The following is a 288358-nucleotide window of genomic DNA, read 5'->3' as shown; positions in this document are numbered from 1 at the left end:
TTCTTACCACACACAAAAAATTGTGTAGACCATTTTAGAAATGTATTATTCCAAGTCAATCTCAGAAGTATTTACTGGAGTTTTCAAAAAAGTTTCATTTGGATCTAATTAATTCACAGAAAATGGCTATTGTATGATACTTAGTCTTCTCATTAAAATATGACATGTATTTTAAATTATTCAAGTATTATTAGATCTGTATCAACATTTTGGAGTTTATCATATTGGTCCTTTATATCTCCACTTAAATTTTTCCTTAGGTATTTTATATTTTTTGTTGCTGCTACAGAAGGATTCTTTTTCATTAGAATATGAATGGCCATTCCTTGTGTAAAAAAGATATTGATTTTGTAGCCAGTCATTTTGTTAAACTGTTTCATTCAGTAAATTTCAATGGATTCTCTTGAGAAGACAACTACATAATCTTGGAGGTACTCCTCTAAAATGAACAACATTGTAAATAGAAAGGATATATTTTTGTTTTAAAATACAGAATACTTTATTTCACACTGTATATACTCCTCAAAACTTCTTTGGAAATCAAAAGCAGAGATTAAATCAAGCATTTTCAGCATCTTCTTAGTTATAAATTTTCAAAGTTTTCTTCATGATTTTTTATCTATTCAAATTGACAAGATTTTCTACTTACAAAATATTTGAAACTTTGTTAACAAACTTTGCAAATCATTATAATTCTATTTTAGATATAAAACCTGCTGGTTTTGATCTTGAAGCCTTACAAATTCTGACCTCTTAGTCAAAAGCTTCTCTATATTCCAGTTAGGTCCTCCCTCTAGGTGCTAGTGGACAACTTTTGAAATTCAGATCTACTCAGCTGTCATCCCTAATATTAAAAAAGAGACAGGTCCAGACTGCAGGAAGAATGTAAGTACATGTGTAAAATATCTTCTAAGTAGTGTGTTTTATTTTATTCTAGTTGCTATTATAGCTTATAAATTAGGAAATGCAATTGTGTGTGCACATATATATGTAAATAAATATTTATTTATTATTTATTTATATGTTTGTATATATGTTTGTATAAAATTAATAAGTTAATAAAATATTAAATAAATATTTATTATTTATTTATATGTGTGTATATATGTTTATATGTGCGTCTATATATTTATATATGTGTGTATATGTATATATATATTACAAATATTATATGTGTTGTATGTATTATATTAATTAAATGTGTATATATTACAAATATATATGTATATATATTACAAATGTTATTATTTAATAAAATGCTAATAATTTCTGTCTGTAAAAGCTAAACTTTAAACCTTTATTAAACTGAATTTAAATAATAGAATAGAATGGAGGAGGCTGATTTCTACCATTTTTTGTAACATACAGACTTAGAAAGGTATTTCACCCTCACTATATATTGTCCATAATAGTAGCATTATAATTAAAAATAAGTGAGTGAGACATACAAATCTGAAATCCCTTTAGATAATCTGTGTGTTTCTGAAGAGTTCTATGGACAGAGAATTTCCAAAATTGAACAGCATGTTTCATTGATTCCATAGCATAGTTTAAAACCTTTTTAGCCTATTTGAAATTAGAATGTATGTTGTGGTAAGTGTTATATCATTGTTTAATCAGGAGCATTTCTTCTTCTTATTATTATTTTAGTGACACATTACATATTTGTGTTATCTTACAATCAATGGTATTTAAGATTAGATGTACTATCACATTTGAACATTATAGAATAGCTCAGGAGTTTACATTACTATGTGACCATTTTATAAAGGATCTTTTCATAAAAAATAATCCATCTTGGGGCGCCTGGGTGGCTCAGTTGGTTAAGCGGCCGACTTCGGCTCAGGTCATGATCTCACGGTCTGTGAGTTCGAGCCCCGCGTCAGGCTCTGTGCTGACAGCTCAGAGCCTGGAGCCTGTTTCAGATGCTGTGTCTCCCTCTCTCTGACCCTCCCCCGTTCATGCTCTGTCTCTCTCTGTCTCAAAAATAAATAAATGTTAAAAAAAATTCTTTAAAAAAAAATAATAATAATCCATCTCTAGTTTAGACTTTTTTAAGTCAGTGGATTATAATGTTTTCAGGGTTATCAGCTCCTTTAAAAATTAATGGATAATTATGAGCAGCTACCCCTAAAATTATGCACATACCCAAAATCTCACCCAGTTTCATTAATTTAATACAATGACATAATGTAATGACCCCTAGAATAGTGGTTTTTTTACATCATCATTGGCTATAAACATTTAAAACTATTGAGATTCAGAAATTTCATCATTAATGATTTGCAGAAGATTCTAATACACAGTCAGAACTGACATTGCCTTCTAGCTCATCCAAACTCTAGATAATCTGTGGATTATCTGCATTAAAAAATTCCTGCATCCCACATTGTATAGTATGAATCTGAATCTGTTCTAGGCATGGCCTCTGTATTAACAATTTTTAAAAGCTCTCTCTCCTTGCTATTCAAATTGTGGTCCACAGACTAGCAGCATCAACATCACCTGGGGGCTTATAAATGCAGAATCTCAGGCCTCATCCCAGAACTTCCTAATCAAAATCTGCATTTTAATAAGATCTCCAGATGATTCACATGCACGTAAGTTTTAAGAAGCAGGAGTCTATAAGAGTCCCATGTGCAACCAGGGTTAAGGATGGCTACAATTAAGCAACACATCTTCCAGTTCTGTAATTTATTAACAGAAATTATTGTTTCTTAATAAGTTTTTTCTTTAAAAACAAGTCTTTTGCAGTTACAAAGAACAAAGATTCACTTTGCTCCCTAAGATAGAATTTACGATAAAGAAACAAAAGGAAGAAGAGGAAGTCCCAAAAAGGAGAACATCTTTCACTAAAATCTTAAATAAATATTAAAATATTAAAAAGGAGATTTTGAGGTAAGAAACAACTTACTACATCCACTACGATACTCCGTTAATTAAATTTATCAGTAGAACTTTCTAAATATTCTTGAATTACCAGTATATTTATAGCTTGGATCACTTATCCTTGCTGAGTTATAACTGATGTGGTTTTTAGAGTGGTGGTGGCAGTCCAGAGCTGACAGACAAGAAAGAATTCTTGAGACATCTTTGGTGCAAAAAGATTGTATTAAAGCACAGGAACAGGACCTGTGGGCAGAAAGAGCTGCACTGGGGTTGTGAGGAGTAACTGAATATATACTATGGAGTTGGGGAAGGTAAAGGCAAAAGGGAGGTTTCCAAAAGGACTTTCAAACGCTAAAGAAGACTCATAGGAGACTGGAGGCCTAGCTATTGTCAAGCTAAGGTTGTTTGTTCCTCTAGTAAGGCATTAAGGCATTAAGACAGTAGGGAGTTCCTGGAGAAATGTGATACTCTGCCTATCCCAAGTATTTGTCAAAGGGCTGCAGGTTATAAGGATATTTAATTTTATCTACCATTTCCTTCTTGCCTTTGTTCCCTACATCATTATGGAGGGGAGTGTGATGTTAGGGCCCCAGGAAACTGAGTCTATGGGTTTCTGGAGGGGGTGGGTGCAGGGTGTTCACTTGTGCTTTGTTCTCAGATTGCCTTTGGCTCCCTCACCACAATGACTCAATTATCTTTCCCTTCTACCACCAGTTCCTATGAATTGAAGACCTATAGTGTAGGATCCTAGTGATCCTTTCTCCCATCAAAAATACCACAAAATGTTCTCAGCCTTTAGGAAAAAAGCACAGCTAAGAAATACTATAAAGAGAGGTGCCTGGGTGGCTCAGTCCATTAAGCAGCCGACTTCAGCCCAGATCACGATCTCATGGTTTGTGAGTTTGAGCCCCACTTCAGGGTCTCTGCTAATAGCTCAGAGCCTGGAGCCTGCTTTGGATTCTGTGTCTCCTCTCTCTCTCTACCCCTCCCCTGCTCATGCTCTGTCTCTCTCTCTCAAAAATAAACATTTAAAAAATTAAAAAAAGAAATACTATAAAGAGAGATAAGAGGAGCAGGCATAATCAAGAGACTGTATGTGTATGTATATGGTGTGTGTGTGTGTGTGTGTGTGTGTGTGTGTGTGTGTTCTTTGTTTTCTCCATTGGCTCAAGACTATTATTCTGTGCTAATGACCTCTGATTTTAAGTTTTTTTGTTTACTTGTTCTTTGTTTTTAATCATGGAAAGGCAAATTAAACTTACAAGATTACTTTACTAAGACCAGAATTTTAGAGTTTTGCTTTGTTCTATATCTGGAAAGATAAACTGACCTATGACCTTTTGCACAATTTGTAACTCTCCAGAACCTGTAAGAAAACCACAGAAAAAACCACACTTATGCACGCCAGCACCAGAGTAAAAACCATGTGAGCAATAAGGTGGAAATAACAGGCTTGGGCCAGTGCTGTTGGAATGCAGTGTATTAAAAAACATCCAGAAGAGTGACCCTCCAAATAAAGCCCCATGAACAACAAACAGCATTTAACTTGTGTGTTAGGTAGCATGTTTGCTCAGTAACATGTTCTAACAAGAAGCCGGGCTCTATGTCATCTTCATTGTATTCTTCCTCCTTCAGAGTTTTAATAGAAGGTTAACTACAAACTCATAACTGATAATAGAATTAACCTATTAACTATCAAACTGGACACATTTATATTACTAAGCTTCTCCAGGTCACTCCTAGACTAGTCTTTTGTTTGCTATGCAAGAATGCCAATTTTGTTATTTCTGCCATCTTTGTGAATAGTTAATAAAAACCAGTGTTACCAAACAGTGTGTAGTTGATCCACTTATAAGGATGGAATTGTAACCTAACCAATAGTAGAGGGGATGCTAGGTAATCCCCTGGTTATGTTGCCTAGATAAAACAGTCTACTATTTGTACTATCTCCTTCTCGAATAGCCTACTTCTTAGTTCTTAACTGGCAGCTCTATCAGTTCCCCTGCCTGGAATGTTCTTTCACTGATTTTGCACCAGTGCTTCCTGCTGACCATTTGGGTCTACCCTGACTGCTACCCCAAAGGAGCTCCAGGTCCCTCCCTATCAAGGAACTTTGCTTTATTTCCTTCAGAGGAAAAAATATATCACCATCTGATATATATAGCTTTAAATTTTAAATACTGTCTCATTTTCCCCATAAGAGTGTTTGCTCCAAAAGGGAAGGGACCTTTGACTATCTTGTGACCAAGTATATTGTTCCCAGAACCAAAAGAGAGCTTGACCTATCGAAGGCTTTCAATGAATATTCATTGAATAAAAGAATGAGCCATGATAGCCCTAGGAATCAACTACTATGAATATCTAATAATCTGGTATGTCAAATATTAATATTAATCTACAATGAAAACACTGCGGTCAGGTAGAATAATTTATTTCAAAATCAAACCTAAGCATTTATAAAATCTATTATGTTAGATCTACTTAGAAAAGGTTTATTTATCTTGTATTATTCTTTTCCATCTATTCCACACAGAAAGAAAGATATGCCTCAGCCCCAACTATTAAAACTTGACTTTGTGGTTTTTATTCCTCAGGCTGAGCCAAAGAGGAATATACCAATTAAAAATGCAGAAGATATATTGTTGATGGCTTCCTTTGCTGTGAAAAACCTTTTTATTTTGATGTAGTCCCAATAGTTTATTTTTGCTTTTGTTTCCTTTGCTTGAGGAGACATATCTAGAAAGAAGTTGCTATGGCCAATGTCAAAGAAGTTACTGCCTATATTCTCTCCTATGAGTTTTATGGCTTCAGGTTTCACATTTAAGTCTTTAATCCATTTTGAGTTTATTTTTGTGTATGGTTTAAGAAAGTGGTCCAATTTCATTCTTTTGCATGTAGCTGTCCAGTTTTCCAGAACCATTTATTAAAAAGACTGTCTTTTCCCCAATGTATATTCTTCTTTACTTTGTCACAGAATAATTGATCATATAAATGTGGGTGTATCCCTGGACTCGCTATTCTGCTCCATTGATCTACATATCTATACTGTTTTGATTACTATGGCTTTGAAGTATATCTTGAAATCTGGAATTGAAATACCTCCAGTTTTGTTCTTTCTCAAGATTGTTTTTGGCTATTCAAGGTCTTTTGTGGTTCCATTCAAACTTTAGTATTCTTTGTTCTAGTTCTGTGAAAAATTCTGTTGGTATTTTGATAAGGATTGCTTTGTATCTGTAGATCGCTTTGGGTAGTATGGACATTTTAACAATTATCAGTTCTTACAATCTATAAGCATGGAATGTTTTCCATTTCTGTCATCTTTAATTTTTTTCATCAATGTTTTATATAGTTTTCAGAGTACAGATCTGTCACCTCTTTGGTTAAGTTTATTCCTAGATATTTTATTATTTTTGGTGCAATTGTAAATGGAATTGTTTTTTTTTTAATTTGTCTTTCTTCTACTTAATTAGTAGATATTAATGCTACTGATTTTCTGGATATTAATTTTGTATCCTGCAACTTTACTGAATTCATTTATGACTTCTAACATTTTTTTTTGGTGGAATCCTTAGGGACTTTTTTTTCTTTTATGTATAGTATCATGTCATCTGCAAATAGTGACAGTTTAACTTCTTTCTTACCAATATAGATGCCTCTTATTTCTTTTTCCTGTCTGATTGTTATGGCTAAGGCTTCTAGTACTGCATTGAACAAAACTGGTGAGAGTAGACATCTTTGTCTTCTCATCTTAGAGGAAAAGCTCTCAGTTTTTCACCATCTCATATGATGTTAGCTGTGAATAGACAGTTTTCCAAAGAAGACATACAGATGGCCAACAGGTACATGAAAAGGTGGTTAACATAACTACTTATCAGGCAATGAAAATCAAAATCACCAAGTGATATCATCTTACACCTGTAAGGATGGCTATTATCAAAAAGTGTGGGCAAGAATGTTAAGGAAAGGGAACCCTTATGCATTGTTGGTGGGAATGTAAATTGGCATAGCCACTATGGAAAAACAGTTTGGAGGTTCCTCAAAAATTAAAAGTAGGGGTGCCTGGGTGGCTCAGTCAGTTAAGAGTTTGACTTCATTCGGCTCAGGTCATGATCTCATGGTTTATGAGTTCAAGCCCTGCGTTGGGCTCTGTGATGACAGCTCAGAGCTTACAGCCTGCTTTGGATTCTGTGCCTCCCTCTCTCTCTGCTCCTCCACCACTTGTGCTCTGTCTGCCTCTCTCTCAAAAAGTAAATAAACATTAAAAAAATTAAAAGTAGAACTACCATATAACCCAACAATCCCACTTTATGTACATAACCGAAGTAAATGAAATCACTGTCTCAAAAAGATATTTGCATCTGAATTTTTATTAATGCCCTAAACACAATAGCCAGGACACCAAAACAACCTAAGAGCCTGTCAATGGATAAAAGAATTAAAAATGGCATATATATATATATATATATATATATATATACCTATATATAATTCAGCTGTATATTTAAAAAAGGAGGAAATCTTGCCATTTGCAACAATATGGATGAACTTTGAGGTCATTATGCTAAGCGAAAGAAACCAGACAAAGACAAATACTATATGACCTCACTTATATGTGGATCTAAAAAAAATTAAATATTAAAAATTGAACTCAGAAAAAAATGCAAGAGATGTTCCTACTTCTGCAAAATATTCATTGGTTTCCAAACAGATTTTCAAATGAAATTTTAAAAAGCATTCTCATATTTTGGGTGCTTACTTTATTGCCTTATAACCTTCCATAAATGTATCTATTTCCAAATTTAAGTGATATTTATTTGATTCCAAAACAAATTTACTCACTGCACAACTAAATCTAGATCTTTAAATCTAGATCTACACTTGTCAACTATTAAGAACCTCTATGGAAGCATTTCATGCTGTGGAAGTGTGAAATGTAGTTTCCTCAGAGAGAGAAATGAACCTTGCTAAGATAGAATTCAATTAGCCTTCCTGCTCAGTCCAGGCATCCGAACCTGTCATTTAATACTTGGTGCTGTTCATATGACCCAGTTATCCACAAATATCAGTACCTGAAAATGTTCCATACCTTACTAATTTGCAAATAACAACAACAAAATCTATTACAAGATGCTGAATCTGCACTCTAACATTTTCTCGACTCAGCCATACTCCCAAAACTCTGAGGACTACGCTGTAGATAATGATGGGTTTCCAGTTGCTCTTCACAGAATATTTGATGATCACCTTTGGTGAGTTTGAAAAGACAGTCTACACAGTGATTAAGAATGCAGACTCTGGGGCGCCTGGGTGGCTCAGTTGGTTAAGCATCTGACTTAGGCTCAGGTCATGATCTCACGGTTTGTGAGTTCAAGCCCCGTGTCGGGCTCTGTGCTGACAGCTCAGAACCTGGAACCTGCTTCGGATTCTGTGTCTGCCCCTCTCTCTGCCCACTCACGCTCTGTCTCTCTCAAAACTAAATGCACACTAAAGATTAAAAAAAAAAAAAAAAAAGAATGCAGACTCTGGAGTCAGACATCTGGAGTCTGAATCTAGCCCTGCCAACAGTTTGCTTCAGGACTGTAAGTTTTCTGTGCTTCTGAACATCAGGTATCCAAATAAGGGAAATAACAGTACCTACCTCAAAGTGTTGTGAGAATCACACATACCAAGGCCTGTAAACTCTTCAGCACAATACCAGGCACATGCTCGAAAGAAATAATAACTGCTTTGTGGCCAATATTTTCCCAATTTGCAGCTTATCTTTTTAATCATATTGATTATATTGGTAATATACTGTAATCTTCATTTTGTGTCTTCCAAATCTGTACATATACTTCACAATTTCTCAGTTGTACTGGCCTCCAGAAAACTATTAGTGCCAGCTGAGGGTTTAGTACTGATGTCATTTGGGTCCTTTCTGTGCATCCTACCCCTTGTTATTCTTGTCCCACTCTAATGCACTGTCTTGGGGTCTTTGTGCTCTTTCTCTCCATTTTAGTCTTTGCTCACTTTCTGAATCATTAGATGGTGGGTCTGCATTAGCTGATTACAGGAGAAGGTTCTGAGTCCTGCCTATATGCCCTGCACCCAATAGCAGCACTAGCATTTCTCCATGATCAATCTGTCCTCTCACAGTGGACAGGCCCCTCTGCTTCATCCACTGCATGAACCTGGCTTTCCACATGACTGTGAAAATGGAAAGGGGGATTGGTAGAATGACACTTCTTTTGGTAGAAAGAGACATTTCCTGGTTGAAGTTAGAACTGACAATAGATTCTCCCTGCCCCCACTGCCCACAAAAGTGAATGTCATAACATTTCCTGCTCGACCTATTTAAGTATCTATCTGCCCACAATAACTTAGGATATTGCCATTGAACTGCCACTTGCTTAATGTCATGTGATCTATGTGATCACAGATTTGTTTAAAAATAAGCATGGGCTCCTTCTACAACTACCAATGATATATATGGCCAAGAGGCAGGAATTCTGTTTCTCACTTTCAAGAGTTTGTAAAAAGACTGAGAATTCTCAGTTTCATAGTATGAAAGGGTATTATTTGCTGAGAATATATCAACAAGACAAATTTAAGTGTTTTCATCAGTTATAATTTCTATTAGGATACATTTAGTAATAAAAATTATAGTGCAAGTTAATTCCAGTCATGGGTACAAAAGTAATACATATTTGTTGTAGAAAAATTTTACATATGTGAAGAAGTATCTATAAGAAAATTTAAATAACCTGGGTTTCCTCTTTCCTCTTTCTTAGATCATGCTTCATCTGAACACTGTCAATACTTCTAATTATAAATTTGAATTGTCAAGCCACAAATTTGGGATTTTCTTCATTTTCTTAATCACTGAACTTATTTTCTGTCTTAAGCTTTTTCACTGGTAGAAACATAATATTAGCCAAAACATGATACTCTTAGTTTATTCTAACTTTTCCCTTAGTGAAATTAGAATTTCCTTACCTATCTTCTTTTTTCTTTTTCAGGATTATAGTTTCATTCTAGAGGCCTATGTAAGAACAAGGCATCTGGAAGGATGTAGATGTGGTAGGTGTCTGTCACCTACCCAGTCACCATGCCCTGACAGATGCTGCATGCTTTTTACATGGCATCACAGAAAACCACTACCAGCAATCAACCCTGAACTGCCCCCATCCAACAGGAGAATAATTCTTAGAATATTTTTTCCCTTAAAGAGTGTCTTAGTTTGAATTATTATGCCTGGAAAATAATAAGGGTACAGACTAAGATTAAGTGGAGTGAACCAGATTTCCATTCCAAGGGCTACAAGTGAAGAACCTGGAAGAATGAGACAAGGAGAGATAGAAAGCCAATATAGACTGGTGTTATTGAGATTAAGGCTGTGAACAGTGGCTCTTCAGAGAGAGAGAAACAGCCCCCAACAGACAGGATTGGCCTGGAACCATCAGCTAGACTTTGGTGAGACCTGACACTAACAGCTAGGTTCTCCTGTTGAGCAAGAATAATTTTACAGACCATCGACATCAGACAAGGCCAAGGCCACTCTGACTGCAATGGATTAGGACAAAAAAATCACTTCATAATTATATCTAAAAACAGATAAAAGCATGAAATATTACCCTAACCATTAAAAATAACCAAGTATCTCCCTAACCTGGCTAATATGAGTGACCACTATTTCTTTACCAGTTACAAATATAACCTCATTTTATTCCTTCCACTTATAGGTAAGATTTAAGATACCCAATCATAGAATTATCTTTGCTTCCTGATCACATCCAAACCTGAGCAAAATACCATGGTCTTCAACTCTCCCCCAAAATACCTAACACGGTTAACAATTTCTTAGTCCTTTCTAACTGCCTCTTACATAAATGTCCCACAGTTCCCTGTGTGGTACATCCTCTCTGTCTGCAACAAGCATTAAACTCAACTTGTTCAACATCATATGTGTTCTTGGTGGTCTTTGGTTGTCAAGTATTGAGACACTCTATTATGCTAGTACCTCTTGATGAGTTTATAGAATGTATCATAAACTTGTCCAACAGAAGGAGAAAGGCAGAAGGAACTGTGCATGAACTCAGACCAAGCAAGCTCCTGACAGGTTCCTTGGTGATGGGGGAGTCATTAAGCAGAAAGTGAAGTGAGCCAAATTTCAATCCCAGCTACCTCTCAAATCAAAAGTATGAGTCTCCTCCTCAATTCTCTTATCACTGCCTGCCATAGCATTCTGATCTTCCATAGGCACTTTCAGCAAAATCAGATTCCCTCCTACACAAGAATTGAGAGTTTGAGATGCTTGCACCGCAGTCTGGGTCAAATGGAGCTATTCTCTTGCTCAGATCTTACTCAAAACTACCAGCTTTTTAGGTCATACAGTTAATAAAATGGGCAGTACTCCAAAATGTGGAATAAATTGCCTCTAAAATGTAAACAGGCCCATTAAACATTGAAGAGTTCATTGTTGCAAAGATATCTACCTTTTCACACCCAAGACTCCTGGATTCAAAAAAACTTACTGAGATGTCAGACCCCTCTGTTGTCAGAAGTACATGTAATCTAAAGCACCTACCATACTGATATTATCATCAATGTAACGAATGTGTATGATGTCCTATGAAATGGCCAGAGCCCCAGGAACTAATTGATTCAGTGAAAAACTAATACTTTTAGTATCTTCTATATTTTAACATAGAAAAAAGAAAACATTTATAAGATACCAATATGAAGACGATATATGGAACAGTTGTTGTAAATAGAGTAACTAGTTGATTAATCTGTCATCTTTCTCCAAGACAGCCATCTTTCATTCTGGCCAAACTACAGAATAAAATGGGAATGTGAGAAGAATCTCTACACTTAAAATCACTTATGATGGTACTAAGTCTCCGTGATTGTTTTTTACTTTCTATTTTGAGAAGAAGGGTAAACTTAACAAATTTTGTGTAAGATATGTATACTAAAAATTACAAACATCCTACAGAAAAATTAAATGATATTCATAAGTGGATAAGATATACATGTTTATAAATCCCAAAATTCAAATTGCCTAAATGTCAGCTCTACTCAAATTGATCTATAAGTTCAATACAATCTCAATTGATATTCTAACAAGTGTTTTTGGTATAAACTTTAAAGCTGATTCCAAAGTTTATGTAGAAATGCAAAGGCTCTAGAATAGCCAGAAAAAAAAATGAAGAACTTAACACTAGCTGATCTCAAGACTTACTATAAAGCTATGGTAATCAAGAAAATGTGGTATAAAGAAGAGAGGGGCACCTGGGTGGCTCAGTCGGTTGAGCGTCCGACTTTGGCTTAGGTCGTGATCCCGCAGCTTCCAGGTTCAAGCCCCATGTTGGGCTCTGTGCTGACAGCTTAGAGACTGGACCCTGTTTCAGATTCTGTGTCTCCCTCTCTCTCTGCTCCTCCCCTGCTCGCACTCTGTCTCCCTCTCTCTCAAAAATAAATAAAGGTTAAAAATTTTTTTTTAAAAAGCATACACGGGGGGGCGCCTGGGTGGCGCAGTCGGTTAAGCGTCCGACTTCAGCCAGGTCACGATCTCGCGGTCCGCGAGTTCGAGCCCCGCATCAGGCTCTGGGCTGATGGCTCAGAGCCTGGAGCCTGTTTCCGATTCTGTGTCTCCCTCTCTCTCTGCCCCTCCCCCGTTCATGCTCTGTCTCTCTCTGTCCCAAAAATAAATAAATGTTGAAAAAAAAAATTAAAAAAAAAATTAAAAAAAAGCAGACACATATAGATTAATGGAATAAAATAGCATCCACAAATAATATCCACATATCTATAGTTAATTGAGTTTCAACAATAGCGTCAAGATAACTCGATAGAGGGAAAAGATAATTTCAATAAATGATGCTAGAACAACTAGTATTTGGGTTTTGTTTGTTTTTGTTTTTTTTTTAAATTTTTCTTTAACATTTATTTATTTTTGAGACAGAGAGAGACAGAGCATGAACGGGGGAGGGGCAGAGAGAGAGGGAGACACAGAATCGGAAGCAGGCTCCAGGCTCTGAGCCATCAGCTCAGAGCCCGACGCGGGGCTCGAACTCACAGACCACGAGATCGTGACCTGGCTGAAGTCGGACGCTTAACCGACTGCGCCACCCAGGCGCCCCGAGAACAACTAGTATTTGTATGGAGAAACAAGGGGTTTTAATCATCGCATCTTTTACAAAATTAACTCAAATAGATCACAGATGCTAACATAATGCTGAAACTACAAAACCCCTAATTATTAGGGAAACGTAAGTTAAAAACACAATGAGATATCACCCCATACGTATTAGAGTGGCTATTCCCAAAAGACAAGAAATAATAGGTGTCAGGGAGGATGTAAAGAGAACCCTCATACACTGTTGATGGGAAGGCAAGTCAGTGCAGCCACTATGGGAAACAATATAAGATTCCTCAGAAAATTAAGAATAGTTCTGCCATATAATCCAATTATTCCACTTCTGGGTATCTACCCAAAGGATAAGAAAGCACTAATTTGAAAATATACATGTACTCCTATGTTCCTTACAGCATTATTTACAATAGCCAAGATATTGAAACAACCTAAGTGCTCACCAACAGATAAATAGATAAAAAGGTTGTAGTGTATATATACATACATATATATATAAATATATATATATATATATATATATATATATATAGTACACACACACACACACACACACACACACAAATACTGGAGTACTACTCGGCCATAAGAAGAATGAAACCTTGCCATTTGTGACAACATGGATGGACCTTCAGGATATTAGGCTAAGCAAATTAAGTCAGACAGAGAAAGACAAATACTATATGATTTCATTCACATGTGGAATCTAAATAAACAAAACAAATGGACAAGAAACACACAAAATCCCATAGATACAGAGAACAGTTTGATGCTTATCAGAGGGGAAGGGCAAAATGGGTGAAAGAGGTCAATTATATGGTCACAGATGGTAAATAGACTTTTGGTGGTGATTACTAGGTAACACAAACAGATACTGAATTATAATGCTGTATACTTGGAAGTTATATAATATTACATACTAATTTTATTCCAGTTTTTTTTAAAAAAAACTTCTACAATGACTAAACTTTTTTTTAACTGGTAGTAAATATCAAGTGAATCTTTTTTATACTTAGGGTCGAACTGTAAAATGACAATCACTTTGGCAAATAGTTTTGCAGTCTCCTAAAAAATAAATATAACGAAATAGCAAACATGAGTCTGTTCTCTCTGAGAATAGTAAAATATAGTAAATTACTCACATTACATTCAAAGTAGCAATTCATTTTTTCACTCTTGAAATTGAGAAACAGAAAAAGAAGAGATTCAAACATATTTTCAAATATGAAAGTGATCACTACTAGAATTATTGATAAAGTATACAGATGGCATCCAATTCAGTAGGCAATATAAAAAGCAAAGAAAATGTCCACTTAGCAACAGCAGCACACAGGCATGCACATAAACCAATATTCCCTAAAACTTAGAACACAAAAGTACTGGCATAAAAAAATAAAGCTTCATAAAACATAAAACAAAATGATGAAAGACTCAATACATTTGTTATAACAACAAATTAAAATTGCCTGAAAGTCAACTCAGAAAAAGGCGAACACTCCAGAATCATCTACAGAGCAGGATTCAAACTATTGTCCTTGGGAAAAATATGCCTAAATAAATCTATTAGAAATATTAGAAATGAAAAGATGAGAGCAGCTAATTTTGGCAAGAATACAGTAAGTAAAAATGCAATATTGATTTCAGATAATATAAATTTTATGGTAAAATATATCAGATTAAAGGAAGAATGTCAACATTTATAAAGAGGTTTAATCAAAAATATAACAGTTATGAACCTTCTCACTGAAAAATTTAACATTTCTTGTTGTACAGGTCTACTGGTGACAAATTTTCTCAACTGTGTGTGTGTGTGTGTGTGTGTGTGTGTGTGTGTGTGTGAGAGAGAGAGAGAGACAGACAGAGAGACAGAGAGACAGAGAGAGAAAAGATTTCATTTGCCTTCTTTTTGAAACTGTCAATATTATAAAATTTGAAGTTTTTTCCTTTCAGAACATTAAGTTTACATTTTAAGTTTGCATGGTTTCTGACAAAAAATTTGTGATAATTCTTCTCTTTGTCCCTGTACATTATTAGTCCTTTTTTCCTCTGATTTCCTTTTAAAATTTCTCTTTATATTCAAACTTGGAAACATAATTGGCCCTTTTTTGTTTAATATTTTTCTGTCCTCCCACCCACCTTCATCTAGCACTCCAATTACATGTATGTTAGCTTGGTATCCCACAGGCAACTCTGTTCATTTGTTTCAGTCTTTTCTTCCTCTCTGTGCTCTTCATTTGGGACAGTTTCCGTGGCTGAGAGTTTGCTGATCTTTTCTACACTAATCAGCCGATGACCCATTCAACTGTATTTTCCATTTCCCTTATTGTACTTCTCAGCTCTAGAAGTTTCATTTGGGCTGTTTCACTCTTCATCAGGTTCATGTTTTCCTCTACATATGGAGCACATTTATAATCATTTTTCTAACATCCTCATCTGCTAGTTTCATCATCTTTTAATTTCTGGGTCTATTTTCTAGGTCCATCTCTATTTTCATGTGATTATAATCACACTTTCTGCTTCTCTGCATGGCTGGTTAGTTTTGTGTTTGATGCCATTCACTGTGAATTCTATGTTGTTCTTTGCTGGGTTTTGCTATATTCCTTTGAACAGCATGGGATTTTGTTCTGGCATGCAGTTAGGTTACTTGAAATGGGGTAAATCATTTTGAGGCTTAAAGCTGTTAAGTTTTATTAGGGTATGTTAAGAGCATCCATTAGCATAGAGCCGATTTATGCCCACAACTAAGCTGAAACTCTTTTAGCATCCTACCCAATGCCTTTTGTATAACAAATTATTTCCATTTGGATGGTGGAAACATGAACCAGCTAGTTTGAGTCCTAAAAATTGTTCAGCCTAGTCTCTTTGTACTGTGTTCCCCCTTCCCACATCAGATAGTTTCCTCTCCTGCATTATGGAGATCAGTATTCAACCAAAGACTTGTGGGAGGTCTCTCCATATCACCAGAGTTCTATCTCTGTGCTGCTCATTCCTCACTGGTACACTGTCCTACAAATTCTAGCTTAACTTGGCCTTTGTGGATTCAAACTTTTCTCTTCATCTTGGCAAGCCCCCTGGTCTCTGGATGTACCCTCCACAAGCTAAGCAGTAAACTGATGCAATTGTAGACCTTACTTCATTTCTTTTCTTTAGGAGATTGCAGTCCTGTGTTCTCGTGTCCAATGTCTAAAATCCATTGTTTTATAAATACACTGCTTGGGTTTCTATTTGCTTTAAGTGACAAGTCCCTATTACTCCATCCTGGATGGAAGTAGAAGAAACACATAAAAAGCTTTAAAAATGTGTTCAAAAACATACTTGCGTTAATTTTATTTCAATGGTGAGATGCAGGAATGGTAACAGGTATAGTATTTGAAGGCCTGGGAAGAGAAATATATTGAGAAACAAAAGAATATATTATACTTGGTAAATCATCCCTTCAAACATCCCAGTGTCTAGCAAAAACATACAGGGTATGTTGAATCCAATTTAGTTTGAGAAAATGAGGATATTTCAAATTATTTTTTCCCTTTAGTCAAATGACATTTCCCCAAACTCTGAACACCTACTTATTAGAGAAATTTCTTTTTAAATCAAGAATAGCAACTAATTCAAGGAGACTTCAAATGAGCTATCCTACCTGATTAATTGTTCTCTTCCTAGAAGAAGAAAGACATTTTTAGGAAGTCACTTTTGTTTCATCTTCCTCATGGAATCAATGAACTGTTCCACCATGACAAAATGAAAGTCGTTAACATAATATTGCTATGTCCTGTCCAGTTTCCAGTGTTCCTCTCATATTAAAATTGCTTTCTAAAAGCAATGCATAAGTTCTGCCTTTTTAACTAGACTGCCAATTTCACACTTGTGAATTACCCAAATTTAGACCCCCAGAGACTTATAAGTGACTACATGTTCCCAAAGAGTCATTAAATTCACTAGCATTTTCTCATAGTAACTCATCTTTCTTGCCAAGCCCTTGAGTAATTCACTCTACTGCTCCATCTTTATATTTGTTCAAAGATAAAAATTGCTTTGAGAGGTGCTTAGCCCTATTGGTCTATTTGCCAAAATTGTGCCACAACTGAGGCCATAGCAGTAACCGCTATGGGATGGCACTTACCCTCAAGGATGTATTGTTGCCTTTTAGTATGCTTTTAAATGTTCCATAGCATTTCACTTTTCCCACACAAGTCCCACATGCACAAGGTGGCCAATACAATTTGTTCCTCCAACTACAATCAATAGAAAAATATAAACAAAAGAAATCTTATCTCTCAAAAATAAAAACTAGATGTGAATGTGTAAACAGAAAAACTGTATGAGTTACAAAAAAAAAGAAAACCCAGCAGAATGGAAATCTTAAATCATAGTTTTTTTTCAAAACAAATTGAGTACTGTAAATCTAATAGCATTGTGCAAGTAAATACCACTTGAGTGTGCTTCAATAAATGACTGAAGTTACTAACAAAGAAATAAACCATCAATAAAATAGCGTTTTAAAAAATGAGTTAAATGCAACCACCGTCACTCTTGCTTATAATTTTATGTAAGCTATTGCAATGATTATCACATTATTTCCTCAGAGTAAGTGCCCATGTTAACTTCAACTGAAGTGAAATATCCTAAATTATGAATTAGCAGTAATTTACTGGAAGAGTGTTAAAATCTTTGAAGATGTTGCTTTTTTAATATACAAGAAGGAAATTACATAAAAGGACAAGCTATTAATCCATCTTTCTAATTACAATAGAGAAATTAAGTTGGAGTTCAACTTCCAGACTTATCCTTGATAATTTGAATGGACTTAAGTAGTTATGAAATAATTTATTTGCCCATGTTGTAAAAGCAGTAGTTCTCTGTCTCATTATAATGGTAAACCCAGTAGAGGCTCATTTGGCAAACATGCTTGCACTGTTGAGCCATTTTATTGACCTAAATTTTTTATTGTAAAGAAACTGGATTCTGAAGTGAGACTGTCCTTGGTTTGCATCACTGACAAATTTACTTACTATGCTGAGAATGATGCTTAGTATGCAATTAGAGTCACTAAATATACATAAAATGAGTAAAGGAATGTACCGGGCAATTAACATACCATCTCTTTCCCATATAATAGAGATAATATTAACTAATTGTCAAAGTAAATGTGATAGATTATAAATATTACAAATAATTCTTGAAGAGAGTTTAATACAATGCCTGCCACTGTTAGTACTCAAAAAATGGTTTCTAAAAACCCACTTATTATTGTTCAAATAACTAGTACCTACTAAATCCCATAGTCAACCTCTTTCTTTTCTCACTACTCTTTTTTACCAAATCCCCTTCACTCTAAGTAGACAGACTTGTTTCAAATTTCAAGTAGAAAATAGAGGCCATCATTAAATAGGAGGTAAGAGACCCAATATGGCTGGCTTGCCACCAAGTGGTTAGTTGGCTTCCTAAAATAATAATACTAGATCAGGAGCTCAGCATTGGTCTTCATTACTGACAAACTGGACATTCAGAGGCAGCAGTAAGTCCACAGGCCTTGGTAAATGGGAGACCTTCCTACTGGGTCCATGTATATCCCCCATCTCTTCCATCACGTTCCAGGGTGTTCATCTCCCTATCCTGTCAGTTCCAGGGTGACTGATCACAGAGACTATATAATACCAAATGGCCAAGTCATTTTGTCTACTTGGTTATTTAGTGCCTCTTCCATGGTATATGCTTTCTGGTAGACATTAACATCTGATAAAATGTCTTCCCTCCTTGTGAGGGACCACTTCCTTCAGCTTTTGTAGTCCTTCCTCTAACGTCTGCCAATTCCATTCAACTCAAGTGATTGTTTTATCCAGGTTTCTAAGATCCACTCAAAAGTAAGTTGGTTCCATTGCCTCGGGTCCTTGCCAGGGTGTTAAATCCTACATCCCAGGAAAATACTTCCAGGTCAAAAAGGTTTTTTCAAACCAGTATTACTACTGGGCCCTCTTGATTAAGTCTCATCAAAATCCAATTACAAGTGTATTCCTCTGGTTCCTGTCAGTACATGTTAAATAATTCTTGACACTCCTTTGGTGTGTTATTTCTTTCCTCTCTTATCAGACTTAGCATAACCCCAGTGGGGATTTAGCTACCAGCTTCACAGCTAGGAGAGAGGGTGGGGAATTCCTGAAAGGGACACTTGTTGTCTCATAGGAGAGAGGCTTTTGCAGCATCTTCCAACAAAAAAAATAAATGGTCCTTGATAGGAAGAAGAGGACAACATCTATAAATTCTGAGAGTTTGGGGGACTTATAGAGCAAAAAATCTCTGGGAACAATCTCCCAGATGTTTCCATCCCATGCACTGGGGTCCCAGGACCTGCTTTGGCTGAGCATTTAAATGTCGCTTAAGCAGCTCTGTAACTTTACAAATTCTTGTCTCTGTTCCTTGGCTGGGTATGTCCCTCCACTGAAGAAGATAAGGGCTTATTAGTAATCTTCCAGAAAGTCCCTCTGGTACTTACAGTTAGCTCTTAACTATTTGTTAACCATCCCTCAGTTTTCTATTATCCCTTGTAGAACATCTATAGAACTTAGCAATAATCAGCCCTCTGGCTGGCTGCTATTTGTTCCCCAAATAATAAGTGAAATCTTAAATAATTAGGCCTTCAGCTGTATCAGCACCCACATTCTTTTTAGGATGAGGTTCTCTTCACCACCTGGGCAAAGAGCAAGCCAGTCCCCAAATCCTATCTTAGTGCCTGTTTTCTCAGACCCCTCCCAAGCTTCCCTGTGCCAATTCACGTCCTCCAAGAAGCAGGTGCCAAGATGAGATCAGACATGCAAGTATTAATTGGGGTTAATGTCTGTGGAGAATAAAGGAGGATGTAGCAGGATTAAGTAGGGATTAAGACTGGGATGCCAATCTGACACCTGTGAAAGAAGAGGGGGAAGGAAGGATTGTGTAAGAAATTCCCAGACCACAGCTCAGTTGTGAGAAAGTTGCAACCAGGCCAATAGGGTTGGGCAGTCCCAAGCAAAGACTGCTCATTTGTACTAGGACAGGAATAGGCCTGCCGTGCTCAGTTATTGGCTGGGGGAAATCCAGGGGAAGCATGGCCTAAGCCTCCCACAGGACCAGCAACTGGAGGTGATCCCTATCCTCCCCATCGCTGACTGACTCTCTCAAAGGATAGCTGACCAGTGCAGGTCTATGGCCACCACGGTATTTGAAGATAAGGACAGATGAGAGGATATCTGCATATTGAGCAAGGAGAAGGGATCTAGAGTTTGGTAATAAATTAATGATGAGTGCGCATAGACAACTAAACTTGACAAAAGGCAATTAGTAGAGAAAATGAAAAGTTGTACAAGAAAGAAAGATCATAATTCACTATGGTTCAGTGGTGAGTGACACTTTAATTATCATAACAAGCATGTAATTTCACCAAGTAAAACGTACCAAAATGATTTAATCAAAAACTACATTGTAAGGTGGCAAGAGTGTGGACAGAGAAGTGGGGGGGCGGGGGGGTGTGGAAGAGACCAGAATTAATAACTTCTATACAGGAAGTCATGGGACAATTTTTAAAAGTAAAGACTCAAGAAATAACAGTGTAAGCAGTTTAATTAAAAATATTAAAGTAAATGATAGAAGTAACAACAAAAATGATTGAAAGGGGTGTCTCTAGGCAGCAGAAATCTGGTGGAAAGAGGTTTAGCAGAGGACTGCTCTTTTTCTTTTTAAGCCTATGGTATTGACTTTTTAAACTCTGTCAATGCTGAACTTTGATTAAAATATTAACATTAAATTTTAGGGGCGCCTGGGTGGCGCAGTCGGTTAAGCGTCCGACTTCAGCCAGGTCATGATCTCGCGGTCCGTGAGTTCGAGCCCCGCGTCAGGCTCTGGGCTGATGGCTCAGAGCCTGGAGCCTGTTTCCGATTCTGTGTCTCCTCCTCTCTCTGCCCCTCCCCCGTTCATGCTCTGTCTCTCTCTGTCCCAAAAATAAATAAACGTTGAAAAAAAAAATTTAAAAAAATATATTAACATTAAATTTTAAAAGGCAAATAAAGACTGTCCAATAGTTGATTATAAATTCTAATGAATGATTTATGCAATTTTCAGATATTATGCTGTTGAAAAGTACATTAAAACTTCTACTTAGCTCATACTCACTAAAGGGACATACTTTTACTCTCATTTCATATTTCACTAGAAGTGTTTTAGTATGCAAAATTAAAAAGATCATCTACTGTGTCATTAGGAGATTTTAAAAGGAATGTTTTTAAGTCAGTCAGTGGGGAATTTTATGGGGTTTTTAGCTCGTTTTCTGATAATATACACTTGGCTTAAGATCCACATGTGTCAGCTGTTATCAGCTGCCTATGTGCGTCACTGAGTTCGCTTTGTGGTATTATCTGCAGCCAAAGGAAACACAGAGGAAATCATCACGGCAGCTCCACACATTTTAATCAGTTAAAGAAAAATCTGTTCCCCCACTGGTATTTTCACACATACCATCAGTAGCAAAGCCTATTATGTTATAGCAATAAAAAATGGAAAACAAAAAAATTGTATATGGATTCTGATAGCTGCTAATTCAGCCTCAAAAGCATAATTTATATAAAGTCAATAATTCTGAAAAACCCTCTAGTCCCAAAATTTGTATTGACATTTTCCACAACAGTGTCACTTGCATTTCTGCTTAGAGCTGTTTCCACAATCTTTCCTTCTTTCTCTCACACTTGATTCAGGGAAAGCCACATCTTCCAGTAGGCAAAATCAAATCCCCTCCCCCCCACACAAAAAACAAGTCTTGTAAAAATCAATTTGGAATGGAAATTGTAAGAAATATCCATAATCATTTGTACCATGTATAAACTGCCCCATAACATGAGATGCTGGAATTGTTTATCTTCCATATCAAATTATTCCCAGATCTGAGCCCACACCCACCTAGGTAGGGAAGCAGCTAATCAAATATCAGTCATTAGTATTTACTCCCACACCCTTCAAGGGACTGTATGGAAGAAATGTGAAATTCTCAGGTTCTTACTCCATTGTGGTTGCCATCTTACTGTTTCTCCTTTGAGCACACATCCTACCATGGCACATTGATCCTTCCGCAACTTGGAGGCCTGCTGATAGAATAGCCTACAGAGACTGACAAAGATATACCTTCTCAGTTCCTTCGGTGGGCATCACCTCAATCACAGGAACTCTGATGGCTGCCCACAAGCCTTCTAAGATTTTGCCTTAACAAATGCCTTCATGACAATCCTCCATGGGATCAGCAAGCTTCTATTTATTTTCCATTCTTTTTTCAATTAAGTCTTCTCTACCAGGGCAAAAAAGAGGTGGTGCATGGAGGAAGTTGCTCCACTAAATTATTAATACCTTGTCCTGCCACAGTTATTAAAATGTTTTCAGTTACTTGTCCAATTTTCCTTAAGGTAATGAAGAGTGAGTGTATAAATGCTTATTTTCATGCCTGAAATAATTATAGTAATTCCTTGCCAACCATGCTCTTGAAAAGCTCTGGATCTGGCAATAGTTTGTTGGCAATACTTTTTCATAGAAAATTAAAAGTTGGAAAGGGAAAAAGAGCTCAAATAGCTATACTATATATATAGCTATATATTATATATTATATATTATATATAGAAGCAGAATAAATAAATATTATATATAATATGTAAGAGTTCTGGAGAAAGAGGATAGTGATGGCTGCACAACAATGCAGATGTACTTAATGCCACTGAACTGTGTAATTAAAAATGGTAAATTTTATTATGTGTATTTTACCACAATACCAAAAAGCACAGGGCCATGTATATAAAATTACATTGCATAAAATTATAGTAATCTCTTGCCAATATATATGATATTTAGATATTTATGATATGATATATGATATTTGTATATATGATATTTAGAAGCAGAATAAATAAAAGTCTGGAAGACCTCTTGTCCAAAAAAAAAATCATACTTATCATTAAAACTTGTTCTCAAAGAAAATCTTCCCTGAGCTCTTCTTTCAATTGTTCTACAACTACTGCTGTCTTGTGATCGATCTGTTGAGGCAGATGTACTCATAAGCCTGATTGCTCAGTTAAAGGGATTGAAAACCATCACCTACTTGCTTGAAAATTAATGCCTTGCATTTGCATTCTTCCAATATATAAATCCAAAGGCCCTGCCCTACATAGGTATGAAAGGCAACTGAAAGAAGAAATAGTTCATATACTATTGTGTATACACATACACATATGTGTATATATATCGTGTATACACATATGTGTATATATATTGTGTATACATATACACATATGTGTATATATATATATGTATGTGTATGTATATATACACATACATATATATATACATATATATATACACATATACACTGAAAGGCAACTGAAAGAAGAAATAGTTCATATACTATTGTGTATACACATACACATATGTGTATATATATTGTGTATACACATACACATATGTGTATATATATTGTGTATACATATACACATATGTGTATATATATGTGTGTGTGTGTGTATATATATACACACACACATATATACACATATACGCATACATATATATATACACATACATATATATATACACATATATATACAAATATACATACATATATATATATGGCTTCACAACATTGGAGGTGCTGTAACTATAAAACTTATTTATTTTTTTGAATCAAATAATGCCTGACTATGACTTGCCACTTACCAAGGATGGCAATAATTTCTACATTACTTATCATTGGTGCTCCCCTATTCCTTTTTACAAAATGCATTTGCTCTTTAATAAGCTATCAAGATGATTAAGAAGTTTTATTTTCCTATACTAGTCTTCTATGCTTCTCTCCTTGTTGACGGGATAAATTTTAAAATACTTCTTTTTTTGGGGGGGGGGACAGAGAGAGACAGAGCACGAACGGGGGAGGGGCAGAGAGAGAGGGAGACACAGAATCGGAAACAGGCTCCAGGCTCCGAGCCATCAGCCCAGAGCCCGACGCGGGGCTCGAACTCACGAACCGCGAGATCGTGACCTGGCTGAAGTCGGACGCTCAACCGACTGCGCCACCAGGCGCCCCAATGGGATAAATTTTAAAGGATAAATTTTCTCTCTGCACACCCGCATAAACCTACCAGGTCTGAAAGAGAAAAGAGATATCTGAAGATTTAGTATTCTTTTGCTGCATAAGGACCATTGAAGCACTTGTTAAGATACTATTTTTTGGCTGCCATTCCTTGAGATTATGATCTAATGGGTCTGGGGCAGAGCCCAGAAATTTGTATTTCGTGCATTTATGAACTTTAATAAGTGATTTTGATAGAACCAGATTTGGGAACACATGTAAAGAACTGAACTAAACTGGGGTGCCTGGGTGGTTCAGTCAGTTAAGCGTCCGACTCTCGATTTCCACTCAGGTCATGATCTCACAGAGCCAGAAGTGGGGCCACATCTGGCTCTGTGCTGACAGCATGGAGCCTACATGGGATTCCCTCTCTCCCATTCTCTCTGCCCCTCCCCCACTCATGCTGTCTCTCTCAAAATAAATAAATAAACTTTAAAAAAAATCTAAAAAAAAGAACTGAACTACACTTACATATGTAAAAGATGTCAGACTTTTAAAATGTTTTATAAAATTTTAAATCACTATAAATTAACCCTAGAGTTCCAAAAGCAGTGGTTGGCAAGAGATTACTATAATTTTATGCAATATAATTTTATATATATGGCCCTGTGCTTTTTGGTATTGTGGTAAAATACACATAACAAAATTTACCATTTTTAACTATACAGTTCGGTGGCATTAAGCATATCTGCATTGCTGTGCAGCCATCACCATCCTCTTTCTCCAGAACTCTTCATCTTCTCCAACTGCAACTCTGTACCTTAAACACTAACTCTCTGCCCCTACACCGTTGGCAACTACCATTTTGCTTTCTGTATCTATGAATTTGACCACTCTCAGTACCTTATATAACTAGAATTATACAGTATTTTTCCTTTTGTGACTGGCATATTGCACTCAGCATCATGCCCTTAAGCACATGTCTGACATGTGTTGTAGCACATGTTAGAATTTCCTTCTTTTTTAAGGTAGGATAATATTCCATTGTATGTATATTGCACATTTTGTTTATCCATTCATCCATTGATAGACATTTGTGTTGCTTCCACCTTTTGGCTATTGTGAATAATACTGCTAATGAACATGAGTGTACAAATGTCTGCTCAGATCCTTGCTTTCAATTCTGTTAGATACATAGCCAAAAGTGGAGTTGCTGTAATTCTCGTGATACCTCTAATAAGACAGACGAATGCCTGCATGTGTTTTAGTCTAAAATTTCTAAGATACCAAATTAATTTTGATTTTCTAAAGTGACAAATATAAGACTGACCTCACATTTATTTCTGAATTTTATCTCTACTTGTTCTCTCCTTTCAGGTCTCCACATCTAAGTATGTTTTCATTGTTTTCCATCTTCAACATGCTCTTTCATGACAAGTTCACTATTCCCAGGACTTCAGTTATTTTCTCTTGCTCTTAGCTTCCGAATTCACCATCAAGCACTGGACTATCTTCCCCAGTTCCTATTGCCTGCTGAGCTGTATCTTTGTGAATGAATAAGCTAACCACCAGGAGCATGTTCCATTAGCCATTCTCTCTGTCTCCTGGTCCTCATCCTCTCTGGTTCTACCAGCTCTTTCCCCATAGGTTACAACCCTGCTCAAAGCAGAAAGTAAACTCCTTCAATCTCTAGAAACAAAAACACTCAAGCCCACGTCCCTGTTCGTGGTCTACCACACCTATTTCAAATGCTGAACACAGGCACATGCATGCACCCCACACAGAGACTTGGTCTTTGCTCTAATTAATGCAAAGGATGGCATGTTCACCTTACACTTTGCCCCAGTTAGTAGACTCAGTAACCAGGGAAACAGTCCCAGTTTTCAACCAACACAGAAAATAAGAGGTCTTCCAGCTAAAGATTAAAAGCAAAAACCAGGGCTATATTGTTTGGCCAATATTACTTAGACAACAAATGGGATTCCAAACCCCATTACTTCCCTTGCCACTGTGTACACACACATGCACACCCACTTACACGCACACACACACACACGTACCCCCCTTTTATAGGTGGCAGCTGGTCGCAGACTTTCCCTCATGCCCACAGTACGGTAAGTCCCTGGCCAGGCTGCTCTGTCTTGCCTACTGCCAACTGCAGAAGCAGCTGAATCACTTGCTCTAATTGACCAATGGCCAAATGGCCTAAGGCTGTTTGAAGTCTTAGGCCTTCCAAGTACCAAAAATTATAAAAAGTGCTTCAAAAAAAAAACAAAACAAAACAAAACAAAACTCCTGGAGTTTCCAAAGCCAGACTTTCAATTCAAAAGTTGCCTCCTTACCAGAGAGTGCTAAGAATCACTTGCCGGGCTTCCCATGCTGGAGAGCTGTGGCTGCCAGAGATCACAGGTAAATTCAGATTAAGTGCACATGAAACCTAATCTCCCATTACCATGCACAAAACAGTGATTGTGGGGACAAAAGTAATACATTTTTTATTAAAGTGGCAGGTGATAGAGATTGTTTTTTTTACTTCCAACAAACTCATAATAAAAAAAATCAAACAGGCCAAACTTTAAAACCAAAATCCAAAAAGTCGGAGAAAAACTCTGGGTTTTTTAATAGAAATGTTTTCACACTCCACTCCACACCCAGTTAAAAAACTTTGACCTCACACTTGCCTTGCCTTTTACTGCTAAACACCACCAGGAAAGCCTTGGATCTCTTGCTCCATTCTCTCTAACCACAACTGAATTTCTACAACAGCACTGGACCTACTCTCCAAAGGCCATCAGTTTAAAACAAAACACAGGAAAGTACTATTAAATCCATGAAATTGGTTTCTTTATTTTGGTGGTGGTACAGTGAAACTGGCAAATTCAGACACTGTTAATTGCACTCTAAAAATGCATAATCATTTTTTTGAGCAATTTGGCTATATAAGTCAAGAACCACAGAAAATATTACACATTTTAACTTGGTTATTATGCTTCCTAAAAATATAATTAAAAATGGGTAAAAACCTGATTATTTATATATACATTTATAAATATACATTTATACTAGTGATATTTTAATAGAAAAATGGGGGACTATTCAACAAATGAGTACTATTTAAGCAAGTTACAGTACAGACTGTTGCTATGTCTATCACAAATAATGTCAAAATACAGCAAACGTAAAAATGCACTTGATAGACTACTAAATACAGGTAAATATTGCTATGTAAAAATCTGCATAAGACAAAATTCCGTGAAGATGGATAGTAAAATTTACACAATGGTATGTTAAGGTAGCGGCCCTGTACTCTTCTCTATATCTCAATAGTTTGTAACATTTTGCATTATGTTTATAATAAAAATGTGCCTGGCATTTTGAAATGGTTAGCCTCATGTGGCCACAAAATGATTATTAAAAGTTTTACAATGATTATGAATACATGTCCTCTAATACTTAGTAATTTTAGTTTGTTTTTAATGCATGCATATGGATTTTTTTTCATTTGGAATTCATCTAAGATGATTCCAAACAACCTAAAAACCCAATGCATTTACTCCATTTAGTCTGCTATACCAGCTACCTTATATTGACCAATGGATGTCTCAAACGTGTGCAAATGTTAACAGATTTTCAAGCTCATTTGATTCCTATCCATATATCCTGACTGAGACCTGAAATTTATATCATTTTATCTCAGATACTAATGAAATTATTTTGACTGTGTAATTTTCAACAAGACCAAATGAGATCTTCACAAATTACATGGCTGTGATGCTTTTATCACTATATACATGCAAGAATAAGAACGAACCAGCAGTAGAAAACATGAAAAACAAAAGGAATCTAGAGCAGAGATGAAAGATTTGTTCCATTGATTATATTCTGGACAAAATAAATGCAAAATTCAAATTGGCTAAGAAGCACTTTTACTTATTTAAAGGTAAAAAGTTAGTACCATATCAGAACAAATGCATGCAATGTGTCATTCCTGTTTGCAGATAATGCTAATGAAAGATGCATCCTGATCATAGTATTGTATAGGACCACATAAATAAAAATAAGAAAAAGTTATGTGTGGTGGTAATTTACAAAGAAAGAGAAAAAGTTCCAACAGCAGTGACCTCCTCTTTATTGCCCACTCCTTCCCCATCTTTTGCCTGAACTAAAGAGTGAGGAACGTTCCTTGCAGACTGTCAGTGAGTTTCAGAGCTCTCCAGTTACTTCATCTTTTGTAAATGAGTTGTCACTCTCAGAACAAAAAACAAGAAGAAAATGTTTGTGTTCAAAGCACAAACTCCACTACAGGTGGAGTTTTAGTAAGTTCCCATCTGTTTCCTCTTTGTCAGTGAAAAGCTTGGTTGAAACCAGTTTGCATGTCCCGGCCTCTATATGCCCTATCTGCCATTCCCACAATCACTGGATAACTAGACCACAGCCCAAAGGAGGACACGTCTTTTCCTTCCTCAGTGTCTTTTGAGCAGCAATTTAAATTATTGTATGAGTTTAATCAGCATGTTTTCAGATTTTATAATACTTAGTCTCATGGTTTGAATCTGAAATTTTTATTGGTGGTGGATTCTAATATTTTTCCAAGAGCCAATTTAAATTTGTTGTCAAAAGCTTCCCATTACATTAAGTTGAAATTGATCAATGCACAGAATTGGAAGGAGCTTAACAGATATCAATTTGCAGATAACAAACCTAAAATCCAAAGCAATCAAGCAACTGGCTTAAATTCTATAACCATAACACTACTTTATGTTACCTGTAATCCATATGTTCTGGACTGCAATCCTGAATTCTTTCATCTGTGCCACCTGCACCCTATTCTTACTCCACAGTGGTTTCTTTTTTTCCTTTTTTTTTCTTTTTTTTTTTTTTTGAGAGAGAGAGGGAGACAGTGGGGGAGGGGCAGAGGAAGAGAGAGAGAGAAAGAGAGAGAGACTCCTAAGCAGTCTCCACGCTGAGTATGGAGCTCAATCCCACAACCCTGGGATATTGAACTGAGCTGAAATCAGAGTTGGACATTTAACCAATTGAGCCACCCAGACACCACAATCATAGGATCTGAGAGTTTAAATTATATTTAGATTAATCAATTTGATCACATAAAATTGTTAAATTTCTGTGTAGCAAAGCTTAAAAAAATACAGACAAAATCAAAAGACAAAAGCAATTTAGAGAAATAACCCACAAAATGACAAGTCTTCTTCAAGTCAATTAATTAAGACTTCTTCAAGTCAATATGAAAAGACCAACAGAAAAATGAATAAAAGATTTAATTTAGCAACTTGTCATTATACTGGGAATTCCCTTTGCTGCTTTTCTATGATAAACCCCCTGTTCTCCAGATCCTCTTTCTTGATTTATTCCCTCATTTTCAAGTATCATATCCTCCAGTGGATTTCTGAGAAAGGGTATAAATATTTTGAGAGGTAAATATTTTGAGACTGTGGAAGTCTGAAAATATGCTTATTCTATTACACATTTGATTGATGCATAGATTTCAGTGCTTGAAAAAATATACATACATAAATTGAAATAAATATTTTTATTTCACTCTTAATTACTATTAATGGGATGTGCTTGGTATTGGCAACTGCATACTTCTCAAACCTTAGAATCAGAGTGGACACTGTCACCCACAATTTCCTGTCTCACACTGATTTTCACAGAGTACTACATACTTTTAACTGCATCAACCCAGTTTTGCAAAAACGATGTCATTACAAGGAATATAGCTCAGTCTAAAGTCAGACTTGCGAACTGCCTCAGTCTAGTACTTCATGATGTATCCAGGACATATCATTACCCCTGGGTCCACCTTAAAAATAAAACAGCCAGTTATATTACCAGCAAAATAGGTCTATTCACGCATAGCACAGGAATTGCAATTCATCACATACAAGGTATGACAAACCTGGAGATTAAAGAAGAATGTTACTTCACAGAAAAAAGGAGGAAATTCAGAGGGACTGCTTTGAATGAAAGCTCACTGGAGAAAAGTAAGAGTTCAGACAGTTTCTCATTGGCTGAGTTGCGGTATTTTCTTATTGGCTGACTTTGTTGCCAGAGAAGTAGACAAGGTAAATCTTTTTCTTTTGGGTCTGCAATTGATAGGGAGTGGTAGGGTGTGAGAGCTCCCCTTTCTGGCCTCCCAACTTCATTTTATATGAGTTTTCCTTTATTCGGTTCACAACTGCATTTTCCTTAAGAGTAAAAAAATTCCAGGGATACCCTGTGAGTTTGCTATAGTGTCCTAGAGAACTTTAGTGTATAGTTTGGGAACCTTGGGGCTAACCATTAGGGGAAAATAAAGTTAGATTCCTTTATTATATCTTTACAGTATAAGTACACTTTTCTTTCTGTGTGTATATACACTAAATATACATATTATGCCCTCACACACATATGTATATACACAAATGGGTGCCGTTTTTTCTGTGTATGTGTGTATATATGCTATATATAGCAACATATGTATGCTATATAAATTTAAATGCTTTAAAAATTATAAACTGATATACAACAAAATAATGATGATCTCTAAGTGGTGAAATTATAGGTGATTCTTACCTTCTTCTTTATGCTTCCTATGTTGTTTCATACTTCCTATGAGGTTCTATTTTATAACCAGAGAAAAGACTAAAGCTCCGTTCTGAACAAGAGAAATTAAACTAAAAACTAAAAACATAAATACAAGTTCTATCCAACTTCTTTTTATTCTTTTCCTTTTCTTAAAGATTTAAAAAAAATTTTTTTAATTTATTTTGAGAGAGAGGGAGAAAGAGAGAGTGCAAACGGGGAGGGGGTCAGAGAGATAGAGGGAGAGAGAGGATCCCAAGCAGGCTCCATGCCACCAATGCAGAGCCCAATGTGGGGCTTGATCCCACCAACTGTGAGATCATGACCTGAGCCAAAATCAAGAGTTGGACATTTAACCAACTGAGCCACCCAGGTGCCCCTATCCAGCTTGTTCTTTTAATGAAGAAAGTAAGTTTAGAACTCATTCAATGAAAGGATTTTCCTGTTGAGAATGCATGTAAACCATTGTAAATAATCAGAGCGATATTGGGGTGAAAGTAGTACCACTACTAATTGTTAATTGCTCAGGAGAAGAAACTTCCTCATTCATAAATCAGTCATAATACAAAAAAGGAGGAGAGACATGCATGGGGCTGAAGCACTAACACTCTAAGAAAGATAAGAAAGATATATGACCGCCCAAAATAGACTTAAACCCACAACACACACCTCAGATATATTGCCATGAAGCTGGTGAAGACTTTGAATAGTCCTCCTGGGTATCAGTGAACTAAAAAGAAGACTATCACAAAAATGAAAGACTATCACATTTGGAAGCAACAGAAAGGAGAATGGAGAAAATGAAATCCAGGTCATGAAGGGTAAGCTTGAGAACATGAGCAAAACCCAAAGAGTTTAAAAGGACTAGAAAGAAAATTAAAACGATAGAAGACAAAGGAATTCAAATACATACTTATTTGGTGCCTCTGAAGAAGAAAAGAGTAAGACAAAAAAACGTTTCAAAATATAATTCAAAAATCATTTTTTCAATACAGATTGGAATTCACCAATTCAAAGATGACATTATATTTCAGGAAATGAACATGCAACTAATCAAACTGGTGAAGTCTGTTTCCTGGTAAAGGTATTAAACTTCAAAAATAAAGAATCTATGAGGAGGTGTCTATGAGGAGTATAAATCCAGTAGGCTTCAACTTTCCCACAGCCACAATACAATGTTGAAAGATGATGGAGAAATGTGCTGTCATCAGGAAAAAGATCATGCACTCCAGAGATTTTTATAGTCAGAGTGTTGTGCAGGCACAAAGAGACCAACATCAGACATTGCAAACATGGATGAATTAGGAAATATAGTCCTATAAATACTTCTTAAAGAAACAAACTTTAGCCAATCAATAAAAGGAAGAAGAAGCTGTGGCAAAAGTTAACAGCCATGAGCAATGAATGCATTTGAATGTAGAACTGAGACTGAACTACTGTGGCAATGGTGGTCACAGGTCAGCTCATGGACTTTACTGACCATGACAAGGTACAAAGGGGTATGGCCCATGCAGTAGGAAGGTTGGTGTGAGAGAGCATGAAGGCCCGGGGGGGATGAACTGATAAACATTGCTTAAAATACATGACTCATTTACAGTCTAAATAATACTCTGTGTATACTATTTAATTGTATAAAAGGACCCACTAATAATCAAAGAACGTACATCCTTTTAAAAAAATAAAAGGAAAGGTAAAAAAAGAAAAAGAATCAGACAGGATCTCATAATAAGACATGCTGTACTGAAAAGCAAAGTTTGAAACAAAGTGAGTAACTCAGTAAAGTTGAAAACAGAAGACTCAATAGACTTATCTGGCAAATATAAATGAAAAGAAAGCAGGGTCATGATAGCAGCATCAGACAATGTTGAATGCAAGTCAAAAGCACCACATGTGGCAAAGAAAGGCAGTACAATACACAATATAGACCTGACAGGAATATTTATGCATCAAGTAATAACACAATATTCTTAAAACAAGAACAAGAAACACAAATGACCTTATCAGTTAAGTTTCTTTGGCTACAAGCAACAAAAACCAATTGTAGCTAATACAAGATTAAAAAGAATATATTGAATCACATAGCTGAAGATTCCAGAGCTAGAATAGTTTCAGACAAACTTGATTAGGACCTCATCCTTAGGGGCTTGCTTGATGGCTCCTGACATCCTCAGAGGCAGCAGAGGGGGTAGCCATCTTCCTCAAAAGCTCAAACAAAGGTCCAGATGTTTAATTCTGGGTTTTATGCTGAAATAGACACTGCAATCATGGGAATAGAATCATACACTGATAGTCTAGGTTAGGGTCAGCAAACTTTTTCTGTAGAGTCAGAGAGTAAATATTTTTGACTTTATAGGACACATTACCTCTGTCACAACTACTCACAACTATTTGGCCATTGTAGCGCAAAAGTAGCCACATATAAATGAATGAGTATGGCAGCATTACCCTAAAACTTTATTTATGAACACTGAATTTGAAATTTTGTATAATTTTCACATATCATGAAATATTATTCTTCTTTGGATTTCTTGCAACCATTTAATAACGTAAATACCATTCTTAGCGCACATTTTATAAAATGGGCAGCATGTAGGATTTGGCCCATGGGCAATAGTTTGCCAACCTCTGCTGTAGGGTATGCACAAGACTTGAGCACGTGGACTGAGAGTAAGGGAAAAGTCAGTCCCTCAAAGCAAATTAGGGTAGTGAGTGCTGAGCAACAAACACAATAAATGTTCACCCCGGTACCAGGATGCTTTATGATTTTAGACCCCAAGGGCTTAAAGGGATGCTGCGCACTGAACTCAAATAACTCATCCTGATGCTAGAAGCATAACAAATTGCCCACCTCCAACTCCTAACCCCTTTCACCCACCACTAGAGTTGCCAGGAGGCAGTGCCCATATGACTCTATTTCCTGTGGCATCAACAAGAAAAGCAAGTCACCAGTCAGGGTAGCTCTACACATTTGGAATATGGACCACACAGTCAGTGCCCTGTTCCCAGTGCTACTGACACCAACAAATCATATGGTTTGGGGGTAGCCCATACGTCCTTTCATTTATTCAACAAGGAGCTAGTTATTGTTCACCACCCATTCTTCTAGGCTCTGGGGAAAAAGAACAAAAAGAAGAGGAAAAAATGGGAAAAAATAACTTGCTTTCCTAGATCTTATTAATTAATTAAAAATAAATAAAGAAAACAGAAAAATAAAACAGGGAAAACAGGGAATGTTGGTGGCCGTTTTAAAAAATTTTTTAACGTTTTTTTTAATTTATTTTTGAGACAGGGAGAGACAGAGCATGAACAGGGGAGGGTCAGAGAGAGAGACACACAGAATCCAAAACAGGCTCCAGGCTCTGAGCTGTCAGCACAGAGCCTGACTCGGGGCTCAAACTCACAGACTACAAGATTACGACCTGAGCAGAAGTCAGCTGCTTAACCGACTGAGCCACTCAGGCGCCCCTGTTGGTGGCTGTTTTAAATAGGTGGTCAAGGAAAGTGTACCATAAAGATGACATTCGGGCAAAGATTTGAAAGAGAAAAGGGAGTGAGCTCTCCAAAAATCCAGGGAAATAGTATTTTAAGGAAAAACGCTAGCAAGTTCAGGGGCAGGAGTGTGACTAGCCTTTAAGGAGATTAGGTTGCCTGGAGTTGTGTGAATGAGGAGGCAAGTAAGAGGAGATGAAGTCAGAAAATGGTAGGAGAGGGAACAGAAATCACAAAGGGCCTTGGAGGCCATGGTACCAACTTTGATTTTTACTGAGTAAAGGGTGCCATTGAGGGTTTTGAGTAGAGAAAACATGATTTGACTCACTCTGTTAAGTGATCATTTTGACTATTGTATTGAGAATAGAATCTTGAGGGGCAAAGGCAGAGGCAGAGAGACCAATGAGGAGGCTGCTGCCATAATCTAGGTGCCTCAGCCTCCACTCTCAAGCAAAGAACATTCCACCGGTTGGACTACAAAACTCTGGTCTTCAAGCAGGCAAGCCCAGCTTGTAACACAGTAAAGCATCACACAGCTTTGCAGAACAAAGGCAAGTACAGTTATAGCTCAGACACTCACTGCCCCAAGCTGGCTCCTGTGTGAGTAGACATTATCGGGGGAGCCCTAGCTGACACCCCCTGGCATTGCACACAAAGAATTGAGAGAACAGTGCTGTCTGCGACCTATTGCATAATGTTACCTTCAACTTCTGCAAACCCACCACTTCTTTTATTCTACAACATGTTCCTACCACACTTTGGTTCAAATGTCTACTGCCAGCCTTGTGTACATTCACTTAAGCTCCCCATTCAGATGCCTTTCTCACTGCTGGGACTGAGCAAGGTTATTCGCTATGAATCATATTTGTGTTAAGAGGTAGCAGAGATGCCACCAGTATACTCTCATCATGGATGAGTGTCTGCCTTCTTATCCAGTGTGCATACGCCTTCTTTGAGCTTAAATTCTCTGAACAAATACACGGACAACAACTGTAGGCTATTTTCTTTGACCTTGTAAGAGCCTTACACTCGGTGGAAAGAAAGGAAAAGACAGCACCACTGCCTCCAACAGCATTTCCAAGGTGAAATGTGACTAGCTCAGCAGCACCACCTTAAATGGCTGCCCTGAAAAGTATATATCTGGGAGCCTGAAAGGGAAAGCTTTTACACCCCAAACACCCACATAATGCCAGAAAAGAGATCGGTTATCCTAGGGTTCCAAGATGTTCAAAGATGTTTGGTTATTCCTGAGGCTCACAAGATAATGGCAGAAAGTCAGCTTCAATTTCCCCTAAAGGGCAAAGGTTTGAATGATGCTTCACTTCCTTTGCAAACTTATGGTCCCTGAAGTTCATGTATATTGCTGACCAGCTGCTCCTCTAACCCAAACTCACTCTGACCCTAAGCCTGTGGTTTTAAGATAAGCTACCTAATAGTATCAAGGGGGGAGAGGGCAAAAAATGCCAATACTTATGCTCCTTCCCCAGGCAGTTAACTCAGAATTTCAGTGAGTGAGGTTCAGACATCATTGGAGTGATTAAAATATGCAGACAGGATTGAGAACCTCACCTCTAGCCATCAAAACTAATGTTCCATTCCTTAAATTCGGGCCAAACTCATTCAGGAAAATCCAAGGACAAAGCAACCTTTGTCCCTAAACCTAATTCAACGGAAAACTGGCCCCAAGCAAGGTCCATTCTCCCTGCGGGAAAAGGAGTTGTAAGCTACCAAAACTACGTTTGAAGTTCGGAGGTACTTACCTTTGCCTTTGCTCTGTAACACTGCAGCTAAGGCAAAGCTACAAATCCAGCAATCTCTGTCTGCTTCCCTGCCCCAGATAAAAACCTGGTTCCATTTCTCTATCTGCTTCTTGACAAGCTGCCTTGTTGCCTTGGAACACTCCCCTCTCTTCAGTTCACTTCACTCCATTCTCTTCTTTACCTGCCTAACTTTTGTTCAAGGCAATACACCTTCCTTGCTTATGAGAGAGATATGGTCTCCTGTTTGCTCCAAAGAATTCTCTGTTCCTTGCTATTATAGCACTTAGCACACTGTGTTATACTGCTTTTCATTAAGTCTAAGATACCATCAATTAGGAGATACATTATTTCACGGAACACTAAGGAACAAAACAAGCTGTCAATACAATTATAACAATGCTTTCTTATAACTTAGAATTTTCATTTCATACATATTGAAAGAATTCTTTTGGTGCAATTTTGAGATCTATCAAAGAGCCCAAGGTTTTGTGAGCACTTCTTATTTAACCTACTAATAGTCTCAATTTTTCCTCCATTGACTTGCCACAGAAAGTTAAGCAGTTGCTGTTCAAACCCAGCAAAAGTTTCCGATATTGGTTTTTGACACTTGAATGACAGCCCTGCATGATGAATGGATTGATCACATCAACTCCTTGTTGTTTTAAAACTTCTTTCATCTTTTCAAAGGGATTTGGCAATTTCTCCTGCCTTCAGTTAAGTGCTTCTCCTGTGATAGTGGTATTTCTCAGACTTTAATGTGCATATGAATCACCTGAAAATTTTCTTAAAATGCAGATTCTGACTTTGTAAGTCTGGATTGGGCCTGAGATTCTACATTTCTCACAAGTTCCCAGGTGATGCTGATGGTCTTTGTCTGGAGACCACACGTGTTACAGCAAAATGACAGGCAATCAATCCTTTGCCTATATCTCAGTCACAACACCTTACACAATTTAAAAAACTTGTATTTTCCTTTCTTAGGATCCTTCAAGCATCTTATTAATTGGCAAGACAATAAGAAAGGGGGTCACCCCTCCAATGATAAATATTTTATTTTACTAATACCAAAAAGACACCCACTGCACTGTCTAGCCTTTCTACCAAGGCTAGAACTTTTCAATCTAATGGTGAGTTATAGTGTCATCTTTAAAAGCACTATAAAGGGTAATTAGCTCAACTCATGCTGTATCAACAATGTACATATCGGTGAAGGGAAGGCAATATGAACAGCTGTGATCCAGTTTGCACCCATACAAACCAAGACTACTTATGACTATCACTTTGCCAACAGCATTTGTAACATGCAACCTGATTTCAAAGATACAAAACTGTTAAAAAAAAAAAAAAACAATGCACGCCTTAGCATGGATGCAACAATATAGTGGTCCATATTCTTGTCCCTTTTTCTCAAATGTACTGTTACTTTTGTGTAAGAACTAGGAAAGCCTTTGTCCTAAGCACAGAATCCAATGTCAGGCATGAGGTAAAGTTCATGCAGTGCTGATGCAATCCTAATCCTCTCCTGACTGTGTCATTTCAGCTGGGCCAGGAGTTGGTGACTCACACTTATTTGTAACACACATATTTGAAATGTTCTCTAGCAGTGCCTACCTAGGGCTTACAGCGAGTAAATTGGGGACAACCAGTGCTAATCAGCTAACACTAGCCTAGGATGGAGAAATAGATAGCAGTGATACCAAAATGGCTTACTGTGTGATTCTTTGAGATTCTTATAACTATAATTTGCCTTTTCATATAGGACTGGTTTACTCCTTCATTCCCACTCTTCTGACTAGCCTACATTTCATTTCTCCTTTTTTTGCTGAGTAATGACTCAAATCAAATAGAAATTCAGTGTCCTTATATTATTAGTCATTTGGGCCTTTTAGTTCATGGGCATCTCTGATACAAGAGTCTCCCACCTTCAAAAGAAAATGAACATGTTTAACATGTTAACATATTACAAAAGCATTTAATGAAACAGTACGTTCATTAACATGGAAGTTGAAAATATATATTAAATAAATATTGCTGAGGAAATCTTGCAGAATCTCAGTAACTGTAGAAAATTAGATTTTCATGTTCTGATTTTTAGCTCCCAAACTATGAGGCGTAAGATCACTATTCAAAAAAGAAAAGCCCTCCACCCAAAACATTCTCATTGGAGTAGAAATGGACATTTTATAGTCCAAAATGTGAGAATTTAAATAAAGTCCATACATTTTCAGACTTGAAAGGAACTTAGAAATCATCTTGTCTAAACCTCTTTATGTTGATAGGGTTGGGATCTTTACAGGTCTTTCCATCCTTACTATTCTAATATTCTTTGTAATTTTAATACTCTTTATTCATATGAAAGCATAAGAATGTTCAAACACTTGATTCACAACAATAAAACTTCTTTTTGTATATGTTTAAATCACAATATTTCAAGTTAAATATTCCCCATTTCAAGAAGAAAAGTGAAAAAATAAAAGAAGGTTCTGTCTGTACCCTCTGCCCCTTTGTAATAGAACTCATTAAAAAATGCAACTAGTGACCCCAGCTAAGTAGACATACAGCCAATAATTTTACTGCACAAGGCTTCTAAAAGTAACACTATTTATTCTAAGATCTAGGGAGTGGAGAAATCAAATAACACTATTTTTATGTTAAGGTAATATGTTTACAAGGGTTGGGGGAATGCTTCTAAGAGTGGGGGAAAATATCCTCAAATTTAAAACTAACTTTGGGGCGCCTGGTAGCTCAGTCGGTTAAGTGTCTGACTTGGCTCAGGTCATGATCTCATGGTTTGTGGGTTTGAGCCCCATGTCAGGCTCTGTGCTGACAACTCAGCCTGGAGTATGCTTCGGATTCTGTGTCTCCCTCTCTCTCTGCCCCTCCCTGCTCATTCTCTCTCTCCCTCTCTCTCTCTCTCTCTGTCTCTCTCTCTCAAAAAATAAACATTTAAAAAAATTTTAAAAACCTAACTTTTTCCTAATCCATAATTTCAAATTTCTTTTAATATTCATGTTTGCTATAGGGATGTCTGGGTGGCTTAGTCGGTTAAGCATCAGACTTTGGCTCAGGTCATGGTCTCACGGTTCATGGGTTCGAGCCCCGCGTTGGGCTCTGTGCTAACAGCTCAGAGCCTGGAGACAGCTTCAGATTCTGTGTCTCCCTCTCTCTCTGACCCTCCCCAACTCACACATGCTAGTGCTCTCTCTCTCTTTCTCTCAAAAATAAACATTAAAAAAATTAATATTCATGTTTGCTATAAAGAAAATTGAAGCTTTTCTTAAAGATTCTTCACAGAAATCTACTTACTTCTAAAAATCTTCCCAACAAGTAGTTAGATCTAGCAATTTTCTATCACTGAGAGTACTTCTAGTATTTCTTAATTCAATATTCCCCAAGCAGTTATTTATTGCAAGCAAGCCTCTTTTATTTTTTTTCTAATATTTATTTACTTTTTTTTGAGAGAGTATGCACACACAATCAAGCAGAGGAGGGGCAAAAAGAGAGGGACAGAGAGAATCCCAAGCAGGTTTCACACTCGGCATTGAATCACATACAGGGTTTGATCTCAGGACTGTGAGATCATGACCTGAGCTGAAATCAAGAGTGGGACACTTAATCGACTGAGCCACCCAGGCACCCTGTGCATAAGCCTCTTTTATATGATCTCTCTTCTATCATTCTGGTATGTACAAGAATGTGGAATATAAACCAAAGGCCTAAAAGTGCTAGTGCTAATGTGTCTTTACAAGGGTCTAATTTATGGATAAAGGAGCTAAAGGAGCTTAGTTACTGAGGTTAGAAGGTGCCTGTGTTGTCTTTTCCTTTCTTCTCACATATAAATTATGTTAAGGAACCATTTTTCTGAAGTCCAAACTATGGATATCCTTATAATAGAAGCCCATACAACACTGGCTACAAATGTCCATAAACTGCTTTGGCCCTAACTAAGCCCTAATTCTGTTACCTTCGTGTCTAGCTGGAGTAGACTGGCAGATCTGCCTACTGAGTAAGCAGAAAACCAGGGAACAAAATCTTTTTCAATTCTTTTGTGAGGCCAAAAAGTCATAAACTCATACTCCATAAAAAACTGGAGCTTTGGTGACCTCTTGTGGGGTAATTTATTAGTAGTTCATAATAAAGCAGTCCCAGAATGGAATCTGAGACAAGTTTTCTTTGTAGGTCCTGTTGAGACCCAATAGGACCTAGAAATGCCCTGTTAATAACTGTATTCAGTTATATATTCAAGAGAGCCGATCTATATATAAATCACACACCAGGAGTGATTTAAATAAAGTATTAAGTATATTAAGACATCCTAGAATCTTCTATCCATTGGGTAGGAAGGAACCTTTCAACAGCCCATTCAGTATTTGATGGTCCTCTACAAGGGATCTGATCACAAGGGAGTTTGAGAAGAGATTATGGATAATTAGAGCTAAACTACCAGGCATGAATTAATAGAGAAAATAAATTAAAAGAATCATCTTCATACTTAATAATTAACATTGATATGATTAGGCTTATAATAAGGTCACATAGTTGGCAACGAAGCATTATTTTTAGCTCTACCCTACATCATTTATGTAGATTTGTATATTGTAATTTGGCACCTAGTTAAAACTACAAAGAAATCCATAACATGTATTAACTGGTATGAATGAATGATTTTTTAGAAAAAAATTTAACTGGATTTGCATTAAAAGAAATTTGTCTAGGGGTGCTTGGGTAGTTCAGTCGGTTAAGTGTCTGACTCTTGATTTCTGCTCATGTCATGGTCTCACAGTTCATGAGATCAAGTCCCATGTGGAGCTCTGCACTGACAGTGCAGACCATGCTTGGGATTCTCTCTGCCTCTCTCTCTCTCTGCCCCTTCTCTCTCTCTCTCAAAATAAATTAAAAAAAGAAAGAAATTTTGCCAAAATTGGTCATCTTTGGGGGAATACATGTTCAGTAGGAAAAAATGCATCTTGATTGCTTGGGAATTTGTAGCAACATAAAGAGTGAACAGCAGAATAAGTAAGCTTGCTAAAAACATCAGAAAATAATGACTAAGAAAAACAGCCCCCTGTTTGGTTCTGTAGCATTAAAATAAAACATGCATATTTCATCAGTGCATCCCCTCATCACTTATATGAGAAATCACTCCATTCATAGAGATCATTGTAACAAAGAGAAATAGGTTTCTGTGGCTCACTGCAATTAGAGATGGTAATATTGATTAGTCACCTGGTCCAATGTCTACTAAAGTAAACCAGCATTCCTTCAACATCAAAGGTATGACAACTGGTGTTTGATGATTCTGGATACCTCATGAGTGACAACTGATGGAGAGGATAAACTCATTATCCCACACTTAGAAAAATATTAGAATATTACCCCCCAAAATATAATGCTGCACTTTGTTGTTGAATGAAAAGCAAAACAACTAAAAGTGAATTGAATTAAAACATCAAACAACCAGATCTAGGGTTGTGGTCACTGGAGCATAAGCACTTGGACTTTCAACACTGGCACTTCATCAGAATATATCTATTTTCCACATACTCTGGAATATCACTTTTCAGAATTCCCTCTTAAGAGTATTTCCTCAAGAATTAGATTTGTCTGTAAATTCTTGATTAAGAAATCTGAAATAAAGTTCCTTTCTGGTTTTTCCTTTTTAGTTTCCTTTTAGTTTTTTCTCCTTGAAATCCAGTCAGATATCAGTCTTCAGACTCTGAATGTACTAAATGGAAATCTGAAATGTGAATATACTAGAAGATAGGTCAATAGAAATAAAGGCTGATGAACACACATTGAAAGACTAAGAACCAGGTTACCTAATATAGCTGTCTAGATGTTAGCACGATTTCTTTTGTTTATACTCAGTTCTAAAGCTGATTGTTCGAGGCGCTGGTGGCTCAGTCAGTTAAGCATCCAACTTCAGCTCAGGCCATGATCTCATAGTCTGTGAGCTTGAGCCCTGTATCTGGCTCTGTGCTGACAACTCAGAGCCTGGAGCCTGCTTCAGATTCTATGTCTCCCTCTCTCCCTGCCCCTCCCCTGCTCGTGCTCTCTCTCTCTCTCTCTCTCTCTCTCTCTCTCTCTCTCTCAAAAATAAATAAACATTTAAAAATTTACAAAAAATAAAGCAGATTGTTTGTTTGGGAGAGTGTGCCTTGATTACAAACCATTGGAAACTATATGTAAAATTAAATTTTCTATTTTACAAAAACTGTGTTTCAACCTTGCAAGTCCAGGTCTGTTAATAATTATAGCTAAGTTTTAGAATTAAAGTGTAAGAAAAATGACAACTGATACCACAGAAATTCAAAGAATCATAAGAGACTACTATAAACAACTATGAACAAACAAAATGGACAACTGAGAAGAAATGGAAAAATTCTTAGAAACATACAATTTACCAAGACTGAATCAGGAATAAATAAAAAAAACATCTGAACAGACCAATTACTAGTGAGAAGATTGAATCAGTAATCAAAATATCCCAACTAAGAAAAGCCCAGGACCAGATGGCTTCACTGGTGTATTTCACCAAATCATTTAGAGAAGAATTAATACCAATCCTTCTCAAACTCTTCCAAAAAGTAAAGAAGAGGGAATGCTCCCAAACTTATTTTACTAGGACAACATTATCCTGATACCAAAACCAGAAGAGGACACTAATAGAGAAAAAACAAAACAAAACAAAACAAAACAACAAAAAAAAACCCCACAACTCCAAGCCAATATTCCTGATAAATGTAGAGACAAAAAAAATTCCCAATAAAATAATAGCAAACAGAATTCAGCAGCGCATTAAAAGAATCATTCACTATGATCAAGTGGAATTTATCCCTGAGATGCAAGGCTGGTTCAACATATGCAAATCAATGCATTATATCATGTTAATAGAATGACAGAAAAGAATATGATCACCTCCGTAAATGCAGAAAAAGTATCTGTAAAATTCAACATCTATTCATGATAAAAACTCTTAACAGATTAGGCATAGAAGGAACACATCTCAATGTAAAGAAGTCCATATATGACAAGCCCACAGCTAACCTCATATTCAATGGTGAAAGGATGAAAGTTTAGCCTCTAAGATCAGGAACAAGATAAGGGTGCCCACTATTGTTACTCCTATCTATCATAGTACTGGAAGTCTTAGCTAAGCAATTAATCAAGCAAAAGAAAGAAAAGATATCAGAACTGGATAGGAAGAAGGAAAATTGTCTTTATTTGCAGATTATATGATTTTATGATATGATATAAAGAAAATCTTAAAGACTCAAACAAAAAACTGTTAGATCTAATCAATGATTTAGTAAAGTTGTAGAATGCATAATACACAAAATCAGTACCATTTCTGTACACTACAACAAAATTTCTGAAAGAGAAATAAAGAAATTGATCCCATTTGTAATAGCACAAAAAATAATAAAATTTGAGGGAATAAATTTAACTAAGGAGGTGGAAGATCTGTACACTGCAAAGTATAAGACATTGGTGAAACAAACTGAGAAAGACACAAATGACAAGGTATTTTGTATCTGTGGATTGGAAGAATTATTGTTAAAATGTCAACACTGCTAAAAGCTATCTGTAGATTCATTTCAATCCTTATCAAGATTCCAATGGCATTTTTTACAAACGTAGAAAAAAAAAACACTTCTAAAATTTATATGGAACCCCAAAAGATCCCCAAAATAGCCAAAGAAATAGTGAAAAAGAAGAACAAAGCAGGAGGTAAGAAACTTCCTAATTTCAAGCTATACTATAAAGCTATTGTCATCAAAGCCGTATGGTACTGGCATAAAAACAAACAGACCAGTAGATCAGAACTGAGAGCACAGAAATAAACCCAAGCATATATGGTCAATGAATATTTGACAAGGCTGCCAAGAATGCTCAATGGAGACAAGACAGTCTCTTCAATAACTGGAGTTGGGATAATTGGATACTCACATGTAAAAGAATGAAACTGGACCCATATCTTACACTACTCACAGAAATTAATTCCAAAATGGACTAAATACAAATAGAAGACCTGAACCCATGAAACTCCTAGAAGAAAACATAAGAACAAAGCTCCTTGACATGGATCTTCACCCCACCTCAAATACTATGTTTCTTTTTTTTTTTTCAAATACTCTGTTTCTATTCCCACGTTTTCTTCATAAGTCTCACTGTAGAGATGAATAATATTTTCTCTTGTTAATGTAATCTCATTTGTTAATAATTTGTTGTATGGTTGTATGAGTTGTTTGTAATTTATTTGCTATTGAATGTAATGCTGTGATGTGCAATATGAAAGTTTTTGAAAGGCTTTATTTCCAATAGTTTGTGCTATATCTCTTTTGAAATAGTTCAGGAGCTCTCAGGAGCAAAAAAAAAAAAAAAAAAAAAAAAAAAGAAGATGGTACATTCCAAAGGGTTTTTAGTCCAGTGAGTTTAATGAAAGGGCTGTTTACCAATGTGTGGGCAGGATTAAATGTACCAAGAAGGGTAGGTTAAGTACGTAGAGGCTAGCAAAAGTGAGACACCATTACCAAGCCTTTAAACCTGAAGTGCAAAGATAGAGAGACTGGTAAGAGGTGCAACTCTAGATACAGACTGACCAGTGATAAGCTGTGGTGGTAAAGGAACACAGCCACTTCTAGAACTATGATGAAATTGGGAAGGGTGGGATAAATACTCCTACCTTTCTCTCCTCCTGCTTTCTTATCTCCTGCCATGTAGCCAATTGGCTGAGCCCAGCTGGAAGCCAGGGAGGGAAAGTGGTGGTGGAGAGGGTCCCTAGTGAAACATTCTACAGGGGTCAGCCTCCTAGGGCACAAGAAATATATCTCCATGGGGAGGTGGGATGGTAGACAGAAAATAGTGTAGAAGGCCTATATTTTATTAATTCAAAAACTGAAGAAATACAATATCCAAATATTTAAAATTCCAGTTGTTTCTAGCACTCTCTGCCCCCTTTCCTGCTTCATTCCACTCCATAGGACTTGTTACCCTTTAGCATATTTTGTAACACTTTATTTATTTTTCTCTCTCTCACATAAGAAATTAAGCTCCTTGAAGGCAATAGTTTTGCCTGTTTTCTCCACTGCTGTGACTTCATAATATATTTGTTGAAGGAATGAATATATTAAAGGTACTTAGCAAACCAGAGAAGAAATCTTTATACAGGACTCTTTAAAAATATAAATAACTGAAGATAAGAGATTTACTCTGAATGTTTAATGTTGTAATGTGGTTTTTTACAGCAAAGAACTTATACTTTAAACTATTTTCAAATATTCCATAATATTCATAATAAATAAAACAAAGGAACTTACATTTAATACAGCATATAAAAATATCTCTAATAATGCATACTTACTAATGTGCATTAGTAAAATAAACATAGTGTTTTCTTATTTAAAACTAATAACATTAGTATAATATAATGCCATAAAGACTTAATGGCAAAAATAAATGCTTTATGCAAGTTAATTGTCCTTTAAAAAAATTTTTTTTAATGTTTATTTATTCTCGGGAGAGAGACAGAGACAGAGTGTGAGTGGGGGAGGGTCAGAGAGAGAGAAGGAGACACAGAATCCGAAGCAGACTCCAGGCTCTGAGCTGTCAGCACAGACCCTGACACGTGGCTTGAACTCACTAACTGTGAGGTCATGACCTGAGCTGAAGTCAGACGCTTAACCGACTAAGCCACCCCAAATTGTCCTTTAAAATGACATATCTCTGGGGCGCCTGGGTGGCGCAGTCGGTTAAGCATCCGACTTCAGCCGGGTCACGATCTCGCGGCCCGTGAGTTCGAGCCCCGCGTCGGGCTCTGGGCTGATGGCTCAGAGCCTGGAGCCTGTTTCCGATTCTGTGTCTCCCTCTCTCTCTGCCCCTCCCCCGTTCATGCTCTGTCTCTCTCTGTCCCAAAAATAAATAAATGTTGAAAAAAAAAATTTTTTTTTAAATAATAAAATAAAATAAAATGACATATCTCTGAACTGAAAGTCAGAACACATAAGCCATATATTTTTTTAATGTTTATTTTTGTTTTTTAGAGAGAGTGAAAGTGAGCAGGGGAAGGGCAGAGAGAGAGGAAGACAGAGGATCAAAACTGGCTCTGCGCTGACAGCAGGGCTCGAACTCATGAACCATCAGATCATGACCTGACCCGAAGTCGGATGCCTAACTGACAGAGCCATCCACGTGCCCCCATGAGCCACATTTTTAATTGTTGCTCTTCTGTGTAAACTTAGAGCTGCTGTTTACTCATGTTCTTCATTAAGGTTAAAATTTTGAGGGACTAATAGTCCCAGCATGAAGCAGATGTGTAATGCATGTCCAGACCCGACTATGTGACAATCACTGTAGTAGAATAATTTATGGCAGATTGACATTAACTGATGTGTTTCTCACTTTACCCCCTATTCACACCCTATCCCAGAAACTAGAATTTAAGCTGTATAAGAATAAAGACCTTGTTTTTCTGGTTCACCACTGTATCTCCAGCTACTGCAATAGAACTTGGCACAAAGTAGATGCTTCATAATAATTTTTGAATGAATGTTTGCACTTCTCAACAGCAAAGCTATATCAAGGAATTTATAAGACATTTTGTTTATAGCATAATAGCAACAGATAGTCTTTCCCTTCAATGAGCTTACAAGGAAGATAAGACATCCTTGTGTAAAAGACACTTACAAAATGTTATTGGAGCAAAGGAAGTTTAGTCCGATTACCCAGCCCAGGATTCCCAACACCCACCTGGTAGCTATCTGTCCTTAGGCACAAACTTTTCTTTGCAATATCAGATTCAGTGACATTAAAATAAAGTATAATGGCATATACTTCATAGGACTCTTGGGAGAATTAAATGAAATAAAGTATATAATGAGCATAGCAAAAATATCAACATACAGCAAGTACTAAATGCTTATTGTTAGTGCTTACAGCTCCTACTAAAAAATTCTGTGATGTAATTAACTGTTATAAAGTTTGTTTTACATAAAGTTGAAAAAATATTTGCTGGTATCACCTCTGATAATTACAACCCATTCTCATTTAACTAATTAGTTTTCTTGGACAAAGAGTAGCCTGCATCTGAACTTCATGGCACATGCCTCAACAAACAAGAAAATTATTCACAAATTAACATCACTAAATAAAAGTGATTATAGAGGAATGAGCAACTTTCTCAACTAACTTCTTATCCACAAAATCATGGGTAAAGCAGGGCATTTATTAAAAATGGAGAATTGTTAATGAAACTAGGAACTTCTGCTAATCTGTGGCAGTTATCTTTAACCATAAGAGTTTTAGTTCACTAATCTGTAAAAAGGTTTTTTGTGTAATACTATTTACCACTACTTGCTTCTGGCACTATTCAAGATATTTGCCTTCCTCCACAAGGTACCTATGCTTTCATCTGTAAAATATTATCTTTAACCACAAATGACGAGGTCAGAAAGTCTTACAGAGCAAAATACTGAAGAGAATATGTTGAAATAGTGAGAATTACATAAAACTTGGATCATTTATTAGTACTTGAGCAACAAGTACTAATTTTTCCTGGACAGTTAGTCCTGCAGGTTTTTAGGTTCACAGATGTATAAAATCAAAATAGTAATGATATTTCTAATTCAAACATGACACAGATATGCAAAATCATTAAAGAGACTTATCTGGAACATCCGACATTTCAGTATGTTTTCTACTAATAAGTATTTCAAAACCAAAATCCCAAAGTCTTAATTGTTCAAGCATATAATTAAAATTCAACATTGGAAGCCTTCTGAAGGAAGTTTGTTAGTGACACAATTGGCCAAGCTTATATTTATACATACACAAAAATTCTGTCTCTGCATTTATGTCCTTAATAGCAAGGGTATTAGAAGATGTAAATACGTGTTACAGCTGCTAAAACTCTGGAACAGCATTGGAATCTGAAAAGTCAGTGCTGATTTATTCCACACAGCATTTGACAGAAATCGTACATTAAAAAGAAATAAAATATTATGAGATTTTTATTGCAAGTAAGGTTCACATATACTTTCATAGAAAAAGAGTGGGGAAAAGAGAGCATCTTTAAATGTCTTTAAGATTAATGCCAAGACACTCCGAATTGGCCATGTCACAGAACAGCAGAAGAATGTTTACGTTAACTACCATCTTCACATACATGTGCTATCGTTTTTAGAGGAAGTCTTCACTTGGTCTATTTATTCAGACAGTATTATATGCCCAACAATAATCATGTTTATGTCTTCATCCTGTTTAAATCAGGTTTAAGCAACAGCTGCAATATGTTCAATTTTTAAGAAACAAAGTCAGTCCAGTTTCATGAGTTTGGGCTTTTTAGTCCATATTTGAATTTATTTTTCCTGGAAAGGAAAAATAGTTATAGCAGGACTTGGTGTGGTGCCATGAACATAGTGGAGGTTTAATAAATATTTATCACTGTTGAAGTTAAAAGGAACACCGATCTGCACTCTGCACGATATGTTGGAATAGGACCATACTGCTTGCAAAAGGCATAAACATTTGGTGCAGCATCTGAATCTTAGACAATTTTTGAAAATGATTCTTTTCCAGGTGGCCTAATCTACTACAGAAAGTATAAGATGTTACCTATAACTATGATTAAGAGTCATTAAAGTCTAAAGCACTGTTTAGAAAAGCAGACTCTACAGAATGCTGAAAAGTCTCACTCTTTGTGTTGTGATCTGATCGGTCTTGGCAGCAGATTCAGAAGAGAACCCCAGCTATAGACCCATAAGAGAGAGGGAGGTAAACCAAGTAGGGACAGGGCCAGCCTGATAATAGGACAATAAAATTCCCCCCAATTTCAGCTTCTAAGGGGACACACAAAACCTGAGTCCAGTCCAGCTTAATGTTGATAGTCATCATCTCAAATATGCCAGGTGAGAGCATGACACCGGAAATTGGTTAAATGGGAAGTGTTACTATCCAATAAATGACAGTTTTATGTTTGGAGTGGGAAGGGTTGTCTCGATTATAAGAGGGCCTTAGTCAGTGGACTGCAGACAGGAGAACACTGGGATAGGATCCAGATCCCCCAGAGAGAGGGGGCTGGCAAGACCAGTCAGCTTTCCAAGCCCAGACAATTTGGCCAGGGTTCGGGGCTGGAATCCATTACCAGCAGAGAGTGACGTCCAAACACAGAACAGAGGCAAGAGTCTACGTATACAGTAGGGTTAGAATTGGGACCAAGGAGCTTAACATTGGTGGCCACACAGTCGTTTATACAGGCTCACTCTACAGCAGGCTTGGGGCAATAGATAAGTTCCAGACACTGTTTATTGATAGGAATGAAACTCCTGACAGCCTGCCAAGCTTGAGTCTCATTTGAGTAACAATTTGATGGTGTTGTGTCTATAAGTTTACGTTAAGTCGTATCTGCTTCTTAGGCATGGGTATGCAAGAAATGTCAGTTTGAAGTAGTAGGTTTTTATTTTGGAATAAACTTAAATAAACCCAAACCTCTATTGACCATTCGCTTATATACTAGAATGTCAGTTCCACAAAAAGCATCATTGTTTCTCTGTTCACTGAAGCATGCCATATGCCTAGCTGGAACACAGCTAATATTCAATAGGTATTTGTCAAATTAAAGAATAAATTAGCCAAATATTAAGCACCACACAAATGACCTGAAAGCTTCAACGTATGTCCTGAAGGAGACCCTTATCTCCTGTAGCAGCAGGGCTGAAATTGCTGAAAATCAAACACAGAACTTTAGACTGCAATTGACTGAATAACAATGCAAGTTGAACTCCCAGTTTCATGGAGTGTCTAGCATTAAGGTGAGGGTATTGGCTTGGGAAGGGATGGGATCCTGAAAGTTGGAATGTGGGAACACTTTGATGATGCTGGGGCCATTGAGCCCCTAAATTCTGATGAAACTTCTTTGCCGGTGGAAGCAGCCCCTCCACCCATAAAGAATGAGGCCTCTCTACCCCCAATAGAAGAGAACTCTTTACCCCTGAGGGGATTAATCCTGACTGAGAAAACTGTAATGGCCTCTCTTGAGGCAACTGTCATACAAGACAATGTTTAGTCTCCTCAGGACCAACCGCTACAATCTCTCTTTGCTTCTAGACCTATGACTTGACTCAAACCTCAGAAGGCCCCTAAAAGTCAGGTACAAGTACGACTCATAAGAGGTGTGCTACACTTCCCCCTCCCAAATATTTAAACTTTCTAATTTATACAAACAGAAATCTAGAGAACATGTATGGAAACGGACGTTGAGGGTGTGGGATAATAGAGAAAGGAACATAAAACTGTATCAGGTTGAATTTATTAATTTCTCAGTAAGCAGAAATTCTGTATTGAATTATGCAGCTTGGGGAGTTAGAAAGGGCTTGAACAGTTTCTTTGGCTGGTTGGCTGAAACATGGACCAAATGGTGGCCCACAGTGAGCAAGTTGGAAATGCTGGACATGGCTAGTTTAACGTAGAAGAAGGGCCTCAAAGACTTATGGAGATTGGAAGGGACTTGTCTTTTAAGACATACTCACTCACTCTGGGAGTGTCCAGAATACGTACCTTTCATCAAGACTGTAAGAAATAAATTTGTGAGGGGAGCCCCAGCATCTTTTTTTTTTTATTTTTAATGTTTATTTATTTTTAAGAGAGAGAGACAGAGTGTGAGTGGGGGAAGGGCAAAGAGAGAGTACGACACAAAATCCAAAGCAGGCTCCAGGCTCTGAGCTGTCAGCACAGAGCCTGACGCACAGCTCGAACTCACGAACCTTGAAATCATGACTTGAGCCAAAATCGGACGCTTAATCAACTGAGCCACCCAGGCACCCCCCAGCATGCTTGAAGAGCTGCGATCATTATTCTCTGGAGGCCAGACCTTACAGTGGGGAATGCAGTCCTTGAATTGGGAAACCTAAATGTAATGAGAGTAAATGGATCATCGTGTGGCAGGGGTGAAATGAGGGCATTCAACTACCAAAGGCAAGGTGGGCAGGGTTACCATAATAGCAGAGTGAAAGCGACAGTCACAACAGTCCGACTCATACAGACCTATGATACTGGCTAGCTGAACATGGTGTTCCTATAAGTGAAATAAGTAGCACGTCTACTAAATTCTTACATGATCTGTATAAGCAAAAAAGTTCTAAGTTAAATGAAAAGTCTAACCTGAATCATAAAAACAGAGAGCCATGGCCTCTCCCAGACTTGAGCCAGTTTACAGACCCAGAACCCCTTGACTAAAGGGGAGGCCAATTGCCCTTGAGGAAGGGCCCCAGTACACTGCCAAAAATTTATACTCTTAACCTTTCTCCCAGTCTTTCCCGCAGGGACTTATGGCTCTTTACCAGAGGACCTGTACATTGGGGAAAAGAAAATAATCAGATCTCCCAGGGACTACTGGACACTGGCTCTGAACTGACACTAATTCCGAGAAATCCAAAATATCATTGTGGTCACCAGCTAGAGTAAAGCCTTATAAAAGTCAGTGGAGTTTGAGCCCAGGTCCACCTCACTGTAGGCCTATCAGTTCCATCAAACCCAGTGGGTCGACCAAAATAACCCATAGTTATTTTTCAGTTTTGGAACTCATAATTTGATTAGACAGACTTAACAGCTGGCAGAACTCCCACATTAGTTTTCTGACTTGCGGAGTTAGGGTTATTATGGTGAGAAAGCCAAGTGGAAGCCACTAGAACTGCCTTTACCTAGGAAAATAGTAAAGCAAAAGCAATACACATTCCTAGAGGGATGGCAGAGATTAGTGCTACCATCAAAGGTTTGAAAATTGCAGAGATGATGGTTCCCACCACATCCCCATTCAACATGCCTATTTGGCTATACAAAAGACAGATGGATCTTAGAGAATACCAGTGGACTACTGTAAGTTTAAGGATGTGGTGACTCCAGTTACAGCTACTATATCACATGTGGTTTCATTGCTTGAGCAAATTAACACATCTCCCGGTACCTGATATGCAGCTATTGATCTTGCAAAAGCCTTTTTCTCCATCCCTGTCATTTAAAGCCCACTGGAAGCAGTTTGCTTTCAGTGGGCAAAGCCAGCAAGAGACCTTCACTGTTCTACCTCAGGAGTATATCAATTCTCCAGCCATGTCATAATTTAGTTCATAGAGATCTTGATCACCTTTCTCTCCACAAGATATCGTACTGGTCTATTACACTGATGGCATTGAACTGACTGGATCTGGCAAGCAAGAAGTATCCTAACCTTGTTGGGAAGACATTTGTGTGTCAGTGGGTGAGAAATAAATAAAAAATTGTGAGGGGTCCAGTGGTGTGGGGCATGTCAAGATATCCCTTCCAACACGAAGGATAAGTTGCTGTATCCAGCACCCCCTCTCCAACCAGAAAAAAGGCACACTACTAAAAGGGCCTCTTTGTATTTTGGAGGTAACATATCCCTCATTTGGGTGCGCTACTCCAGACCATTTACCAAGTAACCTGTAAAGCTGCTAGTTTTGAGTGGGGCCCAGAATTTAAAGAGACTTTGCAACATGTCCATGCAAGCTGCTCTGCTACTTGGGCCATATGATCTGGCAGGCAGATCCAAAGATGCCTGAAATATCAGTGGCAGACAGAAATCCTATTTAGAGCTCTTGGCGGACTCCTATAGGTAAATCACAGTGTAGGCTCTTGGATTTCGGGAAAAAGCCCTGCCATCTTCCGCAGATAACTACTCTCCTTTTGAGACTTATACAGGGTCTTATTAGAAGCTGACTGCTTAATTGTTGGCCCACCAAGTTAGGAAGCAATCCCACTGCCCATCATGAGCTGGGTGCTATCTTACCCATCGAGCCATAGAGTTGGGCATACACAGCAGGACTCCATCATCACATGGAACTGGTATATACATGGACTTCTATAAGGTTGACCTGCCTATGGCCATTACTGAGTGCCCAACCTGTCAGCAGCAGAGACCAACACTGAGTCCCTAACATCACACTATTCCCTGAAGTAATCATCCATCTATCTGGTAGCAGGTTGATTCCACTGGATCCCTTCCATTATAGAAGGGACAGAGTTTTATTTTTACTGGAATAGACACTCTGAATATTGATTTGCCTTCCTTTAATTCAATGCCTCTGCCAAAACTACCACTGTAGACATATAGAATATCTTACGCACTGTCATGTATTCCATACAACATTGCTTCTGATAAAGGAATTCACTTCACAGCAAATGAGCTGTGGTCATGGGCATGGGCTCACAGAATTATCTGGTCTTACTGTGTTATGCACCATCCTTAAGCAACTGACTTGATAGAACAGTAGAATGGTCTTTTGAAGACTCAGCTATAGCACAAGCTAGATGCTAATACCTTGCAGGACTGGAACAAGGTTTCCAGATGGCTGCGTATGATCTGAATCAATGTTCAATATATGGAATTATTTCTGCAATAACTGGAATTCATGGGTCCAGGAATCAAAGGATGGAAACAGGAGTAGCAGCACTCACTATTACTCTTAATGACTCACTAGCAAAATTTTTGCTTCCTGTTCTTGCAACTTTCTGTCTGCTGGCTTAGTCTTAGTTCCTAAGGAAGGAATGCTTTCACCAGGAGACACAACAATGATTCCATTGAACTAGAAGTTAAGCCTGCCACCTGACCACTTTGGACTCATTGTGTCTGAATCAACAGGCAAAGAAGGGAGTTACTGTGCTGTCTTGGGTGACTGATTCTGACTGCTAATGGGAAATTGGACTGCTACTCTACAATGCAGAGCAGGAAGAGTATGTCTGAAATATATCCCTTAGTATTCCCATACTTTGTGATTAAGGTCACTAGAAGACTAAAAAAAAAAAAAACCAATCCAGGCAGAACTACTAATAGCCCAGACCCTTCAAGAATAAAGGTTTTGGTCACCTCATCAGGTAATCAACCATGACCAGCTAAGGTGCTTGATGAAGGCAGAGTGAATATAGAATGGGTAGTAAAAGAAGGTAGTGATAAATACTAGCTATGACCATGTAACCAGTTACAGAAATAAGCACTTAACTGTCATGAGTTTTTTCTTCTTATTTTTTTGTGAATATACTTACATGTATATTAGCTTATGTATATCTCTGTCTTATTTCCTTATTCCCCTGTTATGTAACATAAAATGTATTGACTTTGTATCATAATACTTAAGTATTGCTAATTTTACATCATGGTATTTAAGTTATAGGATATCAAGAATAGCAAACATCACTCAAGGACTTTACCTCCTCTTCTAGAGAAGGGGCATTTTCAGTTGTATGCAAGATGGTTGTATGGTCCTAGATAAAATTATGACCTTGTTATTGTCTTCATTTGGGGAGTAATTATGGCTTAAAGAGATGCCATATGGGTATGGGTGACAAGTTGATAAGGGATCAATTGTAATGGTTAAGTTTAAGTGTCAACTTGACTGAGCCATGAGGTGCCCTGATATTTGTTAAAAAATTATTCTGGGTGTTTCTATGAAGGTGTTTTTGGATGAGTTTAACATTTAAATAGAGAGACTGAGTAAAGTAGATTGCCCACTCTAATGTGGATGGGTCTCATTCAACCCATCAAAGGCCTAAATACAACTAAAAGGCTCAGTTGAGTAAGACAGAATTCCTCCTGCCAGACTGCCATTGAGCTGGAACATCAGTGTTCTTCCATCAGACTCAAATTCAAACATCAACTCTTCTGGGTCTTGAGCTTGTCATGCTTCGGACTAGAACTACACCATTACCTCTTATGGTTCTTGGGCATTTAGACTCAAACTGGAACTGGAACTATACCATTAGCTCTCCTAGACCTCCAGCTTACTGACAGCAAATTTTGGAACTTGTTGGCCTCCATAATCGCATGAGCTAATTCCTTATAAAAAATCAACAGAACATATATGTACTAAATTTATAATTTCATATATATCCCATTGATTCTGTTTCTCTGTAGCATCCTAATGCATGAAGTTTCAGGGTTGGTTAATTCAGTAGCACAGAAGTATTAAGGACCAGATTCTTGCCATCTTCTCATTCTGCCATCTTAATATCTTGCTTATCAGCTTATGCTGGTTCTTCTCATGGTGCATGTGACTGCAGCAGCTGTAGACCACTTCTTCATCCAGCTACATCCAGAGTCAGAATAATGTCACTGGTTTTTTAAAACATGTTTCTTTCTTAAAACAAGCCTTTCTGAGAAGTAACCAGCAGACATCCCCTCATCCAAAGATGAAATGAAAATTAGCCAGAAAGATGGCATGCCTCTTCTTAATCCAGTCTCTGGAGAACAGAATCAAATTACAATGATTGGCTAAGAATAGTCAGATTTATCCTCTTGAAACAAAGGATCGGAGTCACTTTTCCCGAGCCAATGGCTACATAGCAGGTGAACAACTGGATAAGTTTTAACAGCAAGAAAGAAGAGGGAAATAAACTTGAAAGCAAACACCAGGATCTACTATAACTTTCCTGCCCTAGGATAGCCCTCCATTTCCATGGAGATGGGAATCTGAATTTTCCTAATGGTTCTGAACCTCAAAATCAGATTTTCCCACTAAGTGACTAAGAGCTGTAGGATAATAAGTGTTCACAGTGCAGATTTCTTCACTCACCTCCTCCCACCCCACCCCACCCCACGTGTAGATGCCAAGAGCCCTCCTTAATAAACCTCTCATATACAAATCTCAGGGTCCGTTTTCTGGAAAATCCAGCCTTCTCAGGAGTAGACAACAGAGGGGACTGGGCCACAGTTGATGGGATATTCAGGTGTGCTCTACTAGTGGAGACTATGTTCTGATGTCTTCTCCAGAGCAGGAATTGTATCTGTGGTGAAATGCATTACAAATTCTGTAACTTCTGTTTGTCTTAATTCGCATATAAAAGTTCAAATTTAAGATCAAAATTTCTCCTAATCTAGCTATGGAGACAGATACATCTTAAAAAAAAAATAGTTGTCTAAAAAAGCACACAAGTAGATTTCTAAGGAAAAGCTTTAAGCAAAAGATTTGCAAATGTTATTCTTTTCTCCCTTTGTGCTGATATCTTTCATAAAAAGGCATGGCCACCTTTGCATAAATTGCTTCAAAAACAATGATCAAAGTATATTTAATTCATCTGTTCCCATCAGAAGGAAACATCATTACTAGGCAGTGTCTAGGATTTCATAACCCATTTGGAGATTTTTCAAAGGATCTCCCATAAACAACACCTATAAGATGCAAGGCACAGTCTTGGAGATACAGAAAGGAGTAGGATATATCGCCTTAAGGAGCTTATACCCTAGTGGCGTATAAAGAGAAGAGGAAAAATGTAGTGTGATAAATGCATGAGGGGTGAGGGTATTCTGAGATGACACATCATGTCACTTCATTCAGCCTACAAGATAGGAGAGGCTTATCAGAAGTAAGTCAGAAGTGCACCTAGCAGAAAATAGGCTTGTAAGGAGGAAGGGAGTTCCTGGAAGAGAGGAAGATATGCATAGAACTACATGTAAGAGCAAACAGGAATCATTCTAAAAATTGGAAGTATTACTACTATACTCCCAACACCCAGATCAGCGCCCAACAGATGCTGAATCCTCAATCAGTATTCGCTAAGTAGATGAGCGAATAAATCAAATAGTTGTACTCAGTTGATACATAAGAGTGTAAGGAAGGAAAGGGGTAAGCATGATGTTGGAAGAGTACATGAAGAGTCTTCCTAATATGTCAACCTTATTCTGAAAGATATGGAAAACTTAAAAATTCAAGCATGGTGGCTATGAGCAGACCCATTGACAGCCATGCACAGAATAGATTTAGAGGCACAACTGAGGTGGGGAGTTTAGTAAAGACACCTTCACAGAATCCAGGCAAGAAATAGTGGGGACTTAAGAAAAAAGCAACAGAAACAGAGAAATTGTAAAAATCTATGAATCATGGGGATAGTTTCAAAGTAGTATGAACAAGTCTTGGGTAACATTTTGGATGTGGGTCTTTGGTGAGATACAAACACCATTTGCTTTGAAAAACCTTGGGAATTTTATTGGCCATTTAGAGTACACCACATAATGTGAGTTAGTCAGTTGTCCAAACTGAACCTATCTCTGAAAGAGAAACCTTCACAAAGTCATTATAATCCCCAATGGTACCATATCTTCTCTAGTTTTCTCTGTTCTAACCCCTTCCATTTCCACGGTAACCCATGTCATAAAGATAAAATAAAGAAATACTTCTGATATCTCTATTTTTCAGGGCTCTTGTTTTTCTTTGATGTTCAAAAAATTGTCCTTGACACCCAATTTTAATTACTCTGAAGAAATAACAAATCAACTAAACATTACCAAAGGGGGAAACATGTATTTTGTACCTTTCTCAATCTATATTCTTTTTCCAGGGTAGCTGCAGCTAAGCCCCAAACTAAGATATTTACAGAACTTAATCATGTTCGCAAGAATAATAAGCTGGAACATACAAAAGCAACAGGAAGGCCTTGCTGGCCACTCTGTATTGTGCCACCTTGAAGACATGATCACAGATAGTAAAAACAATGGGGGAGAGAAAAAATTAAAAGTTCTATTCTCCTCCAAGTTCACTCTAGTTGTTCTGTTTCAATATTAGATCTTTTCATGATTAACACCAGCCTTCTAGAGTCAGTCTCCAAAATCTGCCAACTTAATTTTTTTATATTCCTACATGGTGTAACTCATCAATAAGCTTGAGATGCAGCAGGAGGGTACTAATTTCAAATATGGTATGGCATGAGCTAGAATAAAGTATCATCATCATTATGTTAGTCACGTATCACCCACTTTTCTCACAGGTTCACTGTAAGATGAAGAGTAAAGGAGGAAGAATAAAAATTTTTCAACCCTAGTCCCAAGGCTAATATTATATATGTTAACATTTTCATTCCATGTGTTAAAAATTTGTTAAGTGAAAAATTTAACTTAAGTGAAATTTATGTTAAGTGAAATCTGGGGTATCAGGCACCAGGTGGCATTATCAAGCAAAAGTGTGTCACATCCATTCAGAGCAGTGAGATCTGCCCACAGCATAAGGTTGAACCATATAGCATGTCTTTCTTGTGTCCTGCTTCCAGTTGCCTTGTCTGTCTTGCTGATTCCTATTATGTGGATCCCATTTGGGGTTTCTAGTGTCTTTTCTATTTGACCCTTGGCATTGCCCCTTCAATAACAGTAATTGTCTCTGAAATCTACCACATTGACACTTTCCCCTTACATTAAGCTTGAGGACACCAGCAGATCTCCAGGTCTGCCCCATGTCTGGTGTTGCTATAGCTTGTACAGTACATGCTTTTAGGACCCATCAGTGAGCCATGGAAAATATACACGTTAAGACTGGGCATTCAAAATTGGATTCTGATGAGGGTTACCCAATGTATAAATTTGCTAAAAATCATTAAACTGTACACTGGGAATAGCTAAATCTTCTGATCTGTAAATTATACCTCAGAAAAGCATAAAAGAAAAGGTTTGGTCAGATAATGAAAGTAGGTAGCACAAGTTTGGATCGACACTGAACCCAACAACAACAACAAGAGTAAATATAGACGGTGCTATCATCACGACAAGGACTGACCACACAGAAAATCAGCACATTGGGGCAAATCATAGGATCTGTTAGTTACATCAGTTCCCAGTTATGGGAAGATTGGAGAACTATTAAAAACCCAATTATTAAAAACCCTTGTTGTTGGTGTTGGTGATTCAGCAGAGTTAACACTGGGATCTCAATGCTTCCCAGTTGCTGGGAAGAGCACTGCAGCAAGGAATTTGCATTTGTCAATTGGGGCTTTAGTATGTAAACCAACACTGTTCAATTTAAGGACACAAAAAAATGATTTCTTACAAAGGTATGAGGTCATTTACAGAACCGAACAATAAAGCATTGGATAGAATATTGAAAGAAACAGGACAGGGCCAGCGGCCTGGTGCGGCCCTCAGTTCAATGGTGAGACTGGGCCATGATGCACATGTTAAGGCCTCCAGTTCCAGTACCTAAGGAAGCGCTCAGTGACCATGGGGCCCAACTGGTCCCAGGACTCAAAGGACATGAGTTTTGGTCGCTGGCGCCACCCTGCAGCACCACGTCCAGACCTTCATGTCCCCAGGCAGCAGTGGCCAGGGCAGAGCTGCCCGGAGCTGACCTCATAGCCCAGGCCCCAAGCCTGTGGTGATTTCCAGCTGCGCTGCGTCCACCAGAAGCGCGCGTTCACGGACAGTGTTTCAGAGGCGTGGGAAGCCGCCGCTGCAGCTGCAGCGCGCGTGCACGTCCGGGTTCCCGAACACAAACATCAAAATCGTGATCGCTGCCTGTCCAGCGAGAAGAGGGAGAGACGGGAGGCGCCGAGTTCCCCGTGAAACCCGAGCAGGCCCACATCTCGCCCCTGGCCATCGACATTCCAGACACCACGGCCCACTTCATCAGCCCCCTCGCCTCCAGCTGCGGGAACCACCAGTGCTGCAAACTGGCCCATCCAGCCCCCGGGGAGTACAAAACTCGCTGTGGAATCCCATCTGACTTCAATTTAATGGCCCACAACTCACAGACAGAAAACGAACAGGAAGCTTCTGGGTAGAGACAGCCTAAAGGATGATACGAAGCCACCTTATTCCTGCACACAATTAATCATACAAGCAATTACGATGTTTCCTGATAAACCACTCACCCTAAATGGAATGTATACGCACATCACTAAAAAATTATCCATACTACAAGGGCAAGCAGAATTCAATACGCCACAATGTCTCTCTGAATTGTTATTGCAATCAAAGTACCAGGTCCCCAGGAAGAACCAGGTAAAGGTTCCTTCTGGAGGATAGGTCCTGCCTCCGAAAGCAAATCAGCTGAGTAGGTTTTTAGGAAAGGAGGTCTAGGGTCTTGCTTCAGAATCCCTCTGGGACCGCTGTCGGAAGTGACCGGCCTCTCCCAACCCCGCTGGAGCCTGTCTGCTCACATCGGGGGCGCTCAGACACCCCCCCCACCTCCCAGGGGTCGAGAGAAGATTCAACAGCCCTGGAGCCCGAGCCTGGCGCCTCACAGCCCCTACGGGCCTTCGTCCAGGAGGGCACCAGGCTCACCTCCGTCTAGTCCACCCATCTTAATGGCCCGTCACCTCCACCGTCGCAGCCCCGGTGACCACCTCCACCTCCCAGCAGCCTGCCACGCAGACGGTTCGCGCCGTCCACTGGATCCCTGTAGTGCCCATCACCAGCGAGGCCCGCCTGGCCCCAGCGAACGCGTACGCTGTCGCCGAGCCGGTGGCCGGTCACTCAGGTGGCCGTGCCGGCCCCTCCTAAGCAAGAGCCTCAAGACGTGTGTGAAGACCAGGAAGAAGGAAAAGTGAAAGTAGAACCTATTCCTGCGGCTAGCCGTGCCACACGAGGCGCCGCTAGCGGGATCATTCAGATGTGACAGGCCACCCCGGTTCAGACGGTCACCTCCAGGTCGGGACCAGCTACCAATAAAAACTGTAAAGCAAAATGGGACTCACGTGGTGCCAATCCGCGCCTCGGGGCACGGCCGGGCTTCCGAGGCAGTGGCGAGTGGTCGGAAGCGGCTGGCGACACACACGTCGGGGTCGGCGTCTCTGCTCACAGAGCACGGGAACGGCGACCCGTCCGAATGGCTGCGGCAGAAGCGGGTCCCGACCGCAGGCGGCCAGAGCTTCGTCTCGCGGCGAGCATGGGAAAGCTGCCGGCCGCCATGCGGGAAGACGGCGTGCAAGTCTGGTCACTAGGAGAGCTTTTCTTACTTTAATGTCAACTCTGTGGTGCCAGAAGGGGACGCTGCCTCCCACCCACGTTGCCAGCGCATTCTCTCGGCAGGTAGAGGCCCCTGCGGTCGGACTTCTCCTCAGCGCTGCAAACAAAAATGCAGGCGGCCTTCAGTTAAAGATGGAAGTCACACCAGCACAAAGCCACACGCGGAAGGACACCTCCTTCCGGCAGCTGGGTCCTTCCGAGAGGGCCCAACGCTTGGGGCAAGCTGACCTGCCAGGGCGTCGCGGGGGCCACCTCGCCTCGCTCAGGGGACTTGTGGGCAGGGCACTGTGGGTAAGACAGTTTTTTGTTGTTCCCATGTGGAATTAGAATATTTCGACGTGTACTTTCTTTCTTTACCAAATGGGGGTGGGGAGGCGTTGACATTTCACATCACTCCATTTCTACTCTGGAATCACACAGGACTTTTCGCGTGGATTTCGTTTTGTTTGTTTTGCAGTTTTGTTTGTTTCCAGCTACGGATGATTTCCTTTTGTTTGTCCTGTTAAAGTTCAGATGGAACTGCTTGATAACATCTGCAAGTTTTCTGTGTTAGAGCAGGTGCCTCATGCATTTAATCCACCTCCATTTCAGTGTGTAAGGGTGGCCCTACAGACTTGACAGACAGATAACCTCTTGTTACATTGAGGAAAAAAACTGCTGGACTCACAGGAGCTGCGCTTAACTGTTTTTCTTTCCTGCTCTTTTTTGTAGTTTCTTTGTGTTGATTTCTTCCCCGCCCCAGCCCCCTACCCCCAGGCATAATATTCCACTCTAAGTAGAACAAGTCTTCTAAGGAGTATGTAGGTTTCAAACAACAGAACTGTTACTACTTCGACTGGAAAACAAAAGATTTCACCTTTTACAACACACCCTTTTCAAAATGTCACAGATCTCTCCATGGCTTGTTCGCCATTCAGTGGCATCGGTTCCAGGCATCATCAAGTCCAACCACTTGTCTACCTCATGATGTTGCTGTTGGCCCTGCTCACAGGTAGCTGGAACTCAGGTGGAACAGAAGCTGCGTGTTGACAGGAGGGTCTTGGAACAAGTGCCCTGAAGTTAAGCGTTGAAAACATCTAAGTTGTTTTCTGATTTGTAATAGGAAATTCCCCACAGCCTTTCATAACTGATCCAGTCCTAGGGCTGACTTCTCTCCTACAAAAATTAAAATCCAGAGCAAAGGAAACAAAGATAAGAGAGTGAGCACTATGGCCCCCTCCCAACTTCAGTTCAGACTATCCCAGAAGAAAACCCACAGGCCTGCCCAGAGTGTTCCACAGGGTCAGGGCTGAGCAGCCCTGCAAATAGAAGGCTTTGGCCTTATTGTGAATTTCTAAATGCCATCATCATAACATTATTTATTTAAGTATAGTTATTTTGGTATTTAATTTTTTTTAAAGAGAGGGGAAAAAACCTGTATTTTCCTGGTGGAATGAAAAGATTCAGAATGGTATATAGTTAAGCAATTTAAAAAGATTTATGATTTACCTACAGACCAAATATGATAAATCTGTTCTATCTATGTATTGTGTGTCAAACAAAAGTATGGAACTGTCATAATGTTATTGCAGATAATGCATATTATAAACTACGAAATTACTGCAAAACAGATAATTCCAATAATCCAATAGTCAGGACTAATTTATAGTGTCTTTGGATTGCTGCCATCAGATTAATCATCAATAACTGTGTTACCCCATTCAAGATTTAATTTCCAGAGAGAGAGTTTATTGTCCTTGCTTAGTTCAAGTGTCCCTGTGTCCATGTCTTGGCCTTAGATAAGGCAAAAGTAGGGCTTTTTCATTGACATCCCTTCCAAGACCACATATAATGGGAGAAGGATTATTTTCCACATGAAAATCTAAGTATTTTTACCAAAGCAAGAAGGAAGAGGTGCTGGGTAGAAAACACACACACACACACACACACACACACACACACACTCACTATATTAAGATATACTGTCATTCAATAAAATTTGAAGTTCCTTTTCCAGATAGTCTGCCCATTAAAAAAAGCAGCTGGGTTGAGATTAAGACAGTCGCAATACTTTCTCAGGAAAAGGACTAGAAAGAACATGGTAGAGCCTCAATTCTACAAAAGGACTGGAGTAACTATAAGAAAAACTAGAGACTGGGGATAAAGTAGGGTGAGAAGGCTCACAGAAAGAAGAATCAAATGCAGGGAACCCAAGAGAAAATAAAGGAATAAGTATGACTCAGAGAGTAAGGCCAGAATGTGGCAATCACTCCTGGGCAGCAAGGGCACTCTGGGTGTATTAGACCAGTGGTCAGACCGATCAACCCCATTCACCCACTTCTGTCTTCCCTTGTTACTCTCTGCCTCCCAACTAAGTCCCACAGTGGGTTTAGGTCAGTTTGATCAGGTCTTTCTTTTGTTAGGATTAGCTCAGTAATTAGAGATCAATATCTATTGTAGAACCAAGTGTGTTTTTTCCAAGAAATTTTCAATTTCCCAAGAAATTTAATTTCTGAGAAGTATAGGTTAAACTAGTGGGAAAGGGGCTGTGGGTTTTTATGGATTTGACATTTTCTAAGGAATCTCTACACCCATCATGGGGCTCAAACTCACAATCCCGAGATCAAGAGTTGCATGCTCCACCAACCAAATCAGTCAGGTGCCCCTGGCTTTGACATTTTCTGAGCGATGTTAAGAGAATGAAATTCAGTTAAAATATAGTTAGTGTCTACTATGTGCAGAGCAGTATGATAAATACTGGACAAAAAAAGGTGGACAGCCATCATCATTGCTCTCAAGGTGCTTGCTATAGACTAGAATGCCTTTGTTCCCCCAAATTCATGTGTTATATCCGATGTGATGGTATTTGGAGGTGGGCCTTTTGAAAGATGACTAGGTCATGAGGATGCAGCCCTCATGAATGGGATTAGTGCCCTTATAAAAGAGGTTCCAGAGAGCTCTCTTGCCCTGTCTTCCATGTGTAGACACAGAGAGAAGATGGCAGTCTAAAAGGAAGAAGGCTTTCACCAGACACCAAATCTGCCAGCTTCTGAATCTTGGACTTCCCAACCTCTAGACCTGTGAGAAATGAATTTATGCTGTTTATAAATCACTCAGTCTCTGGTATTTTTGTATGGCAGCCAGAACAGACTAAGACAGTACCTATCATACAGGATGAACCAATGTTCATTATATATATAAATGCAATCAATGTGTTTCAAAGGCATTGGAGCATGAATATCTACTCTACACTGGGGAATTGGGGGCCATGTTAAAGGAGAGGTGACATTTGCAGGGAAATGGGACTTTGACAGATGGACAAAGTGGATGATAGTGTTCCAGCCAGAGAAAATAATATGCAAAATTATGACTGATATGACATGTTTCTACTTTAAATATTGGAGAAACTGACATCTTCCAGAACTACATATAGTGTTTCTGGTCAGGGGATAGGAGAGTAATGGTGGGGCTGATATATGTGGCTCACTGTAGGCCATATATATCGAGTATTTGAGGCAAACCTTTGAAAAATTCTGATCAGGGAAGTGAAATGCTAAAGAGCCTTGGAAAACTGTGAAGAGGATGGATTGAAGAAAGATGAGATGTTCTGCCCTAAGGGGCTTCTGTATCATCCAGGTGGAAGTAATGGGAGTAGATATGGAAAGAATGGAATGGATCTTTAGTACATAAAATAAACAGCAATTGATATAATAAAGGTTACGAGTTATAAAGCTCTATTTGTCAGGCACTAGCATTGTGTAATGACTAAAACTCCAGATTCTGGAACACAGTCTTCAGAATTCAAACATTGTGTTTCCATCTATTTAGTAGCCATCATGGGCAAAGTGCTCAGCTTTCCTGCACCTTAGTTTCCTTTTCTGTAAACTACGGCCTGCTTAATGGAACTGTGACGATTAGTTACTATATGAAAAATACTCCAGTGCCTGAAATACAGCAAGTACTCACAAATCTTAGGAATTATTATATCATTTTCCATATGAGTAAACTGTAATATACTTAGATTAAGGTTAGATAACTAATGTAGGAAATGTGTTTCAAATTCATGTTTGTCTAGTTCTAGAGCATGAGCATATAACTTCTGGTATTACTCCAAGTTGTCTGACCAACAGACTATGCTCAGTGATAGAAGCTTGAAAAGGAAAAAAGGCTTCAGAAAACTAAATGATCTGTGTTTGATTTAAATGTTTTATTTAAACTTTGGATTTCCTATAGTTTCAGGTTTGGGAGTTGCATAATCTTTAACTCCAAGGGTTCGCTAGAGATACTATCCTATTTTCTTTTAAGAGAAGGCTCTTTCTTCACTAATAGTCCTTGATGTTCCCAGTTACCATGATTTAAATTGGGGGTGGACAACAGCCCTAGAGGCTGTGCTAAACCAATCAAATTCTCTTTCTTGAACATTTATACTGAGAAAATTGGTCCTGAATGATAACAGATCATGCATGCAACAGACAATTTAGGGGTATCTTGTTTCAGGTTAACGGGATTAAATCATAGGCAGAATATGGAAGAGTTTGAATTACAGACTAATAAATTCTGATTTTATTATACTAGCAGGGGAAAATCACAAAAGATTTTGAGTAGGAGATTGCTTGTGAAAATAAATAAGAATATTGAATTTATAAGGTTATATAAAGTGAACTGAAAGTTAAAAAGGTCAAGTTTATTGGGAACATAGATTCTTAGTCTGCCTCAGACTAGTAACAGCTGTTATACAAAGTAATGGATAATGCAAAGGTTCTTCTGAGGAAGAATTTACAAGGCTTGGTAAAGGATAAAATATAAAAGGTAAAGGAAAGAGAAGAATCAAAAGTTAAATAAAATATTTTGAGATTAGAGTGTAAATTACCAAAAATACAGAATCTAAGAGGAAAAGATGTTTTTAAGGCATTGAATTAAAATTTTTAAAATGTTGAGTTTCAGGTAATGATAGACCATTTAAGTAAAAAATCTCTATATGGGTATTTGATATTAAAAGATTTCAGAGCTAGGAAGTATCTTAGAAATTATCATAGTCCAATTGTTTTATTGCTCAAGTGAGAAAACTGAGATCTAGAAGGATAAATAATTTATCTAATATAACACAATTTTAACATAATACAGAACTAGAACTCAAGCCTTTTGACCCCCAATCTTTTAATTGATTGGTTATAGCAGAAGATATATCAAAATGATAACATTGGAAGTCTACAGTGATACAATATGTTGAACTCATGAGATTTTTCAAAATTTATTTTGAGAAAAATAGAATGAGCAGGGCAGGGGTAAAGAGAAAGGGAGAGAGAGAATCCCAAGCAGGTTCTGCACAATTAGCATGGAGCCAGACATAGAGCTCAAACTCACGAACCATGAGATCAGGACCTGAGTCAAACTCAAGAGTCAGATGTTTAACCAATTGAGTCACCCAGGTGCCTTGAAGTCATGAGATTTTTAAGGTAGAGAGATAGCAAACAATTTACAACGTACATGCCAGCACCAATAAATTAGTAATAACTGCATGGATAAGTTGAAACCAATTCTGAATCTGTGTCCAGGCTTATTGAGAAGGAATGATATGGCCATTAGTGATCCTGGCCAATAGCAAGATTGGAGAAGTGGGAAGCATATATGACACCTGCTGCCATTACTAGTCAGAAAGAATATTGCAGTCATAATCATGAGGAAGAACTGAAAATATTTGAAAAGGTAAAAGACCGGCAAAATTTCTTAATAGCTTTGCATCAAGTAATAACATCTCCTTTCTATTATTTGGTTCCTATCTTAAATACAAAGTGTTATATAAACTGCTGAAGGCTTATTGGAAATATGAAATGTTTGAATATTGGGGAAGTCATGATGCAAGAAGTTGAAAAAGATTAAGAGGCAGAGAAAAAGAGGGCAACAGAGAGAGAAACAAACTATCAATTGAACTTTTTTAATAACTTGGTTTATTTGGTTTGTATATTCCCAGATTTAGCTTAATTTGTTTTATTCAGATACTACCTAGTAAAACTTCTTCTGAAATATATATGCTAAAGTCAAGATGTGAATTGACCACACACATATATCTCTTCCTTTTTTCAATAACCTAGAAAATGGTTATAAAGAAAACACACACCACCACACATACATATATATGTGTATACATACCTATAATATATGTGAGTATATACACAAACTCAATAAAGAGAACAGAAAGTAGACCATCAGCAGAAAAGAAATGCCATCAATTTCTTTTTTCTAATTTTTTATATGTTTATTCATGTTTGAGAGAGAAGGACACATAGAATATGAGTGGGGGAGGGACAGAGATAGAGGGAGACACAGAATCCAAAGCAGGCTCCAGGTTCCGAGCTGTCAGCACAGAGCCGGATGCGGGGCTTGAGCCCACAAACTGTGACATCATGACCTGAGCTGAAGTCAGACACTTAACCATCTGAGCCACCCAGGCGCCCCCCCCCCCCCGCTTTTTTTATTGTGTTTTTTTTTTGAACTGCTATCAATTCCTTAAAGAGAATAGCAGTTAGGAGAGTAGGATAGTGAGTTGAATGGTGGTCTCCCAAAATATATGTCCATGTCCTAATCCCCAGAACCTATAAATGTTACTTATTTGGAAAAAGGATCTTTGCATGCAATTAAGGATCTTGTGATAAGGAGATAAGGAGAGTCTTGATTTTCTAGGTAAGTCTTAAATCCAATGACAAAAGTCCTTATAAGAGGGAGATTACACAGACAGGAGAGAAAGCCCTGTGAAGATGGAAGCAGAGACTGGAATGATGTGGTTACAAGCCAAGGAGTGCCAACAGCCACCAGAAGCTGGACACCCTAAGCACAGATTCTCCCCAGAGCCTCTGGAGGGAGTGTGGCCCTGCCAACCCTTTAGTTTTGGAGTTCTGACCTCCAGAGCTGTGAAATAAATTCTTGCTGTTTTAAGCTCCCTAGTGACTGTAAATTTGTTATAATAGCTACTGGAAACTAATGCAAGTGGCTTCTAAAGAAACTGGGAAATTTGGCCTTGCAGAAATAAAGAGAAGCTCAGAAAACACTAATTGGAAGCAAGGGATGGAATGTAGAGTTAAATGGGGGAATTAATTGAAAGTGAGTATAAGTTGGGGCACCTGGGTGGCTCAAACAGTTACCCGTCCAACTTCAGCTCAGGTCACGATTTTGCATTTTGTGGGTTCGAGCCCCGTGTCGGGCTCTGTGCTGACAGCTCAGAGCCTGGAGCCTGCTTCAGATTCTGTGTCGTCCTCTCTCTCTGCCCCTCTCCACCTCTCCTTCAAAAATAAATATACATTAACAAAAAAAGAAAAAAAAGTGAGTATAAGTTATAATTGTCCCTCATACCACTTCTCATCCCAATAAGCAGGATATGCAGAAGCCAGGTATTTACCACTCTAGCAGAAAAGGAAATAAAAGAAAAGGGAGGGATCCTTCTCAATAGAAACTGCACTGTCAAGAGAAGTGGGGCAGCTGACATGGCTGTTCCCCAACCAAACATCCTAAAGCAAGGTTAATCAGCTGGCAAGCCCAGCCTACAACCTTGGAGCTCTCAATCAGCTTTTCATTGTGTTATTTTTAATAAATAAAAAAATAAGGAAGGAACCTCAAAATAAAGAAAGGCCAGAGATAAACAGGGAATGGGGAAGGGAGAAGTATAGAAAAAGTTGAAATAATTCAAGGAACAGGAGAGAACCAGGAAGGGGAAGGCAGCCTATTTACTGAATAGACTCAGAGAAATATGCCAGTGAGTACTTTAGCGCCTCTCCGCTCCAAACCCATCCCTTTTTTCCATGGTGATACTGAAAGTGTGCCCTGCAGGTAACATTCAGCCTTGGCTGGCTGGCAGAATGCAGCCTCTGCCAATAGAGGGCACTGAGGAGCCACCACGAGGTCAGTGGAAGAGGAGGTATTGGCCCCCCTTTCTTTTTCTTTCAGGGTCTAGCAGAGGTCCTGCCTTTGCTAACCTTAGCAGAAGGGTTGGGTGCTCCAATGCTCCAACCACACCCACTGGTCAGTGTCTGAATCTCCCCCTTCAGGGCCACTTCTTCCGAGATTCCAAGTTCCTTCCTTATTCTCTTTGCTGTCAACCTTGGGAGTAGTAGCTGTTCTCTGCAGTTACTACCTCTATATACCTTCGAGTTCCCTTTCACCCCTTTTGGTAAATACGTCTTTTACTTAGTTCACAACTGTGGAATCGTATACAGTTTCTGGCCATGAGAGGCTCCATTTTCAAGTTCCATTTTTCCTTCCAACTAATGAACTTTCGAACTGAGCCATAGTGGTTATTGTTATACAAGCTGTTGCTCATAAATCCAACAGAACAACTGCATTTGAGCCATAAATGAACTTTCTGAGGACAGAAAAGTTAATTAATACATATCAGGAATAGTTTTGTTTGATAGCACCAATAAAATAATTAATTAGATAGTAATCAAAAGCGGCTCAAGTGGTCAGCACCAAATTAGCAGGTTGTGGGTTTTTTTTTCCCCTCTTCTTTATCAAAATCATGTAATCATCCCTTCCTTCTCATAAAAACTCCTTACTTCCGGGGCGCCTGGGTGGCTTGGTCGGTTAAGCGTCCGACTTCAGCTCAGGTCACGACCTCACGGTCCGTGAGTTCGAGCCCCGCGTCAGGCTCTGGGCTGACAGCTTGGAGCCTGTTTCGGATTCTGTGTCTCCCTCTCTCTCTGCCCCTCCCCTGTTCATGCTCTGTCTCTCTCTGTCTCAAAAATAAATAAACGTTAAAAACAAAACAAAACAAAAAAAACCCTTACCTCCCCCGTATGAACTGGACACTTTGGTTACTTCAGAATCTGTGCTCTGCAAACTGTAATTCTGAGACTCTCAAAAGGCCTGTGTTTTCACTTTTGCCTCCTTTTCTCAATGGACACAATGTGCTTAGTTCACAGTTATTTTCTCTATTCAAAGTATCGGTGTGGTAATTTTTGTTCCCTGACGGGATCCTGACTAACACAATAGTCAAGAAGAGTTTGAATCTTTAAAATCCTGTAAAACTAATGATTAGGTAAAACTCTCAGATTGCTAAAGTAAAATTTTCAGTAGATGCCTAGAGGATCAAATTGAGAAAATCTCCCAGAAAATAGAACTAGTTAAAAGATGGAAAATACTTGGAGGTGAGATGGAGGTGTGGAAAGGGGGGAGAGAGTAAAAGAAGCCCCTGCTTAAGGGGATTTAGTAGTCCTCCTTTATCCAAGGAGAATGTGTTCCAAGGCCCTCCTTCCGCCCCCCCGCCCCCCCCCCCCCCCCAGGGATGCCTGAAGCTGCAGCTAGTACCAAACCCAATATATACTGTTTTTTCCTACACATACACACCTATGAAAAAGTTTAGGTTATAACGTAGGCACACTAAGAGATTAACAGCAATAGTGAACAATAATATAGAACAATTATACTGTAATAAAAGTTACATGACTGTGATCTCTCCAAATATCTATTGTACTGTACTCACCCTTTTTGTGATAATGTGAGATGATAAAATGCTTATGTGCAGAGATGACAGGAGGCAAATGACATTGTGACATATTGTGACATAGAGCTAGGGTACTATTGACCTTCTGCTGATTCTCCTAAGGAGGATCATCTGCTTCCAAACCCTGGGTGTGCAGTGGGTAAATGAAACCCTGGATAGCGAAACTACAGAGAAACGGGAATTGTGAATTGCTGCACTCTTCGGACCAGCACTTGGAGAAGGAAGTGGTGAACTACTTCCTTGTCATTTTCCCCTTCTTTCTGTATTATTAATGTCTTCTTTTTTTTTTTTTTTAATTTTTTTTTTCAACGTTTATTTATTTTTGGGACACAGAGAGACAGAGCATGTACCGGGGAGGGGCAGAGAGAGAGGGAGACACAGAATCGGAAACAGGCTCCAGGCTCTGAGCCATCAGCCCAGAGCCTGACGCGGGGCTCGAACTCACGGACCGCGAGATCGTGACCTGGCTGAAGTCGGACGCCCAACCGACTGCGCCACCCAGGCGCCCCAATGTCTTCTGTTAATAATAATTTATTCTAAACATTTCAAAAGACATAAAATTATAAATGATCTCAGGTATGGAGAGAAAAAAAGGGCTCATGAAGCTAAATTATACACCCAAATTACATATTTTTTAATTTGACATGCTGATTATACAAAGATAACCTTAAATGTGAAAGCAAGTAAAGTCCCTTCTCACTCATGGTAGAAATATCTAACCTGAGTCCCTAGAGAAGGAGGCCTGGTAATTACTCATCATAAAGCTTGGGAAGCCTCTATTTTCACACTTTGTAAGAAACGTGAAGCTAGTTCTCAATCTAATAAACAGATATCATTTGAATGATAAGATGAAAATTTAAGCATTAACAGGCACAAGAGGCTTACAACACAGGAACAGGAATGAGTGTCTGACATGTACCTTTTGTCCAACCACAGGACCTCACATGATAGACAAAAGATGAGCTGTGTAGAGAGTGGTCTTGAGAGAGTGGATTCTTGGAAGTGTTGCTGGACAGACTTCTGATGGTATGGGCACCATTCTGTATACTATATTTTTTAATCAAGAAACTACATTTTTCAGTCCAGGTGTCAAATATATCTTACTATTATAAATTCAAATTAGTAGATTAAACATCAGTAAATTAAATGGTTTGGATTACAAATGGATGCATAATAAGATGTAATAAGGCCATGTCTTTAAACTGGGATCTTTCAGGCCCTGGTAATGACAAATGTTGATTTGCTGCCATCTAGTGTTCATTGCTTGAGAGACCCAAATTGAGCATTTGATGAATTTTTGTTGTTTTCCTTTATCTCTGCTGCAGTTCCTGTTATTCATGAGGCCTTATGAGACCTAAATCAAAACACTTTTCCTAACGAAACAATATTCATATATATATAATAAATCTATAAATAGCTTTATACATTGTGGGAAGTTCCATGAATTCTGACCTAACCCACATCTACGGGCTCACCAAGTTTTATTAGCAAGTCTCTTCACAGAAAGTTTGTAAAGAAAGCTCAATTATTTCAGTAATTCATATAATCTAATTGCTGAATTTGAATGGCAATCACTATTACAAGGCAATCACTATTAACCCATACATACCCTGTAATATGTATTAAGAGTTGAGAGAGAAGGAATCCTTTTTTACCCAATATGTCAAAGAGATACTCGGCAGAAAAAAAAAAATTCTGAAAATGAGCTAGAAATGCCAACCAAATTGCCTCACTGAACTCTCTGAAAAGCAAAGGAAGTTTCTCAGGGGCCCAAAGAGAAAAAAAAGTGAAACAAAATGGTAAGCAGGGACTACTCACAGGTAATCCTACACTAGAGGTATTTGCTGATTCCCTAAATGTAGTCCCACAGTGGATTGGCCTACCAAAACATAGAATATGAGCTCTTGTTCAGTGTGGGCATTAAGACCTTTGACTAAAACTGTGACCCTCAAGAGACTACACCAACAAAGGAAGACCAGGAGGCTGGTCTGGGCTAAAGTTTGAGTAGAAGAAAACTTTCCCTTCCAAATTATAAATATAGCCTCTCTTATGTGGGATTTGGGTTCAAATCAATATTAATCTGATTGGTTGTATATGGGGTATAATAAAATGAGAAAAGTCAAGAGTACTCCAAGGTGTTTGATGTTTAGCGTCAGTAACTGGAAAAAAAAAAAACGGAGTTACCATCACACAAAATGGAGAAAGCCTCAAGAGAGGCATTGATATTCAAGTGGTGATTAGGAGTTTAGTAAGCGTGACATGTGTATTAGACATCTAAGTGGAGATATTCAGTATGCAGTTGGATGTATGAGTCTGAAGTTCAGGAGAGAGGAATGGGCTAGGGAGACATGTGTGGAAGTAGACTGTATGACCAGGGGACTATAGAGACTGGAAGAGATCACCAAGTGAGTACATGTGGATAGAGAAAAGGTTCAAGAGGTTAGTTCTGGGATATTCCAATACCAAGAGGTTAAGGAAATAAACAAAAACTAGCAAAAGAGACCTAGAAAAGAGGAAAAGTAGGAAAATATTCAATCACCAGTTAGCAAATGAAGCGAGAGAAGTTAATGAATTCAAAATAATACCAAACATATATAAAATACTGAGGAATAAATTTAGTGATAATGTGAGACTCTTATATGAAAGCTCTTTTAATTCAAAAAAAACCATTATATTTGGCATTCTTATTATAATTGATAAGGCAACACTGGAATAAAACTGATAGAGTATGAAGCCATTAAAATGAATGTATAGATGCATGTTACTGGCATTTAAAAAAAGTCTTCTAGGATGGTGATACATGGTAAAGACTAAACAAGGCATCAGGACAAAGTTGATAGTATGAAGTTTTTTGTTTTTTTTTAAACTTGGTATATTTAGTATATACATGAAGGAAAGGAGTAAGGTATAAAAGACTATTACCAGTGATTATCATATGACAGGGTTTCAGTTTCTGCATTATAAATGTCTGGATGATTGTTTGAATTGTTACTATGAGTACACACAAACATTATTAACAAGCTTAAAAATTTTAATGAAGTTTACATGGCGTATACAATAGTATGGAAATGAAAGTATAACATAATGTTAATTCAAAAAACAGAAATAAGCGTATTGTATACAATATGACCAAAATTAAAATATGCATGGAAAGCAGACTGAAAACAAAATTGCCTTAAAAAGCTAATTGGGATTCTCTTTAAGAAGTAGTACTGAATATTTTTTCCTTTTTCTCTGTGGTTCTATGTCTTTCAAATTCTCTATGAGTTTTCCTACTTTTGTTTTGATGGCGTATTACAAAAATTTCCAAACACACAAAGAAAAAGTATAGTGAAATACCAGGTACCTACCAGCCAGCTTCAATGACCATCAAAATTTAGGTATATATGTGTTATCTTTCCCTTACCTGTTTTTTTTTTCATTCTGGAATATTTTAAAGCAAATTTTAGACATCTTGTCATTCTATTCTATTAAGAACAGCTTATTCTTACATAACTACACTGTCATTATTTCCTTTATAAAGACATAAAAATTCCTTAATATCATCTCAAACTCAGCCCATACTGAAAAATCTCTGATTGCCTGAAACATCTTTATCTAGACAGTTTGTTCTGAATGAGAATCCAAACAGGTCCCATCTTTGCATTCTGTTGTACTTCCAGCACAATAACACCCGCAGTGTTGCAGGCTGAATTTTTGCCCCCAAAATGCATCCGTTGAAATCCTAAACCCTAGCACTTCAGAATGTCACTATATTTAGACATAGGATTTTTAAAGAAGTAATTACACTGAAATTAGGTCATTAGGGTGGGCCCTAATCCAATATAACTGATGTCCTTCTAAGAAGAGAAGATTAGGACTCAGGTACAGAGGGAAGACTATGGGAAGACAAAAGGACGAGGTAGGAGAGAGGCCTCTGAAGAAACTAACCCTGCCAACATCTTGATCTTGGACTTCTAATCTCCAGAATTGTGAGGAAATAAATTTCTGTTGCTTAGGCCAACCAGTCTATGGTACTTTGTATGGTAGACCTAGCAATGCAGTACAAGCAGTAACGCCAACATCTCTTTCGATTGGTTAATGGATATTTTGTAGAGGGGATAAACATTTTGTCTATCAACCATACTTAGGTCTTATTCAATAAATTTGCTATTTTATATTTATTAAATGTTTTGAATGCCCTAAATCTATTTCATGAATAGTTGGCCAATTTCATGAATAGTTGGCGCTACTACTCTTGATTGCTTGCCTCTCCTAGTACCAGTAGGAACTCAGTCTGGTGCTCTGAGCTAATGAGGGAAAGCAACATATCTGCTTTCTCCAGTTTGAATGGGGCTCATTTTTATATTTACTATATATTCAATTGTCTACTGGATATATCCCACTGAAACTATCTTTTCCTTTATACCTGCTCTTCCTGCCTTTCCACTGTTAATTAATTAGCCATTTTCCATCCAGTTACTTAAGCCAGAAATCTCAGTACCTTTACAACATTTTTTATTTTAAAATACTTTCAAACTTACAGAAAATATTGCAGGGATAGTACAAACAACTTCTATCTTTGCCCAAATCTTCCAATTGTTGACATATTACATTTGCTTTATCCTTCTCTGTCTCTACACATACTCATATTTTACTTACTTATTTATATATACTTTTTTCTGAAGCATTTGAGTAAGTTACAGATATGAAGCTTCATTACTTTTAAATAATTCAGTGTGCATTTTCTAGAAACAAAGTATCTCCTATATTACCAGACTGTAGTCATCAAAATCAGGAAATTAACATTGTTAAAATACTATCTAGTCCACAGATCCCATTCAAATTTTGTCAATTGTCCCAATAATATCCTTACAGAAAAAGGATACAATACAGAATCGTATGTTCCACTTAGTTATCATGCCTCTTCAGTCTCCTACAACCTGAAAAAGTTCTTTAGTTCTTTTGTCTTTCATGACCTTGACAAACTTTTGGATAGTAAAGACCTATGATTTTGTAAAATGTTCCTCAATTTGTGGTTGTCTGATCTTTCCTCACGATTAGATTCAGGTTGTACATTTTTGGCAGGAATATCACAAAAGTGTGTTCTAAGTGTCTTTACCAGGTGGCTTACAATGCTGATCTGTCCTATTACTGGGGATGGTAACGTTGGTCACCGGTGCCAGATTTCTGTACGGTCAAGTTCCTATTTTTCCCTTTGTAATTAGTATTTGGTCAGAAGATACTTTAAGACTATAATGTTCCTCTTAAAATTCTCGCCCTCTGGTATTAGCATACATTGATGATTCTTGGCTGAATCAGTTGTTACTATAATAGTTGCCAAATGATGATATATCTACCTACATCATTCCTTCTACATTTATTAGTTGGCCATCTAAGATAAGGAAGGACGTTTCTTTATGCTCATTTAAAAATATTCATGTACTTATTTCAGTATAGACTCAAGTATTCCTATTTTATTCAGCAGATCATAACCTATTAATATTATTAAAGTGGTGCTCAGATTGCCCCAGATGTTGCTGATGGGGGGCTCCTTCAAGCTGGTTTCTGAGTCCCTTTCATATGTTCCATTATTCTGTAAAAACTCTTTAATTTCTGGTGTAAAAAAATTTTCCAGGCTCGTGTTACACTTCCCTGCTCCTGTTCTGAATAAGCCATTTCCCCAAGAGGCTCTAGTTCCTTTAAATAGAGAATGGTGTTTAAAAACCAAGAAATAGGCACTATGTGCTCATTGCTTCTAAGGTATCATTGTTCTTTACATCTCTCTAGCAGAGGGAGCTAGGGGAAAAAATAGCTAAGTGGGTTCAAAGTATGGACAACATTTGAGGTGAGATGTGGGGGAGTAGGAGTTTACAAGAAGAGATTTTTCAGGGAGAGAAGACAATATGCGCAAGAATGGGGACATGAGGGTATGGATTGTTTTGCATGGTACACATGAATTCAATATTGCTGAAGCATAACATTGAAAGAAGGCAATGAGAGAGGAAACTAGTCAGGCAAACGGAGTGTCTTATAGTTTAAGTAAAGCGACTACATTTTCTCCTACAGATAGTCCTTGAGGAATTTTCAGGACAGTGGCATTATCACATTTATAATTTTAGTGAGGTCATTCTGGTAGCAGTATGGAGGATGCCGTTCTGGAATCAAAACTGGAGTCAGGGGACTGGTAAAGACGCCCTCCCACAATAATCTCCGTGAGAAGTGAGGAAGGCTGGCACAAAGCAGTGGGAGTCAGGATGGATAGGCTATACACTGGGAGTGTTAAAAAAGCAGAGCAGACATAATTTGGTGTAAGAGGCATTTAGGATGCTCTGCAGGTATTTGAAAAACTGGGAGGACAGTGGTGATTGAAACCAAGATAGAAATCCAGAAAGGGTAATAGATTTTATTTATTTACTTATTTATTTATTGGTGTTTATTTATTTTGAGAGAGACAGAGACGAATGCGAGTGGGTGGGGGCAGAGAGAGAGGGAGACAGAATCTGAAGCAGGCTGCAGGCTGTCAGCACAGAGCCTGATACGGGTCTTGAACTCACGAGCTGCGAGATGATGACCTGAGCCATAGTCGGAAGCTCAACCAACTGAGCCACCTAGGCGCCCCGAGGGTAATAGGTTTTCAATAGAAAGTTGAACAGTTCATTTTGAGATGCCTCAGATGGGAATTTTTTTCACTGCCTTCTCACAGCGTTTGGGAGAAACAAATGAGATGTGCTTTGTAAAGTGTGGTGGTTCTAATATCAATGGAAAAGCTGGCCCCCAAAGAAATATGCAGAACACTCTCACTTTACAAACTAAGCAACAGGTTATGGCATAGAGCATGACTACAAACTGCAAAAAATTCAAGAGCTGGGGAGGGGCCTGACTAGTATTTTTCCATCCCTGGTGACTCGGAGCTAAAAATGGCGCCTCTGGCAGAAATTAGAAAGTGGGAGGGGGCACTTGGCGTGGAAAAAGATGAGGGTTTTCTTTTTGTTCTGCTTTAAACACATGGCGACATAACACCGCGCCAGACGAATCATGGAAATTTGTTTCCTTAATATCTGGTCTGTAGCACAACTCTATTCTCCACGCTTAAAAGGATGTTTCATTTTGTGGGCGCGATCGGTAGGGCGGTGACGTGCCTGTTGCTTTCCTTCATTCATGCTTCTCGCCTCGGAGGGCTCCACGACTGCCTCCCTGTCTATCCCTGCCCCCTCTCGTTTTGCTCCAGCGATGGCTACGGTTTTGAGGGACAAAACGCTTTTTCAGGCGTGACTACCAAATGGGTTCAGACCCTTCCTTGCGCCCCTTAGGGCTTCTCGGCCGGGCATTTCTTTCTCTTCGGAGGGCCGCGGCCTCGCGCTTTCCGCACGGGCACGAGGAGTCCGGCGCGCGATCACCGGAGCGCGTGCCCGGCCGTAGTCTGAAGGCCCGCGGGCCGGCGCGCGCGCACCGCGTCCACAGGCGCCGCATTGCAGCAGCTCGGGGCCCCCGCGTAGGCGGCGCGGGGGCGGGGCCGCGGACCGGAGTCTAAGTTGGGCAGCGGTCCAGTCCCGGAGCTCGGGCCGCATCGGTTGTCGTGGGAACGGCGGCGTGGGCAGGCGCTGACGTCAGCAGGCGGCGCGCCGCCCGCACTGCGGCACCTAGTCGGCTCTATGAGCCGGAGTGGCTGGCTGGTTGCTGGGTGGCTGTGGGGGCGTCCCGTGACTGCCCCGCCCCGCCCCGCCCCGCCCCGCCCGGCGCGGTAGGCAGCTTCGCACCGTCTCAGTGTCCGCCCGGGGGGAACGGGCCGTCGGCCGCTCTGAGCTCAGTTCTCTGTGAGTACGCTGCAGGCCTGCTGGTGGCGGGAGCCCGGGCCGGGCCCTGGGCCTGCCTCGGCCTTCTCCGGGGGCCGCGACTTGGGGGACTGCTTGAGTCCGAGAGCGCGGGGGCGGCACTGCGCCATCGCAGGCTGACCCGCCAAGTGCCGCGGAGCCTTGGGATGTAGTTTCTGATGAATACCTCTAAGTACTTTCCCGTTCCCTTCCCTGGGCTCCCATCCCTGGGCTCCCATCCCGGGCCCGCCCAGTGTGGTGTCCTGAGCCAGCGTGGAGGGAATGCAATCTTTGGCTTTCCTACTCCGGATTCTGGCTTAAAAGCATTTAAGTCAGATGCGCACTAAGGATGTTTATTTCCTTTTAGGGTGTCTGTTTCCTTTTAGGGTGTCAGCTTGGTGCTGAATCTCGAACCGGTGAAATGCCTTAATTACATCTGAGAAAAGGTGGTCAGTGTGTTACGTTTATAAGAAAAGGGTCATTTTGATATGTATGTGAAAAGTACACTCTTTAGAATCGCTACCAATGGTTGTGCTGCATTTCAGCATTACTGTGTGAACATCTACTCACTGGGGTATATGGCTTTCACGTTTTGAGAAAAGGATGCTAACAATTTTCTCACCTGTTGCTTTAACTATTGCTGTTACTGATTGGGCTTTCAGGAGGAAGATTGCTCGTTGTGAGAACTCCGGGAAGTTTTTAAAAAATATCTGAAAAATCCAAATACCAAACGTTTTTTAAAACCGTGCTTGGTTTATTTGTTTATCTTGTTTATTTATGGAGGCTATCTTCATTTATTAGTTGAATTATGCATACAGGGTTTTTTTTGGATTCTTTTTTTTTCCTGTGCTATAAAATTCAGTTAAAGGGTAAATTATTCAAGCCTCTGCTTCTTCTCCCCATGGTCTTTACACATGTATTGGCCAATAATCAGATGTTTAGAGAAAAGGAAATATGAGATGAAATGTACTGCATCTCATATATAAATAGCAAAATTTAGTATTTCTTAGCTCCTATAAAGGGATTTGTGAGGGAGAAGCTTTAAAATAATGGTATATATGAGGGCCAGAGATACCATTTTAAATTTGTCCCTTAATTTTTGCCAGTGATGTTACTAATCAAATATTAGTCATTCATTCAAACACATTAATGTTTGGAGGTGATTATTTCTGTTATGTATATGCTGTATTAAGTAATATTAGTGTCTATGCAACTATACATTGTACTACTGATAGTAAATAATGTGAACTTGTAATTCACTTGATGTATTTTATTTATGGCACAATTATTTTTAGTACTATAATAATAGACATAATTTTATTGAGCACCTACAATGTGTCAGCCACTGTGCTGATCACTTTGCTTTTCACTATTTCCTTTTCTCCTTACAATAAAGTAGGTGCCATTTTAATTTCTTGGGTCATAGAACGTTTTACCAAGGTGGAAATAAAGGGCTGAGGTAGAGAGGGAGGTGTAAAGCTCAAGGCACTGTGGGATCACAGAGAAGTATTTAACTGCCCCTTTAGGTTAGAGAGCTCCCAGAAAAGATACCATTTGCATTTAGTGTTAAAGGATAGTTAGGAGTTTCCTAGACAAAAGAAGAAAGTCATTTCTTAGGAGAGAGAGGTGTACGTGTAATGGTACAAAGGCAAGAAGGAGTTTGGCATGATTGAAGGCTTGTAAGTAGTTGCACGTGGCTAGAGTTCAAAATGTGTATGGAAATGTGGCTGGAGAAAGAGACGTTTAAAAAAAAAAAGGGCAGGGAGTCATCTTATAAGTAGCCTTGAACCCCGGTGGTAAGGACTTACTATTTTTTTCCAGTGGGTGATTGGAATCTAGTGAAGAGATTTAAAAAAAATTTTTGTAATGTTTATTTTTTTTTAGAGAGAGACAGCACGAGTGGGGAAGGGGCAGAGAGAGAGGGAGACACAGAATCTGAAGCAGGCTCCAGGCTCTGAACTGTCAGCACAGATGTGGGGCCGAACTCACGAACCACGAGACCATGACCTGAGCTGAAGTTGGAGGCTCAACTGAGTGAGCCACCTAGGTGCCTCAGAATCTAGTGAAGATATTTAAACAGAAATGATGCCATCATATTTGTATTTTAGAAAGTTCCTCTGCTTGCAATGTGGAGGATGACTTATTTATTTATTTTTAAAAGGATAGGGTGATGGAAACATGGAAACAATCTTAAGAAAAAAAAGTAAAAACTTTCCACAGTCTTTTTGTCTCTCAAAGCTACTGCCTCATGTCACTGCTTTTGGGGGTGGGGGAAGACAGTTGGAAGCAGAATTGTAGAAATAATTATCCACACGTTTCTATAGGTCTCACCTTCCATTCATTCCTCCACCTATGGCTGCCAGATTTCTGCCCATTCACAAACATTTTTGCAAACACGTGACTTCCAGACTGCAGATCCAGTGGACGCTCTTCACAACTTGCTCAAATCTTCAGACTGGCTCTCCTTGCTGGATTACTATATTCTGTTGCCTACCAAACAATCTGATTATACATACACAAACACAGATTTATATATACAGTGCTAATAGCTAATAGCTGTCATTTTCAAAGGGTTTGCCATGTTCTAGGCATTGTGCTAAGTATTTTACATGCATATTCTTATTTCATTTTTACAAAAACCTTGTGAGTAATTTACAGTTATGATTCCCTTTCGAACGATTAGGAAGTTGAGGTCCAGAGATTAATTTACTGGCAGGTGGAACTGGGATTTGAATCTAGGGATCTGACAGTGGAGCCAACGTTTGTAGCTGGTTAGTGCCCCAGCTCAGCATGCCCCACCAAGCTCACCTGAGTGTTGTCCCGTAGGAAATATCTGTTACAATCGTAACAGATGTTTATCAGTGCTTTTTTTTTAAGGCATTGTTCTAAATCATCTAACCTTTACAACAGCCTTTTGAATGTGCACCTTTAGATTGATTTTACAAATGAGGAAACAAACACCTAAGGTCACAATTAATTGTTTGTAAGACTAATCCCAAGACTTGGGTTTTAAAGTTCTCCGTTATGCTTGTACTGTATTCCAGTTAATAATACTACTAGCCTAATTATGCTACTTGCAGGAGCACGAGAATCATCCTTTACTCTTTGTCCTGCCTCTTCAGTCGTTTTTATTTTATCTTTCTGAAATGTCTAAAATACCATAAATTTTTTAAGGGAAAACAGGTTAAGCTGAATATAAGTAAGCCTTTTCTTAATGACTCAAAGTCATATATATAGTTCAGCTGTTTTCCTACGTATTGAATGACCAGGGAATATATAAATATTAGGTTCTTATTTGCTTTATGTTTCAGTTACTGATGCACTTGCCTTTGCGTCTTCTCTTTTTTCTAACTTAGGGTAGATTGGAAAGTGGATGACCAAACTTATTAGATCTGTATCTACTAGAAAGAGTACATTCGGGCTCCCATCAGTAAAGTGTAAGAGTCTTTACTGTGTGGATTTAGTGACATCTATTTTGTCTGTGTACCAGATAGTTGTTATATTTAAACTGCATAATTAGGTGTATGTGTGTAGTCATTCTTTCCTTTTTAGCGTTTCTTCTCAGACTTTTCTGTCCAGAATACCCTTAATATTAGAGGAACATGAATGTGGATCCCCAGGGATCTGGAGCCTCAACCAATAATTGCTGAGCGGATTCAAATTATATTTTTCTCTCTTTTTTTTTCTTTAACAGTCTTCCACTTTATTCTTTAAAATGTGTGAATATTATGCTCTAAGGTGGAAATTAATATGTTTTGGACACATACCTCCATCTTTAAGTAAAATTGGAAATGCAGGAATATGTATACTGAGTTTATCCCTGGTTTTGATAAGTAATAATACACACCCAGGTTTTTATTTGAGGAGAATGATATGAATGCTTGTGCTTAACCTTCTCTATTGTTGCAACATTTTCAGTGGCAGGTACAAAAATGTTTAAATTCATTTTCTGTTAATATGGTACCCACAGTCATACTTTACCAATATAATAGTGTGTGCTCTTGGGAAAGTCAATTCTGGGGTGGAGTTTGGCTTCTTAAAAGTACATTGAAAAGCTTATTTTTTACTTACAACACTTTTATTAAAAGTGCATTAATATACAAAATATGTATTTACTGCTTTCAAGATTCTTTTTAAATTTTTTGTTTCAAACATATATTTTACCCAAATACGATCCAGTTTTCTTTACCTTTTTTCAGACCCTAAACTGATTTGAATGTATTTAAGTCATTTGCATAAGATTAAAGTAAGAGAAGAGAACTTAGCTTTATTGGTATAAATCTTATGAGGTAGTAGATAAATCATGACATAATCTTGTATGAAGAATGTTTTGTAATTTTTATTTGCAAATTCCGTATTACAAGTAAATTCTCTTTGTTTTGATAGGATGCTTATCGAGTCAGGGCTTTACGTTACAACTTGGTGCTCTCCATATAGCTGAGATATGCCCACTGGTAAGACTTTTATGAAATTTATATATGCAATACATGTTACTTATTTATTTATTTATCTAAAAGTTGGGATTATTTAAAGGGATTCTTTAACCAATTAATGAATAAAGTCAATGTCATTAACCAATATTATATTTAGATATAGTTTTGTTTTCAATTTCTATTTAATGTTAATATTTAATGTTACTGTGCATATAAATAGAAAGTTAACTGAGTAAAGGAAACTTTTAGAGGGAGTAACAGGTGAGAGGGATACAGGTGAGTGTGGTCACACCATAGCCAAAAGAAAAGTTTTTTAAGAAGAAAGGACTGGTCACTTCTTCTAAGGTAGCTAAAGAACTCAAGTAGTTGTCTAAAGACTGTGTTCTTTAACATAATAATAATGCAGATATGTGCTATAGTAATATTGTTCAGAAAATGATGAGTCTTTATCATTTGTAGTGGAGAGTGAAGCCAAACTGAAAACCAGAGTTCGCTTTGAGGAATTGCTTAAGACCCACCATGATGTTATACATGAACGAAAAAAACTGAAGAAAAAAACTGGCATATCTGGAGAAAAAATTGTAGTGAGTAATCAGTTATTTGGTAATGATGACTTATATTCTGCATGAAATTATGACTCTCATATTAAAACTCTGAGGAACTTTGGAAATTAACAACAGTAAAGCTATGTCATGGTCAATAATGTGTGGTAAAATAAAGTTTACAGTAAAATCCACATCACTCTTGGGGTACTGAGTTCAGTCTTGAGTGCTGTCCTATGAGAATAACGTAGACAGAGTGATGAGAGATTGGGCAAACTCAGGTGCCCACACGTATTACACATTTTTAAAGAAAATGAAGATTTTTAACCCAGCATTGTGAAGGACTTAGGGAGTAATTATCTTACTTCAGCTATTCAGTGGCTTATCTAGACTTACCCAGTCTAGATAATTTGATTCTACCCAGCAGAAGCAAGAGGAATCAGTGGAACCTTAAGACCGTAATTATCCTTTTGTACTTGAGGTGCACTTTCAAATGATAGAATTTTTTTGGCAGTACGTTTGAAGAGATTAAAAATGCAGAACTCAAATAGTACCAAACAAATCAACAAATGACTGCAACCTGATTCCAGGGTATTATAAAGTGTCTGTAATAGTATCCACAATTAATGTAATAGTCACTCTTTAAACCTGTCTAGCTACTTCACTCCCACCTTTTACTCCTTTGACCATAATCTGTTTTGTGCACACGCGCGCGCACACACACACACACACACACAAATAACTTCATGCATGTTCTGGTAAATTGGTATATAGTGTTTCTTTGGCAGGAGTTTTAGAAGTTATATATATAACCTGTATTTTGCAGCAAATTTTACCCTATTCTGAATTTTGTCATGTGCTCTCTTCATTCTGATATTCTCTTTGGCAGTTACCAGTGTAATAGTATATATTCTCAAGTGAAGCAAAAGTAAGTACTGACATTAGCCAGAATCAGCTGCACACACATACGGGGTTCATAGTACACCTGTGTAGTACTGCACATCAGTTTAGAACTACTGACAGAATGGGGCAGGTTAGGTCTCCCGTAGTGGATGCTGCCCTTAGATAGAACGTGCTTCTTCTGGTGGTACCAGTATGTAGTTTGGTAGGGAACAGAGGCATGTGGAGGATGGAACATTGCTTATTGGGATATGCCCTTTCCTTGAGCAAGTTGGTATGTACTCAAAAAAAGCAGAAAGAACCTTGGAAACAACTGAGGATATTTTTATGGACTTAGTCAAAGTGAAACCTCATATTTTCTCTCACTATTAGAACTGGGCTTTGTGAGTATGAACCAAATGCTGTTTAGGCCTGGAATGCTCAGTTAAGTGGACAGCCAGAAAATGGGCAGAAGGTACATCCATTTACCTATGGTCCAGTTTAGATATTGGGAACACACAAGTGTGAGGTGACTAAACATGACCTACCCAGCCTCTTTTAGTTCATAGGAGGCCATTTAAAATCTCTCTCTCTCTCTCTCTCTCTCTCTCTCTCTCTCTTTCTCTCTTTTTCAGAGATGAGTATACTAGGAAAAAATACTTAGGAAGAGATTGTTCAGCTCAAAAGAAGGGGGGACATTCCTGGAGGACTTAGAGGGAAACAAAATGTTTTTGAAATGATTTATTTTAGGAGTAGAGGAAGAATAGCTGCTTCTATTTACTAGATAGCAGTGCTTTTCTATCTTTCAAGCACTTCTAAACATTTTATGCATATCCACTCATTTTTAATACAAACAACAAAATGATGTGGTTTATCTCCATTTATAAATGAGGAAACTAGATCACAGAGGTTGAATAATTTGCCTAAATTTGCACAGTTAGTGGTAGAACCAGACAGAATTCACAGTCTTAACAGTCTGGCTGTGGAACCTCCTCTCCTAACCACAACCCAGTAGGATCTCTTTCACTAAGGTGCGAAGAGATGGGACCTCTTCACAACAAAAGCAAGGAGTCTCATGTACAGAGCAGGCTGACATGGGAAGGGAAGCTGGCTGAAATAAGAAAAGGAAGCAAGGAAAAGGCTGTAATAATTCGTAATAATGGCAGATTCACCTTATTTTTCAGCAGTCTATTAGGCACTGTGATGAGAATTTTCCAAATGCTGTTTCTGATTCTCATGTTAATCGTGGAACATAGGTATTGAGGCTCTTACTTTGCACATGAGAGATTTTATAGACATGACAGATTTTATAGACATCTGAACAGAAGAACCACTTAACAAAGGTGTTAAGTGGTTTGCCAGGGCCATATAACCAAAAGTAGAATGAATAAGTGAGATTTAAAACCACCACCTTCCATGTTCTTTCTTTAGTTGTTTTTTTTTTTAACTATATCTTAAGCCCAAAATAGTAGAATTGGTACCAATGAAAAATGTAGTTAGTGATGTGGAAGATAAATTTGAAGCATTCTTCCATGAGAAGAAGTGGCTAAAACACTTAAAATGAAAGAAATAAGTAGTGAGGACATATAGAACTATTGGTCCTACAAATAAACGTTCCTGGACATTTATTTTTAATTTTTAAAATTTTTTATTCCAGAGAGAGAGGGAGAGCATGTGTGTGAGTGTGAACAGGACAGAGAGGCAGAGGGTGAGAGAGAATCTTAAGCAGGCTCCATGCTGAGCATGGAGCCTGATGTGGGGACTCAATCCCATGACCCTGGGATCATGACCTGAGCAGAAATCAAGAGCCAGATGCTCAACCAACTGAGCCACCCAGGCGACTCTAAACTTCCTATTTTTAAAAGTAGACTCTAAAATAGATTTTTTAAATGACAGGCATTTGACTTACAACATTGACAGATCAAAAACAATGACATAAAGTTTAAAAATAAAAATTTGCAGGGACGCCTGGGTGGCTCAGTCAGTTGAGTGTCTGACTGCATGGCCTCTAACCAGATCGATTAAGAAAAAGGGAAGACACAAGTTACCAATTAGGACTATAAGAGGGTATTCACTGTAGATGTTACCTGAAAAGAATAACGTAATATTTCAAATAATTTTATGACAATAAATTTAGCAGTTTAGATGAAATGCATAAATTACTTCAAGGACACAGACTACCAAAGCTGACTCAAAGAGACATAGATAACTTGTATATTGAACACCTTTAAAAAATGAAATCTGTGGTTAAAAACCTGCCCATAAAGAAAACTACCTACTTTTCTCAGGTGTCCACATTGGTAAATTTTACCAAACATTTGAGGAGAAGTAATGATGATTCTGTACAGACTGTTACAGACTATACAAAATGAGCAACTGTTTCTCTACTCTTTGGGCAGGCAATCGTTAATTATCCTGATACACAAAGACATTACAAGAAAACTATACCAGTATCCCTTTTGAACATAGAGCAGACATACTCCATAAAATATTAGGAAACCAATCTTAAGTTATATGGAAAGGATAATACCCCATGACCAGATAAAGTTTATCTCAAGAATACATCATTCACTCAGTATTAGAAAAATCAGTCAATATAATTCATCACATTAAAAGATTAAATAAAAAACGATATGATTGTCTGTATAAATGCAGTAAAAGGATTTGACGGAATTCATCACCCGTTCTGTTAACTCTTAAAAAGAATAGAGAATTTCCTTAACTTGATAAGGGGAATCTATAAAAACCTATACCTGCGTTGAAGGCTTTTACTCTAAGTTTGAGCTTATGTCACCATGAGTATTCATGATTGTACTGGTGACCCTGACCAATGCAATAATGCTATTTTAAAAGATGGCATAAAGATTGAAAAGGGAGTAAGAGTGTCTCTGTTTACAGGTGACAAAAACCTACAAAAAGTGCTACTAACTAGAACTATTAAGTGGGTTTATCAGAATATAAGGTCAAAGTTGGGGCGCCTGAGTGGCTTGGTTAAGCATCTGACTTCAGCTCAGATCATGATCTGACAGTTCATGAGTTCGAGCCCCACATCAGGCTCTGGGCTGACAGCTCAGAGCCTGGAGCCTGCTTCCAGTTCTGTGTCTCCCTCTCTCTCTGCCCCTCTCCTACTCACACTCTGTCTCTCTGTCTCTCCAAAGTAAATAAATATTACAAAAATAAATTTATCAAAAACTGTACAAGGCGTGTTACATCCTGATAACCCCCAAACTGCTAAAAACAAAGATCAAATAGATACTCATGTTCATGCATCAGAAGAATCGTTGTCAAATAATAACTGACAGAACATTATTATCCACTCTCTGAAAGTTGATTTATTGATTCAATTCAATTTTATCAAAATGCCAGTAGGTTTTTTTTTTTTTTTTAAGATTTGAAAAACTAATTATAAAACTTACTTGTAAATTTAAGCAGTGGACCTAGAATAGCTAAAAACAATTTTTAAAAAGAAGAACAAAGTTGAAAGAATTTGACTGTCTGATTCAAAGCTCATTGTAAAGCTGTAGTAACCAAGACAACCTGTTATTGTCATAAAGATAGACATATGATTCAGTGCAACAGTATAGGGTCTAGAAGTAGACCCAAATGTGTATGGTTAATTGATTCTTGACAGAATTGCCAAGGTGTGCCAGAATTGCCAAGGAGTGAGAAAGATAACCTTTTCAAAAAATGGTGCTGGAACATATCTCCATATACAATATTATAAACTATGATCATATCATGTTCAGAAATTAAATAGAAGTGGAGCAAAGACCTAAGCATAAGAGATAAAATTACATATGTTATAGAAGAAACAGGATAAAACCATTGTAACCTTGAATTATGAATAGATTTTCTCAGCATACAAAAGCATGAACATAAAAGAAAAAAATATGAATCGGGTTTGTGAAAATTCAAGACATTGCTAAGAAAATGAAAACATATGCTATAGATGGAGAAAAATATTTTCAACAACATACTGATAAATTATGTGTAGAACATTTGAAAACTCTTAGAACTCAATGATTTGAAAATAACTCAATGATTTGAAAATAACCCAATGAAAATGGGCAAAAAAATTTTAACACTTAAAGAAGAGCTCACGCGGGTGCCTTGGTGGCTCAGTCGGTTGAGCGTCCGACTTCGGCTCAGGTCACGATCTCGCAGTCCGTGAGTTCGAGCCCCACGTCGGGCTCTGGGCTGATGGCTCCGAGCCTGGAGGCTGCTTCCGATTCTGTGTCTCCCTCTCTCTCTGCCCCTCCCCCGTTCATGCTCTGTCTCTCTTTGTCTCAAAAATAAAAATAAAAAACGTTAAAAAAAAAAAAAGAGATCACGTGTAAAGATTTTCAATACCATTGCTAATTAGGGAAATAAAATTTAAAACAGTAATGATAGGGTACTCTGCTGACAGTGCAGAGCCTGCTTGGGATTCTCTCTTTCCCTCTCTCCTTGCTCCTCCCCTGCTTGCGCACTCTCTGTCAAAAAACAAACAAACAAACAAACAAAAAACTTAAAATGTAAAACAATACTGAAATGCCATTACACACATATTTAAATAGCTAAAAAAAATTGACAACAGTAAATGCTGATAAGGCCATTATGGAAATGGAACTCTTATGCATTTGGAACTACAAAATGTTACAGCCACTTTGGGAAGCAGTTTGGCAAGTTATTTAAGAAGTTAAACAGGGGCGCCTGGGTGGCGCAGTCGGTTGGGCGTCCGACTTCAGCCAGGTCACGATCTCGCGGTCCGTGAGTTCGAGCCCCGCGTCGGGCTCTGGGCTGATGGCTCAGAGCCTGGAGCCTGTTTCCGATTCTGTGTCTCCCTCTCTCTCTGCCCCTCCCCCGTTCATGCTCTGTCTCTCTCTGTCCCAAAAAATAAATAAACGTTGAAAAAAAAAAATTAAAAAAAAAAAAAAAAAAGAAGTTAAACATTTAGGGGTGGCTGGGTGGCTCAGTTGGTTAAGCATCTGATTTTGGATCAGGTCATAATCTCACGGTTCATGAGATCAAGCCCCTCGTAGGGCTCTGTGCCTGTCAGAGCCTGGAGACTGCTTCGGATTCTGTGTCTCCCTCTCTCTCTGCCCCTCCCCCCTCAAAAATAAACATTAAAAAAAAAAGTTAAACATCTACTTACTCTATAGCACAGTAATTTTTGGGTGCTTATACAAGAGAAACAAAAAACAAATATTCATTAATTAGTATATAGAGAAACAAAATATAGTATAGATCCATGCAATGAAATACTGCTGAGCAGTTAAAGGAATAAACTACTACAAATGCAACAACATGAATGAATTCTAAAGCTTTATGCTGAGTGAAGGAAACCAGTCACAAAAGGCTATATACTGTAAGATTCCATGTATGTATGGTGACAGTTGTACCTACCTGAAGCATGCTGCATGTCCCTCTCTCTGTTCACCTGCTTGTCCTCTGGGTGAAAGTCACCATCTGACACAAATGGAGGTGGGGGACAGAGCTGTCCTTCCCAGCTCCTCAGTTGGTCATCCTCAGGTTTAATCCCCTCCTTCTGCTGATGTTACTTGATTCAGGGCTTATGTGGCTTCTCCAGAATCACCCTTCCACGGAGAAGTCTTTTCCTGCGGGTTGTGGTTTTTTTCTGCTAATTTCCTCAAAGATCTAATCCTTTCTATTTTTTATCCTTGGGAAATTTCTCAGAATATTTATTCTATTACTAGTAACATTTCTTTTTGATTTCTAGCCCTTTTCTAGTAAAAATATCTCTTATTTTAAGTAATTTTAATTAGAAAGATATATAGGCATGTATTTAGTCTGTGATTTGATTTAACTTGATAATGTTTAATATTTAGCAGGATTTTCAGTGATGTATTTGAATCAGTTGTAGGGTGATTCTAGAACTATAGACTTCTGACTTTAGAATGTAATTATGAAGCAAGATAAATGACCTGTGATTTCTGCAGGGGGAATCTGAATTGCTTTAACTCTGTGCCTCTTTTAGCAATTTCTCAAATACTTTATAATTAAAGTATGCATCATTCTGCCAAAGAGAAAAATAACATTTGAGGTTTGAGCAATTTATTCACTTCTGAAAAGTCATTAACTACTTTTTCTCCCTGTTAATTACCTCATTTATCTGAAGTTACTCTCAGAAATTACTAATTGAATGCTGAGAGAATAAACTAGGATAGTGCTAATGAGATGGTCTAGAATGGTATCAGTGTGTCCAAGTGAAAAATGAAATAACTTTCCCAAGATTACACATTGAACAACGATCGTTGTGCTTTCTCTTTACATAACTGAACTGTGGTCGGCTGAAACTTTGTTATTGTGTCTTCTTTTCCCAGCTTGACGCTGTTAGAAGCAATCTTCAGAAAAGTAAAGAAACTAAAAGTGATGATGTAAGTGCTAGTAACACTAATAACCCAGAGAAGATCATGCCAGTCACTAAAAACAAACTAAGGAATCTCCAGTCAGCCCCTGAAAATCCAGATGATGTCAGTGCAGAGGAAGACAAGCAAGGAAAGGCGAGTAAAAAGGTAAAAACAGCACTCCAGGTGACTGCACAGGGAATGGAACTGGCAACTCCCAGGAAGAAGGTGGATTCTATGCATCGGAAAGCACAAACCAGGTCACAGCCAGGTGTTGCTCGTCAGAAAAGCGAGAAGGCAGATGAAGAAAGAGAAAATAATAATTTAGATGAGGAAGAAGAGCTGATGCAAGCATACCAACTTCAAGTAGCTGAAGAAATGGCAAAGGAGATTAAGAAGAAAATAAGAAAGAAACTCAAAGAACAGTTGACTTACTTTCCTTCAGATACTTCATTGCATGATGGCAAATTGAACAGTGAAAAAAAAGATACTTCATTACATGATGGCAAATTGAACAGTGAGAAAAAAGATACTTCATTGCGTGATGGCAAATTGAACAGTGAAAAAAAAGTAAAGAAAAAGAAGAAAGGTCCAATCTCATCTAAAGCTGAGTCAAGGTACTTTGTGTTGATAAATATGAAAGGTCCTCTTTAAAAAACACTAGTGTTCTCAGCTTTTGAGTAATATCTGCAGTTATACTAAGGAAATTCTTAACCTTTCATGTGAACCTGTTGCCAGTACAATAATAGCAGTTACGCTTTCCATAGCACCTTAGTATATGCTCAGTGCTTTATAAGAATTAACTCATTTATTCCTTGTGACAACCCTATGAGGAATAGTAATACTATCATCCTGTTTTGCAGATGAGGAAACTTGAAAGGGTGCAGTCACAGAACCAGTATGAAGTTTAGCCAAAACCTTACCAGTCTTGTTCTGGAGTCTCTAACCCTTAGCTACTTATTTATGTCAGCTTATTTAATAACAGAAACCCAACTTCTCCCTCATTTTTGAGTTATGAATGCCTGTTCAGATATATGAATATAGTGGTTTTTTTCGTTATCATACAAGTAACATTTGCTTATTGTAGAGCATACCGACATAAAGAAGAAGCTAAAAGTAATCCAGCCATCCAGAGGTAATCATTATAAGAAATTTTGTATTCTAAGTTTTTTTTTTCTATATATGATACTTACACATATGTGTTTGCATGTACAATGTGAGTTTCTGTGATCATACTTGTATTCTTATGTCTCTCTTTGGGGAAAACAAGATAAAAAATGTCTTTTAACTAATTACCTTCATTTTCTATAATCCACATTTACATAAACAACTTGAGGTGAGAACATTCTATATTTGATTATTCCCTGGCATTCAGGGACAGTTTGCCTTAGTGTCCTCACCTAAACATAATTCCCCTCTTGCCAAAAGCTAGACAACCAGTGGTAACAAAGGGAAGGCAAATAGATTTGCTACATGAACACGTTACTATATGTATTGATTATCTGTTGCTACATTAAAAAGCTACTCTAGGGGCTCCTGGGTGGCTCAGTCGGTTAAGCGTCCAACTTAGGCTCAGGTCATGATCTCATGGCTCATTAGTTTAAGCCCCACGTCAGGCTCTGTGTTGACAGCTCAGAGCCTGGAGCCTGCTTTGGATTCTCTGTCTCTCTCTCTCTCTCTCTCTCTCTCTCTCTGTCCCTCCCCCTCCCCCGCTCATGCTTGTGTGTGCTCTCTCTCTCTCTCAAGGATAAACATTTAAAAAATTAAAAGAAAAAGCTACTCTATAAGTTAGCAAAACAGCACTTATTGTCTCAAGTTTCTTTGGATCAAGAACCTGAGACTGGCTTGACTGGGTGCCTCTGACTCAGGGTCTCTCGTAGGCCGCAATTAGGACGTCAGCTGGGGCTGCACTCATCTTCACGCTCGGCTGGGGGACATCGTTGTTGGAAGGCTTGCGATGTCTGTTTTTAAGTTTACTCATGTGGTGCTTGGCAGGTCTCAGGTCCTGACTGACTTTTGGCCAGAGATACCAGTTCCTTGCCACATGGACCTCTCCATATGAGCTACTTGGAAAGGGAGATGGAGAGAAGTCATAGTCTTTGTGAAACCTGATCATGGTGTGGAAGTGACATCTATTACTTTTGTCCTATTTTGTCTATTAGAAGTGGGTCACTAGATTCAGCCCACAGTCAAGGGAAGGGGATTAGACAAAGATACTAATGGCAAGAGGTGAGGATCGAGAGCCATCTTAGAACCTACCTGCCACAGTATACCACAGACCTTTCTTACAACTACCGTGTCTGTTATGAACTGGTAAGCCATACTCACTATTAAATATTAGTTCATGAATTTTAAATAAAACCATGGGTTACGTGACTGGCATGCAAAAGATAGCTCTCTTTAAATACAAATACATGTATTTGGTGATGTGATAAAATGGCATGGCCTTCTGGAGTGATAGGCAGTTTTGAAATATTTTTCTAATCTTTTTATTTCTCAACGTGTTTTTTAAAAATATGACTATATATATTGAAGTCAGTTTTTTATTACTTAGATGCAGATTTTTTACTTGATGAATTACAAACTTTAATAGGCTGGTTTTTCTCCACAACTCAGTATGCTTCTAGGCTGCTACCCCTTACCATTTATTAGTTCATGTGATGCAGAACTTTAAAATTATTAATTTTAATAATAGCCTTCTGAAAATGTAGTGGCACACCAGCCACTGGAAAACACAAGCAATTAATCATTACCTAGAAGTCAAAAGTTGGGTATTTGAAGCCTCTTGAAAGCAGAACAAACTTAAAACATTTTTTTTGTTTGTTTTTAAATAATTTAAAAATTCCTTCATTAGTCGTTTACTTGGCAACAGGGTGAGGATCCTTTCAACAGTCAGTGGAAAAACAGAGCCCCTTGTCGGGCTCTGTGCTGACAGCTCGGAGCCTGGATCCTGCTTTGGATTCTGTGTCTCCCTCTCTCTCTGCCCCTCCACTACTCATACTTTGTCTCTCCTTCTTAAAAATAAACATTTTAAAAAATTAAAAAAAAAAAGAAAGATCTATTGCTTATAAGCATACAAATTCATTTTTTTTCTGGGAGTTTACAGCTTAAGTTTAATTTGGCTCATGGGTATGTAACTCATTACCAAATATGAAATATTACCCATTGATACCTAATTTGACAGTTCACCATTTTAGTGCATAATAAAATATATGTATCCCCTTAGCAGGAAATAATACTGATTTTAGGATTATCCTTGACTCTGTTCATTGTTCACTTTGCTGCACCATTAAGAAGAAAGTGAAGAATGCATTTGTAACAGCTTGTACTTGGGTTGTATTTGCAGTACATTAACCATCTCTGATGACACAGTTGAAGGTGAACAAAAGAAGAAATCTCCAGTTAGAACAGTTACTTCAGATTCTCATCAAGATGGTAAAATAAGCTCAATGGAAGAAAATGGAGAAGACAGCATGCAAGAGGACACAAAATCCAAACCAAAAAAAAAGAAAAAGAAGGCCAGATCAGGTTTGTTATCCAAATTAAGTGAAAAAATGTGTGCCTTGATAAAAAGAATTTGATTCTAAAACTTTGAGTCCTTAAAACTAAAGAATATCTGGTTCCAAAGACTATAATTGAAAAAAATCCAATATAACATACAGTCGACCCTTGAACAACATGGGTTTGAACTGTGCAGGCTCATTTAAACAGATTTTTTTCGATAAATAAGTACAGTACTGTAAATGTATTTTCTTTTCCTTGTGATTTCCTTGTAACATTTTCTTTTCTCTGTCTTTATTGTAATAAGAGTATATATACTCTTGCCAAATATGTGCAACATGTGAAATACGTGTTAATCGACTATTTATGTTATCATTAAGGCTTCTGGTCACCAATAGGCCATTAGTAAAGTTTTGGGGGGGTCAGAGGTTAAACACAGGTTTGCAACTGCACAAGAGGTTGGCGCCCCAACCCTGGCATTGTTCAAGAGGTAACTGTATTTGGCACTTGTTCTTGGGTTCATCTATATTAAAACATTGATTTATTTGTAACTGTGGGTCTCTGTGATGAGTTAATATTACTTGAGTCACCTCTAATTCTTAATTTAATTGAACCCTAGAATGACATTAACTTTGTAGTTCACTTTTGTGGCACAGAAGATTTCTTCTTTATACCATTGAGTTTTAGAACCCCTAAATAATTAAGACTCATAGTTATTAAAAGCTATAAATGGTCACAGCCAATAAACATTTCAGATGTTAAGGCTGTATCCCTCTGTCAAACATTGTTGTCTTCCCATGTCCTCAGCCTAATTCAGCTTCTGTTCTTTCTTCCCACTTTTCCTTTCCCCCCACTTACTTTCTATTTTTCTCTTTACTCATTTCTTTCCTCTTATTTTTCTTTACTTGTTACTGCCTTTTTCCTACCTCTTATTTTTTTTTCCTTTTCGATTTCCATTTTATTGGCCAAAAAATGGGACCAAAATAGGCAATTTTTAAAAAATTTAATGTTTATTTTAGAGAGAGAGAGCAGGGGAACAGAGAGGGGACAGGGGATCTGAAGTGGGCTCTGCACTGACAGCAGGGAGCCCAACGTTGGGCTCCCTCTCAAGAACTGTGAGATCATGAAGATCTGAGCCCAAGTTGTACGCTCAACCTACTGAGCCACCCAAGTGCCCTCCAGAATAGGCAACTTTAGAATTTATGGTAGTTATTCATTGGATATGCAATTGATGATGCTTTGTGGTTCCCGTTACTACATTTTTAAAATGTTTGTTGCAGTGTGGTATACATATAGAAAAGTGTGCAGGTGTCGGGGACACTACTTAGTGAATTTTCACCAACGGAATGTGCCTATAAAATCATCATCCAGGGGCGCCTGGGTGGCGCAGTCGGTTAAGCGTCCGACTTCAGCCAGGTCACGATCTCGCGGTCCGTGAGTTCAAGCCCCGCGTCGGGCTCTGGGCTGATGGCTCGGAGCCTGGAGCCTGTTTCCGATTCTGTGTCTCCCTCTCTCTCTGCCCCTCCCCCGTTCATGCTCTGTCTCTCTCTGTCCCAAAAATAAATAAAAAACGTTGAAAAAAAAAAATTTAAAAAAAAAAAAAAAAAATCATCATCCAAATCAAGGAACAGAACATCATTAGCACCCAGAAATCCCTTAAATACCCCTCCAGTTCATTGCCCTTCAGGAGTACACATCATCTTGACCTGTAACACAGTTTATTTTTGTCAATTTTTCCACTTTAATATAAATAGAATCAGAAATACTGTACTCTTTGTGTCTGGCTTCTTTCACTCAAAATTATTTTTGTGAGATTTATACTGTTGTTGCCTGTAGTGGAGCTTCTTCATTATCAGTTCTGCTTTTGCACCGTATAGGTATCCACTGTGTGAATGTACCACAGTAATTTACCTGTTGTACTGATGGACATTTGAGTTGTTTCTAGTTTTAGGTGAGTACAGATAAAGCTATAATATTCTAGTCACATCTTCTGTCTGGGGAGCATAGATACACATTTTTTTTGGCCATCTTCTCAGGAGAGAGTCACTGTGTCATAGATTGTATATATTTTTCACTTTAATAAATCATTGCCACTTTCCAGAGCTGGTTTAGTATTGATGATACTAGCAATATTTGAGAGCTCCCAGTGCTTCACATCTTCACTAACATAGTGTCAGTATTTTAAAATTGTAGGCATTCTTAATATATAGTGATATTTCGTTTTTACTTTAAACTTTTGTAACTAGTGAAGTTGAACAACTTCTTCATGTTTATTGTCTACTTGGATTTCTTTATTTGTGAATTTGTTGAAGTCTTCGATGTGTGTTTTTTAAGAAATGGAATTGTCTGCCTTTTCTAATGTGAGAATATTTCATACGTACATACACACGTGCATAGTGCAGCTATCTTCCCACTCTGGCTTTTACTCTTCTATTACTGGTATTTTTTGAAAAACAGAATTTGAAAATTTGATATAGCCCTATTTACCCACTTTGTTCCTTTGATGGCAAGTGCTTTCTGAGATTTGAGAAATATTTCCCAAGTCCTGAAGATGTTTTTATATACATTATTTTCTGAAAGTTTTTTGTTTGCTTTTCGCATTTAGCTCTACAGTTTATCTGGAATTAATTTATTCTTGTGTATGGTGAGAGGTAGTGGTTAAGACCCATTTTTTTCCCGTGTGAATGTATAATTGACCTAGTACCATTTATGGAAGAGAGCATTTTTTTCCCCCTGTATTGCAGTGTCACCTTTATCATCAATAACATGACTATGTGAATGGATCAGTTTCCATTCTGTTGCATTAGACTGTTTGTACCAATACAACTATGACTTAATTACTATACCTTTATGATAGATCTTGCTGTTTAGTTGTGTAATTACTCTAGTAGTTTTTTCTTCTTCAGCATTACCTGGGCTATTCTTGGCCCTTTGAATTTCCGGATGAATTTTAGAAGCAACTTCTCAATTCTCCCTCTTTTTTCCCCCACACCCACCATTATTTTGGTCCAGAATTGAAAGATATTTATAGTTTAACAACTTTCTAGATCGATTTGACATCTTTACCAAGTATTAATTCTTGCCACTTCTGAAATTGGTATGCCCCTGCATTTATTTACATCTCCAGTTTATCTTGGTAATATTGTAAGTTTCGGGAGAGTCTGTCTTTAGATTTATTCCTAGGTATTTGATGTTTCTTAATGCTGTCATAAATGACATTGTTTTTTAAATTTTTTCTGTTTGCTGCTGGGGTGTGTGTGTGTGCGCGCGCGCATGTATACATGCTTCTAAATCTATGTAGATAGAAATAGAATTGATTTTTTAAAAATTAGTATTGTATCGAGTGTTTCTGCTAAATTAATTTAATTACTTCTAAGAGCGTATCCATAGCTTGTTTTTAATTTTCTACATACACAGTCAATATCTTCTGTTAATAATGATTATTTCATTGCACTTTTTTTAGTCCTTGTATCTTACTCCTTTTTCTTGCCTGGATACGCTGGCTAGGACTTCCATTATAGTGTTAAGTAGTAAGTGAAAATACCAGGTACCCTTTTCTTGTTTATCAGCCTTGGGGAAAAACTTCCGTTAATTAATTCACCGCTGAGTGTGGTGTTTACTGTAGGTTTTTTTGTAAATACCCTGTATCAAGTTTATGAGTTATCTTCTATTCTAATTGGCTAATAGTTTTTTTAAATCATGAATAGATAGGGGCGCTCGGGTGGCTCAGTTGGTTAAGCGTCCAACTTCGGTTCAGGTCATGATCTCGCGGTCCATGAGTTCGAGCCCCGCGTTGAGCTCTGCTGACAGCTCAGAGCCTGGAGCCTGCTTCTGATTCTGTGTCTCCGTCTCTCTCTGACCCTCCCCGGTTCATGCTCTGTCTCTGTCTGTCTCAAAAATAAATAAACGTTTTAAAAAAATTTCAATCATGAATAGATACTGAATTTTATCAGGTGCTTTTTCTGTATCTCTCAACTTGATCATATAAATTTTCACCATTTTTTTCTATTGTGACTAATTGTTATTTGAATATTAAGTCATCTATGTGTTCCTGGAAGAGGTCCTCTTTCTCTACTTTTTAATCTGTTACTGGATTTGAATAACTGATACTTTGTTTAGGATTTTTGTATCTGGGGTCCTGAGAGAGAATGGTTTGTACTTTTCCTTTCTTGAAATACTGAGAGTTTTTTGATACCAAGGTTTTGGTGATCTCAAAAATAGTTGGGAAATGTTTCATCTTTTTCACTTCTCTAGAAATATTTGTATTAATTGGTGTTTTTCCTTCCATAAATGTTTGGAGAATTTACTAATGAAGTCTTTTTGGTCAAGTTTTCTTTGTGGGAAGAATTTTACATCTGATGTAGTTTCTTTAATAAATATCACTCTTCATATTTCCTATTTCTTCTGTCAGGTTTGAGAGACTGTATTTCTTGAGAATTTTGTCTATTTAATCCAAATTTTCAAATTTTCTATGTCTACAGTGTTTGAAAGGGTGTCCCTTGATCTTGGTAATTCATTTTCTCATGATATCTTAATAAGTCTCAGGATTTTCAAAGAATCACCCTTTAGCTTTGAATTTTATCTGTCGTACATTTGTGTCGTACTATTTTGATTATTTTATTTATATTATTTTTTTCATTCTGCTTTTATTTGCTATTTATTTCTAGCTTTGTAAGATAGATTTTAATAAGATTTCAGTCTTTATGTGTATTTAAGACCTTAACTTTTCATCGAAGTATTACTTTAGTTGTATCCCACAAATTTTTGATGTATCTTCATTATCATTCAATAAAGACATTTTCTGATTTCCTTTTTAATTTCTCTTTCGATCGCCCATTTTAGAAGTATATTGTCTAAGTGTCAGGCAGCAGGTGATCTTCTAGTTATCTTGTTTTCGTTTCTATCTGCCATTGTTTTCAGAGGACAAACTGTGAGTGATTTCAGTCTTTTGAATTTATTGAGGCTTTCTTTATGACCAGCTTATAGTCAATTTGATAGATATTCCATGTGCACTTGAAAAGCATGTGAATTCTGATGCCATGGGGCGCAGTGCTCTATGTATGTCAGATTGGGTTTATTGTGTCCAGCTCATTTTCCTGATTTTTTTGTCCTGCTTATTCTATCATTTGTTAAGTGTTAAAATTCACACTGTAATTTTGGGTTTTTCTTTCTCTTTTTCTTTCTGTTTTTTTCTTTATATTTTTTGAAATTATGTTATTGAATTTATGCATGTTTAGTATCATTATATCTTCCTGTCAGATTGATACTTGCAAGTTGTCTTAATCATTGAGGCTGCTGTAACGAAATATCATAGACTGGATGGCTTAAACAATGAAGTTATTTGCACATTTCTGGAGGCTGGGAAGTTCAAGATCAAGACACCCACAAATTTGGTGTCTGGTGAGGACCCACTTCCTGGTTGTAGACTTTCATAAGGGCACTAATCCCATCCATGAGGGCTCCATGCTCATGACCTAATCACCTTCCAAACACTCCAACTCTTAGTACTGTCACATTGGAAGTTAGGATTTCAACACATGAATCTTGTGGGGACAGAACCATTCAGTCTATAAGAGCAATCATTATACAGTATCTTTTTTTATCTCTAATACTTTTTTTCCCTCAAAATGTACTTGTGTTTGAGTTTGCATCATACAGTTTTGCCCATCATCATTTCTCCATCATTACCCACAATACACTGCCAGGTGGTGCCAACTTGGTGAGGGAGGGGTAGCCTTCAGACCTATGCTTGGCCCATGGTCCCCAGGTCTAGATAGAGCTTGCCATTACTCTATTTCTCCTCCATGCCACCTCCTAGGTGTCCCACCTGTGCCTACTTTGCACCCCCCCTTTGCTTGGGCCATAGTGTCTCTTATTTCCTTTTTGCCTTCACTTCTTTTCTTCCCCTACCCCAGAACATGTGGGGTCACAGCCCCCAGCCTGTGAGCATCTTGGGAACAGACCTTCAATAAAAGTGAAGGCAATTAAAAAAAAAAAACCAAAAAGCCCCTTGTTTGCAGTCTTTCTGTGTCTTTATATTTATTATCTCATTGTTTGCTTCTTGTATGATATATCTGTTTTATGTTCCTTTTCCTCCTTGTCTTCTTTTGAATTGTTCAAGTTATTTTAAAAATTTTCTTCTAGGGGCGCCTGGGTGGCTCAGTTGGTTAAGCGTCCCGTTTTGGCTCAGGTCATGATGTCATGGTTCGTGGATTCGAGCCCCGTGTCAGACTCTGTGCTGACAGCTTAGAGCCTGAAGCCTGCTTCAGATTCTGTGTCACCCTCTCTCTCTGCCCGTCCCCTGCTCATGTTCTGTCTCTCTCTCAAAAACAAGTAAACATAAAAAAAAAGTAGAAAAATTTTTCTTCTTATATTAACTTGTTAATTCTATATTCTTTTACAGTTTGTTACCCTCAAGAACATGAAGTTTATTCTTATTATAGTCTAATACAAATTAATTCCCTAACAAAATATGCTCCCCCAATACTGCTAGAACATTAGAATAGTTTAATTCCATCTTAATTTTGCCAGGTGTTTTTTTTCTGCATCTCTCTCTCCTGCCTCATAGGTTTCTTATCACACATTTTAGTTCTGCATGTATTTTAAACTTCACAGCTAATATATTGACCATTTTGTACCGCTGATCTTTATAGTCACCCCGAAATTTACTTTTTCTTTAATCTCCATTTTTACATTTTTCATCTGCTTGAGGAGTTCAGTTTAGTATTTCCCTTAGTACAGGCCTCCTAATCCCCTCAAATTTTATTGTGTTAAAATTCCTTTACTTTACCTTCATTTTTTTTTAAGTTTATTTATTTATTTTGAGTGAGTGAGAGAGAGAGAGCATGTGCAAGCAGATGAGGGGCAGAGAGAGAAGGAGAGACAATCTCAAGCAGGCTCTGTGCAATCAGCACAGAGCCCAATGCAGGGCTCGAACTCACAAACCATGAGATCATGACCTGAGCTGAGGTCAAGAGTCCAATGCCTAACTGACTGAGCCACCCAGGTGCCCCACTTTACCTTCATCTTTGAAGCCTACTTGCTAGTATAGAATTTTAGGCTGCAGGTTTTTTTTTTTTTTTAACACTTTAAAGAAATCATGCAGTTGTCTTCTGACTTCCATCATTTCTGTTTCCAGCAGCAGTCTTATTTACATCCCATTAGTGGGATTATTACTTTTTTTCACCTCTGACTCAGCTTTAGATTTCCTTTTTCTCTTTGATTTGAGTGTTTTATCACATTATACTTAAATATGGGTTTGTTGGAATCACCCTGCTTAGAGTTTACTGGTAGATACTACTTAACAATTGTGGAAAATTCTTGGTCAGAATTTTTTAGAATATAGTTTCTTCACTATTCCCTCCTCTTTTTCTAGACTATAAATTTATATATATAAGTATAAGCGTATCTACATGTTTCTTATGTTTTTCCGCATATTCTTTTTAAATTTTTTCCATTATGCTCCAGTTTGAATATTGATATAGCTCTTTCTTCCGTTTCACTAATCATGTCTTTCTTTGTATCCAGTATGCTGTTAAACACATCTATATATCCAGTTCTTAATTTCAGATGCTTTATTTTTCAGCACCAGAATGCCTGTTGGTTTTCTTAACGCATTCCAGTTCTCTGTAGAAAGTTTCATTTTTTAAAAATGTTTTTAATGCTTATTTATTTTTGAGAGAGGGAGCATGAGACAGAGCATGAGAAGGGGAGGGGCAGAGGGAGAGGGAGACACAGAATCCAAAACAGGCTCTAGGCTCTGAGCTGTCAGCACAGAGCCCTACATGGGGCTAGAACTCAGGAACCATGAGATTGTGACCTGAGCTGAAATAGGACACTTAACCAACTGAGCCACCCAGGTGCCCCAGGAAGTTTCCATTTTAACCCATCTTTCCCTTTATTTTCTTGAGCATATTAATCATAGTTATTTAAAGTTTTTGTGTGCTAACTCCAGTCTGGATCATCTGTGGGTCAGCTTCTGTTTTCTGTCTTTTCTCTTGGTTGTTGGTTATATAGTCTTGCCTCTTTTATGTCTAGTAACTCTTTATTATATGCTGGATATTGTGTGTGGAGTGCTAGAGGCTCCAGCTGATTTTATCTCCTATTAGAGAGAGTTTCCTCTTTACTCTCTTAGGCAGATAGGGTTGAAAACTGATTTTAATCCATCAGAAATTGAGCTAGGTCAACACTGTGTTTTAGTTTTGGTAGGCTGTATTTTTGATTTGCCCCTTCCTTGGATGTGGCCTTCCAGGAGTTTTGAACTGAGAATCTGACAAATATTTATCTCCTCAGCCTGAAAGACTGTGGGAGATTCAGTTTTGCCCTTCCGAGGTTTTCGGCCTAGTCCTTTAGCCTTTGGCCCCATGCAGCTTCAAAATTTAGCAGATACCTTGCGGGGGAGACTGGCCGTGTGAGGCCCCTCAAGTCTTCAGTTTTGTTACTCCGGCCCCATGTGAATGCCATAATCTCTGCTGGCTTCTCTGTGCCCCCAGTCGGGGCCTTCTTCCAGGGGCCATGCCCGGATTCTCAACCTCTAGCTGCACCCAGAATTGGTAAGTGACCCCAGGTGAAAAGTAGCTATAGGTGGAAAATGATCATTCCCTCTAGGGCTTTATTTTGCCTGTTTTGTTTCAGGCCGCTTCCTCTGGTGGGTCATTGTTTCCTAGTACCACAAGACTGGGGAGATTTCACTACCTCTTCAGTCTCTCAGTTCAGTTTTGCGGGGAAAAATTAGCCATGTGTTTGAAGCTCTTCAAATCTCCAGTATGATGGCTGTAGCCCCATCAACCGCTAAAAGTTTACTGCTACTTTTTCTCCCAGTGGTGACCTTTTGCGGGGCTAAACCCTGATCCTCAGCATACACCCTGAATCAACAAATGTCCCCAGAGACTAAAAGAGCTTTCAGTCCATCAGCTTATCACTGAATGATTCTCCTTCTCTGAAATTTTAGTCCATCTGCTATACATTGTCTATGTACTGTTCTGATGCTTTTAAAAATAAGGTTTTTGTGGGGCGCCTGGATGGCGCAGTCGGTTAAGCGTCCGACTTCAGCCAGGTCACGATCTCGCGGTCTGTGAGTTCGAGCCCCGCGTCGGGCTCTGGGCTGATGGCTCAGAGCCTGGAGCCTGTTTCCAATTCTGTGTCTCCCTCTCTCTCTGCCCCTCCCCCGTTCATGCTCTGTCTCTCTCTGTCCCAAAAATAAATAAACGTTGAAAAAAAAAAAAATTAAAAAAAAAAATAAATAAATAAGGTTTTTGTAATTCATTTGACTTTTTCAAGTTGCTGATGCCAGAAGCATTGACCTGCTACCTCCTACCCAGAAGAAGAAATTACAGTTGTAAATTAATTGAGTGATACATATTCTACTTAGAAAATACCTAAATAAAATCACTTTTTTGTCTTTAGTTCTCATTATTTTCTTTTTGTGTTCTTGGTTCTTGTTAGGGAAAAAAAAAGAAAGATTCCTCACTCTATTTTAATGCATTCGTAAACATAATATTTTATCTTACAGTGTAATCTGCTATTGTCTGGCTTTTTCTTTATTTTCCTTTGAAGTTACTTTGTTACAAAGACAAATAATCATGGATTGTAAAGATTAGGTTGCTATATTGTTGCTATATCGTTATGGGAACAATTAATTATAATGTAGATTTTCTTTCATGTATGTAGTTTCAGATGATAAAGAAGACACAGGTGGTGATGGTGTTCATGAAGTTACAAGCCGAGATAGTCCTGTCTATCCCAAATGTTTGCTTGATGATGATCTTGTCCTGGGAGTTTACATTCACCGAACTGATCGACTTAAATCTGATTTTATGATTTCTCACCCAATGGTAAAAATTCATGTGATTGATGAGCATACTGGTCAATATGTCAAGAAAGATGATAGGTAATGTTTTTAATTGCACAGCCAACCCTTGAATTTGAAACTGTCTGCAATAGAAGTCCTATTTTCTATCATTAGAGATAAAGATTTGCATTAGAGAAGAGTTTACTAGTTGTTGGTGTTCATCAACCATTGATACTGATCAGTATGTTTTATAGAAGAAATGGAGAACGTATGTTAATTCAGTGATTATTTTTAAAAATTTTTTGTAACATTTATTTTTGGGAGACAGCGTGAGCCGGGGAGGGGCAGAGAGAGAGAGAGACACACACACAGAATCCGAAGTGGGCTCCAGGCTCTGGGGTGTCATCACAGAGCCCAGTGTGGGGCTCGAAATCACAAACTGCAAGATCATGACCTGAGTCAAAGTCAGATGCCCAACTGACTGAGCCAGCCAGGTGCCCCCAGGGATTGATTTTAAGTCAAGGGGAGTTGAGAGAGCTTCTCCCAAACTTCATGACTAATTTATGGCATGTAACTTGCAGTGTAAATCATTGCATGTTGCACTATAAATGCTTTAATTGTCTAACTTCATGTTTTCCTTTTGAAGTTAGTATGTTACCTGGGCCTCTTATGAGGGAAATGAATCTTGAATTTAATCTTTTTTCTAATATTACTTCTTTTTTTTTTTCTTTTTTTTTTTTTTCTGAAATTTATTGACAAATTGGTTTCCATACAACACCCAGTGCTCATCCCAAAAGGTGCCCTCCTCAATACCCATCACCCACCCTCTCCTCCTTCCCACCCCCCATCAACCCTCAGTTTGTTCTCAGTTTTTAACAGTCTCTTATGCTTTGGCTCTCTAATATTACTTCTATAGCTCATACCTGCTTGAAGCTTACAAATGAAAAGCACAGTAAAATAAATGATTATACTAGAATTCAAAAAAGGTCATTTGGTTTGAAAAATGACAGGGATGAGAAACATGAAGATTATCAAAAAAGTCACTTATTCACTTGTCTTAGGGCATACAAAAAAATATGACATACCCTAAAAGGTTTGCAATCCTGTTGTACTCATTTTCTTATTTAAATGTAGTGTACTGTTTTATCATAGACTCATTTAAGATTCTAAAGGAGTTACTTTATTGTAGCTCTGTATGCTGAACTCTTGCTTTATATTTCTGTAATAAAATGATTCACTGAAACCAATCAATAGCATATAAATACAAGATGATAGTAGGATACTACCACTTCTAAGTCTCATAAAATTTGTAATTTTCTCAGTGGACAACCAAAATAATTTTTCATCATATATCACGACTATTTGTTATTTCTTTACCTCAAGCACTATATTTTTTTCTCATCTTCTCAAAATAATCTTAATCATGTTATTGGACCTATCTGTTTTTGAACAGTGAACGGCCTGTTTCATCTTACTGTGAAAAAGAGAATGTGGATTACATTCTTCCTATTATGACCCAGCCATTTGATTTCAAACAGTTAAAATCAAGACTTCCAGAATGGGAAGAACAAATTATATTTAATGAAAACTTCCCCTATTTGCTTCGAGATTCTGATGAGAGCCCTAAAGTCATCTTGTTTTTTGAGGTATGATTGAATAGAGTGATTTAAACTATGTTTGGTTATTAATATTTTAATTGCATAAATATAAGCTGTTGTTTTTAGTAGTTTAATAATGCAGCAAAGTAGTGTGAGGATTGAATCCCCAGGATTTAGTGTTTGTAATATGCTATGGAGATAACAAGTGAGAAATTCAAGTAATAGGAAGTTTCCTGAGCATTTACTAGTGCAAGTAATTAGCCATTTGATTCACTCTATTATTTAATTCTTACAGCAACACCAAGACTATAAACTGAGGTGATGAATGTAATCTGTATCTATGTAGTCCTCTTTCTTAATCCGTTTTATAAAATGTAAACTCATTAAACATATCGGACTCTCTAAGAGTTATATACTATCAAGGGCAATAAAGAGGAATAGAGATCGCTTAGCTAAGACAGTGTAATATATAACCAAGAGGAAGTAGAACTTCTTCAATGTGGAAGGTTAGTGCAGAGTCAGAGCAGTCAGGGAAAGTTTTATGGAATAGATGGCCTTTGAGTTGACTTGTTATTCTGATTTTTTTCCAGCAAAGGAAATCAAGGTTCAGAGTGTAAAGGAAATATTTCCCCAAAGTTACTTTAATTTTAGGTGTAGGTAATTTGTTTTTGAAGGTGATTTAAACCTGAAATACACATTTCTCTTCTTCATGTCATCTCTCCATAAGCCCAGGGAAGTGGAGAAACCTTTCTTCCCATTTAAGCAAAATGCAGAATTTTAGCAGTGGAACAGCAAGATGTGACGAGCACCAATGACTGATTTTGTGGAATTACATGTTTTTCTGATCTTTAACTTTCATATGATCTATATATGTTTATTATATAAACACTATTTACATTCTGTGATTATGTTGTGTGATGTACACAAATTTGTGATTTTTTTGAAAAGTGATGTAACTTGTATGTCAAGGAACTTTTTCTTTGTCATAGAAATTTGTCATTTGTTATAATGCTCATTCACATTTATTTTAGTAATATTAGTAGATTTTTTTTCAACGTTTATTTATTTTTTTGGGGACAGAGAGAGACAGAGCATGAACGGGGGAGGGGCAGAGAGAGAGGGAGACACAGAATCGGAAACAGGCTCCAGGCTCCGAGCCATCAGCCCAGAGCCCGACACGGGGCTCGAACTCACGGACTGCGAGATCGTGACCTGGCTGAAGTCGGACGCTTAACCGACTGCGCCACCCAGGCGCCCCAAGATTAGTAGATTTAAGAAAGATTGTTGGATTATGACATTTTTTGTTGCTTCTTAAGTTTTAACATAATGTTATTGTCAAACAAAACTACTTTTTGACTTCAGCTTTTTAAGGGTTTATTGAGGACAATTTGGTATCTATTAGAAGTCTTTAAAATCATTTTTTAAGCAATCTGTAAAGACTTGTCTCAGCTGAGCTCTTGAAAAGTACCAGGTAGTTCTAAGTGATCGTCTCTGACAAGTACCTAGAGCACAGATAGTGTCTGTGGCAGCTTGGGTCCACATCCATGAGTCTGAACATCCAGACAGAATGGAGATATGAAAGAAATCCTTTTGAGAGCCTAATGACAACACATATCCAAAGAGAAAAATCCCCAACTTCAGGAAAGTGATCCAAGGAAGGACCCAGAGATCAGATCTCAGGTTTTTTAAACAATTTTTGAAGTCGCTCTCAGACATTAATCAATCAATCAATCAAAGCCTAAGAATTCTGTGCTTGGTGTATTTGTGCCTAGACTATATTTGAGATACTTAATATTTGGTCTTGGATGTGAAATAATTCTTAATAAATGATTTATTAATAAAAGATAAAAGTGGTCAAAAAAATGGACCCTCACTGACAGAATGAGTTAACTTAAAGGTGAATGAAATGAGATAAGAAATGCTTCTCTTCCATGTGAAGAAAACATCTGTGAAGTATACTAATTATTCTTTTAATTTCAATAATATTTTACTAGAAAATATTAAATTTCATGTAGGCTAGTATTCTCTGAAGTAATTTTTTGTACGTATTTACAGATTCTTGATTTCTTAAGCATGGATGAAATTAAGAATAACTCTGAAATTCAAAATCAAGCATGTGGCTTTCGGAAAATTGCCTGGGCATTTCTCAAGGTATGTTTTTCACCCATTTTAAATGCTTTAAAAATCATCTTCAAATCTGATTGACTACATTTCCCCAATTCACTTTGCTTTCATATAGGGAGTTGTGATGTGAGGCAAGATTGCAGTGGAGAAGAATTGTTAATTCAAGCTTAGAGCATACTCATTCAGATTGTTAAATATTCATTGAGCATGTAGTATGTGCCAGATACACTATTTGGTTCTGAGTATGTAGTATTGAAAAAGATACTGTCTGTGTGCCAGCAACTTTTCTAGTCAGTGAAAAAGAAGATAAACTCCTTGACCTTATAGATTTCATTTTCTAGCAAGAAAAGGAGATATAAAACAATTGATTATACAATTTATCATTCCTTGCAATTTTTGTAAATACTGTGTGAAGGTCACAGAAAGGTTTCCTAAAGAAGAGAGGTTGAACCTGAGTATTAGCTAGATGGTGGCAGTGGGAGAGAGAGTTGTAGGTAGGTAGAAGGTACCATATATGCAGTGACCCTGATGTTGGGAGGAGCGGGATGTACTCAGATAACCAAAAGGCCGCTGATTTTGGAGGACAGAGACTGAGGGTGGAAATGGTGTCTGAAAAGATTGCTGACGTAGACAGAGTCTTGATTATGCAAGGTCTTTGAAGCCATTATAGGAACAGAAAGCCATTATGGAATTCTAAAGAGCAATGGGAAGCCATTATAGGATTTTAAACAAAGGGGTAAAATAATTTGATTTATGTTTTCGAAAGATTACTTTGCTTGGTGGAGGATGATTTGAGAGGGTACAGATATGGAAGATTCCATACAGGTATGGAAGATTAAGGTTAAAAATTGTTAACAGTAATCTAGGTAGGAAATGATGGTGTCTTTTGAGTGTTTCAACAGACATAAAAGACATGGATAGGTTGGTTTTTACAAAAGGAGAATTTTATAATTTTATATTTTTTATAATTTATATATATTGTATATAAATTCATGTAATTTATATATTATATATAAATCATAATTTATATAATTTATAATTATAAGGTTAAAAATTCTTTTATTCCTGGTATCCTCTATTTCTGACTTCAAATATAAATGAGTTACAAAACATCTTGAAATTAACCTATTTTGTACACTTATAAAACTTTTCCATTTTTGCATCCATCCATTCAATAAAGCTTTAAGTGTCTGTGAAATGCCAGGCACTCTGCTGAATACAGAGCATTCATAGATAAATTAGACATTGTCCTTACCCTCCAGTTCAGTTTCTGGATAAACATATTACTTGGGCACCTGGGTGTCTCAGTCGGTTAAGTGTCCGACTTCAGCTCAGGTCATGTCACGGTTTGTGGGTTTGAGCCCCACATCAGGCTCCGTGCTGACAGCTCAGAGCTGGAGCCTGCTTCAGATTCTGTGTCTCCCTGTCTCTCTGTCCCTCCCCTGCTTGTGCTCTGTCTCTCTGTCTCTCAGCAATAAATAAATGTTAAAAAAAAATTTAAAAACCGTATTACTTATGTGATTATGTGCTATAGAGTGGATGGTGTGAAAACCCAGGTAAGGCACTTAATCCTCATTGGGGGTTATAGAGAGTCTTTAGAAGAGGTATAGTCTGACTGCCTGCTATAAGGCAGCCAGATTGGCTGTGGGAGGAAGTTATTCTAAAGTGGACTTAGGAATCAGTTGGTCCAATGCACCTTCTAAAATCACCCTTTTGTAACGTGTTAAAACCTTTTTATATCCCTCCTCCACCAAACTGATTTAGAGTGAAAAATAATGCAAAAGCCAAAACAAATAAAAAAAGGTTACTTTCACATAGTAAATACTGTCATTGTGTGGTCTTACTAGAAAGTACTTTCGTTCCTTTTATGCTAATTTTTGTGCAGAACTACAGTATTTACTACGAACTGCACTTGGGAAACAATAATGTCTCATAGCCTTTTCCCTTTAAGTGTCACGTAGGTTTTTATTTATCCATTTTACGCCATTGGCAGAAATGGCAAATCAGGAATTCTCTCCTCTCCACCCCCTATAAAGGGCAAAGTATTATATGTATTTCCTGTATTATAACACTTACGTATTCCCTTCATTAGATTGTAAGTTTTTCAAAATCACCAGGAACTTCTTTTTGGCAAATTTGTTGAATATGTTTTAGTCCTTATTTTACCATATCTCTTTGCATTTGACATACTACTCTCTTGAAAATCTCTCTTGCATAATTACCACTAGCTCCCAGCCTATTAGTGGTACACAGAAAGTGTATGGTGAATGTCTATTGAGAAAAAGAACAAATGTATGGAAACAGTGACTAGGAAAAATCCATCTTTGAAAGTAGCATGGATTAAGTTAAAATTTAAATGTGTTAATACATATACCATTGGTTCCAGGAATGTCCTAGGATATTGTAAAATTATGCAGGGGTTCAAATAAACCCAAAGGACCCTTATCCAGATACAAATTCTCAGTTAAAGGTACTTTCAATTCATTTAGCACATATATATTACCATTCTTTTAAATTTAATAAAGCTTTATTTATCCAAGTTCTACTAATAGCAGGATGTTGGCTGGATTGTAGTCATTTACTCATGCTAATCATCATACTAGTGTAAACTAGATTGCCTGGTGGGTATTAAAACAACCTATAGGAAAGTTTGATTTAAAATCTGGGGAATAGTATCTCCTTAAAATATTATTCCCTTATGATAAGCTTAAGACAGGAGTAGGATTTATGAAGGGAGTCTTGAGAGCTTACTATTTAATTACTGAACAACTCTATCACTCTATTGAAACTGTTGTTTACCCCTATATATCATAACATCAACTCTCAGCTTATGACCTCCATTGACTTTACATTCTTCCCTAGAAGGCTAGGGATGAGATGGGCTATATTTTTGTCAGCTCTGTTTCTGTATTGATGCTTCATTCTTGAACAGACTACAATCTGGATTTTGTTTCAGCTAGCATACATCTCCAAATGAATCAGTGACTTCTATTTGCCACGTTATTGAGTGAACACTTTAGGTTTTTTTAATCACACCTATGTGTGTTTGATCCATCACTCTCTCGAACCTCTGTTTTCTTGGTTTCCTTCATTTTCCCTGTACTCATCCTTCAGTTTCCGGCATGGTCTTCCACTTACCTCTTTAATGTCACTCCTACTCATAGTTTCAGCTTTGATCTGCCTTTCTTAGACCCACTTTTCTTGCTTCTGCCTCACATTTCAGACATTTCAACTTGGATGACCCATAAATACCTAGACTCCTACAGTCTGAACATTCTACCTATATTCTTTACCCCTTCTGTATCTGCTACTTCAGTTGATAGTGTTGCCATCAGCCCAGTCTCCCATGTTTACAGCCTCAGAGCCGCACTATTCATTTTGGTAGCCACAAATCACGTGTGGCTCTTAGAATTCAAATTAATTAATTAAAATTAAATATAATTAAAAATTGAGTTCCACAGTTGTGCTAGCCACACTTCAAGTGCTCGATAGCCATAGGTGACTAGTGTACGTTGTATTGAGGACCACAAATGTAGAATAGTCCTATCATCACAGAAAGTTCTGTTGGACAGCACTACCTTTGAGTTTTTCTTGAATCTTCCCTTTTTCTCCTTTCCAAGTTGCAGCAGTCAGGAGCAGCTACTCAGTATATTCCCTGCACCCAGTCCCTGTTCTCTTAGTTTGTCACCTTCATGTTCTGTCTGAACTGCTGCAAAAGTTCCAAACTGTTTCTACTCCTAATTTGTAGAGGACACAACGGCTAACAAAGACATTTTCTGGGGTGCCTGAGTGGCTCCATTGGTTCAGCGTCTGACTCTTGATTTTGGCTCAGGTCATGATCTCAGGGTTCATGAGATTGAGCCCTGTGTTGGGCTCTGCGCTGACAGTGTGGAGCCTGCATGGGATTCTCTCCCCTGCTCAGGTTCTCTATCTCTGTCTGTCTGTCTCTCTCTCTCAAAATAAACAAACTTAAAAAAAAAAAGAAAACAGACATCTTCAACTTAGAGTCATGGTCTGGTAAAAGAGGACCTATTTTGAGTTGGTAAGATTTTTATTTTTCTCATAAGCATCTCCATTTACTTAAGTATAAGTTGTTTTAATAAGTTTTTTTATTGAATAAACTTTTTTAAGAAGGTAGATTAAAATATTTTTTAATGTAATGAATGCCTTTATGTTAATTACTCTTTGAAAATGATTTTGACTTTTTGAAAATTAAAACATTAAAATGTTCCCATTAAAAAACTGATACAAACAAATGGAAAATTTGGTTCTGTGTTCAAATAATACACATTTTAATTTTATCATTGTTATTACAAACAAAGGTGTTTTGATCACCTCCTTTGTGCAAAGTAACATCTGGCACAGTAATGTAAGTGCTTTACCAACAGCCTGAATTTGTACGTGCCAGTCGGCTATCAAGAAAATATGTAAAAAGTTGTTTGGGTTACCTTTTGCTGAGATGATCTGGAATTGTGTTTAACCAATTCAGTATTCTTTGCTTTATATCTCTAAGGAATTTCATCATGCCATATTAATCTTTTTTTTTCTTCAATGAGTTTTTGACTTGCACTATTGCTTTACTGGATATATTTATTTTCAGTGAAAGTAATATTTTATATGAATTTTTATTTTAAGCTTCTCGGAGCCAATGGAAATGTAAACATCAATTCAAAACTTCGTTTGCAGCTGTATTACCCACCTACTAAGCCTCGATACCAATTAAATGTTGTTGAGGTTTTTGAATGGTGGTCAAAACACCCAAGAAATTGGTACCCATCAACATTGTACGTAACTGTAAGAGGACTGAAAGTTCCAGAATGTGTAAGTTAATAGCACTTATAAATATATGTTCTCCATTGTTGAAATTAAATGGTAACATTTTCCATTTGTAGAAAGATAAGGTCTCTAAAATTATTTTAATTGATTTCTGGATTATAAAAGTACTTTCAACAGCTATGTATTAAGCCTATGCTAGCTTATATTTTAAAAGATACTTAAATGGCGGTGCCTGGGTGGCTCAGTCAGTTGAGCATGCAACTCTTGATTTTGGCTGAAGTCATGATCTCAGGGTCATAGGATCAAACCCCACATTGGGCTCTGTGTTGGGTACGGAGCCTGCTTAAGATCCTCTCTCTTCCTCTAGACCTCTCCCTCTTCCCCCTCCCCAGTTTGTGTGCCCTCTCCTGCTCTCTCTCAAAAAAAAAAAAAAAAAAAAAAAAAGACACTTAAACGAATTTTTAGTACTAAATAAAAGTTTCAGTGTTAGGAGAATTTTTAAAAATAATATTCATTTTTAAAAATTAAACATAAAAAATGATATGAAGTAGGAGTTGACCAATATTTTCTGTAAAGGACCAAATAGTTAATATTTTAGACTTTGTAGGTCATATAGTTTTTGTTGGAACTGCTTTTTCTTTGTAGCGTAAAAGTAGGTACATAACACATATGTAGGCAATGCTAACAGATGGGTATGGATGTGTTCCAGTAAAACTTTATTGACCAAAACAGCAAGCTAGATTTGGTCCAGGCATTTGCAGTACCGTGATTTATAGGCACACTTTTCACGATATTATTCAAATAATTAGTAAATGTTTCTGCTGCTGTTTTCCATAGATTAAAACTATGAATGACTTTAGCAAAGAATTGGTTCTAAAACAAAATTTTTGTTTTTGTCTTATTTGCAATGAGACATTTCAGAACAGTTGGATATTTTGTAATTGGTATTGTAAGTTGTGACCACCGGGTTGGTTTGCATTGATTTGAATGGAGTTAAGTCTCTTCTTAAGAAAAGCACAATTTAGGGGCGCCTGGGTGGCGCAGTCGGTTAAGCGTCCGACTTCAGCCAGGTCACGATCTCACGGTCCGTGAGTTCGAGCCCCGCGTCAGGCTCTGGGCTGATGGCTCAGAGCCTGGAGCCTGCTTCCGATTCTGTGTCTCCCTCTCTCTGCCCCTCCCCCGTTCATGCTCTGTCTCTCTCTGTCCCAAAAATAAATAAATGTTGAAAAAAAAAAAAAATTTAAGAAAAGCACAATTTAAAAACTTTAGGTCTTTAGGGTATCAGTTTTGTCATATTAAGGGGAGAGATACCATTGTATATCAGAGCTGTGAAATAACATCTGGTAGGTGTTGGTGAAGATGCAAAAACAAAGGGATAGAATTATTAAAACCATTTCATGCAACCATCGGAATTGTTTTTTTCCTCCCAACTTCTAGGCTTTTTGGTTTTATAGAACTACAATTTCAAGCTCCTTTCATCTTATTTAGAATAATGTACATAAAAGTAGAATGTTTTTCTGAATTACATTTTGAAAACATTTCCATATTGTTTGTTTCAATATTTAAAAAACCCTGTGTGCTAGAAGAGAGAAAAAGATTAAATCAATACTTAACATTTTCTCAACTTCTATACATATTTAGATAAAGCCATCTTACCATTCTGTGGTGGCTCTTCAGGAGGAAAAAGGTAAACCAGTGCACTGTGAACGACACCACGAGGCCAGTTCATTAGATGCAGAACCTGGACTAGAAGATTCCAAGGAAGTGGTGAAGTGGAAACGACTACCTGGGCAGGTGAAGTGTTGGATTATTCTTGATTCATTTAGAGGTGTCCTTACTTTAAAAGCTCCAACAGTTCTGAGGGTAACTAGCTTGCTACTTAAAACTCTCAGATTATCCCTGTTTTTTTTTTACCACAATCTTGTCTTTTCATTAATTCACTTGGCAACTAATAATAGAGAGTGCATATCATGTGCTTTATGAAAGCACTATCTTGGGGCGCCTGGGTGGCTTGGTTAAGGATCCAGCTTCAGCTCAGGTCATGATATCACTGTGAGTTCCAGCCCCAGGTCCGGCTCCCTGCTGTCAGCACGGAGCCTGCTTCAGATCTTCTGTTCCCCCTTCTCTCTGTCCTTCCCCCTGCTCCCGCTCATGCTCTCTCTCTCAAAAATAAATAAAAGCATTAAAAAAAAAATAAAAATAAAAGCACTATCTTAGGTTCTTTGTTAGGGACCTGGGTTTTTTCTGTCAGTTGGCTGGAGCTGTGATAAAGAAATACCACAGACTGGGGGGGCTTAAACAGCATAAGCTTACCTCCTCATAGTTCTGGAGGCTAAAGTCCCAGGGTTAAGGGTTGGTTTACTCTGAGGCCTTTCTCCTTGGCTGGCAAATGGCTGCCATCTTGCTGCTTTTTCATGGTCTTTTCTCTGTGTGTGTTCATCCATGGTGTCTTTTCTTCTTGTGAGGACAGTAGTCTTAGTAGTTTAGGACCCCACCCTAAGAAAAACAAACAAAACCTTATTTTAATGTAATCAATTCTTTAGAGATTTTTATCTCCAAATATTATTATTAGAATAGAAATATTCTGAGTTACTAGAGTTAGGGTTTCAACTATGAATTTTGGGAGACACAGTTCAACCCATAACAGCAATAAAACAACAGATTTCTGATGTTTATAAGAAGTAAATCTCATAATGGGTTTTCTTAGTAAAATGGATTTTATTAAAAAATGGATTTTTTAATGGGTTCATGAGATTTATTTTTTTAATTCCCAGCTTCTTCCTGAATCATATTTTGATGGAGATATATATACATGTATATTTTTCTACCACAAGTTGAGTAGTATTTAAGCTTTTATTAATGTTTTCCTTTCTGGTTAGCATATTTTACAGTAGCAAGAAACATTGTTGATACAGTTTTGCAGATCTCTTATTTCCACAAAGAGTGGAGTGGTTCATTTTGTACATCTGAAACATTGCTAGGTGCAGTTTATCCAAAATCTTAATTTATCCAAATATTCAGTATATACATAAGAATAATTACCTTCATAGACTTTTTTACTTTCTGTATTTTGCATCACATTTGACTTTCTTTTTGAGTCCCATTTCACAGATACATCTTAAAGTCATTTTAAAATACTTTGAATATGGAACAAGTGGGTGGTCAGTCAGTTGAGTATCTGTCTCTTGATTTTGGCTCAGGTCATGATCCCAGAGTCATGGGGTTGAGCCCCATACCAGGCTCCACACTGAATGTAGAGCCTGCTTAAGATGATTCTCTCTCTCTCTCTCTCTCTCTCTCTCTCTCCCTCTCCCTCTCCCTCCCCCTCTCCCTCTCCCTCTCCCTCTCTACCCCCCCCCCCGCCCCCTCCCTGGTTCACACTCTCTCTATAAAATAAAAAAAAAATAATAAAATACTTTGAACATAATAATAATGATAGAGTAACATTAGACTGTGCCCTTGGAGACCTTCAACATTCGTTGGGGAAGCAGGAGACAGTTGCCGTGTTGTTTGCTGTCAGGTGTACTGCAGACAAGTCTTGAGGAAAGGCAGTTCTGATGATAATTGCAGAGTGCGATTTGGGAACTGCTGGAAGTCCTGAGACCCTTTCAGGGCGTCTACAAAGTCACCTAATTTTCATAATAGAATTGTAATGATTCTGATTACTTCATAATGATTTAGTTTATCTTCTTCACTTTTGTTCTCCTTTAAGTATACACTGGAGTTTTCCAGAGACTAAGTGATACATGATAGCACAAGAGAGTGACAGCAGAAGCAATTATGAACATTTGGCTGTCTTTTATTAAGCAAGATATTAAAGAGTTTTTCAAAAGTGTGGAACAATTCATTTTATGTAGTTATTTTTCATAAAAGACTAACATCTTTATGTTGACCTTTAATAGGTTAGCTATTTGTTATATTTTTCAACGAATTAAGAAATGTTCTTTAAATTTCTCAATTGTAATTTCTAATATGATAAATATGGTTATATCCACATAGAAGTTTTTTGGGGTCTTCCAAATTCTTTTAAGACTCTGAAGCCATCCTGAAACTAAAACAATTTGAGAATTGCAGATATGAAGAAGGTGAGCTGGAGTGGTGGAAGAAGGGTTCATTCCACAGGTTGGGGGAGCTTGAAATAGACTTTAAAGGCAGCCAAGTTAGGGGTGGGTGAAGAGGGACAGGGAAGGGTGTTTCAATATGGGGGCAAAGTTGTAAATAAATGGGAATGGACCTCTTGTATTCAGGCACTCAGAAATTTGGCAGGCTGGATTGGGCACCTGGGTTGCTCAGTAGGTTAAGCATGTGACTCTTGATTTCTGCTCAGGTCATAATCTCGCAGTTCGTGGGTTTGAGCCCCACATCGGGCTCTGTGCTGACCAGAGCCTGCTTGGGCATCTCTCTCTCCCTGTCTCTCTGCCCTTCCCCTGTGCTCTTCTCTTCCTCTCTCAAAATACGTAAATAAACATTTTTTTTTAAAAAATGGCTGGCTGGAAACCACAGTTTGCATAAGAGATAAAGTGGTATGATTGATTGGGCCCACGATGTAGAGTATCACTAATGGTAGCCCAATACTTGACTGTGTGGGATGTGAGAAGTAATGGAAAGTTTTTGGGTAGGAGAAAAGTATGGTAGTACTTCATAACCCATATTTTAGAACAAATTAATTCTGGCATAGCATGTTGGAGATCTTGAGGTAGGATACATCAGAATGAGAGAGACCCACTACAAGGCAGTTGTAGTCATTAATGTGTGAGGGGAAAAGGGTCTAACCTTGGGATAATGGTAACAAAAAGGAAAAATATGGGATGAATACAAGAGAAAGATAGAACAAAAACGAGCATAATTTAATGACTGACAGGGAAGAAGGGAGAAGAGTCAAAGATGTGGAAGAGCTTTATTATCAATTGTTCATTGAGCGCCTCTCTAGTACAGTGCCAAACCCTGGTCATACGAAGAAAATTGTAGTAGCTTCAGTGATTTTACTTTGGTGGTGTGGCAGTTTTCCTCAGCCGCATCTACTGCCGGCAGCAAGTGCTTATAAAACCTCCTGATTTTTCCTTCAATTTTTATCCTCTTTTTATCACCCCTCCTTTTCTAAAATGTGTGGATGGAGAATGGAGGGCAAAGATGGGTAGCATGGTGTCCGCTACCTTGTTGACACCTAAGAAATGTCTGTTGAACATTCCACTTTCCTAGTAGCTGCTTATGATGCTGCCTGCTAATAATGCTGCTGAATCTTGGTGCTACTTGTGATGCACCTGGTACCTGTCCAGAAGGCAGACTCTTGAGCTAATAGTCTTTGACTAGGCCCAGCAAGTTGCACTTGACCCTCTGAATAATCCTTATTAACTGTATGTAGAAATAATGGTTACTTACAGGGTGCTGTGATGAACATATTAAAAGACATTTGTGAGGTAGTACCACATTTGTAGCATATAGTAAGGGTCCAATATATATTTAATTGAACTTGCAGAATAACAAGAACTAAGGCTCACGAAAGTTTGGAAGAAGTAGAATTAGGACAAATAAAAGTAGTATTTTCTACAGTAGATATTATACATGGAAAGTTTTGGGTTCGTCTGGTAATTCATAAAAATTAACGAAGAAATTTTAATAAAATTAATGAAGAAACCAAGAAGAGGTGATTGATTACTTTGAAAGTACCTTTTGGAAGGCAGCCACAAATGATGATGATTTTAAGAGAGAAAAAGAGAGAAAATGAGCATTCATACATTCTGGGCTTAAGCTAGACCCTGTAGGGCATTTATGGTCTCAGAATTAGTTGTGGTTCAGCAAATATCACTTATTAGGTGTCATGGAATAAAGATCTGATATGACATTTTTTTGTGCATGGCTATATCTTTTGTGCAGTAGTGACAACTTTAGAGTACCAGATAATGGCATTATTGCTTCGTAGTTTAGGTGAATTAAAAAGTGCTAGCACTCAATTTATTGAGTATAAATTGACTTTATTTTATGGAGAACTGATTCCCTCTTTAGGAAGTAAAATAATTTACTATAGTTTTCCATCGTTGTGTTTACTTGCTTTTCTCTTTCTCTGCATCACAGTAGAGGGACTTAAAAAAAAAAAAAAAAAAGCTCTACCATTTAGTAATTGAATCAACAACTAGCCTTCATATTTTAATGTTTCTTATTTTTCTTAATATATGTTTTCTTAGGCTTGCCGTATTCCAAACAAGCACCTCTTCTCACTAAATGCAGGAGAACGAGGATGTTTTTGTCTTGCTTTCTCTCACAACGGAAGAATATTAGCAGCAGCCTGTGCTAGCAGGGACGGATATCCGATTATTTGTGAGTAATAATTCTGCCTGTTTAATCTGATCGAAGTCTATGTGGAGGACATTGTTTGGTTTTTAAAATTCATTGAAATCTTAATTTGAGAAATCCTCCAGTTTTTTAACAATAATTTTACAGCTTTCTATAAAATTTATGTTCAGGAGTAGAAAGAGAATGACCAAATGAAGGATGGTAAGTTTACTTTTAAAACATGCAGGAGGATTTTTGTAAGCATTTTCTATTTTAAAATAGAAATTTAGAAATGTGCAGGCATTAATAAATCTCATGAGGAATTCTAGTCCATTATGGTCAGTTGGTAACAGTGATAATTTAAATTATGAAAGCCTTTGAATTTCATATGCATTAGAAGGGTTACATCTGGCTCAGGAGTATCTAGAGAACGACTTCTCATTATGTTAGAGAAGTCAGCAGTGGCCCAAAACCCACTCTCAAATTGCTTCTAAAAAAATATAGAAAACCTTGTTGGGGTGCCTGAATAGCTCAGTCAGTTAAGCCTCCAACACTTGATTTTTGCTTAGGTCACGATCTTAGGGTTCATGAGTTCGAGCCCTATGTTGGGCTCTGCGCGGACAGTGAAGAGCCTGCTTGGGATTCCCTCTTCCTTTTTTCTGGAGGTGCATGCTTGTGTTCATGCACTGTCTCTATCCCTCAAAAACAAACATTTAAAAAATATAGAGAAAACCATATTAAAATTTTCTGTAACAGTAGAGATCTTTTTTTTTTTTTTTTTTTTAATTTATTTTTGGGACAGAGAGAGACAGAGCATGAACGGGGGACGGGCAGAGAGAGAGGGAGACACAGAATCGGAAACAGGCTCCAGGCTCCGAGCCATCAGCCCAGAGCCTGACGCGGGGCTCGAACTCACGGACCGCGAGATCGTGACCTGGCTGAAGTCGGACGCTTAACCGACTGCGCCACCCAGGCGCCCCAGTAGAGATCTTTTTTAAGTGAGCATCTCTTCTAGACTTAAAGGCATTAAGTACTTTCCCTTACTTTTTTTTTCCTTTTTAAATACTTATTTTTGAGAGAGACAGAGGGAGTGAGGGAGGGGCAGAGAGGGAGAGAGAGAATTCCAAGCAGGCTCCACATATCAGCAGAGACCCAGGTGGGGCTTGAACCCATGGACTACGAGATCATGACTGAGCCAAAATCAAGAGTTGATGCTTAACCAGCTGAGCCACCAGGTGCCCCTACTTTGCCTTATTTCTTGCATAATTATGAAAACCAGCTTCCTCAGCAGGAAGTAACCCACTCCCTATGGGCATCTGCCCAAAGCACTAGGTAGTGTTGAACTTCCCTCAGTCTGACACAGTTTATTTCTTAGCAGATTTATTCTTTCAGCAGGGACTTCTAATTGGCTTGATTAACATTTTTTAAATAAACATTAAATGTTAAATAAATCAAATAAATATTTTTTTCATGAAATGTTAGTTTAAAAAAAACAGATTTTTTTGGTGTAGTTTTATTATACCCATGCTATTTTAAAAATTCATCAAAACCTATTCATGAAGGAGAAAAGATTCTTAAGAAACATACTCCAGGGGCGCCTGGGTGGCTCGGTCGGTTAAGCGTCCGACTTCGGCTCAGGTCATGATCTCACGGTCCGTGAGTTCAAACCCCGCGTCGGGCTCTGTGCTGGCCGGTCAGAGCCTGGAGCCTGTTTCAGATTCTGTGTCTCCCTCTCTCTCTGCCCTTCCCCTGTTCATGCTCTGTCTCTCTCTGTCTCAAAAATAAATAAATGTTAAAAAAAAAATTAAAAAAAAAAGAAACATACTCCAGAGTGTTAATAGTGATTTATTTCTTTTGGGCAGTGAAGGAATTATTTTCATTCTTATTTATGTTTTCAACATTTCAGTGACAAATGTTACTTTATGCTTAAAAACAACTTGTGCAAAATGCTATATAAATTTAGACGTACTTATTGCTTAAGTCTCAGAAAACAGAAGAAGAATTTGGTCTTTGGTTTTTGTTTGGTTATGATGTGTCTGCTTAAAATTTATTTAGCTTGTTAGATGTGTGGATTAATGTCTTCACAAAATTGGGAAGTTTTCAGTCTTTCTTTCTTCACATTGTTCTGTCTGTTCCTTTCTATCTTTTCTCTTCTGAGACTCGTCATCTCTTTGTTGGTACACTTGGTGGTGTCCCACAGGTCCCTGCAGCTTTATTCTTTTATCTTCATTCTTTTTCTCTCTTTTCCTCAGACAGCATAATCTCAAATGACCTGTCTTCAAGTTTGTTGATTTTTCTGCCAGTTCAGATTTGTTATTGAGCCCCTCTAGTGAATTGTTTATTTCCATTATTGTATTTTTCAACTCTAGAATTTTGGGGGTTTTTTATATATAATTTCTGTCCCTTTGTTGGTATTTTTTTGGTGAGAATTATTCCTAATTTTTAGGGATAGTTTTCTTGATATCTTTGAGTATATTTGTAAAAGTGGGCTTAGTCTTTGTCTAGAAATACCAACATCTTGGCTTCCTCTTAGTTTCTGTGGACTGCCTCATTTCTTTGTATGGCCATAGTTGACTGCTTGGTTTTTCATGTCTCCCTAATTTTGTGTTGAGAAGTAGATACTATTACAGTGTGGCTGTTCAGGAAATCAGATTCCTTTCCTTCCCCCTCCTCTCTACCCACCCACCCAGGATTTGTTGTTGTCTCTGAAGTCTCTGCTCACTTCACTTGGTGGTCAGCCACGGTTAGAGATTTTTAAATGTCTTGACTGAGCAGATCACGCAGCCTTTGCCAAGGGGATCTGTGTGTGCATTGGGATGTACTCTTAACATGTTGTGGTAGGCAGTTTGCAACTCTGCCATAGCCTTCACTTTATGTTTGCACAGAGCCTCCTGAGGTCAGCCAGAGTGAGAGAGGGCCTAGAGTCTTTCACTCACATGTACATGTCCTGCTAGATTCCCAGGAGTTTGTTGAAGTCCACTATGGACATCTCATTCTCAGTGTTTTCCTTTTAAGTTTTTTGCTCAGCCTCTTCTTAGCCTCAGTTGGCATCACTGCCTCAGACAGCTATGCCACTGATTATTTCAGCGCGTACCCTAGGGTTAGGGCTGTTCACACAGAGCATGCTCTGAGCCCAGTTAAATAAAGCCAAGCCCTGAGAATGGAGACTTTCAGGGAACTGCTAGACTTTGTTAATAGTAGTTAAGTCTTGGGGATGGGGATTTGGGGGAGCTTCATACCTCTTCTGCCCCATCCTGTGGCTGCTATGCTGCTGGCTTTAAGTTGTGAGGCTACTGATTTTTAAAGCTCCTTTGGAGCTTGGGGGAAGAGAATGGGAACACGGCAAGTTAAAACACCACGAAGCTCAGGTTCTTACCAAGATTCAGCTGTTTTTCTTAAATAAATGCTCCTCATATTGTTGCAAACCTTTGTTTAATTTCTAGAGTTCTGAAAAAGTTAATTTGGATAATTTTGGCAGTGTTCTCTTTGTTTTTATCAGGGAGCAGATATTCGGAAGTCCTTCTGTTGCTATTCCGGAAGTAATTCTGTTCTGCTTAGTATTTTAAAGGGGATTTGGTTTTACCACTAGGTGGAAGTAGAGACTTGCACACTTTATTGTTCTAAATTCAGTCATTGTCTTGGAAGATTTTATTGTGAACCTAACTTACAGGAAAACCACAATGCCTTTTAATCAGATTGGATCTTTGTTAATTCTCTTACTAAATCATTTTAGTATTAGAAATTTTTTCTGACAGCACAGTTCACATTTTTTCTTCAAATAATTAAAATTCTGTTGGAATTTAATTTTCAGTAAACTAATGCTTTATTCATGAAAGCCCAAATTATAGAATCTTTGGAGTTGCAATTTAAATGTTATTTATTATTTGATTAATGATTGTCAAAGATTATTAGAAAAATTGCTTTGAAGTGATGAGAATAAATGCTAATTGGAGCATATTGTAAAATTTGTATGTGGAAATTCTTGTGTGTAAAGGAAATGAAAAACTGTTTTTAAGTAGACTTTGAAATTTTTTATGCTAAAATATCTTTGGTGATAATATTCTTGGAGGCAGTGCTTACCTTATGTACATACAGATTATCATAAACTATGTATTTATGTATTACTGGATTGAGAGTCTCTGTCATGGAAACCTACTAATTTTTGAATATTTTCATTAGTATACGAAATTCCTTCTGGACGTTTCATGAGAGAATTGTGTGGCCACCTCAATATTATTTATGATCTTTGCTGGTCACATGACGATCGCTATATCCTTACTGCCTCATCTGATGGCACCGCCAGGTTAGTATCCTTGAGAAGTACTTCTTCTGTACGTTGCTTGCCGTCAAGAAAAGTAACTAATGCATCAGTTATGTTTGGATGATCAAGCGACTATCAGAGATGCATCCTACAGACTGATTAGATGAGTCGTAGTGCAAAATTTTTTTCCTGAAGATGTTTTTGTTAGGTGTATTAGGTAATGTATAATACTTTTGGTCTCAGTGTCTTTCAGTGATCATTATATACACTGTTTGATTAATACTTTGACATAAGGTTATTAAACAATTGATCTTTTCCCCAAAATATAAGCCCTTAATGGTAGGGGTCTGTCTTCACTGTTAGCTATATGCAGGGGCCAGGCCACAGTGCTGCACTATACGTGGTACAGGGCCAGTAAGGTTTCCTCTGCTCTCCAAAAGTATGGCATTTCTATGAAATTTTTCCTAGGACAAAAATGGCATAAAATGAAGAAGTAATTACTGTTAATGTATATGGAAAAGTTTTTGAGTGTTCCCAGACCTAAAAATAGCCTCTTGGACTTTTCTGATACCAAAGGACATGTCTTGCTGATGGATGCACACAATAAACTGGGATAAAGCGGAGATGCTCACAGATACAGTTCAGAGCTAGAGCAGCTCAATGTGGAGATGCTGAGTGTGGTTTCCAGGGAAGAGCTTGACGGTGCTACTCGCTGCTTGGGGTGTGTGCTGCCTCTGTAAGGGCTCACTGCAAAACGGATGCTGAACCCTAGTTTTGCTTTTCTCCTTTTTTCATCAAAGCAAAAATTCTCTTCAGCTGTCTTTGGGTTAGTGAAAACAAACCAAAAAGTACTAACACAGGTCTTAGGCAAAAGCAAAGTGGTATAATGCAGACTTTGGAAAAGCAGGGGATACTTGTGAGTGAATATGCACCTCATGTTCTAAGAGTTTTCTAGATTGTCAGTATTTGCATTTTTCAGAATGTCAGTCATGAAATAACCTAACCCCTTCCAACCTAGTAAGTATCACAGTAGCATTTTTAAAAACTACTTTGTGAAGTGCCATTGACACTGTTTTAGCTGCTTGCTCTACCTTGCATGTAATATAAATGTATTATTAGGCAGCTTTTCAGAATGCCTTTATAGATATCATTTAATTTGATTCCAACAAATGTAGGTGGGTGCACATAAACATTTATTATTTCTTTTTTTTTTTTTTCCATTCTCAGAACTTTATTTAAGATTAGAGTTGAGCAGTTTGGCCTTTTCTTTGGAATTGCAATGCACTTTCCAAACACCCTTCATTTTAATGGGACTCTGGCTGATAATCACTGAGGTTCTTTTTTTTTTTTTTTTTTTGCTGTTTTTTTTTTTTAATTTTATTTTTTATTTTTTAAAATTTACGTCCAAGTTAGTTAGCATATAGTGCAACAATGATTTCAGGAGTAGATTCCTTAGTGCCCCTTACCCATTTAGCCCATCCTCCCTCCCACAACCCCTCCAGTAACCCTCAGTTTGTTCTCCATATTTATGAGTCTCTTCTATTCTGTCCCCCTCCCTGTTTTTATATTATTTTTGTTTCCTTCCGTTATGTTCATCTGTTTTGTCTCTTAAAGTCCTCATATGAGTGAAGTCATATGATTTTTGTCTTTCTCTGACTAACTTCACTTAGCATAATACCCTCCAGTTCCATTGACATAGTTGCAAATGGCAAGATTTCATTCTTTTTGATTGCCAAGTAATACTCCATTTTGTATATATACCACATCTTCTTTATCCATGCATCCATCGGTGGACATTTGGGCTCTTTCCATACTTTGGCTATTGTTGATAATGCTGCTATAAACATGGGGGTGCATATGTCCCTTTGAAACAACACACCTGTATCCTGTGGATAAATGCCTAGCAGTGCAATTGCTGGGTCGTAGGGTAGTTCTATTTTTTGTTTTTTGAGGAACCTCCATACTGTTTTCCAGAATGGCTGCACCAGCTTGCATTCCCAACACTTACTGTTTCTATACCCTAAGAAGCTGATACTTGGAGCAGTTTGCGATCCCCTCTGACTTCACTCTTCTGCTTCCTGCTTTTCTAACACACTTTGTAGCAGATACTCCTTGCGTCTGGATCCCTTCTTTTACTAGTCTTATCAGCTTCCTTGTTAATATAAGATGTCTAATTGATTAAGATGTTATCATTACCGTTTACTTTATATTTAAATGCAAAAGATAGTAATTGGTGAGCATTGATTTCCTTCCCTGTGTAGCTGGGAACCTGCTATGCGTCCCTCCTTACGTTATCCTCCACAACCTGTGGTCTGCTTGTTTTCTCGGCATAGCCATTCTGTCTGATGCCAGGTTGTACTAGAGAACAGTTTATAACCCTGCCAGGCCTGACTGGATTTGTAAGTCTTAAAATCACTTGAGCTCTCATCTCAGCTGCACAATCCTTTTCCTTATCAAAATTCAGCTGTTTCCCCTCATTTCTCTGGCAGCATATCCAGGCCTCACGGCACTTCAGGTTCTGTACACTGAGTCACATCTTCCCACTTTCATTAGCTGAATGCCTTCAGCTTACAGTGAAATGAAGCCAGACACGCACTTCCTGTATTTCCCTCTGGTTTTCCACCCAGTGTCTGTCAGTGTACCCATCTTTATCTCTGTCTGCTGCCTTAACAAAAATGTGAATAAAGACACTTTTTCCGGCCACTCTTTGATCTATGCTTTTAATCTCAGTCCTTCAGTCTGCAGCTCTGTTTCCTACCTCTTGTCTCTTCACTATCTTCCTGTCTATTGACTTTGTCCTGTCATCCTAAAAATACGTTCACATCTTCTTATCTTAAGAAATCTTTTTCTCAACTCTTTCTCCTTTCCAGACTACCACATTATTTTTCTTTCTACACCATCAAGGGCATTCTATGCACGTTGTCTTTACTTCAACCCAGTTAGTCTGGCTTTCACTCCCATTCTGCTAGATAAACCTTCTTCAAGAGGTCAGCAGTCACTTGCTGATTTTCAGATCCCAGGGCCAGTTTTGGTCCTTATCCTGTTTGCTTTCACTGCAGTACTTAATTATTGACGAGTCTTCAAATATTCTCAGTTAATGGTTTCCTTGACAACCTCTTCTGTTTCCTTTTTATTGTGACTCTGGCCAGTTCTCATTCCCTGCCTCCTGTTCCTCCTCCTCTGCCTGTTCTCTGTAGATGTTTTTTCCTGGGATCCTCTTCTTGTCATCTTCCCTGGTTTGGGGTGCTCGACCTGGTCTCTCTCGTCTTTCCCGGCTTGGAGTCTCAGTCATAGGCAGTGACTTCTAGCGCCCACCTTTTTCTGAATTGCACTTTCTGTTACACACTTCTGTCTGGACTGTCCCGTGGCACCTCAGATCAGACTTGCTGATAATCACAAAACTTTGCTTTCCTCTTTTAGTCCTCTTGTGGATTTTTTAATGGCATCCTTATCCACCTTGTCTCCTGAGCCAGGAACCCAGGGAGCCCTCATTTCTTTTTTTTACTTCCCACCATTCCTCCCCGCATCCAAGCAGCGCCACGGTCTGTCGGTTCACCCTTCTAAAAGGCTCACCATTCTGTCACACTCTTTCTGTCCTCACTGGTGTTACCTTCATTCAGGCCCTTGCTATCTGCTCTTAAACTATTGGTGCTGAACTTTCCCACTGTTCAGTCTTTTGTTCCTCCATCTTTCCAAAACCATCTTTCATAATGCCTTGATTTTCAGAAGTCTTTGATTACCACCACCCTTTTGAAAATGTTCCAGTTCCCGGGGCGCCTGGGTGGCTCAGTTGGTTGGACATCCAATTCTTGATTTCGGCTCAGGTCAGGTAGGTGGGATCGAGCCCCATGTCAGTCTCTGTACTGACAGCATGGAACCTGCTTGGGGTTCTCTCTCTCCCTCTCTCTCTGCCCCTCCCCTGCTCACATGAGGACATGCGAACACATTTTAAAAATTGTAAAAGAAAAAGAAAAGAAAGAAAGAAAGAAAGAAAGAAAGAAAGAAAGAAAGAAAGAATGTTCCAGTTCCTTAGCATGGCATAACAAGCATGTTTCTCATTGACCCTACACCCTTGTCCTGTGCACTTGCTATTCCCTCGGCCTCACCCACACAGTCTTTTGAAATGCCCTTAGTATCTTACCCTCTTTGAAATCCCCGTGCCCTGTAGCCTTGCCTCCTCTTCCTGTGCTTAAATGCCCTTTTCCTAGCCTTCCTGCCCAACTCAGTGACTCAGCAAACATTTAAGTGCCTTTTATGAGCCACCATGGGCTCATAGTCATCATTTAAAACTCAGCTCAGATTTAACCATTTCTTGAAGACTCTTGGATTTTTCCACACAGCACATAATATGTTGCAGTACAGTATACTTTTTTCTTTTTGTAGCTTTGAAATTTATACTGATTGAGAGCTCTCAGCATCATAAAAATATTAATGTGTAAGATTAACTGAGTGAAGAGAGAAACATTGTGACTAGAACCAAAAAGAGTGAGGTTCTTGAAAGGGGTAAGGACTACTAAAAATGAATAAGCTAATGCCAAAAGGAAGAGAATTAGAGTTGCTAATACCAAGAGTGGCAGAGGGATGAGTTTCTCTGGCTGTTTCTTCCATCTTCCTGGGGATCCACACCACATGTTAGTGTCTCCTGAGTATAACTGTTTCCCACTGGATAGCTCTCTGCCATGTAAGTTTAGCCAAAATCTTTAGCTGTCATCCAGATAATTTGTATTTTTCTCTAACCGGCAACTCCTAAAATAATCCAGTTTTTCCCATGTGTAATGGCTCCAGTTAGGCACATAGGTCCCTATGCCACCCTTAATCCCACATACTGTTTAACTTCATGTTTTTTCTTACCCAGCTGTAATAATTTTTTTTGTGCGCTCATCTAGTCATTACAAGTTGAGTATCTCCTTGTTCTTTGTGATTAGACTATTTTTTCCCCCAGACTCATTAATATGTTTCTTTTGTTCTTGGATTCAACCATTGCTTGCTTGATGAAAGCCATCATTCACACCAGTTAGGTCTTCACATAAAAAGCTTCATTTTTATTTTAAAATGCTGTGTCTGGATTTTTTTTTAATTTTTTTAAACATTTATTTATTTTGAGAGACAGAGCAGGAGCAGGGAAGGGGCAGGGAGAGAGAGGGAGACACAGAATCCGAAGCAGGCTCCAGGCTCTGAGCTGTCAGCACTGAGCCAGATGTAGGGCTCGAACCCGTGAACTGTGAGATCATGACCTAAGCCAAAGTCAGACGCTTAACCGACTGAGCCACCCAAGTGCCCCCAAAAATGCTGTGTCTGTTTTAATTGAGCTGTTTTTAAGGTATGATTGCTTCATTTCTATCCGCTATATAGTATTTCAGATTATACCACTGAGATTTTTTAGCAAGCAACTGAAGTTTTCATCTTTTAAACAATCTTCACAATATTAATCACAAATTAATGATTTTGTTCTTTAAGTACTCTATTTCATGCAGCATGCATTCATTGAAAGTATTGCTATGGTAAGAATGTTTATGCAGTGACATACATGCTTTATTTTTACTTGAAAACATGTTCTTTCACTTCCTTCATCATTAGTTTGGATTCTTAGTAATTGAAGATCATATCCTGTATTTGAAGCAGCTGCTGAGAAAATGCATAGAATGTTATTCTTAAATGGCAACCATATTTTTTCTTTCTTCGATAAATTTGAAAAGGACTTAATTTGCTTTAGTTCTTAGGTAGTAATTAAAAGAATGAACTGTAAATCCCCTCATTAAAAAATTAATATATTTTTCTAATTCTAGCAATTTAATCAAGTTAAAAAAAAACAGTGTTCTACACTCATTTAGTAGCTGTCTGTTGTTAGATTTTTCCAATTTTTACACATTGACTAGAATTGCAGAGTTTCTGACATAGCAATTTTAACGCTTGAGATTTACTCTTTTGTCAAGACTGTAGCAGTGACAGTAACACTGCTTTTTAAAAATTGTCCATTATTTAGAGGAAGAGCTAACGAGAGTGTTGAACATAAGTTGATTATTTAATGTAAGGTAGTCTGTTTTCTATCAAAAATCATAATTATTTTAATCTTATGCAAGTATTCATACAGTTATTTCATTATGGCTTTTAAGTCTTTGAGATCATGTTCTTTATCTATGCTATGAAATTACATATATAAGTTTAATGGAGTATCCTGTTCTCTAACCTCTACAGTGAGCACTTTGCAAAAGCAATATACACAACCTAAGTGGGGGATAATTAAAGCTCTCCCTAGATTTTATTTTTTGTGTGTAGTGTACTAAATGCAGTATTTTACCAACTATACAGTGTGTATTTAATGACAAAAGTAGGTATGTTTAAGAAAAACAGACCTATCCAAATATAATTTTTCATTTTACAGTATAGTTACAATTAGTAGACAAATTAACATGGTTCATAATAACTAAGAAATAGCTTTGTCAAAATGTAAAGAACCCCAGCCATCAAATCTTTGGTCATATTATTTTTGATTATTAGGAAATTTAGTTTACCATTGGTTGTTATCATTGCTTACTTGAGACCCATTGGCTGTGTTTTTAGAGAAAGTTTTAGAAACTTGTGCATTTCAGAAGCAATATATAACTTTTTATCCTTTTCCAGGATCTGGAAAAATGAAATAAATAGTACCAGTACTTTCAGAGTTTTGCCTCATCCTTCTTTTGTTTACACGGCTAAATTCCATCCCGCTGTGAAAGAGGTGGTGGTTACAGGGTGCTATGATTCCGTGATACGGATATGGAAAGTTGATATGAGAGAGGATCCTGCCGTATTGATCCGACAGTTTGACACACACAGGAGTTTCATCAACTCTCTCTGTTTTGATGTTGAAGGTATGTCACAATATATTCCAAATGAAAGATAGTTGCATGAAGAATTTTTTTTAATTTTATTTCACCAAGATAATTTTTTAAGTTTGAGAGGGATTTTGTGTATTGATAATTGTACATATTTGTATATATGTGTATTTTGCAGATCATATGGTAGATGTAGGCACAGATTTAGCACTGAGGGAGTTTTGTTTGTAATTTTAAGTTCATTAAATTCCTAAACATTTATATTCAACTAATCTTTACTGTGAGAACTAGTCATATATCAAATCTCATAAATATATTTCATTGGATTGGTGATTATCCCCTCAGTAGGTTTTTTTGTTTTTGTTTTTGTTTTTTTTAAGATTTATTTATTTATTTTGAGAGAGAAAAGTGTGAGTGGAAGAGGGGCAGGGAAAGAATCCCAAGCAGGCCCCACACTGTCAGTGCAGAGCCCAGTGGGGGCTCAAACCCACAAACTGTGAGATCATGACCCGAGTGGAAGTCGGACACTTAACTGCAACTGAGCCACCAGGTGCCCCCTCAGTAGGTTTTTTTTTTTTTTAAGTGGCTTTTGAGTGAAAGGGTTAAAATGAGGAAGAACGGGAAATACCAAAAGAATATTAGATAGATAGTGGGAGAAACCTGTATTTACACTGTGTACTGAGCACCACTGCATTCAGCTAACAGTTAATAGGTATATGTTATAGAGTCGTCTAAATGTATCTAAAGAAATTTTCAAGAAAAAAACATTTTCTATTATCGGCAATGCTTAAAATGTTTTCAGCTTTCTCGTATCATGAACATGATTTCTATGAATACGAATTTTATTTATATATATATGTGTGTATGTTTATATATATATGCATATATTTTTATATATGTATATATATAAAGCTTTGTTGCACTATTATTTTCTTAACATAAATTCCTAGATGTGAGGTTGCTGAGTCAAACATTTCTGGAGTCCTTGCTATGTGGTTTAATGTTTTAAATACTTTACATGTGTAAACTAGTTTATTCCTCAAAAAATCTGTATGATTATGGTATATACCTTCACAATATTTCAGACGCTGGGTATACAGACTATAGCTATAATTAATTAGTATGGGATCCAGATCAAAATGACAATACTGCTAATATATTCATTTTAACTATAAGGATGTTAAAAAATTGGAACACATTTAGAAAACTCAACCAAGGATAGAAAGGTGTCTGTAAACTTTGTCATAGTAGAAGTAACTCAGATTATAAAAAGAGGAAGGAATTTCTTCAAATATTTGACTAAGACCTCTATACATGAAACAAAGAAAGTCAGTCTGTGTTGCTTCCAGTAGGTAGAGATGGGACCAAAGCGGCAAAGGCAGATATTTTTGTTCAGAATTAGAAAGAACATTCTAGTGTACAGAGTAGTTCATCAGTTGAATAGCTGGTTTGTAAAATATTAAGTTCACAGTTGCTAGACAATTGTCTGTTCATTATAGTGTGGTAGATATTCCTGAGTGGGTGTGAAGTTGAATTTGATGGTCTCTGAGGTTCCATTCAACTATGAGGGGGTTTGACTCTAAGAATGTATGTTAACTGAAGCACCTGTTACTTATTATTTTATTCATTCCCTGATCATTTACTGAGTTTCTACTGGTATCAGGCACTTTGCTAAAAGTATGTATAAAATATAGGTGTTTTTCCAGGAATACAAAACAGATTATACAGGTTAATGAAAGTGAGCAATACAGACATATTGGATAATTCAAATAATTTGTTTGGCTTTATAATTTGAACCATGTACAAATGCACTAAGATGCTCATTTCTTTTTGTATTCAAGTTCAAGTAAGTGACAAAGGGAAATAAGTCAAAAGTAATTCGGTAGAGTGAAGAATTCATTTAAAGATCATTGGGATTTGACTACAAATTGTGTTTTGGTTTTTGGCCTTTTTTTTTTTTCGCTAAAACACCTTTTAATACCCCTCTGATTCTTTGTTATACTGGGCTGTGTTTTACCAATTTCATATTATTTGTTTCTGCCTGTGTGTAGCACTTATAAAAGAGTAATTTTACTTTTTTTAAAATAGGTCATCACATGTATTCAGGAGATTGCACAGGGGTGATTGTTGTTTGGAATACCTGTGTCAGAGTTAATGATGTGCCACATTCAGTGCATCACTGGAGTATAAATAAGGTATAAAATCATACTTCATATTTAGGGTTTAATTAAAGAAATTAGAAAAAATTGAACCACGTGAATTTAAAAATATGATGTCAGGACACTCTGTTCTCTCTTCTCAAGAAAAAGTGAAGTTTTTCTCAGTCCCTGCAAGCTATCATTGATAGCTCTTCCTGATGGCTAATTGGTGATATAGCAACTTAGTGAAAATTCATTATCAAGTCTTCCTGATGGCTAATTGGTGATATAGCAACTTAGTGAAAATTTTCATTTTGGTCAGACTTCACTTCCTTATTTTGAACCCTAATTTGTGATATGGCATTCAGTGATCCACTACTGAAATTATGCTCAAATGAGGCATATGTTAATATTACCATCTCTAAGTCATAACTTCTGTTATCTGCTATTCATATTCTTTCTTTTGACCCAATAACATCACTCTAAAAACAACATGCTCAACATTTTAATTGGTTTCATTTAAACTTTGCTAAGTAGGCAGAAACAAACGAATAATCTTTCAATTTTGGAGTGTTTTTAACGTGGCTGGTATATTAAGCAATTTTGTTGGTGCGTATTCAGTACTTTTTAGTTAAAAATACAAAGTGAATTCTTAAACCTGAGTTTTGTATAAGTTATATAGTTTCTAATATGCTATAATTTATTCTTAAGTTTTTGTTCTTCTATAACAGTTGTCCTCATTTGAAGTAAAGACACTCTAAGTGAAAAAGAATTTTTATGAACTTTAGTTGAATCTATCAGATCTGTTTAAAAAACTGTCTATTCTATTTTTAGTCATTTTCATCTAGTCTCTAAGATTAATGATTGATGGCTTGGAATTCGTGTTGTAGATTAATTTCACACATTTTGAAAAGAACTTTCTAATTCTTATATACCTGAGGGATTGGCAAAACTCCAAAGTCACCTATTCCAGTAATTTGCGTGTAGAATGCGAAGTCTGTTATTTGTGTTAAATATCGTGTGTTTCTTTACCTCAGTATAGTTGTTAAAAGGCAAATTTATCTTCAAAATTGACAGCCTGGTAGTTACTTGAGACAGTCCAAAATAAAAAGTCAGGAAATGAACTGGAATGTCTTTCAGTAGCTAATGCCCTAGAACAAACTGTAGACTCTGATTTCTTATGTGGTTCTCTTCAGCCAGCAGTGAGACATGGGAGGTTATACTCAGCTGTCCCTTAAGATGAAGTGTCCGTGTGCTGTTGCACACACTCCTTGTTACAGGACATGGGCTTCAGAACTAGAACGTTTTTAGTTTGAAGATGAGTACGATAAAGAAAACTATAAAGGAAATCATTAACAGATACTACAAACGCTAGACCTGCTAGCACTTTTGTCAAATTCATGCCTAACATAACTTGTTAGACAGCTCTGTGTTTTTGATTTTGCACCTTTGCATCTGTAAATGTTTCTCAGACCTGCAACAGTGCATCCCCGTCCCCAAGTTGTTGTAGTTCAATTAGTATAACCCCCATCTGTGCTGTCAGTGTTTGGCTCTTTTCTGTAACTTTTAAAAAGGAGCTAGCGGCGGGTCTCAGTGTCAGACAGCGATAGCGTGGGCTCAGCTGCTGCTCTCGGAACTGTAGCCCTCTGTACTCCAGCTGGTGCCAAACCGCCCCTGAAGAGGAGACCCCTCTAGGAACTGGCAACAAAACATAATGTCGGAACCTCGAAGGACATGAAGGCTAATTCCAAATTCTGCCCGAAGGTTAAAGCAGACTTTCTGTTGACTCTGTGGACTTTAGTCTGAGCAGTTTTGCTTTAGTAATTCTTCCTTGTGAGGCTTATCCAGGCAGATTTTCCTTCAGTATGTATGTCTTTCTTGACATCATTAGCCAGGAGTCTTCCATGGCTGCCTTAAATAACTATCAAAAAAAAAAAAAAAATCCTGGAGGCTCAGGTGCACTTTAGATTTGGCTCCACCATAACCCACCACCACACGGAGGAAGGCATTGCTGCTAGAGGTGTAATGGACGTTAATACTGCTTTACAAGAGGTGCTGAAGACCACCCTCATCCACGGTGGCCTAGCACGTGGAATTCGCGAAGCTGCCAAAGCCTTAGACACGCATCAAGCCCGTCTTTGTCTGCTTGCATCCAACTGGGATGAGCCTCTCTGTATGTCAAGTTGGTGAGGAGGCCCTTTGTGCTGAACACCAAATCAACCTCATTAAGGTTGATGACGACGGGAAACTGGGGGAATGGGTCAGCCTCTGTAAAATTAACAGGGAGGGAAAATCCTATAAAGTGGTTGGTTGCAGTTGTGTAGTGGTTAAGACTATCTGTGGCAGAGAGTCTCAGGCCAAGGATGTCATTGAGGAATACTTCAAATGCAAGAATTGAACAAATAAAAATCTTGGTTCTTGTTCCTCAAAAAAAAAAAAAAAAAAAAATCCCTAAAACTACAATCTAAATTAAATGAGCTCAGAATAAGATGCCAATAACATGCCTTTTTCAGGATAAAGTGGAAATAAGTACATGAAAAAATGATCTCATACTGAAATAGAATTTGAAAGTTAACTCCGTACTAACTTTTGAAGTTATAAAAATTAGAATCTTTCTTATATGATGGTAAGCAAGAAAATTCAATGTTAGAAGTTATGTTTTAAGAAGTGCTTTTTATTTGGGGATATACTACAATAATGCTAATTAAGTGTAGCCGTATATAACAGTCAAAAAATACATATTATCAGCTTTATTTTCAACCTTCATTGGGAATTCTTTGGCTAGCAATTTTAAAGGACGCTTTAAATTATAACTGAAAGTGACTTCTTCAAAATTAGTTTTGCACTCTAAAAGAGGCTTCATATTCAATAAACTGTTCAGTGCTAATATTTTATAATCTTTTTTAATCATTTCAGGAAATTAAAGAGAGTGAGTTTAAGGGGATTCCCATAAGTTATTTGGAGGTTCATCCCAATGGAAAACGATTGTTAATCCATACCAAAGACAGTACTTTGAGAATTATGGATCTCCGAATGTAAGTATATTTCAGTATTGACAGATTAAGCACTCATAGAATAAGAAATGAATTAATTCATATTTATAAAATGCAGCTGTAGTTTTTAAATAGACAGTTTTCTCTCCAGAGGACATTTGACAGTGTCCGGAAGCATTTTTGAATGTTAGCATTTAGTGGATAGAGACCAGATAGTATATAGTGGATAGAGACCAGAAATACTGCTAAGCATCCTACAGTTTATAAGACAGTGGCCCCACCTCACAACAAAGAGTTTTCTGGCTCAAATGTGAATAGTTCTGAAGTAGAAATATAGTCAGTTGCTCTTTGTTGTCACAATTAAAAAAAGAAGAAGAAGAAACTTCTGCCTTAGATAGATCTTTTACTTTTATGATACTGGTATAGCGTAGTACTCTGATATACCTACCATAACAGAATGAGATGGCTTTTGATGAACATGTCCTTGTTTTTCTTATTCTGTTTTATTTCTAAATAAGGAAAGGAAATATCCTTAATGTTAAAAGCAGAGAAGCGGAATTCTGGACAAACCAGCATGGTCTTCTGATGGTTCTTGTTTGGTGTTAATAGTACTTGTAAAACAAACAAGAGAAGGCTAGTTCTGTTAGTTGTCACTATTGTATTTTGAAAGGAAAATGTGGTAGTCTATACTAGTTTATTCTGCAATTATCTTTTAGGGCTAACTGTTAAGGCCTTCAGTGTTTATGTGGAGCTGTTCAGGGTACTGACATCAGTGCTATGAGAGAATGATTAGCAGAATGAGTTCATTAGGAGTTTATAATCTAGTTGAACTGCCTCCAAAATAATTCACAAAACATATTATGAGGCTAAATTGTGAGATCTTCTAGGATTGAAATCTGCTTATTCTTCTTACATACATAGTACCTATGTTATACCTGGCTGATAGTAAGTACTTGATATGTATTTTTTTTTAATGAAGATAAATACATAATAAGAGGATTATATCTTTCATGGCAATAGTAAAGGTGATGATAGGTCTACTATAGTCTTCTATTAAAGGCTCTATGGAGAGGCTGGCCTTTGAGCTCGGTCTTGAAGGATGGATGGAATTTAGAGAAGATAGAAGTGTTGTCAGGAGGGTGGAAAACATGAAAAGCCTGGAATAAAATTCAGAGGTAGGTTAATAGAAGTTGTGTTCGAGGCAAGGTGGGTAAATCTGTAGAAGCATAAGTTTCTTGATAAGGAGTGCTGAGAGAGAATTTCTTTGGTTTTAAAGGTTACTCATTTATTTTGAGAGAGGGTGCACGTGCATGCAGGGGAAGGGCAGAGAGAGAGCGAGAGAGAGAATCCTAAACAGGAGAGCATCCTAAACAAAATCGTACAGAGCCCAACGCGGAGCTCGATCCCACAAATTGTGAGATCATGACCTGAGCTGAAACCAAGAGCCAGACACTGAGCCAACTGAGTCACCTAGGAGCCCTGAGAGTTTTAGAAGTAGAGATTAGAGCCACATTTTAGAAGGTCAGGCCTTAGAAGTTTGGTTATTCTCTTTTTAAGTAGTATGTAGTATTCAGCTTAGAATCATGCTTGAGCTCTAGAGGCAAACTGCTTAACATTTATTTATTTTTGAGACAGAGACAGAGCATGAACGGGGGAGGGGCAGAGAGAGAGGGAGGCACAGAATCGGAAGCAGGCTCCAGGCTCTGAGCCATCAGCCCAGAGCCCGACGCGGGGCTCGAACTCGCAGACCGCGAGATCGTGACCTGAGCTGAAGTCGGACACTTAACCGACTGAGCCACCCAGGCGCCCCGGCAAACTGCTTAGAGTCAAATACTGCCTTTTCCATCCCTGACTAACTGATTAACCATTCTGTGCCTCTCTTTTCCTCCTCATTCAAATAGGGGAGATAATATACCATATTTGTAAGGGTTTTGTGGGGAATAAATTAGTATACACATGCAAAGTGCTTAAAACATTACACCGTATAGCAAGGACTCTAGAAATGTTTGACCCAGTAACCTCAGGCCTGGGAATTTATGTGAAAATAGTTATAAAGCAGGGAAAAAGTACAATTACACAGGCTTGTTCATAGAAATCATGTTCACGGTAGGAGAAAGCTGGGAATATTCTGTTGTCTCATAGTAGAAGATTTCTTAAGGTATGTTTAGACTTGATATAATACATACCTACTAAAATGATAATACCTAATTTATACGCTCTGACACAGAGGGCCATTATTCATGAGTCATTGTTAAATCGGGCACAATTGTATGTCTACCTGGCACATAGTGAGCACTAAGATAATGTTAGTTATTATTCACAAGCGAAAAAGTCTAGAAAGTTATATACCATATTTAATAGATGATTTAATTATATTTTTATCTAATATTTCTGCAAGTGTCCCAACTCTGCATTGTGTGATTTTAAAAATTTATCACATGGGGTGGTAAATGGGTGGCTTAGTCAGCTCAGGTCTTGATCTCACAGTTTGATTCATGCTATTGAGCCCTTTGTTGGGCTCTGGATTCTCTCTCCCTCTCTCTGCCCTCCCCTACTTGTGCACACTCTCTCTCTCTCAAAGTAAGTAAACTTTTTTTTTTTAATTTATCACCTGGAAAAAATATGAGTATAAAAATTTTGTACATTTTTCAGTAACCAACTCAAATGCTACTTCTATAATATAGGCTCTCTCTGCATAGCTAGAAATAATCACTTTTATCCAAATCTGCAAAGTACTCTTTTTGTTCTTTTATGGCACTTTCTGTATCCATTTTCTGTTTTACATGGATGCATTCCTTCTCTGTCCTGCTAAATTAGAAACTCCCTGACCTCCGGGACTATCTCTTCTTTATTGTACATCCATCATAGAATGTTTCCCATGTAACAGAGTCTCAAAAATCGTTAAATGCAAGTGAAGTATTTAAGAGAAAAGTTTTTTTTTTTTTTTTAACCACCAGTCTTTTCCATGGTTAAGACAGGTCATATGTGTGAAATCTTTTTTGTTTATAGATTAGCAGCAAGGAAATTTGTAGGTGCAGCAAATTATCGGGAAAAGATTCATAGTACTTTGACACCATGTGGGACTTTTCTCTTTGCTGGAAGTGAGGATGGTATAGTATACGTTTGGAACCCAGAAACAGGTAAGTATTTCATTTATCTTAAAAATATTTTTTGGTTTGTTTTTATTTTGAATAAAGGTGAAAACTACCATTTTCTGGAATAATTTTCAAGGAAATTCTGATTTCAGGTTCTCAATTATGTTTATCAAAATGGGAAATGGGAAAGCTGATAATGGAACTAAGCTGCAGTCTAAATTTGTGTTAACATTCTGTTCTTTACCCTTTTGATATCTTTCACATTATAATTCAATGTTTATAATGAGATATTATCAATCTTAAGAGAAGTATTTTTTATTGTGGTTGACATACAATATTATATTAGTTTAAGCTGTATGACAAACATGATTCAACAGTTACATAATTACAAAATGCTTGCAGTGATCAGTGTAGTTACCATGTGTTATCATACAAAATTATTATAATATGATTGACTATATTCCCTATCCTATATTAAGAGAAGTATTTAATTAAGATTGTAATGCAAAGTACAAAATATTTATAAGCTGAATTTGGAATATAAGTGAGTATACAAATGGCTACATATCTATAATATATTTTTGTTAGAAACAAACATATTCCTGTCAAAGTTTTGATGTCTGAAACTTAATAGCAACTTACCCAGGGCGGGGCGGCTGGCTGGCTCTGTTGGTAGAGCATGGAACTCTTGACCTCACGGTTGTAAATTCAAGCCCTACATTGGGTGTAGAGATTACTTAAGAATAAAATCTTTAAAACAGAAAAGAAAAAAAAAACACCATTTACTTCAATTACTGTAATTAATTATTCATTTGTGCCTCACCTTTGCTTTTCAAAAGAAAAGCTTAAACCACATAAACATTTCTTACCACTAAATTGAGAGATTTTATAAAATTTAAAATATCTTTAATCAGTAGTATTTGGTTCACTGTGCTTACTCTCTTTTTTTCCAAGTGTTTATTTAAATTCCAGATAGTCAACATACAGCATAATATTAGTTTTAGATGTAGAATTTAGTGATTCAGCATTTACACGCAGCACCTGGTTCACATCACAAGTGCCCCTCCTTAATCCACAGTCTCTCGATCTTTTCTTTAACATTTTTGACTAGTCAGTTCACTTAGTGTTTTTTTTTTTTTTCTTATCATGTTTCGATACTTTAGGATCGGTTTGGAAGTGTTAAATCTCTTTTCTCCTTCAATAAGTAGATCTAGATTCTTTGCTTTGTGAGTTCTGTTTTTCATAGGTTCCTTAGGCCTCTACTGTAGGTCTCTTTTAGCGATTAGTAATCAGATATATCTTTAAAGCAGGTGGTATCTCAGCCTCTGGGGAAAAAAAAAATAGAAAAATTTATTCCCCACCAGATCTCCCTCAGCCAGACAGTATCTTCAGTTTTAGAGCCTGCAGTTCCGTATGAGTTTTCCCTGAGTTCTTTGTTAGTTGGCATTTGCTCAGCTCTGTCAGATTTCAGGGTCAGATACTTCTCTACTAGTAAGTTCTTTGTTTTTATTTTGTGCCTGGAAAACCTCATTGAAGAGGTTGAATTGCAAAGTAGAAAAGGTCCAACAGGATGAAAAATAAATATAAGAGCTACTTGGACGATTAAGTGTCCGACTTCAGCTCAGGTCATGATCTCACAGTTCGTGAGTTTGAGCCCTGCATTAGGCTCTGTGCTGATAGCTCAGGGCCTGAAGCCCGCTTCAGATTCTGTGTCTCCCTCTCTCTCTGCCCCTCTCCCTCCCTCCCTCCCTCCCTCTCTCTCTCTCTCTCTCTCTCTCTCTCTCCAAAATAAATAAACATTTTTAAAAAAATTAAGAGTTACTCAACTATTTTTAAGTATTTGAAGTTCTCATGTAAATAATATGAGCTTTATTACATACTGTAACTATTTTAGTAAGTTGCAGAATAATCTTCTAATGAGAGATATTTGAGATAGTACAAATGATTGAATGTCTTTTCTTATTTAGGAGAACAAGTTGCGATGTATTCTGACCTGCCATTCAAATCACCCATTCGAGACATTTCTTATCACCCACTTGAAAATATGGTTGCATTTTGTGCATTTGGGCAGAATGAGCCAATTCTTCTGTATATTTATGATTTCCATGGTAAGTTCACTGCTGATAAGTAAAGAATATTTCGATTAACCTTTACTTTTAGACTGACCCAGGAATCATGAGCTCTGTAAAGACTATCAACCTTTGTATTAATAAAGCTTTCTTAAATATATTTTAAGACCCAAACAGATTAAATAGATTATATTATTATTATAACAGTTTATTTTTCCAAAAGCACTATCATTATGGAGTTTAAATATCAGCGAAGATACACATAAATGGTTGTGCCCTTATGTTGGAATCATAGAAAGGTAGTCATCACAAGTCAAATTCACCTAAAAATTATTTGAGAATGTATTAACTAAATTTCAAAGGTAAATAACATTTAGGAAATATGGATCTTTAATGTTTTCAGTTGAACATTTAATTTCTTACTCCATATTTCTGTTTTTCACCAGAGCACATAGTTGTAATAAGTTATAGTTTCAAGAATTTCTTAACCTAAAAGGAAGGCAAAAAAATCAAGTGTCAGTAAAACAAGATCTGGAATTGGAAATTTAATGGCTTTTTTTCTCTAAAATTACACTGCTCCATCATTCTGAGAAAAAATAAATAAAGATTCTGGACACATTTTTCAGGAATAATGTAGCATTCTTAGAATTATTTGGATTTATGCTGTATTTCATACATTTCTTTAATTTCTTTCCTGAAATTAGGATTTCATTGTTCTACATTGCATTGATAGTGCTGTCACTCCCAAAATTACAGTTCCATTTTCTTTATATATTAAATCTTGTTCAAAAATAAATGGTCTTTATTAGTTTCTGATTTGATTAGGATGTCATATATCATCACTGTTTTTGCTAAGCTAGGATGGCTTACATACAATGTCATAAATGCATAAATGTGCAAATACATCCATTATAGGTAACATGAATGTGGGATTATTTGGCAAAGAGTTTTAAATTTAAATGAAATACAAGTGGTTACATTTACTGTGTTCACGCAGATCACACAGAAATGTTAGCGTTAATTGGTTATTTGTTAATGGTTGTGATATGTGCTAAATTATTAAACAGTTAAGTTCTAAGCCTGAAATTGTTGATCACTGAATGGGTATTATTATTATTATGCTATTCCAGGCAAATTATATTAGAAAATAATTTGTAAAATTGAAATTTATTTTTAAAAATCTTACCAAGATGTAACCAGTTTCTCTAATGCATATTCAAATCTGGTGACTGGTGCAAACATGTATCCAGAGACAGGTCTTTCTCTGTGCCAACTCTAAATCTTCCTGTGAAAGAGAGTTACACCTAGGCACTTATTCTTAACCTGGGACTGTTGTACAGAAATCAGCAGCGCAGTTATTTCCTCAGAACCTTTAGAGGTTTCACAACAGTCTTCATTTAATTCCTAATGTGCTTTTTTTTAGGCTTTGGAAATTTTCACTGCACATGCAAGTGAAAGTCCCACTCTTATCTTTTTTTTTTTTTTTAATTTTTTTTTTTCAACATTTATTTATTTTTGGGACAGAGAGAGACAGAGCATGAACGGGGGAGGGGCAGAGAGAGAGGGAGACACAGAATCGGAAACAGGCTCCAGGCTCTGAGCCATCAGCCCAGAGCCCGACGCGGGGCTCGAACTCACGGACCGCGAGATCGTGACCTGGCTGAAGTCGGACGCTTAACCGACTGCGCCACCCAGGCGCCCCACTCTTATCTTTTTTTATTCAGTAATTTTTGGTCATGGATCAAGGGTTTCCATCAGATTAGCCCAGTTGGGTTTGCCAGTTTGGTTTTGAGGCAGTAGGCACATAGACTAAGAAGTCCGTTCTAGAAATGTCAGTAGAAAGAGCAGAGTGCTTTTAGGAATTCAAAAACAGAGGTTTTAGGTTCCTTTCTGTTGCTGTAGTGACCTGGTGCAAGCCTCTTGCCTTCCTGAAGCTCCATTTCCTGATCTGGTAAGTGGTACCACTACTGTTTAATACCTGTGCCACCTAAGAGAGCCATTTGTGGGGAATCTGTGAGTCGGGAACTGGGAAAGTACTTCATATATGGAAAAGGACTATATTAAAACAAGGAAAAAGGCAAAATGGGTTGTTACCATATTCATTTAACCCATATATACTTGACTTTGTGGTAATTTAGGTTTTAATATGCTGGTAAGCATCTCTCTATGAAAGGGAATTGAAAAAAAGGGTTTTTTCCCCTTTCATTCGTTCTATTGACAGCCTTTATTAGAGTATGCACCTTTTGGGGTCAGTTGTATTAGAAAATAAATCATGAAGTTAAGAACATCATGTTATACCTATACTATATTACTGTCAAAAGGAAGGAATTCAAAGTGTTTCAGAAATTAAAAAGTTCAGATAATACACATGGAATTTAAATTATTTTGTACCATGATTTTAGAACACAATTTTCAATATACTGATACCTTTACAAACAAAACTCAAAATGTTTCAACACATTTTCCTAACTCTTTGTTGCCTATTTTTAAAATGAGGAAGCTTAGGAAGAAGTTACATAATCCTAGGCAGTCCAAGATTTAGCACAGTTCTTGTGAATGGTATATATTCATAAGAAAACAGAAAGTTGTTTTCGATCCAAAAATAAATTTTACTTATTAAATACAGGCCAGAATCATCAAGTGAAATAGTGTTTAGATTTTTTATTAAAACATATAGTATTTATTATTAATCTTTTACAGGTTTGCCTTATATTTTATTTATTTTTAACACAGGAATATTTTGCCCAGACTTTCTTGTCTGAAAATAAAGTTTACGTGTATCTTTATATAAATGTTTTAATGGTATAAAATTTGAAAGATATAGAATAGTTACATGATTTTAAAATAGTATTTATCAGAGCTGCTCATTCGTTTAGACATTTTTCAAGGAAAATGGAGCAAACTCATTTTTTTTTATAAGTTGAATAAGCTGTGAATGAGACCACAGTGGTAGCTAAATGTATCATCTGTCTTTCAGTTCTAGCAAAATCTGTGAAGAGTCAGCAAGCATCTTTCCCTGCTAAGCATATGTTCAGGTTGTGGTCTTTTGGGTCTTTCATTCTACTGACTTTTTGCTGTTTTTGGTAAGGAACACAATTTTTACTTTCAGAAGGCAGTTTTATTTGCCTGATGTTGAAAGGGTTAATCATCTAGTAATACAAAATTTAGTCACAGAGTACCACAAATAATGTACTTTTAGGATTCCCATAATAACAGAGTACTAGTCAGAAGAAAACGGCTTCCACTGAATTAAATTTATGAACCTAGGCTCTAGCAGTTAATGTTCTGTTATTAATATCTGTCTACCTCCATCTCTAGGATCCTGTTCTACATGTAATGATAATCATAACTGGTACTTACAAAGCACTTTCTTTGTTCCTGGTACCGTTTTAAGCATTTTATATATATTCACTTCATTTTTCACAATAATCTTAAAAGATAGGTACTGTAATTATCCTCATCTTACATGAGCCAGGACTTGAATCCAAAAAAACTACCCTTGGAGACCATGCTCTTATTTGCTACACTAACTTGCCTCTTTAGGAAATTTCCTGAAGTACTAGCTTTTGATTGTCTAATAAGCAGACTTTTTTTTTTTCTGCAGTATCATTTACTTTATGCCTCTTGAGTATGTGATTTTTTTGTATTATCTGTACTTCGTATTGAGCAGAGATGGAAGCTTATTCATCTTTTTATTACCAGTACCTAGCCTGAATACTAACACACAATGAATATACATGTAGTATTTTAAGCAGGATCAAGTCTTAAATTGGTAAATTGTCAGCATTACTTGATAATCCTAGGTAATGAGCCTGACGTTCCACTAGGTGGCAATCTTTTCTCTGAATCAGATTAACTCTGGAGTACTTTTTAGTCATGGTGGCTTTCTGAGGGAAGACAAATCTTTATTGAGCATCTATTGTGTGCCAAGTTGAATAGAGCTATAAAATCCAGGAATCATACTGAGATTACCATGCTCCTTTCCAGTCTTTTGTGCTTTCCAAGTTGTCGATTAAACCTCTGGAAGAATTTTAGTTAAACTGAACAACAATCTCTAGCATTGACACTAAATGTGATTTTATTTATAGGATTCATATTCATTAACAACCACCTGCATTGTCATTGTTGATGGCTTTATTTTGCACACTGCAACATACTTTACCAGAGTTCAAGGCAATGTATACCTTTATGTTCTTATAAAAAATTTGTTGTATAAGTTGCTTATTGACCAAAAGTCCATGGTGTTTGCAATGCCTTATGTGTAACATAGTACCTGGTATATTACTGATGTGCAGTAAGTGTGTGAAATGAGAATTACATATCCTATAGAATAGCATTTTTCCCTTAAATTTTATAAAAAACATAGAATGAGAGGCATGATCAGTGAGTAAATTGGGGGATAATAATAATAGTGGTAGTAGGAGCTAACATTTATCAAACATTACTGTGTCCCCTACTCTTTTTTTTTTTAAGTGTATGTATTTATTTATTTCGAGAGAGACAGAGAGTACAAGCAGAGGAGGGGCAGAGAGACAGGGGGACAGAGGATCTGAAGCGGGCTCCTTGCTGACAGCAAAGAGCCTGATGCAGGGCTTGAACTCATGGATCGTGAGATCATGGCCTGAGCCGAAGTCAGACGCTTAACCGACTGTGTCCCCTACTCTTATGAGCATATTACGTACATCTTCCCATATAGTCCTCTCAAAACCCCACAAGGTAGATGCTATTATTATCCTCATTTTGCATATGATAAAACTGAGGCTCAGGGAGAATGAAGTAATTTACATCAGGTCACACATTTGGTAAATGTTAAAGTTTACCCAGCTAAGTCCAGAGCCCATAGTTTTAAAACGCCAATCTGCTTACTTCAGTCTTGGCATTTCCTGTTTCATGAAGTAACTTAGTTAAGAAGGTAACCAGATATTCCTGTAATAAAGTGTGTTGTTTGTTTTTAATTTTAATATTTCGAAAAAGCCCTTAAGACTAAAAGGAACTTTGGTTACTTAGTATTATTAATAGTTCATTCCTTTACAAATGTTGGGGATGATTATAACGCATTAAGCAGTTGTATTCTCAGTATAGTCCAAAATATGAATTATCTTTATTATGTAGCATTAAATTTTAATGTAACTAATTTTGTAATATTTTTGCAACAAGCTAATATGTAGTTGAGGTAAATTTAATATGCATAGCTGTCTGTATAAATTTAATAGTGTTCTTAAAGTACTAATGATGAATGCCTGAAAACAAGCTCGGTTATTACAATTCTCATACTTGGATAAGGTTATGCAGTAACATATATAACTGATGGTAGATCCAAGTTTAAGTGTCTATTGTTAGCCTAGTAGGAGAATTAAGAGATAGAAATGCCATATTTGAAGATATGCTTAAACTACCTATTTCTTGGTTGTATCCTGAAGTGTCCATTTTAACATTCTGTGCAAAATGGATACTTTGATTTGGTTATGTCATTCATAGATTGAGGACATATGAAAAAGTAGCTTTGAGCATAAACCAGAGCTGTGAATTCCTCATTCAGACATTTTTTTAATGTTTACATTGGTGCTTTTTAAAGTGCATCAAGAAGGAAGAATGGTACAGTGTGAAATCGCAGTGTGGTGGGAAAGGCTGGAGTAGGAGTGAGCTCACTGGAATTCTAGACAAAGTGCCATCACTTTCTGCTTGACCCTGGTCAAGTAATTTAGCATTTTTGTATCTGTTTTTTTTTCACTGTAAAATTAAAATACCTATCCTGTTTTATCAAATACCTCTCTTAGTGTTTTATCAAAGGCAAAAATGCAACTATAAAGCATGGTATAGAGCATTCGTATATTAAGAATTCATGAACCAGGCTGCAGTAGAGAAATCCTAGCCATTTTCTATAGCAATACACACATCACACACTTTAGTTGAATAGCATGACATATGGAAATTGATGGATAATTTAATAGGAAGTCAACAGAAAGACAATAGCATGTACTTCAGGGGACCTGGAGATAGTTTATTATATTTTGGTGTTCAGATTTGCTGAATGTCGGTAGATGCTCTCCCATTTGGTTGGCTATGAGACATGGATCTATTACACTTTCTTGTATAGCTTTTTGGACAGTTTCTTTTTTTTTTTTTAACGTTTATTTTTGAGAGACACAAGAGACACAATGCGAGTGGGTTAGGGGCAGAGAGAGAGGGAGACACAGAATCTGAAGCAGGCTCCAGGCTCCGAGCTGTCAGCACAGAGCCCGATATGGGGCTCGAACTCACGAACTGTGAGATCATGACCTGAGCCGAAGTTGGATGCTCAACTGACTGAGCCACCCAGGTGCCCCTGGACAGTTTCATTAGTAACACTTATAAGTTCTCTTTGACATATTAAATATTAAATATAAAATTACTAATGGTCCTGAATACACCCAAGCTATTCGAATCAAAGTGTTACTCAATAGAACTTCTCTAGTGCATCCATACAGTTTCTTAAGATTAGCTGAAGCAGGAACAAGTCGGGCCCAGTAAAGTACAATTAAAAAAACCACTATAAGCCCTTAAACATTCTTGTCCTGGCCCATTCAGACTGCTATAACAAAATACCAGAGACTGCATGGCTTTGTAAACAACAGAAATTTATTTCTCACAATTCTGAATGCTGGGAAGTCCCAAGATCAAGGCATAGCAGACTCAATGTCTAGTGAGAGCTTACTTTCTGGTTCATAGACAGGATCTTCTAGCTGTAACCTCATGTGATAGAAGGGGTGAGGGAATTCTCTGAGACCTCTTTTATAAGGGCACTAATCCCATTCAGGAGGGCTCACCTCGCAAAGGCCCCACCTCCAAGTACCAGCACTTTGGGCATTAGAAAGAATTTCAGGAGGACACAAACACTCAGACCACAGGAATTCCCTACACATTGCAGATGTTAGAGGAAGAGAAGGAGGGTGCTGCATAACTGCTGAATGCTGGGAAACTAGAAAAGCAGACCTGCCAGCTTACAGTAATACTGTATTTAGAAATCGTTCATCTATAAGTAAAGAAATTAGGTATCCTGTAAAATGACTATACCCATTAACAGAGCTGCGTAAAATAATAGGTCTTGAACAAAGGAATTAAGTGTTGAACCAAAAGGAAATCTTAATGTCGTATAAGAGAAAAAATATTTTGTTTTTTTAGGTGCACTTTATTATAAAGTCAATAACATAAGTAAATATAGGTTTTAATAATAACAAACATGTATTCACTCTGAATGCAAAAGGCTCTGGATTAAAATATCTTATTTCCCCTGTTCTTCCTCCTATAAAGATAAAAATCTCCTGAGAAAACCACGTTATTTTTTATAATTGTTTAAGGTCAGAACGTACACAACAGCACTGAACTTGTATAAATCAAAATTTGATTATCAGTTATGAAAACATTTTATGAATTTAAGTGTGTAAAATTTAAAATCCCCAATTGTAGCCAATTGTAGGCAGGTTTATAAGTAATTTGATGGGTATATCATTCCTTTAAGCAAATGTAGTTGCCACCTCTGTGTTCTTAGCACCTGTGGGTCCCTCTGCTACACGACTGAGCACACAGTAGTACTTATTTGTTGACCTCCAAGAGATTCAAGCCCCAAGGCGGGCCTGTGTCTTTGCATTCCCAGAGCCTGCTCTCGTGCACTCCTAGAAAAGTGGTGGAAGGATGGAGATGAGACTTACAATTTTGAGTTTTCTCAGGTTAAGTTAGTTTTAAGTGTACAAAGTTAAATTAGCCAAAGAAGAGAAAATGACTAAGTAAAGAAATACAGGTATTTAATTGCAACATTGTACTCCAATCATGGCCTATGTGAAAATGGTTTAGAAACCTTTGAAATGTTAGAAGCGTAGAGCTCAAGGGAATTTCAGAAAGCTTCCATTGTGACCTATTTTACAGTGAAATAATCTGTACAGCGCTATACAAATAGGTGTATGTATTTGTGGAGGGTGAGGGAGGGGAAGAATGCAAAAACTTGTAAGTAGCTTCTGTTTCTAGTATCTGAGAAACTAGGTCTTTGAATATTTCTGCAGACTTCTGTTTTTATGACTGCCTTCACAGCACTAGAAGTGTTAAATATAAAGTATGATGTCCGTGTGACTCCTGGAAACCCAGTCAAATGTCTTTTGCATAGAAAACTCTCCTTAGACAACAGAAACAAATATTCATAATTGTTTGGGCTTTATTTTTGTTACCTGCATCTGTGTAGGCCATTGTAATCTTTTTGGAAAGGCATCTTTATACCACCAAAAATAAACAGGAAATGCTTTTTGTTATTTTTACTTGTTAAAAAACTCCTTTTTTAAAGAAAATATGATACATAATACTTAGTGTAGCATAATACTTAGGAAATACAGTTTGGCAAGAAGAATAAGATAAATATCAGAATCCTGCTATCCTGCATAACTGCTGCTTATATCAGCATTTATGTGCTTCTGTGCTCGATCACTCATAGCTTCAAGTTAAATCGTGGTGGGCTTATTAGGTAACTAGCAAGTACAGAAAAACAGAGAAATCAGAAAATGCCATTAAATACTTTAAGACCAGCTCTACTTTCCACTCAACAACAACAAACAATGAAATGTTAAAAGAACAGTTTTGAAAAGCAAATAAGGGAAAGATGGTGAAACATTATTTTTATCTGTTGATTCATTCATCCCTGGCTCATCTACTAGTGTTAAGCCTTCAGTTTCCAATTCCAAGAGCACTTTTCTTTCACCTCCTCAAAGTTTCTGTTGTTCTTTAAACAATCTGAATATTTGAGAGTAAATTTTCAGTGTTAGGAAGGGAAGTTCAGAACGTGTACAGAAAAGTAGTGGGCAGACCCATGAAAATCTAAGCATAGAAGCAGCTACGCTTCCATCTGCAAACAGTAGTTGGGTATTGAGGAAGGAGCATCCTCTGGGATGGTAGGTTGTAAGCAGGTCTTCTCCCTCAGTATTGTTCCCTGGTACTTTCATCATTAAGGTCTGCAGAAAGAGAGCACCCGTTAGAGTGTGTGCTGTATTTAGAGTGTGTAAATGAAGTAGGGCATGAATACAGTGGTCAAGGCCCTAAAATTTTTTATATGTGCTATCTCAGATTCATGGTTGATGAAACCCCAAGACCGGTGACCAAAACAAAACAAAACAAAACAAAACCACGTGATTTTTCTTCTGTATATCCATTATATTGCTTTATAAACTATTTTTCCTGCAATTAACATGTTAGTAATATTTCATCATGGCAGCTGTACTTCTGTACATAATTTTAGTTGCTGAATTCCCTTTCATTAAACAAATACACCATAATTTATTTAAAATATTATTGTACAATTCCACTGTTACATAGTTTTTCAATATTTTAAACATGACTTCAGTACTTGCCTGGCTACTCCATTTTGCTTCTTAGGAAAAAGGATCTTGAGGTACAATGGGTCAGTTAAACAGGCCAAAAACAAACAAACAAACAAACAAAAAACATCATTTTCTAATTTGCCTTTTTTTCCGTTTATTCCTTCTTACTGGTGAGGCTGAATATTTCTTTTATTGGCCACATAGTTATTCTTTTGTGAATTTTCTGTGGTGGTCCTTTGCCCATTTTCTGTTAGATTATTCATTTTTAATTCATTTTATGGGGACTCTTTGCATGTTAAGAATATTAACCCCTTTTATCACTAGTTTGTCATTTGCTTTTTTTTGTATGAGCAACATTATTAAGGTACATTGAAATACAGTAAACTGCATATATTTAAAATGTACATTTTGATAAATCTAAACATATTTAAACATGTGTGAAACCGTCATCTCAATCAAGATAATGAACATATCCATCATCTCTAAGTTACTTGGTGCTTCTTTGAAATTTCTCCCTACCGCATCCTTCCCCATGGCAATCACTATGAGTTAATTTCCATTTTGTAGAATTATGTATAAGTGAGACTGTTTATACCATGTACTCTTTTTTGTCTGACTTCTTTCACCCATAATTACTTTGAGATTTATCTCTATTTTAGCTTTTATTAATAGTTTATCCTTCATCCTTACAATGAGTATTGTTTCATTTTATGATATAGCACAGTCTGTCTGTTGATGGAAATGGGGGTTGTACCCAGTTTTTAGCTATTAGAAATAAAGCTGCTATGAACATTCATCTACAAGTCTTTGTCTGAACACATGCTTTCATTTCTCCTAATTCCTAAGAGTAGGAAGACTGCATCTAATTGCAGATGTCTGTTTAACGTAAGAAGCTGCCAGACTGTTTTTAAAGTGGTTATGCCATTTAACCTTTCTCCCAGTAGTGTGTATTTCAGTATCTCCATACCCTTGCTAAATTTGAAGTAGTCAGTCTTTCTAATTTTAGCCCCCTCTGATACTGATGTGCAGTGCTATTTCATGCTGGTTTTAATTTGCTTATCTTTAATGACTAATGTTGTTGAGCCACCTTTTCATGTACATATTTGCCATCCATTTATCTTTTTCAGTGAAGTGTCTGTTCATGTCTTTTGCCCGTTTTTTAGTTAGCTTATTTTCTGACTATGAAGTTTTGAGTGTTAGGTTTTCTCCATAAAAGTGGTGCTCTATTAGATACATGATTTGCAGATATTTCTCCCAGTCTTTGTCTTCTAATTCTCTTCTTAACAGTGTTGAAGAACAAGTGTTTGCAATTTTGATGACATTCTAAATTACCAATTTTTGTTTTATATGGAGTTTCGGTTTTGTATCTAAGAATCTTTGCCTAATCCAAGCTCACAAAAGTATCCTCCTGTGTGTTCTCTAGAGAAGTCTTACGGTTTTAGGTTTTAGATTCATTTTGAGTTATTTTCTGTACATGGTGTGAAGTATGTATCAAAGTTCATTTGCTCACATGTGAATATCCATTTGTTCTAGCACTATTTATTCAAAAGAACCGGCTTTACACCATGTCCGTACATGCTGAGCTCTATTCTGTTCTCTTATCTATTTGTTTATCTTTGTGCCAAAAAACAAAGTGTCTTGATTACTACACTTTATAATAAGACTTGAAGTCAAGTTGTATAACTCCCCCCTTTTTTTTCAGCTTGTTTTGACTCTTCTAGGTCCTTTGTATTTCCATGTGAAGTTTAGAATTTGACAATTTCCCCAAAAGGGACCTGCTGGATTTTGAGTGAGATTACGTTGAATGCACAGATCATTTGGGGAGAATTGGCATTTTGACAGTATTGATTATTCAAACCATGAACATAATCTATCTCTTTATTTAGGTTCTTCTTCAGTTTTATCTCGGCACTGTTTTGTAGTTTTCAGTGTACATGTCTTTCCCATCTTTCATCAGATGCTTCCCAAAATATGTCATGTTTTTTATATCATTCTAAATGATATATATTTTTTAAATTTAAATTTCTGACTCTTTGTTACTTTTCTATAGAAATAATGCTGATCTTGTCTAAAGTTGATTGTTAGTTCTAATGACTTATGTTTTTAGATTCCAGTCAGATTTTTTACACAAATGTGGGGCCAGGACCTGAGAGTGAGAACCTCCATAAATTAACTTTGTGCTGCTTCACTTGCCTTACCATCATCTTAGCTCTGGATAGACGATTCTGTTTATAAAGACAATTTCATTTCTTCCTTTTATACATTCTATCTACTTTTTGGTAGTTCCAAGCAGGAGGGAAAATCCGGTCCCTTTTACTCTTATTTTGGCCAGAGATGGAATTCTCTTACCTTTCCTATGCTTTTTTATTTTTGTTATGATAGCCTTATTTTTTTAATTTTAATAGAGACTCTTTAAATGTTCACATAGAAAAATCTGTCCATCTTTTATGTTGACAATTCTTAACATTTTCTGACTCATGCAGTCCTTTGACAAATAATCTGATAAAAGTTATGGATCTGATTTCCATAAACATTTACACATTCATATTTCTATATGTAACTTCAATAGTCCACAGAAACCCTGGAGGCTGGTCTATTGATTGATTCCCTGTTATGAATCTTGATTGTATCACTTTCTTCTCATGTTATGTTTAGAAAGTCCTTCTATTAAAAATTATATAATTAAGGAAATACTTTTTAAGTGATTACTGTATACTTTTCTCCTTTGTATATACAAACAGGTACTTACAAATTTTTAGATTCCTTTATTTTAAATGATCAAATGAGATAGTGTATATAAACGCATTCTAAACACCATAAAGTACAGTATTCATGCTGTTGTCCTTGTCGTCGTCATCATCAAAAACATTCACTCTTTTGGCCATCTATTCCAGTCTGGGGAGTTAAATCGAAAGAAAGAATTATTTCAAGAAATAATTTGAACTATGAAAAGTACTTGTTCATACATGGTCTGTAATGAGGGAAAACAAAACATTGTAAATATTTAGTAATAGGAGAATGCATAAATAAATAATAGTGCTTCATTGGATGAGATGTTGTAAAGCATTTAAAAGTGGTAACTACATAGTTATAAAAATACGAAAAATGTTTGTAATTAAATTGAAAAAAATTAAATTTTATTCACATTATGGTATCTTGTGTAAAGTGTCCATATGTATAAAGATTAAGAGGGGTATAGAAATATGAAAAGAGTTGTTTTAGGGAGATGGGTTTGCAAATAATTATTTTTATTGTTCTTCCCTTTCCTTTAATTCTATTCTATTATGCCTTTGATTTTTTAAAATATTTTTTTATGTTTATTTTTGAGAGCAAGAGAGACAATATGAGTGGGAGAGGGGCAGAGAGAGAGGGAGAAACAGAATCTGAAGCAGGCTCCAGGCTCCGAGCTGTCAGCACAGAGCCTGATGTGGAGCTCAAACTCACGGACCGCGAGATCATGACCTGAAGTTGGCCACTCCACCGACTGAGCCACCCAGGCTCCCTAATGCCTTTGATTTTTTATATTACGTTTTCTGTATACATATATTTAAAGTTAGGTTCCGGGGTGCCTGGGTGGCTCAGTTGGTTAGGTGTCCGACTTCGGCTCAGGTCATGATCTCGCGATTTGTGAGTTTGAGCCCCGCGTTGGGCTCTGTGCTGACAGCTCAGAACCTGGAGCCTGCTTTGGATTCTGTGTCTCGCTCTCTCTCTGCCCCTCCCCTGCTCACGCTCTGTCTCTCTCTGTCTCTCTCTGTCTCAAAAATAAATAAAACATAAAAAAAAAATTTAAAGTTAGGTTCCCATTCCAACATGTTTTTTACCACACCAAGAGATGACATGGCCTTCACGGCTGATTTATAATACTGCCTGACATAAATCATCTGTGAAATTATTATTTTTCCTTTTTCATGCTTTTATATTATTGAATAATTCCACAATTTCACATTTTGCCAGTCATGTTGTCTTATTATCACCCAGTTTTTAAAATGTCTTATGTAGTTTCTGATCGTTGGTTTAATGCTACAGTCTCATGGCTTAATTATTTCATTGTGCTTTTGCTATGATGACTTTAATTATGGATGTATTTTTTCAGTTGCCCAGCAAGAGGGTGAAATGTTCAAACGCTACAATGGGACATTTCCGTTACCTGGAATACACCAAAGTCAAGATGCTTTATGCACCTGTCCTAAACTGCCTCATCAAGGCTCTTTTCAGATAGATGACTACGTCCACGCTGACAATTCTTCAATGAAGATGCAGCAAGTGAAACAGAGACTCGATTCTGTCACAGTATGTCTGATGATTTTATGCAGTTGAGAAGTTGGAAATTTTAAAACCATTTTGATTCTATTTTACATTGCCATGCCAATAAGTATTAATTCAAAAAAGTAAGTAGGTTACTTAAAAATAGGTTTTCTAATGCTTTTTTGGTTGCCTTCTGGTATTTGTTCTAACATCACCCACTGCAGTAAACAGACTGATATGGGATAGATAAACTATCATGCTTTCCCGACTTGATATTTCTGTAAAGACCAGCCCAAGATCTCTTTTGCTATTTAAAAATGGAAGTGCGTATGTGTGTGCATATGTACAATACACACAAACACAAAAGGCACCAACCTGGGAAATTATTCATGTAAAATATATTAAAGGTACAACCTCCTTAATATGCCAAAGTTTAAATAATAAAGAAAAAAGACTTGAACAAAGAAATGGATAAAATAAATAAGCAGGAACTTCCAAAAAGAATAGATACAGATGTTCCTGAAGCATATTTAAAAGGACTGTTATCTCACTACAAGAAAAGTGCTGTCAAAGTCAGGAATGGCCATAAAACTGGAAAATAGGTCATGAAAATGAGGAGGAGGATGCCTAATTAAAAATAGAGTGCTTTTTTATTCTGTTCATTATAAATTATTACATTAACTTTCTCAAAGATAACTAATAAAATGTATTGGGAAGCTTAGATATCCTTAAAAATGCTTAATGCTCATTGAACATAATAGTTCCTTTAGTTAGAATTAGCCTTGAGCTCCTTGAAGACAGGGACTGTGCAGACTTGTTCCTTGTCGTGTTGTCACCTTTTGGCACAGTGCCTGGCACTTAATAAATATAATCCCTTTCTCTCCTCCATTGATAGGAATCTTCACCAGTTTTAACCCAAACATATGAGGAACTATATTGACACACCTTTAGTTATGACTATACTTACTTCCTCTCTACTTTTCTTTCTTTAGAAAATTGGAGTTTCAGGTATACCAGAATGCAGGTTTCGTTGGAATATAAGGGAAATATTTTTATTTTTATCAGTATAAATTTTAGAATATGTACTATAAATTAATAAATTTATTTCAAAGTTGTAATTCTGTGTATTTTACCATTTTAATTGAATAATGTATGATGTTCCAGATTTTAAAAGGAAGTATAAATAGATAAATGGAGTTTTAAAAACTAGAGAAAAATGTTTCTTCACTAGGGAAAAAAGTGTCCCTTGTGTAAAATCTTACATGGCAAAATGTCTTCACAGATATAAGAGCAACTAACTCACTGATCAATAAAAAAACAAGTTTCCTACAATCTGTTGATCTTTACACTATAAAACTTAACGTGCTGGAATTACCTTAGCCTTGTAGCTTTTCTTTTGTCATCTTATATAGCTGTCATCTTCAGATAAATGAAAGGACATAAGAACAAAAGAAAGTAGATGTAAAGGAAAAATCAGAAAAATATTTTTTAAGATATGAAATCAAAAGCAAGGGGGAAGTAGATTGATAATTTATTATAAGAGAAAAATTTCTTTCTCTTATTTATTTCTTTTAAATTAGAGTATCTGTTTGCATTGGGATTGAGGTAGACCAAGGCTACCTTTAGAAATGAAAACTTTGTGTATAATGGCTGTGGTTTTTGAAAAGCCCTATTTTTCCCATGTTGAGAGAATGCACCGAATTCTTTCAAATGTCATCTGCAATATATTTTCTTTTGGAATGTAGATAGTATGTATGGGAATTAAAACAAAATGTCCTCTTTATTCCCTTGGCAGCTCTGTTTTTATGTTTTGCAAGCATTGACTGGATTGTTACCTTTTGTCACAAATCCTTTTTCTTGTTTCTTGTAATTTATTTTGGTAGGGCCCAATTTTTTGTTGTTAGGTTTTTAGTCCATTGAAGACTCTAACAGTGGTCTTCTATAGAAAAGTGTAATAGGGAAGACTTGATTACTTCTATATTATGAGGACTATATTACTAGAGATACTTCTTTTTTTGTAACCACAGTAGGAATTTTTTAAATAAAATATAGTGCAAGCTTAGGGTATGATGTGTGTGTGTGTGTGTGTGTGTGTGTGTGTGAATTGCATAACCAATCCAGTTCAGCAGGTGTTTACTCATTAATGAATAAAGGAAACAAAAATAGATAATTCTCTGTTCTCCATAGCCTTACCATTTAGTCATTTAGCTCTTTCCTCTTTCCTTTAACAGAGTTGACTGTATTTGCAGCTACAGCAATACCTGAAAGGCATACTGCAGCCCAGATAGATCTCTTAGGTAGACAGTATGCTAAGAGCATTGCCAAAAGTCACTCTGTTTTTAAATTTTGATCTTATCAGTGCGTCCAAACTTGCTCAGAACCTGGGGTACCTACTGGGAGTAATCAGACTTACAAAAAGTTGATTTATGAAGTTAAAAAACTTACTTATAGGGAAAGGTATACCTTTCTAGCTGCCTGAACACTCAAGACCACTCTCACTTTTAAAAATTAATCTGAAGCCCAGGCTAATGATGACAGAGTTGATTATAAGCAGAGTCATAGGAGTAGGGATTAGATAGATTTAAAAATGTTTTATGCCAGCTTTGCAAAAAGGTTAGTTTTCTCTACCTTTTGGGAGATTTCACCTAATAATGATTGATGATAACTAACATCTATTTAGTTATGAATGATGCCTAACATCATGAATTCCTGTGCTGAGTGCTTTACTTGTTCATTGTATTTAATCCTCAAAACCATCCTATAGTGTGAGTGCTAGTATTATCCCCATTTTACGGAAAGTGAAGGTGAGGCTTACAGAGCTCAAGCAATATCACCGGTGTCGCACAGTTGGCAAGTGCTGGAACTGAGGTTCAGTCCAGACAGAATCTCATGCTCCGGCAGTGTCATTTTCTCCTTTTAGTGATCGAATTACTGATACCCTTCAGACATAGTCTCTGTCCCTTAGAAATTTCTGGATAAAAAATTGATACTCCTCTTTTAGTTCTCTTTTGTCCTAAACTCCACATTCATCGTTAGCATTTTTCTCTGTTTCTCTTGTAGTCTGATGATACATGCTGGCTGACCTTAATTGGACTTGGATATTTTTTGTGTCTCCATAGCAGCACATTTTCAAATCATTTATTATAATGTTGACTTTTACTAGTTTCTTTGTCAGAACTGATCTTTTTCTTCCCTTGTCCCATGAATTGTAGGTGGTTCCTTTCTGTAGCTCCTTCAATACTGATAACATACTTTGCCATTTAGTAGTGTTTGTTACTAGATTTCCTCAGAAGTAAATTATTAATATGGTTATTATACTTATGGGCATTGTTATTTGTAGAGATAATTATATACAATAATTAATTATGGGTGCGTCTTTGAGACATGTTAGTGCTCTGGTGTAGAATTTTGGCATTTACAAGTTTATTATTACTAGGTTTGTTTATGAAGTTTATTGAGGCCACACGGTTTTCTTGAGGCAGATGTGCGTGGGCTCACCATGCCTTTTGTTTCAGCAGGTTGGATTTACCAAGAACGCACTGAGTCTCTTTTTTTTATTTCACACTCTTTCCAGCTCATTGGAAACAATGCAGAGTGACAGCTACAGGGTGATAGACAAAGAGGCTCTCCCAAATGTTGATTTTGGTTATTAAAGGATTAATATCAGAATGTGTTGAAAAGAGTTGATAATTTTATTAAGATAAAATTATGAATATTTCCTTACTTGTTGTGTTGTATTTCTTTTAGGAGGTGATACGAGCCTGTACTGCAAAGGTAAGCAGTTTTTATCAGGAGGAAGATAACTTTAAGACCAGAGCTTTCATTGTGATGTACCAGAGAATTGAAATGTACCATTCGGAGTTTTTACTAGAACTTTTACAAAAGCTAGTCAGATGTGTATTTTCCTTATTTGAGCTCAAATCTATCAAAGAATTATATACGGGAATCTGAGACTTTAACAAATACCTTCATATTTTCGAAGATTTAAGAATATTAAGTAATTGGAATGTACTTTCAGTAAAAGGCCAGCAAGGTCATTTGATCCTCTGAGAAAAATATTATACGATACTTAATAGGTAAGAGACACCGGTACAGTTCCAGTGGATGTATGCTGAGTAAACTGTATAAGCCGTGAAATGCATGCAAGCTGCGTGTAAATAACAGTGATACACTGTGTGCTTATAATGCTCTTGATCATTTACTTATACCAGTGTCTCACACTTCTTTTTCCATTTAGCTGCATAGCAATCCTGACAGGCAAATTAGATATTATTGTTACTCCAATTTTAGAAAGGAGGAAGCTGAGGCTTATTGAAGTTAAGTGATTTGCTCAAGACCCCAAAGTTAGTGGAAAAATAGTAGCATACCTTTTGATTATTAAACAGTTTCAACCAAACTGTATCTAAGATGCTTCCAACACAGCAGCTTTCTTCTTTTTACAAGCAAAGCTATTTTATATGCAATCTCTAACTCCATCGTCAAGAAAATAAACTTTAATTTAAAAGATTTGGAATGGCACCATATGTTTGTCTTTCCCTCTCCTCTGTCCACTCCCCAAATTCAGTTGAATAATTAGACATTCATTGATTTATCAAATGTAATTATATCTATCACAGTAAAAGGGTGAGACATTCAGAAGGGAATTAGCATGGTGTTGGTATGTTCAAAGACTGCTTTGTGTCATATCAGTGCAGTGGAAGTATTTTTTTTATTTGGTAAACATATACTACCATGTGGCAGGCACTTGGAATACAGAAGTAGGTCCTAGGCTATTGCTGCTTTTCACATGAGGCATCTTATAGAGGAAACATGTGAGAAAACACTATACTTACCCCATCACTGAAGTGTCCAGTATCAGTGAGGACCCATCACTTTTTTACCTAATTATCGCAAGTCAACAGGATATGGAATATAGACAAGGGGAAGGAAGATGAAGGGAAGAAGAGAACAAGCTATATTCTGACTTGGGCTGCAGATATTCAGGAAACTTGCTCCTGATAGCGGTGATTACTATAGTGATTGTAGCTCCAAGATTACTACCTCTTCTTAAGTATACATAGTATGTAAAACCAAAGTCAAAAAATAATTTTCTGGCTAGCAATTCAGAGCTTTTTCTCTTTAACAAATAAATATATATACGCTTCTTTTGTTTAAAAAAATTTTTTTTAATATTTTATTTATTTTTGAAACAGAGAGAGACAGAGCATGAACGGGGGAGGGTCAGAGAGAGAGGGAGACACAGAATCTGAAGCAGGCTCCAGGCCTGCTGTCAGCACAGAGCCCGACGCGGGGCTCGAACTCACAGACTGTGAGATCATGACCTGAGCCGAAGTAGGACACTTAACCGACTGAGCCACCCAGGCGCCCCCCCTCCCTTTTTTTTTTTAATGTACGCTTCTTTTGTAAAGCTCTCTGAATGTCCAAAAGTCAGGTGATCTGTACATATTTGCCAAAGGTTGAGGAAACTGTCATCTGCTAATCTGGAACCTCTCTGCAGATGAAGGATCGTTATATTCATCTTTGTACCCCAAGTATTTCACAGAAGTAAAATAAATGCTCATTGAAAATAGATGATATATTTGGAAATTAAGTATTTGGAAAGATTAACCTTACTATTGTCTCTAGTTACTCTTTTTTGGTAAGTTTTATTGAGAGGTAATTCACATACCATCATAATTTGCCCTTTTGAAGTATACAGTTACTGGGTTTTACCTTACTCACAGGCTGTGCAAGCATCACTATTACCTGATTTTCAAACTTTTTTATTGCCTCCAAAAAGAAATCGTGTTTCTCTTAGCAGTCATTATTTCTATAGGTATATGCACATGCACACACACACACACCCAAACTCCTGGCAACCACTAATATACCTTCTGTCTCTATAGGTTTGCCTGTTCTGAACATTTTATATCAATTGAATCAAAGAATATGTGGTCATTTATAACTGGCTTCTTTCACTTAGAATAATGTTTTCACAGTTCCTCCATTTGTAGCATGTTATCCATACTACTTTTTATTGCCAAATAAGATTCTGTTGTACAGATATATTACATTTTGTTTACCCATTCATCAGTTTATAGACTTTTGGATTGTTTCCATTTGGGGGCTATTATGAATAATGCTACTCCAATCATGTGTGTACCAGTTTTTGTTTAGGTGTATGTTTTCATTTCTTGAGACATATAGGAGTGGAATTGTTGGGTGATGTGATAACTCTGCATTTAACATTTTGCACAACTACTAAACTTACCCAAAGTGGCTGCAACCATTTTAGAATCCTGTGTGGTAATTCTATATTTAACATTTTGAGGAAATTTTATATTTAGCACTTTTCCAAAGTGGCTGTGCCATTTTATATTCCCACCAGGAATGTGTAAGGGTTCCAGTTTCTCCTCATTCTTACCAACACTTGTTATTTTCTGTCTTTCTTAGGATAGCTCTCCTAGTTGGTGAAAAGTGGTATCTCGTTGTGGCTTTTGATTTGCATTTCCCTAATGACTAACGACATTGAGCATGTTTGATGTGCCATTTGTATATCTTGCTTAGAGAAGTGTCTGGTCAAATCCTTTGCCCATTTAAAAAAAATTGTCTTTTTAATGTGCACTTTTTAAGAGTGCTGGATACAAGTCTCTTATCAGATAGATGATTTGCAAATGTTTCATCCCACTTTGTGAGTTGTCTTTCCACTTTCTTGATGATGGCCTTGAAAGCAAAAAGGTCTTAATTCTTGTGAAGTTCAGTTTATCTATTTTTTCTTTTGTCACTTTGCTTTTGGTATCATATCTAATAAACCATTGCCTAACCCGACACATCAAAGATGTACCTCTTTTTAAGATTTTAATATTTTTAACTCTAACACTTGGTCTGTGATGATCTTCTCTTTTTTTATGTGTATAATGCTATGTGGAGCTATAACTTTATCCCATTGCATGTGGCCACCTGGTTGTCTCTGCACCAGTTGTTGAAAAGGCTGTTCGTGCCCCAGTGAGTGGTTTGGGCGCCATTGTCAAAAGTCCTTAGTCTTAAAAGCAAAGTATATTTCTGCAGTTTCTCATTTGTTGCAATCAGGGTAGTAAATTTTGCCAGGTATCTAAGTTTTTTTCTTCCTTAAATCCCAGCCGAATTTTTATGTTGTTGAAGATTCATTCCTTTTTTCCATTAACATGCTTTAGTAAGTATTGTGTGTGTGTGTGTGTGTGTGTGTGTGTGTGTGTGTGCGCGCGCGCGCTTGGGTTAGAACAGTGAATAGGCACATTTTGTCATAGGAAGATAAATGGTAAAAAAAGGAAACAAGGTAATTTCAGACAATAAGTGACGTAACAATAAAAGTAGATCCCGAGACAGAGAATGCCGGGGGAGTGCGGGACAGCTGCCCTCAAAGTGTGTTCACAAAAGGCCTCTCTGAGAGAAACATTTGACAGGGAGCTAGTCCTGTCCTGGAAAATCCTCATCTGGAAATATAACTGGCAGAAAGAAGAGCACTGTGTGTAAGTAGTAATCATGAGCAAGTAAGGAGAAACGGTGTTTCGTGATGAGGTTGGAGAGGTGATCAGGAGTCCATGCATGCCTTTTAAAATGCCTGTAAGCATGGTAATGCAGGGGAGGAATAATTTCCCTTCTCTCCTAGGTTCTGTCCTTCTAGGTCTGATGGTTAAGTTGACATAAGAAAGATTAATAAAAGAAAAAAATCTAATTATGCACATATGGGAGCCCCACAAAGATATGAGACTACAAAGCTGCAGGCAGTTGAGGCTTTTATAAACCATCCTTAGTGTAGGAAAGGGAGCGATAGGGATAGAGGGCTCCAAAGTGGGAAGGCAGCCATTCCCAGGAAAGTGAGAGGAGGAACTGTTAGGCGAACAAAGCCTGCCCTGCCACGTAGTTAAGTCCCTCCAGTGAAAAAGGTCTCTCTGGGCATAGCTCTCTTCCTAGTAAAGGCCTCCTTTTTAAAGTACATTTCCTGGGGCGCCTGGATGGCTCATTCGGTTAAGCATCTGACTTTGGCTCAGGTCATGATCTCACGGTGTGTGGGTTTGAGTCCCGCATTGGGCTCCGTGCTGACAGCTCAGAACCTGGACCCTGCTTTGGATTCTGTGACTCCCTCTCTCTCTACTCCTCCCCCACTCATGCTCTGTCTCTCTCTCTCTGTCTCTCTGTCTCTCTCTCTCTCTCTCAAAAATAAAGAAACATTAAAAAAAAATTTTTAAGTACATTTCCCTCATTGAAGGGTAGCTTCTCTACCTGTTTTCAGAGCTTTTCCAGTGTCTGCAGTTTCTGAAAATAATCCTTATGCCAAAGAGGCATATTTGAGGGTGACATATTCTGCTAAACCTTCAGTAAGGAGTTAGGTGTTGTTTTAATCAGAGAAGCTGTGATGGAGGTATTAAGCTGGGGAGAATGTGAGAATAGATTTTAAAGGGAGTAAGTCTTCAAGCAGATCAGTTAGCTGACTTTCATGGTTGTCCATGAGGAGATGGTAGCCTGGACTAAGGATGGTGTTAAAAGATAAACTGACACCGGGGCGCCTGGGTGGCGCAGTCGGTTAAGCGTCTGACTTCAGCCAGGTCACGATCTCGCGGTCCGTGAGTTCGAGCCCCGCGTCAGGCTCTGGGCTGATGACTCAGAGCCTGGAGCCTGTTTCCGATTCTGTGTCTCCCTCGCTCTCTGCCCCTCCCCCGTTCATGCTCTGTCTCTCTCTGTCCCAAAAAATAAATAAACGTTGAAAAAAAAATAAATAAAAGATAAACTGACACCTATTAAAAATTTTTTAGAGTTTATTTGAGCAAAAATTGATTTGAACGGCACAGCGTCAAACTGGACATGGTTAGAAGTGCTCCACTGGCAGGAACTGAGGAAAGACTTTTTATAGAGAAAAGGCTGAAGCAAAGCAAGGAAATTAGAGATTGATGATAGTTTAAAGCCTAGTTGGCCATTTGTGATTGGTTGTCCTTAGGTTTCAACTTTGTAACCTGGAGGTATTTACAGGCTTAGATTGGGCTTTGCTTCCATAGCCTGTAAGGCCAGGCGCCATGGCATTAGAGCTGCCTGAGACTCATCGCCTCCTGTTTAATTAATTTCACAGTGGCAATAATGAATTTGCAGGCAGTGGACAGATTTGCAATATATTTTGGAAGCAGATTCAACACAGCTCAGCGATGGATTGGATGTGGTGTAAGTGAAGGAAAGAGGAAAGATGGCTTCTGTGTTGCTGCTTGCGGCAATTGTACGGATGCTAGTAGAGCTTTGAATGAGGTGAGGAATGCTGGCGTGGAGGGAGCAGATTTTAGGAGCAGAGTTTTGGATGTGGACGTAGTTGTGTGGTAGGTGTTTGGACTTCTGAGTCTTGAGTTCAGGGAAGAAGTTAGGGCTAAAGTTACGTTTATTTAAGCTGTGAGATTGGATAAGATCTCCTGGAGAGAGGTAGCTAAAGATCTGAGGCACGGGTCCAGGAGAAGCGTATGTCAGAGAAGCCTAGAGGAGAGTATTCCAAGGAAGAGAGGTGCTAAACTATCACGTGTGACTGAGAGAAGGAGCAAAATGAGGATAGAACATTGAGGATTGTATTTGGCTGGATGGTGTCCTTTGGTTACCTTGATGGAAACTGTTTCAGTAAGTGGCAGAGACAAACGCACAATTGAAGCGAGTTGAGGACAGAATAGAAGTCCATAAATTTTGACCGGGAAGCAGAGAAACAGGAGCTGAGGAGGAGTCGTCAGTGGACATCAAAGCATATTTATTTGCTGATTGGAATAATTCAGCAGTGATGGAGAAGTGGGCACTGTACCACAGAGGTGGTCATTGCTGCCCTCAAGTCCTTGAAAAAGTGAGAGGGGATGTAATCCTGAATACTAGTGGAGGAGCTGGCCTTAAGAGAAGGGATTTTTCATCCCGTCTGATAGGCCAGTAGGTGGAAACTGGGTAGATGCTTGGATACAAATTTGATGATGGGAGGTTGTAAGAGTGTTCATCTGATTGCTCCAAGATAGCAAATGGTATTAGAAGTCTTGCATTGCTCTGAATTGTGATAGCCCTAAAATATCAGTGTATGAGTTTACAATTTACGGATTTCCTTGCTCTTTTCCTTGGCTTAGAGTTGGATTGAAGCACATCAGAAATGGTATTGCCTGGGGGCGCCTGGGTGGCGCAGTCAGTTAAGCGTCCGACTTCAGCCAGGTCACGATCTCACTGTCCGTGAGTTCGAGCCCCGCGTCGGGCTCTGGGCTGATGGCTCAGAGCCTGGAGCCTGTTTCCGATTCTGTGTCTCCCTCTCTCTCTGCCCCTCCCCCGTTCATGCTCTGTCTCTCTCTGTCCCAAAAATAAATAAACGTTGGAAAAAAAAAAAAAAAAAAGAAATGGTATTGCCTGGAATCTGTGTCCATTCAGCTCTGTGTTATTCCTCACAAATGGAACTAAATCTGTTTTCTCCTGTTTCCGGACATAATTATATCATACCTGGCATGTGTTAGAAATGGGCCTATTCTTCCTTAAATTATAATTAATTTTGGCTGTCTTTTCCAGAATGAAATTATGAATTCCCTCAGAGAGAAACAACTCTCTTTCTGCCTTCTCCCCTTCCTTCCTTCCTTCCTTCCTTCCTTCCTTCCTTCCTTCCTTCTTCCCCCTCCTCCTTGTTCTCCCTCCCTCCCTTCTTTCCTTCTTTTTCAGCTTCACATAGTACTGCCTCCACCTCTAATGTTACATTTCTGAATCTCCACACTCCTTTGTGAGCTTCTCAAAGTTATTTGTTTGTTTTTTAAATTAGTAATATCACCTGTCCTAGATGAATATAAATGCAGCCAAGCTGAAGTTCACTGAATTATGTTTAGAATAATGCTGTAAAGGTAAGGTCATAATTAAATTATAATCTAATATATCTTAGAACATAGTATTCACTAAAAAATAAAAAGGTTTAAAAAATGGAGAATCCAGAGATGATGATTTTTATAAATCTCCTAAAAAAAAGTTTGGATATTTTCATCATGAAGAGATAAAAATTAAGTTGAGATTTTAATTTTTTTTTTCAACATTTATTTATTTTTGGGACAGAGAGAGACAGAGCATGAACGGGGGAGGGGCAGAGAGAGAGGGAGACACAGAATCAGAAACAGGCTCCAGGCTCTGAGCCATCAGCCCAGAGCCCGACGCGGGGCTCTAACTCACGCACCGCGAGATCGTGACCTGGCTGAAGTCGGACGCTTAACCGACTGCGCCGCCACCCAGGCGCCCCAGTTGAGATTTTAATAGAATAGTTGTTTACCCTTATTTGGAGAGTTTCTTTCTCAATGGTTTGTTTTTAATGCTTAAAATTATTCCTTCATGGCATTCCAAAACTTGAGAAAAGCAAATTAAGTGTTGTTATTTTGACAGTATTTGGGAGACTGGCCTGACTGTAGGAGTGGTACAGGCCAAAATAGGCCACTAAAAGAAATTATGTAATTTTATTCCTGAAAGTTTTAGAAAACAAGAAAAAACCCCTTGTTTTACGAAAAGCCAGTTTTCCTCCCATGTGTCTCCTTTACTCTCGCTCTACCACCAACCTTCACAACACTTCTGGTACCAGATGGGCTGTGGTTTTTTTCCCCCACCAAGCAGTTCTCTGCGATACAGGATGTCCTACACTATAACTCAGTTGTGACATTGTCCACCTGAGGATAGCGGCAGATCAGCAGATTCCACAGGTTTAAGGACTCAGTCCCACAAGACTTCACGTGCCACCACACCTCTGACATTTCAGGTGCCAGTGTGGGTCCACATTGTTACCTGTGTTTCTGACCAATCAGCTGTAAATTGGAGGGTCCCGGGCCAATTTCCTCAGGTTCAGTTAATTCCCTGGAGCAGCTAAGAACTCAGAAAAACAATTTACTCGTTACTGTTTGCCAGTTTATTATAAAAGGATGAAGGATACAGGTGAACATCCAGATGGAAGAGATGCAGAGGGCAAGGTGTGTGGGGAGGGCCCGGAGCTTCCGTGATCTCTCAGGCGCAGCACTCCCAGCACGTCTATGTGATCACCAGCCTGGAAGCTGTCTGAACCCCATACTCTTGGCATTTTTATGGAGGTTTCTTCAGGTAGGCATGATCAGTTACAATTCCATTTCTAGCCCCTCTCCCCTCCCTGGAAAATGGAGGAGGGGGGGGATGGGCTAAAAATTCCAAGCTTCTAATCATGGCTTGATCTTTCTGGAGACCAGCCCTCATCCCAGAGAACACCAAAAGTGACTTCATTAGAACAAAAGACATTTCTGTCTCCCAGGAAATTCCAAGGTATATAGGAGCTCAGTGTCTGGAACCAGAGTCAAAGACCAAGTATTAGAACAAAAGATCCTCCTAGTACTTTTATCACTTAGGAAATTACAGGAGCTCTGAGCCAGGAACTGCAGCCAGAAACCAATATTTTTTTTTCTGTTACTTCACATACCTATTTCTAGATTTAAATTGAGTATTAAACCATGAAATTTAATGTATTTTTTACTTTTAAGGCTTTCATTCTACCAATTTTTATCATTAAAAGGTTACATTTGAGAAGTCTTGAACACAGTTACCGCCTTAGCTTTGGGTAGGTTTTTAAACATGCACTGCGTTCAGATTTATATTACTTCATTTGACTTCTCTGCAATTCTTATTAGTTTTATAGGAGTTATTTATTAAAGAAAGATGAACAAAAACTGGTTCTTACCCTCAGGAAGATTACAGTCAGTTGGATAGTAATTAACCAAATAATTAAGCACACCAAAGTGTTACCAGTGCTGTGATAATACAGTATGATAATAAGATACGAGACATGGTGGGGAGACAAGGGAGGGAGAGGTAAGTTCTCCTGGGAGAATCTGAAAGGCTTTTCACACATGATATAATACTCAAGCTAAAGCTTGAAAAAGGAGTTGACATCCATCAGGAAAATGGAGGCAAAAGGAAAGCCCATTCCTGGAAATGGAACGGTATGAGCTAAGTGACAGGGACATGAAACAACTTGGCATGTCTGCAGAGTTATACACAGTTTGTCTTAGCCAACGTAGGAAAAGGAGTGATAAGGTTGAGGAACTAGGTAATTATTAGAATAGAAAGCTTTGTATGCCAGGATGAGAATTATAGACATTATCTAGTGGAACAACTGATGATAGGTTTTAACCAGAAATGTTAGTCAGTAAAATTAGCATTTCAGAAAGATTATCTTGTTAGTAGTATAGAAGAAGAATTAGAGATACAGGAGATAGGGAGACAAAGCAGGAGACTATTGCAGTACTTTGCAAGCAGAGAAAAAGGCCTGAACCAGAGCCCTGACTGGAGACAAAGAGTGGGGTCAGATGTCCAAGCATCTAATTGACCCAGTGACCAACTCTGTGGAGTGCGAGATGGTCGTGTAGGATGATGTCCACCCTTGTGGCTGAGGCAACTAAGTGGATAGCAGTAGCTTTCCCTGAGACAGTAAATAATGGAGGGAGTTAGTTTAGCTTTGAACTTAACGTGTTTGGAAGAGTTTTGGATTTCAGAAACGTCGGCATAGAAGGCAGATGAAGTGATGAAAACAAATATTACTGCCTAGGGTGACCTTGTGGTGTGAGGGAAGAAGAGGGCCCAGTGCGTCTAACAGGCAACCCTGATAAGCAGTGGTGGCAGGATAGCCCACAGAAAACAGTTTTCCAGAAACAGAGAGTGACTGGCAGTGTTAGAGATCTCAGAGGCTTAAGTGAATCTGCTAAATCAGCCCAGTTGAAGTCTTGGGTGGCTTTAACTTCAGATTTAGTCTTCTGGTAGAGAAAAGCTTCATTGTGCTTGGTTGAGATTGAATGGTTGAGTTATATGGATAGCAGTTATGTGCTATTTTTCATGGAGTTTGGCTTTCAGTGAAGCTTAAGGAAATTATGGAATCATTGTGAGAATTTTTCATTTTTTGCTATTTGTTTCTAGACTGAAGTAGAAAGATCTATGCTTTTTTTCCTATAGGGAAACAGCCAGTGGAGAATTTGAAAGTAGAATTTGGAAGAGCTTGAAGTATCCCCAAGGGAGAGGCACCAGGGTGGTTCAGTCAGTTAAGCGTCGGACTCTTGATTTCAGCTCAGGTCATGATCTCGAGGTTCTTAAGATCGAGCCCTGTGTTGGGCTCCACGCTGTTAGGGTGGATTGCGATTCTCTCTCCCTCTCTCTGCTACCACGCACGCACTCTCTCACTCTCTACCAAAATAAATAAACTTTAAAAAAAAGATATCCCCAAGGGAACAGATGGAGGGATTAATGTTCAACAGAGGGGCACTAGACGAAAAGAGGTGAAGGTGGATGTAAGAGCTGTATTCTTTGAGAGGTTTGAAAATGAGGGTTTCAGAGACTTGAAGACCAAATTTTCTCTGTGAAGTAAGGAAATACACTGAGAAAGGAGGTAAAGTTTGAAGAAAACCAAAGACATTGAGATAAGTTGACTTTGACTAAGACATGTTGGATAAATGGTTTGAACCAGCACTACATCTTAATTTTTAAGCTTTGCATGGAGGAATCATATCAGTTATCTTTGAACTACCAGTCCTTGGTGTATATATATATATATATATATCAGAAGTTCAAAAAATCTTGATTAAATACTGCAAAATAAAACTTCGTTATGACTGATTCAAATTTGAATTCTGGTTTTAGTTCATGTAGCAGTGATGAACTGATTTGGGGGGAGACTTCCTGGCACCTTACCCTACTGTAGAAATTTCTCTTCTGCACGAACAGTGTTTCTTCCTGATCCCTCACTTTACTGTGATAGCTTATATGGAAAATACCTAGGGACCTAGAGCTCATGTTTGAATTTCTCTTTATGAAACCACAGGCTACTCATTTGTTAGGTTTTACTAACCTAGAAATCACAGGAACTTAAGCTGCTTTAGTTTATCATATGAGAATATAAGATACCTGACTGACTTCAGTTGCCTCGAGTCTCATTGTGGCTCAGGTTTTCTCTTTCACTTGTTCTTTAATACTGGGATTCTAATATTTATAACACACATTCAGTTTGCAACAGAACATTTCCTGGGTATTGGGCTTTTTTTTTGCAACCAGAACTGTCTTCAAATGAAAGTATTATCTGCATTGTTGTTCCAGTGTAATGGAAAAAAATAGCCTTTTGGAGGAAGGAGGGGACACATTTGCAAACACAAATGTATAGACCATATTATCATCTTTCAAGTTATAATTTAAAAGCAATTTGAAGTATCTCCACAACTTGAAATTTTAAAAACAATTCTACTTCATGTGTATGTACCATATAATCTAAAATCAGCTAAAATGATGAGGTCTGTTAATACATATGAAAATGAGTGTTATGTATCTCCCAAAGGTTTCATAGTTTAGCTAATCACTAAACAAGAAACTAATTGTTATCTTGTTCAGTGTTGTGCACTCAATTTGAGGTCAGGGTAATGACTTTTTAAATATGAAAATTAACCTCCTCCTAGAGAATTAGTATTTGCATATTTTGCCCAAAGCTGCTTATGTTCAGAAAGAGTAAGCAAAAGCATTTTTGTGATTAACTTGGCCGAAGTTCAGGTGATATGTTTTCCTTTTTACTATTAAGAATCTCATTAAATTTTTATGTTTTTAGTTCTCCCCAATTTGGAGGTATTAAACTGACTTTGGCAGACTGTGGTTTTTGCATGAAGCAAGCAGAAAAGTGTGTTGTGAAAAGAGGGTAGATTTGTGTAGGGTAGACTATCTTAGCCAACCTTTCTGTTGTTGTAAAACTATTAAGCAACTCTTTTCCACAGCATATATTTCAAAAATAGATATTGCTTCACTCTAGTTAATGGTTATTATTATTTTTCTCCCCTTGAGTAAAGTAGTGAATATGTATAGGCTAGCTTTGAAAATACTTGGAGTGCGAATTTCAAGTCACTATAATAATAACACCTATCCAAAGTCTTGAAATCTGCTGTATGTTGCTACTTACCACCTCATAGGTATTAGATAGTCCCTAAAGAAATGTGTTGAGAAAGAACAGAATTTTTAAAATGCCTAGGAAGAATATGTGAAGTCTCTGTTTGAGCAGAGACATTGAAGTATCCTATTCTAGCTTCCCCGGTGTTCTTTTTGGTTTTAGCACAAGTAAATATTTGAAGAGGAAGACTAAAAAAGCCTGTGGTATGGCATGTGTGTGTGTGTGTGTTTGCGTGCGTGCACGTGCACGCGCGTGTGTGTGTGTGTGTGTGTCCCCAGCATACACTTGTTCCTTCGGACCAGATTTCAAAATGCATTGTTTGACATGTAGGAAAAAACTTTATAAGAACACAGAAGTAAAACTGAAAATGATTCTAAAAAGAGAAGTGGATTAAATAGTTAAGTGATAAATATATATCATTGTGTATAATATTTCCATTTAAAAGCATAGCACTATGAAAAATTTACTGTATCATTATACTAAATTACATATTCCTAATTACTCTTACTTCTAGTGATGTTAATAATAATAACTAATATTTCTATAGCACTTTATATTTGTATAGCACTTTATGGCTTCCCTTTGCCAACATACTCTATTTCATATATTTTTTATTTAATATGCTATCCAGTGCTTTATGTTTTGCATACATAAATAGCACTTTATAATACCAATTCATCTTTATTGTTCCTCCAGCACATTCCCAATGAAGCATGCATACTATTTTTATTATCTTCACTTAAAGATGGAAATAAAACTCAAAAATGTGAGATGATTTCATTGACACTTTAGGTATTGTGTTGATGTAAATAGTCACCATTAATGTTGTTCAACGTTTAATCATGGCTCCTGATAGAATTTTTAAAGCTGGATAATTTTTTTAGCACTGATGCGGTATTTGACCCTATTTTGAAAAATATTTTTGTTTTTTATAAAATGACATCATAACAGTTTACAAACTTTAGAGCTATACTATTATATGGTATAATATATATTTTTTACCAAATATGTAAAAGCCCTTTGCTTTAGAAGAAAAGTTTGATACACCATTTACTATCACTATTTGAAAGAAGAGAAGCATTTACAAACATTATATGAATGATGAGTCAGATAAAGGACATGCAGGAACCACAATCTACTGTTATGTAGAACATCAAAAGGGAATTTTTAAATATTAGTACAGTAGTTGTCCTCTGATTATTTTTTGAAAAGAGCAAGGGAAGGCAACTATTTTCATATATTAGTATTTATATGCCATAAACTATCATTTAACAGTTGGGCAATTCACAGATTATATTTTACAATAAATTAGAAATTCAAACTTTAAAATTTTTCAGAATTAGATCACATTTTATCATGATTTCTGAAAATGAAGTTATTTCAAAAAATAATAAAGGTATAATGATTTATTAATAACCAACAAGAGACTAGATCATTGCTGAAATTAATTATAAGTTGCAAGATAAATTTACTAATACACATTTAACACATTTGGTGACCTGTTCTTTATTTTCCTGCATAAGCTATTATTATCATGTACTTGTTACAGGTTTCATTTCCAGAAGACCGTTGTATTCAGACAGTGTAAACTATTCCACTTGGCAGCTTAGGTTACAGCTGTGTTACCTGTGTCACCGTGATGTATGAAAATGTGAATATTAGAGGTGTTTTCTGTACAGTCTCTGAAAAGGAGGTACCTGCTGTTTCACAGAATATTAAAGTAGTGTGGCTGTGAAACATTCTAACTTTCTTAATTGAAAATTAAGGGGGCAGGGCATTTTTAATTTTTGCATGTCTTTGTATAACTTTTAAGACCACTCTGTTACTGGGGCGCCTGGGGGGCTCAGTCAGTTGAGCGTCCGACTTCGGCTCAGGTCATGATCTCACAGTCTGTGAGTTCGAGCCCCGCGTCGGGCTCTGTGCTGACAGCTTGGAGCCTGGAGCCTGCTTCAGATTCTGTGTCTCCCTCTCTCTCTGCCCCTGACCCACTTGCGTTCTGTCTCTGTCTGTCTCAAAAATAAGTAAACATTAAAAAAATTTTTTTAAATAAATAAATAAAAGACCACTCTGTTATTAATAATGTCAATTCCATGGTAAGCACATTTGTTTTAGTAAGGCAGATTTACTTTATAGTTCTGCTTTCATTACCACTGTATTCCTTTCTTGATGAAAACTACTCTGTAAACTTTAAAAACTAAGCATATAAATCGTTACCACTTGTTTTGACCTACCATGTGTCCTGGTTTGCATTGTAAGCAAACATTTCTCATCCAGTTTTTGCATCAGTAACCCAGGAAATTACACTTTGGTTCTGATTTGCCTTTCCTATTACAGGTCAACAAAAATCTCTCGTTTACTTCAATGCCAGTCTCCTCACAGCCGTCTAAGTTAAAGCAGTCAGACATGCTGGCCGCTCATCAGATTCTTCATCAATTTGGTTTCACTCAGACCGGTGAGCCCCTTTTCTTATTTTGAGTACTCTTTTAAATGTTCAATTACTGTTTTTTTAGAAGATGCCATTTATTTCACTTGAGAACTGTAGCTCATAGCATTGTAATGGTCAGTTCTCATATTTGAGTTATGTTCTGGCATTTTTTTTTTCTTTAAAATCACTGAAGTTATTTCAAAAGCAAATTTGAACCTGGTAAATGTAATAGTAGATAGCTCTCAAGCTCTATTTTGTTGAACAGAAAATAATTTTAAAGTAGCCAAACATGCATTTTAAACATGTGTAATATTAAATCTGATTCAGTTTCCGTTGGATAAAAGAACCATAGTTGATGGATAATCCCATTTTATAATTTCAAGGAAAGCCAAGGTAGAATACATTTGGGAAGAAACAGGATATAGAAATCTACATAAGTCACTGAGTTGAAACGAACTGTACAGTTGCAAATTTTTAGGCGAATGTTTTAAATTTATTTGAATAATATTTTCAAAGGATGTCAACGAAAAAGCATCAAGGTGAGAAATGTGTATTTTGGGTAATTAAAGAGGACTATTTCTGTTTGTTAGGCTGTATGTTTTGACAGTGTATTTTCTATTGAATTCTTTTAGAAAGATGAGACAGCTGGGAATAACAAAATGATTATCTTTGACAAAGAGATTATAATAAGAAACTTGAGCTTGAAAAGATTAACATTATTGGGGCGCCTGGGTGGCGCAGTCGGTTAAGCGTCCGACTTCAGCCAGGTCACGATCTCGCGGTCCGTGAGTTCGAGCCCCACGTCAGGCTCTGGGCTGATGGCTCAGAGCCTGGAGCCTGTTTCTGATTCTGTGTCTCCCTCTCTCTCTGCCCCTCCCCCGTTCATGCTCTGTCTCTCTCTGTCCCAAAAATAAATAAAAGTTGAAAAAAAAATTTTTTTTAAAAAGATTAACATTATTTACAAATCCAGGGACAATACTACTTTTCTACTTTAAAAGTATTTGGATGGCACAAAAACAGACACATAGACCAATGGAATAGAATAGAAACCCCAGAACTAGACCCACAAACGTATGGCCAACTCATCTTTGACAAAGCAGGAAAGAACATCCAATGGAAAAAAGACAGCCTCTTTAACAAATGGTGCTGGGAGAACTGGACAGCAACATGCAGAAGGTTGAAACTAGACCACTTTCTCACACCATTCCCAAAAATAAACTCAAAATGGATAAAGGACCTAAATGTGAGACAGGAAACCATCAAAACCTTAGAGGAGAAAGCAGGAAAAGACCTCTCTGACCTCAGCCGTAGCAATCTCTTACTCGACACATCCCCAAAGGCAAGGGAATTAAAAGCAAAAGTGAATTACTGGGACCTTATGAAGATAAAAAGCTTCTGCACAGCAAAGGAAACAACCAACAAAACTAAAAGGCAACCAACGGAATGGGAAAAGATATTCGCAAATGACATATCGGACAAAGGGCTAGTATCCAAAATCTATAAAGAGCTCACCAAACTCCACACCCGAAAAACAAATAACCCAGTGAAGAAATGGGCAGAAAACATGAATAGACACTTCTCTAAAGAAGACATCCAGATGGCCAACAGGCACATGAAAAGATGTTCAGCGTCGCTCCTTATCAGGGAAATACAAATCAAAACCACACTCAGGTATCACCTCACGCCAGTCAGAGTGGCCAAAATGAACAAATCAGGAGACTATAGATGCTGGAGAGGATGTGGAGAAACGGGAACCCTCTTGCACTGTTGGTGGGAATGCAAATTGGTGCAGCCGCTCTGGAAAGCAGTGTGGAGGTTCCTCATAAAATTAAAAATAGACCTACCCTATGACCCAGCAATAGCACTGCTAGGAATTTATCCAAGGGATACAGGAGCACTGATGCATAGGGCCGCTTGTACCCCAATGTTCATAGCAGCACTCTCAACAATAGCCAAATTATGGAAAGAGCCTAAATGTCCATCAACTGATGAATGGATAAAGAAATTGTGGTTTATATACACAATGGAATACTACGTGGCAATGAGAAAAAATGAAATATGGCCTTTTGTAGCAACGTGGATGGAACTGGAGAGTGTGATGCTAAGTGAAATAAGCCATACAGAGAAAGACAGATACCATATGGTTTCACTCTTATGTGGATCCTGAGAAACTTAACAGGAACCCATGGGGGAGGGGAAGGGAAAAAAAAAAAAAAGAGGTTAGAATGGGCGAGAGCCAAAGCATAAGAGACTGTTAAAAACTGAGAACAAACTGAGGGTTGATGGGGGGTGGGAGGGAGGAGAGGGTGGGTGATGGGTATTGAGGAGGGCACCTTTTGGGATGAGCACTGGGTGTTGTATGGAAACCAATTTGTCAATAAATTTCATAAAAAAAAAATAAAAAAAAATAAAAAAATAAAAGGATTCATCATACAACTGATGACATTTTACAGTTATAAAAAAAAACAAAACAAAAAAAAAAGTATTTGGAGGGGCGCCTGGGTGGCTCAGTCAGTTGAGCGTCCGACTTCCACTCAGGTCACGATCTTCGCGGTCCGCGAGTTCGAGCCCCGCGTCGGGCTCTGGGCTGACGGCTCAGAGCCTGGAGCCTGCTTCTGATTCTGTGTCTCCCTCTCTCTCTGCCCCTCCCCCGTTCATGCTCTGTCTCTCTCTGTCTCAAAAATAAGTAAACGTTAAAAAAAAATTTTTAAAAAAATAAATAAATAATAAAAGTATTTGGAGTTTACATATACAAGCTGTTTTAATATAGTTGCATTTTAATATTGCTGTATAAGTTACACATTACAGTGTGAACATACTTAAATTAACAGTTCTTCTATTCAGTCCTGGCTGTGCCTTTTATTATTCTTATTATATGAGAACTTTAAATCTTCATTTGAAAAGTGGAAGTGATGTTTACATTAGATATTGTTGAACTTCAAATCACATAGCACATATGAAAACACTTTGTAAGCATAGGTACCATATGAATATAACATACTTATTAACATGATGAATGTATATACACTAGCTGTGAAAATACTTTCAATTCTCATTGCAAATCACTATAATAATTAAGTTATCTCAAACCTTAGAAATTTTAAGTTTCTAGTGTTTTAGATGTGTGCCAGAAGTTGGAACAATGGCATTAGTAATTTTTAGGCACAATAAAGGGCACACTGTGTGCCACCCCTTTAGACTCTTAATCCCTACACCCTAAGTAGATACTTAGTTTGCCCTCAAATCAGGTCATTTTATTTATTTTTTTTTTAATTTTTTTTTCAACGTTTATTTATTTTTGGGACAGAGAGAGACAGAGCATGAACGGGGGAGGGGCAGAGAGAGAGGGAGACACAGAATCAGAAACAGGCTCCAGGCTCTGAGCCATCAGCCCAGAGCCCGATGCGGGGCTCGAACTCACGGACCGCGAGATCGTGACCTGGCTGAAGTCGGACGCTTAACCGACTGCGCCACCCAGGCACCCCTCAAATCAGGTCATTTTAATGACTAGGAAAGAAAGAACCTATCTCTACCACTTGATTCCTGTCATCCGGATGCTTCAGGATCAAATCTGGTTTAGTTAATATATTGATTAAAACTCATTCAAGTAGTGTCAGCCAACAAAGTGAAAATGATAGATGAAGAATTCTTCCCTTTTCCATAAAGGGAAAAATAGGGATAGATAGGAAGCCTTTTGAAATGGGAAGAGGGATTGCCACTGAGACAAATAAAGGAAAAAGGAAAGCCAGATATGATAAAGGCCAGTCTTTCAGACTTCACCATTATACATAGGATTTGGTTCATTTACCTTCAGCTTTCCATGGCCTTGAGTGTAGCATTTGTATCATGCATCTCTCTGTGTATACACTATCTTAGAAGCATTACCATTAAACCATATAATAGATGGTAACACTGCTTCACTTGATTGTTTCAGTTATTAATATGCCTGACCTCATTTTAAGGCATAGCCTTCCTATAAAATTTGTTGAGATATCAATGTATGGAAAAATTATAAAAGCAGAATATGGAATGCATTGCAAAATGGCCAAATTAGTCCATTTCATTCATTCAGAAGTCTATCTTTGTGGGAAAAAAAAACTATGCAGTAGGAAACAGGTGAACTAGTTTCTACATCTGGCTCCATTTCTAAATGACTGTAGAATCCCAAGAAATTTTTTCAGGCCTCAGTTTTCTCATCCCTACAGATAAATGAGGGCTCTGAATTTAAAGAGTTTCTGTCTTAAAAATTCTATGATGCTGTCCTGTATTCAAATGAGCCTTAAAAAGGGATAGTTAAGTGTTCCCCACTGTACAAAAAAACCATTAGAATCTAAAATATAAGACTACAAAAACAAATGTAGATAGAAGGTTTAAAAATAAAAATCTTACTTGAAAACCTCTGTAAATATTCAAGTCATATCTGTAGACATTTGGCTTTGTACAGTATAAAGAAAAGCTCCTTAACACAGAGCTCATCAGGATGGGCCCTCTAGCCCTCATGCTAGGAGGCTGAAGAGCACAGGTTGGTGTGATTTACGTTCTATATGAGTTTCTATGCTGGAAGGCTAGACTCCGAAGCAGGTTTATGGTCTGTAGTAATTTCTGTTAACTCTTATTCAGGGTAAGTTCTGTGTAATGGAGACTGCTAGAAAAGTAACTTTTTCTTCTTTGATTTGCATTCCTCGGAGTTTCTAGAACAGTGCCTTTTTTCATTCTACAATCATCGTAAGTGGCTCCATTGTTGAAGATCCTTCTTAAATGGACTAAATATTATAGTCTCCACTCTCAAGCAGCTTACAGTCTGACTGGAGACAGTAGTGAGCGTGGACCAAATTATGTCAGCATTGGATAGATTATAAAATCACAGTGTAAGCAAAGCAGGGCTGGAATAGAGACGGACCGAGCAGCTAAGAGTTTTCTCAGATTTTTCTATGTCCACATAGAATTTATGCCACAAACCCCGCCTTCCACCCCCACTTTCCCTCCTGCACACACACCAAGGCTTCCCAATCCCAGCGCTCCAGCCACATTCACCTAGTTGTTAGATGAAACTAGGAGTAAATTTTTAGTCATCTTTTTTCCCACCACTTCCTACACCTCCACCCTTGTTTCTTAGCTTATTCTCCCTAGAGCAATGTGATTCTTTGAAAAATGAATTGGAAAAAAAAATGAATTGGAGCATGTTACTTTCCTGCTTAAAGCTCTTAAATGGCTTCCTATCACAATTAGAGTGATTCCCAGAGTTCCCACCCTGTCTTATGAAACCTTTCAGAATCATGCCCCTGTCTTCGTGTTGGCCGCCTTAGCAGCCGGGGGTTAAGGGACCATGCCAAGAGAGCCAAGAAGCGGGTAACCAGACCTTTGCTTTAAAGACAGCTTTGCTTGGCTAGGGGGGTTGACTCTTAGTTAGCTGGAAGAAATGCTCAGGTGAATGTACTTAAGAAGAACTGAGTCTGCGAAGGTAGGTGGGGGTCAAATTGTGTCCTACTGAAGAGTTCATATTTTATTTTCTAGGTAAAATAGAGCTGTCCAAAATGTGTTTTTAAAAAATACGTCTGGTAACTGAGTGAAGAATGGGTTAGACAGGAAAAAAGCTGGATACAACTCTTATGAGATCCTTATTTCAAGAAGTATTCATTAGGCTATTACTCTAGGTTCTTAGTTACAAAGGAATAAATCAGCTAATTCTATTAATCCTGTTAAAATTAAACTATAAATCCCCCCAAAAAATCTCTTCCCGAGTAACTTTTATAAGAATAAAAATTTTATAATTTTGTCAATTACACTTTAATAAAGCTGGAGGGAACAAAACAAAAATGTAATCTTAACATTTTAGGTTAAACTGAAGGTTATAGCTCATCATGCCTCACCATGTAGAGGACATGTTATACTGCATCTCAAAACTGTCTCCATACTTCTTTAGTATATAATGAAGAAAATCTCTAAAACAATAAGAGTAACTTGTGTTTATAAAAAAAAATTGTGAAGTGCTTTCATATACATTCTCATTTGATCTTCGATAAAACTTTCTTGGAAGTAGGGTAAACATTAAAATCATAGGGCACGAAATCCTTCTAGAGCATCTAGGACGTTAAAAGTTTGGCTGCTCAGCCCTTTACAGTGAAAGGGAGAGGCAGAGAGGCTGGCTTGACAGAGTCCATGTAGCTGGCAGTGTCTTAAAACAGTATCTCCTCGCTCCTAGCTCCGTCCCTCTCATACCACCGTACCAAACTGCCTAGTCCTAGAGGAAGGCACGAGTGTAGGAGGTGGAGTGGACTGCCTTCTCGATTCTGTCCGTGAGGCTGGCCCTGGAGCCACTCCTTCATTTCTGGTCCGTTGACCTCCCACTCTGCCACGTGGTCCCTCTGGCTGCAGGTGTTCTCTTTTGTTACCAGCTTTGGAGGTCTGTGATCTACTGTAGAGTAATAATCTGAACAGTACTAACTCTGTGCTAAAGCTGAGGTGAAATGAAGGTATTTCCTAAGGATTGACGAACTTCTACTTTGCTTTGACCTTTAAATATAATTCTGAGTTTGCTAGTTGTTAGATTTTTAAGGTTTAGTTTCAGTGATACTGTGGTATTTAAGTGTGCAGTCAAATCAACAGGTTCTCTGCAGAGAAATTTTGTTCTGTGATAGTTTGTCTCAATCCCAGATCCCATTCAGCCATCTCAAGAGTACTTATTATGGAAGTAAATTTTAAAATGTGGATTATTTAGTAAAAAATAGAATTAATTACTGTTATGGGCAGCAGAAATTAGCAGGAAGTGCTCATTCTACTGGCAGTGGGATAGGTGGTGTATCATCTTTTCATGTTTATATTTGAAGGGCAGCATGCTTCATTTTTATGTATTTAGTGTATCTTTTTTTAAGTGTATTTATCTTGAGATAGAGAATACGAGCTTGTGTGGGGGAGGGACAGAGAGAGTGGGAGAGAAAGGATCTCAAGAAGCAGGCTCCACACTGTCAGCACAGAGCCTGATGTGGGGCTCAGACTCACGAACCATGAGATCATGACCCAAGGCAAAATCAAGAGTCGGAGGCTCAACCTACTGAGCCACCCAGGCACCCCTTATTAGTGTATCTTTTCCCAGCTTTGCTTTAAGTTAAATTTATTTCATATTCAATAGGTAAGTTGAGTCATACAAAATAGGACATTTTTTAATGTGTTTATTAATATATCTCTTTTCATTGTAGACTTGGAGTTTGATAGGGAAGACCGTGTGACATGGTTTTTAAAAACAATCAATAATAGCTCTGTCTTCTCCATATTTTGGCTGCACTTTCCAATAGCCCATATAAACATATATTAAACTTTACAAACAACCATTTAATCTAAGTTCTTATCATATCCTAAACAGGCAAAGTATCTGATTTAGACATAATCATAAACTGATTCAGATGGCTTCAGTAGCGGTTAAGAGATAGCAAGTTAACTTTTGTGCATCTACATGTTTAATATTTGAAGAACTGGATTTTTTCCATTGATTTTGCATGCCTTTGACAAGTAGACACTTATTCCCTTGACCAGCTCTTAAAATTAGGAGCCACTTTCCAGTTAAAATTAATTTTTATTCTTTTCAAAATTTCAGTATTTCTTAAGGTTTTAATTATTTGCAGAAAAATGCAAAACTTATAATACCACTGAAATTTAAAATGAGTCCTGGACCCTAGTTTCACCAGAGATTCTGTAATATCATTATATAACCCATCATAGAAGGTAGATTACATCCAAGTTGGAAACGTGACACTTGTATTTCAGAGGAAGGGAAAGAAAACATGTTGGCAAAAATCGAGAGTTACAATGACTCTGAGTAAACACAGCTGATGGTAGAAGGGGGTTTCCATTTTAAGGAAGGTAAAATGAGCTTCAAAGAACTCTCTCATGTTATCAGAACTGGCAGTTTTCTCATAGTATTACTTAATGAACTTTAAAGTGTTAATTGAAAGCATGTTTTATTGAATTCTGATAACAGACTTCCAGAATTCCAAGATTGCGATTTGGGTGGTGGGACAGGTGACAGGAATGAATTTGCCATCACAGATAAAGATGTCTGCAGAATTAACTGATTTTCTATAGACACATGTCCTTAAATGTGCTTTATGGTACTAAAAAGAATCAAAAATATTTTTATTATGCAACGTTTTTTTAAATTTTTTTACGTTTATTTATTTTTGAAAGAGAGAGAGCAAGCACGAGCGGGGTAGGGGTAGAGAGAGGAGAGAGAATTCCAAGCAGGCTCCATGCTGTCAGTGAAGAGCCTGATGTGGGGCTCAAGCTAACGAACTGTGAGATCATGACCTGAGCCGAAATTAAAGAGTTAGCTGCTTAACCGACTGGGCTCTCCAGGCACCCCTATTATGCAGTTTTTAAAAGCAAGAATTTGTTTTCCAAAACAACTAGTTTTCTAAATTCAGTACATGTGCCTTATGGTGCAAAAAGCATTGCACTAGACCTAGGGTCAGAAGGCCAGGGGAGCTGGGCCCAAGCCCTAATTGTGCCACTGCCCAGCTGTTTTCTTGGGTAACTGCCTTTATCTCTCCAGGTGTATTGTCTCTGTTTTCTACTTCATTGTGAGAATCAGAAAAATATTTTTAATACTTTGAAATCCATAAGAAATTGTAAGAATAAACAATATGAGATTTTATAGGAGATTCTTCTGATTTTTTTTTTTTGTTTGTTTGGAATCATACAATCTGTATTGTGGCCAAAGGAATGGAGGAAATCTTATTTCAAGACATGTTTTAATAAAATGTGATAAGTGATGATTATAGAAAAAAAGAACACGTCAGAGAGGCAAATAATGGTTGTAGAATTTTTAGAAGCATGCCAAAAAAGACATTAAGATGAAGTAATTTTAAGAAGTAAGTTTTCAAACAAGCATCTCAAACTTAAATAATCCACTGGAATCCACTTAACTTTGAAACTTTGGTTTTCCCCATAACTACGAGTCAACACAAAACCCTGGAGGTGTGGGACTATGTTCATATTTGGATTTTTCTGGACACTGAGCAAATGACCTTGATTTCATGAATATTTTTTCTTTAACAAGTCACTATTTTAATGTTTTGTTTTAATTTTTTTTTAACATTTATTTATTTTTGAGACAGAGAGAGACAGAGCATGAACGGGGGAGGGTCAGAGAGAGAGAGGGAGACACAGAATCTGAAACAGGCTCCAGGCTCTGAGCTGTCAGCACAGAGTCTGAAGCGGGGCTCGAACTCACGGACCGTGAGATCATGACCTGAGCTGAAGTCGGCCGCCTAACTGACTGAGCCACCCAGGCGCCCCAAGCCCTTTGTTAAAAGAATAAAACTTATCCTTACTTGTAATGGAAGCCCTTATACTTCCTCAGTAATAAATATCATTTGAATTAGTAAAGTGTTTCTAATTGTGTTGATAACAAAGTATAATCTATATATTTATCATTTCCTAATTTAAAAATCATTTTATCAACTCTAGTAAATACTAACATACTTAATGAATGGTTCTTCGTTCACATGGATATGCATTTCGTATTAATGTCCCCATTGAGTTACTAAATTTTTCCTAATACCCTCTGAAGAGAGAATATGAATGCAAACATTTCTCCTCTTTTAAATCTGTTGATTTGAATGAGCTTAAATTTGTCCATTAGATGCTAGCCAATTATTTTCTAAGAAGCTATTTTATATGGTATTTATATTGTGTATATGGTTCCAACCTTATAATTTTCAACCTTTTCCCCCATGTGTTAAAAATAAAAAACTTTAAGCTTTCCTTTTATTTTTTTAACTCACGTGTGTGTGTGTGTGTGCGCGCGCGCGCATGTGTTTTGTTTAAGAGCCTATTAAATTTAGTTGTTGAAGTATATTGTAGTACTTACCCAGTGGATTCACTTTAAAGGTGAAATAATTATATTAACATTCACTGAAAAATAAAAAGAAAGCAACTGAAAGCCATTAACTATAAGAAATTAAAATGAGATTCTACTGATTTAATAAATGAGAACTACCTAATTTAATCGTAATGCAGCCAAAATACATGCCAGACCTTTGAATTTGCATTTTATAGATATTCTGATGTTTATCTTTTACAAAATTTTCCAACTGATGTATTAAGAACCTTTTTGTTTTTGTTTATATTTTGAAGATTTATAGAAGATACTTGCATATAGCATCCTTTTTTAAAAGATCACATGTAAATTTTTTGAGAGCTTAGGCAAAGTTAAACAGCTATTGTAGTATGGATGGCTCTGAAATAAGAAATTCAGAAGATACTTAGCCTCAAGCTTGTGTAGCAAGATATATATATACTAACCACTTTGGTCATATATATGACACACATGTAATCATTGTCATCCATGAGCTTTCATTTCCTGAAAAAAGCTTCTGTATTTTATTCTCCTGCCTCATTTTGGATGACAGCATTACCATTTTTCCAGTAGAAACTGTGGACCCATCTTTGAGTCCTTTCCTTTGACGAGTTAGTCTCAGAGCCCTCTCTTGATTCTGAATCTTTCTTAATTCACCAACTGTCCTTCTGATCTTTCTGGTCTCTTTCTTGTCCTGTTTGTCCCTTTTTTTCTGGTGTCAGAGTTTTGTGGATGTCATTACGTCTTCCTAATTCTAAATAAAGTTCTTTTCTCTGAATTGGTGTTTTTCTCCTGTGCTCAGTTTTTTCATCTGTTTATGTATCCTATGTTTTTGTTTCATGCCAGTGGTTTTTCCTTTGTATCTGATGATCATTGGTATTTGTCTTTTTTTTTTTATATGAAGGACTGGGTACAAATATGGTGTCCCTCTTCTGTGGTGTAAATAGCTCTATAATCTTGCTATTTTGTTCACTTTAGCAGAAAGTATTGACGACTTTGTATATGTGGCTAAGACATATTAACTGGCAGCTTATATTTAGGGTAAGCAAGCAAGATAAATGAGTCCACTTGTCAGGCTGTCACACTCATTGCCAGAATGAGAAGTAGGGCAACAGTACTCACTGTAGAAGTCTTCACTCTTCCAAGTGGCATGTTCAATAATATTTTTAGGGACAATTCCACTGATTTATTTTTACTTTTTAGTCTTTTTTTGTCTATGGTTAATGCTCGGCAGCATCCATTTTATGTGGGATCGATCTGCAGCCTGTTTGGCCTAAATATTTTATATATGAACCTTCAGTTATTTCTCCTGGGTTTTGTTTTGCCCCCTGTGAAATATGCTTTATCTGTGTCCCCAGGTCCTCAGTTTCACTGTCAGATAATTCTGTATCTACTGCAGCCCACCATAATGTTTTCAGACAGATACTTCTAATCACTTTTCATCTTCTATAAATTTATTGAACTTTCTAACCTATTTTTTTTCAAGCTCACCAGTGACTTTCATGTTGCTCATACAAGTAGTCAATCCTGTTTATGTTACTTGACCTATAAGCAGCACTTGACACATTCGATCTGTTCTCAATATACTGGTTTCTGGGACACCACATTCTCCTTTTAACTTTTATCTCATTAGCCACTACCCTTCATTCTCTTTTTGCTAATTCTTCCTCTTTTCTTCCATGTCTTATCACGTGGTTCCACTGCAATCTGATCCTCTTTTATTTCCAATATTCATGTTCATTTCCTTGGTGATCTCTTGACCAAATAAAACTTCTATACCAGTGTCTTATCTTCAGCCCAGACGCTTTTCCAAACTCTAGGTCTGCACAGTCCAATACACTAGCCTGTAGCCTCATGTGGCCATTGAATACTTAAAATGTAGCTAGGGTGATTTGGGAACTGTTTTTATTCTATTTTATTTCAATTTCAATTTAGATAGGCACATACAGGGGTGCCTAGGTGGCTCAGTCAGTTGGGTATCCACCTCTTGATTTCGGCTCAGGTCATGATCTCACAGTTTGTGAGTTCAAGCTCAACATTGGGCTTTGTGCTAACAGTGCATGAAGCCTGTTTGGTATTTTGTCTCCCTCTTTCTGTGCCCCTCCCCAGTTTGCTCTCTATATCTCTCTCAAAATAAATAAAAATAAACTTGAAATAATAAAATAAAATAAAATAAAATAAAATAAAATAAAATAAAATAAAATAAAATAAAATAAAAAGACACATATGGCCAATGGCTGTTACATTGGACAGTTCAGACTTACAAAATCTACTTCTATGTATATCTTCATTATCTGACACCAGACAAATCAGTGTTATGATATAAAAAATAGATTACCACTTTTTAAAATATATATAATTCTTTTAATATTAAGACCTCCTTGAATATAATGTTGACAATTTTATGGTGTTTTATCATCAGGATTGTAGAAATGTTATTAATAAGCAGCATTGATATTAATTTGAATAGGGGGTCGACAAGTTTCTTACTCTTCATATTTAAATCAATACATGACATTCTGCTTGCACTTAGCCGAGAAGTCAGATGCCCGAATTTAGATCCAGGTTTTGTTAGTTATGCTATGACCTGCAGTTAGTTATTTCATCCTAGTGACTTGTCATTTGAAAATAGAGGATGGGAAAGTGTTTACTGCAAGTGAAAGTTTTTAAATACCAACCCATGCTTGACTTAAAATGCACTAGGAGTTATAGATAGTATCTTTATGACTATATTCAGAGCTATTTTAATCAATGAACTTTTTATTTTAAATTTACCTAACTTCCCACTAAATTTTAGAAAGAGAAATCACTATGTTCTTAGAATTAGACTTAGTGAATGTTGTGTGTTAAAATCCATATTCCTCTAGTACACTATATATTTTTTCAAAATACAATCTCTAGGCATACTGGTTAAAACATTTCCATGACAAAGGTGGTTTTTATCATGTAGTTCTAAAGTAGGTAGGAGAGCTGGAAATTTTCATCTTTATCCGAACATAGTTTACATCATGATGAAAGTAGTGAATGTTTCTGATTTACTGCTTTGCCTCCAGGGAAAAATGAAACTGTCAGTAATCAATTCACTCAAAAGTGAGGATTATTGAAAGAATTACAACTTTATATGGCTGCACCCGGCAAGGGGAAAAGGCCAGATTATAAAACAGATAAATTATTTTTGGCCAGGGGTAACTTTATTTTTTACATAGCTTGAGAATAAGACTACGTTTAATGTTATTTAACATCAACCATAAGATGCATTTTACTATAGGGGCGCCTGGGTGGCGCAGTCGGTTAAGCGTCCGACTTCAGCCAGGTCACGATCTCGCGGTCCGTGAGTTCGAGCCCCGCGTCGGGCTCTGGGCTGATGGCTCAGAGCCTGGAGCCTGTTTCTGATTCTGTGTCTCCCTCTCTCTCTGCCCCTCCCCCGTTCATGCTCTGTCTCTCTCTGTCCCAAAAATAAATAAACGTTGAAAAAAAAAATTAAAAAAAAAAAAAGATGCATTTTACTATATTTATAATCTCATACTGAAATTGACAGTTTTTCCATTTCTAAGGCAGTAAGGCATACAAAATGATATTATTATAGGGTATATTTTCATGTATGTAGGTTTTAAAGTAGATTTTTTCATAACTTTTTTTTTCTGATAATAAACTTAAGGCATGGTTTTGAAGGGAAAATGAGTATTCCACAATTTTGACATCTTTCAATTGCTAGATACTATTTAGTTTTTCAGTATTCTAGTCAATATGTCTGTATTTCAAGATGTTGACCACATCTCTGTTAATGAAAAATATTTTTAATTCATGTTGAAAATAAAAAGTCAAATAATACTCCATGTTAATCCAGTTTACTCATTCCTTCCATTGATGTACCTGCACATATTTCACATCCCTTCATTTCAATGTTTATGTTCTGTGATTCTGTGAAAAGTGATGAAATTTAAAAACGAGTAATCATTTTTTATTTATGTATTTTGCTGAGGGTGGGCACGGCTTAGAACCAAGGAAGCAGTTCCCATGTTTACTCCCTTGGTCAAGGGGGGGAAAATGAAATACCATTTAGAGCATAAAAATAATAATTTTTGTTTCCTTTGTAAATTCCAGCATCCCAGAGTAACTTTTTAAAAAATTAAGTCTATGACAAGACATAATTCACTTTTTAAACATTTTAGTTTCTGTCTACCAAAGGCTCTAGAAATTTAGAGGAAGACTCTGGAAATTTGGAGGAAGAGGACTATTTAAATTAAGTTTTCGTTCACTCTTACTCAGTTAGGTTATGCTTTATAAGACTATATTCAGAATAGTCCTAAGGTTTCTCTCAGACTAGCCTAAGTGCATACTTTTGAATTTTGTGGTTTAGTCAGTTTGGTCTGGATAGTGAACATTCTATGATATCATAGAATTTACTGGTAGTGTTTTCTGGAAATGAATATCCATCACTTATTGAAAATGTCAACTAACAATGGAAATTAGGTTTAGGAACTGGTCCTTCTGGTAATGATAGAGATGTCTAGATAATGTTGATTTGTATTTTCCAGAATTTTAAATGTGTGTTTTCAGGAAGCTTTTTCCTTGAATGAAAAGTGAATGAAAATGTAAAGAATCACTCTTTGTGTTGTTCTTAGTCAGCAACTTGCCTCCAAGTCTGAGAGCAAGGTTGATGACAAATATGGCAACTTAAGAAATGACTAGATGGAATGACTGGTCATATTTTAAAAATAATTTAAGAGGCTTTTACATTGTAAACGTTCAGTAAGTAAAAAGTAGAACATTGTCCTAATGTTCTAATTTCAGGCAATTTACTTTTTTTTCTCAACTTTCTCCTCTGAAAAATATTCAACTATAATTTCATAAAGAGTAAAAATTGAGAACGTTTTTTGACTAGTATCCATCTTTTTGAACAGAACCAGAAATACTGTATTTTAGTAGAAATATCCTAACAGAACCCGTTAGTTTAAAAAAATAAAAAACTTTTGTATACTTTATCAAAAATTAATTCATACAGTTCGTCAACAATTGTTTTTGGAGAACTTACTGTGTGACAGGGACTGTGCCAAACCCTGGCAGAACTGGAAGATAAAGGACTGCCCTCAAAGTCCTCAGAATAATGGGGTTAGGTTCAACAGCAGATAAGTATAAAACAATAAGGGAATACAGACATGAAACAGTCTGCTCAAACACATTATCCTTGTGAAATGCACTTAGTTTCATGGCTCTGCTTAGAATTGTGTGTCTTCTATTCAATATAAAGCAGTATTGTCTATTTAAAACTTCTCCCAATGATAGTTTAGAACTAGGAATTTGAATTTTGATGCTGACCTTTTATAAGGCCAGTGTATCACAAGTCATGTAATAACCTCCATTACTGTACTGTATCCTTCAAATCTGCCTCCTGAGGGTGTTCTGGGAATAAATGAGTGAATATTTATAAAACACTCCAGTTTCTTTTCTTTCCTACGAGTATGTGTGAGTGACTGTGTGTGTGTGTGTGTGTGTGTGTGTGTGTGTGTGTTGTGTACACCTGACTTCTTTTTGAAAGGAGTCAAGTCACATCTCACAGCTACTAAGCTCTGTTGAAGCAGTGTAGCAGATGTTTTATTTTGGGCAATTCAGAGTCAACCAAATGTGAAGTGTTTTTATTTGGTGCAGGGATAGGGGTCTCTTGTGTTTCTTTTTTTCCTTATTTCCACTTGTGTAGTAACGTTATGAGGCTTGATACTTAATGCCTTCTCAGTCTTTTAATCTGTATATTTTCAAGTGATGATTTAACATTAACAACTAATGTTAAAGGCAGTTATAAATGCACAGTATAACAGGCAAATTAATTTCCTTAATATTCATTAAACTTTTATAGGGAAAAAGTTGATATAGCAACATCTTTCTTTTAATAACATCTCTTTGCCTTGAGTTATGGAAAATGTCTTCTAAATCATCATGCTTGTGTTTGGAATCTTAGCATATTACCTCTCCCTAGTACTTAAATTATTTGTTTTATAGATAGACCTGAGAATATGACTAATCACCTTCCTACATTCTCGATAGCATAACAGTGTAATAGATGAAAATACTTTTTCCATGAATTCTTTTCTCATTTTAACTTTTTTTTTGGAGTCTTTTGTTCTTAATTCTAAAGGATGTTTAATTCTTTCACATGCAGATACTGGGAGTGCAGCATTCATTCATACATTCAGTAAATACCCCATGGGTACTTACTTTATCCCAGGCACTATTATAGGTGGTATGTGAATGTATAAGTGAACAAAACAGGTAAAAATCCATATCCTTGTTCAGCTTACCTTCCAGTGAGAGAAGGAGACAATAAGCAAATAAATATAGGATAAATAACAAGCAAAGGAGGGAAGGGGGTTAAAGTGAACTGGGAAGTGAGGTTATATTGCTGTTTTAAATAGGGTGGTCGAGAAAAAAAATGTCACAAGGAAGCTGACAGTTGAGCAAAATTTTGAAGAAAGAAAGCCATGTCGTCTGGGAGAATAGCATCCCTAACCAAGATCTCAAGTCAGAGATGTGTGTGGTGTGGTTCTTCTTTTGAAGAACAAAGAGACCAGTATGGCTAGAGTAAAGGGAAGAGGGGAAAAGTAGAAGACAGTGAGGCCAGAGAGGTAGCAGGGGGCCATATTGCACAGAATCTTGTGTAAATGAAGTGCAGAACACTGCCTGTTCCCTGGTGCTGACAATATTCACAAGAGACATCTTTTTTTAGTTTCTTTTAATATTTATTTATTTTTGAGAGAGGGAGTGAGCACAGCTGACGGAGAGAGAGGGACGCGGGACAGAGGATCTGAAGCGGGCTCTCTCTCAGCAGAGAACCTGATGCAGGGCTCCAACTCACAAAGCAAACCATGAGATCATGACCTGACCTGAAGTAGGACGCTTAACCAACTGAGCCACACAGCCACCCGAGATATATTTTTAAACAGGAGAGGTACGTGGAATCTTACAGTTTGATACTCTCTAAATAAGAAAAATGAACAAAATGTACTGGAGTGTATATATGATGTAGTTACAAATCCTCAGAGAAGGCACTATTTAATTGTTATCAGATGAGAAAACTAATAATCATAAAAGGTGTTAGTGCATTCCAGCTAGGGAAGTCAGTTAAAAGGTGATTTTTAACAATGGAGGTGGGAAAATGGGACTGAAGTAAGAAGATAAAGACGTTTAGGGGCGCCTGGGTGGCTCAGTCAGTTAAGGGTCCAACTTCAGCTCTCACTATTCATGAGTTCGAACTGATCTCACTATTCATGAGTTCGAACACCACATCGGGCACTGTGCTGATAGGTCAAAGCCTGGAGCCTGCTTCAGATTTGTGTCTCCCTCTCTCTCTCTCTGACTCTCTCCCGCTCACACTCTGTGTGTCTCTCTCTCTCAAGAATAAACATTAAAAAAAAATTTTTTTTAAGAAAATAGAGATGTTTAAATCATTAAGTGTTAGAGATTTGGAATGTGAGTGGTAAGGAATAGAGAATTTGAGGGTAACTATGGCTTCTAATTTTGGTGAATAAGTAGATGGCAGTCCATTAACAAAAATAGGGAGATATCTAGAAATACTGGGGAAAAAAGGTAATGAATTATATTTCTGATATATTGAGTTTGCGATGCCTGGAAGACATTCAGAGCAAGGTATTAGTAGCTTGCTTATTCATTTGGACCGCATTTATTAAATATCCTGCTATGAGTCAGGCCCTGTCCTAGGAACTAGACTGCATACTTTGAAATATGGGCTTGGAGGAGCACCTGGCTGGCTCAGTCGATGGAGCAAGTGACTCTTGAACTCAGGGTTGTGGGTTCGAGTCCCACATTGGGTGTAGAGATTTCTTAAAAATAAAATCTTAAAAAATTTTTGAAATATGGGCTTGGAGCATAAGTAAAGATTAAGGAGTCAGTGGCCTGTGTGTAGTCTTGATGTCCACAGGAGTTAATGAGATAAGCTGGAAGAGGCTATTAAATGAAAAGAGACCAAGAGACTAAGAGCCATTAGGATGATTCCGAAATAGATAGCTTGAATGTTCACTAACCAGAAGACAGAAAAGGAAAAAAATGAGGAAAGCAGGCAATTGCATGAAGCTTCTTTTGGTGCTATATGTTTTCTTTTTTTTAATTCTTCACTGCAATAATAAATTGGAAAGAAAAAAATGCCTGAATTATGATAGTTTACATTTTATCCTTTTTGTTGCTGTACTTTGGTCTTCAAGATTCTGTAGTATGACTGCTAAAATAATATTAGTCGTAGAGACTTACAGATACTAAATTATATTTAAAGGATTTTACACACACAGAATTGTAGTATTTTGGCTTTATTTATATAATAAGTATGTGACATAATTATATTAGAAATATATCCTTACTATTCTCAGATTGAATATGTAGAAATATGCATGTCACAAAGGGTATGATTTGAACAGACCTTAATCTCCTGTTAAGAGTTTACTGAGGATGTTTGTCAGATACTAAAAATTGTATGCAGTTTTTGGTAGTAAATAACTACTGTAGAATTTTAAGTGATTGTTGGTTAAGACAGTTAAATTATTTGGGCATCAGTTTACAAGTTAGAGATATGCTAACATTATATTCTCAGTGGATCAGTGAATTTAATTTTTTATTCGTAGTTGGGAATAAATAGCACAGATTATTAGAGACTGAAGGATCTCCCCAACAGGTGTGAGGCTTAAACTGAAGCACAGAAAGACTATGATGGCAGGGCTGTAACCAAGAGCCGTATTGTCTGGTTGATGCCGTCCACACTGTAGAGTTACTCTCTTTTCCCTGCTTGCTTTGTACTTTTCCAGAAGCATTACCAGTCTCAGTTTACCAGTCTCAAATGTTAGGGACCCCTTACCCTCCTTTCCAGTGTTTTACCTACTCATTCGTGTTTACATACCCTTGATGAGTAGGTCACTACCTATTTCCATAACTAACACAGGAAAAAGCCTACTGATTTGTGGTTTTGTGTATTCACTGTGCTTTACCTCTGTGGTCTGCGTAGATATCCAAACTTTGTAGACTCGGGGCCCTCAGCCTTTAACGTTTCTGAGTGTGGGACGGTTTTTTTCCTCTAATGTATGAAAAGTAAATTGTTCAAAGAATGTTCCCTTTCTGTAATCTGAAATATGTATCCAGTAAATAAAGGGCTTCCCATGCCATCCTGAAAAAGTCCAATATAAAAAATAAATGTTAACCTTTTACTAGGCTAGATGAGGAAAAGTCATTTTAGGATTTGCATTTACTAAAAACTTATTTTAGATGAATATTTAGAAAAATACGTAGAATATGGGATGACTGTACCAATGGAGAATCTGCAGCCTGTTTTGCTGCAAGATGTTTTTAACTCTCATTTTCTGTATATGTGTTTTCAGTCATTCAACAGGCATTTATTAAATATGAACTGTATGATGCATGGAACTAAGCAAGTTTTCATAAACATAGCGAGTTTATGTTATGATAGAGGATTGTACAGGCATGCTAAGGGAGGGAAGAGCTGGAGGGAGGTATATGAATCAGAGTGCGGTCTGAAGAAGAATATTACAGACCATTTCCTACAGAACACAGTGTTTGACCTGAGCTTTAAAGGATGTCTAGGAAATATTTCAGCTTAAAAGGAGGTGTCCGAAATGGAGAAAGCTTAGGTACATTCTGCTTAAAGAGCAGCTGGGGGAATGGCAAGGGTGAATGACGGGGGATGGTTAGTGAGCCAGGCAGTAGCTACGTCCTGAATAGCTTTGTGTGCCATTTTTAGTTAAGCAGTTGAGTTAAACACTCGAGAAGCGTGATTTTTATCCTAAAGACTATGCTATAGAAGAAGAGGATAACAATTTTTCCTTAGAATAGCCACTCTGGCAGTGTGGGATGTCATTGGAAAGCCCAAGTCAGGGGGGTTGGTTAGGAATCTATTCCAGTTATCCAAATGAGGAGAAACAGTCCAAGTTAAGTAATGGGATAGAGAGGAGGGGGCAGGGTTTATATATATGTACATGGGTATGTATGCCATCTGAACCCACACACATGTATATGTATGTATGGGCATAGTTTTTAATAAAAATATTTTTATGGTATGATAAAGTTAATTATTTTTTTACCTCAGGTTGTATGAAGCAAGCCATTAAGTTTTCTAAAGCAGAACTCATTAGACTATCTGACCCTTCATACAAATATTTAATTATAATGCTTACTTTAGTTCTACATGTATTTGAGGGCTATTGAAAAAATATACAAATATACACTATTTTAAACATCAAAATAAACATTCTGATACTGTGTGTGTGTGTATATGTGTGTGTGTATGTATGTGTGTATATATATATATTTCAAACATACATAGTATGCCAGATGCAATTTGAAGTACTTTTTCCTATAGTTAATTAATTCTCCCATCAACCTATGAGATACATGTTGTTTTCCCTGTACTGAATGAGGAAATGGAGACACAGAGTGGAGAAATAATTTGCCCAAGGTCACATAGCTAATCACTGCCAGAGCTGGTCTTCCGAAACATACAGAGTAGTTCCAGAGTCAGGATTATTATGGATAAATATTATTATTTAAATTGTCCTTTGAAATGTTTTTTTTCTAATTGTAAAGGAGCAAAAACTAATAATAGAGAATTATAGATAACTGATACCTCTGATTTGGGACAGGGATTTGCCATGAAAATTATTTCTCAATAAACAGATTTATTGAGTGAAGCTATCAATATGTAAACTATAAATACATATTGTAGTAGCTTTTTATTTGTGCATTAATTTTGGAGCTTTTTCTTATTTTTAGGAAGACACTCCACTAAATTCAGAGTTGGGAGAAGTGTTTTCATTGACTGTTTTTAAATAATGCTGAGAAATTTTTTCAGTGAGAAACTAAGCCCTGTTTGCTTACGTGGAAGATTTAGCAATATTCAAAACCATTGACTATTTGCTTGCCTGCTGTATGATCATTACATGTCTAATAAGGGTCTATAGTCCTTTCCCCAAGTGTATTTTGAAGTTTTTTAATACCACAAAAAAGTTGGAAACAAGATAAAATAAAACCAAATTTGCACCATTTGCATCTTCCCTTCAAAACCTTCATTCAAATATCTGTTAAGAATAAGGATATTCTCTATATAATCATGGTACCATTATCACAAGGAAAATTAACAATGATTCTATAATATCAAATAAACAGTTCATATTCACATTTTCTTAATTCTATCTAAAGTATCTTAAGCAGTTTTTTGTTTGCATGCTTATTTGTCCAGCATCCAATCCAGAGTCACATTTATATTGGTTGCTATGTCATCTTAGTCTCATTTAATCTCTGTTAATCTACTCCTTTGGTGTTGTTGTTTTTCATGACATGGACTTTTTTGAAGAGTCTGACTGAGCCAGTTGTCCGGTAGAATGTCCAGTGTTTTGTTTTTATCTATTTCACTGTGATTAGATTCAGGTTAAACTGTTTTGGCAAGAACACTATAATGTGTATTTTTCTGCATCACGTCAGGAGGCATGGAATGTCAGGGTGTTCCATGACTTGTGTTGCTAAATTTAATCCTTGATTAACTTGGTGAACACTAGATCTCTCTGTGGTAAAGGTAAACTTTTCCCTTTGTAATTGCTGAGTGGGTATTCTGTGGGCTGATACTTTGAGACCATGTGAATACCCTGTTCCCCAACAGCCTTACTCAGTGGTTTCAGCAGCCACTGATGATCCTTACTTGAAATAACTATTAACAGTGGTTGGTTTCTAACGTTATGATTGGTTCTACATTTATTGGCTGGTGTTCAGTCCAGAGGCGCATTTCCTTTTCTTCTTGCCTGTCTCTTTTGAGTATTGTGAATTTTTTTCATTCACTTTGTTGTACTTCTTCACTGTCATTTTCTTTGTGTTGCTGAAACTGTTCCCTAATTTGGGAAGGAGGAGCCCCTTCATGTCCACTCCTGTGTCCTTTGATATGAACCAGGTAGCTCAGAGTATGTGCTGCTTGCAGTGTCCTAGGTTCATCCTGTATTTGCCCTCCCCAAAGCTGGAATCAGTCAATTCTCCAAGGAGTCCTGGTACTAGTTTGTGGATAATGGAATTTAGAAACTAAAATTTGGGGCTGAGTATACTCATTGCTATTGGGATATCATTGCTTCTAAGACTTTTTTTCACTGGACATATCTAGGAAATCAAGTCTTAAAAGCTCAATGAATTCATACTGTGACTTCCAGTTTAAATTTTAAATCACCCTTATTAATATTTGTATATTTTTGCTTTCCATAATAGGGAAACTTGTCATCTGTCAGTAATGTAGGTTGCAAATATTTTCTCCAAGTTTTATATTTGGCTTTTGATTTTACAGCACAAAATTTGAAGAAAGCTTTTCTCATTGGGTTTGTAAAGACATTCACTATGTTTTTTCTTCTAATATTGGTATAGCTTCATTTTTAGCATTTAAATATGACCCATTAAGAATTCTTTTCCTAGTGTATGGTGTGAGGTATGGATCAGTTCTTTTTCAAAACGTACATTGCATCCCAACACCATGTATTAAAAAGTATCTCTTCCTCTTTGCATGTAATTTCCATATGTAATTGGATCCTTTTCTGAACATTTTAATATATTCTACTGGTCTACAGGTCTATTCATGTGTCATTACCACATTGTTTTAATTGCAGAGACTTTTTATAATATATATTGATCTTTAGTAGTGTTTATTTCCCCTCATGGCTCTTTTTATTCCCCAGGATTTTTCTAGGTGTTCTTGCATATACTTCTGTATGAATTTTAGAGTCAATTTGTGCTGGGGCAAAAAACTTTTTTTATTGAAATCACACTAAATTCATATATTATGTTGGAGGGAATTGGCCTTTATATAATGTTACATGTTCTTGTTGCAGAATAAGGGGTGTCTGTTTGTTCAGGGCTACTTTTATGTCTTTTAGAAGTATTTTAACATTCATATTGTTTTGTACATTTCTTGTATTTATTCAGGTATTTTATCTTTTATTTTGCTCTTATAAATGAGGTATTCTTTGTCATATATCTTCTAGCTAGTTTGAATATGTAAAGGATATTGATTTTTGTATATTGAATTTTATATTGTGCTAACTTCCTGATGTATTGTTATTGATTATGTTACTTTTAGCAGTGATTCTTTTGAATTTTCTAGTTATAAAATTATATTATCTGAAAAACAGTTTCACTTCTTTTCTAGTTCTTAAGAATGCTTGCAAGCTCTGCACAACTTTTATGTTAAATTTGCCTTGAAAGAATACTACCTTCTAAAACTATTTTACTGGAATATAGTACATTTTATTTCATTTTTTCCTAGTCAAAGTAATCAAAGCATAATTCTTTCTGCCTTATATAGAGATTCATGATTTCCAAAACTCAAAAAGGATGCATAGTTATATTGTTGCATGAAGTGAATGGCTCCTAAAAAGGGGTCATGAAAGGGAGAATCAGGGTTCTCTTGTCCCTAGCACAGTGCCTTGTGCTTAGTGGGTAGCCCATAAACATTTGGTGATGATACATAATATTGCTGTATATATATTCTGACTCTAGAATTTGGCACATATTCCTGCCTTTTTTGCTTTTGCAAGAAATTTCATTATCTTGTTTTTTTTTTTTTTCCTTTGATCGTGGTCTTGAGTTGAAGGTGTGTGGACTTTAGGGAAATCGTAAAATATATAATTCCGCTGTTTGAGTCAGTCAAGTACAGGGGTAAATGTCATGCTCTAGTTTTCTACAAAATAAAATACCTAACCATCTCCCAAAAAGCGTAAAATGTTTTCCATTATCTTCTCTAGAATGTGTAATATCTGGAAAATTAGGAAAATTTTAAAGTAACACACTTTAGTTTTACAGTAAGTTTAGATACATTACCAGAGAACGTAGTAAATTGACATTTTTGAAAGCAGTCCTAGAAGATTAACTCAAACATTCTGATAACTAATGCACACAGGTAAATATGTATTATAGCACATGAACTCAGTGGATATGGCATAGTTTCCATTTATTCATTTCAAGAGTTGGGGGTCTTCTGGGTTTTAAGCATTTGGACTAGGCATTGTAGATGCAAAGATGAATAAAATCAGGGCCTTGCCACAGGAGTCAAACACGCCAATGGGTCTGGAGGGTGTGTGACTCATACACGTAGGTTTCAGTCATGGTACTGCTGCTCATTGGTTGTGTGACTTTGGGAATACTACCCATCTTCCTATTTACTTTCTAGAAGCCACTACTGTTTCCTTCCTTTAAAATAGCGTTATCTTCATTGCTTGTTAATTAATAGCTTAAAATTCTTAATAGTTGTTGATTTTTGTTTGTTTTGTTACATTTTAATTTAAAAGACCCTCTCATTCTTCCTTTGTCATCAGTGGCACTACCAGTTCTAGAAAGTTATTTGGTCATGTTCAGGTTACTGAAACTCCTTATGAGAGTTGATAGTTTTCTTTGCATGTTCATGGTTTGTGGTCCCAACTATACTGATAGAGGTCTGAGCTATGGCAAAACACGAAAACACCCACCTGCTGAGGCACAGGGGTGAGCTCCTCCTCTCAGGTCTCATCAGTTGCAAGTTACAGTCCTCTCCCAGTGGCTGGGCCTGGAACCAGACTCCTCCAGTTGTGTAGGTCCCTTTGCATGTAGGCCCTTTTAGATCCACTGTGGTGCATAGGCTCTCCCAAGCTCTTGATACACTAAAAACATTAAACTGACAAATATAGCCAGTTACCCAGAGCATTTATTATAACTTCTGCAGGCTGAGAGACCTCAGTGAACTCTAAAAAAAACATTTTGCCTACACCTTTGGAAGAGACCGGCTTTCCCTGCACATGTCCTTGCTTAGTACCAAGGAGAACAGAGCCCTCCCGCACCAGCCCCTACCCCCATTCCTGACACATTGGCATTGAGATCCCAGGAAAAAAACTTGATCTTCTGATATACTCTCTAGGGTTTGCCATCCTGTTTGCTTTCATCCTTGTAGGCCTCTAGAAAGAAACTAAGCTAAACTGTATGATTTCAAGTTTTAAAAGCATTAGACAAAGTGAAAAGAAGATGCTTCCTCAGAAGATTAAGTACATTGGTTATCATAAAGATAAAAATTTTGAAGGTAAAATAAAATGAACTGCTAAATTTACAGAAGTAACAGAATAAAATTTCTCTAAGCAGTTGATAAAACTCTGCCCATTAAAGGGCTTATCAAGTCCCAAGAAAGGTTAATTATAGCCAAGACACAATTTGATATACCCTAGTAAAATTTCTGATTTTCCAGATACAGGGAAAATTTCACAAGCCTGTACATAAAGGAACAGGTTCTTTACCTTAGGAAGAGAAAAAGTCTCGAAATCTGGCTGATAGTGGAATAACCTGTTCAGACAACTAAGATAAAGGATTTCTTATCCAAAAATCCATTACTCAGATTTAGAGGGAGGAACTGATCTTATTTTTAGATATTTAATAAGTAGATGTACTGAGATTAAAGCAACAGCCCAAGCCCAACCCAGGCTAACTCCTGATCTGAATACAAAGATCCACCCTTCACCATAGCTTTCAAGAAGAAGAAAGAGTGAGCCCTTTCTGGGGAAGCATGCTTTCTCTCTCATTCTCTACCAATTATATATCTAATAGGTCTAACCTGCAGTCAGAAATATGAAGCATGTGAATAAGCAGGAATAGGTGACCCATAATCAAGAAAAAAGAACAATCAATAGAAGGATTGGAATTCGTAGACAAGAACTTTGAAATAACTTTTATACATATGTTAAATAATTTTTGAAGAAACATGGGTATGATGAATAATTTCAGCAGAGAAATGGAAACCATAAAAAAAGAAATAAGTGGAAATTCTGCATCTAAAGAGTGTAATAGATAAAATGAAAAGTTAATTAAGTGAACCTAATTGCTGAAGGTACACATTGAAAGAAAGGATCCTTGAACTCAAGGACATAACAATAAAAATCATCCAAATCGAAGCACAGGGTAGGGGAGGGAAATAACAGAGCATCAGACCTGTGTGACTACATCAAATCATCTAAACATGTATAAATGGAATTCCAGAAGGAAAATAGAGAAGATAGGGTGAAGAACTAATAGGCCAAGAATTTTCCAACTCTAATAAAAGAAAATAACGTAAAAGATATAAAAAGCTTAGCAAACCCCAAGAATATATATAAGTGAAACCTCACCTAGGTACATTTTAAATAAACTGAGGAAAATGAAACCTAAAGAAAAGATCATAAAAGCAGCCAAAGGCAAAAATGCATGACATTCAGAGAATAATAGTAAGAAATGATGGCTTTGTTCTTGTAAGAAACAATGGTATAAAATCAGTAAAGTGCTAAAAGACAATGGCTATCGGGGCGCCTGGGTGGCGCAGTCGGTTAAGCGTCCGACTTCAGCCAGGTCACGATCTCGCGGTCCGTGAGTTCGAGCCCCGCGTCGGGCTCTGGGCTGCTGGCTCAGAGCCTGGAGCCTGTTTCCGATTCTGTGTCTCCCTCTCTCTCTGCCCCTCCCCCGTTCATGCTCTGTCTCTCTCTGTCCCAAAAATAAATAAACGTTGGAAAAAAAAAAATTAAAAAAAAAAAAAAGACAATGGCTATCAACCTAGATTTCAATATCCAGCAAAATTAGCCTTCGTACATGAATGCCTGCTAAAGTCTTTACAGAAAAAAAAAACACAAAAAACAAAAAAACAGTCATCCACAGATTTACACCGTGAGAGATTCAACAAAGAGTTCATCAGTCTAAAGGGAAATGATCTCAGATGAAAACTTGGATCTGCAGGAAGGAATGAAAACACTGGAAAGGATCAGTATATGTGTAAATATAAAAAGCTGATTTTTCATTCTTAAATACTACTGTTTAAAACAGTATCCAGGCAAAATGTTGTGGGGTTTATAACATATGGAGGTAAAATACAACAATAGCATAAAGGGTGGAAGGGTAGATGGAGTAATACTGCTTTGAGATATTTATATTGTTAGTAAAGTATAAAATTGTAATTCAGGGTGCCCTGTAATAAATCAGAGATATATATTGCAATCTCTAGCCACTAAAAGAAAAAAATAAAGATGTGTAGCTAACAATATAGCCATTGGGGATATAAAATGGAATAGTAAAAGTATTTGATTATTTCAAAAGAGTATGGAGAAAAGAGAAAGGAACAGAACTAGATGCAACAAAATAGCAAGATGGCAGACTTAAACATAGCCATATCAGTAATTGCATTAAATGTAAATAAATATCAAGAAGCAGAGATTGTCAGACTGGACAATCTAGTGGTAAATATCTATTGACATATTGATTTTGTTTTTTGGTAGATTAATTTATTCTACAGATGTAATATTAAGTTCATTGTGAGGTATTTGGATTTTTAAAATATACCATAATAAGTTGGACCTTTTAACCATATTACTGCATGATTAATTAGTGAACAAAAATTTAATTTAGAATAAGTACAAACAATTGTAGTTTCATTTTTTTAAATTGTTTCCCCAAAAGTTAAGTGTATTAGTTAGCCTCCAGAGAAACAGAACCAGTAGAATGTGTATATAGATCGATTTATTTTGAGGAATTGGTTTACGCGATTATGCAGGCCGGCAGGTACAAAACCTCCAAGGTCAGTTGGTAGCCTGGAGACCCAGGGAAGAGTTATAGTTCAAGTCCAAAAGCAGTCTGTTGGCAAAATTTTTTCTCTTCCAGGGGAAGTCATTCTTTTTCTTAAGACCTTCAACCAACTGGATGAAACCCTCTCACATTACGGAGAGCAATCTCCTTTACTCAGAGCCTGTTGATTTAAGTGTTCATCTTATCTAAAACATACCTTCACAGAAACATCTGGAATGTTTGACCAGATATGCAGGACTGTGGCCTAGCCAAGCTGACACACAAAAATAACCAGCACAGCAATCTATTTATTAGGAGCTTTCACTTATTATCATACCTTAATGAAAGTGAAATAACATACAAATGGAGACTTTTTTGTTAAAATGTACTTAAAATAGTAAGCTGTTTGGGAACATTTTTTCTTAAGCTTATTTTGTGTATATTCATTACTGAAAGTTCAAACAAACATGTATTAATTGTATTTCCAAATCATATTATTTCAATTGGCAATTTAAATTTAAAACTAAGGTTATATCTTTGGATAATCCACTTTAAAAATTTTTAGTTTCCACCACCTACTTATCCTGAAATTGAAACTGTAAAATACGTAGCTGTTTTTTCTTTGTAATTGTATAAGCTGAAGATGAAGATTTAGTTTTTATTTTCAACATCTTGAAGTTACTTTCTTAATGGATAAGAACTTTAAAATTAGTAATCAGCCTAGGTCAGTTTTATAGCAGTCAGATTACAATAGTGAGAACACACATGTAAGATTTTGCTAACTCTTGATTAAAAGCCTGTGTCATGCCAGACTGTTCTCAGTGGATGCAGCCAGAGAGGGTTGTGGGGAGTGTGGGCGCTGGGGAAGTGGGGATTTCACCATTTGTTCTATATACTTCAGTATTACTAAAATCTACCAGTAAGAGTCAGCATTATCTGAACATTTTCTAATATGTTTACTTGGGGTTTTTAAAAATTTTTTATTCAAGACCAGTGTTACTCTATGAATAAAAATGTCTTTGCATAAAAATTACTTTAAAGATTTTGTTATTATTCTTAAGACAAAACTTTTAATTTGCTCTGTAGTATTTTTTCAAATACAGAGTATTTGTATTTCAAATACTCTGTATTTGAAAAAATACTCTAGTATTTCTAGAGTATTTTTTTCAAATCCTCTGTTTTACTCGAGTCTTGAGGTCAGAAATTATAATTTATCCTTTATAATTCGTCTTTTATCACTGATACCAAATAGCCACTTAGTAAATATTAGTTGATGGTATAAGGTAGTATACTGCTTTATACTTCATTGGCTAATTATAGCTGAATTGTTAAAATGAAACAAAAAAAAATTTTTAATCGTGTTTCATGATACTTTGTTCATTTTTAAATATTATTTCACAGTGATAAAAAGTGATTGTTTTATGATGCTCTCACATAATCCCTTATCATACTTGAAGAAGAATGAGTTAAATGACTGTAAATGGGAGGAGCTATTGTTTCAATCAGAAATTGTGCTGATTGCTCCTAACAATACTTGTAGTTCTTACTTCTAAGCAGTCTTGCATGTGAAAGCCTGTATCATTATTTGAAGGAACTAGAACTATTCTAATGTCCTAACTCACCTGTTGGTTTGCTGATGGACAGAGATTATAAAGTAAATGAGACCCACACCTGTGTTCATTTTTAACCTGAGCTAGACTTTGAACCAGTATCTTTATAGATGAGATGCAATGTGTTATATCCTTAAAAGCTATGTATTACAAAGAAATGCAGGAGAGGACATTCGGAACAAAAAGATAAATCCACACATGATAAAAGGATTTTTCTCAAGTTTAGCAGTCAATATTATCATTTTAAAGGAGAGAATGAGGGGGAACTTTTTTTTTCAGACACTCCATGGTGATTGAATAAATAGAATATGACATAGTAGGAAGTCAAGTGATCAAAGAGAAATTCAAGTAGATTTATTTATTCTTTATGAGAAAATAAGGAAGTGATTCCTCTTACAGCCTTTGTGATATTTCTTTATGAAAACTTGATGACCTCAAGTCAGAAATAAAAATTTAATGGAAGAACTGCAGCAGAGTGGAGATAATGGTATAATTTTTGAGCCAAGAGCAGGATATGGACACATCTTAGACTATTGCTAAACACCTCTTGAATGGGAAAATTTGCTCAGCTCACTTTGAGTTGGGTCTCTTAGTTAGCTAAACTCTCCAACTGTTTCTGACCAAAGAATTCATGATAGAACTTTAAAGGATCCTGCCATTCAAATGAGACTTTTTTCCTTATAAGCTATAGGAGTCACCTCTTACTGAGATAAATGTTTTCACAATAAAATGGATAGGTATAATCAAATATCTACCATCTTTTCTTTGCACAGGAATTATCAACATAGAAAGAAAGCCTTGTAACCATCATGTAGATACAGCACCAACGGTAAGACAGTCTATTTCTGCATTGTTAAAACTGATAAGCTACAAAATGATCCTGGTTATAGGACACAAAATGCCATTGTAGAAAAGTCTTTTGACCTCCCTTTTGCCGAAAATTATACCCCTTCAAGAAAATTAACCTCATGTTTTCTAACTTAATGAGGAAAACATACTAATTTTTGCCAATATTTGGGAAAATAAGATATGGTATCATTTTTGCAGAGACTTGTTTATGTTACTATTATAAATAGAATGATTTTTAATTTAAAAATATTTTAGATTTTTAATAAGTTAATATAAATCTTCACACAAATTTATTTACACTTTTTAAAATGAGTTTTATTTTGTGCACTAGCATCATTATTTAGAGTGAATATTTTTTAATAGTAAAAGCAGGCCATCATGTTTCATTTCTCTTATGAATTGCTATGCTTTATTATTATAGAAGTGAAAACTTTTATCCCTCTTCTATTACTGCCAGACAACAAAAGGCATTTAACAATTATAATACCTATTTACTATGTTAAAGATAACTGTATAAGATAATGTAGAAGGAAAACAATTAAATTTCCCTTCTATTCTCTAAATGTAATATGTGAATGAAATATGTATCAATGGCCAATTCCCACTTGAGAGATTCATAAAATAATACAGAGTAAAATATATCTTATTCTTCACTGAGCATAATCTTGTTTCTCTTATCATTCCTGTATATGAAGTCTTTTAGATACTCCATACAGTTCATCATTTCCTGTTAGAAAGATTTGGTAATGCCTGTTTTATGAAAATAAAGGCAATATTAAACTATATTTGAATTTTATTGATAATATTTTCCTCACTGGCAGGTTGCCTTCATTTTCCATTTGTGATAAATTCATATGATTGAGCCAGCCTGTTTGATAACTTACTGTGTGGGGCTCTGGAAAAGTGGTGTTTGAGGAATTAAACACCACTGTAATCCTAAAAGTACTTGGTTATTGTGTGTGTTGCAGTTAAACTTTAGTAAGTATGCTAAAATAGTAGTCATAACATGTACACTGTATTCTTTAATATTTAAAAAATGCAGGCTAGCAATTATGGAAAATAATTTATTTTCTCTCAGGTGTAGGTCTTAAAAGTTGAGGTATCTGAGGTGGGGTTTGAACCCTTTACTCCTTGAGGAGAAACTCCAGGTTTTACTTTTTCTCTCGGTTGTGGGTCACTGCACTTGGGTGGGGGTTTATGGCAAGGTTGTATCTTAGGCTCTCCTACATGCTTCAATGTGGTTTTCTTCTTGTTTGCCTGTGGGGTAGTCCTCATTCAGCCAGCCTTTTGGTTTTTTAAGAGGAAATTGTTCCACATGTAGCTACAGACTTAGTGTGTCAGTGGGAGGAGGTAAGTTGAGGATCTTCCTGTGTTACCATCTTGAACTGGAACCCCTTAATGTATTTGAAAAAGATACTTCCTGGATTATTTACATACTTTTGAAATTCAGTTTATTCCTATAGGCTTTCCTACAGCACCTGTGTTTCCATTTCTGGTTTTGTTGGGGTTTTTTTTGGTACATTCTACAACTCAGAAAAGTGTAACCTAACAGTTTTTTTGTTTTACTCTGTAGGCTGATTGTAGATTTCCATCCTAACTAAATGATGAAATAATAGAACTGACTTCTCATGAAATCATGAGAAATAATGGCATTAATGTTTACAGTAATGCCCTAACAGTCTCAGAATGACTCCAAAGAACCAAACAAAATCTAATACATAAGGGTTTAGGTATTGTTGGTCTTTTTTTATGTTTTTTCAGTTGGATTATTAAATTATAGCTCCTAATATATTAATAACATTTCTGATCTATAAAGCTGTAAGTTTTAATATATTTGGTTTATACAGGCACACCCCAAACATGCATTGGTTCTCCAAGCCCTCACTAGAGCCAGGCTGCATTTTGGTATGTTTTTCTGAGCTCCTTCAGTCTCTTTACTACAAACTCCTTAGTTTACTAATTTACTTAGTTTACTACTGCCCCCTCATTCCCAAAAAGTCCCCTACCTTGCTGACAGTTAACTTTGGCCTTTTGTCCATAACCTCTAAATAGAATCACAAGTCTGTTCATTACCCAGTGTCTTCTGGTCCCCAAGAGAGGAAAAGTCTGATTTTCACGGAAATAGTGTTAACCTAATTTCCATCCTTTGTATGTGTGTGCCCTTGTTTTCCTTAAAGGGTTTAAGAGAAGAAGATATTTAGAGATAAAAGAAATAGGAAAAAGTCTGTCGGAAAACTTTAACAAAGTAGAGTATTTGTAAGTTCAAACCTGGTACTACTCTAGCCCAAAAAGGAGAGATACTCTGGGGTCCTGAGAAAAGAGAAGGCGGCGGTGGACCAGGGTTTTAGAATGGCTGAGGCCAGGTCCCTGAGTGACTTCCTGGACCTCGTTCCTAACCACCAGCCTCCAGGTCACCTCTCTCTGTATGTTATCACCTCCACTTTCCTGTTGCTCCGAGAACCACCGCAGATGGTTTGGGTCCCAGAGAGTGCTAGATGCTAATTACAGCAGTTCAGCAGGTGAGGGAAATGAGACTTTTTCAGGCCTCTATCAAAAACTGTTTCTTGACATTCCAAATCGGAATGAACTTTTCAGTAAATCTATGGTTATGGAGGAGAGTTTGATCCTATAGTGTTCTAATGTGATGCGGTGTTCTTTAAGTATAGGTTAGCCTGAAAACAAAACCACCTCTTTGTTGTGTTCTCTCCCACTCTCTTTTTAACTGTCTTGTTTCTTTTTGTTGTTGTTGTTCATTTAACACATTTAATTTTTTTGTTTGGAATTTTTTTCTTTCTGACATTAAATAATACCTTGTGTGTTTTTGAGATGCCTTCAGTAGAAGTAAAACAGAATATCCCCACATGGCATGACCTCCTCCTTCAAAGAGAATCAAACCTCACTATTCACTTTTTTTTTTGCATTTTGAGCTCTTAATTTTGTTTATATCCAACAGTATATTTTCAAGTTATTTTTTTCCAGAAATATAATGTGAGAGGTATATTATCTGAGTATCTGAGTCTACATATTTTAAAATACCTTAGTTGTCTTTGAATAAGAGTTTGCTAGGGTTTTTAATTATTTGGACATAAACTTTTCCCCTCAGAACATTATGGAAATTGATCCTCTTTTGCTTTCTGATATTTAGTGTTTTGGGTGAGACATTGGACATCAGCCTAACAGTTCTTTTGCGAAGGTAGCCTGTTTTACCTACTCATATATTCAGATTTTCTTTTATTTTCTTTATACCTGATGTCCTAGTTCAGATTTGATGGTTAAATGTGTGGCTTTCTTTTTGTCCTGAATGGTAGTCACTCAAACTATTTCCTATTATAGGAAAAGCAAATAAGACATTAGACAGTCATGATATTAGATTACATGAAAATAATTAGATCATGCCACTTTAAGAACGAGTTGCTGTTAAGGATAATATCAGACTCAGATTAATCAGAGGTCATTGTCTGAACCCTGCAAGGCAGGTGTAAAAGTTAGTTAATAGTTAAGTAAGCACAGGCTTGAGTCTCATATTCACTTTAAATGAAGGACTCATTTGTAAATCAGAAAAGTCACAACTAGCATAAGGAAGTCTCTGTAAATCTTTGGTCTTATTGAGATTATTACAAACCTGCCCATAGCCTGCTATATGCATGGAACTTCCCATAGCTTTGTATGTTTTCTGTTGGAATTAAAACACGATAAGCCATGCTGAATATGTACAGAATTTTTAGTGATTTGAGAAGAATTGTTTTTGAATCTCTTCTAGTGAAAACTGGTATGTTAAAAATTCAAGCATCAGCATGGCCTATTGAATTGATTGCTGATTTTTATAAAGCTCCTGCATTCCAAACCTGTAACGCTAGTTAATACTACTCCTTTCTTCCTCTTTTATTCAGTGATCCCACAATCCGCATTAATGAGAACAAATTTTCTTTTAACAAATGGATTTTCTGGCAGTGTATATAATTACAGCTTGCATCAGCCACAACGGGTTGAAACAAAATCCAGGCTGTCTCATTAAGATTATACCAGTTATGGGATACTTTTGCCATCCATCTAAATAGTTCATTAATTATTAGAAATTAAAATATTCTAGTCTGATTAGAAATTTATTCATTCATTATTCTTCATTTTGTAAGTTGCATTTAACAAACTTTTAATTTATTCATTCTGCAGTTATACTTCTAGGTGTTCTCAGGGCTTGACTGACAAGTTTTTGTCATGTAATGTTTCATCAGTAGTAAATTTCAATATGTTTTACAGTATTTTACTATTCTGGAAAAATACCTGAGATGTTCATGATGTTGCTTGCCGTTGACACTAAACTTATTCGTAAAGGTGTTGATCTGAATCCTACAAATTAAAATTTATTCTAAGACTCTTTTGGATTCTATGATAATCTATCTTTATTCTACAACATTTTTTTTTAAGTTTATTCTGAGAGAAGGAAAGAGAGCATGATGGGGGGAGGGGCAGACAGAGAGGGAGAGAGAGACTTCCAAGGCTCCACACTGTCAGTGCAGAACCTGAGGCAGGGCTCAGTCTCACGAGCCATGAGATCATGACCTGAGCTGAAACCAGGAGTTGGATGCTCAACAAACTGAGCCACCCGGGTGCCCCTCTGTGACATTTTAAGTTGTCTTTGTTGTTAGGTTTGGGTCATTGTTTAGCCCACTATGCAAGTTCACAAGATTGCTATATATTCTATTATTACACACAAGTATACTATGCCTTATACATATATTTATGTAAAATTTGTCTTTCACATTTTAACATAGTACTTGGGGCTGTATATTTATGGATAAATACAGAAGTTCAAGTGAAATGCTTCTTTTGATGTGAAGAAAGCACTTTCTTTTTTTCCAGTCTGTAGAATTTTCCAGGAATTCATAGTATGCAAACTGGGGTGAATGTGCCCCTATAAAACTCATAAAATAAAACCATGGCCAATCTCTTCCTGTAGGTAATTGCAGGGTGGAGAGGGAACCGATAAACTATAAGCATTTATAACTTGTCATAAAAGAATCTGTTTCACTTATCAATAAAGTAGCAATTCAAAGCAGTCCTGTTGAAATTCGAATACAAATGCAAAATAGGTTTTCCTTTAAGATCACTTATGAGTTGTCCATAATATAACAATTTTATTAAGTATTGTTAATACTTAAGTATTAAGTATTGTTAATACTTACGTATTAAGATGTTAGTTGCTTTTCCACATGTTGTAAATTATGATGCTTCATGTAGATTTTTCCCACTAGCATACTCTTCTGACATTTATGTTTTTCTTAGACTTTTTTCCCTAATTCTCTTCTGACTTGATGATTTTTAGAGAATGCTAAATTTCAGGTAGCCAGAGGCCATAAACAAGTAGAAATGTTCAAAGAACTGAGAATATAGGCTTAGAACTCAGAAGAGAGGATGAGTTTGAAGTTCTAACTTTGCTGTGCTTCATAGAGCCAGACTCTATAGCTCTGAAGTCCAGACGGGAGAAGCAGTAGTCAGAAGGCCTGGGCAGAGGTTGTGGGAAGTCCTTCTGTCATCATGGGCAGGGAGCAAGCAGATTCTTGACAGCAGTCACTCAAAAACCCCATGCAGGAAGGAGGCACATATCCAGTCTCTATAACAAGCTGAGTCAGAAACCAGTCTCCTCTTACTCACCTTCCAAATCCATTCTCCACAGAACTATTTATCCAAAAGATAAGAATGGCCATGCATTTAGGATCCTACGGTGCACCCCATATCCTACCAGTTGAAAACTAAGCTATATAGCATGCCATTTGATGTCCTGCTACTACTTTTCTAAACTTATTTCCAGCTTTTCCCCAATACTCTGAGCTACTTGCAGTTCCCTAAATGTGTCTGGGCCTCTCACATTAAGTAACAGTATTAGAAGAGCGGGATGAAGGGGCGCCTGGGTGGCTCAGTCGGTCAAGCATCTGACTTAGGCTTAGGTCATGATCTCGCAGTTTGTGAGTTCGAGCCCTGCTTCGGGCTCTGTGCTGACAACTCGGGATGAAGAACGCTTGAGTTTGGAACCATATTACCTGGCTTCCTGTCCTGTTTGGCTACTTTTGCTGTACATGACTTTAGGCAAGCTTCTTTCGCTCTTTGTTCTTCAGTTTTCTCATCTGTAAGTAGGGATAATACCTACCTCAAGGATTATTATGAGGAATAAATGAGTTAAGATGCATTGCACCCCACTCAATATATTTTTGTATACCAGATACTGAATATTATTTCATCACAAGAGATGGCCAGATATTGAGGACAAGAACATAGCACAAGCCTGAGAAGTAAAACTAGGTCAGTAATCAAAGGGAGGACACCAGGGTCCCACCTAGGTCAGGGGCATCAGGGACAAGGGAATCTGATGAAAGTTGCCACAAAGCCTGCCTGTGTCTTGACCAACCTTCTTTGTTTTTCTGTGTTCATTTTTTAAAGTTTGCTTTAGTATTTATGTACTTACTACATATTCTGACTCAAAAGGAGTTGGTATAGAAGTCCAGTTACACCAGGACAACGGGCCTAAACTGGGACTATGTTGGGCAACCCTCCATGTGTTGGTATTCATCAGTCTGAAAGTCATGACAGCCAGAGTGATCTTTTTAAAATCTAAGTCATAATGGCTTACCCTCTGGCTTAACACTCTTCAGTAACTTCTCCTTATGTTTAGAATAAAACCCAGGGCCTGTAGGGCCTTGCATGATCTGGTCACTACTTACCTCTCCAGCATTACCCTATGATACTCTCTGCTCCGAGTTTCTCAAACACAGCCAAGCTCTCTCCCACTCACCTTTGAGCATTTGGTCTCTCTGCCAGGAATATACACACCTTTTGCGTAACAGCCTTTTTCTTTAGATCCCAGTAAATGTCAACTTTTCAAAGGACTTTCCTTTACCGCTCTATCTGAAGTAGATACTCCCCGATTAGTCTTTATTATTGTACCTTGTTTTTTCCTTCTTAATATTTATCCCCATTTGTAATTTTTTATTTAGTTGTTTTCTTGTTTATCACCAGTCTTCCTCAATAGGATGTAAATTCCATGAAAGCAGGGACCGTGTCTGTCATACCATTGCTTATACACTGTCATTAGATAATGCTTAGCTGAATACATGAAAATATGATGAAACTATAGGAGTAAATAAGAGCAAAGAGACAGGCAGGACCTGAGGGATGTCCATATTCTAAAGGTTGGAAGAAGAACCTTCACAGAAGACGGATGAAATGAGAAGAATGTCAGAAGAGATCAGGAATAGTGTAGCGTGTTGGAAGTCTGGGGAGGGTGGAAATGGAGGGAGTTTTGTTCTGTCATTCATAGACAGAAGCTTTGGGAGAGATGGGAACAGGGCCCTAGAAAGGAAGCTAGATGGTCACACTAGGAGGCATGAAGAACTGGATGAATTCAGGAAGCCTGTTACAAGAGGAGGATGGAACATAGAATAGCAGTTCACTCAGCCTTCTGTGTTTGTCACTGACTTAACTTCACAAAAGAAAGTAGCATTTAGCAAAAAGAGCTGTCATGAGATTAATCTATATAGAGTGCAAAGTAATTGTTTTTCCATGTTCTTCAAAAGTGAAAAATGAAATTTAGGTATTTATACAATAGTATTACATTCAAAATGAATATTTCTCAGAAGAAAATGGCTAGCAATATAAATGGGGCAGGAGAAAGATGCAGACCAGATTTTGGCATTTGGCAGAGGAGTAGGGCAGGGCATTTGTGGCAAGGTCCATTGCCAAGGGACTTACTTATCTAGTTGGTAAAATTAGGTTGAAGAAGTTGATCTTTCAAGTCCATTTCTGGATCTAAAGTTCTGTGTATCTTTTTCAGCTGCCCTTACTGTTAGGAAAGAACATACTAAAGCATAAAAATTAAGCAAATCTCTGATAGTCATCTCTTGAGTGCACAATAATCATTTCTCTCCTTCAGCTCATCCTCAGGATTCAGTTAGAATTCACTTCCTTATGTTATACACATGGCATTTATGTTCACCACGTCGTGTAACAAATGCCCATCACCATCATTGCTATTGGAAATTTTGTGCCGCTTATGTGGTGGACACAGGCTAGCTGCCTTCAGTAGATCAAAAACTAAGTCCCTTCCTATAGGACTGAATCTCTCCACCTTCGTAAGCCCAGTACGTGGTGAAATGATGCCAAGCAATAGAATATGGTGTTCAGATATCTGTGCAAGTGAGCCAACAGATGGTTTAGACAGCATGTGTCGTAGAGTGGGGAAAAGGCACTGGCCAGGCTGCCCGATGTTCTATTGAAGGAATGTCCCACAATCTTTTTTTGTCCATTTTAAACTCTTTCACTATTTTTCCTGACACAGGAAATGGCACATCCAGTTACACAAATTGGTAGAACTTGAGGAATAGGCTAATCAAAACCATGACTCAAGAAGTCAGAAGAGCCTAAATATTTTTAAATAGCTTATCTTAAGCATTTGAAAACAAAAATTAACATCATTTTAGTTTCGACTCTAGGTGAGGTGCTTTCTTAGGGAAGCCAACGAGATACCTAGAAGTACGAACACATGGTTCCCATAGGTCCTTACTCCAGAGGAATCATTTTGGTCATTTTCCCCCTGCAAGCAGCAAAAAGAACAAGTGCTAGAGGGTGTCTGCTCCCTTACAGACTTAAACTGGGAAGACAGGAGCCAGAAGGCGGGAGCCCCGTTTAATGCCATACAGGGCTTCGAAGTGCTGATATGCCCTGCCCAAATCACCTGCTTAACCCCCTAACCTGTTTTCTTTGTAGTACTTACTGTTGTCATAAGTAAGTACAGTCTGTATTTCTGTGTGTTTCTATGGTTTCAGTTAGCTTGTGTGCATTAATAAATAAATGGATAATGTCAGTATGAAAGCAGAGGAATTTTTTCTGCGTATTTTAACTGTGAAAGCAATCAGAGGCCAGCTTTCTCAGTCTAATGGAAAGACCAAGCAATATTTTTCTACTTATTTTGAAAGAGAGAATCCCAAGCAGGCTCTGTGTTGTCAGCGTGGAGCCGAACCTGGGGCTCAATTTCATGAACCATGCGATCATGACTTGAGTCTAAATCAGGAGTCAGACTCTTAACCGGCTGAGCCACTCAGGCACCCCAAGACCGAGCAGTTTTTAAAAGCTAAAGTACCTTTTTGAGTGGCCATTTTAGTAGCTTTAGTAACTGCTAATACAAATGAAGAAGCAGCTAAGACATTTCTCCTAATTTCAAAAAAATTGTCATTTGATTGATGAAGTCTAAAACCTGGGTTGGCTTTTTAATTTTGATGAACTGGTCTCTGTTGACAGTAAATCCTTTCAAGGACCTGCATTTCAGAAGAGGTCTCATGGATGCTGCTTACGGGCTGCAGTCTCAGGATGGACTGACAATAATGTTGAGTTCAAAGATTTAACACCAGCCAAGATTTAACACCACATTAGTACATAGTTTAAGATTGTTACTGTTTCTGTCAGTGCCCTAGTTACAAAGCTTCATAGATTTTAAGTAGTCTGCAACAACCACATCTTTTCCACAAACCCTGTTATATTTAATTCACAAGTTCTACCCATTGTGAGGTCTTATAGCAGAAAAACATATAAAAAATAAAGGAATTTATCTCCATATTAAAGTATGTAATACATCAAGAGAAGGAGTTTGGGTTTTATTTTTGTTTTTTGTTTTAACAACTCTACAATTTGGCATTTTATTTTATTTTTATTGAAGTGTAGTTAACACACAATGTTACATTAGTTTCAGGTGTACAATACTGTGATTCAACAACTCTGTAGTTATGCTGTGCTCACAAGTGTGCCTACCATCTGTCACCATACATCACTATCACAATACCATTGACTATATTCCCTGTGCTGTACCTTTTGTCCACGTGATTTATTCAGTACATAACTGGAAATCCATACCCCCCCCTTTCATCCATTTTGCCTGTCTGCCCCTCTGACAGGCACCAGTTTGTTAAAAGAGTGATTTTGCATGTTCTTGTTCAGCACTACAATCTGAGTACAGTACATTGCACACATTATTACTACCTATTATTATATTACCGATACTCTTAATGATCCTGAATCTCCAAGAATTTTATCAAATTACTATTCATTGGGAGCTTCAGTGTCTCAGTCGGTTGAGCATCTCTCTTGATTTTGGCTTAAGTCATAATCTCACGGTTTGTGAGATTGAGCTCCACATGAGGCTCTGCGCTGACCACGTGGAGCCTGCTTGGGATTCTCTCTCTCCCTCTCTTTCAGCCCCTCTGCTCATGTGCACATGTGCACGCAGTCTCGCTCAAAACAAACTTTTTTTTTTTTTTTGCCAGGATCTACAAGAGGTTTATTTTTTTAATTTAATTTTTTATTTTTTAAAATTTGCATCCAAATTAGCTGCAACAGTGATTTCAGGAGTAGATTCCTTTACCCATTTAGCCCATCTCCCCTCCCACAACCCCTCCAGTAACCCTCAGTTTATTCTCCATATTTATGAGTCTCTTCTGTTTTGTCCCCCTCCCTGTTTTTATATTATTTTTGTTTCCCTTCCCTTCTGTTCATCTGTTTTGTCTCTTAAAGTCCTCATATGAGTGAAGTCATATGATTTTTGTCTTTCTGTGACTAATTTCACTTAGCATAATACCCTCCAGTTCCAGCCACGTAGTTGCAAATGGCAAGATTTCATTCTTTTTGATTGCCGAGTAATACTCCATTGTATATATATATACCACATCTTCTTTATCCATGCATCCATATATGGACATTTGGGCTCTTTCCATACTTTGGGTATTGTTGATGGTGCTGCTATAAACATGGGGGTGCATGTGTCCCTTCGCAACGGTACACCTGTATCCCGTGGATAAATGCCTAGTAGTGCCATTGCTGGGTCATAGGGTAGTTCTGTTTTTAGTTTTTTGAGGAACCTCCGTACTGTTTTCCAGAGTGGCTGCACCAGCTTGCATTGCCACCAACAATGCAAAAGAGATCCTCTTTCTCCGCATCCTCGCCAACATCTGTCGTTGCCTGAGTTGTTAATGTTAGCCATTCTGTCAGGTGTAAGGTGGTATCTCATTGTGGTTTTGATTTGTATTTCCCTGGTGATGAGTGATGTTGAGCATTTTTTCATGTGTCTGTTGGCCATCTGGATGTCTTCTTTGGAGAAGTGTCTATTCATGTCTTTTGCCCATTCACTGGATTATTTGTTTTTTGGGTGTTGAGTTTGATAAGTTCTTTATAGATTTTGGATACTAACCTTTTATCTGATATGTCATTTGCAAATATCTTGTCCCATTCTGTCGGTTGCCTTTTAGTTTTGCCGATTGTTTCCTTCATTGTGCAGAAGCTTTTTATTTATTTTGATGAGGTCACAATAGTTCATTTTTGCTTTTGTTTCCTTTGCCTCTGGAGACATGTTGAGTAAGAAGTTGCTGCAGCCAAGATCAAAGACGTTTTGCCTGCTTTCTCCTCGAGGATTTTGATGGCTTTCTGTCTTACATTGAGGCCTTTCATCCATTTTGAGTTTATTTTTGTGTATGGTGTGAGAAAGTGGTCCAGGTTCATTCTTCTGCATGTCACTGTCCAGTTTTCCCAGCACCACTTGCTGAAGAGACTGTCTTTATTCCACTGGATATTCTTTCCTGCTTTGTCAAAGATTAGTTGGCCATACGTTTATGGGACCATTTCTGGGTTCTCTATTCTGTTCCATTGATCTGAGTGTCTGTTCTTGTGCCAGTACCATACTGTCTTGATGATTACAGCTTTGTAGTATAGCTTGAAGCCTGGGAAAAACAAACTTTTTAAAAAATTATTTATTAATGTTTATTGTGAACATTAATGATATACATGTATTGAATACTTACTGTGTTACCAGTGTTTCTTTATATCTACTCTCTCTCCATCTGTATAATTCTCAGGTAGGTATCATTATTTCCACTTTATAAATTAGGAAACTGAGGCACTGAAAAGTGAAGAGGTTCACCCAGCATCACAGATAGTAAATACAGAGCCAGGAAAGTCTTTTCCTTGTTAACATGTTACCGAGAAGCCTCAGTTTTTGCACCAAGACTTTTCAATAGACTACATTATTTCTTAATAATGGGATATTGTAATAACAAGTGTTGAGGCATTTCTAGTCTCTACACATTTGTAGTTATTTAGCATCAACATATGAGAAAGATGTTTCACTGAGAAAGACAAAATCTTTTTACTTGTGGATACATTGTTTCCTGATAAGCAGAAACTGGTTCTACCTTGTAAGCGTTGTGTTTTCATTAATTGCCCAAGTTTGTGCTTTACTACAAATAGTATCTTGGCTTCTAGACCATGGTAGACTAAGTCAGGTTCTCTTTCTTTTTTTTTTTTTTTTTTTTTTAAGTTTATTTACTTATTTTGAGAGAGAGAAAGTGCACGGGAGGGGCAGAGAGGATCCCAAGCAGGGTCCACAGGTCAGTGAGGAGCCCAGGGTGGGGCTCAGACTCACAAAACGTGAGATTATGATCTGAGCCAAAATCGAGAGATGGACGCTTATCTGACTGAGCCACCCAGGCGCCCCAGATTCCTCTTCTGTAAATGCAGCTCTTAAGATGCTTGGAGCATCTATTTTATCTTGACCGTCTCTTTTTTAGGTTAAGTATACCCATTTTCTTCTATTCATCTTACTCTATGCTGATTCCATTCCAGTTTGTTTACATTCTTTGGAAAACTGATATCCAGCAGTGAACTTAAATATTCCAATTGCAGTGAAAAATATAGTGATTACCATTGGTTTCTGTAATCTGGATATTGTGTTTGATATTGAATTGTGACCTACCATAACTCCTTAAAGTTTTAAGCTTGTGCTGTCAAAACGTATTTCCCATTATTTACAGATCTGTGCCTCAGCATCCTCTTATCTAGAATGGAGTTAATAATAGTACCTTCCTCATTAGTGTTGTTCTGTTGTTTTAAGTACTGAGTACAGTGTCCAGCACACAATGATCTTTCAGATATTGGCTTAATACCATTTAACCCTAAGTGTATAGTTATTCATCCTTGTTGAATTTCATCAATTCATTTTGGGCTCAGTATCCAGCCTGTGAAAATTCTTTTGAATTCTGAATTTTTTTCTCAGGTATGATAATAGCTCTTCCCCAAATTCTTTAACACTGACAGATTTAATAATACCACTTACTAATTGTGTTTATTCAAAACATTAGAAAAATATTGAACAGTGAACAAAATAAAAATAACAATTTATTTATATATGGGCAATTTTGTTAGGGGGATGTTATGATTTCAAAGAAATTTCAGTGTTAATTGCATTATGTGCTTTAGCAAAGCATTTACTTGCCTGTCATTTAAAATAAGATTTGGTAAAAATGAATGAATGAATGAATGAATGAATAAATAAATAAATAAATAAAAAGATTTGGTGACTACTTGAAATTTTCCTTACAATCAGTATAAAATTTGGTTCTTTAAGGAAGTGTTAATATAGTCCATTGCAGAAACCAAAACTTGACTCGATCATGCCATCACATGAAGGAAGCAATCGTTTAGAAAAGAAAAAACTCAACGTTCATCATCCCGGAATATTAGTTTCCATTTTGGGAGAAATGTAATCAAAAGTTCTCCAACTAGTGCTCTGTTTTTCCTGCCTAGATGGACATGTGGCATCTGGCACTATTAATGTTCCACAGATCCTTTTTTTTGTCTTGGTAAAAACATGCATGTTCCTCTTCCTGGATGCTCTTTACGCTGCCATTATCTCAGGATCCCCAGAGATCCGTCTTTGGCAGAAATAGCACAGCATTCAGTAATGCAGACACCTCCTGGTATAACCACATAATTGGGTCACAGATTGGTTTGATGCATAAAGATTAAGTGAGATAAATCCCTGGAGGAAATGAAACTTCTTGTTCTGTGTTTTGAATGAAACTTCATGAAGTTTTCTTGTCTCACCATAGCTCTGCCTGGTGTGATATTTTATGGCAACATTAGCCGACTTCTCTGAGGGCCTTTTCTGGATTCAGAGCTTATTTGCCAAACCTAGAAATAAAATTTTGTTTTTTGGAAATGGAGTTGGTGTTAGTAGATCTGTTTGGTTTAGAAAATATGGCCATGTTCATAGGTGTGGGTATTCTACAGAAATATTTTGCTGTAAAACACCATTGCTCTATGATACCTTGAATAACTTTAGGGGTTATATAGTAATTATACCTAACATTTATTAGGCACTTACTGTTTGTCAAGCACTGTGCCAAGTGTTATTTCATTTGAATAAGTTGTTTCATTTGAATATCATAACAGTTGTATAAAATAAAAATGTCACTATTATCATCGTTTGCCAGTGGGGGAACTGAGACACAAAAGGTCTTTAAGCTTCTTCTAGAAATATTTAAATTGAATATGTTAATGAATTATGGTAGATGAACCAAAAATATTAACTCCCTTAAAAGCAGAATCAGCTAATGTGAATAAACCATTACATTCTAATGTTACTCAGTGGCACAAGGCAGATTCTGTGGAAATTGGGAACAGTTCTGGTAATGTTGACAGCAGTTAGCACTTATAAAAACAATTTATGGTTTTAAGAGCCTGGATTTATACTGTATATTGTCTCCTCTGATCTTTGTGTCATCACTGTAACTTGTAACAAGATTGGGCAGAGGTGGTCATGAAGGGCAGCTAAGCACTACAGGAAAGGCTGACCACAGTAACAGCTAAAAAGGGCCATGAGGCCCTGGATTTGAGGGGGGGGGGTACCACCAAATACAAGTCTTCCCTCCTAATAAATCTAACATGGAAGTTATCTAAGAAAGCCAATTTCAAAAAATATTTTGGAAAATATCCCATCTACCCACCAAGAAGTTTTAATCAGATATGATTTGAGGTTAGTGGATAGAGTCTTAGTAGATTTCCTGGAAATAATTCAATTTTAATAGCAGTGGGTGAGTTAAAGTCATATAAGTGGCAGAGAGTAATCTGGATGTGAGAAGGGGATCTTGGGGTTTAGTGGGAAGAAAGGGGCCCAGAAGCTGTGGTTTATCGAGTGCACTGGCATAGTCACCTGTGACCTTGAGAAAGGAAATTACAAACACCTGCTGCACTTCAAACTATGCTACCCACATGCCACAGACAGCTGTTTGAAGAAGTGGAGTGAAGGAATGAGAAGGTAATTGTGACTATTACCCAAGAATGAGGTGATTGGGCTTATCCCTTCTTCCCTGGGACTTACTTGCAAAGCTCACTGTGTACACACAAGTTTCAGTTGATATGGAATGATTCCTCAGTGGATATTTCTGGTCTTACTCTTTACTTTCTCCATTCTAATAGAAAAATCTTTATAATACGTACTTAGGCTGTTAACAGTTGTTAACTCAAAGAACCTAATTATTTTATTGAGTACGGCTCAATAAAATTCCTGTCTTCCCCAGGACTTTCATTGGGACTTTAATTTTCTGTCCCTGGTGCTACCAGCTGTTCAGTTTTTACCAAAAATCCTTGGTAATATACATATTAAGCTTACTTATCTCTCTTAGGTCTCACGTGCATTTTTTTCTCTTCTATTATATTTCCACAGTCTAACCTCTCTTATTCATTTCCAAAGCCAGAATCAAGCCTCTCCCCTCTGTCGTGAAGAACTATGGTTTTCATCTCTGTATTTTTGCTTGCATCTGTTGTTTTATTCATCATAACCAGCTTCACCTCCCATAACCACAATTTCCATGCTCTCTTTTTATTTTTATTTATTTTTAATTTTTTTATTGTTTACTTGTTTTTGAGAGGGAGAGAGAGAGACAGAGCACAGAGGGGCAGAGGGGAAAAGAATCACAGAATGCAAAGCGCATGTCCAGGCTCTGAGCTGTCAGCACTGAGCCCAATGCAGGGCTCCAACTCACAGACCGTGTGGTCATGACCTGAGCCGAAGTCAGACACTTAACTGACTGAGCCCACCCAGGCGCCCCTAAGATCACAGATTTATTTGAGTATAATTCACATAGCATAAAATTTACCCTGTTAAAGTCTATAATTCAGTGGGGTTTAGGATATTCACAGGGTTTTACAACCATCACCACTCTCCAATTTTAAAATGTATTTGTTACCTCAAAAAGAAATCCTATGCTCATTAGTAATCACCCCCATTGCTTCCTTCTCTCTCTAGCCTCTGGCAAATACTAATCTACTTTCTGTCTCTATGTATTTGCCTATTCTTGACATTTTATATAAATGCAGTCATATCACTTATGACTTATTGTGTCTGACTTCTTTCACTTAGCATGGTTTCAGAGTTCATCCATGTTGTAGCATGCATTAGAATTCCATTCCTTTTTATGGCTGAATAATATTCTATTATATGGATATACCACTCTTTATCCATTAATCTATCGACCGTTTTGGGGTTGCTTCCATTTTTAGCTATTATAAACATTCAAGTGCAGGTCTTTGTATGAACATGTTTTCAGTTCTCTCGGACATATATTTAGCAGTGGAATTGCTGTGTTATATGGTAACTCTATGTTTAACATTTTTGGGGAACTGCCCAAATGTTCTCCAAAGTGTCTAAACCTTTAAAATCCCACCAGCCATGTACAAGGGTTTAAATTTCCCCACATCCTCACTAACACTTGTTACTGTCCTTTTTATTATATCCATTGTAGTGGTTGAGTAGTATCTTCTGACTTTGATTTGTGTTTCCTTAGTGACTAATGATAGAGCATCTTTTGAATTGATGTAAGTGTATTGTCTCTGGAAAAGTCTATTCAAATCCTTTGCCTATTTCCTAATTGGAAAATTGCAATTATATTTTACTATATTATAAATTAGAAGTATTTTTAAGTGAATATATGTTACGTATATGTATATGCATATATTGGATTAAAAGCTTATTGTGCCAAATGTAGAAATGAATTGTTTTTAGAAATCGAGTTAAAGTTAGCAACTCTATATTTAATTTGAAAAATAGGACCACATTTATACCCTTGGGCATCCTACAGAAGTACTTTCTTACAAAATCCCTCTGTGATAACTCAAAGAACTTTAGGAGTTAAATAATAATAGTTCTACCTAACACTTACTGAGTACTTACCATGAGCCAGGCATATGATGTATAAATGTAAACACATTATATAAACATCAATTGCATATTATATAAATTATATATAAATATAAACATGATGTAAATATATTTGTATTACTTATGTCTAATTAGGTTTATTTTTTTATTATTGACTTTAAGAGTTTTTTTTTATATATTCTGGATACAAGTCTTTTACCAAGTATATGATTTTAGATATTTCTTGCATTCTTTAGGTTGTCTTTTTCTTGTGTCCTTTGAATCACAATATTTTTAAAAAATTTTTATAAAGTCCATTTATCTACTCTCTGCTTTAGTCACTTGTGCTTTTGATGTCATATCTAAGAAACCACTGTCTGATCCAGGGTCACAAAGAATGACTCCAGTTTTCTTATACATCTAGTTTTGCCTTTAGTTCTGGAATCTGTTTTTAGTTAATTTTTGCATATGGTGTGATTTAGGAATGCAACTTTACTTTTTTGGCATGTGGGTTATCCAGTTTTAGCAGCACCATTTATTGAAAAGACTAGTCCTTTGGCATGCCTGGGTGGCTCAGTCGGTTAAGCCTCTGACTTTGGTTCAGGCCATGATCTAATGGTTTGTGAGGTCAGGCGTCATTTCAGGCTCACTGCTGTCAGCGTGGAGCCCACTTCGGATCCTCTGTCCCCTTCTCTCTCTCAAAAAATAAAATAAACATTTAAAAAAAAGAAAGAAAAGACTATTCCTGGGCACCTGGGTGGTTCAATAGGTTAAACTTCAGACTCTTGATTTCGTCTCAGGTCTTGATCTCACATTCGTGAGGCTGGGCATGGAACCTGCTTAAGATTCTCTTTCTCTGGCCTTCCTTCGCTCACACACTCTCTCTCAGAAAAACTTAAAAAGAGAAGAAGAGAAAAAAAAAAAGAATATTCCTCTCCCATTTAATGGTCTTGGCACCCTCGTCAAAAATCTCTTGACCATGAATGCAAGGACTTATATCTCTGCTCTTTGATTGTATTCTTTTGTTCCATATGCCTGTCTTAAATCAGTAATCTACTGTTTTAATTACTATAACTTTGTAGTAAGTTTTAAAATCAGGGCATGTCCTCTGACTTTATTCTTCTTCTAGATTGTTTTGGTGATACTAGGTTTATTGTGTACAGTCACCTTCTCAGTTTCTATAAATTTTTTGATAGGGATTTTATTGAATCTGTAGATCAAAATTGAAGAGTATTTTAATCTTACTAGTATTAAGTCTTCCAATCTAGTAACATGGATCTTTCAGTTTATTTAAATACTTTTTAATTTCTTAATGGTTATTTTTGAGGGAGACAGAGCATGGGCAGGGGAGAGGCAGAAAGAGAGGAGGACAGAGGATCCAAAGTGGGCTCTGCTCTGACTGCAGGGAGCTCAATGTGGGTCTCAAACTCACAAACCCACGAACCGTGAGATCAGGACCTGAGCCAAAGTTGGACGCTTAACCAACTGAGGCACCCAGGTGCCCCAGATAGTCTTTAACTTCTTTCAGTGGTATTTTGTGGCTTTCAGTATAAAATTCTTAGACTTCTATTTGAAGTACTTCATTCTTTTTGATGCTGTTGCAAATGGAATTGGTTTTATATTCAGATTATTCATTCCTCGGCTTATATCATAGCAATATACTTGATTTTTTATATTGATCTTGTATTCTGCAACCTTGCTGAATTTATTGTTCTAAAAGATGTTGGGGGGAGCGGATTATAGATTCCTTGAGATTACCTATATGAGATCATGTCATCTGCTAATACAGAAAGTTTTACTTCTTCCTTTCCATCTGAATGCCTTTTTGTTCCTTGCCTAATTATTCTAGCTAGCATCTCCGGTGCAGTGTTGAAGTGGCAAGAGTGGATATCTTTGTCTTATTCTTAATCTTTGGGGGGAAGCTTTCAGTCTTTGACCATTAAGTGTGTTGTAAGTAGTGTGTTTTTTGCACACAGCCTTGATCAGGTTGAGGAAGTTTTCTTGTGTTCTTAATTTGTTGAGTGTTTTATCAGGGAAGGCTGTTGGACTTTGTTAAATGCTTTTCCAGTATCTATTGAGATAATTGTGTGGGTTTTGTCCTTAACGCTATTAATAAGGTCTTTTACATTGACTGATTTTCATGTTAAACAGACCTGTCATTCCTAGGATAAATTTCATTTGGTCATGTTATATAATACTTTTTACATGTGGATTCTGTTCACTGGTATTTTATTCATGCTTTTACATAAATATTCATAAGAGATCTTAGTCTGTAGTTTTCTTGTCTAGTTTTGGGATCACAGTAATACTGTCTCTATAGAATGAGTTGGAAAGTGTTGATTTCTCTTATTTTTTTGTGGAAGTTTGCAAAAGTTTGATGTTATTTTGTTTTTAAACATTTGGTACAATTCACCAATGATACATACTGTTTGGGGGCTTTTCTTTGTGGGAAGTTTTTTGATTGCTACTTCAGTCTCTTTACCTTTACAGGTCTATTCAGATTTTCTTTTTCTTCTTCAGTCAATGTTGTGTCTTTATAGGAATTTATTCCTTTCATCTAGGCTATTTAATTTGTTAGCATACAGTTGATAATAGCACTCCCTTAGGATCCTTTTTATTTATCTAAGGCTAATACTGCTATCTCCTCTTTCATATTTGATTTTATTATTTTGAATGTTACCTCCAACCCATGGTGAACCTAGTTAAAGTTTTGTTGATTTTCTTGGTCTTTCAAAGAACTAATTTTAGATTTATTAATTTTCTTTTTTCTTTTTTCCATTTGTTATTTCATTTACTTCCATGCTAGTGTTTATATTATTCCCTTCCTTCTGTTTATTCTGCGTTTAGTTTTATTTTTTTAAATATAAGATTAGCTGTTGATTTAATATCTCTCTTCTCAACAAAAGCATTTATAGCTACAAAATTTCCTCAGATCACTGCTTTTGCTGCATTCATAGATTTTTGGCACATTATGTTTACCTTTTCATGTATCTTTTCCTAATTTCTTTGGTGATGTCTTTGTGACCCATTGGTTATTAAGAAGTGTGTTGTTTGATTTCCACACATCTGTGAATTTCCCAAATTGTTCCTGTAACTGATTTCTATTTTCATTTCATTGTGGTTGTAGAACATACTTTCTATTATTTCAGGGTTTTTTTTTTGTAAAGGCTAGGGGCGCCTGGGTGGCTTAGCCGGTTAAGCATCCAACTTCAGCTCAGGTCATGATCTCACTATTTGTGAGTTCAAGCCCTGCATTGGGCTCTGTGCTGACAGCTCAAAGCCTGGAGCCTGCGTTGGGTTCGTATCTCCCTCTCTCTCTGCTCCTCCCCCACTCGTGCTCTGTCTCTCTCTCTCTCAAAAAAATGAAAAAAAAATTAAAAACTTAAAAAAAATAATAAAGGCTTATTTTGGGGTGTAGCATATTGTCTATCCTAGAGAATGTTCTGTGTGCTAATAAGAAAAATAAGTACTCTGCTTTTGTTGGGTGCAGCATTCTATAAATGTCTGTTAGATCTAATTGGTTTGTAGTTTTGATCAAGTCATCTGTTTCTGGGTTGACACTGGGCCTAATTCTATTCACTATTAAAAGTGGGGTATTGAAGTCTCCAGCTTCAGTTGTTGTTGAACTATTTCATCTTTTAGTTCTATCAGTTTTGCCTCATGTACTTAGAGGCTATAGGAGGTGCATACATATTTATACTTATGTCTTTCTGATTCACTTTTTATCATTGAAATATTCTTGTCTCTACTGACAGTTTTTGTTTTAAATTCTATTTTGTCTGATATCAGAGATCTGATATGCAGCTCTCTTTTGTTTGTGTGGTGTATTTTTTTCATACCCTTTTTTTTTTTTGTCTTTAAACCTAAAATATTTCTCTGATAGCATACAGTTGAATCATTTCTTTCCATTCTGATAATCTCTATTTTCTGTTTGGAGCATTTAATTTATTTACCTTTAAAGTAATTATTGATGAGGTAGAATTAAGTCTACGATGTGGTTTTCTTTATGTCTGACATATCTTTTTGTTCCTTTATTTCTTTATTGCTCACTGTTTTGGGTTAAATTAATATTCTTTACTATACAATTTTAATTCCCTTTTTCTTTATATATATATATATATATATATATATATATATATATATTCTGTGAGTTGTTTTCTTAGTGGTTACACTGAGAAGTACAGTTAACGTTTTGACTTAAAACAATGTAGTTTGAATTAAATTAGCTTCATTTAAGTAGTATGTAAAAACTTTACTATAATACAGCTCTTTATCTTTTTGTCTCCTTTGTGCTACTATTATATAGATTCCATTTTTATACACTGTAAACTCATCAACACATTTTTGTAATTATTTCCTTAAGAAGTTGTCTTTTGGGGCGCCTGGGTGGCACAGTCAGTTAAACGTCCGACTTCAGCCAGGTCACGATCTCGCGGTCCGTGAGTTCGAGCCCTGTGTCGGGCTCTGGGCAGATGGCTCAGAGCCTGGAGCCTGTTTCCGATTCTGTGTCTCCCTCTCTCTCTGCCCCTCCCCCGTTCATGCTCTGTCTCTCTCTGTCCCAAAAATAAAAAATAAAAAACGTTGAAAAAAAAAATTTTTTTTAAATAAAAATAAAAAAAATTTAAAAAAAGAAGTGTCTTTTAAATCAAATGGAGAAGTTACAAAAAAAACCAGTCTTTTTATATTTACCTATGTAGTTACTTTTTCTGCTGCTCTTTATTTCTTCATGTAGATTTGCGTTACTGTCAAATGACTTTTTGTTTCAACCTGAAGAACCTCCATTAGTTTTTCTTGAAGAGTGGATCTGCTAGTAATGATCTCTATTATCATTTATTTGGGAATATGTTAATTGCTGCATATTGAATAGTTTTACTGCATATTGAATGATAGGCAGAGTCTTTGAACACAAAATGTTGAAAACATATTCCTACTAACTTTTGATCTCCAAGTTTTCTGATGAGAAGTCTGTTGTTAGTCTTATTGAGAATCCTTTCTACGTGATGTGTTTTTCTGTTGCTACTTTCAAGATTCTTGTGTTTGGTTTCAGCGATTTGATTATGATCTTCCTAGATCTGGAGCTTTTTGAGTTTATCCTGTTGGGGTTTGTTTAGCTTCTTGGATGTACAGATTAATGTTTTTCATCAAAATTGGGGACGTTAGGGCCATTATGTATTCAAATATTTTTTCTCCCTTTTCTCTCCTTCTGTGACTCCTGTTATGCATATGATAGTACAGTTGGTGGTATCCCGTAGATCTCTGAGGCTCTGACATTTTTCTTCTTTTTTCTTTCTGTTCCTCAAACTAGATAATTCCAAAATACTTATCTTAGAAGTTCACGGACTCTTTCCCCTACTAGTTCAAATTTCTTGAGCCCCTCTAGTTAATATTGTGCTTTTCAACTCCAGAATTTTTATTTTATTAATAATTTCTATTTTTCAATGACATTTTATTTTCTTATTTTTTAAATTTTTTAATGTTTATTTATTTATTTTTAAGAGAGAGACAGAGACAGAGTACAAGCATGGGAGGGGAAGAGAGAGAGGGAGACACAGAATCTGAAGCAGTCTCCAGGCTCTGAGCTGTCGGCACAGAGCCCAATGCAGGGCTCGAACTCAGACCAGGAAATCATGACCTGAGCCAAAGTCAGACACTTAACCAACTGAGCTACCCAGATGCCCCCATTGACATTTTCTGTTTGCTGTAATTCTTACACTTTCTTTCTGTCTACATATATATAGATAGATATAGATATAGGTATAGATATGTAATATATTTATTTTATATGTGTATATGTATGTAATGTATATATATGTATATGTATATGTAATATATATGTATGTATATGTGTATATGTATGTTATATATACTATATTTATTTTATATGTGTATATACGTGTGTGTCTTTATTTTATATATGTATATGTATGTCTTTATTATATATATATCTTTATAAACATATGTATATGTATATATACATATCTTTACATACATACATAAACATATATGTATGTATATATACATACATACGTACATATGTACATGTGTACATATACATACATGCATGCATGCATGCATGCATAAACATATATGTATGTGTGTATATATATTAAATCTACTGTCTATTCCTCAGGGATAGTTTCTCTTAACTTCTTTGATTCCTGTGTAGAGTTATACTTTACTGTCTCTTTATATTTATCATAATTTTTGGTTGATAACTGGACATTTGAAATGATATAAATTGGCAGACCTGGAAATTAGATTCTCTATACCCACTCCGCATGATTTGTCATTTTTTGTTATTGTTACTATTTTAGTTGGTGACTTTCCTGAAGTAATTATATAAAGTCTATATTTTTTTGGTTTTTTGATCACTGAAATGTCTGTTTGGTCTGCTTAGTAGTCAACTAATGGTTGGACAGAAATTGCCTTAAATGCCTGGAACCAAGTTCTGCACCCTTTTCCAAGGGGCTCTGTGTGTGTTGGGACTTATTTTCATTGCTTCAATATGCTGTGTATAACTCTTAGTTAGATTTTACTTTCTGTTTGCACAGAGGTCAACCAGAGATGAAAATTAGAGCCTTCTCTGGTCTTTCTTAGGCATACACACAGCCCTGCACATGTGCATGGCCTTCTAGATTTCCAGGAATATGTGGGAGCTTTTCAGAGTATCCTGTAGACATATCATTTCCCAGTGTTGCCTTTTAATTTTTGGCCAGCCCCTTACTTTTCCTAACTCATATCATCATCTGAGTTGCCACTGATGGTTTTTGATAAATATCCTCAGGATACAGCTGTTCACACTTCTGGCTCTGAGTCACATCAAATAAAGATGAGCCCAGAGAATGGAACTTTACAGACTTTTCAGGGGCTTCCATATAGGTCATATAATGACCCTTCTCTGGATATAGGGCTTTGGAGGCACTCTGAACCCATTTTGCCCTATCTGGTGACTGCTAGCCTCATGGTTTTCAGTTACCATTGTTGTGAGTCGGTTTTTGAGGCTGCCATAGAGCTGGTAAGAGAGTGATGGGAACAGGACAGGTTAAAGTTCCTCAAAGTTTGCAGTTTTTGCCAAGATTCAACTGTGTGTGTGTGTGTGTGTGTGTGTGTGTGTGAGAGAGAGAGAGAGAGAGAGAGAGAGAGAGGGAGAGAGAGAGAGAAAGAGAGAGGGAGAATACATGCTTTTTGAATTGTTGCAACCCTTTGGCTAATTTTCATACTTATTAAAAAGTTGGTTTTGACCATTTTTGCCAGTGTGCTTGCCTTTATGGAAGAGCCGTTTTTCATTACTCCCCTGTTCCAAAAGTGCTTCCCCTTTACTCATTTGTTCTAAAGTTAAAATTTTCCACTTCCATCTTAAAAATTCCATTTGCTGATTCATATTTTTCTATTTGAAATGGTAAGTTTCATGTTCCTTAAGTGTGTACATCTCCATACATAACACAGTTAAAATTATATACTAACATAGGGACATTTTCCATTAAGCTTTTTCATCATCTTTCTGTTATTCTTCTCCCCACCAAACCACATGTTCACATGCATGTACATGAGCTTTTTCTGGCATATGTGGATTGACATTAGAATTGGAAATAGGGAAGCGTCGTGTTTAAATAAGATGAGCAGTGAATTATTGATGTGTAGCTATCAGCAACCTAAAAAGCTTTTCTTTACATTTAAACTTATTACCCAAGACCCTTTTGCAAAGTTTTTCCTAATTAACTCTGCCTGTAGCATTTCAGTAATTCCCTCCACCCTTAAATATAAAGTGCAGTGATCAGATGGGCACATATGTTAATATACATAAAAAGCTGTGACCTTGGCCCAGTGATGGTTTCCCACATAACTTCCCAGTTTGGTGTCATCCATTAATTGTGAATAAGAAGCTAATATGAAGAAAATGCTTTGATGATCTTCTTTAGGTGCCTTCTTTAATAGAAATGCCAAGTGTTTAATACCCTCCTTTCAGCATATTCTTAAGGAAAGTCACAGTCAATGAACCAAGCAGCTTCATATTTACTTGGTTCCATGAAGGCCTCTAACTTCAAAATTAAATCTGTAAATTTAGTGACTAAAAGCATAGGCTTAGGAGAAAAGCAGACCTGTATGCACAGACACACACACACACACACACACACACACACACACGCACACGCACACACACACACAGAATATACTTGTATGCTCTTTGTGCTTAGCACATCCCTGGCATATAGTAAACATTAAATAAATGGTAGATACATATATTTCTAGATATAACTACATGAATACACACATACCTATAGCATCACAAATTATTAAATACCAGTAGATGTATATTGATGCTGAGAAAAGACTCAAACAGATTCATACACTTGTTTTAGAATTAGTAAATGTAAAATCTTGGTTGATTAAAACTAAAACATCTAAATGAGATGTGTTTATATAAAATATCTCATAAAACAGATTATTGTAAATTTATTAACTTCTTCTAAACTTTAAAAATAAAGATTTTTTAGTGTACAGTATATGAAACTATATTTTTCTTAATTTTATGCTAAGCATTTTCAGGTCAAGAACTGTAGGCTGCATTTCTCTGTATTTCCTATACTGTGTCTATGGCCTTCTATATAGCACACACTTGAGATACTTATTACATGAATGAGATCTTAATTAATTCATCTTTTTAGAAATTGTTTATAATCTGTTAATAAATTTAACACATGTTTTTAGGAGTGCTTTTTTTTTTATAACGTTTATTTATTTTTGAGACAGAGAGACAGAGCATGAACAGGGGAGGGGCAGAGAGAGAGGGAGACACAGAATCTGAAACAGGCTCCAGGCTCTGAGCTGTCAGCACAGAGCCCGACGCGGGGCTCGAACTTACGGAGTGTGAGATCAAGGAGTGCTTTTAAGTAGATCTCAAAAGTTTCTGTAATAGATTGTCTTGAAATATTAAGGACTACAACTGTTTGCACTTAGAATTGGTGCTCAGGAAATCCTGAAGATGCCATTAAGCACCAAAAAGAGATTTAAATTTCATTCTCAAAAGACTTGTCTTCAGACCTTATGTTATTTTTAAGTAACAGGTGTTTTATGACTATTATGCATACTTAAGCACAGAGGCATAAACCTGTACCTCACTCTAAAAGAAAACAATGGAAATTATTGGACATTGGAGTCCCTACTAAGTGCCTTTTCAAGTTTAGAGAGGGTTTTTCCAAAGTAGTTTTACAGCAATACAGGTCTGTCTGTTTGAAGACCCTTTTATAACTTATTTATCTATTTATGTTTATTTTTAAGTTCTTTAACATTTATGTAGTTATGTACTTTTGAAATTTTTTTACTACCTCTCACAACCCTATGGCTATGGAAAGACCTGGCTAGGTAAGTATCATCTACAGGTAGGTAAAACCAGGTAATAAATACAATACAGTTAAAAAGAATATTCATTTATCATAAGGGATATATTTCTATATATAATCTCTATGAATTTCTGCTTTAAACTATAGAGTTTAAAATTTATAACTGCTAAAACTGTGTTTATAAATTGTGAGTAATATGTTATTTGCAAATACTTGAATTTATTCTTGTTTAAATATATTGTTTGCATCTAGCTCTTAATAATTTTTTATTTACTCATAGCTTATGGTTTATTATAAGAATTTAAAGAAACTTATTATACTTTCAGGAGTAATTCATAACTTAGGGAACCTGGGTGGCTCAGTTAAGCATCCAGCTCTTGATTTCAGCTCAGGTCATGATCTCACAGTTTGTGGGTTCCAGCCCCACATCAGGCTCTGTGCTGACAGCATGGAGCCTGCTTCAGATTCTCTCTCTCCCTCTCTCTCTCTGCCCGCCCCCCCCCCCCGCTCATGCACATGTGCGCACTCTCTCTCTCTCTCAAAAGAAATTAAAAAAAAAAGAAATTCATAAATAATTATTTTAGAATTTAATATGAGCACACACCCTGGTACTGTGTATTAGCAACTTAAAAATAGATAAACAGAAGAGTAACTTGTACAAGTATTAAAAGTAGCCCTTTTTCTGAAAAGGCTTACCAGACCAAAAACAATAAAATATCCAGTAAAACAGAAGCTCTCTGGGGCGCCTGGGTGGCTCAGTCGGTTAAGCATCAGACTTTAGCTCAGGTCATGATCTCTTGGTTTGTGGGTTCAAGCCCCGCATCAGGTCCTGTGCTGACAGCTCAGAACCTGGAGCCTGTTTCAGATTCTGTGTCTCCACCTCTCTCTGCCTCTGGTCCACTTGCACTCTCTGTCTCAAAAATAAACAAACATTTAAAAAAAATAAAAAACAAAACAAAAACAGAAGCTCTCTTAGAGCAGGGATTGTTGTCTGTATTGTTCACTGCTATCTCCCCAGCCTGTCAGAATAGCTCAGGCACAGTAGGTACCTCATAATTGTTGCTCAATGAACAGATTCTGTTTTTCAGTTCTGCTTGTTTTCCTGTTTTAAAGATCTCACTAATCCTTAAGAGGCTGTAGGGAAACTGAAGGAATGTTTGCCCTGACTCCTGGTTGCAGTTTGATCATGTGCTTATTGATAAAATGACGGAGTAGATGTTAAATTACTCAGATCTAGAGCTAGTCAGCATTTCAGTGAGACAAGAGGAAAACTAAGCAAGATAAGTAAAACTAATAGGAAAGGAAGAACAGGTTTACTTTTTCTTTTTTTAAAGTTTTGCCAGTAACACTTTGTTACAAGATTTGGCTTTATATTTTATGCTTCTTACCCATTCAGTTGCATACCTTATATGTGCAAAAAAGAAGTGTGCATGTTTTATAAAGTAGATCATTGAAATAAAATACTAAGTAAACTTTTAAGTATGTTAGAGTCACCTGGAAGGCTTGTTAAAACACAGATTGTTGGGCCCATCCCCAGAATAAATGATTTTAGTTGCTCTGGAATGGGGTCTAAGAATTTGCATTTTTAACAAATTTCCAGGTAATGTTGCTGCTGCTGGTCTGGAGAGCACACCATAAAAACCCTAACTTAAATCAATGATTCATAATTCTCTTTTTGCTATCCCTTCCAAGAAAGAAAAATTACACTGCCATTTTTCTTCACTAACAACAACAACAAAATCTGTACTCCAGTCTATAAAATAGCCTGCATCATCCTCTTGATTTTTTTAGGAGATAACCAATAAAAGGTTACATCTGAGCTCCTTCTCAAATGAAGCACTAATGATTCAGTGCAACAAAATGTGTGAATTACGATTTCTAACAGGAAAAGTTTTAAGTGATACCAATCATCAAATAAAATGAGTGGCTTTATATGTGAAGTCCAAAGGTCAAGTCATTCCTATTTGTCAAAGAAGTAGTAATTTCTAAATGGTAATTCAGAAGAAATGCTGTATTGTTGTTGTTCTTTATTCAGTACCAGGAGGCTTTTCCGGTGTGGTGTTGTAGCAGTTAAACAAGCTTTTCCAATTTATGGATGATCACAAATAATATAGCTACACTATTATCCAACAAATTACTATTTTGAATTTACCTTGAAATTTGTGAATGTTATTTTTTTGGAATAGTTTCTTGAGTACATGTTATGATAGAATTTTGAAAGCTCAAGGGCATACCACATAGCATCTGGTCCAGACCTGTTCATTTACAGCCATCCAGTCTGAGTGTTTTATGGTACATTTCAGCCTTGGAAGCCCAAACAGGACTGGCAACTAAACATGTTAATTCCTAGTTTGGTATTCTTTCCATTACCCTACTTACTTTACCAGAAGATATTTGGAATTTAGTATTTTCAAATATTTGTTTGATAAAGTGTTTAAGGTTCACATATACTAACATTATATAGCAGGATAGGAACAGATAGTTTGTCTGGCACAGAGACAATAAACTTCGTGCAATTATTTACTTTTTTTAATCTCTGTTTTCTTAATTTATTATTATCCAGATAAGATCAGTTAAAAATAATAGGACCTTGGTTTCTTTTTTTATAAACATCTGTGGGGTATCTTACATAGTACTTACGGAAATAATCATAAGAGACCATATATCTTCCTACCACATGATGCTTGAAATGGGCTGTATGCTTTTTATTCCTCTCATGAAATAAAATACAGTCCCAGTGTCACTTAGTAAAGTAGTCATTGAAATATTCAGTAATGTATTTCTGTGCGATTTAGAATGTTTTGTTAAATTTGGTTTTCTACTAGCATTTTTTAATCTGCTCTTTTTTTCTATTTTAGTAATAAAGACCAAATATATTCTGTAATTGACATCAGTGAGGAATGAGACTTTCTTAAATCTTATTTTACTTGTTAAATGGTTGCTGGGGGCAGTGGGTGGGCATAGCCATGGCAGGAAAGGGGGGCCCACCCAGAGGCTGATGCTCAAGGGCATGGCAGTTGGCAAGACATACCTACTCATGAGCTGTGCCACCGACGCCTTCCTGGAGGAGTGGTGCCCACCATCTTCAGTGCAGTCAGCTACGGGGCGGAGGGCAAGCACCCCATCCTGAGACTCTGTGATACAGCAGAACAGGAAGATAGTCATCAGACAGGAACACTATGGTCATCTGAGGCCTGTATCTTATGCAGTGCATGATGTCTTCCTTACATGCTTCTCTGTGACCTTATTTCGAAATGTGAAAGAGGAATGGGCATCAGAACTTAGAGAACACGCACTAAATGTGCCTCGTTTAGTAGGAACTCAGACTGATCTTCAAGGTGAGCCCCAAAACTTTAGCAAAACTGAATATGAAAGAAAATCTTGTTTATATATAGAACAAGGACAGAAACTAGCAAGAGACAGGGGCCACCATGTGGAAAGTTCAACTTTAACCCAGAGGGATTGAAGACAGTGTTTGATGAGGCTGTTGTAGCCATTATAATTCCAGAGAAAAACACTGTGCGGAAAAAAAAAAAAAAAAAAAGGATCAGGATATATAAACTGCTCTTTGATTACTTGAGAAGTTTCTTCATTGGCCAAGGAAACAGTTTCTTTCTCTCAGAAAGCATTTGAAATACTACAGCTGTACCCAGACTTCTTATAACTTCTTGTAAAAAAAAAAAAAAAAAAAAAAAAAAAAAGCAGTTTACAGCTTGAGAGAAGAGGGTGGGGGAACCCTGTTGCCAGTTCTACAAAATTAAGAATGTTTCCTCAATGTCCAAGAAGCAGAAAACAGCATTTGAAACATAATCTATTATAAGTATTTCAGCTGGAAGGTACAGTCTCTCAGGGGTTTGCTAGTTTAAAAAGCTACAGACCCATCATGTTGTAACTACATAAAACCCAGTACATTTACACGTAAATGGAACTGCCTGGCTGAGACATACTCATTTCTGCACAGTCCTTATGGAGTCTGCAGAAAGAAGTATCTTCTCCCTTTGCTCCAGTTAATTGTTCTTGCATGTAAGTTGCTGTACCAGTATACCCAGAGTGATAAATTCAAGGCCAGCCACGTAGCCAGAGCTCACTTTAAGCATCTCCTGTATACATGAGGACAAAATATGTAAAATCAAAAAAGTACAATGTTTTATCATTTGAAACACAAGTGTAACCTGAATATATCTATATTAAAGCTTAATGCACTTTCTTAAAGAATGCCAAGGGGCGCCTGGGTGGCGCAGTCGGTTAAGCGTCCGACTTCAGCCAGGTCACGATCTCGCGGTCCGGGAGTTCGAGCCCCGCGTCGGGCTCTGGGCTGATGGCTCGGAGCCTGGAGCCTGTTTCCCATTCTGTGTCTCCCTCTCTCTCTGCCCCTCCCCCGTTCATGCTCTGTCTCTCTCTGTCCCAAAAATAAATAAACGTTGAAAAAAAAATTTAAAAAAAAAAAAAAAAAAAAGAATGCCAAATGTGTAATAAAGTCGTAAGTGCATTTACCTTGAGCACTAAAACTGTACACATTTTAGTTGATGTGCCTTAAATTGTAACAAGGCTTCTGGCAAAAAAAAAAATAATAAACCTGAGATGTTCCTTTTCGTTTCACTTTATGTTAATTGGTCATAATCCTGCCAATAACCATAAGGAGGACTTTTAATACGTGTTTGGCTGAGGGGCGCCTGGGTGGCTCATTTGGTTAAGCATCTGACTTTGGTTCAGGCCATGATCTCATGGTTTGTAAGTTCAAGCCCTGCATTGGACTCTGCACTGACAGTACGGAGCCTGTTTGGGATTCTCTTTCTCTCCTTCTCTCTACCTTTCCCCAACTCGCTCTCACTCTCTCTCTCAAAATAAATGAACTTTTTAAAATAAGTCTTTGGCTGAGTACTGATGTGTCTGTGCTTGGGGTAAAACTCCATACGTAAGGAAAGGATCGTCAGAAATTAGCTACACAACAGAATGGGAACAATTCACATTCCTGACAGCCATAATGGCAAAACCTTCTAAAGTGTGGGGCATCGAGGAAAATTAGCAGGAAGTAGTGGGGGTTATTGAGCCCTAGACCAAAATCCTCATGAATCTGTTCTAACAAACCTGAAAAGGGTCAAAACTAATCTCAATGACTACACACCAGTAAAAGATCCAATTCTCTTTAAGGGAATACAAGAAAATCCAGCATTCACCAAAGTAAAATTCACATGTATTAGTTCCCTAGGGCTGTAGTAACAAATTACCACAAACACAGTGTGGCTTAAAACAACAAAAGTTTATTCTTTTACTGTTTCTAGAGGCCAGGAGTCTGAAATCAAGTTAAGCAAGGAGAAAGCGGAGGGAATGTGGTAGGATTCAGGTCCACCTTGTCTGCAGCCTGGCACAAAGAAGTTCCTGATGATTGTAGACCCAGCTGAAGTGGTCCTAAAGGAGAAAGTACTCACCTTTATGAGTTTATTCAACATAACTTTGCTTGTTGAATGACTTGGGACCATTATTAATATTAATTTTTAGATTATATTATAATTGAAGTTGCAAGAAACATCTGCTGCTCAGCAATACTGGTTAATGTTCCCTCCGTACACTGGTTTCAAGAGCCACTGAGAACTCTTCAGAGACAACTACAATGAAAATTTCTCAGAAGGTAATACGAAGAGGAATTCACCTCAATGTCTTACAACAGCCTGGCAGACCCTGCTTACCAAGAAATAGTCTCTGACGAGCACTGCTTTGAAGACTAAAAAAGGAATGTCAGGAAAAAAATAAATAAAAGCTTACCCTGGCACTCCTATCATGACTGCACCCAAGTAGTTTGGCCAGTTTGAAAAGAAGGAACTCTGTTTCAAGTATGTGAATTACAGACAAAATGTGATCGAGTGAATTTTGTTTCAAAAAAAAAAAAAATCTCATTTCCCAGACCTGCCATTACCAACATGGGCACATGAATGAATTTTTTAAACTTCTTTTGCAGAAATATTTCATAACTGCTCTGTCAGCTCAAAGATACTGCTGAGGGTGTTGTGTCGTTCCTACATGCTCAAGCACTGTGTGCTAAGCAGTGGTGCGTTATAGAAGACACTCGTCACAAGAATGGTCGAGACAATTCCTATGACAAGACCTACCAAAATAAAGAGGAAAGTAGACACGGTGTTAAGTTAAAAGAAACCTCCTGATGGGATTGCGTCTCTCAACTTTTTTATGGAGCTTTACGCTACCCTAAAATAGCGAGATAATAACAAAATGTAATTGGAGATGGGGGAGACAATTGACGCAGAATCCACTGCAAATTTTAAAAAGCAGAGAAGTTTTTTGTGTATACGAAGATGCTCAGAAGAGAGTAAGTGATCCTCAGATGAGAAGATGACATACTGGATAAAAATACACACTGTAGTGTAAGCAGACTGTATAGATTAGATAGCAGAATATAAGCCGTGTGGCTTTAGTCCCGTACCTTCAGTACGATGAAGGAATGGCCGTAACTCCACTGCCAGGATGTGGACTGTTGGCATGTGCAGCACACGGATTCCTCACTGTATAGCGGTTTTTCGCTTCAATGTCAGTAATGGTATGATGGTGACATGCTCCAAAGACGGTTTCTTTGCTTTGAGGGATGTAGCCTCCCTAATGATGTTGGTGATGGAGTTTGGTGACAAGGCCATCGTTTCTACACCAGGAGATGAAATAATAGTGTTGAACACCGTACTGTAAGCTGGTAAGGCTCTAAAATGGGTAGAATTAAGGTGTTGTCCATTTGCGGTGCCGTGGCAGGTAGTAGTGAGTGATTCATCTGACACCATCAGGTTGTAGAACGGGGTCAATCTGCCAGGACTGCTGTAACAAAGTACCAATAAACTAAGGGCTTAAAAATTTTTTGCTCACAGTTCTAGAAATTGGAAGTCCAGAATCAAGTAGCCAGCTGGGTTGGTTTCTCCTGAGACCTCCCTCCTTGACTTGCAGACAGCTGCTTTCTCACTGTGTCCGCATATGTCCTTTTTCTCTGTGCATGCATGTTTCTACTGTTTCTTCCTCTTTTTTATAAGGACAGCAGTCCTGTTGGATTAGGGCCCCAGCCATATGACTTTATTTAACTTTAATTACCTCCATAAGGCCCTATCTCCAAATACAGTCACATGGTAGTTAGGGCTCCAACCTATGAATTTGGGGGGCATACAGTTCAGTCCATAACAGGGTCAAAGAGGGTGGAACATACCTTACAAAGACTGGAGGGCTGGGTAACACTAGTGTTCTATAGGGGCACCTGAGTGGCTCAGCCGGTTGGGCATCAGACTCTTAATTTAGGCTCAGGTCATGATTTCACAGTCATGGGATCAAGCCCCCCATTGGACTCTGCACTGACAGCCAGAACCTGCTTGGAATTCACCCTTTCTCACCCTCTCCCTCTCTGTCTCTGTCTCTCTCTCTCAAGATAAATAAACATTAAAAAAAATAGTGTGCAATATTTGTGTAAGGAGGATAATCAGTGGATACTTTAACAGGCAAGTTGAAATGTAGGATCTTAGAGGTCTTTTGGACCCCTGTACCTCTGAAGAGACTCTTATCAAATACCATAGTGGAGAATTCAGGAAAGGTTTTCTGGCTCTAGGTTGATGGATTCCAGATTGTCAGTAATCCACCCAAGGACCCATGCCTGATACGGGACTTTATAAATGATTCTCTTGCCTGAGCCAAATCGCTCCTGCCCTTCTTCCGAGCAGCCAGCTCTGGCTCCTGATAAATAAGCACACACCAACCTCATCTTTCCATAAGATTCACCCACGTTGTGCTGTGTCGGTGCACCAGTGCCAGGGTGAGGAGCCCACTGTTTTCTGCGGCTGGAAATCAGGTGTTGTGAAAGAGCAGGCCTGCAGGTGACCCAGGTCTTGATTCTCTCTGCAGAGCCAGCCACTTACATGGTGCCGCCCAGAACTGTGTCTGCTCTTTCCTGAGGTTTGGGGAACTCTGTCCCTCGTCCCTTCTCTCTGCTGCTTCCTCGTGTGTTTGATTCCAGACAAAGACGTCCTATAAATGTATTTAGTTTTGGACAAAAAAAAAAGGTAACTCCTTATAGTTTACTTTAGACAAGCTACTAAAGTTCTTGGTACATAAAATCCCTCAGTTATAAAATTGAAATGAGAATTCATACCATCACAGGATTGTCTAAGAACGTACATAAGCAGCTAGAATTGTACCTAGACCGTGGCAGGCATTCAGAACATTTTTATTAGCTTTCTGCTTCTGTGACAGTGCCAACTAGAAGAATAAAGGAGAAAAGGTTTGGAGAAGACAGAAGGAAGGAAGAGTTAAAAGTTCCACTTTTACAGGACGCCTGGGTGGCTCAGTCGGTTAAGTGTCTGGCCTCGGCTCAGGTCGTGATCTCATGGTCTGTGAGTTCGAGCCCTGTGTGGGGCTCTGTGCTGACAGCTCGGAGCCTGGAGCTTTCTTTGGATTCTGTGTCTCCCTCTCTGTCTGCCCCTCCCCTGCTCTCTTTCTCTCTCTCTCTCTCTCAAAAATAAATAAACATTAAAAAAATTTTTTTAAGTTCCACTTTTACATAAATAGTTTGGCATCAGTACACTAAAAGTTATAAAAGATTTGTAAACTTGAAACCACATCCTGTATAGCATATTGTTTATTACAGACTGTGCTAAGCAGTACAATAGGAATGGCGTTTGTACCATTTGAATTAAATTATTTTTACTGCCCTTATACCATATAGTGACCGCAGGTAAGTCCACATTTATCCATTAAAATATCCTGGTTAATGTGTTAATAAATACTGTAAACTAAAAGGCACCACAAAGAGATTTGTAAACTGTTACAGAATCTCCTGCTTAAAACCCTTCTCTCTTCCCATGGCCTCTATTATGAGCATGAGCTCCTACAACGTGCATGATCTAGCCCCTACTTGTCCCTGTACCCTCTTCCTCCCACCTGGCTAGTTAGGCTCTTGCTGCTAATTCAGGCTCCCACCAAATTGAATATTTTGGGTTTCTCTTCCCTGGACACTCACAAGCAATACAGTCTGCCCAAGACATGCTTTCTGTCTCTTCACCTGGTTAATTCCTGATTATCCTTTATTCTCCTGGAGAGCCAAAATGAGGTAGCCCTTCTAGAAAGGGTCCTATTTATTGTATATTTAGCCCCTAGCCTAGTAGCAGGCGCATTAGGATTTCAGTAAACACTTGTTAAGTGAATGAATCAGTACGTAACCTAAATGCACAAAGGATTGTAATGATAATTTTCCATTACATATATAGTTGTATAACCTGTTAATTTTCAGACGCCATTTAAGTAGGAAAAGAAGTAGTTTCTTCTTTAGTATACATATTATGTTCTGTGTTATACAATGCATGACATATAAAATGGATTGAGGTCTGCCTCATCCTTATAACTGCTCTGAGGGATTTGTTAAATTTCTGTGCAAGCCATTCATTTTTATTGGGTTTTTTAAAAATAAAAAGATCGAATACAGTGACTACCATACAGTATAGGAAAGAGTATTCTTGTAGAAAGACTTTTCTTCTTAAATTTGTATCTGGTGAAAATAACTTTATTAAGAGTATTTTTAATCAAAAGACTTAGTTTGATATAAAATACCAAAAAAGCCTGTGTTCATGGGAAAATATAATTTTAAAAGAGACATTAACAGTGATCAAGTGATCACAATGAAGTTATGTAATCGGGCCGTTTCATTACGTTTTGCTGTTTGTAAAATTGTTGATGTTCTGAGGGATTTTTTTTCAGTTACATCTGCTTAGCACAGAGCATGGGATCCAAAGGGAGTATAAGACAATTCTAAGAGAGTGAATGGTGTGTGAGCCTTCTTTTTATTTGCTTCACAAGTAATTCACTTAAAAAAAATTAACATCTGCTATTTTGAAGCTAATCTTAGTGTATTGAATGCTCTTAACCATTTCTCAATCCCGCAGTCTTTTATCTTGCTTCTCCTGCTGTGTTCCCACCACCCCTGATCCCATTAGCAAACCTTGAGACAGCCTCAGACTTACCAAAGTACTGCTTTGGTTTCAGCTGCTCTTCTGCAAGAGGAAGTGAATGTTGGGGGTTTTCTCTGTGGTACAGTTGTGATAAAGCTGTGGTGGTCTTATCTCTCTCGTAGGTAGTGGCTCTTTATGACTACACAGCAAATCGATCAGATGAACTAAGCATCCATCGCGGAGACATTATCCGAGTGTTTTTCAAAGATAATGAGGACTGGTGGTATGGCAGCAGAGGAAAGGGACAGGAGGGTTATTTCCCAGCTAATCATGTGGCTAGTGAAAGTAAGTTTTATGCTCCCTTCCTGGCTTACTAATATGGTATAACTGATAGTCCAAGATTTTATCATCTGCTACCCTTTACTCTCTCTGTAACTTTTGCATATGTTTACCAATGGGTATTGCTTTTCATTCTCATGATGCAAAAAATAAAAATAAAAAGGCGGCACTGATGCACTAGAAAGCTACTACATTCCGAGATTGGAACATTTCCTTCATGGACTTAGCCCAGGGGACCTGCCTCTCTAGCTACCAACATTCTTCAGCCCTACGTGCCGGCCACCTGCTTCATACACTCATGTCGGCTCATCTCTTGCCGCAGTGACTTCTCAGTTGACAGGCCCTGTGAGAACCAGTCTCTTTTTTACTCTGTATACCTCAGTCCTGGCTGGTACCTGCTAGAACGGAACCACATCAGGTTGTTTCATTCTCGGGTGAATTAAATCCCCATTTGTGAGAGGCAAAGGAAATGAGCTGGAGAAGAAGTTCTAAATAGGAGTTTGTGAGAGCTGTAGATGTCCTAGCAGGCATTGGAGAGGTACAAACAGAACTAATACAGAGAGCCTGAAGATAAAACAGTTTAAAGACTGAAGAAAGGAGAGAAGTGGAGCAGTGCTTCTTGAGAAGAATGCTTCTTATCAGCAGTTCACTGGATGGTTTGGTGCAAAAGCACAATACTCAGGGGTCAGGAAAACTGACTTTTAATCCTTGCTTGACAGCTAATATCAATATGCCTCAGTTTCCTCCTATAAAATGAGGAAGTTCAGCTCCGTCACCTGTAAGCTTCCTTCCAGAAACACTAAAATTGTATAGTTCTGGTTTAAAATGTAGTACAGGCAGCCTTGAGAGCACACTTTTTTGAATCATTATTGTTAAGTCCTTTGTTTCTGCAAAAAAGAAAATATTATAAGTAACAGTTTGACTTTCAGGCTAGTCTGCAAAACCCCATTTAACCCAAACTGGCTGAACAAAATACTATTGATTCCTAATGTAAGTTCTGAATTTTGAGAGCAAAAGAGACGAAGGAAAAGAGGAAGAATTGTTTCTTCCATGAGAACTGGGTGCTAGGCTAGGCGCAGATGAATTTACTTCTCTTTCACCCCCTCTCATTACCATGTCTGCACCCTGGTACTTCCCAGGGCCCCCTTCCCCAGTCTCCAGAGCTCCTGGTCTCTGCAGCTCTTTCCCTCAGCTAATCTGCTGCTTTCAGCAAAGTCCTCCCCTCAAAAGTGCGAAGTGTCTCAAAAATTACCCACTTCTCTCCCTCATAACAAATTCTTAATTTCCTCCATGCCACTGTTGTAATTCTTCTCTGAGCAATAAATGATTGATAGCTCTTAAAACTGCTTTTAATATTCAAAAGAGGATGCACAGTGGAGAAAAATTAAGAGTGCGGAAAGAAGAAATTTGGGGACAGGTTAATTCCCAGTCACTTTCATAAGCTCAGTACTTGTAACTTGCAGATCGGTTCAGATGTCCCAGTTCTTCCTTCCCTTTCCCAGTGATGGCTTTCCCTCTAGATCAACAGCCCCAGTTTGGCAGGAGTAACTCCCATTTTCAAGTCAAGAGAGCTGCCGGCCCAATGACAGTCACTCTGCAGTATGTCTGTAATTTTAACGAGGTATTATAATCCACTGTTTCTTCTAGACAAAGTGGAAACATTCAAACTATTTTTTTTTACTTGAAAGTATAAAAAGATGATGTATTTATTTCCAGGCAGGATGGTATTAGATGTTTTACCTTTAGAGTAGTTATTTTGTTTAGAACAGTTAGTTTGTAGAAATAACCTCTTAGGCTTATGAATCTTGAGAGGCTATAGGTATGTGATCTACAGTGGGTTAAAAATCCATGAAAATTGGTTTCTGTTCCATAATAACCAAAGTGAGACTTCTGAAGCATACTGCAGTGGTGGTTGATGGCTGCATGCAGAAATTAATTCCATGTTCCAAGGAGTGACCATCCTTCGACTGCCATAATTCCTTATTGTATCCCAGGGTAATTGGTATTTGCTTTTGGCCTCAGTCACTGCTTCTTGAAAAAGCCTTTTATCCGGAACACACAAAAAATTCTCAGAAAACCCGAGAATATAATGATTGAATTCTCACTTCATCAGGGGTTATCTTCTTTTCCCCTTTATCCTACTTTATACCTGAATTTAACAAAAACGCACCTGCTCAGTTTTAACACTAGAGAATAAAGACCATCAGCGGCATATCCCACTCTAAAAATAGTAGGAGAAATTGTCCTTTATCTTCATCTGAAGCCCAGTATGCAAAGCAAATGCTCTAAGGGAGTGTATATATGTGAACAGACTCTGTACCAACCGTTCAGTTGAAAGCCATGTCCTCTAGGAGAACACAATAGAAGTACCCCATTATTATAAAGAACTTACTCCTTTTGTATCTTAAGCCACTGGGAAGAAAAACATGAACAGCTTCACTTAATGACATCTAACATCCTTTCCAATGAGAGATAAAGAAGCCTAATAATAAAATCAACCCATACACAAAGCCAATTAATATATCTTACAATTTAAGGATTTCAATCAGGTATATTTTACCAATGTCTCTCAATTCAGAGTTGCCCAGGATTTTCATTTAACTGAAACACGTTTTCTGTTTAGTCCTTTTAAAATTCCCACATTGATCCTGAGAAACTTAACAGAAGACCATGGGGGAGGGGAAGGAAAAAAAGTTAGAGAGGGAGGGAGCTAAACCATAAGAGACTCTTAAAAACTGAGAACAAACTGAGGGTTGATGGGGGATGGGAGGGAGGGGAGGGTGGGTGATGGGTATTGAAGAGGGCACCTGTTGGGATGAGCACTGGGTATTGTATAGAAAACAATTTGACAATAAATTTCATAATAAATAAATAAATAAATAAATAAAATAATAAATAATAAAATTCCCACATAAGCTTTTCAGAGTCAACACTGTATGTAAATAGATTATATAAATTATAATCTTAGACTATCAGAACCTTAGACTCAGACTGTGAACAGATTCAATATTGTTATAGCCATGCGCATTTATTTCATACCATCTTCCCAAATTATTCTTTCTCCTTACCTCTGCCTGCAAAATCCTACCTATTCTTCAGAGTCTGACATACCTACCACTTCTTGCGTTGAGCATTTGCCATCCACATCAGAACTTGTCTTTATTGTCTCTCTTTTGAATAATGATATATTCTGTTTTATGTTACAATTGTGAACACGTCTGTCCCTGACCAGATTGTAGGCTCCTTGAGAGCAAAGGCTGTCTTTTGATCCTCTTCCAACTCCTCTACCAGTACCTAGCGGGTAACCTTGCCTGTAGCAGGTTCCTGGTAAATGTGAGTTGAGAGAAAATGAGATAAGCATCTGCATGACCACATAAGAAGTGAAAATGACACCTTCTATGTTTTTCAAATCCTGCTGATCAAAACTTTCCAATCATAAATTATGTTCTTTTGATAACTACTGTGTGCGACTATAAATTGACTATAATATGAAGTGCCAGGTAGCTTATTGTTACACCAAGGAAGTGACTATCAATACCTTTAGTTTCATATCTGCCCCCCCCACTGTTTCCCCCACCCCTGGCGTCAGTGCTCCTCAATTTGTGACGTGAATTCCTCGTTCAATTCCAGCACTGTATCAAGAGCTGCCTCCAGAGATAAAGGAGCGATCCCCTCCTTTAACCACAAAGGAGAAGACCAAACTGGAAAAACCTTCAGCTCTTCAAAAGGTAAATGTTTTCAAGAATATGGATTGCATGTGAACTGTAATTTTTGCTCTCTGGATAAAATACAACTTTATTTTTCATGCTTATATACTTCATTGCATTCATTATGGTTTCTTTTAATATTGGCACCTACATTATTGAAATATATAAGGCAAATATTATCATCATTATTATCATAATATTAGTAGCCATAATAGCCATTTTCCAGATAAGGAAACTGAGGAGGCTCAGAGGGATGAAAATAGACCCCAGGTCACAGCCCAGGTGGTGGGGCAAGGACCCCAAGTGGAACCTGTGATTTTAAGTGTGATGCTGTTTCTGTGTTGATGCTGTGCTGACCCTGTCACCCACCCGCCTGAGGGTACACAGTTAGGCTAGAGGTCTTAGAGCCCACAGAATAAACATGTCCTATTTTCCTGGAGCATTCATTTGACTTGCTAGGAATTCAGAATGTTTTAAGCTAAAAAGAAAATGGATAGGAGCGCCTGGGTGGCTCAGTCGGTTGAGCGACCGACTTCGGCTCAGGTCATGATCTCACGGTTTGTGAGTTCGAGCCCCGCGTCAGGCTCTGTGCTGACAGCTCAGAGCCTGGAACCCGCTTCGGATTCTGTGTCTCCCCCTCTCTCTGTCCCTCCCCTGCTCATGCTCTGACTCTGTCTCAGAAATAAATAAATATTAAAAAAAATTTAAAAATTTAAAAAAAAGAAAAAGAAAAGAAAAGAAAATGGATATATTAGAGAAATGTCATGTTTTTTAGTCTGTGCCATCTGATCCCCCGGGGATATCAGTCTGTTCTTTTGATGTTAGTAGTACTTCGATAGAAAAGTTTAACAAGCAGTGTACCGTCATATATATTACTTATTAAACCTAAAACTTTACTTCTTGACTCCTTAAACTGACATATATATTTTTTGTACAAATACCATGTCATGATAGGGTTGTTTTTTTTTTCCTGATAGAGTTTTTTGACAGTTGAACCTGTCCATGTGTCATTTAGTCATTCAGCCTGTGTTTATTGAGTGCTTATTTCCATGCTGGGCGTTCTATTCGTCCTCACGGAAACAGGATTGAGGAGGCAAAGCATATGCCCGTCAGGAGCCTGCAGGCTGGTGGGTGAGACACCAGCGGACTAGGGCAATTCCAGCGGACAATGGTGGGAACTATCATGAAGCTATGTGCACAGTGCCTTGGGAACACACAGGAAGAAACCCTCTGAATGTGCCCCGGGAGTCCAGGAAGAGTTCTCAGACAGGATCATTGTTGAGCTGAGGCTTGTACAATGAAAAAGTATATGCTAGCTAGATGATCTTAGAAAAAACATCTAGCAGAGGGAACAACTTGAGAAAACTGTGGTATGGTATGGTTATGTTTGAGGAACATGGGGTCTAATGGGGAGAAGGAGAGGAGAAATGCAAGAGCCAGGCCACGGAGAGCTTATTGTGCTCTGCTAAGATGCTTACGTTGTAAATGCATCAGACAGAGGGGATCCCCTTAGAGGAGGTAATCCAGGGAGTGACATGGACAGATTTGTCTGTTAAAAATACATTCTAGTGGCAACACAGTGGTTGGATCAGAGGTACCTAAGACCTGGGTCAGGGAAATTCATTAGGAAACCACTGAAATAAAATATAAAAGCCTGAACTAGTGGGGAAACAAGGGAGGATGTAAGGTATCATTGATAGGGTTTTTTGATTGATTGAATATGATTAGGGAAGTTGGAAATCTAGGATTGTGCTAAGGCCCTGGCTTATTATACAACTGATTGGAGGGTAGTACCACGGAAATAATAAAAGAATGAGGAATAGTTGGGGGCATAGAGACTGACAGTGGTAACGAGGAGCCTGTGATGAGTTCAGTTTTAGAGATCTTGATTTGTTAGTGGTGTCTGCAGTGCTCCCAGGTGGAAATAGTCCCTAGGAAGTCAGACATGCAGGATTGGAATTTGAGAGAAGGTAGGGCTTCAAATCACGTGGGGAGGAGTTAGTGTATGCATTGTATTCTATCAGAAGAGTTGAAGCTTGTAATGAAGGAGAAAGCCCGGGGGATTGGGGGGGGGGGGGGGGGGATGTTGTAGAGTTTTGAGAGAAAAGCCAGGGACAGAATCCCAAGTGAACACTGGTATTTAAGGGAGAATCTGAGAAAGAGGAGACATTAAGAAAGAATAATCGAATGGAAGGAAGGAACCAGAAAAAAAGAAGTGCCCTGGAAACCAGGAGAGAAGAAAGGTTCAAGGAGGTCAGCAATGTCAGAAACAGCCAGTCAGTTCAGCAGTGGAAGCATTTGGTAATCAGGAAGCCCTGGCAGAAGTGTCAGTGATTGACAACTAGTATGACTGGGATTGAAGAGTAGAATGGGGCCTCAGCAAGGGAACTCGTAGAGGTCATTCCCAGAGCTTCACCCGAAAGGAAAAAAAAAATTCCCACTGTGTCTGGAGGGTGACACACTTCCACGAGTGACTGTGTAAATACTGGAGTGACGTGTCAAACTAAGGAGACAAAAGCAATGGGCAGGTTTAGGTTGCAAATAGATAAAGAAAGCACACATAGATCTTGGAGGAAGCAGGAGGTTTTTTTCAGAAAGACAGGTTGATAGATTAGCCTTGGCTTAGAGCAATGGTTCTCAACCTAGGGTGATTTGGCCTCCCGGGAGGCATTTGGCAGGCGTTTGGTCTGGAAATATTTTTACAAATACATGCATAGAGGGGGATACTGTTGTCATAGATACTGCTAAACATCTAGAATGTACAGGACAACTCCCCCACCACCAAAGGATCATCTGGCCAAAAATGTCAGCAAGGCTGAACTTAGAGCAGTGCCCCTCTGAGACAGGTAAATGTCAGTGAAGATACAAATAAATTGGTAGGGTGGAACTCTAAAAATTAAGGTTGGCATTATGTTCTCCACCACAGAAAAGAGTTCCACTTCAAAAGTGAGGGCCAAAGGAGTTAGGAAGAATAGTGACCCTTAGAATGCCTGTAAAGAGAGCAGGCACGAGAGCTCATCTGAGACATCTAGAGAGGTTCCTGAGTGGTGCTGAGAGCTGTTTGTGTCCTCTGAAAATGTAGGTGGCCTAATTCTGTGTAGTTGGATTTTTTCCTTCAGTTGTGTTCAGCATGCGGGCCATAGCAGTGGAGAAGGCATACTTGGTTCGATACGTAACCAGGGCAGTTGTGATAAAGCACGAGAGGATAAGAGACTTGATAGTGTTGTTAAGAGAGTCACCAGAGTGACAGACACACCATGGGGGATCTGCCAGATTGAAAGGATGTGGAATCAGGAGAAGACTGGCCCACTTAGAAAGCAGGGTTCTCTGCAAGGTTGCAGTAAGCCATGCCTGCCCACGTGGAAGCAGAGTGTCAGACCCTAAAGGAGGTGACAAGCTGGGGATGCCTGGCTGGCTCATTTGGTGGAGGATGCCACTCTTGACTTGGGTTTATGAGTTTGAGCCCCACATTGGGTATAGAGATTACTTAAAAATAAAGTCTTTAAGGGGCACCTGGATGGCTTAGTCAGTTAAGCGTCCAACTTTGGCTCAGGTCATGATCTCGCAGTCCGCGAGTTCGAGCCCCACGTCAGGCTCTGTGCTGACAGCCTGGAGTCTGCTTTGGATACGGTGTCTCCCTCTCTCTCTCTGCTCCTCTGCAGCGTGTTCGCGCTCTCTGTCTCTCTCTTTCTCTCCTCTCTCTCTCAAAAATAAACATTAAAAATATGTAATAATAAAATAAAATAAAATCTTTAAAAAAAAAAGTTGGCACTATGCCCTGTAAGCCCACAGACTCTTTTGCTTACTTAATATTTCAGATGTCAGGCAACTGAGGTTATAATAAATTCACAGAGCACATATAAGAGCTGAAGTGAATAGAAGGACACATTGTAAAAATTGAGTTGGTCAAGGAACTGGACCCAGAGTGGTGAATAGGTTGTTCTCTTGGACTTTAAAATTCTATAATGGTTACAAGAGTTGGGATAAGGGGACACTGGTGACCCAAGAGCTGATGTCCTTGATTCTTACATTAGAACAGATGTCTCACTCTTGGCTTCACATTGAAATCACCTAAGAAATTAAAAAATATATATATATCGATACCTGTCCCCACACCCAGAATGTGATTTAATTGCTCTGGAGTGGGATCTCAGCATGGGTAGATTTCAGAAGCTTTCCAGATTATTTCGATGTGCAGCCAACATTGAGAACCATTGTGTTAGAGTAACCACAAGGTCTGAAGCAACAACTACGAAGACAAATAGGGAGTGGTGTAGTCAGGTGTCATGGCATCCAAGGAAGAGTGTTTTAAAGGTATAAGCCTTTGGGGCGCACGGCTGCCTCAGTTGGTAAAGCATGGGACTCTTACCCTGTGAGTTTGAGCCCCAAATTGAGTGTAGAGATTACTTAAAAAAAAAAGTATTGGGGCGCCTGGGTGGCTCAGTCGGTTGAGCGACCGACTTTGGCTCGGGTCACAATCTCATGGTTTGTGAGTTCAAGCCCCGTGTCGGGCTCTTTGCTGACAGCTCGGAGCCTGGAGCCTGCTTCCGATTCTGTGTCTCCCTCTCTCTCTGACCCTTCCCCATTCATGCTCTGTCTCAAAAACAAATAAAAGTTAAAAAAATTTTTTAAAAAAAGTATGAATAGCCTAAAATTAACAACAGAGAGTTAAGAGGGGGCATGTGTTAACTCCAGGCCCCTGGGATTCATGGTTGGGTTATATAAGAATGAACAGCCTGTGCTACAAAGAACTGAAAAAAAAAAATGTTTCTAGGTAAAGTACCAGTTTCAAGTACAGCAAGGACATATGACAGTGGTCACCTGTGACAGTATGGGGACAATGGGATACAGTTCAAAGGGTTGGTAAGGTATTTGAGCAAATGCTACATGTGTAATATTATCCATTGTTTGTAAATGAGCACCAGGGTTAAGAATTTAGGAAGATACTAATGTACATTTACAACCTAAAGACATTTAATGCAAAAAAGCATTTATAACATCAGCACAGGGAGTCATTGTAATAGCTCACAATATTCGTAGTCTGTCAAGAACTGTTAGAGATGCTATGAAAGGCATAACCTTTACTTCTAGTGACTTCCTGGTATCCCTGACTCCACATCATGCTGACCTTTGAAATTGGGGTTACTCAACCCCCACGTCTGTGTGCAGTAGCCTTGAACTAATTCTGCTCTTACTGGCTGCCTGGGATGTTGGTATTGCCCTTACCTCTTCCTGATGCACCTGTGTTCCTATGGATACAGACCTCTTAACCTGCTTCTCAGAGTCCCCAGTTCTCACCTCTGCCCCTACTTCTCCACTTAGAATAACTTACTTCATCAAAAAATATTGTGTGCTTTTTCCTTTCACAGACTGATGTCCATGATTCATGTATACCTTTATATTTATAATTCAGCAGAGTAATTCTTCAGATACCCGTCTTGACCCTTGAGGTCTGCCTCAGGCTAATCCCACTACTGCCCAAATGCTAGTTCTAACAGACCTCAAGGACCTCGCAGACATGCAAAGTAAAACATTTAAAAACATAAAAATAGGTAAAGCAAGGACTTCCAGAGGATAAGACTCCATGCGGGCAAGAGAGTAGAAGAGTCTTCATGTTGAGAGGGAACTCAAATGGCCTTTAACGTTTAAGATGCATAGATTTCTTTGGTTGAAGAACATAATTTTATCTGCTCAGACTGGATTCTTGTGTTAGAATAGAGGCCTACATGTTTTTCTCCTAGGAATATAACAGGTGTATAGGTAGATAGTGTTTTACTTTCCCTCTCTGAGAAAGTATCAGGAATGATATACGCTTATGTAAAAAGAAGAAACAGTAATGTTGTCCCAGGTAATCAAAATGCTTTGGGTACACTTTGAGTCATGATGCAGACAGCCAGCCCTTGAGAAATGTGTAACCAGCCTTCCTTAGCACCTGGCATAGTTGCCTTTCTTCAGTTGAGTCCTTTATCAGAATATATATGGTTTGATTTTATCAAGATCCTGCCACAAATTCTATCAGATGTTTAATTTCATGTACAAGTTTTATATTTATTGTCATATAGAAGATATGTTTAAAAAGAAGAACATGAAAAGTAGTTCTGATAAGTGCTTAGAATTGTGGAGGGGAGGGTCCTAAGTTCATAGAATTACAGAATTGATGACATGGAAGGAACCTTAGAGATCATCCACGGTGATTCTAGTCAATTCCTTCATTTTACAGATAAGGAAATCAAGATCCAGAAAGGTTGTAAGAGTTTTGTTCAGAATGACTCCTAATTAGGAGCTCGGACTTCATGTTCTCAGGCTAGTGCCCCTTTGTCCCCACCACCTAGTCAACAGCACAGACAGCTGTTACCTGCACAGCTAGCCACGTTTCGTGTCACATTGGTTTTTACATTCCTGTTTTATTTTTGCTTCATGGGGCCCATCTCTATGTGGAAGTTTTTAGAATTGTATTCTCTGTACTTTTTAAGGAAAAAAGGAAACCACCTCAGTAGTTTTCTTTCTTCTTGAACTTATCTCTATTCAAACTATGGAATAAGAAGTAAAACTATACCTTTTAATAGCTTGGCAGCTGCTGAATCCTGTAAGTCCTTCCAAGTGGAGCACACCTGTTCTGTTGCTGAAAGCCCCGGGTACATTCCAGCATTTCATCTGGTTCACTGCAGTGTCAGTGGGTGATGGCAGCATTTGGCTCTCCCAGGGCAGGAGGCGGGCACAGGGCTTGAGGTGGTGACTCTCCATGATAGGCCAGAGAGTCCCAGACAGATCAGCCATTACCTATACCACAGGAGAGCGAGAGGAGGAGAATGTTTTCCTCAGGCTCACTCCAGAACATTTTTATCGGGATGTGCTGTGAATGTGCATCTAATAGAAGGAAGAATATTGGTGCTATCAGGGAGGAAAAAACTGAGAAGCTTGGGGAAAAAAATAGTGCTGACAACCTTGGTTTATTTATGTTTGTATTTTAGACCTTATTGTTTTCTTAGGCTCTCTATTTTTACTAGCCTAATTATTAACCTATGTCATCCATTTATTTGGGGAGAAAAGTTGCTGTTAAAATTCCTGTTTTAAAATTTTTTTAATAACTTTAAGTTGTCTGACTGTAAAAGTAGTATATGCTCATAGTTTTAAAAATTTAACCAATAAAGAATAGTGTAAATGAAAAATAAAACCCCTCTGTCTGGCTAATATTTGTGTTCATTCCAACAGTTTCCTCCATATCCTGTTAAAAATGTTGTCTGCACATATGAGCATGCATATCTTTATTCGTGTCTGTTCTTCTTTTCAATGAAACTAGGATCATACTTAATATTCTGATTTTTTTTCCCATCAGTATATCCTGGACATCTTTCCTTATTAGCACAGATACTTCTGATTCTTTTTTAAGTTTCAAGGTACTGAAATGCCCAGTTTTCTTTTTTTTTTTAATTCCTAAAATGCCCCCTTTTTTTAGATTTCAGAAAATGCTTATTTTTTTGCTAAGAATGAAACCCAAAGCAGAGAAGCATCTTCTACTTTATGAATGTTTCAACATTGATACAACCAAGTATGTTTTTGTGCAAATTCCAGGTGTATAGTAATAATTATGTATAGGAATGTCAGATTATTTTTGTGAGTATAAAGAAATTACTGTGATGTTTTTGTCTTTCTCTAAAAACTCATTAAAAGAATAATATTTATTAGTTTCGCTATTTCAAGGTACTTCTAAAAATATCCGTTATAGCTCAGCTTCTCCCATGAGGAGAAGAGTGTTTTAATTCTGCTCAGTATTTTACTGAGCATCTGGAATTAGAGTAGGCTGGGCTTATTCAAAAGTGCTGACCCCTAAACCAAAGTGCATGATACTCCAGTTTTATTCAGGAACAACTCTTTTCTTGTCTAGTCCAAAGCAAAACAGAAAACCCAGAAGCATCAGGTAACTCCATAGTGGTACCTCTTCCAGCCAAGCATACAATGCACACAAAATCTTAAATTGATAATTCTGTCAACCTCTTAGAAAAACAGTAGGCAGTATATTAGCTGCCTTCAGTGTACATGTGTCTGTCTTCATCTACGGAATCTCTAATTTTCATTTACCCTCTTCATCCCAAAAGAAGACAGTTCATTAAGCCGGAATTAACTGGGCTATATGTCACTATTTTCAAAAATCACTTCCTATAGAAAAGAAAACTTTCCATTTACTGGTCCTTGTACCAGGAGTGCGTCTGAATTATTTTTAACCACAGAAGTAATAATGATTTTATTATGTTTAATCCAACAACATGTTTATAATAGGCACTGGTTACTTTTGGTATGTTGAAGCAGATTTTTCAGATATCCAGAAGTTAATTAATGTATGCTAAATCATTGAAAATACAATCATAATATTGCCTCCTTCCTATTGCTAAAGAATAGTATCAATTTATGTCTTTTTTGAACTTTAGTAATTTGGTTTATCAAACAAAATACAGTTGATTTGTCTCCAATTTGTTATTTTAAGTAGATAGAAAATTAATTTGTGTTTGGATCTGTTTTAAAATTTCAGGAATGTTTAGTTTTCTTCCTTCATCTGAAGAGCATGAAATCAAAATCTTAACTTACAAGTAAATCTAAAACCAAAGTACTTATCTGTGTCCTGTGAAGAATCTCAGTGCAGACGATACGGATGTGTATTTTTCCTTATAATTTGTTTCAATACCTTATAACTATTTTGAGAAAAATATTAACTTCAAAAACCATTGTCTACAACTGAAAATTTTCTGTTAGCCTAGAGAGAGAACATGTTCTGCAAAGAAAGTAAGTGGACCCTGATGATGTGACAGCAAAGGGAGTATGAGTCACCTCACGCCCACAGACTCTGCTTTCAAAAGTAATGTTCCTAAATGTTCTACACGGAGAAACTCTAAAAGCCTCCAAAATCTCTCTTACCCTGAAAGGAAACTGTATGGTCTTGACCTTCTTAAAGGTCTGGTGACCAGTTTCTCTACTCATTCTCCTTTTTACACCTTTGCCTCAGCCAGCGTGTTTGACACGTGTACCTCGGCTGCTGCCTTGTCTCTTCCCCTCAGCAGCTGTGTTGCTTGCTATTGGGGCAGAGTCCCCCTGTGTGTTTCCAGGAGTCTCTTAACCCCGGCAGAGTGAAACACCGCTGACAGCCTGTCTTCTCAGCTTATCTAGCCTGGGTCCGGGACCTCCATCATTGCCAGCGGTTCCAAAATTAAAGGTGCTGTGAGAGAATCCCCCTGTAGCCTCCACCCCAAAACTTAGTTTGGGGAATGTGTCATATCCTTGATGTCTTCTTAACTCCCGTTACTTAAAATTTACACAAAATTACATAAGGGCAAGTTTGTTTTCCAGTTTAGCAACCCACTGATGATTCACCTGATTTGAGTCTCTGAGCCCATCCTCTGTCACGTTTCGGTTTCTTATGTAGAGCTTCCATTGAAAACCCAGTTTAGAGAATAATATAAATTCAATAAAGATTTCATAATTGTTCCAAGAAGCCATTGGTAAGAATTTGTAGGACATTCCCTCATGACTCTGAGAAGGCAGATGTAACATTCAATCTTTGAATGGATGAGTATACATTAAAAATATAAAATAAGTGATGTACTCGGTCAAACCAATGTTTTGCTTGGCCCATTACTCACTCTTACTATGACAGTAAGCATTGTTTGATAGAATAGTATGGTATTTCCTTTTGCTTTTCATGATGGTATCAGTAACATCCATCTAATAATCTGTCACCGATCTAAAATATGTAAGTTGTTGGGGTGCCTGGGTGGCTCAGTCAGTTAAGCATCAGAGTCTTGTTTTCAGCTCAGGTTATGATCTCACAGTTTGTGAGTTCAATCCCCACGTCAGGCTCTGCACTGACAGTGTAGAGCCTGCTTGGGATTCTCTCCGTGTCCGTCTCTCTTTCTCTCTCTCTGTCTCTCTCTGTCTCTCTCTCTCTCTCTCTCTCTGTCTGCCCCTCCCCCCTCACTCTCTCAAAATAAATACATAAATACTTATTTTAATAAAATTAATAAAATGTGTAAGATCTTGTTGGGAGAACTTGCCACCAGTCATTCCAGGTTGTAAATTGTCCTTTAGATACTTGCAGAATTGATTAATATCAGTCACCCTGTCTTCTGACTCAACAAGCCTGTCCTTTTTTTCTGAAGTTCTCTGATACTCTGACTTTGCTGTCCTCTTGTGTTTTGTCAAGTACTCCATAGTTTCTCAAACTTGGCACTGGCATTTGGGGCCAGATAATTCTTTGTTTGAGGGAATGTGTATTGTAGGATGTTTAGCGGCATCCCTGGCCTCTGTCCACCCATTCACTAGATGCCATAAACACTAATCTCTCCAGTTGTGACAATCAAAAATGCCTCCCAGATATTGCCAAATTTCCGCTGAGACACAAAATTATCCCCTCCAGTTGAGAACTACTCTATTGTAATAAAAATATACATATATAATATTGTGACATACATATGTGTGTTTTTCCTTCAATTACAATTCTTCTTATTGTAAGGTCCTGTTAAGGAAATTTTGCCTTCATTTTTCCATTTTTGGCAAGCTATACGCATATACACTATATGGAGTTACAGGCTATCCTACTTACTTATAAATAATAGCTTCACATAAAGATGTATCCAACTATGGTGAGGCTCAACATGAAAAGTATATATAAAATGTCTCACTTAAATTTAGATAGCTCTTGACTACCATTTATTTCCTTTGCCTTAGAAATTAACTATATGCTCATGTTCTTGTTATTACGCAGCAGCCCCAGTAATGCCATAATGATCTCTAATTTTAACACGGTTCTCCTTTAGTTGGCAGACAAAGGAAAGAAACTTTTTTTATTTAAAAGTCTCTTTTATCTGCACAAACCCTGCATATAATACAATACACTGAAACAGTTTTTCTTTTATCACTCTTTTACAGAACTTTTTTGTGCTTAATGAGCCTTGTTTGTATGTTTGTTTGTTTACCCCTATTTATGCTTCCCCATTACCGTGGATGTGTTGAAGTAGCGACCTCAGTTACACACTTCTGTGTCTTACAAAGAACACCTCCCAAAGGTTGATAGACCTCCCAAAGGTTGACATCTCCTTTGTAAGAAAGTGTTCTCTGCCCAAGTGATGCCATCTTGGAGCAACTGACTAAAAGCAGTATCATTCCCAAGATTACAGTAGAAAACATGCCTAGGCCGAGATCATGAGGCTATCTATTGTCCTGTCCTGAAACTCACTGGCAGGTATAAGTGTAAATTACATTTCATATTGAACTTCCCCATTTGAGCAATCTTGTAGTATGGTCATAATTTTTTATTTTTTTAAAGTTTTTATTTGTTTATTTTGAGAGAATGTGCATGTGTGCACGCGTGCACGCACAAGACGGGGAGGGGCAGAGAGAGAATTCCAGACAGGCCCCGTGCTGTCAGTGTGGAGCCCAATACTGAGCTTGATCTCACAAACCATGAGATGGTGACCTGATCCAAAACCAAGAGCCAGGCGCTTAACCAGCTGAGCCATTCAGGCTTCCCTGGGTCACATTGTTTATCACAACTTTTGTAATTAACCACAAATGCCATGTATAATTATTTCATTTGTTATAGCTAATAAATTTTACATTATAAATATTGTTAAAACAAAAGCATGATTTGTGCTCGGGTATAATGGATATAAACCTACTAAAATGATGTAAAGAGCAAAGTTAAAAGCAACATCACTGAACAATTTTGTTCAAACTAATATAGATACGTACGTATCCATATGCATATGTACACATACTGAAATGAAGAAGAATAAGGAATCATTCATTTAGACAGACTGGCCAGAACCTCCACTTGGTCAGAGAAGTCTTTTCCCCCCATAATCTCATGGCATATTGTTGGTCTCTTACTACATTTGTCACCTGCTACTTCAGTGCCAAATTATTTGTACATACGTTTTCCCTTACTAAATTATGAGTCACAGCCTCACTGTTTCTGTTTAATATTGTTTATCAGGAGGGCAATTGAAATTCTTGATGGGTAGCGTTGGTAAGAATAGAGATTCAAGCCGGAAGAAGGGAAGAAAACAAGGGAGGAGATCACATAATCCATGCTTATTGGTTACTAAGCTATATTCACTAAGCTTCAGACACCAAATCAAAAATTAGTCCTTAGCTCTCCTACCCCAACAAATTGCCAATTTGATTCATGCCAGATTAATAGTTATCAAAGTGCTAGGCCTCAGAATCACCTGGGGCACTTGTGTAAAAATCCTGGTGCCAGATCCTACCCTAAACATGCTAATCTTTGGGAGATACTCCTTTATATTTCTGAAAGCCTCCCTGGGAGACACAAGGGTTACGGAATTTCGCTAGCAAATGTTCTTCCAGCCTTATTGGAGGAATAACATATGTGCTTCAGATCCCTTGATCTCTGGATATATAAACTTCAAGTTGACCTGACGCATTATAGCAGCCTGTAAAGCATTACACATAGCTGTGTGAAACCAATGGGAATCAACTTCCCAGTTGTTCCTTTCAAAGCCCCTCATCTTAGTACTTTACATAGAGAATATTCTCAATAAATTATTATGATTTGACTGGGACAGAGCTCCCAAAAACTTCATAGATATGTCAGGAGTAAGAGAAGGTGGCAACAAAGAACAGTAAAATAGTAATTTTGTAGATACACAGAAGCCAGACTGAAAAATATAGAGCGGATTCTCATTGTTCATAGTAGTTATGGTCTCTGAATTCACCACGAACACTGAATTGGTGAATGAATACTGAACCAGTGTTCCAGGGAAAATACCGGATTAGGTTCCTGTGAGCCTCTGGTCACCACGTTTTCATCAGCCAACCAATACATAACCTAGTTTTATGTGTGTTTCTGTGTAAAGACACCTTATTTAATATATGTATTGTTGATTCATTAAAATTGGACTCCTATCCAACAGTACTATAGCTTGTGCCTGAGCACAGATCATCTGACATATGTATTTCATCTAAGGCACATCAGCCTTCTTGCATTTAGTCATACTAGACAACATTTCAACATGCTGCTTAGGGATCATTTTAAACAGCAGAATCACCAAGCCAAACACAAAAATGTGGAAAACATAGCAGTAAACAGACCACAAAAAGGATGCTCGTTTACAGTATGAGAGCTGAAATAAGACAGAACATTTGAAACATGCCAAAGCTTTAGAAGTTTCTAGTGTTTCAGCCCCAAGTGGGATTGTGTGCATCAGGCAGCTCAAATTTTTCACCACCCTGCACGTGCACACGTATTCAAAGGACTATAAAAGCACTGCCGGTATTGATCTGGGATTACAAGTGAACTGTAGTGAGGAGGTGAATTCGCAAATAGGCAATCCATAAATAATGATCGGTTGTGTGTTGAAACTCTCCTAAAAGTACATAGTTGTTCCATAAAACCCATTAAGTCTTTATAATAAAGATGAAGAAGAAGGTCAGGCAAAGAAAGCTGGTTTAAAAGAAAAAAAAATACAACCTGCTACTTCTAGCATGACTCATGTGTCTGACTTTTTTCTTCTATTTCTTTCTTCCTCTCTGGATGGAAATAAAAAGTCCAAAGGTTCCTTGAAGGCAAGGGCTATGTTCAGAATTGAATCCCCAGCATGTAATACAAAGCAGGTATCCAGTGAGTGTTTACTGAGTGATGGAAAGGTCAGACAGACAGATAGGAGCACCTGTGCTGAGATGTTTGTGAATCTTCCACGTCGGACCTGACCCCCGTCAGAGACCGCAGTGATGGTGCTCATGCTCACACAGCAGATGTTCAGCAGTGGATAGAGGGCTGGGTGCGATGGACTTCATCAAACAGTTAGGTCTCCATGAGTCTCTCCAATTTCCTTCCTTAATCTCCCATCTCTAGCGAAGAGTTCAGTCCCAGAGGAGGAGGGGGATGCCCCAAATGATTCTTTAGTTTGCAGGAATTTAAAAAGAGAGAGAGAAGGTGGCATTCTGATGTTTCCTGCCTCCCCGGTCATCTGCAGTCGTTTTTCATTCTCCCCAAATCAGGTTACTCTAGACCAGCCAGAAATAAAGTCCTGGAAGGTGCAATTATTTAGCAGTTGAATGCCAGATACATACAGTACTTGGAGTGTGTGACTTAGCATTACTACTCTTACCGGTCCCTAGGTCTGGGGGTAAACTAACTGTTCATTTTAGCACTGCTGAGGAAAGTCACGTAATTGTCTTGCTTGTCTCTGCGTCATGGTTGTGATTCCCAGCCTCAGTGAGGCCCATGGTCTCGATCATCTTTTTCATTCTTCCTGACTGACTCCCTGCCCCGTTCTGTCTGTGCTGTGTCACAGAGACGTTCACATCTCTCCAGCCCCATCCTCTTACTCCAAGCTGACTCTGAAGAGAAGTCCCCCAACATGAATTTTCTCTACTTCTCATCTCTACGGTCTCTGTGTTTCTGTAATTTCACCTTCCCTCTCCAGCTGCTTTCAGATAAAAAAAGGAAGCCCCCTTCTTTCTACAGCTGACGCCTCCACTGGTGGTTTTGGTCATTTCCCTTCCACGTTCTTCTAGCTCCTACTGCATCCGTGAGCCCCTTCCTTGCTCCACCACTCCTGTGGCATCTTATTATTTACTCATTTAACACATGCATATTGAATGCCTGCTGTTTTTCCAGGCACTGCAGTGGGATGTTGTCTGGATAGCATAATGGCAAATTAGACAGAAATTGCCCTTCCAGCTTTTATAGGAGTTATAGTCTAGGGGCACCTGGGTGGCTCAGTCGGTTAAGCGTCTGACTTCAGCTCAGGTCATGATCTCAAGGTTTGTGGGTGCAAACCCCACATCGGGCTCTGTGCTGACAGCTCAGGGCCTGGAGCCTGCTTCTGATTCTGTGTCTCCCTGTCTCTGTCTCTGCCCCTCTCCTGCACATGCTCTGTCTCTCTCCCTCAAAAATAAATACTTTTTTAAAATGTTTTTTAACGTTTATTTATTTTTGAGAGAGAGCATGAACGGGGGAGGGGCAGAGAGAGAGGGAGACACAGAACCGGAAGCAGGCTCCAGGCTCTGAACTGTCAGCACAGAGCCTGACACGGGGCTCGAACTCACAGACCGTGAGATCGTGACCTGAGCTGAAGTTGGACGCTTAACCGACTGAGCCACCCAGGCACCCCTCAAAAATAAAGATTAAAAAAAAAAAAAAAAAAGAGGGCCAGGTAGGCGGGAGGATACATTTGAGGCACTGGCAACCACATGTGCAAAAGCCCTGAAGTGGCTAGAAATACTCAACAGAAAAATTTTAAAGCCAGCTAGCTGGTCACAGGGGGAAAGGACAAGGAATGAAACGCAGAGTAGCAGGAAGGACCAAACCCAGCAATTAACAGACCATGTAAAGAAATACTCCATACCCGCAATGTCCTGGGTCATTAACACTACCGTCTCTCTGCTGTTTCTCTTTCCTTTCAGCGCTGAACTTACTACTCCTTTTTCATCTGGCTTCACCAGCCACTATATTTCAAGCCTTCTCTGAGACGTACACTGCTGCATCTTTTCTGTTGTTGTTTTTTATTTTTCTCTAACATATTTTTGTCTAGGTTATCACTTCTACCCCCATAGTTTTGGGTATCACTTTGGTATTCTCAGATGTACCAAACTCTACATCTGTAACCCTGGCTCCTATCCTGAATCCCCCAGGTATATTTCTAACTGCCTCCTAGAAGTTTTTATATAGATATATTCTGGAATCTCTGGCCATGCCCATCATCTGCCCTCACCTTCAGGGAGTTCCCTCTTGAAAGAGCTGGCGGATGTCAGACATTTGGGAGTTTTGCTGCACAAGAGTTCAGTAGACTGCAGTACAAAATGCAAGAAGAACAAATAGAAATGGTTCCTGACCTAAGCTTCGTGAGGTCAGGAAAAGCTTTCCAGAGGAATTGATTTCTAAATTGAGTTTCATGGAAGCAAGGCATTCCTGGCAGACTGTAACAGATATATACTAAGGCCTGGTACACTTGGGCCACACAAGTATTTCATCAGGTCTAGAGGTTGGGATGCAAAGTTAAAAACAGAAAGAGCTGGGGCACCTAGGTGGCTCAGTTGGTCAAGTGTCCGACTTTGGCTCAGGTCATGATCTCGCAGTTTGTGGGTTTGAGCCCCACACAGGATTCTGTGCTGACAGTTCAGAGCTTGGTGCCTGCTTCAGATTCTGTGTCTCCCTCTTTCTCCCTCTGCCCTTCCGCCACTCATGCTCGCTTGTGCTGTCTCTCTGTCTCTCTCTCTCTCTCTGTCTCTCAAAAATAAACATCAAAAAAAACTTTTAAATATATTTTTAAAAAGCTGAATCTGAACAAGGAGACAGGATTTAAGAAGGTCCCTATGGCATGTTAAGAAGCTGCATTTTAGGGATGCCCAGGTGGCTCAGTCCATTAAGCGCTTGACTCTTGATTTTGGCTCAGGCCATGATCTCATGATTCATGAGTTCGAGCCCCACATCGGGTTCTCACTGACAGTGTGTAGCCTACTTGGGATTCTCTCTCTCTGCCTCTTTTTCTGCCCATCCCCCCCCGCTCATGCTGTCTCTTTCAAAATAAATAAACTTAAAAAGGGAAAAAAAGCTACATCTTATCCTGGAGGTAGTAGGGAGTCACCAAAAGATTATCTAATTGTTTCAAAAGTGCATTCTAGAAGCTCTGAAAAAAATGGAAAAAAAGCAATACTGAAGGAACTATGACCAGGAGAAGCTGTTGCAATAATCCACGCCAAATACAATGAGAAACTAGGATTTGGTGAACTAAATGCATGTGAAGGTTAAGGAGAAACCTGGGTTTCTAGTTTGAACACCCCATTGTATAAGAGTAGAAGAACTTCAATCTGAGACTCAATGAAATTGGCAGCATCTATGCAACAGTCACTTACAGATATCTTGCAGACATCTATGGAACTCAGGAGAGATTTGCTGAAAACTCAGACTTGCAGGTAGTTCTGATGAAAATTTACAGATCCAAGTGTGTTTTCGGAAAAAAAACTGCTGTGTTTACAAAATTGGCTGAAAACTAGCTATTGCCAAGTCATTTTGGGGAAAACTTAAGATCTGGATCTGGTTTAATGGTATTGATTTGGAAGTCATTTGCTAAACACACTGGTTAAGTCCATGAGATCAGAGATTTTGTAAAGAATGGAAAGGACAAAGGGTAGAAAGGTTAAGGGATGCCAGTTTTGGTCAAGAGTGAACTTAAGAAAGAGCATGGGAAGGATGTTGCTGTGAAATAGCGGATCTCCTGAGATCTCTTAAGGTCTAGCTAAATGCTCCTTCCTCTGTGAATCCCTCTCAAAAACTTCCAGTTACGATTCAAGGCTTCTGTTCCTTTATTTCTGCACATTTCCTTTTTATCGTCATCGTAATGTTTATTCCTCTCTGCCTTGTTGGTTGTATGTAAAGCTTTCCCCATTAGGTCATGAATTCCTATAGCCTCCTCAGCTTTGTACCCCCAGGACATCTAGCACAGTGCCTGGCTCAGAGTGGGGTTTCATAAATACCAGTTGTTGTTTCTAACTGGCACAGTTAGTACCCAAAACTACAAATCACGAACCAAAATGAAAACCTTCACTTTGTGTTTTTATATACTTCCAGAAACCGCATCTTAATGCACGGGACTATTTTGTCCTCAAGGAAAAGCATTATAATTCAGCATCAAATACAATTCACATAACTAATAATAAATTCTAAAATCAAAGAATCAAGGGAATATATAAAATCGTAAAATTGTGCTCCTGGAAACAGAATTTTAGCAACAGAGGAAATCTGGAAGAGCTTGTTTAGTCCTGTGGTCTATAAACTCTCCTCTGTAGAACCCTGTTCTTTAGGGTTCTGGGGAGTAGAGTTGGGAAGACAGGGTTTGCCAGGCCACCAAACCTAACGTCACCTAGACTAATTCCACGTTTAAGTGTCTCTATATGAGGGGTCCAAGCAAAACTGTCTTTGAAAAATAGTTTTGTTGTTAAATCAGTTTGAAAAACCAGAATTGTAGCCTTTGGGCGACTTCAGTAGCCTTGGCGAGTCTGGGCCTCCATTTCCTCATCTGTAAAATACGCGAATGGTGCTGTGATAGATCACGCTTTTATTCGGAGCCCCTTCTGTTCATTTTCAAGTAAAAAACAGACCCCAAGAGAAGGGAAATGGCTTGTACTCAGGCCACATGGAAAGCTAATGACAGAGCCACGACTACAATTTAGCCACAGCTCTAGTTGTTGTTTTCCTCTCTCTTTTTAAAAAATTTCTACCACATGGGTATAAATAAACAATAGATATTAATTATATGAAAAAGAAGATATCAGAAGGTATTATAAACACATAAATATAGAGCTGTACGATACCATAAATTTGCCTTATTTAAAGCTCTCTGTGTGCTACCTACAACAGACATTGATTGAACATTTACCTAATTTTACATTCATTCTTCAAGTTTACAGAAATACTTGGATGAGTTGTTTGCATGGCCCATTTCTCTTACAAAGCTATTTATGAGTTGTTTTCTTCTTGGTAAATCTCCCGTTTGATCAGTGGAGGCACTTAAAATCATTTCGTTAATCATTCCTTTCATGTTTAAGTCTCACTGCATCTAATTTTAAAAGCCTCACTAAGAAGCTGTGAGGGTTTGGGAAGCAGGAGCCCCTGGATTCTGGTCCTTTCATTCATCTCCTTTGCTTTGCTCCTCTTCCTCTCTTCATCCCCTCCTCTCCAAATCAAGGGTACCGTGAAGAGGAGACGAAGTCACAAAACAACTTGAGAGGTGTGTGTGGACAGGAGAGAAAGAAGGGCAACCGTGCTCCCTGGCCTTGTGGATGATGGGGGGTGCTGTGGGCTGGTGGTATCACAGCCGTGGGGGCTTTTTTGTTAAACAAGGAAATGAAACAAAACAGCTCACAGAGATACCTTCTTCCTCCTCCTTCTTGCCTCCATGAGTAACTACCCATATGGCGTGCTGCTGCTGAGACCAAGGAATGAGTGAGTAAAGGTGTTTAGAAGTGGAATATTGGTCCTAATTAAATAAGTGTCCTTTAATAAGTGTTAAAACTTTGTAATGTGGATACTCTGTTAACTTGGGATTCATAAGATTTGAACACAATTTAAGCCACCTTTGCAATATGAAGAAGGACTTAAATGGGCCAGTTACTGTAATACAGTAATACAGCAGGAAAGATGGCAGGGACAGTGTCAAATCTACTTAAGACAAACCTTCTGCATCCATTTCACATGATGAACAGACTATTAAAAGCAGGTTTGGTAAGACCTACACATGACAATATGTTGTTACTCATATGTCAGGGTCATGATAAATAACTAAAAATGACGTTGACTGTTTAACAGTGATATACAATTCAGTCTTATTTCTCTTCCCTCAACCTCTGAAGTAGGTTCAAATTCTGATCAGAGCTGTTACATTGAGGGGTTTTTTTAATCCAGACTTTTATAAAGTTGCATATGTTATATATATATATATATATAACATATACACACATTATATATATATGCATACATACGTATACATATGGTAAGATGCTGGGCTTGCCATGAGCAAAGAGATAGAAGTAATACTTAGACCAAGTAAAAATTAAAATCAATTTGATTGCTGTCTTTGGAATTTATTGCATAAGACTGGGAGAAAAACTAAATATATTCAGTTATAATTGATGCTTTCTGAGTTTAGATTTTGGTGGTTTTCTTTGCTTCTTGCGCTATTGGGTTGAGGGCAGGTAGACTGTTCTGCAATCTGAATTAGTCCGTGAATTTGAATTTTTCATGTGTTTGTACTTTTTGTCCTAACACATTTTAAGTAAGTCAGATCATCTTCACTAGTAGGGAAAAATCAGGGTGTTCTTGGTGCTTTGGTTGTTCTGTGAAATTGAGTCACTTGCTACAAGATCCACCTTTCACCACTAAGTCTTCTTGTTCTTTTATGTTTTTATTATATGCTTGATTTAAAGCTATGCAGATAGCAATAATACTACATAATATAGTATCGTCTTGAAATCTTTATGATTAATAATACCTGTTTTAAAATATCCAATGACTTCACTCATATGAGGACTTTAAGATACAAAACAGATGAACATTAGGGAAGGGAGACAAAAATAATCTAAAAACAGGGAGGGGGACAAAACATAAGAGACTCTTAAATATAGAGAACAAACAGAGGGTTACTGGAGGAGTTGTGGGTGGCGGAGGGGGTGCTAAATGGGTAAGGGGCACTAAGGAATCTACTCCTGAAATCACTGTTGCACTATATGTAACTAATTTGGATGTAAATTAAAAAATAAACATTATTAATTAAAAAGAAAAAAAGAATACTTGTTTTAAGATACTCAAGTGCCAAATCTTGCTAAAGAATGATCTTGCAGAATCTGATTGTGAGGGACAAAATCTAAAAAGCAAAACAATCTTCAGGAAAGATAAGACTGGGAAAACAGTAGTTACTCAAACAACTTAAGACTTAAACAACTTAAGGACTGTGCTCCTTTTCTTTGATTTCATCTTGGTTTTTGTTTTCTGCAGTTTTTTTTAATTAAATAATTAGATGGCTATAGTATATCTCTTTGATTTGCATATGGCTGAAAACATAGTAACTGTATATTTTCTATGTGAATTTTAAATGGATTCTTTCCATAACATGTAATTACCTCTTTAAAAAAATATTTGTCGTCAATTTTATAGCAACGTTGGGTAGATTTATAAAATACTGTCTCATATCAAACTCCATTTTCCCACAGTATACTTTCATTTGGACTTAATGCTGGAATTCTGGAGGAACCATCAAACATAACAATATAATCTGACACCACTGAAAGCACTTTTAATTTGTTTTCTTCACAAAGGTGCCGTTAATAAAATACGTACCGAACAAATTTTGTAGAAGGTTGGGTTTTCAGATCCAAAATTTTAGATAGAATTCCATGAGTGTCATCACTATGAAAATATAAAGTATGCCAAAAGGATGAGGAACGAAGGATGCGATGTTGAAAGATACATTTAGAACCTAAGTGATATGCCATATGGTGTTTCTAGATTAGTTTACACTGATTCGTATCTGACGTTTTTTTTTGCCACATACCTGAAAACTGACATGCGTACAGAGTGCTCAGATGATCTGGAGAACTTTCTCCTTGGTTGTCCGTAGGAGTGAAAACATTATGCTGGTAGACATTTATGTTCAGAACAAACATGCTCTCTCCTCATTCAGCAAGTTGCTACTATTACCTGCGTTGTGCTGCATTTGTACTTACCGTTTGTTGTTCTTCTTTTGCAGCGGTCAGTCATTAAGGACAAGTCCCAAGATTTCAGGCTGGGCTCAGAGTCTGTGACACAGTAAGCAACTTTTCCTTCTAAATACTTGCAGCGCTAAACAAGTATTGTTTGTTTTTTTAAGGACAATTTCTCCATTTCTCTTTTTATGACATTACACCAAAAGTTAAATTTCAGGGGCACCTGGGTGGCTCAGTCGGTTGAACATTCAACTCTTGATTTTGGCTCCGGTCATGATCCCAGGTTTGTGGGATGGAACGCTGTGTTGGGCTCTGCGCTGAACGTGGAGCCTGCTTAAGATTCTCTCTCTCCCTGGGGTGCCTGGGTGGCTAAGTCAATTAAGTGTCCCGTTCTTGGTTTCAGCTTGGGTCATGATCTCATGGTTTGTGGGTTCAAATTCCACATCGGGCTCCACACTGACAATGCAGAGCCTGTCTGGAAATCTCTGTCTCCCTCTGTCTTTCAAACTCTCTCTGCACCCCCTCTCAAAATAAATAAATAAACAAAAAAAAAAAGGAAAAGATTCTCTCTCTCTTCTCCCTCTCTTCGTCTCTCAAAAAAAAAATCTCAAACTTTAAAAAAAGAAAGTTAAATTTTAGATAATTGATTTTTAAGAGTTGAGCTAGCTTGAGAATATTTTATTTTGATTTTTTTAGTGTTTATTTACTTTTGAGAGAGAGAGAGAGAGAGAGCAGGGGAGGGGCAGAGAGAGAGGGAGACACAGAATCCAAAGCAGGCTCCAGGCTCTGAGCTGTCAGCACAGAGCCTGACGTGGGGCTTGAACTCATGCAAGATCATGACCTGAGCCGAAGTCGGACACTAAACTGACTGAGCCACCCAGGCGCCCGTAAGAATATCTTAATGGTTGGACTTTGAGAATGTATTATAACTAAGTTACAAGAAATAATATTAAATAAAATTAAAATATCATACTAAATTTTGTCATTTATTTTTGTTTGAGTAACATTTTAAAATGACATTAACTGAAAACACGGAGATGATGTGTGGTTTAAAAAAAATTATGAAATACCTATTTTGAGACATTAAAGAAAAGAAAGTAATACCCAGAACATTATCATTGTATATTTTCTCCAAACGCGTAATATATTTAAGCAATTCGTTTCGAGGTATTTGTTAAAAAAAGATCACTAGAAAGTTTTTGTAGTTTCATTTGGTACTTGCTGCATCGTTTAATACATAAATGAAAATCCCTTTTACCTCAAAAAACTTATATCAAAAATCTTCCTATTTCTCATTTTTTTTATCAGTGCAGATCATTTTGTACCTAACTTTCAGCCCAAACTTCATATTCACACAATCACTAGCAAACTATCCCAAGAGGGTAACAGCCTCGAACAGCCTAGATAATCTGTCGTGCCCTCCTGTTCATCCACCACCAACCATACCCACATACGCATATGAGTACATGCTTACACACACACGCACCCGGATGATCCCAGCTGAATTTCCTTCAGGAAGATGTTTGTTCAGGTTAACCCTGCTACTGATGTTGACATTTTGGAGAATAATATGTCTGTTTCACTTCAAAAATTCTGAAGGAGATGACAGTCTAATTTATAGGAATTATCAAATAAAACCATGCATTATTTCACAAGATAATGTTTTATTCTACAGATGAAAGACAAACATAATTTAAATGGTGTTTTAAAGAGTCACAGAATCATGACCTAGAAGATTCCTTAGAAATTCTCTATCCCCTCTGTTTTCTAGTCAAGAAAACTAAGGGGAAAGGCCTTGCATAAATTTCCCAGGGCACTTCTGTGTCAGTGCACAGACCAGGAGCCAAGATCCCCAGACTGCTGGGCTGTTTGTTTGTCTGTTTGTTTTAAATTATATTTAGTGTTGTCAGGCTTCCCGGTAAAATGCCATTTTGTTGGAAGCTTTAAAATCTTTTAAAGAGAAAATCTGATGATGATATAACTATATATAGCCCTGTATCAATTCAGAGCACAGCCACTCACATGGATCACATTTGGTTCTCACTGTCTCCCTGCAGACCAGTATCCTGACCCCTGTCTTAGATCTTAGAGGCTGTGATTTGTCTCAAGTCACTGTGGTTACTAAATGTCAGACCCAGGACCAGAACACAGGTCCTCTGTTTCCTAATCTGCTTTTCTTTCCAGGCTTTCCTGCTGCCTCCCGTATGAAACACACATCCCAGGTCTTTCTGATCTTCATTCTTGTTACATCTGCCAGGAAAGTTTTCAGTTCTATTCTCTAAAACACTGGAATTTTAGATAATAGTTGATGATACAGTCATTGACCCTAAAGAGTTTATACTCAATGACAGATCACACATATAAAAAATACACGAACAGTAAGGACAAACTGTTTCAACAACCAAAACATACCATAATATTTAGGGGCACCTGGGTGGCCCAGTCAGTTAAGCATCCAGCTTTAGCTCAGGTCATGATCTAGTGGTTCGTGAATTTGAGCCCCACATCAGGCTCTGGGCTGACAGAGCCTGAACCTGCTTCAGATTCTGTGTGTGTGTCTCTCTCTCTGTCTCTCTCAAAAATAAAAATAAAAATAAATTTAAAATACCATATTTAATACATTATGGCAACAGTACTCTTGGTGTTTTTGAACATGTTTTATAAAAAATTTTCAAACTTGTATCTAATATGCAAATGAGAGTCTGTAGTCACTGACTGCATTGGATGCCTATTCTCCGGTGATACACAGATCCACACCATGCTCTCCAGGTTAGAATTTTTAAAAAACCTCACAAAACGTTCCAGCTCCTAAAGACTGTCAGGGTAGCTTGACTTCTCTTTTTGAGCATAGAACACTTACAAAGCTTCTGAAAATAAATTTTCATGAGAAGTTCAGATATGTCTAAATGCTCAAGTTCATCTGCAGCTTTTTGGGCTTTCCCTATACTAGTAATTTCTCAGAAGTAGGGATGAATTAAGATACATTTCTAATGACCTGAAAACTGTAGGCAAGTGGAAGGTGGAAATATTATAGCCCCGTATGTACAAAGTCATTTCTTTATTTCTTTAATTTATCTAAATGAGTCCATTGAACCCAAGTAAATGGACGAACGCTAATTTTTTTTTTATTATTATTATTTTAGAGAGAGAGCACAAGTTGGGGAAGGAAGCAGAGAGAGAGAATCTCAAGCAGGTTCCATGCTTAGCATGGAGCCTGACACAGGGCTTGATCTCACACGATCTCGTGATCATGACCTGAGCCAGAATCAAGAGTTGGACATTTAATCAACTGAGCCACCCAGGCGCCCCTGAAGGCTAATTGTTTTGTTTCTTTCAGTCTTGCCATTCAGTTTGCAACTTATTTAGTTGGTTGACCAGAATATATAAATAAGCCACATAGGACTACCTCTTACTACTTCCACTTGAATTTCTTATCTTCTTTATTCTTTCTTATTTTTATTTTTTTTAGAAATGTCAATCACTTCTGTGCAAGTAATATTTACACATTTTAGTAAAGCTGTACTCCCTTCTTAAGGTATCAAGAAGAAACCCCAATAGGTTAATTTAACCAAAGCATTTTCTTAAAAGTCTGAAACTTACACCTTTTGTACTTCATGCCCCTATGATGTTATTATCTACTGCCTGAGAGTGGGTAATGAAGTTTCTATTAATATGTGACAATTCTTAATAAGTAGTATCCGGTATTCCCTAGTCATTAATCTGTTTTAACTTGAGTTTGTTGGGGTTTTTTTTTAAAGATAGAATGTTTTATTTCATTAACAGCTTTGATCAGAGAAAAGTTAATTCAGATAGTAATATTAAAGTCCTTTATGAACACTCAGATGGGAACTGAATGAACGAAATCTCTTCTTAATACAATGAAGGCTTTAAGAGTTAATTCTAAGTATCCTGTCACTCTTCCACTATATATTTATTCCAGTTTTATAATAATCCTGTTCCGGACTCCAGTTTCCTTTTCACGAGAAGGAAGTGGTTTACCTTTTTTCCTTAAAATACCTGTTGCTTGCAAACTTTTTTTTTTTTTTTTAGTTCTTGCTTTGTCCACTTTTCAGCCTTTTTTTTTTTACCACCACCCCCCCACCCCGACCTCCACTTTGTGAAATCAGACCCAGCCATTGTGAGGTGTGTGACATCACAATGTTCTTTATATATTTTAAATATGTTCTTCTGCAGATACATAATTTGCAGATATTCTCTCCCAGCCTCTGTTTTCCCTTTTCATTCTCTTTTAACAGTGGCTTTCAAAGAACAAGCTTTATTTTGATGACGTTTATCAGTTTTTTCTTTTATGAATCATGCTTTATACTGTCTAAGCATCCTTTGCCTAAAGTCACAGAAGTTTTCTCCTACGTCTTCATGTGAAAGTTTTATATTTTCAGGTTTTGTATTTAAGTGTATGATCTGTTTTGTGTTAATTTTTATATATGGTATGAGGTTTGGATCAGATCATCTATTTTGGTTTGTTTGCATTTGCATATTCTAGTTGTTCCAGCCCCATTTGTTGAAAAAACAATCCTGCCTCAGATGAATGGCCTTTTTGCATTTTTGTGAAAATCGATTGTCAGTATCTGTGTGCATTTGTTCCTGGACTCAGTTCTGATCCATTGATCTGGTTTTCTGTCTTTAATCAGTAATACACTGTCTTGATTACTAGAGATTTATAATAAAACTGGAAGTCTTGGAAGTAGGTATTATTGGTCCTCCAACTTTGTCCTTTTTCAATGTCAATTTAGTTATTCAAGGTCTTTTTTATACGCACATGGTTTTTAGAATAAGCTTCTTCTACAGTAGAGCCTACTGGATTCCAATTGGCATTGCCTTGAATCCACAGACCACTTTGGAGAGAATTGACAGGTTAACAATATTCAGTAATCTGACTCATTAACATATTTCTTCATTTATTTAGGTCTTCGTTAATTTCTCTCAGCACTGTTTTTTTAGTTTTCAGGGTGTAAGTCCTACAGATGTTTGACCCATTTATTCCTGAGTATTTCGTATGTAAATGATATTTATAATTGTTTGTTGCTCATTTATAGAAATACTACTGACTGTCGGATGTTGAACTTGCATTATGCCATCTTACTAAAATGTCTTTTGAGTTTTAGTAGCTTTTTAGTATATTTTACTAGATTCTCTACATAGACAATCAAACAAATAAAAACCAGTTTAATTGCTTCCTTTCCAAACCAGATGCCTTTTTTTTTTTTGCCTTATTGCAAAGGCTAAACCTCCAGTATAATGTTACAATGTTGAATAGAAATGATGAGAGTAGATAGCGTTATCTTCTTCATGATTTTATGGGTAATGAGTGGGAAAGCATTCAGTCTTTCACCATTAAATATGATATTATCATAGGTTTTTTTTTATAAATGTCCTTTATCAGGTAGATTCCCTCATTTCCTGGTTTGCTGAGAGTTTGTGTCAGTAATGGATGTTGGATTTTTGTCAAATGCGCTTTCTGTGTCTATTCACATAATCATGATTTTTCTTTATTAATGTGTTCATATGGTAGATTACATTGATTTTCAAATATTAAACTAACGATTCATTCTTAGGATAAACCCTATTTAGTCATGGTATGTTATCATTTTTATAAATTGGTGAACTTGATTTTCTAAAATTTAATTTAGCATTTTTCGCATTTTGTTCATGAAAAATATGGGTCTTTGGTTTTCTTGTAATGTTTTAGTCTGGTTTGGTATTAGGTAAGCTGGCTTCATGGAATGAGTTAAGAAGAATTTCTAGTTCTTCTGTTCTCTGGAAGAGTCTGTAGATTTGGTATTTTTTCTTTTGTAATTTTCACTTCTTCATTGATACTCTCTGTTTAGTGACATAATTTCCTTTAGTTCTTTGAACATATTTACAATAATAGATTTCAAGTCTTTGTCAAGAAAGTCCAATGTATAGACTTCCTAAGGGACAGTTTCTGCTGATTATTTTTTTCCCTTTGTATGGGCCATCCTTTCTTGGTTTTTTTGTATGTCTTTGTAATCTTTTGTTGAAAACTGGACATTTTAAAGACTATAATGTGACAACTCTAAGAATTGGATTCTTCCCTTCCCTGGGGTTTGTTGTTGATGCTACTTATTATAGTTGTTATTTGTTAAATAACTTCTCTGAACAAATTTCTACAACTCTATAATTACAATGTTTGGCCACTGAAGTCTCTGCTTGGTTAGACTAGTGATCAGCTAATTGGACAAAGATTTCCTTGAACACCTGGAACCAGTAAGTCTCTCAGTCTTGCTAAGGGGTCTCTTGGGGTATTGAGCACACCTTCGATATTTAGCCAAGCAGTTGACAACTCTGTGTTCGCTTTTGCTTCCTATTAGCACAGAGCATTAAGATCAGCCAGAAGTGAAGGCGTAAAGCCTTCTTAGGTCTCTGCTGTGCATGCTCACAACCGTACATGTGTGAGACCTTCTAGACTCTCTGAATAGTGTCAGAACTTGGGAAAACTCGTGTGGACATCTTACTCCCCCAACTTTTCCTTTTCACCTTTTTTAGTTAGTCTGTTGTTTGGCTTCTATTATCCATCGCTCAGGCAGCCATGAAGCTAACTGTAATTGTTTTAACAAGTGCCTCCCAGGGAAAAGACCAGCTCTGAGATAGGTCAAGTACTGACAGCCTTATAAGTGGTATCTTCCAAGGAACCACCAGACAGATCAAGTAAAATAGTTCTTTAGAAATGAGGCTTTGAAAGAGCTCCATCCCTGTTCTGTTCCTTCCAGTAGCTGCCGGGCTGCTGGCTTTCGCCATAAATTGCAGGCTATTCTTCAAGGCCACCACAGAGCTACAGTGGGGTATGGGACTAGGTCAAGTTAAAATGCCACAGAGCTCTCTGCTTTTACCAAGGTTCAACCATTTTTCTTGAATAAACATTCCCCAGTTGCCACAAGCTTTTGACTAATTTCTAGAAATCTGAAAATGCTGATTCTGACCATTTTTGCCAGTTTTCTCTTAGCTTATTTGGAGAAGAGAATATTCAGAAGTCCTTAGCTCCACCACTTTCATGGCCATCATTTTATTTCTTCTTCAAATGTTGGATAAATTCACAGGTAAAGCTGTCTGGCCCTGGAATGTTCTTTTTTGGAAGATTTTTAACTACAAATTCTATTTATTCAGTAGAATTAGAGCTCTCAAGGTTATCTGTTTCTTCTTATGTAAACCTTGATAGTTTGTTTCTTTCAAGAAATTTGTCCATTTCACTCAAGTGATTTAATTGGTTGATATAATGTTGTTCATAATATTCCCTCATCTTTTCAGTAGTAATAGGATCTGTAGTAGTGTTGCAGCCCCCTAATCCCTGCTGTTGGTAATTTATTTTTTTAAGGCAGCGAGCAATCTCAGCCTAAATAATTTCTTTTTTTTCAATCAGCCTTGCTAATAATGGTTTATCAATTTTGATCTCAAAGAGTCAAATTTTTGTTTCATTGATTTCTCCTTATTGTTTCTCTATTTTCTCTTTCATTGGTATCTACTCTGGTCTTTATTTGGCTTATTTGGGGTTTAATTTGTCCTTTTTCACAATTTTTAAAGTAGAAACTGTGGACATCGATTTAATACCTTTCTTCTCTCCTAATATAAACATTTAGTGCCATAAATTTCCCACTAAGCACTGCTTGAATGGCATTCCACAAATTTTGATATATTGTGGTTTCATTTTCATTTCTTTCAAAAACACTTTTTAAATTTTTCTTTAGATTTATTCTTTGATCCTGGGTTACTTGGAAGTGGGTCATTTCATTCCCAATATTTAGGGAGTTTCCCAGATATCATTCTGTTATTGATTTCTAATTCCATTATGGTCAAAGAACATATTCTGAATGATCCAAATCTTTTTAAATTTATTGAGAATTATTTTGTGATTCTTAATATGGTCTCTCTTGGTAAAAGTTTTTAGTGCCCTTGAAAAGAATGTGTAGTCAATAGATGTAGAAGAAGCACTTGACAAAATACAGCATCCTTTCTTAATAAAAACCCTCCAGAAAGCCCGGATAGAAGGAACATACCTTAACATCATAAAAGCCAAATATGTAAAACCCATGACTAATATCATCCTAAATGGGGAAAAACTGAGATCTTCCCCCTGAAATCAGGAACATGACAAGGATGCCCACTCTCACCACTGTTGTTGAACGTAGTGTTGGATGTCCTAGCCTCAGCAATCAGAGAGCAAAATGAAATAAAAGGCATCCAAATTAGCAAAGAAGAAGTCAAAATTTCACTTTTCACAGATGACATGATACTATACATGGAAAACCTGAAAGACTCCACCAAAGATCTGCTAGAACTAATGCATGAATTCAGCAAAGTCACAGGATACAAAATCAGTGTACAGAAATCGGTTGCATTTCTGTACACCAGTAATGAAGCAGCAGAAAGAGAAATCAAGAAATCGATCCCATTTACACTTGCACCAAAAACCATAAAATAGCTAGGAGTAAACCCAACCAAAGCTGTAAAAGATCTGTATGCTGAAAACTATAGAAAACTTACAAAGGAAATTGAAGACACAAAGAATGGAAAAATATTCCATGCTCATGGATTGGAAGAACAAATACTGTCAAAATGTCAGTACTACCCAAAACAATCTACACATTCAGTGAAATCCGTATCAAAATTGCACCAGCATTCTTCTCAAAGCTGGAACAAACAATCCTAAAATTTGTATGGAACCATAAAAGACCCTGAATAGCCAAAGTAATATTGAAAAAGAAAGCCAAAGCAGGAGGCATCAGAATCCCAGACTTTAGCCTCTACTCCAAAGTTGTAATCATCAAGACAGTATGGTATTGGCACAAAAACAGACACATAGACCAATGGAATAGAATAGAGAACCCAGAATTGGACCCACAAATGTTATGGCCACCTAATCTTTGTCAAAGCAGGCAAGAGTATCCAATGGAAAAAAGACAGTCTCTTTAGCAAACGATGCTGGGAGAACTGGACAGCAACATGCAGAAGAATGAAACGACCACTTTCTTACACCATACACGAAAATAAACTCAAAATGGATGAAAGACCTAAATGTGAGACAGGAAACCATCAAAACCTAGAGGAGAATACAGGCAACAACCTCTTTGACCTCTGCCACAGCAATTTCTTGCTTGACACGTCTCCGAAGGCAAGGGAAATAAAAGCAAAAATGAACTATTGGGACCTCATCAAGATAAAAAGCTTCTGCATGGTGAAGGAAACAATCAACAAAACTGAAAGGTAACCGACGGAATGGGAAAAGATATTTGCAAATGAGATATCAGATAAAGGGTTAGTATCCAAAATCTATAAAGAACTTACCAAACTCAACACCTAGAAAACAAAAAATCCAGTGAATAAATGGGCAGAAGACATGAATAGACACTTTTCCAAAGAAGACATCCAGATGACCAACAGACACACGGGAAGATGCTCAACATCACTCATCATCAGGGAAATACAAGTCAAAACCACGTTAAGATACCACCTCACACCAGTCAGAGTGACTAAAATTAACTCAGGAAACAACAGAAGCTGGCGAGGATGTGGAGAAATGGGAACCCTCTTGCACTGTTGGTGGGAATGCAAACTGGTGCAGCCGCTCTGGAAAAGTGTGGAGGTTCCTCAAAAAATTAAAAATAGAACTACCCTATGACCCAGCAACAGCACTACTAGGCATTTATCCAAAGGATACAGAGTGCTGATTCATAGGGGCACATGTACCCCAATGTTTATAGCAATGCTTTCAACAATAGCCAAATTATGGAAAGAGCCTAAATGTCCATCAACTGATGAATGGTTAAAGGACATGTGGTTTATATATGCAATGGAATACTACTTGGCAATGAAAAAGAATGAAATCCTACCATTTGCAGCAATGTGGATGGAACTGGAGGGTATTATGCTAAGTGAAATAAGACAGAGAAAGACGGATATCATGTTTTCACTCATGGAACTTGAGAAACTTAACAGAAACCCATGGGGGAAGGGAAGGGGGGAAAAATAGTTACAGAGAGGGAGGGAGGCAAACCATAAGAGATTCTTAACTACAGAGAACAAACTAAGGGCTGATGGGGCAGGGGTGGGTGAGGGAGAGGGGAAAATGGGTGCTGGGCATTGAGGAGGGCACTTGTTGGGATGAGCACTGGGTGTTGTATAAAAGCGATGAATCACCCCCAAAACCAAGAACACACTGTATACATTGTATGTTAGCCAACTTGACAATAAATTATACTTAAAAAAAGAAAAGAAAAAAAGAAAAGACTGAGTATCATGCACTTGTCTACCTGAAGTGTTCTTTTATAAATAAATTCGATCACATGGGCTAATAAGTGTTGTTTATGTCTGGGATAGCCTTACTGATTTTCTATCTATTAATTATTGAGAGTTGGGTATTGGAAGTCTTCAACTAATATTGTGGGCTTGTTTTTTAATTCTTGTAGCTCTGTTAGGTTTTGTGTCATGTATTTTGAAGCTCTGTATTAGGTGCCCATATGTTTAGGATTGTTATGTTTTTTTGGAGGTAAATGACTTTATTTCTGGTCCTGTTCTTTGTTCTGAAATCTACTTCAATTAATATTAGAAAAGTCACTCCAGCCTTCTCTTAATAGTGTTGGAATGATATATGTGTTTTTATACTTTAAATATAAAAATGCAAATAGGTTGAAAATTAAAGTATGCTTCTTATAGGCAGCATACAGCTGAGTTCATGCTCTTTTTACCCAATGTGACCATTTCTGCCTATTAATTAGGATAATTAAGCAAACATTTATATTTAATATGGTTATTAACATGGAGAAGTTTTAGTCTATTATACTGTTTTTTGTTTTCTATTTGTCTCAATTATTCTCTCATTTTTCATCTTTTTCAGCTTTCTTTTAAATTATGTTTTATCTATTTTATCTTTCTTTGTTAGCTTATTACCCATAATGCTGTGCTTTCCTCTTTTAGTGATTTTTTTTGGGGGGGGTTTAGCGCTTTAAAATGGTGTTTTTCCTGGGGCGCCTGGGTGGCGCAGTCGGTTAAGCATTCGACTTCAGCCAGGTCACGATCTCGCGGTCCGTGAGTTCGAGCCCCGCGTCAGGCTCTGGGCTGATGGCTCGGAGCCTGGAGCCTGTTTCCGATTCTGTGTCTCCCTCTCTCTCTGCCCCTCCCCCGTTCATGCTCTGTCTCTCTCTGTCCCAAAAATAAATAAACGTTGAAAAAAATAAAATAAAATAAAATGGTGTTTTCCATTTCTTCCTTCCTGACCTTCATGCTTCTGTAGTCACACACTTTATTTATATTAGTTATAACCCCTTCATTATGTTATTAATTTTGTGAACTGTCATCTTTGGAAGAGATTGAATAAGAAAACCTTAATATTTGCCTATTTTGTTTTCATTTTTCAGTATTTTTTAATTCCTTTGTGTAGATCTGTATTTTCACCTGGTACCGTTTTTCTTTACACCCAGAGGACTCCCTTCAACATCTCTTGTAATGTTGGTTAGCTAAAAATGAGTGCCTTTACTTTTCACATGTCTGAAAAAGACTAGTTCATCTTTTATTTTGAAGGCTGTTTTCATTTGGCATACAATTCTGTGTTGAAAGATTGGCACTTTTTTTCTGGTACTTTAAAAATACTGCTCCATTGGAGCCAAACCATAAGCGACTCTTAAAAACTGAGAATAAACTGAGGGTTGATGGTAGGTGGGACGGAGGGGAAAGTGGGTGATGGGCATTGAGGAGGGCACCTGTTGGGATGAGCACTGGGTGTTGTGTGGAAAACAATTTGACAATAAATTTCATATCAAAAGAAAAAAAATTCAGCTCCATTGCCTTCTCACCTGGCAGTTTTTTCCAACAGGAAATAGACTCATGCTTCTCTGTGTTCCTCCATACAGAGCATGGTTTCCCCTATGTTGGCTACTTGTGAGATTTCTCTCTATCACTGGTTTTGAGCAATTTGATTATGATGTGCCTTGTAATTTTCTTTACGTTTCCTGTGCTGGAGGTTAGTTGGATCGTTTAGGTTTATGTTTTCATCAAATTTGGAACATTTGGGCCATTTTTTCTTCTTAATTTTGTTTTTGTTGTTTCCTGCCTCCATCTGTTTCTCTCATCTTTGAGGATTCCAATTACACATACATTAGGCCACATGAAGGTGTCCCATGCTCCCTGATGCCTTTTTTTTAGTTGTTTTTTTTTTTTCAATGTGTTTCACCTTTGCTGTGGCTTCTGTTTAATTTCTATTAATAGTTTCTGTTGCTGAGTCTTCAAGTTATCTGATCTTTTCTCTGCGGTGTCTCATCTGACTTTAATCCCTTCCAGTATATTTCTCACCTCAGGCCTTTTAGTTTTCATCTCTAGAAATTCACAGTGGGTCTTACAGATATCATCCTTGGGTCTACTTAACCTTTTGAGCAAGTGGACTATAGTTATAATAACTGTTTTGATGTTTTTTCTAACATTGTTTTAATGAGAATTCTAACATCTGAGTCAATTCTAAGTAAGTTTCAGTTTTTTGATCGTCATCATGGGTTGTATTTTTCTATTTCTTTGCCCACCCCCCAATACACTTTTATTGGATGCCACACATTGAAATCTTTACCATTTGGTTACTAGATATTTCTGTATTTCTATAAATATTCTTAAGCTCTGTTCTAGAATATAGTTAAGCTACTTCAGAACACTTTGATCTTCTCGGGTCTTGCTTTTAAGGTTTGTTAGGGGGAACCAGAGCCATTCATTATTCCTCACTATGGACACAAATCCCTCTGGGTACTCTGGGCAGCCCCTTCTGAGTTGTGAGGTCTTCCAGCCTGGCTGGTAGGCACAGGTACTGTTCTGGCCTCAGGAAATGTCCTCAGATGCATGAGTTCACCAGCTCTTCTGAATACTTGAAGGGAACCCTTTGCAGATGTTCACATTCTCTCACTGTGAAGCTTTCTCCTCTCTGACACTCTGTGAACTCTAGCCATCTCCATCTCCTCAGGCCCTCAGCTGTTAGGGAGTCCACCAGGACTCATGCAGGCCTCATCTCCCTGTGCCATAGCCTGGAAACTCAAGGCGGTGAGCTGGGTGACCCTAGGGCTCATCTCATTTGTTCTCTGTCTCTTGGGTATCAGTGTCCTTTGTTGCCAGTGAGTCATTGTCTTGAAAACTATTGTTCCATATATTTTATCCAGTTTATTGTGGGTTTTTTTGGTGGTGGTGGTTTTAGGCAAGCAGTATATCCAGTCCCTGCCTCCCCATCTTGGCTGCAAACAAAAGTCCAGATGTTGTATCCATTTTCAAGGTAATTTTCTGTTAGATTGTATATAGATTATGAGAGAAAAAGTGAAGAGGATCATACAGTCTGACTTTCCTACAGTGGTCAGTAAAAGCTAAAGATATAAGATAGTATGTAAGTCCTAAAGACCATATTGAGGCAGGGTGAAAAAAAAGAGAAGGACCTAGAAATCAGGACATCGGGAGCTAAAGTGTGAAAGTGCCTGGGGTACCCTGAGGCCAGGAGATACTCTGTGGCCAGAGCAGAGGTCAAAAACTAGGGCCTGCCAGCAAGATGCAGTCCTAGTATCTTTGGTTGGATCCACTGTGTATGTGTATGTATGTGTGTGTAATTTTCAGTGGCTAAATGCAAAAAAAAAAAATAATAATTCACATAAATGCAGACTTTGTACTTCTCTTGAAATTAATCTGATGTTCTGGACCACAGTTCCATGAGCTGAGCTGAGGAAGTGGATTGCCTCTCCTGTGTGGGTCATCCACTCTCCAGTTCGTCAGTTTACTGTATTACCCCTAGCTTGCTTCTCTCATTCACCGCATTACCCACCGTAGCCTCCACAGACACCTGAGTTTCTACTTTAATGCCCGAGAATAGGTTCCCTGGAGAGAGATTGCAAAAATTATCAGTGCTTACAGACTGGGTCACTTAAGCAACAAATTTTTTTTCACAGTACTAGAGGCTGGAAGTTGAAAATCAAGGTTGCAGCGGGGTCAATTTTTGGTGAAACCTCTCTTCCCAGCTTGCAGGTGGCCACCTTCTTGCTGTGTCCTTACATGGCCTTTCCTCTATGCATGTGTTGGAAAGAGCTCTGTGGTGTCTCTTCCTCTTCTAATAAGGACTACCAATTCTGGTCTGTAGATTAGAGTCTCATCCTTATGACCTCATTTAATCTTAATTAACCTCCTTAAAGATCCTTGCTTCCATTTTGGAATTAGGACTTCAGCCTGTGATTTTTTTTTTCTAATGTTTATTTATATTTGAGACAGAGCATGAGCAGGGGAGGGGCAGAGAGAAAGGAAGACAGAATCTGAAGCAGGCTTCAGGCTCTGAACTGTCAGCACAGAGCCCGACGTGGGGCTCAAACTCACAAACTGTGAGATCATGACCTGAGCCAGAGTTGGACATTTAACCGACTAAGCTACCTGGGCACCCCTTCAGCCTGTGATTTTGAGAGAACATGGTTTAGTTTGTAGTAATCTCTATTCAATCCTATTTATTTACTTGATTTTGAAATTCTTGCATCTGGATCAAATTCTTCCACCATTCCCAGACATGGTAGAAAGGAGACACTGTCTTCCACTTTTTAAATTTCCCTTTTTTCATTGTTTTTGTATTTTCTTTTCTCCTAACACTATTTACTCTGCACTCATTCACAAAGTATTTGTTTTATATTTTACTCTTACTGTTGAACCATTTGAAAAGCTGCATTCCACATCCCACAGATCAGAATATCACAGTGTTGGTTTTTTTGCTTTGTTTGTTTGTTTGTTTGTTTGTTTGTTTGTTTTTAGTGTAGTTGACACGCAGTGCTTCTTTAGTTCCAGGCGTGCAGCTTAGTGATTCAGGAAGTCTTTTCATTATACTGTGCTTACCACAAGGTAGCTCCCATCTCGCCACACAACACTATTATAGTCTCATTGACTGTATTCCCTGTGCTGTACCCTTTATTCTCCTGACTCTTCATTCCAGAACTGGAAACCTGGATCTCCCACTCCCCTTCACCAGTTTGCCCATCCCCCACTCCCATCCACTCTGTCAACCATCAGTTCTCTGTATTTGTAGGTCTGGTTCAGCTTTTTGTTTGTTTATTCACTAGTTTGGTTTTTTTATATTCCACATGTAAGTGAAATCATCTGTCTTTGTCTGACTTATTTTAATTAGCACAATACCCTCTAGGTCCATCCATGTTGTCACAAATAAAAATACCATGTTCTTTTTTATTGCTGAATAATGTTCCATTGGGTAGATACACCACATCCTCTTTATCCATTCATCTGTCAGTGGATACTTGGGTGGCTTCAATATCTTGGCTATTGTAAATAATGTAAATAAGAGGTATATATCTCTTCAAATTAATGTTTTCGCTTTCTTTGGGTAAATACCCAGTAGTGGAATTCTTGGATCATATCACAGCTTTCTTATGCATAAATTTCCTTCACCCCTTTCTTTGTCATTAAGGAATCTCATGTTATTTTTACACATACACACATGTTTTTTCCATCTAGTTTGATTAAGAAAATATTCTGGCTTTTCCTGGGCATCTAATATTTTTCTAAGAGAAGTTAAATTTATTTTATTCTGTCCCTTCATCATAATAGAGAAGGAACCCTACCAGCTAAAGATTCATGTCTCTACATTATTTTGAGCATCTACCTAATGTTTTTCTCTCAGATCCATCCATTGATCTCCCCTTTCTGTTCCCACTGCTACTGCCCTAGATCAGAGCCTCATGTGGGCTATGGCAGCAGTCTTCTTACGGGCTCCTGTTTCTCGTCTTTCCCTCCTGTAGTTCTGAAGTGGGCAAAGCGCAGAGCCGTGAGGACCGAGGACACACAATGGATATGCAGGGGAAGAAGAATGAACAAACCAGTCAAAAGGTCACCCTAATAGAGGTAAGAGGAAAACCAGGAGAAAGTTGTAGCATGGAGTCAGCAGGGAAAGATTTAGGGAAGGCCTGGTCCGCCATCACAAATGCCAAATAAGTCATGGAGATGAAAAGTACAGGATAGGAAATAGAGTCCATAATATTGTGATACCATTTTTGGTAACAGGTGGCGACTACACTTATGATCATTGAATAACGGACAGCGTTGTTGAATCAACGTGTTGTACACCTGAAACTAATATAATATTTTATGTTAATTATACTGCTATTAAAAATAAATAAACAATGACGAATGCCAAAGGGAGGAGAAGTAAAATAAGGACTTAAAAGTGCCCTTTCAGGATTTCCTGTCAAGAGGCCATTTATGACCTCCAAGAAGATAGTTTTGATGAGAGTCCTTGAATCAGACCGTCTCCAGTGCAGAGGGAAAAAATACTCAGAAGAGACTGCTTTTCCAAGAAGCTGTACTTCAAAGGAAAGAAAAGGCTGGGCAATAACCAGTAGAAAACACGGGATTTAGAGATCTTTGTAGAGAGGGGAATGAGGAGAAGAGTTACAAACTGAAAGGAAAGGGCCCCGGGGGAGGAGCCATTCAAGATAAAGGACAGGTGAATAATCCCTGGAGACCAGAGGAAGTACACAGATTAGAATTTGAAACAAGGCAGGGTCACTTTTGTACTGAGATAGGCCAGTGAGACAAGTGTGTTTGAATGATGGTGTTTTCTTGTGGGGGATGGAATGTAGGAAGGTCAGGAAGACCTTTCTGAAGAAGAGGCCTCTGTTTTCTCGGTTAGGCAGTGGTGACATTTGTCTGCTAAACGTGAAATGTGTCCACTTTTGTGAAGTTGTCACTTAAAGGAAACCAGATTCAGAATTTTCATAAGTATTTTTAGATTTTAATTATAAAAAACTTAAATCTCCTTATTCCAAAAGCATATAGATGAGTAGTTATACAATCATGGGTTAAGAAATGACTTTTTATCCTTGATAACAGAATCAGAAAACATTTTAAAACAAATTTTAATAATAAGAACTTCAAAATGATTTCAAGCAAAATCTAGAAACATATAATAACCCAGGATAAGGAAGAACCTCACAAGATATGTGACAGATAAAGAATTAATACCCTTAACATATTTTTTAAAAAACTCTTAAAAATCAACAAAGAAAAGAAAAATTGGCAAAGGGCCTTCAGAGGACATTCTTAAAGAAAATGAATATAGGAAAAGTGTCTCCCTTCCAGTGATCAAATAACAAAAATTAGTAAATAATACAGTATTTTTCCCCTCACAAAATGGCAACAAGTTTCAAACTTATAAAACCGATGGGGGCACTGAGTTTCCTCATACACTGCTGGTAATTGTATAAGATTCATCCATTCCCCGTGGGGCATAGCTTGGTGATACTTTTTTTTTTTTTTTTTTTTTAACTTGTCAAACTGTTCATGTCCTTTGATTTGAAAGTTTTAGTTCTAGGAATCTATTACAGGAAAATGGTCAAGTATACATGGGCAGAATCAGTTAAAAGGCTGTTCCTTCAAGCAGTGTTTTAAAAATAGGAAGAAAGAATTAAATTTCTATGACTATAGAGTTGATTAAATTACAAAACATTTCTATAAGGGAATACCATGTGATACTATTTGTTACATTATTGAAGTATTTTCATAGACATGGAAAGATGTTTAAGTAGAAGAAAGACGGTTATGAAGTAGTTTGTATACAACATACTCAGTTGACTCTTGAACAACGCAGGGGTTAGGAGCACCAGTCCCTGCTTTATGCAGTCGAAAATCTGTGTATAACTCTGGTTCCCCCAAACAATAACAGCCTACTGTTGACCAGAATACTGATAACATAAATAGTCACTTAACACACATTTTGTATGTTACATGTATCACATAGTGTTCTCTTACAATAAAGTAAGCTGGAGAAACAAAAACGTTACTAAGAAAATCATACAGAAGAGAAAATACATTTATATTACTGTACTAATCAATATCGTAAGTTCACATCGTGTTTACAAGATGAATCATCTGTCTGTACCTACATCATTATTGTCTTATATGATATAAAACACTGTAGGTGTAATATGTATTACTAATACTGACATCAGACATGAAAAGGTAATGTAAAAGTCCATATTTATTTAAACGTATAACATTCATGCATTGATAACAGATGCAGCAATATGATTACTTTATGGTAGCCTAGTGTAATCATTGTAATTGCTTCACAGTCACCTCGCCTATACAGTAATGAATGAATTGTTATGGCCTACAGTACTGTAGTTCTCTTCCTTATACCAATTGGAAGCACTGTTACATTTTTTTAAAAAACAACTCGTGTGATGAAAGGCTGATACGCAGTTTCTCTGATTAGGAGAGAGAGAGAAGCATGCTGTACTGTAATATAATTGTTTGAAAACAGAGTTTTAAACAGGAATAAAACTCTCACATTATTAATTTTATTACATAGCACTGCCTATATAGTCTGTCCACTTCCATACAAGTGCTGCACATAATGTTCTACACAGTGAATACTTAAGCAATGATGATGATGATGATGATGATGATGATGACGACGACAGTTAATTAGATTTTCACACAGGGACGCCTGGGTGGCTCAGTCGGTCAAGCATCTGACTTAGGCTTAGGTCATGATCTCGCAGTTTGTGAGTTCGAGCCCTGCTTCGGGCTCTGTGCTGACAACCCGGGATGAAGAACGCTTGAGTTCGAAACCATATTCCCTGGCTTCCTGTCCTGTTTGGCTACTTTTGCTGTACATGACTTTAGGCAAGCTTCTTTCGCTCTTTGTTCTTCAGTTTTCTCATCTGTAAGTAGGGATAATACCTACCTCAAGGATTATTATGAGGAATAAATGAGTTAAGATGCATTGCACCCCACTTAGCCTGGTTCACTTCTCTTGAAGATGTTATCTACACGGCCTGCTTCACTGTGTCTCTGGAGGGTTCCCTCTCCGGAGGGTCCTCTGGCTTCTCTGTTTACTTCTCATAGTGCCATCTCCACCTGATGAATGTCACTTGTCCTACATCCTCTGCACGTGCAGGATGCAGCCCACTCACTTCCAGCTGCTCTTCTCTCCCTTCCCTTTTCTGTTTTTCTTCTTTGTTTTTGTTACCACTTTTATAAACTCCTCCTCTGACTCTGTTTTGCCTCGTTATTCTTCTAAGATCCTTTTACCTTCCTCATGGCCCCTTGCAGATGTTTATAGGGTTTCTCAGGCCCTGGTGCCCAGCATCCATTTGAGCCTTTACTACTTTCTTTTCCATTTTTATTGGGCCCTGGGCCCTAATTTGGGACAAGTTTTGTGTGCTTCCCATGTATACACACAGGGACAGAATGAATGACACCCTTTTCTGGCCCCAAGTGAGGTTGTACCTTGGCACACCACCTCTGTACCCTTTTACACTCTACTTCAGTTGCTTTCGTGAGCCTCACTTGGAACATTTTTGGACTTGTACATTTAATGCCACCTTATCTGTGCTAGCTCTGCTGAACAGATTTGAAGTCCGGAAACGGACTGACAGAAGATTTTCTTTCCCCTCGTGTGTAAATGTCTTTCATCAAAAAAAGATAGCAAAAAAGATAGTTTATTTATTTAAGATGGAGCCTGCCCCTAAAAGCACAGATGTTGCCTAAGCCTCCCGTGCTACCAGGGAAGGGGCTTAGGAAATGGTTACCCTGCCCTTTCGTGCCACGATGCCCTAGCCTCTACTTTTCCCAGGAGCGCTTGGTAGAATTGATCGCCACCTTAGCCACATTGCCATCACTCTCAGGCGGCATCTGCCTTCTGAGAGCAATCAAGCATGAAGCCCTTTCTGTTCAGAGGAAGGACAGCAACGTGTTTATCTACTTTCAGATACTCACCACTGGCACATGAATAATTGCAGTAAAAGGTGTCCGGTTCAACACGACTAGCTTGTCTCCCCCTAGTTGTTGTGTCCTTCCTGCATGTTCTCTAAGAAGGTCCTTGTTTCATCCACGTTTTGGTTGTTGATTTTCATTAGTGACATAATTTGATTTATTTCAAAGCTGCATCTAAATGCATAATTAACCCTCACTACCTTTGTTAAAAATGACCCACACCATTTTTTGGTTTTATGCGAAAAATGTAATCGTTAACCCACTTTGTGAAAATAGACATAATCATTGACTAAATGAAAGAATGCTATTTAATAAGATGGTCTATATCCTTCCCATTTACTAACCTTGGAGCATCATCCATGACATTTTTTCCTCCAATGAATGAAGAGCTTTCCGAATTCTGATTGCCTGCTCTTAATTTCTGGAAGTTACTCCAGGTTTGGAGTGCTTAGGGTCTGTATTTGAGAAGTGTATTTCTTTTTCACTTGTCAGTGCTGGAGCAGGCTTTACGCAACCACTAACGGTGCCAAAAGTGTTAACAGTGTGTTCAAGAAGCACATTAGGAGATAGGTGATTAGTACTTTGGTCTTTCTTGGGGGTGTGTGTGTGTGTGTGTGTGTGTGTGTGTGTGTGTGTGTTACGCCATGTGCTTATTACCCACGTTGTTGCCAGGGCACACCGAGATTTGGTTGTGGCCAAAAGACATTGTCTAAGTTCATTTAGTACATTTTGTTTACTTTTCTCCTAGTAAAGAGTTGAAGAATGAAGAGACAACCAAATACACAGAAATGAAATGACAAATTAAACCAAACGGAATTTCTCTTCAGACTGAAGAACTTCCAGATACTAAGGAAGAAAGTAAGGCCCCACTACTCCTTGTCCTTATGAAAGAATCTAGAAAAATCAGAAGCGAGGTATGAGTAGAAAAATAAATGGGGCCTTTTGACCTTAATTATTTTAAACCATTGTGATTGTTGTTGATCCGAGTATTGGTCCTTATGTGTATTAGTTATTGCATCAGAATTACATTACCACTGTTGGAAAACCAATAAAGAAAAAAACATAATTGCCACTCAGCCGAGATGAAGGAAAAGTGTTTGCACTGTCAGGATGTCCATTAAGCAGTCATTTAATATTCTTACATCTGTATTGTGATTGTATGTGTGATGTTCTGTTCAGAATATGAAATACATGCTTTTGAAATTTAACTTTAAGAGGGAAGCAGCTTCAGAATGTGTATTCAAAATGGTCCCATTAAGAAAGACATTAAAAGGGAACAAATTTGTTAGTTTTGAATGAATCATGTATGTAACTTGATACATACAAACTAAAAATGGCTTTTGGCAGCAGTGTTTCAAATTACTTTTTAAAAAGAGCACTTCATATTTAAGCATATAAGTAATTTGTAGACTTAGCATTGTTTAATATTTATTTTAGTCTTAACATTTATTCTTAAATTATTACATTGCATTATTTATTTCTTGAGTTCCAGGACAATGGTATCATTACCATGTGACTATATATATATATATATATATATATATATATATATATATATATTTTGTGTGTGTGTGTGACTATATATTTTAAAGTGTGATGTTATAATAGAAAAGTTCATTTCTTTGGGTTTTTTTTTCTTGACTCTTCTCCTTTCTCAACTATGTGATTATAAGTCTGTCAATAAATATGTAATCCCACACAGGTCAAAACTAATAAAAACCAGAAAACTTATTTACCAAATTAGACAATTGATTCCATTAAAATAAGAAGTGAGAAAAACAGTGTTGAGCATTGAGGTGTAAATTTTGCCCAGATGTATACCCAATATAAAATATCTTCTAGTAAAAATGTATGTGACTCTTATCCCTGCACATGTTGTTGAGGCATGAAAATTGGTAAACATTCCCCTGCTGTGTAGAACTTAAAAGGGGGGAGCATTTTTGAAGGTGGTGAGTGGCATCAATGCCAGCCAAAACCCTCAGCGATCAGCACAGAAGTCTGTTCGGGTGGCACAGAGCCCCCAGTGTCCTGAGTGCACACATCTGTGCCTTCACGTACAGCCCGGCCCAAGCAGCTTGAGTCACCCTTGTAGAAGCTTGTTCTTTCTGTCTTGTGAATGCACTTGATAATTAAAAAATAAAATACGCATCTCTGCAGTTTCAGCGCATTGTTTTGAGATGCGTACTGATTCTCTGATTTCAGTTTTAATCACAAAGAATTTCAACAAGTTGCAGAAAGATTTTAAATCAAGACAAATGAAATATGTCAAGGGAGCTAAACATCTGCTGAGATCTCAATGTTCATATGAAAAATAAAGGGTTATTTTTATATCGCAACTACTGAAGACAAAAATAACAATTGAGGCAAAACCAGGAAAAGTTGGTTTTACTCAAAGCCCAGTCCTTCTCTCTTTTGTCCTGTTGACAAATGAGACTCCAGTTATGTCCACAAATAGATTAATAAAACATCTTTACCATTCTCTCAAACATGAGATGGGGTGGGGGCGATCATAAAAGTGCCCTCCAAATAGAAGTCCAAATTATAGTCAAGTAAAGGAATCGGACACAAGAATCTATTTGAAGATTCTAATACTGCACATTTTCTTAGTAACAAATGAGTTTTCTTTGTTTATCTTCATTCTGAAATCATTGAATTGTGTCCCATTTTATGAAGTCTCTTTTCTCCAAACAAGTAACATTTTGACACTATCTTTCTCTAGATCTAAATAATATTTTTAAGCCATTCTTACACATTTATTTCCCAATTGATTCTACTCTATCTTGAACATTAAACTTTCTTCAATATCAAAACTATATAGTGGATAAGATTTGCAAAGCTAGTACAACAATCAAGTTTTTAAAGGTTTAAGACATGAAATATTTTACACCATGATGCAAATAAATGTTTAAAATGCACATTTTAAATGAAATCAGTGTTTTTAAGTGACTAATACTTGGTACTTTTAAAACCTTATGTAAGGCTTCTTTCCAGAAAAGCAAATACTTGACCTTCATTTTAGTTTTAAGTTACAGGGAAGTTTTATTGCAAAAAGACGTTTTCACTGTAGGAAGCTCGACAAGAGTATATCTGGGAAATAATTTACCATTTCATAGCTTTATATGACATGTCACTTTAATTGTATATTTAACTCACAAATATTTTTGAGAGTTAGAGTTCTAGGACCTTTAAATTCAAGACTTTCAACTTGTTTTTTATGGATTTTATTTTTAAACAATCTCTACATCCAACATGGGGCTCCAACTTACAACTCCAAGGTCAAGAGTCACGTGCTCTACCGACTGAGCCAGCCAGGTGCCCCAAGACTTTACACTTTTACATGTATTTAAATGATTTCCATCGAAGAGCCGTATCTGTTAAGTAAATTATGAGAACATTTTTCAACAGTCTGACTTTTTTAAGCTATGTATTTGTTGATTTCTGCTTCATTGAACACAGGAACAGAAAATATTCCCCAAATCTTCGCCTTATGTATATGATCTCATTTACTCTTCACATCAAACCTATGAGGTAGGTAGACTATTACCTGCCCTACAAATAAGGAACCCAAGATTTTGAAGGTTAAGTAATTTGTCCAAGTGCACGTGACCAGTGACGTCACCACAAGTTGTAAATGGAGATTGCCAGACTCTACTGGGAGGTCTCTGAAGGGCTGGATCTCAGTTGCTGTATAGAGTAAATGCCAGTAAATGCTTATTGTTGGAGACTCCAGCACAAGCTAGAAGAAAGAAGCAGTTTGGATGTACCCACAACCACACTCAGACTAGAAGCATCTAATATGTCTTTAATGCAACAGACACCCCCCCAAAAAAAAAATGAAATATGTCTGAGTTAACAAAAAATTTTTGAGCTGATAACTTTGTTTATCCCATAATTATTTTGATAAATCTTTACTCCATACTACAATTCTTATATTTTCTTAAGAAAGATTCTGTGGAATCAAACTAATACATGTACAGTAAGATATTATTCAAGAAACAGAAAGGCTCCATTCCAGTCATATAAAAGATAATAAAAACATCAAGAGTCACGTCAATCAAAAGGCTCTGTTGACTGGAGAACTCAATCTATGGATGGACCCAATTATCTGCAGGAGAATTGATGTCAGCATCATTTAGGGTTAACAATGGACCAACTAGGCAGAAGCAGACAGCTACTCTCTGTAGAGACCCAGAAAGCAAACTTCGTAATGAGGCGCTTCATTCATCATACCCTTCTGCTCCAATTATTAAAGTGAATAGGAAATACTTTAAGTTAAGGCGGGAACTGGATAGCATAAAAACATTTGTTTTGTAAACACAAAGAATGCTTTTTTTCTAATGATCTTCTTCAAATCTACATCAAGCATATGTTCTCAGCACACTGTTTTCTAAAGTTGCTCTTCTGACACCTGAAACTCATTCTGATTATGGACGAATTATTTTTGTTATCTCAACGAGGGAGGCTAAGACTGCTAAGAATCTACAATTTTAATTCCTGTTTTCAATCTAAAAAGTGGAGGGAGGGTCATAAGTGCATATATAACCACAATACACGTCCCACCTCTGTCACCGATGTCAGAATGGCCCAAATATATACACTGCAGTGTCATTTCTACAAGTATTGAGTGAACAATCTAATTTAACTACTTCCAGTTCAGTTTTCCTTCATTCATCATTTGATCCTTGTCAAGAATTGTGAAAGAATATGGTGGAAGAAAATGTAGGAATGGTTTGCTTGTACAGTGTTTATATAAGTAAACTTCTGCATTGTCAATCATTTAAAATCGCTTGGAATAGAATGGAAATGATTTGCTCAGTTGAAGATAAGGAAAAGATAAAGTACAAAAGGAGAAAAGAGCAAGAAGGTGAGGAAAATAACTGCTGCCAGAGCAAAAACGAACTGAAGCTTGAGAAAAGCAGTCATGAGACAAGAAGAAGGTTCCCTGGAGAAAAGTGCGGTAGCTTCAGTTCAGTTTTTAAAGTGTTTTCAACTGACAATCAGTAGTTGATTTTTTTTCTATTAAATTTGCTCACAGGGCCATTTTATATAAATGCCCCATGTAATGTTTTCTGAGCTGCAGTTCTTCAATTTAAAGTAAGTGGAAGGTTTGGTTAAGCATAGTAATGTTTTTAACCATCCCTGCCTGTTCTGCTGAAGTTAATGTTCGGAAGTATCCGCAGATGCTACTTTTAGCAACTATTTCCATGGTGGTAAAGAAATGTCAGTAAAATCTATGTACTTTAAGAACATCAAATTCTTATTATACTTATCATGTGTGCAGGCAGAGTACATAATAAACTCGTCTATAGCAGCTGTAAATTTCTGAGGATTTATCTAACCGCAAATACATTGAAATGGGGAAATGGGGCTATATTAAACCATGCAAGATGCTGCTGGAGCTTTGCCATTTCTGCAACATCCTGTAATTAATTTATCATGACAGGTCTGGCAAACTGAAACATCCAATACACTTGCGACAGACTGTTATACCATAGTTGTTGGAGATCCTGCAGCCACATAAAGTGAAGGTAGATTTTTCTTTCAAATATGAATATAGTACTATTGTATTTAGGATGCCCTATAGCCAAGGACAGACTTGTCAATTTTGAATTTCAAAATAGAAGAACATCTAGAATATAGAACAGATCCTGGGCTGAGACAATGAATTTAGTCTGTTCTCTGCATTTTGTGGTCTTTTTCCTGAAGATGAATG

At 37.4% G+C, this 288358-nt stretch overlaps 1 protein-coding gene and 3 pseudogenes across 9 annotated transcripts; all 4 read left to right on the top strand.

The window, feature by feature from the left end:
* The first annotated feature begins 8016 nt into the window (after nucleotides 1-8016).
* Nucleotides 8017-53462, top strand: LOC122490545 (annotated as a pseudogene).
* Nucleotides 53463-56249: 2787 nt separating this feature from the next.
* LOC122490544 lies at nucleotides 56250-60870 on the top strand (annotated as a pseudogene).
* A 13126-nt stretch (nucleotides 60871-73996) lies between these two features.
* AHI1 (Abelson helper integration site 1) lies at nucleotides 73997-284801 on the top strand. Of its 9 annotated transcripts, none has more exons than XM_043593066.1 (27): nucleotides 73997-74099; nucleotides 82308-82375; nucleotides 82814-82938; nucleotides 90099-90739; nucleotides 91210-91257; nucleotides 93469-93650; nucleotides 103293-103512; nucleotides 104867-105059; nucleotides 107067-107162; nucleotides 111771-111956; nucleotides 113553-113705; nucleotides 118094-118226; nucleotides 122361-122484; nucleotides 129064-129293; nucleotides 131346-131452; nucleotides 134312-134430; nucleotides 137398-137528; nucleotides 139451-139591; nucleotides 152984-153180; nucleotides 156883-156909; nucleotides 171380-171497; nucleotides 201287-201342; nucleotides 237814-237976; nucleotides 241601-241698; nucleotides 262935-262993; nucleotides 278667-278769; nucleotides 283394-284801. In XM_043593066.1, the coding sequence occupies exons 2-27, from the start codon at nucleotides 82366-82368 to the stop codon at nucleotides 283394-283396; spliced, it is 3663 nt and encodes a 1220-aa protein (XP_043449001.1). In that variant the 5' UTR covers nucleotides 73997-74099; nucleotides 82308-82365; the 3' UTR covers nucleotides 283397-284801. The 9 variants fall into 9 exon arrangements, 6 of the variants coding, with proteins under 6 accessions (XP_043449001.1, XP_043449004.1, XP_043448999.1 ...); XR_006299147.1 differs by lacking the exons at nucleotides 73997-74099; nucleotides 283394-284801 and adding exons at nucleotides 77668-77924; nucleotides 260379-260635 and having other exon boundaries at nucleotides 278667-278723; XM_043593064.1 differs by lacking the exon at nucleotides 73997-74099 and adding an exon at nucleotides 77668-77924.
* Nucleotides 133359-133863, top strand: LOC122490384 (annotated as a pseudogene).
* Nucleotides 284802-288358: the final 3557 nt, after the last annotated feature.

This window comes from Prionailurus bengalensis, chromosome B2 (assembly GCF_016509475.1).
Source record: "Prionailurus bengalensis isolate Pbe53 chromosome B2, Fcat_Pben_1.1_paternal_pri, whole genome shotgun sequence".
In the NCBI taxonomy this organism is placed as follows: domain Eukaryota; kingdom Metazoa; phylum Chordata; class Mammalia; order Carnivora; family Felidae; genus Prionailurus; species Prionailurus bengalensis.
The sequence above is the reverse complement of the archived record's forward strand: the minus strand, read 5'-3'. Positions and strand labels throughout refer to the sequence as shown.

What these genes read in the sequence shown, in the direction of transcription:
- AHI1 (XM_043593066.1), top strand. An exon ending in GAAAAAGAAGGCCAGATCAG is followed by an intron (nt 93,651 to 103,292) that starts GTTTGTTATCCA and finishes TCATGTATGTAG; the next exon opens with TTTCAGATGATAAAGAAGAC. An exon ending in GGACGGATATCCGATTATTT is followed by an intron (nt 118,227 to 122,360) that starts GTGAGTAATAAT and finishes TATTTTCATTAG; the next exon opens with TATACGAAATTCCTTCTGGA.